The 287,047-nt window shown below is 43.8% G+C and overlaps 4 protein-coding genes across 8 annotated transcripts; 3 read left to right on the top strand and 1 right to left on the bottom strand.

Annotated features, from left to right (window-relative positions):
- Positions 1-92,491: 92,491 nt before the first annotated feature.
- Positions 92,492-169,809, top strand: MAMLD1 (mastermind like domain containing 1). The gene is made up of 5 exons (XM_032196454.1): positions 92,492-92,728; positions 136,688-138,388; positions 165,617-165,763; positions 167,228-167,309; positions 167,599-169,809. The coding sequence occupies exons 1-5, from the start codon at positions 92,675-92,677 to the stop codon at positions 168,621-168,623; spliced, it is 3,009 nt and encodes a 1,002-aa protein (XP_032052345.1). The 5' UTR covers positions 92,492-92,674; the 3' UTR covers positions 168,624-169,809.
- Positions 169,810-182,770: 12,961 nt separating this feature from the next.
- Positions 182,771-221,061, top strand: MTM1 (myotubularin 1). 2 transcript variants are annotated; one of them, XM_032196167.1, is made up of 16 exons: positions 182,771-182,814; positions 183,071-183,183; positions 193,367-193,438; positions 194,373-194,445; positions 196,011-196,105; positions 197,131-197,241; positions 198,162-198,263; positions 204,309-204,392; positions 205,618-205,767; positions 207,581-207,769; positions 211,064-211,249; positions 211,827-212,033; positions 214,963-215,055; positions 215,903-216,016; positions 216,361-216,537; positions 217,786-221,061. In XM_032196167.1, the coding sequence occupies exons 2-16, from the start codon at positions 183,181-183,183 to the stop codon at positions 217,948-217,950; spliced, it is 1,821 nt and encodes a 606-aa protein (XP_032052058.1). In that variant the 5' UTR covers positions 182,771-182,814; positions 183,071-183,180; the 3' UTR covers positions 217,951-221,061. The 2 variants fall into 2 exon arrangements, with proteins under 2 accessions (XP_032052058.1, XP_032052057.1); XM_032196166.1 differs by having other exon boundaries at positions 217,783-221,061.
- Positions 221,062-221,376: 315 nt separating this feature from the next.
- On the top strand, positions 221,377-260,155 carry MTMR1 (myotubularin related protein 1). 4 transcript variants are annotated; one of them, XM_032196180.1, is made up of 17 exons: positions 221,377-221,453; positions 223,768-223,873; positions 227,057-227,080; positions 229,308-229,358; positions 230,703-230,778; positions 231,650-231,744; positions 231,961-232,068; positions 232,477-232,578; positions 233,291-233,374; positions 234,024-234,173; positions 235,189-235,377; positions 235,893-236,078; positions 239,178-239,384; positions 240,215-240,307; positions 245,616-245,729; positions 247,146-247,322; positions 258,849-260,155. In XM_032196180.1, exons 5-17 carry the CDS (start codon positions 230,733-230,735, stop codon positions 259,011-259,013), a joined length of 1,716 nt encoding a protein of 571 aa, XP_032052071.1. In that variant the 5' UTR covers positions 221,377-221,453; positions 223,768-223,873; positions 227,057-227,080; positions 229,308-229,358; positions 230,703-230,732; the 3' UTR covers positions 259,014-260,155. The 4 variants fall into 4 exon arrangements, with proteins under 4 accessions (XP_032052071.1, XP_032052072.1, XP_032052074.1 ...); XM_032196181.1 differs by lacking the exon at positions 227,057-227,080 and having other exon boundaries at positions 221,399-221,453; XM_032196183.1 differs by lacking the exon at positions 229,308-229,358 and having other exon boundaries at positions 221,399-221,453.
- Positions 260,156-264,205: 4,050 nt separating this feature from the next.
- On the bottom strand, positions 264,206-282,360 carry CD99L2 (CD99 molecule like 2). Its single transcript, XM_032196418.1, has 12 exons — positions 282,303-282,360; positions 274,412-274,468; positions 273,731-273,778; positions 272,833-272,928; positions 272,616-272,696; positions 271,760-271,843; positions 270,262-270,324; positions 269,294-269,320; positions 269,095-269,217; positions 267,721-267,741; positions 267,062-267,127; positions 264,206-266,626 (listed from the first exon to the last, which is right to left on the bottom strand). The coding sequence occupies exons 1-12, from the start codon at positions 282,358-282,360 to the stop codon at positions 266,562-266,564; spliced, it is 789 nt and encodes a 262-aa protein (XP_032052309.1). The 3' UTR covers positions 264,206-266,561.
- Between the last annotated feature and the right edge of the window lie 4,687 nt (positions 282,361-287,047).

Raw genomic sequence — 287,047 nt, 5'->3', positions numbered from 1 at the left:
TCTTGTCAGCTAATACCTCTTGCTTTAATGACAATAAAGCCTGCTGACACAGTTGGTCCTGGCAAGAAGGCTTTCTGCAGTGTGAATGGAGCAGCTGCTGCTTATCAGGGAGGGAAATCAATGACTCAGCATTCATCAGAAGCATCCTGCTGGCCACCACTGCCAAGTGCCGAGTCATCGATTTTCCTCCCTGCCAGGCATAGACTGCTCTATTTTCTTTACACCAAGCTTTAAAATGTTTCCAGTGCCCTGTCTGCAGCTGTCAGCTCCCATTGGTAGGTCTCAGTAGGAGCACCCCAACACATGAATTGTGCTGGGGTTGGGGGATAAATCTCCAATTCACCCAGCGTAGCTTTTTCAAAGTGCCTGAAAGTCAGCGTGTCTCAATCTGCAAATCACCCCTTGTGCCACAATCAGCCTAAATGAGGTGTTCTGCTTGCCATAAACTCACTAAATATTTTTTCTTGTGAAGTGGCAAATGGAACACAATATGCATGGCTCACAGATTCACAGTCACTGAAACAAATCCAACAGCATGCAGCTGTCATCAAGAAATATGTCTAGGAAAACCTCTATAGCCATGCAGTTTCAGCACAGCATGCTAGTACCAACCAGTTCTTCAATATTCAGACAAAGGCATTGCCATATATAGTGCACATTAGAAGTGCTGCCCTTTGATTTCTCCTTTTAAAAGAAATCATCCTTACAGCTGTTCTCTATTGTCCCTCGGTGTTGAATATCTTCTTTATTTAAAGAGACCCTGGGAATCAAAAATAGAATCAGAAAGGGGTCTTTGTCTGCCAGTATTAAAATCTTGTGAGTCATGTTTTCCCGAATCCTTCGCTAAATTCTGTCAGGATTCAGCTCACAGCTTGAACTTCAGGAATACTGTGAAGGTGACTACAAACAATGATATTCATTTACAATTTGAAAAGCTCATTTAGGCTGAAATGTGTGATATATTCACATACATCTCTTTTCTGTTTCATTTACAAAGAGCAACAGAATTGCGGAGTTGAACAATAAAGCTTGAAAGCCTTCAGTTCCATTCCATTTTCAAGATGCAAATGAAGTGGGTTCTGAAATCTGCAAACCAGCTTCTACTTACTGATTTTAATCTGAGGAATGGCATATTTTCTAGAATATTTACTTAACTAGAACACTTACTTAAAAATATTATCTCCCTGTATTATAGTTGCAAAGATTTTCAGACCCTTAACATAGCCATTCCCTTCAGAAAGAAGGAAATATGCAAATAAGTTGTTATTTATAATGGCTGCAGCTTGCTATGTTTGTAAAATAATCGTATTTGCCAGTTAATTGACCTTGTGTGCACAATAGGGAAAAAAATAAAGAAATGATGCATGAAAACTCAGAGTAATATTGGATTGCTTTGGAAAAGTATATTAAATGTTAATTTTCAAAAATAGTAAGCAATTAATTGCTGCTGTAAGGAACATTTCTATTTTACACTGGCAACCATAGTGTGTTAACAGAATATATCGAGAGTCCAGGCAGACCACGATGGCAGTGTTTGCACCATAATAAGGGCTCTTTTGGTTCAATTTTAAATTTTCATCTCAAACGTTCTCACGGAAATGCAGATGTTGTCATATTTGTCTGTCTTGTTAAAATCTTTGTTATGTGAGTGCCAGCAAATGTAGTAACACCTAATAAATTATGTAAAGTATTGCGGGATGCTGTATTCGTATGACCATTTCAATGCACTGTAATTGTTTTCCAACACTTCCCCCACAGGTTAGTCTGGCTTCCAACAGAGGGAGAAGTGACTAACAAGCCAATCAACATGCAAAATATTGAACAGAGTAGCTCAGCGCACAGCCATCAGCCAAAGGCGAGGCGAGCGGGTGGTTGCAGTCAGGACAGGGACTCTTCGCTCTTGGCTTGCTCAGCTTTGCACGTCCGCTCCCCGTATCTCCCGAATCGTAGTTCTGCTGTTTGCTGGTCAAAAGAAGCTGTTATCCATGTCAGCGCTGAGTGATAAATGCTGTAGGGCTACGTTTTGTTTGTTGCAAATTCCCAGCTGGTGACTTGGTCTTGCCTCTGTTGGAGCTCTGGAGCTGTGTCCAGAGGAAATCAGTCCAAGTCCCCAGTCCAGAACCTGGACAGTAACTGCTGGCGTCACAGGGATGTGGCCTGATGATGCCACCCTGGTGGTGAATGGCACATAGGGGACCCTCTTCTGATACGTTAACACACTTGTTTGGGTAGTCTGGAGGGAGTCTGGTTGCCTTGTACAACGTGTGATCATGCTCCTTCCATGCTGGAGTGCTACCTTCCTCTTAACTTCCCTGGGTGTGACTCTTGGAGGCCATTTTCCAGAGACATTTAATTGTGGCTGAAAAAGCGTTGGGAGAGAAACCCGGGTCTGTCCCTTACAGAGGGGTACCTGGAGGGACTGCTCCTGTTAGCTAGTTTGTTCGTTGCCTTTCTGCTGAGCCCACCCAGGGAGTATTGGTTTTGTCAGGAGCAAGTAAGGAACCAGCAGCTCCTTTCTGCGGTGGAAGGAGCTGGCACCAGCAGCTGCACTGAGCCCTCTGGCCCCTTTCACAGACCACACTTCACAGACTTTAGAAGGTAACAAACTTCACTCGCTACCAGCTTCTCATGGATCTAACCAGTAGTTCAAAAATGAAAATCTCTGCATTGTATTACAAATCCCCTAAGGCATCCAGCAGGTTTTTGTGTTTCGGTGGTTTTTTTTTCCCCCTTTTTTCAATTTTCCAGAATTCCCATTAGCTACTGCAAGACTGGATGGATACGTACCCATAATTTGGCTCAGTTCTCAGATAGTCAGGTATCTGCAAGTTGGGAAGCCTTGGCTTTTGCCTGTGTCAGTTGGTACCTTTCTGTGAAAGATGTAAAATGCTTTTGCTGTATCTTTTCCAAAATGGAATATTTTACAGTCCTCCTTTAGTGCCAGTACACCCTTACAAAAGGAGCTAATCTGTGCTAATGATTGTGTAAGAATAAAATGAAGGGAAAAAAAAAGAAAAAAAAAAAGGAACACAGGAACTTCTCTGAATTTATGGCATTACAGTCCTTCCCATGGCAACACAGATAGTCAGATGGTTAGGTAGCAAAGTACAAGCTGGAAGAAAAGGCAAACAGTGACAGGGAAAAAAAAAAAAAAAAAAAAAAAAAAAAAGGAAAACAATGTGATTTTCTCTAAAAATATAAGAACTAAATTGTAGAAGAAAATCCCTGTAAATGGTAGTCTGCTTGTAAAGAATATCCTTCAGTGTGTGCTCATTTCTTTCTGTTAAACTAGCTTGTCTAAAACATATACAGAAAGCCCTTTTATATCCCATTATACTGTATACTAAAGCATTCAGGTCTAATACTATTACTGATAAAGAAAACCAAAAGCATATTTACAGAGACTGAATGTCTATAAAGAGCAGATCAAGCAAGTCTCTTGAGAAAAGAAACTCCCATATCAGATTATTGTGTGAAAAAAATAGCATGCTCATCTCAATTACAGCACCAATTGGGTTTATTTAAAAAGGAAGTCATTCTGTTTTTATATCATAGAATCACTTTTCTTAAGCCTGTAAACATCCAATAAATTAAATTTTTAGATAAGATCCATTTTGCAAAAAGCTATTTATGAAAAGCTTCAGATAATAATTAGAGAGGATTTAATAACATAATAACTGACTAATGCTAGCACAGAGAAAGTACACTCAATTAGATCCTTCAGCGGAGTTCGTGTTCTACCTCATGTCCTTTGACAGTTCCTTATATAAGCTGAGTTCCTCGGGTCCGTCATTCCCACAGCAGTGAAGGTCTGTAGCAGAAAGCTTCTGACTGTAGTCTCTTTAGGTAAGAGGTGAAAAATCCTTACTAATGATTGCCAGGGTGACCATCTAGAGGAGCCAAGTACAGTGTCATACTGTCGAGTTATGGATATTAACATCCGGAACACAGAAGGAAGTGATGCTATTTATTGTAAGCATAGACCAATATTGTCATTCATACGGAATACTGAAGTTTTTGCTTAAAAAATGTGTTCATATTGTGGCTCATACTAACTTCAGTCCTCTACCGAACACTGTAGGTACTCCACTAAAGTTAGTAAGAGTCTTCCTGTTTCTTACAATGCATTTTGAGCCAGCCCCTGCAATTAATATCATTCCTGGTTGTGTGATTCACCTCTGAACAAAATAAGTGAGATGTTACCCTGAGTCTGGCGAGAGAGGGAGAAAGAGGTGGTGGGCTAAAATCAGGAGCACCAGCACAGTACAAGTTACACTCCTCAGAACTAAAACTACCTCCTTACTACTTCAATCTTTTCTAGTGAGATTTAATTTAATTTTTCAGAACTTCAGGGCAGGTTAATGAAGGTCTACTCCTGTAGCAGACAGAAAGTAAAATGGCTCATGCCCAAATGCTAACCAGACCACTGCAGTACTTGGGGGCTTTGAAATCCTGAGCCAAACTTCCTGCATTAGCGACATTTGGCCAGGTTGGAAAAAAGTTGTTAAAAGACCTCCAATATCATCTGATCCAACCATTGCTCTACCACCAATGTCACCCAATGAACCATGTCCCTAAGCACCAGGTCCAACCTTTCCTTGAATACCCCCAGGGATGGTGATGCCACCACATCCCTGGGCAAAAAGATCCCTCATATTGAGGCCGTCTTTAAGAAAGAAAAGGGAAGATGTACAAACTGTCAGATATCAATGTGACCACGTCTGTAGGCACTCCTCAGGTGCTGTTAAGACCTTTCCCTTGGAGCTAGCTGGGGTGCTAGACCCGCAAAGACGTAGTTGGTAATGGCTGCAGCTGGTGAGGTGGCGTGTGTCTGCCGACTCCACCTTGAAGACAAACAGTCAGACAGCTGTAATGGGCAGAGTGAAAAACGAAAGAGATTTTTTTGGTCTTTTTGAAAAAAAGGGATTTAATATAAGTATATGCCTGACAAAAAAAAGTTAGCACTTAAATACCTATATAATTGCATGCATTTATATTTGTGGAAGTGTCTTATTGCCACTGCATCGCTATTAAAATGCAAAACAAGTGCAAGCATGTTATGTTTATTAAACCACTAAAAAAACTGTTCAGACAGCATTATGACTTGGGTTTCAAAAGCATAGAAATGGGCAGGGAAAAGAAAGGGGAGGATCCAGAAACCAAATTCTCAGTTTACTCCTTTTTGCTTAGTTACTGGAACAGATAGGGTAGATTATGTGCTCCTTTGAGATGTCTGCAGTAATGATCGTGCGTTTTAGAATAAATGATCTCAAAGTGCATTGCAAATTTAACAGTTTGATATCAGACTTAAGTGCAAGATGACTGCAGCTAGGAAGCACTAGGAAAATGGTTCACAGTGAGGGAAGAATACCTTCCCTTTCCCCCCTAAGAAACTGCCAAGGAATCGTAGGTGTGCGGAACGTAATTATGCAGACTGAAATTAGGCCAGTTCACTATGGCTAATTCCTTGTCTTTTACAGAAAGTGCCACAGGATCTTTAATGCCACAGATGATTAGGTTGTCAGCTTTATGTATCAGCTGCAAGGTGGCAGCTCTAGTAGCTTACCCAACAATGTGTCCAGCTTGCAGAGCACGGGGATAAATCCTGCCAAAGCACCGTGCAGCATTTCTCCTCCATGCTTCGTGACCCCATGTTCCCCAGCAGCGGAGCTGTACCTCCAGTACCTTCTCATTCATGCTTTCAGCTTCAAGTTTCCATTTATTAAATCAGCCCTTCCATCATCATCATTTATGTCCTATTCATACATCATTTCTAGCTATTGTAATACCTCTTCTCAGGATTTAAATAACTCTGACATGGAATAGCTTGTGCAGTCTGAACAAAGAGCCTTAAGCTAACAGAATAGCTTTATTTAAAAGATACTTACAAACAAATGAAAGGAAAATGTTGTTTGTGTTCTTTTTGTGTTTTGTGAATAAGAGTTATGCAGGAAGAGAGCTATTCAGCACCGAGTACGCTCTGCCAGGAGACAGATGCAGCCCCAGCAGCTGAGGGAAGTTGCTGTGACTTCAAAATGAACTCTGCAAGTCCTGGAAATGTTCTTAACTGACCAGATAATTTCATACCTTCAGATTTTGGATGATATTTTGGATATTGGCTAAAGACCCGAAACATCGAGGTTGATTTAGCTTTTAGCTCGCTCCTCTAAATCTAAGCGTTAATTTTGTTCCACTGCTAATTGACATTTCTGGTACTTTCCTGGTCCTGCTTCTTTCACAAACCTTCAGCCAGTCAGATGTGGTCAGTCCAGCACCATACCCAGATTTTTAACTGGAAAAACTGTATTGCTGCCATTTCTTTGCATTGCATGTTGTGCAACATCCCACACGGTCTGCTGCGAGGTCATGAGATACAAACAGGCCATTGGGAATCCAGCACAGGCTTCAGCCAGTAAATACACACACAATCCTTGCGCTCCAACCATTTTATTGCAGAGGCACTTTTTGAGCAAATGTGTAAAAAAATAATAATATTTTCAAACTAACTCTAGGCAAATACTTGGAAACTCTTCTTCAAAAAAGCAAAAGTCTGGTGCATTGGTAGAGTTGTGCTAGAAAAGAATGGACATTGGTAGAGTAGGGGCGGTGTCCAAGAGGAATTCCAGCTGTGTCAACAGGCTTCCTCCATCAAGTGTCCATTGCTCCTCCACAGCAGTGGGAGAGCTGAGAGAAGGACAGTATAGATTCAAGACAAGAACATTTCATTCATACTTTCAGTATTTTAGGCCCAAATTTCAAGTGGATCATCAGAAATGACTTTCCCAAACTTGTCTGACAATGAGATCCTCACTCCGCTCGAACCTGTTCTTTCTTTCCCATGTGCTCCATTTTGCTGTGTGCTTCTCAGCATTTTGTGATGTATAAAGGTGATGGTATATGTTTCCTTTATAAAACATAGGTTTTTACCTTCATGTTCTGTCTGAAGGTGGTTCATAGCATGTAGCAAAGCTGCATCTGTGCAAAAGGGAGGACCCATTTCCCAGCCTGTGGGCAGGACACAAGCATTTTGCTTGCCTGCCATTTACTCTTGCTCAGGAAAAGCGATGACAGTGGCTAGCCCGAGTGTAGCTGGCATCTTGGCTCTCAGCACTGAAATGGCATGATCTCTCTATATTTAAGAGTACATATAAATACAAACCTGCTTTCTGGAATTTACCACCTGCGTTTCTCTGTCTTTCAGAAGGACAATAATGCATTCTTATGTTTCCCATTAAAAAGTTGTATCATAATAACTTAATCCAGACCGCATACACCTTCCTTTTCTAGGTCGCCTGGCCACAGAAAGATGTTTTCAGATTCCTAAGTAAGACTGTTTGGGGTGGGGACTTGCAATGCCATTCCTTTTTTTGCTGTAGGAGTTCCCGTGTCTGTGCTTTGGTTTCGTGTGATAATTTAAGCACAGATGTAGAAACACTTCTTCACTGAATCCCGGGAAGTGGGCTGGCAGTGTTCAATCGTTATTACATTAGGATGAATCGAGGCTAAGCATGCTGAGCTCACCCTTCCCCCAGCACTCTGTAGACACACACAGACACCGGCGCACACACAGTATTATCTCTGTTTGCCTTACTAATGTCATTGTGCAATATTCCATTTTCCGCTCTCTTCGTGTCCCCAGGGTCTGTAACAAACCCCTGCTGGACCTTTTATCCACCCACTAAGTCCAGATTAATTTATTATACTCCATCTAGTTTTTGAACTGTTCCTTCTAAATGTGTGATGGGGCTTAGGGCTGTGCAAAGGGGATTCAAGGATAAGGGGAGAAAACATCCTCAGGCTCTAGCTTACAGTGCAAGGTTGCATTACAGTACGAACACCTCAACTATTATTATGCATAGCCGTGGAAGATGATGCAGGAGGAATGGCTGATTAGAGCTCATATTTAGCTAAATTAACATCTCAAGTCCATTTTTTTGTTATAAATCTGAGTTCATCACAATCTAAAGGCAAATATTTGCCTTTAATATCTCTGATTTATGCATAGAATACAGTGTACTGTTCATTTCCTTCTTAATTATTATTATTTTTTTAAACAGCTTCCAGGCAGAAAGTCAAAGCCTGCTGTGTTTTATATTATACTTGGCAACTCATTTTCCTGTGTGTTTTTTTTTTTTTAATAAAACATCTAATTAATCCATGTAATCTGAATACTTTCTGCTTAAACTCAAAGTGCTTGTGAAAAGATCTGAATGAAAATGTAGCTAATTTGTTGTACCTTTAAAGGTAATAGAAAGGTAGAAATACAGAGGGAGATGAATACTTAATCATTTTATACCGAGCATGTGAGTGGTGACTGAAAACATGATAAGGGCACCTACAGGTGGAAAATGCCTGGACAAAAAGGTATCAAATGAAATGGAAATGATCCTCCTAATTTTTGCCGTCTCATTTTTGTGCACTGCATTACATAATGTGGTCCCGATGATCTTGCATATGTGCCCATAAAACTGCTATTGCTTTTCCATTTGTGGGAGGCCTCAACACGACCTTTTTTAGGATTCTGCTATAAAGAAGGCTTGAGAGGTTGTTACAGCTCAGCCCTCTTTATCTCACACTGAAGACTACAAATGATTAGTTATGTTAGAAGTTCCTTTAGGTCTGTCTCAGCATCTTCTCCTGGGGAGAACACAAACAGGAGGAACTGGAACCGGCCCTGTCTTCAGAAATGAGGAGTGTAACTTCAGGTGGCAAGCTCTGAAGTAAAGAAAAGCAATTGGAGAAGTGCTCTTGGTGATGAATTATCACCAGCCCAATTTTTAATGGAATGTTTGTCAGGCTTTTTCATGAAATACCAGCGGCTCTTTAACATCTTTAAATTATTACCTAGACAATTTCCAGTAACAACGAAGTCGAAAATCGATGTAGGAAATATTACCATAGTAAAAGTAAAAAGATGCCTCCAAATGGTAATGCACAAAACCTCACAAGGGAAAGCTTATTGCCTATGAAGCTTTCCCAGTAGAAATATTATAAATCATACATAAGTCAGGGTGTGAATGAGAAAAAGAAAAATAATTACCAAGATACAATTTAGAATTGCTTCAAGTGGTCGTGGCCTGGCAGAGACAAATAGGAGATGTTTGTTAAGCATGGTCAGCAGAGACGTGGCATGTCACAGTTCTGGGAGGAAGCTTAGAAGACCTTTTCTTTTTTTTGGAAAAAAATATATGAGATACATTTCTCTGCCCTCTTGTGCATCTGCACCAAAACCAGTCACAACACATCCCTGTTAAGCAGCTGTGTAGCCAGGAGAGAGTCAGAGCCATTTTTTCCCCAGGAAATCTCACCTTTGAGGCAGTATCAACTCTGCAGTGCAGTCTTGCTTTTACCTTTTTTTTTCTTCTTTTTTTTGCAACCGAGACCACCAAAACAAAAAATCGTACATGGCTTCCCCTCTGGCACAGACTTGGTCATTCACATTTAGAGCCCAGCATGAAATCTCAGCCTGTTGTACTGGTGGCAAAATTCCAAATTACTTAAATAGGAGCAGCAGCTTTCTGATCCCCCTGTTTCGCTAGCTACAAGATACCATTTGTTCCTGGCATTGACTATTTACACTGCAAATACAAATGGGCACATTTGAAAGTACCCAGGAATGTCAGTGTTGCCAAATGAGTAGATAACTTATCTCTAATTTTGCTAGATCTAATCTGAAATTAGGAAGAGGATTATAGTCATTGATAACATGCTAAGGCTCAGTTCCCATTTATGCCCAGGACCACTTTGTCTGCATGTTGTACAGAACAGTAAAAAGAAGGGTGTCTCCATCCTTCACCCGGAGTTTTATAAATCCTGTGGTGAATGAGATAGAGCAGGTGGTGGAAACAAGACATGAGTGGCATGGGAAAATGAAATGACAATGAAATAAAGTTTAGCAGAGAGACTTGGGCTATGTTTTCTCCACAAGATTGCTCTCCTGAACTAGAAGCAACTAGAGATACACACCATACACACCTTCCTCTTTGTAATAAATGAATGGGGCCTTGAGCACGGCCAGAACATGGACAGCAGCACAAATAATAATGGTGGCCACATCCGTTCTCCAAGAAACATGTTCACTTGGAGTGTTTTGTAATTAACGCTTAGCCCAAAAACAGTTCACAAGGTCACAGAAGCAGCTCATAGTGAACACTGCATATGCCCAGGTTAGTTTCTGGTACAGCTGAACCCAGAATGGCTGGGGTGGTATTCCACTTAAATTGGAAGCTTTTTGAAAGGTAGCGAGTAAAAGAAAGATTTGCCAGCTAGTTTTATTTTTAAATCACCACCAAATCATGCACTGGTGCTGCAGAAACCTCAGGACTGTATCTTCAAAAATCTTTGCTGAAGATACATCCTTATTGCAGAATCACCAGATCTCATCACTGGCTACATCTCCAACATGTTTCATGGCAAAAAAAAAAAAAAAAAAAAAAAAAAAAAAAACAAACAAAAAAACAAACAAACAAAAACACAACTGTTAAACCAAGTATTATAGTCCACTCTTTAGCAGTCCTGTCCACATTTAATTTGGAATGCTTTACTAATAAATATCAATTTGAAAATACACCCCACCCCCCCTCCCATTTTTACATTGCATTTTCATGCATATCCATGGAAAAGAAAACCAGGCATAGAAAAGCCCAGCAGCACGCTATGGAATGCTCTTACAGCAGCAGTGTCACCTTGTTAGGGGAAGCATGTTTACACGTGGATTTGCATCATGCGTGCAAATTAGCTGAGTTTACGAGCCCATGGCTTTGTCACATTTTGATATTTCCAAGCATTCCCTATTCTTTTTTTATTCTTTTTTTTATTATTATTTATTAGGCTTTTCCCTCACCTTAGAGATTGCATCTGTAGTAGATTTTAACTACTTTACCATAATGTTGTATTGTCTTACTATCAGTGATGGCATGGAGACTTAAGAGATGAATTACATTCAGCTGTTCCTAAGCTGACGCATAGCTTGTACATTAGTACCAGTGGTTCAGTTCATTCTTGTCCATCTGGCCAAAAGCAGGTGTCATTTTGTTAGGGAGGGGAAGATATAAAATCCTAGGATAGAAGTTGACCTAAAATAGGGAGTTGTAAGATCCCAGTCACCTGCCAAGGTGGCTCCACATGGAGCCTTCCAAAAAGACTGCGGTTGTTGTTCCAAAGGTTCGGGTTTTAATTTACACAAGGACAGAAGGGTGAATGCTAGGCTAGTTACAAATTCAGCTGTGCCCTATTTCAGTCCGAGACAAAGTCACATTGCATAAAGATAACGCTGTATGCCTGATTCAGGTAATTTCTGACAGTTTCCATTTCTCTCTTCTCAGCTCGCTTTGGAAGAAAGCAAACGACTTAGGGAGGTTTGGGTTCTGCCTTGTCTAAGCATAGTGCTTGAGCAGGTACAACAAAAGCTGGTAATTTTCCTACTCTTAAAGCATATCCTCTCTTTATTTGATGAGCAGGATAGCAGTTTCCTGATCTGTAAAACCCTGGAAGAGCAGCTGGCCAAGACTATAAACTGGCACAGGTGCTGGCAAGTGGCTTGGGCCTTCGTCCCAGCTGGCAGGTTGGATGGGCTTCCTGCTGGGGCTGTGGGATGGGAGCTGGTCAGAAAGTCTCCGTGGGCTGGGATTTCTGGGCTCTCACAAAGAGCTGAGCATTGCTGCTTAACCTGCAGAAGATAGGTGGTGCTGGCAGCTGTATCCTGTTCTTGGCCTGAAAATAGCAGCTTGTTCTGGAGGTTTTTACACCAGAACACTGGTGGCTGTCACCCTGCATGATGAGCTCGTGTGTGATGCTGTCCGCTGCTGGCGTGCGAGGTAAAGGCGTTCTTGTTGTTGATGCTAACCTGACATTATTCTGCACACAGCTCATACTGGTCCGGGAGTTGCTGTGTAATCCTCACCTGCAAAGCCACGCACTCTGCTGCTTTCTCCAATCTCCCTGTATAATGGGGCAAAAGGAACTTCTTCCCCTGCAAAAACAGAGAAAGCCTTTACAGAGGCTCACCATAGCCTATCCATTGCCCCTGCATGTAGTGCTGCAGGCCCTCCCTAGGTAGTGATGTGTCCCTTTCCTTCCTTTTCCCTTTCTTTTTAGAAAAGAAATGAAGGAAGTACTAAAGCACACCAAGCCTCTTTGATTTCAGTTAGAAGTGCACATGTGAAAGCCATTATATAATGGGACATGGAAAGCATGATTTTGGGGAAGAAAAAAAAAAAAAGAGCTTGTTTATCTTTGGATTCCACCAGGAAAAATATGGTGTTGCCTTTTCACTTATGTACTGACCTTTACTTAGTCATACTTTTATCGTTACTTAATATTAATTTGGGTCTTGGCCTACTACCAGCACTTTTTTCTGTTTTTTCTCCTCCCCATTGATGTCTATGAGTTCACATGGCAAAGACTTTCCTCTCGAAATCTGATTTCAGGTAATTTCACTCCTTTCTGGTCTCGGGAAGGACTGAGCCTTGCTTTATGCCAAGGCTATGAATTCATTCTTTGCTCTGACCTGCCTTCAGCCCCAGCTCATTCAGTCTAACCGATGATTGCATAAAGACTATGCTCTTTTATTTCAGCCAACAGCCTGAATGTGAGTTTTATAATGAAATGGTTAGATTATATTTGAAGCTTTCAACGCATATTTACTAAGTGGTTGCCATTTGTGTGAGGAGAAAGGCCCTAGGGATGCTGAGACAAGCACAGAAGTCGTGGCGTCATACTGCATGAAGGCCAGGCAAAGTTAGTGTAGTAGACAAACCTGCACACCAGTTGGAAAAGAAAAACTTTAGGACAGTCATCCAGTCATATATATTTATCGTGTTAGACTTACTTGTATATGACCTCTTTTATAGAACATATATTCTATAAAAGAATAGATTGTATTTCTTTTAAAAGAACTTATGTCTACGGTGTTTTACTCTTCCTCACACAAAACTGAATGATAGGGATTGAACAAATGGAAACTTTTCCAAGTTTATATCCCGGACTGACCTGACAGATGTCTTCAGGGAGGATTGCTGGTGCGATGCTGGGGATAAACACGGCTCCAGCAGCTCGTTCTGACTAAACAGGAAAGAGCTGAAGCCAGGGCAACTCCGTGCCTTGTTCTTCTGCCATGTGTCACCTTTACTGAGGATAAAAGTGAGTCAGAGACTGAATGTTGTGCCGAAATTACTTCAGTTTCTGTTAAAACAAAAATGCAAGCTTGTATAAGACGTTTAAGTATGTACATGCATACCGTGTTCTAGCATGTTTGAAACTATTCTCAGAAGCCTGCTTGAAGTGTATCTCCTAATGCAAAATGTTGCAAAATAATCCTGTAAAGCATAGTTGTTTACTAATAATAGATATTCTAAGCAAAGCTGTTTGAAGTGCTGCTTCACAGTCATCTGCTGAATTGAAAAATCCTTTACAAACACCGCTTTTACATTTCAAGGTAACAGTTAAATTATCTAGACCGAGTATCCCACACTCAAAATTCTACTTTGCGTTGGTACAGGGAATACTTATTTTAAGCACATCCAGTAAAATACATATTTTAAATGATATTTTACAGTTCAGTAGTTTCTCTAACCTGAAGATCCCAAAGTGCTTCTCAGATGGAGGTGAAGTTAGCTTAGGAGCAGTCCTATGAGCACAATTATTTTCATTTCACATACAGAGAAAATGAGCAGCGAAAACTGATGGCTTGCTCAAGGTTGCACGCAGGTGCTGGCAGTAAGAACAGAACCTGCTCTTCTTGCCTCCCACTTCTGTGCTTTAACTAGAAAGCCCCTAGCAGGCTTTCCGCATCATCCTGTGATTGAGCAACTTTCATTAGATCAGTAGAGATTCAGGAATCCTGAGCTAATTAATGCTCTGGCACTTCTCAAAGCCTCGCTGCTCTTTACCTCTGATGGTTCCATAGGGTTCGATGACTTGAAGCGATGTCTCTGAAGAGACAACAGAGAAAGGCAAATAAAGGATGGGGATTCACTAACCTTGTCTGACAAAGGTAGGGGCCATGCTCGGAAACATTTGCTTAGGTTTTATAGGCTTCCTTTTCTTTTTAAATGCCGGGTATGAAAGCTTCTAAGAGGGACCTTGTCACGTTAATTGAGCCTTGAAATCTGATAAGTTACAAGTTGTTCTTTATCACAGTCCTATGCATCACTCTTACACTGCTTAAAGTACATTGCCTGAATTCTCTTTTAAAACTAAGCATTTTCAATGATATCAAACTTAAAAAAAAAAAAAAAAAAAATAGGATTGCTGTGTAAGCCACAAGGAATCAGGTATTACAAATACTCTGCCAGCTGTGTTTCCAAATGATTAGGGAGGTACATAAGCTGCTGCTGTTAGATTTGGGTCAGTGCCTCCCAGAAGTTTGGGTTAAGATATTTCGGTTCATGTTTGTAACACCTCTGATTACAACTCATTGTGTGGAGAGGTTTTAACTGTTTCAACTTTTCTGCTAGTAAGAAGATTAATTATGAAGACAGTAAAGAGGCTAAGCTATTAGCAGCAATGGATTTTAGAGTAGGTCACTTTTTTTCTGTCCAATTAACAGTACATGGCTTGTCAGTAATGTTTGGACATCAAGAAGCAGAATGTTTTAAAGAACCAGGAGAACATTCATCACTACATTGTAGTATCAGCTGAATTCTCACTGTTCTCCCCCTGCATGGCAAAGGTTTGCTTTGTTTACATTTTATTTTGGTATTTTGATAAGTTCCTGCAACCCAAAAGTGGGTCATCATTAATGAACATGTATATACCCAACATGGGTATTTTACCATATGAGAAACAGAAGGTACAAAACATGAGTTATCTGTGAAACTACCATGGTTTTTTTTCCATCAACTAGTAGGAAGAATAGGCAGGCAGTTCTTAGAAATATAATGTTTTGTGATCCTGGGCTTTGGAATATGGATTCTCAATATAGAGAGCACAGCAGAAACTTAATGCTTTGAATAATTTTAGAAAAGAAAAGGGAAGAAGAAAAAAATACAATTTGCTCTTAATCTGAGTAAATGAGTGTGAGGAACACAGGGATGAAGTTACTTTACAGTGTTAATGGGACTTTATATATAAAGCATTAAGCATCTCTGTAGTACTCATAAAGCAACACAGCTAATGCTTTAACTTGTTTGACAATGGAGCTTTTTGACTACTTATATTCCAGCTTATTTACAAATTGAGAAGAGGCTTGTTGAGTCTTGTTCTGTGATAGACTTCTGAAGTCTTCGTGCTGGTAGCTTCCAGTTCCTTCACCCTGGCTGAGATGGCCGGCAGGGCAGGCAGGTGTTGAGCTGGACCAGCCAAACAGAGGCAGGTAGCACTTCTCATAAAGGGGAGCAGCCCAGACACCAGGCTCTTCTCGACACACGGCATTAACTATTAATAGAGATTCATTATTTTGTGGATTTGTCACAATTGGCTCTTAGGACAGGGTGTCTGCATGCTTTACTAATTATCCCTAACCTGCTTGGAGGCACATTCGTGAATGCCAATCATTTATTGCCAATTTACATACCTGAGGGAGGGGGTTGGGGGAAGGATTCAAAAACATAAAAACACATTGGAGTTAATGCATTAATGTTTCCCTCAAACTCACCCTGTGCCATGGCTTGACAAGTCCGTCTCTGTCCCAAATAAACCTAACCTCTTACATCCTTTGCAAGCGACAGGAAAGCCGAACAATTTCCTCAAGATTACTTGAGCTCCTTGGAATAATGTCAATCATTGTGTTGAGTTTTAGGATGTTTTTTTAAAGAATGAAATGGTATATTCATGATAAAGTCCTGATTTGCTTATTTGATATGAAATTTCAATGTGTTTTTTTTTTTTTTTTTTTTATTTACTTGCATAACCCACTCTGCAGTGTGTCAGGAAGCATTTTCCTAACAATCCATAAGGGAACAGAAATCCCCGGCTTGAATATATATGAGTTTATTATGCTCCTTGCCTTGAGGTTTGCAGTGACTTGTTTCCGCCTGGTGAGAGGGTGGGCAAGGCTCAGGGGGCGGGTGTCGTGGCAGTGCCATTAGCCACCCATACCTGATCCGAGATGTCATGCCTGCCTGTACTGCGCCACCAGGACTGAGGTGTTCGTGCTTTGTCATCATCCAGTGGGTGGCTGCTGTGGCAAGATGCTTCTGTGCAGTGAATCAATTGTAAAATGAATGTTAGACTTCTGCAGGGGGAAGTATTGCGCCTCCTTCTTGGCTTCCCACCCCCAACCTTTTGCTTCCTCTGCTCCCCTGGCATGCTAACATAGCTTTAGGAAAATCAAAGGCTTTAATTGTAAAACTACCACTTAATTGATGATGCACAGGATTTATTCAGTGCTCAGCTCGTGGAGATCGCTTCATCTGGCGTTTTTCTTTTTTTTTTTTTTTTTTTTATTTCCCTCTCACTCCAACTTACCGAGCAAAGTTTAATATTTAAACACATGCCACATTGTTAAGGAGGCAGGCGTCAGCATCTTAGCGAGCTTCAAATGAGTTATTTGAAAACGTCACGCTGCTTCGGGATTCCTTTTGTGCAGGGCTGGGCTCTCCAGACAGCTTAGGCAAAGTAGCCTTAATGGGCAGCGCGGCGAGTCCGTCCTGTGGGGCAGCGCGCCCAGCTCGCCCACAGAGGCCGGGTGCCCCACACAAAGAGGGGCTGTGTGGCCCTCAGGATCTCACGCTTCTTTGTTTCCAGCTATTACTGAGAATGGTGCAACTCCAAAATAGCAAGTTCCTCACAACTGCTCTTCTAAAAAGTCCTGCGGCCTAGGTGTGCTTAAAAAGGGGCTGGAGGAAACGCTCCCTCCATTTTTGTTCTCTCAGAGGTCCAAGTGAGCCCGATGCTCTGTGGGCACAGTGACCGTAACAGGGCTTCTGCTTCTAAGGGGAAGTCTTGAGCATGCCCTCAGCTAATAAAGTGGATTCGTTACATTTTCAGAGCAATTCCTATGCTAACATATGCAGAGCATGGTACAGGCCTGCCCCCCCAGCTGAGGGAGAGGCCTTTGGCCTCACGTGCTGGATGCAGAAGAGGCCGTGTCCTGCTACGTTCATCTGTGTCGTGCTCTCGTGAACGTGTTGCAGGCACATGGGTGCTATCCTGTAGGGAGACCTTGCCCTTCTGATTAAAACATATTAAAAAAAAAAAAAAAAAAAAAAAAAAAAAAAAAAAAAAAAAAAGGCAGTAGGTCAGAGTGAAGCCTGCAGGATGAGGCCTGTGCAGGGTATGCTGCTGCTGGCGTTTCCCAAGGAACTTCAGAGCATTTCTGTGGTGTGGAATTGTTGTGAATGTTGTTTTTGTGACTCTGCAAGGTATTGATCAGTTTGGAAAGTCTCTATTCCCTATGCCACATAAACATTTGGGAAGAGGGAGTCCTTCTAGCACAAACCCACAGCACTAGCAGTGCATTTTGTGCAATTTGGCTGGATGACAGTCTATGGGACCGAGTTTCACCTGCAGTTACAACTGCACACCTCGCTAAGGTTGCCTACAAACCAATGAGGGTCTATTTTAGCTGTGATTTCTAAGTATCTGTGGTAATACCACCTGGGGTTATTTATCCCATTTATTTCAGAAGTGGCTTCTTTTGAAGAAGAGGAGGTGAAGAGATAAGGCTTCCTATGTAGTAGCAAATGCATGCTGTGTGTGCATGACAATATAGGTCTCTGAGGTTTAGTGGATCTGGAATTACGCCATTTGTTTCATACTAATTGAAGCATGTGTCTACAAGTGTGCAGTGTAAAACACAGGATAAATGGAGATCATAAAATACTGGTACTGTATAACCTATCTTATTATTAGACAGGCAGGCACTTGCACTGCACCCGAAAATGTATGTTTTCTGAAGAAAAGCTGCTCTTTTCTGTGCATATGTGTATACATATTAGGCTAATAGGATTTATTTCTGCTAAGCCAGTCTGAGACAACACAATCTTTTACAGCTTTTCAGAATCTTCCCCGTATGTCCCTTGCCTTCGTAAAAGATAGAAAATGCTCTTCTGCACATACTTTTCTGTGCTTCTTAAACTGTGTATCCAATGTAACAAGTGTTAGATTTAAAGCTGATTCTGGATGGGAACAAGACATCTCAAAGAGTAGGTGTTGTCTTGAGCATGATTAAACTTAATTTGCTCCTACGTTGAACTCTCTAGAGCAAGCTTTATCCATGTATATTGTGCAGTTTCAAGTGATGTTTGCTGAGCTGACGCTGAACTTGGTCACGAGTCAAAGCTACCTGGCTGGTACTGGAAGGACAGGGTATGTCCCTGTACCTGGCCAGGGGGTCAGTAAGTAGATTTTTACACTTATTACCAAAAGGCCACATTACAGTGTACTACACTTAGTGGACACGATATCGCACTGTAAATGTTTTCAAGAAAGGGAATTAATACATCTTTATTTGAAGTTTGGTTCCATCACCCAAGGCAAATGGAGCTGGGCTACTGACTTTGAGATCAGACCTTTGTACACCACCTTCTGTCAGTCCTAGATTCAAAGCTCATTTTAATAACTCCTTTATTTCCATCACTACGTCTACAGTGTGTTTGAGATGTATTGAGCTGTGTAAGTGGGCAGGAAAGCAATGAGAAACTTGGTTATATTCTGGAAGTATCAAACCATTAAGAGAGAAAACACATTTGTTGGGTGTCTGATCTCCGCAAACCACTGAGGCATCCGCTCACAGTAAGAAGGGGAAAAAAAAAACAACACAACCTCTTTGTACACTTCAGTGCATAACAAGCAGTGTATGCTTTGTAGGCATGATTCACAAGGCAGATTCATGTGCAAGTGACTCTAGGTACAGCAGTGGGGGTGGATCTGGATCATGTAAGGCCAGTGCAGGATGGAAGCAGAATGTGGGAAAAGTTTTTTTCCTTTTTTTTTTTTTCCTTCTCTGGTAATGTCAAACCAAAAGGTCTACACTGTAGTTTTCTTGTTAACACAAGAAGAGATGTGGGCAAAACTAAAATTCAATTTAGTCCTGTATTCTTTCTACAAAAAGAGGTAGCATCTGATACTTAGAGAGTGTGAGAAGGAGGAGAGGTAGAGGCTGCCCTGCAGGCACTGCTTCGAAGTTTTCTTGAGCAGAAGCAGCACCTGAGCTGCAGTGGGCAGAGCAGCTCAAGTCTGTGAGAGCGAGTCTACAATTTAATCATGTCCCAGGTAAAAAAGTACTTCTGTGGGTTGTTTGGGGCTTTCTACCTAACTGAAAGGTACACCATCAAATTATAGGGGTGTGAGGAAAAAAATACTCACAGACTCTGTTTTATGGTCCTCCAGCTTATCTACTCATTGTTATCAGTTTTGCAGTCTGAAAATCCTAATTCTCTCTGTATAAGAAGGTTACTCTATAACTTTAAGAAGCCTTCTTGCCGTTCCTGTTACCTTTTCTGTACTAGAAAAGAAAAATCAAAGGAATCATTCAGAAGAAAAGTTCATCAGAAAGGTCAGCTCAAGTAAGAAGTCAGCCCAACTCCACAACTGAAAGATGCCAAAGGCATAAGCATGAGAAGAGAGGTGCCTTCAGGTGCTTGCTTTCATATCCTAAGGGATTGTTTGGGAACATTATAGAGATAATGTGGTATTTTTCCTTTGAATAATAGAAAATAAAAGCCAAAACAGTTGGTGAAATTCAGACTGAAAATTACCATTAACCCGCTATAGATGCGTGAGTGTGAAACAAATAAAAAGATGATAGAGGTATTTCAAAGTAGTTGATTACAGCAGCTGATAAGTGATCAGTTGTCAGTTGTAGTCCATTGTGCCTGTCATCAGTGTAACTTCCTCATAGCTGGTGATGAAATTTCACCTGCTGTGTGAGAGAAAATAAAATGCACAGTTGTGCTAGTAATTAGGGTTGAAAATCAATAGTAAAAGATGTATAAAAAAAAAAAAAGAGAGAGAGACAGTGAAAGAGAAAAGGAAGAGAACTATGAAAATAGAATTTAGCAGGGCTAGATAAGAAAAGCAAATGCAAGAGAAGTATCAGAGGAAATTGAACATTAGTCCAGGTTGGAACAGCTACAACCACTTTCTGCATGAGGTTTCATTTTAAGTAAAAATGTCTCTCTTTTAGTCAAAAGCTTTTTCTGTAGCAGAAAGTGAATGCGTGTGAACAGACTGGAGCTGCTAATGGTGCCGTGAAGAGCCTCACATTCCTTCTGCTTCAGTCCCTTGGTGGCTGCCATCCTGGAAAATGAAGGAGTTGGATGAAACTTGCTTTAGTATTCAAGAGGGATGCCCCTGAACTGGCGAGAGTAGCCTGTCACAGTAGTCAACAATGCAGGACCTAATTTTTTTTTCTTTGTTTGCCTTGAAACTATTCATTTTACAGCCTTCGAGACAAAGTATCTGGGGGTTTGGCTATGGCCAGATGGCTGAGCACTGAGTAACCCTCTTCTAAGTCGCTCCTAAAAAGCACCTGTACTAAAAGGGTAGAAAATTGAAAATTCTTGTTGGCTCTGCAGGGGATGACTTGTGCTTGGTTTTGATGGAGTGGAATATCTTTGACTATTGCTGATTATGAAAGGGCTTATTACTGGCTAGGGAGTAGAAGAGGCAAAGCACTTCATTCTCTGCTTTTCTTAGCTTTCACCTCGAGAGCATCAGCTTAGGAAATAGTGTGTCAGAATGTCAAAGAAATGCTCAGGCAGTTTGTTCTCTTTGTTTAATCTTTCTCTAAATATCAAAAACCTTGGTCATAGAAAAGACAGTCTTTCTCTTTAATAAGACTGTTTCCAGTACAAAGCTAGTACAATGTGACAGGCAAATACAATAACCTAATTAAAGCATCTTCTGTATAACACACAAACGTGTGAACTGTTTTCTCCTAAATAAATAGCCTTCAGTAAGGTATGTGTATTTTGCTTAGTTATTAGGCTGCATTCTTGTATCACTTTGAAACATCTGCTATATCTTAAATAGTAACCAACAAAGTCTGACCAGATGGCAGAGCAGTTTAGTATCATGCCCTTTATCTGCCCGGAGAGCAGGAAGAAAAATAAAGCAAGCAGCTCGTGGAAGAAGGGAAGCGTGTGTTGTATCGGTGCAGGCAATTCAGCTCCTCTCCTGCACGTCAGTGGTATAATGCAGAGATAAAAATGAATCCTTGCACGCTGAACTGGGTATTTCTGGGAAGCTCTTGCTGCAGATTTTCTGGTGTTGTTAGTTAGAGATTTACTTTATGCTTAAGTTACCAACCATCCGCTTCCTAATGCACAAATCAGAAGAAAGTAACGCCACACAGGTATTTGTGAACCCTTTTTGAAGGCACAATAAATCTACCAAACAGCTGACCTTGCACTGTTTTTTGTGTCCCATTAAGCAAAAGGTATCTAACAAACAAAGATTGTGTGTTTTTAGGGAAATGTACAAAGGCTGTATGTTGTCTGGCACTGCGTGCGCTCGTAAGGGGTGTACAAGCACGGAAAAGGACGCAGGCAACTGCTTAAAGCCCTGTTCAGCAAACATTGCTCACAAAGAGCAGTGTTTGCTTTACTTGAGGTGCTTACAGGCTCCTTAGGTCAGAGCAGTCTGTGGACCTGTTCTTAGGAAGTCCCATCCAGTAATACTAAGCAGAATTAAGAAAGCATGGTTAGAGAATTATTACAACTTTGCACACCTCTACTGATGTAGAAAAGTTTGTAGGCTTTTCTGGTCTGTGTTTCTAAAAAAAAAAAAAAAAAAAAAAAAAACCTTCTGTAGTTACAGAACAGAAACAACTTTAAATCCAAAGCTTCTGTTGACTTCAGTGAGGCCGTGGGCTCAGGTACTTCTGGAGCCAGTAGCTCCCTTGTGCATCTGTGTGCACCTCAGACAAGGTTAAGTCAAATTTTTGCCAAGTGTTCAGCAATCTGCACGACTGCTCAACATAGATCTGAGCCCATTTACAAGTCCCAGCTTGTCCAGCATTGGTGTTTATGCACAAGCCTATGCAAAAAGGGTGGATTTAGGCAAAGCCCCAGAGCACGCCCAGTGGCAGCAGCCCAGCCGTGCTCCGCTGCCTCGCAGGGATCAGGGCTGAGCAGTGCTGGTGGGTCAGGGACAGCAGGGGCCACACGTGCTCCCCACAGCCCAGTCCAGCAGCGTGTCCTGCCCTCAGACATCCTGGAGAGCAGGGAAGAAGGGCTCCAGCTGGGCTCTCACCCAGCAATGTGGGTGGAAAAGTGCACGACACAAGTCCTATCATGCTAAACTCTTATCTTTTCCCATTTAGTGGAGATATGGGTAGTGCCGGCTTAGTTCTAACACCGTGCTTCTGCAAGGCTGAGGCTCCGAGCCTCTGCGAGTTCCACGGTCTGGTCCTCTGCTTATCACACACGTGTTGGTTTTGGAAGAAACAACAAGAAATCCATTTGCAGTACAGAACATAACTCCCACATGGTATGAATCGGAAAGGGATTTAGTATTTCGAATGGTAATGGTGTGCTTTCACCCTGAGTGGTAGAGTAGGTGACCTTCCTATATAAATAGGTAAAAACTTAGCATTTACATTTTATTTTTTAAATGTCAGATGGTAAAACCAATGGGAGGATAGAAAGAGGGGGAAGGAGAAATGGCACTGTAGTGTTTACTTACTTTGTGGAGCACATGCCCTCTGAAACCTTGATAGGAGTCTAATCTCTGCTAGCTATATACACAAAATGAACCACTCAGCCTCCTCATACTGCAAGTTGGCTTTAAAATCATGAGGAATTGAAAATAATTCTGTCTTTTTATTCTTCTAGCTTCTGCGCATTTGAAGATGTCTTCTGTCTTATTTTAAGGCTTTTCTTTGTCACTAAATATTTTGAATCTAACCAGATTTAAAAAACAAATCATTAACATTGTGTTGTACAATACTGCTACGTGTTTTAAGAGGTGCCAGTAGTGCTCAGGTAATTAAGTGTCAATTTAATTACAAAGAGCTGGAAATTTATTTTTTGCCTTGAGAATTTTGGAGAGAATAGAAACAAAGGAAGTCAGTAAGTCCAAGAAAAAAAATATGATAAATTTTCCAAAAGCTTAGAAAACATAGATCCAGTTCATTAGCAGGAGTCCCAGCTCAATTATCATCAGCTGGTCTTGATCCAGTGAAAGAGTTTGAAATGCATTTCTGTTTTGCAGAAGGCCTCCTAGAAAAACTACAACACCTTATCAGGGCCATCATAAAGATTTTGATCTCCTGAGCATGCTGCACACGCCTACATGAAGTGTATAACATGTAAAGTGAGGCTGGGCTCGCTGCGGGCATCCAGCACTGCACCTCCCCTGCACTGGCCGGGGGCTCTCCTCATCCAGGAACCTGTGCCCAGGAGCAGAACTGGAGCCTGTGCTCAGCCAGGTGATTTGTAAGCACCTAGTTTGAATTCGGAGGGGTGGATGGTGTTTTTTTAATCCAAATAGCCACTCTCCTGAAATGTACTTTTGGTTTTCTCTGAGCCATAAAGCACGCGGCGATAAGCTTGGATGACCAGATCATAAAGTGTCTCCCTGCAGACACACAGAAATCTCCTCCACTTTACAGAACTGGGTTTAGAGACTGAGGGGGTTTCTTCTGGGCTGATCAGGGGACAAATTATCTTGTAGCGTTGGGGAGAGGAGAGAGTTTTCAAATAACCGAGGGCTCAGTTGAAGTAAATGAACATAAATCTGTACATTTCCTAGGGGCTTAGACAACTTATGCTAGGTAAGGATCCAAATCACAATTTAAATGTTTCATTGCACAAACAAGAAATGTCTTGTAAAATATTTGGATAAAATGTCTTCTTAGGCTTAGATTTCTCTAGGAAAATAAGAGGGCACTCCAGAACCTACTGCCATCCACAGAAGTAATGCTTGTAGCAGGCATTTCCAGGCAGTTGTGCTCCTAAATTCAATCACGCTGGTGGCTTCAGCACAGATCCTGGTGGACGATCACCCACATCACAAAAAGCACGGGTCATCTGCCGCAACTGAGCAAAAGTGTCATTTTCTGCCTAAAAGAAGCTGGGGCTAAGCTAAGGCAGAAAATAAATCCTCTGTGACTCATAAAGAGAGCGCTTTTTTAGGTCAGGTCAAGAACAAAGACATTGGCAGCGCAGTGCTGAGAGGCTTAGAGTGGTATCTCCCTAAGGACAACTCCCGACACCAATAGGAATTTTTTTTCTGCGTGGTATGGTGAACGCTTTCTGAATGGATTTGTAAATGCCCTGAAAATAATCAGTTTATTCAATTAGCACATTCTCCTTTAGATATGGAAGTCTTTATTTTATTTGTAACCAAATATGCTGGTTAGTCTCTGTAGCAGAGGGGGGGGGGGGGGGGGGGGAAGAGATGGATCACAGAACAGGGACAGTAAATGCTGTTGTGAGAGCATTACCATCACCCTCCTCTCACCGCACACAGACACGTGCACACTCCGCAGCCGCAGTTTCTTCAGGCTCGAATACCAGCAGAACAGCCTTCCACCTTTGAGTCAAGGTATTTCCTAGCGTTAGTGGAATTAAATTATAATTTTGCTTCTAAGTCCCAGTTTTCTTGTCAGTCACTCTTGTTATTTCTGTGAATTTTTGTTGGCGGAAAAGGCCAGAATTAAACAGATGTTCTCCTAATTTCCCCCACGTTACATTTTCCAATATACATTTATTTATTTTTTTCACAAAACAAGCATGCTTGGGTTTTCCTATCAAATCCCCCAGTGCTCAGTAACAGAAACCGTCTTATTGCATATTTGCAGTGGATCGACACATTAGAGACTAATCACATCCCATCTGTGTTAGGTTAGTGTAAAATCCTTCCTAGAAAGGGAGGTAGGAAAGGGTGCAGGAAAGCACTCTGTGCCTGCTGCTTTTAGTCCACCTCAGGACCTTTTTTGGCCTTGGGTTTTAGCTTCAAGTTCAGTTCACCTTGAAGTTGTTATTCTTCAGAAAAATAGTTTAAAAGAGCGGTCTCAGGTTACTTACTACCTTAGCATTGATTTTTATTTTTTTCCCCAAGTACCACTGTATACTAATAGCTGTACATGTGTAGACCTTACTTGTCCTTCCCCTCTTGAACAAAATTTCAAGCTGGAAGGATTCATCCATGAATCCTTCCTTTGCTGCTGAAGCATCATATAGGAAATGGGCAAAATAAACCACAGGGAAATGAGAGACCTCGTTTGTTCCTTATTTGTTCTGCGATGTGTTTGACAGTGGGCTACTCTAAAAGTGCCTGTCATGTCATATGGCTCACTGAATCTGAATTTTTTGGATCTTTTTTTTCATACAAATTGCACAAATGATGTGGGATTTCCTAGAAGAGATTGCTCTTAGGAGGTATTATGGTTCTTCTGACATACCACGTTCCTAAACATTGCAAATGTTGGAAGCTGGGGACCAAATCAGAGACAGGTGGGAACATCACTGGGTCCCAGCTGAACAAAACCCTTCTGTCCCTGGTGAAGCTGCCGACCTCTTAAGGCACTGCCCTGCTATCAGCACAGGTTCCTGCTGGGGCAGGCGATTTGGCGTGTGTATGATTTGGTGTCAGTCACTGAGGAAATGAGATTAAGGCTTTTTGAGGGTCTCAGTAAACTTTTGAAAAGTTTTCCTTGTGCAAAATAAAAGCCAAAATGCACTGTATGGAAGGAAGCCTTTCCATAATTTCCAGTCTACACTAGATGGAAGGTGTACTGGAAATCTAATGTTAAATCTTTGTTAGTGATATGTCTAGCCTTTTTAACTAACAAGCTTCAGATGGAAAGAGCCATGCATTTGAATCCTAAAGAATCCTTATGAATCTTTGAAGCTTTACCCATCATTAACCAGCCCATCTATGAAAAAAATACTGCAGACATATTCACCATATGTACACATATGTGGCTCTGTAGCTATTAATAAAACCAGCAATATTGTCTTCTCAGTGTGACTATAATCCACACCTTATGGAATTGCCTTCCTAGTGTTTGAAGTTTAAGAAATTAGGTCCCTTTCTTCGTTGTATGAACACTTAAAAAGCATCACCTAGTTGCAAAGTATTCCCCAAATATGTATTTTTCTTTGAAGATATTCCTACTAATGATGTTTTACTAGTGTGAAGGGCCAAATTATCTACTCACGTAATTGGTTCGGCTCCACTGTGCCACAGAATTTGACATGATCATTTTTCAGGGTCTAACATAATTCTTACAAAAGATCAATTTGTTATACTTATAACGTTTGTATACAGCACCCTTAATGATAGGACATTTTATGCAGCATTAGCTTTCCAGCATTTTTAGAGCAGAGAAAAGATTTTCTTAGCATTAATTTAGGCAGCTCTTATTTGAGCGTTTTTGCTTCTTTGCTATTATAAATTAACTAATTTAATTGTATTGTAAATATTTATCTTCCCTAAATGAACGTAGAATCAAAATTAATTAGGTTGAAAAATATGAATTGCCATTCAATATCACATTCAAACACATAAATTAACAGGCTGTTTTTTTCAATTTCCATGTCTGCATGGGAAAGCTAGCCAGTGTAAACCTCAAGATATGGTTTCCTTGTTCTCAGTTGTCATTAAGCACAAGGCTCCTTTGACAAGTTTTTGACACATTGCTCTTCCATCAGGTTCCTTACTTTCGATTGTGGAATGACAAGTCTATTTTGTGGCGGTGTGAAATGAACCATGTACTGCTACCGCTGTCTCATGTCTCATAATGGAAGGTTCACAGCATGGACAATTGGGAATTTCTCCAGGCAGGGGAAAAGCACTTATTTTCAACCCCTAGCTTTAATCAATCAAGGAGAAACTGGAAATCTCTGTAAAGTAATGAATGTCAATTTATGTACATGCTATTGATTTTAGGAATTTAATGCTCTGTTTCCCTATTTTATGTTGACCTTATGAAGCTTGAAGATGAACACAAAAGGTGAGTATTTGTTGGACAGAATTGTCTGGAAATCTGAACAAAAGATTCTGTACCTTCTGTGTATGGGGGGGGGGGGGGAAGAGAGGGAGAGGGGGTCATCTGGAATTTAAGTCAAAGGGCTGTACCAAGTCAAGTGGTTGGAGAAAACAGGGGCACACTATTAAATCCATCCGTTGCAAAATGGGCAAAACCATTCTTGCAAGACACGTCCCAGCTATTGTCTTCATGGTATACTGAGGCTTAGGGGTTATTAAAATTCACCCTTTGGTTAAATGCGCTTTTTATTTAACATTTGTTATTTTTCTATAAAGTGCCAAGGTATTGTTTTGAATAATTCACTGCTCATCTACCTTGTAGTTTGCATGCTTTGTGCTCCTTCATAACACTCTGACAGAGAGTGAGAGAGAGATTAGTAAACATGACCCCAGAAGACCTCTGTAAGTGCCTGTCTAGCATAACTTATTGGCTTCACTTTCTCTGCTCTGAGGATCGTTAGCTGCTCTGGATGCTTTACACCCAAGTTTTGCTATTGCTTATCTTCACAAAGTTTACATCTCCCCGCTTTTTATTCACGAATAAGAAACTCGGGCTCTGTCATTTAGAGCATGCTCCCAGAAACTCGCCCTATCCCCTGTAGAGGAAGAAAACAATGACCTCAGAGATTATATAACTTGAATTTACCTCGAAAAGCCCCATTATCATAATGTTGTTTCTGTAATTCCTCATAAGCATAAAAAACACTTCCAGTAAGAAACTGAATGTTGGACTGGTGTTCTAATCAGCAGTAATATTCTGCTCCTGCAGAAGAAGCAAGAAAACACACACGGAATGTTTTGTTCACTTGGAGGATTTCTTGTTGATCTCCACTGTATATTTGTACAAAAGATCTCAGGGGATTTCTCGTGTTACTTCCCTGAATACACAGTAACAGCATTGCACAGGGAAAGTGCTGGTAATAACAGTGTGCTCTTAAACAGCATATTCTTCTAGTACTCTGACTAGTGCAAAAATTGAAGGCGGCTCTGAAAGACAGGTGTTTTTTTCCCCTCTTTGCAATGGTTTTACAAATGAAATCACAATAGTCCCTGAAATTACTAGTGCACTTGACTCCACAATCAATTTACTCCATTTTCAATATAGACTTTGACAAGAATGATTTGTTTATGCTGTCACATGAATCAGTCTCAGTAAATTAGACCTGTCAAAGTTACTTTTTCTGCACGATACAGTTTGCTTTATTTTTGACACCTGTGCAGTTGGGAGAGCTATTGTAAATAGTGTGAAAACTTGAGACTTGTAAGGTAAGCTATCTGCCTTTTGATCCCATTCCCCGTGTCAAGAATACATCTCAGCAGTCCACAGGAGTATTTTATATTTTGCTTCTTTTGGAGTTGATAGCTAATAATAATAAAAATGTTATTTGACATTTGGATTTTGAATATAAATGCTTGTGGGCACCAACACGAATGCAGAAGTTGAACAAAGGCGTCTGTGGGTGTATGCGTGTACCTGCGTGTTGCACTGCAGAAGAGTAGAGATGTCATGTCACCACCAAAGTGTCTGTGTAGCATGCCAGTGTAGCAGCATTAGGTCCTTTTTTAACCACTTTGCTCCTTTTTATCTTTGCCTATTAGCTAAAATCAAGGTCTAGATTGTATCCTGGGCTTCAGCTGGACCTCATACACAGCCTGGGCATCAGGGAGCCTCAGTAAAATCCTCTGTGAGGAGCGTCCCCTCCCTGGTTTGAGGTCTTGCTGCCTCACCTGTGTTCCCAGATCCCTCATGCAGCTGTATGAGGTGGATGGAGCTAGCAGCTTGGTCCTCAGCCTGATCCAGGGGTAATCCAGATCAAAATCTGAACCTTGACACTGGGCTGCACAGCATGCTTCAGGGTACTGAAGGAGAGTAATTGTAATGATAATTTCTTACGATAACAAAACACTATTTAAGCTGTTTATGGAAATTAGAGTTAGCTGGTGTTGTTCCAGTTACCATTAAGCAAAAAAGAAAAAGGTATAAAGAGTGGGTTGGCTGTTTTACGCTGAAGGGACAACAAAAGGACCTCACTATTTATCTGCATGACAAAATTGCATCAGCTTAACTTGCAGGTTTTGGTGCAAGATTCTGTCTGCGTGTCTTTTCCAGTGCCAGGAAAACTTTCAGTTTCACTAGACTGATGAAGGTAGTCACCTTGAGTTAAACCACAACGAACCCACTTTAAACCACTTTAAACCATAATAGAAATATTGCCACTCGCAGTCATGTAGCTCTATTGTTTTACATAACAGGCTTTGCTTAATCTGGAGCAGCCCTTTTATGTAGACAGGCCCTTAGTGCTCATTAAAGCAGTGGAGTCACATCTGCTTATGCCTGAATTTTGTCCTTAAAGAAATCTTCCAGATTGAGGGGAAAAACATAGAAATATTGAAGTAAACTGAAAAAATAAATTAACTGAGGTAAACTGAAATGAATAACTGCTACAGAAAAAGAAAGCACAGTAGTGATGGTCAGGGTGATCTGCTGCTAATTGGTGACTTCAGCTCACTGTTTCCTAGCTCTGATTCTTCTTTTCAATCCACCTATTTTCAATTTGAATGTTCTGCTAGAAAGTAAAACACTCAGTGCTTAACAGACCTTCATGATGGAGTTCATTTGATCGAGGCAAGCCCAATTTATAGCTACTTCTCCCCGGAGCCTATTTACTTTGCTTGGATTATGATTTGCTGTTGTAATATTGGGATGTCAACAAAAGAAGCCAAAGACAAATGTTGTTGATTGATGGTACCCTATGTTTCTCCAAGAGGAGTGCTTTATCAACATCATAAAGGACCTTATCCTATCCAAAAACAGGGTGGTTTTTGTGGCCGTGACAAACAGGAAGGTTTTTGTTTTTTTTTTTATCATTAACATTGTAAGCAGTTTTGTAATCAGACATATTTCTGTGTCTGATTCTGTGTCTGAGCAACTCCTGGTGCTTAATTTAATTGTATCTTTTTATTTCAAATCATGCCCTAAAAACAGAAAGTGAAGGGGGGATGTAAGATTTTAAAAGGAAAGTAATTTTTAGATCAACAGCAATGGGGGATGGGGCATTGCTCTTGCAGTTTTCCCTTTCCGTCCTGAGTCTGCAGTTTTGGTTAGTGAGTTGATTTTTTTCTTTTTAACTATTATTATTTTGAGAATAAAAATTTGAATTTTGTAGTCTTGTTCATTTCATAGGATTAAGCTGCAGAAATCTGTCTCCATAATTGGTAAACTGTCTTGCAAACCATAGCTTATGTAAGTAGTTTTTACTTATATGAATAATCTCATTTACCTCCTTGGGGCAGGAATACTTAAGTAGTCTTAAAGAATATTTAAAAGATGAGGCTTTTACTGCCAGTAGTTTTTAACTCATACTGTTCTGCCTCCTTTTCTGGCATTTAATTAAAAACTGCATGGGTCTGACCTCAGCACCAAGAGAGGTCGGAGCTCACTGGCTTGTACCGGCGGAAGCAGCGCTCACCAGTGCTGTCCGGCGGTTTGGAATAAGGGTCACCTGCGTCAGTTTAAGCTTTGCTGGATTAAGCCCTTCTTTCAGCGGGAGGACACAGCGTGCTGTTGGCATTGCTGCCTGAGTAAATGACACGTGTCCCTGGGGAGGTCTGGCAGGCAGGGGACGGCACCCACAACAGCCAGGGACACCCCGTGCAGTCACCGGGCCTGCCTGGCCTGGGAGCCCCCCAGCAGCTCCCACCCGGCTGAGTTGTGCTGTAGGCACCGGCCGTGTTCCCAAATTGTCCTTTGGGTTTTCTCTGCAGCCCTCAGCCCTGGCAGTAACCTCCTGTTCGCCTGGGGCTGTTGCCCTGCTCTGCTCGCCAGGCTCAAGCACCCCGCTCATGCTGGCATGCTGGCAGTAAGATCGCTCAGGAAAACCATCAAGGTTTGTGTCTCACACCTTGAGGGAAATCCAAAGAAGAGGAATGTGTTAACAGCTTTTGTAGCAGCTGGTAACTTCCAAAAGGCTGCTTTGCCTAATAAGAGATTACTGTTCTCTTACCCCAGAAAATGTAGCACTGGTTCTTCCCCTTATCTGGCTGTTGGCGCTCATGCTCCCTGTTTACAATTTAAAAAAAAAAAAAAAAAAAAAAAAAACTCCAAAAAACTGTTTGCACAGATTCTTGCTGCAGGTCTCAGCTTGAGATCATGGCTCGGGCAGGGATCCCACTGTGCCTGACGTTTCCCAGCACACCTGGCCTTGAAGAGCGGACAGGCCAGTGAGGGCTCCTGGCTGCGATCCGTGCCAGGATCGCCTCTCCTCCTCAGGCCACGCAGGGCCCCTCCTCCCCGCTTGCTAATCCCACCCCACAGAAAGTGTTCCTCCTGCCTGGGACCCCCCGTTTCTTCCTGGGACCCCAGCCCCTGAGTGGCAGTGAGGGCTGAGGGAAGGTGTTTCCCGGCCTGTAACCCAGACCATGCACGCTTGTTACCTGTCAGCCACAGGCAACCCAAATAAATGGTCCCGTTGTCCGCCTTCAGCCCCGGGCAACGTGATGAGTGGGTCTAGCCTAATATATGTGCGCTCTAGGTCTGATCTTTCTGTTAGTTTATGACCACCTGCTTTCCTGCACTTGTGTCTGATTTATAAGGCACAATAATAGCGGGTGGAGGTACACTGCTCAGTAGGCCTCATGGAGCTGGCTTTGAGGAGCTGTAGCTGTGAAGTGATCGGCGTTGTGCATGACGCTGATGGGATCCTTCCATAGGCACATCCACTGGGAGCAGATTCTGCTGTTGGTTGCCACCAGGCCCCGGTTTAGGGACTCACCGTGTGTCTAACAGGTGGCGGAGAGCAGGTTTGGGGCTGGGATCTCGGCTGATGCCAGTGCTTACACCCCACTGAAGCCACAGAGTCACGAGTTGGGAGTCTGGCCCTTTGGGTTTCGTGTGGTGATCGAGTGTGAAAGCATTGATCACCCGCAGTGTGTACAGCTACTGCATTGTATGGGCGTCTGACTTCTTTGCTCTCTTTTTTGATTCCTGCTGGTCATTTGCTGAGGGAATTCACCAATAGATCTGAGTCTTTTCCTAACCCTATTAGAAAATACACGTGTATTAGGAAAGATCACTATCCAGTCTTGTTGGCTGTGCTGTCAGGGTGTTGATGCCAAGAGAGGGAGAAATGTTCCTTTGTCACCGGTTCAGTGAAGTGCTAAGCCCTTCTTGTGAGGCTTTAGTGTCCTCCTGAAGGCCATGACAGCTGGGTATCTGGCAGGGTTAAGCCCAGAGTTATCCTTGGAGTACGAGTTTTGGAAGCCACAAGTTTGTGAGTGGCTGTAGCTGCCGTCGGGTGGCCCACAGAGAGAAGGGAAGAGTTTGGTAGGATCAGGGTAGTACAGAGAGGAATGAACACTCATGCTGGGATGGGATTTAAAGCTTCAAACCAATTAGATTTTTAATTGTTTCTTTTTTTTTTTTTTTTTCCTGTTTGTTAGCAGTTGTTATTAAGTACCCTAGGCCAATAGATAGCTAAGGCACCTCCCCACGTAGGGACACCGCATCCCTCCTGGTTTGGGAAATTTGTTATGAAAATGAGACCTGAAACATCTCTGAAATATCTACAGTGCACAAAGTCTGCAAAACCTGGAAAAAAGAAGTGAGTTTGTTTACTGCTACAAATTTGGGGGCAATTTGAGAATGTTTATTTTCTAAACACATTTCCCTGTAATTTTGGAATGGTGACTTTTTTCCTTTACGAACAGCAGTCTCAATATCCCCTGCTTCACAAGTGTTTGATCTCACCACAGTTGATGTTTAGCCATGGTAACACTTAGGATCTTTTTTTTCATGCCTGTTGCTTTTCCGCCCCCTGAGACTGATTGATTTGGAAACTCTCCAAGTTCTCCCAGGAGCGGTATCACGTTCGCTCTGTCGACTCCACACCTGACCTGTTCTGGCGTCCTTTGATTGCTAAAACTAGCAAGGGCCCAGCCGTGATAAAGAAAGTAAGAAAATCTCGTAGCATGTTATCATGTGCAGTAAAGGCAGCGAATGGGGAGCAGTGTTTAAGTGGATCTATGACGGGCCGTGTTAAAAGCGAAGTTGCCAGTCAGGTTTCATTTTATATCAGATCATATTTAAGAAAGAGGAAAAAAAAAATGCAAGTAGGAATTTCTAGATCAGCTGTACCTACCTGTACACCGCTCTGTGGTTGCATCCGTCCACTTATACCCCTTTACCCATGCAGTGATAAAACCAACCCCTTTCCGTATTCACACTTTAAAACACACACTGCAGTTCAATCTGATATTTCATGTAATAATCAAAGCAATCCCCCTGCTAATAGCTACACACATTTGTGCGTCAGCTCTTTAAATACCTGACCTCTGGGAAATAGGCCCTGGGCTGGAGCAGGAGGTACTCAGGCTGAGCATACAATGAGTTTAAATGGAATAAGCTAATTTGTCACTGTTTTGTTATGATTGAATATATGTGTTTAGAATGAAATTTAATTTAAATCCAATTTGTAACATCTCTGTGGGTGGGACAAAGGAAAAAAAAAAAAAAACCCAAAGGATGTATTAACTGGATACTGTACTGTGAATGTAATGGGACTTCTGAGTTTAATGTTCAATTAAAAAGCCCTGCATGTTCTTATTACTGTTTACAGGGGTGGGTTTGGAGGAGATTTATGTTACCAAAAAAAAACTGTACAGCCCTTTTTTGTCACTGACTTGTGCACAGTCTTTACCTGGAGCAATTAAGCCATCTGTTACTCTTGAAGGTAAATTCAGTCTCCGAGGTTTCAGGAGATAAAAAGAACATTTTTATCTAGACATTTGCCTGAGCTGCCATGTGCTTTTTTTTTTACTTCAGAAAATGAAGATGAATTAGTACAACTGGCTGCTGCGGTTTGATAGGAACCAGAAGAAGCTAACTGGAATGAGCAAGCGGGAGCTTGCGGCGGCGGGGCCAGGCTGCCGGGCAGCCCTGCGGTCACACGCCCCTCTGCAGAGCCTGTCGTGGTCGGCTCCATCTCTTCTCCCCCAGCTCCTTGTACTGACTTAAAGTTAGCCAGGGAACGTGATGAGTGGTAGGAGGGAAAGCAGCTTTCTTCCTGCTGGGTGTTGCCTTTATTACTGGGCGCCTGGCTGGTGGGGTCCCAATTTCTAGTTAGGGTCCCAGCTGGTAAAAGTCAGGATTGCGCTGTGAGCTGCCATGAAATGACACTACTTTACACCAGACTTATTTTTTCAGAACTTGTTTTCCTCCTTTATTTATTTGGGAAAAGTTTTCTAATGCTCAAGCAGGGTGTTTCAGAAGGCTCGGAGCACGACATGGGCTGGCACAGCTGGCAGGGAGGGAGGGACAGGCAGTCACCATTCTTTGTATTCAAATAAATATAGTATAAATAGTATGAATCAAATATTGAGTGTACTGGCAATAGTTAATGCATATCATCCTTTCACTGTTTATTTAACGTTGAACGTCTGTACTGAATCTCTCTTCTATATAATTCCTGTTCTTAGAGAGATAAATATATACCTATAGCAGATCCTGCAAAGACAGATGTATTTATTACAGACCTTTCAAATACATACAAATAATCAAATATTGTGTTGCTTATACAATATGTTCTTTCATTTGCATGTTATTTACCTAATATTAAGTAAGGACTTATTACAAGCTCTCAAAACAGATACGTCCCTTACTGGGTAATTGATACTAATCTTGCAAACACATTAACAACACAGAGACAGTAACAGCTATCTTAGGAGCTGTTACAGTCCATCTTGTAAATCCTTGCTTAGTGTGTGGATTAGTTCACACTCCTTTGGAGATATCTGCAGTGTCGATCCTGATGCCAGGCACAGGGGCTGTCTGCAGGGATCCCTTCACCTCCAGATTTTGGAGTTTTTGAACGTGGCTCTGACACTACATTAGAAGAGCATATGCATGCGGATGAGAGATAGAGACACAAAATCCTTATCTGCAACTTCCAACTACTACACTGTTTTACATAGCATTTAGTTGGCATTAGCAAACCAAGCCTCTTTATTCTGTTTTCAGAAGTTTACTAAAAAAAAATCAGAACCCCCTTTTTAAAACTGTATTTACTAAAGAAAATGAGAAATATCATTCAAGATGGTTTGTTTCTTGGAAAAAAATTAAGTTTCAAAATTCTGCAAGCATAATGCTTTCACTGAGATGTAAATATACTTTCAGGTTGTTACCTCCAGAAATTACTTCCATATAGGGAGTGCTAACCAAAACAATTTTAAACATGATTTTACTGTAATAAGATGCAGGACTGAGATGGTGCTGGAAGAGTGGTCATTTCGTATACATTTACTTGTGGCTTTTAGAATTACTTTTATGCATATATATTACGCTGGGACCAACCTTCTTTATCTTCCATCTGTGTATTTATGTTTGGCCATCCCCAAGAACTGTATTATCCTGCCTCTGAGTGGGAAGCGAGCAGCTTCTCCTACCAGCAGTGCCTACACTGGCTGTGCTACATCTCACTGAGCAAGTGGTGTTACCCGCTGTACGTGCCTGCATTAAACTTCCAAGGAAATTAGGAACAATTGTGTAGGTGCAGAGAGGAGTGTTTTGGGTACAGACCATGCCTACAGTTCTAATCCCAATTAACTAAGAAAACAATGTATTTTTTAAAAACAAAAGGTACCTGGGCAGAGTATTTTAATTATGAACTGAAATTAAATTGATTCTGTTCAGGTAATCAAATTATCTCAGAAGTAACCTAGGCCCACGTTGAAAGACATTTAGAAACCATAAGCACCTTCTGAAATACCAGGTTAGTTCAAACACTGCAATAAATATTTGTATTTATAGTCCTGTTTGGTTCGAAAGCTGGCTTATCACATACTTGCCGGGACAAGAAACAGACTCTTACTTTGATTGACTGCATCCAGCATCTTCTGGCATAGTGTCTCTTGAAATGAGCCTTCCTTCCATGTTCATACTCTTTATTTGCACTGTCAGATCAGCGTTTGTAGTAGAACAAAAGGAGATATGCTACAGATAGCCCAACTTTCATTATTCTGGCACCCAATGATGCAGGGGTGGATCAGTTCATCATGGGAGAGTTACTGTAATTGTCTCAGAGCTTCATTAGCTGTCAGTCCTCCCCTCTGTCTGGCATGTCAAAACCCAGAGACAAACTGCTAATTTCTTGTTGAAAGCAGGCAGTCTCTAGGGCTTGAAAAGATACATGAGCACCTTCCTTTCATGCTAACACACCTGACAAGTGCCGAGTGCTCTTACCTCTGGGAGAAATCTGAAATGAATTGGTGTTGTGGGTGCTCAGAGCTCTCAAGTGGCTCCATTAAGGACAGAGACCTCGGTGCTTCAGCTGGGCTGGGTTTTGGGGCAGTTGGGTATCTGTCTCTGGCTCTGCCACCTGCATCCTGCTTGACCCTGAGCAAGTCACTTACCCTGCCTGCTCTTCAGCTTCTTCAGCTCCAAATGGAGCCCACAGCTTTTTGTACCTAACAGGTCTGTGGTGATCAGTTCCTGAATACCGCTAATACGTTCAGGTTTTACAGTGATGGTTATTTTATAGAAAAATGTGATGGATAACGTTTGGACCTTTAAGCCATTTGTATTGAATTGCTCACTCCGTGTCTATCCGAACTCCACATCTGGATGAGATTTAGGTCCTACCCAGCCCACGGTCTTGCTTCCCTGAGACAGGAACTGTGTTGGAACACAGCCCTGATGTGCAGCGCGTGTGGGTGCAGCATGGAGCACATCTGCCCTGCAGATGGAAGGTGAGGTCCGGTGCTGCACCTCCAAGGCATGCAGTTTGTCCTGTCCTGAAGGCTGGCTCTCTCAAGTAGGTTGGAGGCACCTTAGCAGCTTCGTCGTTTCAGGTTTTGGTGGGTCCGGAGCAGTCCTTGGGGTGATTCTCTGAAGGCTGCGGTGTTCTGCCTACACAGCTGGTGTCAGCAGCAACATGATAAGCAGCAGCTTGTGGCACCATCGCACCCGCCCACATGGGGATGACTAGAATGTGCAGTTGTCTTCCTTGTTTCCTAATCTGGTGCAGGGTTTTGTAGCCCCTGGATCCTTCACGGTTCCCAGACAGGCATACGGATCTCACACAGTGCTAGAAAGGAGAAAATCCTGAGAAATGCTACATCTAGAACCTGACCGGAGTTGCTAGTGAGCCTCAGCTCTCAGGATTCCATCGATGTATGATATATGCAGCCATTCTGCATTTAAAGTAGAGTTCTGATTGTTTGCTATGGAAGTCAATGGCCAAAAATGTTGTCTGAACACAGAGATATTTATATGGTCTTTACAGTGATTGGCTTTTGCAGTTTTGGATCTGCTATTTTTGGCTCTCCCTCTCTCTGGCAGGACCTTTTGGCATCTTTGTGGAACAGGAGCAGGGTCCTGATTTAGCACAGCTCCATGACACTGACATTGTATAACTGACGGAAGGAAATAGCTCCCTTGGTATGTACTTTCACTGTGAGCAGCACAGGGATATTTGTTGTGATTCATTGAGGAGCAGAGGCTGTAAGAAGTTGCAAAGTACTGTAGCTTTCCGGGAGAGGACAAAGGTACAGAGGCTCCAAGGGAAACAGGCAACCTTTTTAATTCTCATAATGCTTGCTCTTCTTTGCTTCCAAGATGAGCAAAGCAGTAAATATCAGGCAAAGGATGTTGATTTGTATGCACAGCAATTGTTGGAATAAAAATTAGTTCAGACCCCAGTGACTCTTGCCAGCCCTTGTTACCGCCGTAGAGATGTGAATGCAGAGAAAGTAAATAATATTTGCAACACGACTTCAAATTCAAGCTACCCATCAGATTGTAAATCCAAGCAGACACTCTCCTTTCCAGAAGCCACTCCGGAGGGTGGAAAGTTTCCACGGGAGGGGCAAGGCAGCAGGGGAGCGGGACCTGTGGAACTGTGCTCGTGTGAGGAGCCACATTATCAGCCCTGAGATGCTGCTGGCATCGTTTGTTCTGAAGTAACATGAAAACCTATTGCAGAGCAAAACAAAACGAGAACTGTGTACCAGAGTGTAGGTACCAGTCTGGGCATTAATAAAACAATAAATGAAATGAATAATTTATCGGTGGCTGTTTTTACTTTTTGGGGTTTTGTTTTTTTAAGCACTGGTAGAAGGATATTTCCATTCAGACTGAACTGGAGTGAAATTACTTCTACCACAGATAAAACACAGTCAGACGGGTGGCATACTTTCCCCACAAAGCTAACTGCAATCCCAATTAACACTTCTCAAAACTGAATTTATTTTTTTCCCCCTACTTCCTAATGAGGTTTTTTCCTCCCTGCTGTCTTGATACAAAGCTTTATGCCGTATGAGTGTGTTCATATGGTGCTTGAGTGCGTTATCTGACCTTGATTGGTGTTTTGGGAGCCAGTTAAATAGATTACATAGAGGTTACCTTGACAACTGTCTTTGCTGATTTAGCAATGCAGTTCATTCTTGGGCACTAGACTCTCAGCAACTGTGGAATTCCACTGACTTCATATTAATCATTAACACAATGTTCTGGGGAGGCTCTGCCGAGCTAGCAATAAGGACTGTATTGAAATTATTTTTTTTACTGGGTAAATGTTATAGACCAAGATATGTTTACAGTATGAAATGTTGTTCGCAGTCATAAAATGAAAATATATGTTCCTGTTTATTTTTTCTCTCTCTTCTAGTTTCAACAATAATATTGGAATAATAAATCTCCTATCATGTCTGATGGGAAAAGATGGTCTTTTAAATGAAACTCTTTCCTTAACATTGATCTTACACCATACCTTCTTTCAGGTCGTGCTGTAACCTCGCAGGCATGACAGATAGTTAAATTCAGTGTGCAAAAGCTCAGGAGCCTGGAATGTGATCTCTATTAACTTCAGGGAGATTGCTTCTGATTTACATTACTGTTACATATTGATCAGAATCTGGCCCTTCTCAAAAGATGTTTGAAGCAAAATCCACCCATTTCCTTTCTCAAGCTGCTGTTTACAATTTTTAACTTGTTTACAATGTACTTAAACATTAAAGACAGTATGTAGTCAGGACTTTGGGCTTTTTCTTTAAGATTAGGCTTTTTACTTCTACCTACCAAGCTCAACCAGAATTGTACAGGAGGATGTCAGGATTCTGGGGCCGTATTTTGTAAAAGGCTGGAAACCTCGTGGAAATTAGAAGAAGTTTTTTATGAATTAAATATGAAAATGAATAATGTAGTCAGAGCAGGGGCCACCATATTACTTCTTCTGATATGAAATTCAGTATATCTCATAATGTCTTGTCCATCCTCCCAGTTTTCCGTCTGCTGTGTTGTACTGCAAATCTAACCAGTTTTGGGGTTGTAAATGTGTCATACAACATGTCATGTACTCAGTCAGTGAAGAACCTGGCTGTGCTTTATTTCACATGGGGAGGGTGACTATAAGGAATTTACGAGCAGGCACATTAACTAAATATTTTTTGTAGTGCTATTGCATAATTAAATACTTTTTTTATTATTTTGTTTTTAATTTAATTAGGTTTCAGGGTTAGTTCGTTACAAATAAGGCAGTCGTTTGTACTTCCTGGAGTGGTTGTGTGATATTGCTTACAAACTCGGAAAGAAAGAATTAATTATGGTGTCTCCCACTCCTGTTCTTGAAGTTAGCATTTGCCCATTATGAGAAACATATCCTTTTAACTGAAGTCACACAGAAGAATATTTTCCCCCAGATTTCTTCCTTTTGCAGTTCTTTCAGTCCCACCCAGCCTGGGGCAGACACAGGCCGCGTTTGCTGCCCAGGTGAGGCCTGTGCCCACACCACTGCGCCGGGCACAGCTCTGAGGTGATCACGGAGCCTGTGGCCACCACAGTGACCAAGGATTTTTCCTCAGATGTTTTCTGCAGAAAGCACAAGAAATAAGTTCTTCTTTCAAGCAGTGGCTCAGAATGGGCCCAGCCTGGCCATTCCCATGAGCTAGCTGTGGCCAGGAAGGCCTGTCACTTGCCCACACAAAGAGGCAGCTCTGTCTAAACAGATCACGGGTGTTTTGGAGGCAGGTATCTCCTATCATCCTGTGAGGGGCTCAGTGAGACATTATTACAGTTGCCTTTGTTGTATTGCTGCTGCTGCCTTGGCACACCGATAGCATCTGAGACACAACATGGGGTGTATCGGGGGAAGAGCCAGCAGGGACGGGGCTGAGTTACGGCACCTCAGGGCCAGTGCTCCCCAGTCCCCGCCAGCAGAGCTCTTCTGCATACCAAACTTAGGACTTCTGAGCATAAAAATACACAGGTCTGCAGCTGGAGCCTAATTTTGGGTATGCCCCAAAGTATCTCTGATGCAGACTAGTTACATTTATTTTTGCTGGTACAAGTAAGATCAGGATGAGCCTGAAGTAGGCTGGTGTGGTTTGCTGGAAGGTTTTCAGAAGAATACCCAAATCCTTCACTGCAAGCCTGAGTGGAATTGCTTAAGGATTGCTCAACAAAAGGAGCAAAACTTTGTTACTAGAGATTTTAATCTGTCACTTTAAAAGACAGTGAATGTTTCCAATATATGCTCTAGGGTGTTTCACAATTGGCAGAGCTGATTTATTTTGGAGGTCTGTAACCCTGCAAGAATTCAAAAGTAACATGCTTGGGGCCTCTGATCTTAAGTTACAAGGGTACGTTTGATGGAGATTTCCTTGACACAGTTTCTCTTTTTCACTTTTAATATCTGGGTTTGAATATTGAGCACCCCGGTGCCCGGCTGTCAGCCACCTGATTCTGCAGAGTTGCAATCTCATTCCTTCTGGAGAAGGACATGGATTAGCCAAAGTGTAAACTGAGAGAGTTTTGTTGCTGGTGGTGGGTTTTTTTATTTTTTTTTTATTTTTTTTTTTTTAATTGCAACTAGGGCAAAACATTTTTTTTTCTCCAAAGGAACCTACAAGTACGAAACACATCATTTCCATATATTCTAGGAGTCAAGTTTCCAACTATCTTTGACTGCTTTGAAAATCCAAGGCTCAAAAAAAGTCTTGTTTTAGAACAAGATGTATTGCAGACTAGTTTAGCCCTGTGTCATTTTTACACCCATGTGCTGATTCCTGCAGGCTGTGGCCTCTTGTTCAGGATCCAACCCATCATTCCCGTCTGTAGTTTATTTTTGTTCTACAGAAAAGTAACCCTCCACCACCCTGACACTGCAGGAAAAGCAGGGAGATAATTTTGTCTTTCATGAGGAGCTGTAAGTAGATATTTCCCTTACTTGCTTATGTGTGAATGTTGTGTGTGAATATGATAGCCCTATGTATTAATAATTACATTGCAGCATTTATAAGAAAAAATGTTTTTTATAAATATCAAATTTCCACTGGTACCAATTTTAACAAAATAAACTTGATGCCAAGTATCTATGCCTATCAAAGCAGGTAGTCAAGATAAACATCCATGGTGACATCTGGGCTGTATCTGTCCTTTGGCCATTCAACAACCAGAAGTTTCAAGTCAGTGCCTGTCTGGGCACAAGAACACTTTTCCAAGATAACTAGATACAGACCACCTCCAGAGATTAAGGAAAGTTATGGCTTTCCAATTTCTGCACAGTAACATTAAAAAAAAAAATTATAAATTTTCACAGATTTGGATATCATAAGAGCCATTGATAGAAATAATTTTTTACTAGCCCGTGTAGGATTGTTGTTAGATTATGAAGAACCGAGCAGTGCAGTATGCTCTCACATTCTCACAGGTGGTCAAAATATCAGTGCTGAAGTTATGCAAAGAGTTAAATAAGGCATTCTGCATGCTGATGAAGCAAGTGGCTCCAGAACCTATTAATTCTTTTTCCAGACAATACTCCTGTGGTATAGGGGCATGGGTTCCTGATGGGCTTCGGATGGGAACAAAAGGCATGTTTAGATGTGGATGCTGAAGGCTGCTCTAACTTATGCTTGGGGACTGTCTAGCAATTAGGTTGGGATCAGGGGATTTCAAAAGTCACCTTTGCACCTCCCGTTTGGAGCTGCAGTGTGCATTTTTTCCCTTGTATCCCAGCTCACACTAGGGCAGGTGACTGCAGCAGTAATTCACTGTACTTTTTTTTTTTCCCCACATACCCATGAATAAAAAACATTTTGTATTTTTTAGAGATTTATTCATTTGAGATAACTCCAGAAATTAGGATTTTTACAATATTTATCTGGGAGGAGACCCTTTGCAAGCCTTTGCTGTTATATATGTTTTTCTAAAGATCCTTAATGGAAGAAGGTAATTCCACCTGTGTGTCATCATTCAGCGTAAGGGTGAAGTTGTCAACAGATTGTGCGGGGAGATGAGCACTCAGCTTCCCTTCATATTAAAGTGAGATATATGTGTGTCTAATTCCTTACATGTCACCTGGAAGGTTTCCCCAGAGGATTCCCAAGTCATGCAATTAACGCTGCTGAATTCCCCAAGAGAGTCTACGCTTCTAATTTTCCAACCAGTCTAAGGCAGCCATTTCAGCTCCAGCTAGCTTCAGCATTAACAGCCAAGTAGAGAGAACCTGAAAACTTGTATATGAGTCTGTACAGCAAAGGCTTTGCTAAAGCAAGACAAAGCACCGGCTTAGAATAAAGAATGATAAGAATGATTCTGTCTTCTTTTTTTTCTTCTTCTTCTTCTTCTTTTTTTTTTTTTTTCTTTTTTTCTGGGAGCTGAGGGGAAATAGGAAGAGTTGTCCTCTTAGGTCAAGGTTGGAGACTTTGTAATGCAAAACAACAAAGCTTGACTGTGATAATCTACAGAGCACCTGCCCTGAGGATAAACAAACAGCTCACTTTTTAGTGCTTTCAAGTATGCTATGTTGACTTTTATGAACAAAGTATTATTTTGAACCTCATAGAAAAGGAAAAATGGAAATCTTAAGAACAAACAGAATGATATTTTATTTCCTCTGATGGATTTTCTGTTTAACAGAAGCTGCAGCAGGCAAGTCAAATTGATCAGAATCAACCATGTCTTTAACCACATGGTTGGATCCAAGGCAGGAAGCTGCTCTCCCCTTTTTTTCCAGCTCACTCTTGTGCTTCATTTTGTCTTGGTGCCATCCTGGGCTGCTCTGCACCTTGCTGGTGGCAGAAGCTTGCGGCTCCCCACATGAAACAGGTCTGAGTTTACACCCTTACAGCCTTTGTGTCCCTCCTTTACAGATCCCAGGTTCTAGCCCATGAATTAGCTCTCTGCTGGCACTTTTTCTCAGTATATACCTGTTACTGCTGAAAATGCATTCACTGATCCTGTGGGCCCTGCCAGCATTTACAAACTGTAACTGTAATTTGGCCAAATGCTTTATTTTTTCTGAGTTGACTAAAAGACTTGTGTGAGCAATCTGATTTTCTCATGCCTGGTTTCCCTGTAAGCAAGGTGATGCCCTAAAAGCTTAGCTAGTTGCTACTCTTTCATATCCTCTCCATGTACCCCAGAACTTCCCAGCACCTCCTATTTCTTCACAGCCTAAATGATCCCATTTTTAGACTCTGTTCTTCTGAAGCCTTCTCCAAGCTAACAAAAGTTTCATAACAAGCATACCACACACATCTCACGTGTTGCATGCTGATCATCCCACTGACATGCGTGCAGGGTGTTTTTCCCTCTTTTGGATTCAGTCTGCTGTTCAAATATGGTGTTGGTGAGACTCCAGGAGAAGTCCTCTACGATCTGTGCTCTGCGCATGATATATTCTCCAACCTCTGTGAAAATGTTTTAGGGGGTAGTCCTTCAAGGAAAGAGTTTCCCCTTTAAATCTGCAACTTTGGTCTCAGCACAAACACTGAGCAAATGTGCCTCTGATAACATGAGGTTTACTTCGGATGATGTTCTGGTACGTATCAAAATGCAGAGTAGCTGAGGGGGGAGAATGCATTGACAGGCTGAACAGGGCACAATTAAGCAAGTACATGTGTGGTTAAGCACAAATACTAGGCTGCATGTTGTTGAAACACAGGCAAAGTGAAAGGGAATGTAAATCTCAGAAGTTCCCATCAGCCTGAACAGCAACCAGAATCCAATGAGCGTGTCCTGTGAGTTCTTACCAGCTGCAGACAGGCCCTACCTTCATCGCCCTGGAAATCCCTTACAAAAGAGCTGTTTATTTCCATTGCCACACAGATTGGCCCATGTGATTATTTCAAGATTTATTTGATAATTCCAATAGGAACATCTATGTGCAAAGAGAACTTGTGTGTTTATGATTCTCCTCTGGATTCCATTTTCTCTAGACTCGAAGCCCCAGTTCCCACTTCATGAAGAATCCAAGTCTTCAGCTTCACTTCTGTTAGCACCACAGAGAAATCTCAGACAAGACAGATGCCTAAAGCCACCAGAAGCCCTAAATTGAACACCTAAAATAGAAAGCTACAGAATTTATAAATATTTCTGCAAATCAACCTTTTACAACTACCCTCCGTCTGTAGCTTTGGTAGTTAGCATTGAAACCCAAGAATATTTCTGCAGAAGAGAAAGCTGACCAAGCAGCCCAAGAAATTCTGCAGAGCTCTGCAAATTGCAGGAGGCCTAGGGAAGGAAATCATTGCATGCCAAATTTTTTCCACTGATTTCTGTTGTCTCTCCTTATCATACGTTACACTAGCAATTCGTCATGGAGGGCTGTATCTTCCCCACAGTTCTTACCTGCCTAATAGTCTGATTATATTTTATGACTTCATATTCTCATTTCAACATAATTTACTCTTGACTTAGAAAATATGACTGTCTGCAGAGAAACATCCAGCCCTTTGTTCTCTTTCTTCACAAATTAGTTTAAAGAAGGATCGACCAGTACTGGCGAAAGCCTGTATTAGATCTGCTAAGATCTCTTCCTATTCAGATTTGATTTCTGTTGCTGGAGGCTACTCTTGATATTTATGTGGAATGAAATATTGTTCATCCCCTTCACATAGAGATGGTTGGTTCCATTCACTACTCCATGAGCCTCAGACAGTGTTTACACAGTACGTATTCAAAGCGCGCCAGCTATTTCTTACCATCGTGTTGCCTTCCTGGCCGTGGGCTGGGCCTCTCTTTTATCAGAGGGTGGCTGTTTACCTGGAGTTTCTATCTTTCTCTGTGCAATCATTTCCTAAATTGCCTAATTAAATATGATTATAAAGAGGAAGAAGTGGAGGAAAAAGAACTGCAGAATTCCCCTGCAATAAGTTCCTCCAGCTCTTCTTCCACAGACTCGCTCCTCTCTCCCTCATACCTGGTGTTTGGATACCAGCATATAACTCCTTACAAAACCCAGGGCTCCCCTCTCTGCTTTCCTGATGCCAGCATGCAGACATCACTGTGGAGCAAGTCCCCGTGGATGTTTTCCATGTATACATGATGTCAGAGTAAACCTCCAGTCATGGATTTCTCTCATCTTTTGTCTGTTCCCGAATCCCTTTCTTTCTGCTTTCACATCAATGATCTGGCAGGTAGTCAGGGGACATTTTTAAGCAGAAAGTTGCTGCCACCGTAGTAATTTCTACTTCTGTGGGAGGTCTTTCCTGTTGAAACCTCTCTTAAGGTTGGTCTCTTCTACCAAGGCTCTGCCAAGAAAGTCAAGCTAGCAAAATCTTGACAAGCATGAAGTTCTGAGTCTAAAAAACTGCTCTGTTGCTGATGAGACTTCTCTAATTACCTAAGCCATCCCGCAAAAGATTTCCTTTGCTGCTAGAAGTTGTGCCAGCCCAGGTAATTTCCTTTCTAAGCTATTTTGGCAAAATGCTGCCCATGTAATGCTTTGCAGGCTAAATGGATCCCTACTGGGGGATTTTTTTTTGAACCAGGTGAATTCTCTCTATTGCCCCACTGTGAATTTCCACGGGAATCTAACTTGGGTCATAGCAAAGCCTTTGGTTTAGCCTGCAGCAGTGGGAAGATGAGAGGAGGAAGGCAAGAGGCATCTCTCCTGAACTTAAATCACAGTCAGGGCAGACAAAAATGGCCTAGCACATCTCAGGATGCCTAATCCAGCTAAGTAGCTCAGATATATATATCAGCCATCGCTCGAGTGTGTGAATGTTGACAGTAAGTAACCTTCCTCTGCTCTGCATTAAAGTCATCGTGGACAAGACGTATTGGGTATTTTCTTATGTTTTTGCAGCCCTTTGAAAATGTAGGGCCAGATGCACAGCTGCTTTAGATTAATGCCAATGCACCCATTTATACCAGCTGACAGCCCAGTCCGCAGCTCACTAAGTGCTATTTATTATTTTATTTTGTTTGCTAGAGTGACAATGGAAATGACATTGATACACAGGTCAATTCAATCCTGCTGACATAGCCTCGAGGGGGTTGGTTTGGTTTGGTGGTTGTTGTTTTGTTTTTTGTTGGTTTTGTTTTCCCTCCCCCAAGGGAATCTCCTTTACAGCTCTATTTTTTGTTAATGTTTATTTAATAAGATCGGCACATTGGCAGTCTCATAAGCTTGCTATTTTATATATCTCTCAATTTCCTTAGCTTTATTAATCATCACTGTACTTGAAGTTGCTAGCGTGAAAAATGCACTGTAAGAATAAATAATCATTATTATCAAAGTGCTTTCATAAAAATGATCTGTAGGATTAAATCCTTATTACAGCAGCATTATTAGTCATGATTATTATTATTATTACATATTAATTAGTAGTGCTGAGATATCACAACTTAACATGCACTTGCAGAGTTATCTTTACCAAAGTCAGTTAAATATGAAGGTTTAAAATTCTGATAGATTTAGTGGTTTAGGACAAGGGAATGGGATTACAGTTAACATCATTTATTCAGCTCAGTACTTGCAAAGAGCCGACGATGTGCTCAGTGCTGGGCACAGCAGAACTTGCTGTCTGAAATGCGTACTTTAAGAAAGGGAAAGGAAATAGTTGTATTATGTCTTTTTCTCTTAATTCTCGAATCCAGGAGTTCCATGGTGTTTATTGCTCTGCCACTTCCCCTGTCTATTAAATTTTGTGTTTTGTGTTTTAATCTTTCTCTGCCTTGGTGAGTTGATGTGCATAAAGTACGTTACATTAATTAATCTGCATAAATCTTTTTGAACTACAGCTACTATGTAAGAATGAAGCGTTTTTACCACACCTGAGAAGAAGCTCTAGTTTACGTGGATTGCCACATTATATGGCTGTGTGTTTTTCATAGGTATGTTGGCTGTTTGGTTAACGTAACTGTGAAGTGACATGATGGGCAGATTGTACACAGCACGCTTCTCTTTTTTCTTTTATCTGAAGTGATACTATTACTCCTTCCCTTTGATGCAGTAACCTAGTCAAGCTTCAAGAGACTAAGGATGAGAAAAGACTGACAAATAAAATATTGTTATGGCAGGTGTCATGAGATGGTGCAGTTATATAAAATCTTCCAAGTTCTTCTTTTTTTAACCTTATTATGTGAGCAAACGTTCAGTCTTGGGAAGACATACTGTGCTTGTAAATTTTCTTTTGCAGGGTCCTGGATAGAGAAAGTCAAATCAACGACTCGTTTTGTTGTCTCAGCCTCTGGGTGGAGTCATTCTGGAGACAGGCACTCCCCCATGGACAGGCACTAGCACTTAGCTAAAATTCCTGAATGAAGCCATGGCCCTACTGCTGCCATCCCTCTTCCCGGACTAATTTTGCTTGTTACCTTTCCTGTTTATGTCATGTCTCAAATTTAGCATCTCAGGCTTTTAAGAGCAAAGAGTTAGATACAGAAATTGTAAAGACCTGAAGACCTAGGCACAAACTCTGCCTGCAAAGCCCACATCCGCTGGCATTCAGGCCCCTAAACCCTTGGCTCTGCAGGAGGCTGTGTCCTTGTGCTGGTCTAGCTTCCTGTCATTAGGGTGCCACGGGGAGCTGGATGTGCTAGGGACACAGTGGCTCTTCCTCTAAAAGCACCAGGCCCTTCCGGAGCTCAGTGGCACCGTGGGGTATGCAGGGAATGCAACAGCTCCTCGTCGGAGCAGGCTGAACTTCTTGCTTGGCTGCCCTACTTAAAATGGGTACCGGCGGAGCAACAGATTGGCATCTGATGTCAGCTAGAAAAAAGCTCCACACTTAAGTGATACGGTAGCAAAGCGATTTTTGTAAATCTCTGGAATTAATAACTACAGCTATTTGAGAAGAGAAACAGTATCATTCATACTGAAAAATATTCTCTTCCCTCCCACAGGGGAAGCCTGTGTAGGTGTGGAGCTGTAGTCTGGGAAATTAAAAAATGCAAATTAAAAAATGCAAATGTAAAAGAGAGGCATTGCTCGCTGCAGTGCTCTAAGGGTTTTCTTGAATAGCAGCAAATTAAAGAAATGCTATGTAATCAAAGTTTATATCAAGCCTATGAAAGAAAAGCACCATTATCTCTAAATATAGGGATAGTACTCTCTGCTCCTGATCTTTTACATTGTGTACACATTACCAGTAAATTACAAAGATACCATACTATATTTTCAACAAGTCCTTGAAGAAAATGCACATTACCTTTTTATATGCCATTTTATTCTGTTGTACTAAAACATTATGATTAGGAAGGAAAGGGTAGTTGGCCTGCTTCTCTTTACAAGCCAGTTCTTCCGAATACCTTAGTTCTGTTTTCCTTCGCTGCTTGGTACGTATGTCTGAATATATTGGCAATTAGGAACAGATTGGCCTTCGTTACTGTTTTTGTCCCACTGTCTTCAGCTGACCTTCCAGATGACTACTTAAGGACTGGTATTGCTGTGTGCTGTAATGATTTCTCAAGTTCCACTAACTTCTGTCATTCTTGGTCATTCCTCTATGCCAGAAAACCCACTGGGGCCAGAGCTTTGTACGTGACTGTCTCTGGGGTCCTGTAGAGATCAGGTGGAAAACAAAATAGCAGCTGAAGTTTCACGGAGCCTTCTCTCCTCAAATGCTTCAGTGGGAGCTTGTGACCACAGCGAGCTGCAGAGCGTGGAGGCTGTGAAAAGCAGAGCAGAGAAAGAAAAAGCAGATTTGTGTAAAAGCAAGACAGGCCTTGTGCAAATGCTTGTGATAACTGAATTCAGTTTCCTTTGGCTGAAGGTGTGTCTGCAGCCTGAGCATTATACAAAGTGCAGGTCTGTGGATTTGGCACACCGAGCAAATGAAGACTTCAGCAGAATCTCTAGGTACCTGAAAAAAGTAGGCCAAGCACGCCCAGGTAGATAACCAATGAATAAAATATTTTTTTAGACCCTGATTTTAATTAAAATAAAACATAACTACCCCGTCGTGACACCACTACAGTTTACAATTCTTTCTTCATTTATTTAAACAGCCAAAGCAGATAAATCAGCAGGTAGTGCTTGTGAAGTCTCCTAGACTTAGAGATGCAACTCAGGTAACCTTAACCGAACACATGGTTAATAAAACCAGAAGGAATAATTTTCCCCAAATACCTGTATGGATAAAAAATACTAAAGGGCTTTGAAAACAGCTCCTAACAATAGTTGTAAATAGTATGCGTTTTTAATTTAATCCTGTAATATAGGTTATGTCGCTTACTGTTCTTGCTCACTGGAAAGTGGATTTTTGAATAAAATTGCAGCCTGGGTTGAGATGTCCTGCAGTGGAAGCACAGTGGTGTATCCAGCAGCTGTTATCACCACGATGCGGTGAGGTTGAGCAAAGATTCCTCTGGGGCATCATCCTGAGATGCCTTTTACATTTCAGCGACTGTCCCTTCCTCTTGGGCTGTCAGATGGGGGGGGGACAAAAAACAGAACTGCATTTGGGGTGCAAAACACTCACTGTTAGGACAACAAAAATCACTTAAGATGTGACCTTTACTTCCTCTGAGTGACGGGGAGGTGAACTCCTCCAGTCCCAAGTTGATTACTGCCATGGAGAGCCATCCTCACTGTTGTACTTTACTCACACGCTGCATCTTACCACCCTCTGCTAGCTAGCCTAGCTCTGCTTCCTTAGGAGCAGAAAATAATTTAAAATAGATTTCCGTGATCAGTATTCCAAATTCTTCGTGGTACAACGCATGCAATGCAGGTCTACCTCTCCTTTGACATTTTAGTGCTAAATTGAGGTGGCCACTCAAATTTTACAGTCGTCAGTGTCTCTCTGTGGTGTGCATTTAGTAGCTTGAAACTCTTCCAAATTGTCTGCCTCTAGCTGCTTAGGAGAATCCATTACTCTTCAATGCAAATACCATCATAAAAGCTGCCATAGCACCAGGGGGCCTCAAAAGGTCTTTGTCCGATTCACCTAACATTATCAAAGTGCTTGTAACTGGACATCTGTGTTATATTCCGAACTTTAGTCTATTTTTAATGTAACTCACATCAGGAGAAGACGGGGTGAATTTTTCAAGGTCTTTAAAGAATCCGATACATCTTTTCTATTGGCTCTTCTCTTCTTTTCTCATAGGCTCCTGACTGCTAGAGTCAAGATTAGCTGCTTTGCACTCTTTAAAACCGCTAAAAAGTTACTGAAGTCATTTCCATCTCAATGGGGCAATCTAGGCAAAACTAGTCGAGGCGTCACACTAGTCATTTTCAAACCAACTAAATCCTACCTTCCTGCCCCAACATCATTGCAATTAACCATCTCTTTCCTGTATTTTAGGGCCTTCTTGATTTGAGCAGTGCCTGGCTCACGTCTCTTCCTAAAAATGATGTGTTGAGGCACATCAGCAGGCACTGAAGCAAGCTTGGAGCTCCTATTTGGTGACAGGATTGAAGGACTTATGCCTCTAAAGCTATTAATCTTGTAACTTCCAAGCACAGAAATCAATAACGTTTTGGAAAGTCAAATTGCTTATAAAGGAACTGTGGGGAGTGTCAGTGCAGAGAAAAACATAATTACTGGAAAATACAGATAAATGTATTTATTTATTTGATAGGGGGTGGCATGTATCAGAAATGTGACAGACATCTCTAGCAAGAAATAAACAAGGAAATTCTTCATAAATAGCCAAGGAAGGGGGAAAACATATCTAAAACCAGAAGAAGCAGGGCTGTAAGAAATAATAAAATAATCAAATGCAAATAGTAACTAGAGCTGGACTACAGTGTGTAACCTTTTCCTTCAAATGTGGATTGAAATCTTTCCAAATATCAATTAATCCCTAATCTACCATGCATTTCTTAGTCGCTTCCTGTGCATTATTAATGGACTGGTCACCCTGAGATGAAGGTAGGAAGTAAAAGCAATTAAATTCCTCTCCCACCCCTGCAGATACAATTGACCTAGAGGATTCAGCTACAAGTAAAAATGAAAAAGCTCCGAGAAAGAATAAACATGCCCTTCTTGCCTGAGCCAGACTGTATCGTTTCAGAAGCAGCATGCAAGAGCAACAGCAAGCTCCCTTTATATAAAACATCAAATTCTGAGATCCAGGGCTGATCAAGGAAAAGAGCAGGTGCCCACTCTCTGCTGATTTTTCCTGGTGTTGTTCTGTAGCTGAATGAGTACTTTGAGCCAGGACTCCAGACACTGATTCTTTTTTCAGTGTAGCAAAGAAAACCCCATCTGTCTCCTGAGAGGTATTGATCCCGTTTGAATTCAAAGAAACAATTTTAACTTCGTGTTTTTGTGCAGGCTGATGGCCACAGAATTCAGCGAGGCTTCTGACTGTATAATGCGGTTACCTCCGGCCTGAGAGGGACACAGTCATCCTAGCCGGCAATTATCATACAGATCCGTCAGCACGGGTAACAAGGGGAGCTCTGTGGCTGCTGTTTACACTCTAACAAGATGCATGTTTGTTTCCACAGTGCTGTAATGCCGAGGTGAAATTCGGTGCCTTTTGCCCTGCTCAGCATCGTTTGAGATAACATATGAAGATAAAAATAGGCATCTTCTCAAATGGCCCCGCTTATCCTTCTGCTAAGGAGAAGTCTCTTTTCTACTTAGGAAAAGTAAAAGCTTAACAAAGATTAGGGTGCCAAACTCAGGGCGTACAAAGAACTGGCTGGTAAGGGAAGAAGGGAAGTGCTGACAGTGCCTAGATAATGGGGAAGAAAGGGGAAGGAGTGAGATGTGGTTTTACTGATGCAGAGGGGCAGTTCTGAGGTCTGTGAATGACCCATTCTCAGGTTGTACCCATCCTGTACATGACTGGAAGTGCTCTCTCAGTATTTGTTCTCTCACTGTTCCTTCCTTGGTCTCTGAAGACTGTAAAGCCTTCGGGAGGACACAAGCTCAGTGCAGTGGTAGGGAGAAGAGCAGGGTGGCATCAGGAGCAGTCCGGCAGAGACAGAACTGGTGGCACTGCAGAGAACCAGACCATAGGTTTTCTCAAACCATAATTTTTCCGGATGACGGTAACGGCTTTAACAACGTCAGTATATGGTTCTCTGAACCTGTGCTGGTCTCAGGTAAGTCCGTCACATGCAGTGCCTGCCCTTCTGGGTGATTCTTTGGTTTACCTTAGAAATGAGCAGCCAGCGGTTCTGCACCATGGTGAATATTGCACAGGAGCAATTGCACCAGACCAGAGCCATCCTAGGGCTTCAGAGAGCTACTGGCTGTCCAGTCTGTCATATTATGCCTCTCATAACAGCTCATACCTACTAGAAAAAGCCATTTTGAGTGACCAACTTCAGCATATCTTTTCCATTTTCTCATTTCATTTACATGTATGTTTTCCAAATACTTCAATCTGTGATGCAAAGGGCAAGTCTTTATGAACAAATTAGTTTCTGTGTAAAGACATCAATTACTTGGCCTCGTTTCATGGAACTTCATTAGGATTTTCAGAAAGCTCTTTTGGGACATCCAGCAGAGGTTGCGATTAAGGTACGCAGCTCGGGAACCAAACAGGGCTCTCCTTCACATGAAACCCAGGACGCAGGAGGAGAGCTCCAGGAACAGAAGCGAGAGCTGACTCACGCCCAGACGGTGAGCTGGGCTCACAGTGGAGCACAGTGCGGCACGGCTGGAATGGGAAACAGGAGGTGTTTGTTTCGCATTGTAATTAAGACTGGCATTGGAAACGTGGAGTACAGAAAGCCGGGCTAATAGCTCAGACTGAAGTGACCATAAAACCACAGGCAGGATGCAAATTGGTATTGTCGTAAAATACTCGAACAAAATGATATCAAGTACTAAAAACTATGCTTACATGGCAGCAAGACTAAAGTAAGACTGGAGAAAAGCCACAGAATATGAGCCTTGGTTGATTCTGTGCTTTTTAATGAGACCGTTGTGCCTGTTCTTTTTAACAACATAAATTAAGGAGAGATCATCAACTTTAACTTTCCGTATGTTTGTCAGACTGAGTTTCTAAAGCAATTTTTTTGGTCTACTTATTTGAAAAGCACAAAAAAGATGGAGATTATATTCTAATCACTTGCCAAAATTCCTTTTTTTTTTTTTTTTAAATCAAAGCTGTTTAATGTTCAAGAATCCTTTTTATGCATTAAAGCACTAAGCTTTACTCTCCTATAATTTAAAACTGATTTTATTAATATTAGCAAAAATGTCCTCACAGACAGACTGAACTCTTATGCTGTAACTCAAATCCCAGCTAATTATGGCTCAGCTGTAAAGTTATAAACCCTTGAAAAACAAGGTTTATAAGAGAAGTATTGACACAGTCTGAACTATAGCCATGTGAATGGAGCCACTGTAATATTGTTTGGAAATAGTGTTCTAAAAGGGAATCTTTTATGAAAAGAGATGCCAGCTGTTCACTTTGGAAACATTTATTTCATTGGCTCATGATAAAATTGGCTGTGGAAGATATTATTCTGAAACACAGCAACTTCTTAATTTCATTACAACCTGAAATCACTGAGAAAGACATGACTCCCAGGAGCTCTGAAAAAGGATTGTCATTGTATCTGTTACTTATTTTGCTTTTAAAGTAATATACAAATTTTCTTAGAATAATTCAAGATGGATGTGTCCTCAGGAGGTCATCTGGTACCTCCTGCTCAAAGCAGGAGGAAAGACATGATATGCCATTTTTACTTCATTCTTGGGACAAAGAGTTTATTTTTATTACAGAAAAAAAAAAAAAAAAAGAGAGAGGGACTTCAGAAAGCTTGCATTTTAAATACAGTTTTGGCATTTAGCAGTCGTTTGCCAGGCAAGAGCCACTTGCTTTGGTCTGATGAGGCAGACTTCCAGAAGCATGGCAAGAACCACCTGCCAACCCCTGCCGTGCTACACAGTCCAGGATCCCACATGAATACGCGTTTCTAACCACAAGAAGCCAAAATCTTAAATTATAAGTTTAAGTTTAAAAAGAGGGAGAGAAACAGAGAGGAATAGGCCCTGTTGACTGGCTCGTGGTGATTCACTTTGTGGAGCCTCGCCTCTGAGTCAAAAGGTTGCTGGGTCTGGGTCTGGGAACGAGATCCGGAATCTGAGTGCTGGCAAGGGATGTGCCACAGCTGAAAATGCTGCTCTAGTGACATTGTCCCATGGAGTGCCCAGTGGGAAGCAGTTGTCTACCCTCAAAAATAAGATCTGGGTTGAGTCTCATGTATGTCAAATGGAGCTTGTTCATCTCCCAGCATCCCCTTATACCATTATTAAAGAAGAGTGGAGTGGAACAACTCTGTATGCGTCCAGATATACCTGGTTGTGATAGCCTGAAGCTGTATCCTATATATCTTACCTTATCCTCTCTATATTTCATATCCTCTTATAGATTGTATTCTAATGGTGCAGTGTTCCAGGAGATGCAAGGAAGAAAGAACCTCTGTTTACCTGAGTTGTTCTCCTTTAACCTACAGTGCAGAGCTAAGACACAGATCAGTGTGTGTCCGTCCCTTATTGCTGCCTCTTTTTGTCTTTGAGTAGTGCTGGATGAACTTCTGGTACTGGCCACTGCCTGCTGCTGTTATTGACTGCAATCTCAATCCCTTGCCATGTCATTGAACTTCCATCACCATTGGCTTCATTAGCAATTATTGTTTTGGTGGGGAAAAAAAATCCTACACCACATATTATGGGATGGCCTGAGGCCATTATGGAACTGAACGTTCCCATAAGGATAATCTAGGCACAATATATCAAAGTGCTGAGAAAATATCCTTTGTCTCAGGTCATGTAACCAATGTGGCTGTTAAATGTTTTAAAAGCAGTTATATAACTGGCATTTAAAATGTTTTATTGAAAACCCTTAATGCTACTGTAACTAAAATGACCTTTACCAGAGTAAAACACATTGCACCTTAAAATGGGATTTGATTAAAAATATCAAATGTTATAATGTGCTCATGGCTGTACATGCACCGTCCTGTCATTCCAACCACTGAAGCAGATGCACTAGCTTTGGCTTTTGAATGTTCCTTTCAGCTTAAAGATATAGCCAGGTTACTTTAGAAGGAACAATTGTTACCGACTTTTAAGCATCCCATGCAATATTTGACGTATAAGCACTTAATTATTGGTATATTTTTGAACAGGTGCTGTCTTTTAAGGCAGATGTTCACAGACAGAGAGCATCTGATCTAGGGAGAGTTGGCTGATCAGGGGATTGTCGCTGGCTTCTCTTCTCTTTCCCTGCCATGATTCTCTCTTTCTAAGAAAGTAAAAATAGATAACCTGCTACTGTTAATCTCTACTATTGTAGAAGAAACCACAGAGTTGCAAGGAAGTAGGGAGGTGGTTTTACATGCTAACACAAGGCAAGATGGCCATGAATCTTTTTTTTCTCTTAAGATATTTCCCTCAGTAGAAGCAATTCTGAAAGTCCCACAAAGCAAACTTTCATGTAAAAATGTATTAAATACCACACTACAAGTCACATACTGCTGGTTTGTGGAGTTCTTAAAAACAACAATACAGTGAAGTGGAAGCATCTTTGAACTCAGAATAACAAAGCTAGAAGTAGAATAGATATACAATTGTAATATACAAATATATATATATATATATATATATATAAATAAGATATTCCCTGAATGACAACTGAAGTGAGAGAGACTCTAACACAAAAAAAAAGGGGGGGGGGGGGGAATCAGTCTGTGCGATGATCTGGCCCACTGAGAAGGCACAATCCTTCTCTCACTTTCAATTTCTCTGCAGAGAGGTGTGTGGGAAAACTGCTCCAACCTGTGAGAGCAAATATCTGGATGTGAAAACTTCACCTCTTCTATTCATGCTTTCAAAATGCTTTCTGTACTCACCTCTACCCCTCACAAACTTAACAGATACAGCCACAAGCTTGTACATACCCTGCAGTTCTACCAGTTGAACATTGAAGGGATTCATTTAGCAACAGCTGCAGCAAATATGGAACAAGTGAGGGCCCTGCAGGGAGGGACAGCTCTTGAGGCCGACTGGGTGCTGCTGCTTGGAGAGAGGCTGCAGGCCTGGAGTGGGGTGAGCATGGCTCAGCAAGAGTGGTCCTGAGCTTGGAGGAGCCTGAAAGATGAGAAATATGAGGTAAGAAACCCTGGTGAAACAAGCATGGTACTGCAAGCTGTTTGAGAAGGGCAGTGATGCTTCATAGTTATCTACGTGTGGGCTGGTTGGCTGGATGAGGCCTACCTGGTGTCGTTACCGAAGAGATGGGGATCTTTGGAGCTACTTGGGTGCCTTAGGGGAATGTTCCCAGGTTGCAGGAAGTTCAGGGTCCTATTAAAAGTGCTTAAACAAAAGCATGGTGCTACTGAGATCCGGGAAGGCTCTAGTGAGGGGTGCCAAGTGTGTGTGAGCTCTGGAAGCCATAACCTGCCTAGTGTTTAGAAGAGGAAAGTCTGGGGGAAGGCTGCAAAAATCAAATCCTTTGGCAGACAAGTCCTGGTTTGACTGAACACAAATGCTGATCAGTTCTGACTGTTCAGTACGATCCTCACACTCAGAGTTGTCAGGTTTATTTTCAAAGTGTGAACAATGGGACCACGCATGCAAAAAATGATTCTTTGTGGAGGGGAATGCTGCAGTCTGACCACGAGGAAAGGGTGGATGTAGGGAACATGGACAGAGCTGATGCTTAAAACTGATGCCTGTGAGCAAGAAGAAATAAGAAGAACTGGAAACATGGAACAAATGGAAGCAATAATTATCCCTGAATAAACAGGTGCAGAGTTGCTGGATAAAATAGCAGGCGTGATGGTGGTGGCTTCTATGTGCTGTTGAGGCACTGGGCCACAGCGGAGCTACCAGTTAGCTGGTAGTACTTTACTCGTTGCGGTGTCTTTCTGATCATAAATGAATAGTAACAACAAAACAAGTCTAAGAAATGTCACGGTGGAGCTGGGGAACAAGTAGGCTTCCTGTGGACCTTGTTGTAAAAGGAAAGCATGAAATAACCCAGAGAACTGTAAATCCTGGTAAATGTTTGTACACTAAACTTGGCTCTCTGATGTGCAGTTCAATCCCCCTCCACTACAGGGCCCTAGGGTGGAGCTGGCAATTAATCTACAATTGCTTGGGAGGGAGCAGTTCACAGCTGAAGGGGCTCTGTGGATTATAAATTTAGCAAGCAAAATGGGAAGTCAGAGCACTGGTAATAAAGGAAGTGCCAATAGTTAGAGCTATAATCATCAGGACTCTAGGGCAGATAATCAACACCTATATGGCAATTTTCAATTCAATAAATAAAGCTAACCGAGTTGCCTAACAACGCCATTGAGCTGCGATTTCAACTGGCAGCATTATGTAACTGTGACAACCAGCCGAAGCGGAAAAGAAGTGGAAGAGAAACGCATGTATATATTCCCAGTCTTAGCGAAGGAGTCTGGGGGACGGAGCCCCATAACTAAAAGCTGCAGAGAGAGCATGCTACAATCCATTTCAGATACTCCTCATCAACACCCCGGAGATCTGCACACACACAAGAAAATGAGGATTAGACAAAGGCACTCCCTCTCCCTCCTATGAAAAGTGGCACCAGAGCCATATTCCTTCCATTCTTGAGGTAATGCAGTCCAAGTACACTTAAAGAACCTGGAGGCATGGCTAGCCTAGGCTCTAGCCACCGGTGTGGAATTTTGCACTGCAATGTTCACATGCTCAAATTTACCATAGCAACCTCCACATCACATTTAATACACAGAGACATCCCTCCTCTTGCCTGTTTAAAGAGCCCTTGTTAAGTGGTTTTGCTGTATTTTAGATGCCAAGATGTCGGTAAGATTGATGGAAGGGTGCACAATCAAACTTGCAAGGAGAGCCTAGCATCTAGCTCATTATGTAAGAGAATTAGCAAGGCAGTTCTTTTGACATGACAGTCCATTATGGCGGCTGTCAATCATACCTTAGCATATGCTTTTTTGTCCTCTTCAGTGATTTTTTTTTTTAAACAAAAAAAAAAAGTTGTTCCATTCCTGTTCATCAATAAGGCAGAGAGTAATGCTTTGTGTGCATGCACAGTAGCTGTTACAGATCTAGATGGGCTGTGCTTTCTCCACGGTAATCACTGGGTGAACATATTATTATGCATGCATGTGTAATCCTGACTAGTGCGTCTCTTTGTCCCAATTATATGTGCATAGAGGCTTGAATCTGCTAGTCCTTCTCATCTGTCTAATACTTTGGGTCCTTTCGCACGAGGCAGTAGTGCTTAGATGTTCTGGTGCAGAAGGTCTAGGTTTGCTCCCTGAGGAAAACCCCTCCAGAAGGACAGTTATATTTATTCTTCCCTTTTCAAGAAAGGAAAGAAAAAGCTCATGCTGAGTTGTCTTACAATGGTAGTGATACCTATGATATCAGAATAATATTTGTGCCTCTCCTGCTCTTCATAAAAGTACTTTCACATATGGACCAGAGCTGAATGAACTAAGCCTGGCAGCTGGTTCTGTTCAGCTTTAGTACTGTGGCGTAAGTGGGGAAATAGAGGCACAGGGGAACTGGAAGGACAGATTGCCTCTGAAAAATAAAGAAGCTCATCTGCAAAGCCATGTCTTGACTGCTGTGCTCATCTGGGAGACAGTAACTGGCAGCATTGCGTCCTAGGGAGCCTGGGAAGCTAACATATCAAATAGCGGTGCAGTGAATGTGGCTTGGGGTAGGACTATCTTTTCATGGTACTATTAAGCAAAAAATAATAATCCTTTATCTTACCCAACAACACTTGTAAATTGTAGTTATATCTGCAAAAGTATATGAAACTGTGTAGCTGAGACTAGATGTGCAGTTTTCTAGGTTTTTGGTTCACTTACGGCAACATAGATAAGCTGGAAAAAGACTTCATTGCACATCCATCTTTCTGTCAGATTTCTTTTTCTCCTCTCTTTCTCTTTCCTCCCCATGTAAAATGAGTGTCTTCTGGGGTAACTTTTTTAATTGCTTACTATAATGCAAATCTGTACCAATGGGAAAGAGGTAGCACTTCTATCCTAGAGAAGATGAACCTCCAGGAGAAGGCTAGCTGCCTGGGAAAAACAAGTTTCACCTCGGTGCACTGTTTGATCTGAGTTATCACTTTTATTGCTGTAAGTTGAAACTGGGATGGTGCATCAAGAGTGAAGGTTTCAGAGAGAATCTTTTCTGTAAGTAAATGTTTTCTGTGAAGTCTTTTAAAACGTTCTCCAGTTTCCCTCTGCTTAGCTTATCTGAAAAGGGTTGACTATTTAAATAGTCCAGTCATTAGCCTTGAGGTAATTTATGTATTGCTTGTTTTTATGCTATTGCTTATAATCCCAGCTAGGACTGGAGCCTCCTCACATGAACACTATGTAAACAGGTAACTGACAGTGTCTGCCCCCAAGGATCATGCAGCCTAAGGCTTCTGTCCTGGAAATTGCTGACTAAGGCAAATACTCTTGCTTATGTACATTGGCAGTGATTTTAAGGGGGTCCTCCAGAGCCAAGGCTCAAAAGACTTTCCAGAAGAACAGATTTTGGACAATAGGTATCATAAGCTCTGTCCTTGGTCTTTCTGTGCGTGTGGGTTGAGCATAGTTGATTTCATTAATACTGCTCAGGTGTGCAGATGTTTGCTTCTGACCTTTCTAACCCTCTTTTCCATTAAGGATAAATAAATGATATCCTGAAATATCAAACATGAGTCTATTCACCTTATCCAAGCCAACTGTAGGTTAGATTTTTTTTCCTTCTGTGCTATCACTTAATAGTTCCTTAAATAAATAATTATTCTTTCTGGGGAAAAAAAGATATATACAACCTGTGAAACAACTTCAAGGACACTTCCTTCTACTGTTTTATCCTGAGCCAGCCATGTGGTGACTCTTCTCCTGATCTGGTCTGCGATGAAATTAACGGGAAGCATTCTATTAAATTCATCTGGCTTCAGATCAGATGCGGCCACTGAAAACCATAATGTAAGCAGCCTGGTTTTTGTGATATCTACCATAATGGCACAGTGTGGTCCCAATCCGGCAGTCTTACTCTGGGAAAGTCCCTGTTGATTTCAGCGAGAGCGCTCTTTAGTTAAAGATTTCACAATCAGGTAATGAGAAGCAATGAGTGTACGCTGCCCTCCCTATTAGATCCTGTAGTCAGACTACTTCTGATAGGCTTCTATGAAGTGATTTTGTATGGCAATCTATGCTTGCAGCAGCACCTGCTCGGTTAGTCTCTCAATTCTTCACTTAACAAAACAGCTTGACACTGCAGGTGAAAGATTCTGAAACGTTTTAATTAACTAGCTTGAGCACCATTTGATTTCTATCTCCCTAGATGTTTCAGAATTGTTGAACTGCTTGGTTCTGTGACTGCCATCAAACAAAACTCAAACGTATGAAACAGGCTTCTATAAGAGGAAAAGAGTGAATTTATATTGGAAAGTTTATATCAGGCCACTGTAAACAGCTGGTTCATACGGCTCGTTATCACTGGGAGATTTGACTGGCAATATTTCTCAGGCTGCAAGAATTGTTCTAGAATTTATGGGCCTGGTCTTACAGCTCTGATTTAGTCAACGCTCCTATTGATCCCAGTACTTTTAGTCTGGGACTCGTCTTGAGTTCCAGGGAATGAAATAAAAGATCAATGATAGGAGGGAAAAAAAAAAAAAAAAGAGAGAGAGAGAGGAAAAAAAAAAACAACACCTGTGGTTTAAAACTCTTATGTAACCTGAAAAATGAATATCAATGGGCTGGCATTGTACAGAAGCCACCAGAGCTCTCTGTCATACAATGAAATAATTTCTGAAGTGTTCTTTCTGCGTTGGCATAGCTCAGTTCAATAGGTCAATGCCATGCACCTACCACCACACAGATAGGGATCAAGGAGAGGCAGTAAGATGCGGGCAGCGATCTTCCCAAGGCAGAATGGGAAGAAATGGGCTGCTGCCCCTTCCCCAGCTGCTTGCTGGGGAATGAAAGGGCTGGAGGTACAGGGTTATTGGTTGACTGCTAAGGAATAGGTTCCTCTCAAAGGTCTCGGTGTGGACCTGTGTTTAGCAGAGGCATGATCTAGCAGGACTAGCTATTAGCTTGGAGAAGACTGTTTTATTTGCATGGATTAACCTCAGAGTTACCTGTGTACAGGGTTTGATGTGAGGTTTCTGAGAAACAGGAAAAGTAGGGATGTACGATGAGAGAAAGCCATCGATGTCTTGTGGTCAGTGAGAGCTTTTATTTCCTCGTTCTTCGTACCCAGCCAAAATGGCAAAAATATAGCTTTAGTAAAAAGATAAAAGCTAAAATTTGCCTGTAATAACTTGTCTCCACAATATAAAGTATCATGACTCTTATTAAGGGATGAAAGCACAATTTTACCAGTATAGCAGCAAAGCCACAGTGTACACTTGTGGAATCCAGGATTTGAACATGACTTAGTCTGTAAGGAATGAGTCTTAAATTTCTTACACATGGTCAGAAATACCAGTTACTGACAAATCTTTAATAATCAGTAAAATGCTGTTGGGAGGGGGGAAGGTATAGCTATTTATTTATTTTTTTTTAATTTCCAGAGTGGGGCTACAAACAGGTATCTTTGCAGAATTGTGTGTATTACTGTTCTAAAGTCTTAATCTGGGGATATTTTCCCTCACATTAAGCACAGTGAGCTAAATGAAGTGTTCTGTGCTCCATTATGTATTTTCATAGTTTCTGAACAGGAGCCAATTTAAATAGTTAAAATCCATTTACGGGTAACGTTCCTCACAAACACTGCACCACTGAGACTATTTGTCTTCCTGAACTTGTGCTAGTGCTCACTGCATTAGCAGTTTAATCAGATTTGTTAATGAATAATGTTTCACTTGCAAAGTAGAACTTATGTGCATTAAACTCTAGATTGTGGAGGTGCCACAAGCTGGGGGATGAAAGGCAGTGCGCCCTGAAGAACCTGGGGAACCCAGATCATAGCCAAGCTCCTTCTCCCCCTTGCTTCTGGATGGGATTCCCACCGGCCAGCTACCAGCCCCAGATGTGCCCATCCCACACTCACTGGCCGCCACAGGCAGCTCTGAGCAGGGCAGACCCATTGCTTGCCTGCTTTCCCCTAGTCCTCTGTGGGGCTGAGGACAGCAGGTGAAAAGGTGATTTTCCTGCCTTTTTTTTTTTTTTTTTTTTTTTTTTTAAACAGGGCAGAGTACATGCATGCTGACTCCTGAAAATAACAGCTTAACACTGTAGGTGTAGTTCTTATATTTCTGATTACCGGTATGTTTTCCCACTGGTGGCTTTCAAGGCTAACTTTCTTTAGCATAATATTATAAAAAATTAACCGAAAATTGGAAGACTGATGCAGGTCTTCAGTTAATGTATTCAGCCCTGAGCCGTTTCAGCCCTGATACTTCTTCATGCTTCACCCTGATTTTTATCTTGAAGGTTCGTTCATGTCTTTTCTCGAGCAACTTCCATTTATTAGTTAAATACACACAGAAGCCTACATCCCCTCCTCCAAACCGGGCAGTCTTTCTGCTGAAGTACAAGCTAGCTTTTACATTCTGACTAATGATAACTCACAGTACCGTGAATGAAAATAGTCATTTAATTGTAATGTAGAACAGCAGAACAGAAGTGGGAAGTAAGGTTTTGTTTCTGTTTGAAGCTAAAAACTCCATTTCTCACTTTCTTATCACATTTTTGGTTTCGTATGCCTTTGAAATACAGTGATTATAGAAGACACTGATTTGAACTATGTCATAGAAAACTGTATACCATTTTTTTATTTTTATTTTTTGCTTTGAGGGCCTGGAAGTACTTATATGTACTTATATAAACAAAAACCATCTTACTTTATTCCTAGTTTTGTAGTGTTGTGTGTGTGTTTGGTGTTGTTTTGTTTTCTTTTCTTTTCTTTTTAAATACAAACCAGAGCACTGAATTAACCTAGTGTGTTTTAGATTGAACAACTGTCCAACTTTGAATCAGGGAAATAATTAAATCTGCATTTAATCAGGTAACAGAAAATCAGATCCTGAATCCAGAGATTAGTGATAGATTCCTTCTTCACTTTGCTTGGTAAAGTACGTGTGTAGTTTTGTGAATATCCCTATTATCCTTCACGGGAGTTTCCTACCCAGAGAAGGCCAGTATGGTCTCAGCTCAGATTATCTGAAAGTGCCTTGTCTAAGCAATCTTATTTTAATACTGCAAATTGTAACTTCTCTCGAGTCATTTTGAAAGCTGGCTCCAAAGCAGCAGGAGGCAGGGCCTCGCTGTGGTGACTTCACAGGCGGCGCCATGTTGTGCCTGGCTGCTGGGCTCTGCCTCAGCAAGGTGAGGCCCCGTGAGCTGTGTCCATGACCTGCCAAAAGCCCCCGTGGCCAGTAAGCTGGGTTCTGTATTCGCTGTCCTGCACTAATGCGACACCTTAAAGGGATGAGCCTTAGGCAGAGGTGAAGCACCAGGCACGTGGGTGAACACTTGAGAAAGCCATGGCAGGTCTCGGCTACTGGGACCTCCCTCAGCCCCTTCTCAGTGCTGCTGTCCCCCAGCAGGGAAGGCAGCAAGTAATAGCAGTGCTGCTCCCGCAGTGTGATCAGGAGCCCTCAGTGCTTCTCCTCCTCCTCCTCCAGCCAGCAGCAGCCTCAGGTGAAAGGTGGTGCTGACAGCTGGGCCTCTGGCAGCAGCACAAGGTGCTCATTCAGGCTGGCTCCACGCACAGCATTCCCCTCCTGCCCAGCTGGTGCTAACTCAGGAGCGGGGCGCTGCCATTCTCGCCTGGGCCTCTGAAACAATCCTGCTTTTTGTTTGTTTGCCTTTTCCCTCTTAAACATAATAAAACCGAATGTTTTGTGCTTTCCTGCAGCCCTCTGGCAGGTGTGGACCAGCCGGCATGGCTGCCCTACAGCAAGGCCGGAGCTTGGGCCTCCCTGCCCGGGGCTCCAGCAGCTCGGCGCCGTGTCCCTGCGGCAGAGGTGACGAGCAGCACTTGCTTGTGCAATCAGGCTCTCACCACAGTGGGCGCCTGGGGCTGAGGCTTTAACAATGTGCACACTGAGGGAGTCAGGGCACAGGGCCAGCTCCGCCAGGGTCAAACGCACGGTGCGGACGTCACTGTTACTTACTGCTCTTCTGCTAGCCTTCAGTTCCTTCCTGGTTTTATTTATTCCTTGTGGTGAACGCAAGCTGAATGCTCCGTTTTATCCCTAGCAGGACAGGGCACACCCAGTGAGGAGAAGCAGAAAGTTCATCGTGGCTCCAGCCAAGCCTGAGTCTCCACGGGGTTACTGTCAACAGTAGCTGGTGGGGCTCATTTCACCAGGGAAATATGACGAGCAAAACTTAGAGAAGGAGGCAGAGCCAAATCTGTCAGCTCTGTCCAGAGCACAGCTAGGTAAAGCTGCTGTTTGTTGGGTTACATCAGCTGCTGTGTCCCCTTTTTCCTTGTGTAAAGGCACCAAAAAAAAAAAAAAAAAAAAAACAGATTGTGACTGCAAACCTGATCTTGTACGTTTGCCACTCTGGCACTGCATTTTAGCTGTCAGGTGCTGTCAGAAGGATAGAAATCATTGAAATTAATGTGGATGTGACTGATTACTTTCTTTGTGTGTACTTCTCTCTTACTTGCACATGGGAGGAACATCCCAGTATCTCCCACTGATCCTGAAGCTCACCTCCTTCTTCTGCTTTGAGATTTCTGTGCAAGTTTATCTGGCTGCTCTTCCTAATTGCTGTAAGGTTTCTCTTCAGCACCCCTCACTGTGTCAGATCCTGTGTCTCCTCCCTTCCAAATGCACTGTATGCTTGAGAGGCTGCAGAGCATACCTCCTACTCCAAAAAATGCCATAGCTTGCCCTTTGGGTGATCCCTTTGGGTGATCCCTTTGGGTGATTCCTCGGTAGCCCTGTGGTAGAAACAAATATTTCAAATTGTTGCTGAACTGGCACTGCTTTTCTGCAAGCTCCCCTCATAAATCCAGCAGGCTTTGAGGAAGTAATTGCTCCATCTTTGGCTCAGGCTAATTTCTAGCACCATGTAATGTTTTATAAATACTCAGGAGGCAAGTTTTCCAGGAGAGAAGACACTACCTATTATTAAGCGCACAAGCAGTCAGCTCTGTCTGAGTTTACCCAGGCACTTAGAAACTTCTGAAGCTGTACTTCAGCAGAACCAGGCTTTCACCTTTTCAATAGACACAGGACATTCTCAGCAGTTTGGTATAATTATTAGCACAGTGACATCCACACCAAAATTACATGATTTCATTTCTTAGTCATGTGCATGCAATGAGATACCTCATACTCCTTGGGTAGCTCTGGTATCCCTGTATGCACAGTCCTGTTTCCTTTCTGGATGTGGTACTGAAATACTACAAGGTGGAAAGCCACGATGCCAAGATATACAACACATACGAAGAGCAGAGCAGCTCATTAGCACAACAACTGCTACCATAGCCAAGGGTCTTTGCACAGATTATACTTTTGTGCGGACTGAATTATGCTATGTACATGCGAGAGAGAAAAATAAGTCAGTGAGAATACTGTTACATAAATAAAGTCATTTATTTCTTTGGCTCAGGAACACATTATAACTAAAATATTGAAGGAGGTCAAAGAGGGAGGTCAAAACTAAATAAAACAGTAATAATTGGTGAGTCCAGCTTCCTTCTTATAAACTGGCCAAATGGGACAGAGCAAAACAAGTTCTTGAGTTCTTCAGTAATCACAATTGAAATAACTACATGTAGCTTCAGAGCACACAAGAGAGGAGGCTATTCTTAGCCATGCCCTAGCTAACGTAGACGCGTTGGCTGGAGAGGTAGCTACAGCTGAAGCTGCAGTGAGTGGGGCGAGCGGTGCTGTACTTGTTTGAAAGCAAAGCTTCCTCTTTCGTTGAGAAGACGTGGAAACAGCTGAGGAAAACCTGACTAATTTAGAATACTTTAGGAAATGGGCAAATTAGATCTGACAGAATAGTGATAGCTAAAATAATGAATGTAAGACAAAAGGTGCATCGGGGAATTCTCAGACACCTTTCATCATAACAAAACCAAAAGCCATGCAAGATATGGAAAGAGATATGGAAAGAGATTTTTCTTTCGTGATAAGGAAAGATCTTCTCATTCTGGCAAGTTATTCCCAGTCAGAGGAGCAGGAGGCTCTGCTGCATCTGCCTGCAGAGCTGGGTATTGCTTGCACAAAACTTCAGCACTGAGGGAAGTTGCTCAGAGTTCATGCTCGCAGACATAAAGTACTTTTTTTTTCCAGCTCATGTATAATGAGGGAAACAAAGTATTACTGAGACCTTACCAGTATTCAAGAAAGGACAATTAAATGCTCAGAAACAGGTCATGAGCTTATCTACGGTGATATTAACTAGGATAAAAATCTTAAGAGATTTAAATGCTTATGATTCACAGCATATGTAAGTACTGACTGATGAGACTTAAGGAAATATTTCCCTTTAGGGCAAGCTTTTCCATAATCAACCATTGCAGGCATATTTCCTCTGGTCCAGGATCCCAAACTACAGGGACAGGACAAGTCACTTTCTGGCACATCTTCCTGCAAGGTGATGCCTGTGGCCGACAAGCCCTGCTCTCAGGTGTGACTGCTGTTAATGTAAAGTCCATTTTTGGTTTTCATCATGCAATTATTTTTTATGTATTTCTTCCCCACTTACTTCCTTTTCCCCATGCTAAGCTTCTTCCCAATTAATCTGGTTGAAAACCTTTGAGATACTGTGAAGTATCTCAAGTTATCAAGATATATCAAGATACATATCAAGACGGGTGATCTGATGCTACATGCAATTAGCCAGTAACTGGTATGAGGAAGGAGTGCTTGTGTACGTGTGTGGTGTTACAGCAGACCAAGTAGTGGCCTGTGCAGAATACTATTTCAAGAGGAGTTCCCAGTTAAACTGTAAAGTGTCTACTTCTGTTGTACTGGGAAATTCCTCGGTATGGTCTGGGGCCTGCTTTGGGCAGGGTCTTGGTTCTGTAGTAGCCACCTGCCCCGCTTCAAGCAGTTGGTGCGGGTGCCTGCACCTTGCACGTAGAGCCGCTTTGTGTGCTCTGGTGGAAGGAGACCAACATCCACAGCAGTAACATGATCTATAGCAAGTCTCCTGCATCACAAAGGCATTAAAAGTTAAGATCAACTCCCTTCTCTGTTGACAGATCTTTATGAGCCTCCCACTGGAAATACTGAAGTCTGCAGTTAAAATGAAAATGTTTAAGAAGTGTCTGTATTTTCCTTGGCTAGAGGCTAAAGTGAGTACAGTGTGCAACTGTGATGCAATAAAGGAGGCTTCGGGAAAGAAAAGAGCATGAGATGTGTATGTTATAGATGTAAATATCACTGGCAGAGCTGTGCTGCAGAATAAATTGAAAGGTTTATAATGGGTTTCTGTCAAGAGGTTGCATAATGGTTAGAAAGGCGATACAGTTCAAATTCACAGTTCAAGTCTAGAAATGGCAGCAGATGGAAAAATATTGATTTATATTCGTGACAGTAGAAAAATAAAGGAAATAATTGAGCTACTTCAGCTAGTTTCATGTTAAAAGAACAGTGTTCACATTACAGGTGCTCCTTGCTACTGGGTGCCAGGGTGACAACAGCAGAGATGCCTGTACTCCAACCGCTGGTTTGCATCTTGGAGCTTTGAGGGCCAGACAAGTTAATTTTAACAGCTATCAACACTGAATTTAGTGAATCTGTATCGTTCAGGTAGAGCAACTGAAAGTAGAATCTCCCCTCTGGGAACAAAAGCAGGAAAGGAAAAAACAAACAAAAAAAAATCTACTTTTATCAGATTTTTTCAGTGCTGAATGGAATCATGCTACCGGGGAAAATGGGAAAGGTGTCAAAGATGCAGTTGTAACCTCCTATATGCCGATCAGTCTATACTGACTGACCCTGGATGACTTAAATGACCATGAGATCAGTCCAGTTTACATTGCTGGAATTCATTTTTTCATGAAGTGGAGAATTGCTGGAGCAGAGCATCCCAAATACCCCTTTGTTCCCAGTTACAATCCTTAACGAGATTGGAAAGGCACAGAAACCTCTTGCACTTGGCTTTATCCCCTTACGGAGGGAGTTTGCTTCTGGTCGCTTAGAGCAAAATACCTGTTCTTTGTGTCACTTGTGCAGGACCCGGCTTTTTAATTTGGGATTTGTAAGCCACCTGCATCAGCACTGCACCTAGACTGAATGGTTTGGAAGAGTTCCCAGTGCTTCCCAGTCCTCCAGTCAGTTGCCTTCTGCCCAGGCAGCCAGGTTTCTCCCTGGGAAGCCAGGAGAGCTGATGGTGGCTTGGTGGCTCTGCCCTCGATGCAGGCTAGTGAGGCAGCTGAGGCAGGGATCTGAAAGGGGAACATGCTCCTGCATCCAGGCTGGCACACGTGGGATAACATCCGAGCTGAGGAGCTGCATGCAAAGTGAACTCCTGCTGCTCCTAACCTCTCTAGCTGCATTTACACTACATCAGGGTAGTCCTCTGGAAGAAGTAGCCACAAGTCCACATCAGCAGAGCTGGGTCTGAAGGCCCCTTGGCTGTATTCCTTTGGGAAAATCCCGAGTGCCTGGTAGTGGGAGCACTGCTGACAGGCACACAGCTGATGCGACTCCTTCCACTCGTCCATCTGCCCCTGTAAGTGACAAAGCAAAGCAACAAAAATGACTGGGATTTCTGGGGAACCTCGGCTTCTTCCTGAAGGAGTACTAATGTTGGCTGCTGCAGGAGCAGATGGGATTTGTAGGACCCCCAAGCTCCATCTGTTCACAATAGACTTGATGAGCCCAGGATCCAGGGCACGGCTGAACGCAGTGGTTAGCCCAGCGCTGTCAGCTGGAGGTGGAGAACAAGTGGGTCAGAGCAGCAGGATTAGAAAGCAGAAGGTAAAAGCTTCTTTCTGGAAAATGACAGAAAACACTTTTTACTGCTGTTGAAATATACATGTGGAGCAGCCAAAGTCTAGCAAGACCTAAATCTGACTGGCTATCCTCTGAACAGCCTTTTGCCTTCTGGGTTACCTACAGCTGTGGCTATGCTGACCAAATCAGCTCGCTGACTGCAGCGTGCAACCTTTTACTTAGTGGGTGGAGCTGGCACAGCAGCATTTGTAACCTCAGAAGCTTGAATAACCCAGTTTCTAAAATCATCGTACTCGCCAGGCTATGCAAAGAACATATAATTAGAGCAGCCTTGACTATTTCTATTGAAACAGCTTTTGCAGCTTCTTGTTAGTTCTGATAGCAGGAATGTTGCTGCTTCTGCACTAATTGCTCTAACAACCTTCTGAGGGCTCAGCCCTGCTGCTTGTACGTAGGGTTCCTGCTGAGCACGCTGCTCCTACAGCGCAGGGGCTGCTGGCAAGAACAGGGAGTAGTGCTGGCTGCTGCTCGGCAAGTTTTTCCTCCATAAAAACCAGAAGAGGCATTATCGCTTGTTACTGATGCGCTTTGTTGCTGTGATCTGCTCAGGTGAATGCCTCTGATTCCATGAGGAGCTCCGCGGCTCTGTCTGCCTCCGTGGGCTCAGCTGTGACTTTCAGGAGCCGTCTTTCTCTACTGGGAGAGGGAGGAGCACCCTTGGGTGAAAAATGATGAACGCAACTAAGATGTCATCCCTCTGCTGATTAACTCACAGTTTTATATGGGGGGAAGGTGCTAGAGCTTCCTTTGTACTCTCTTACCTTTGACATGTTTAAGATTCTCCAGGGTAGGAGAGCTTTTTTGGCTGGGATTCTCAGCTGACACCTGGCATTTCCACGTGGGGAGCAGCAGGGCACAGCTCACCTCTCTGGGGCATAAACTCCTAGAACTGCTCAGCCTCGGCTGAGGCCGTGCTTGCAAGTGAGCTTCTTCGCCCAGCTGTGTCGCCGTGTCCCTGCACTCTCAAACTCCAGCTGTGCCTGCACAGAAGACAAATCAGCCACGCATCCCAAAATGCCTAAGAAGACCATCAGAGATCAGAGCTTCCCACACCAAAGGCAAAGTTTCCCCTTTAGAGCCCCAGCTGATGGTGGTGGGGTCAGGGTTGTGCACTAGGAAGCCAGGATCTTACCATGTACCATAAGTTAGAGTGGTGCATTTGAAATACTTTAACAAAAACTTTATCAGTCCCTCTCACTGGGGAATTTGCCTGATATGTTGCAATCATCTGGATATTTTAACAGTTTCAATAGACTTGCATCAAAATCATTTTGCCATCATCTTGACATAGTAATGTAGTCTCCAGTGACTGCAGTGACATTATTTTGCCATCATCTTGATATCATCTATTACAGCGTTGTGGTCCCCATGCTCTGGCATTGCTGAGTGCTTTGCCTCATTATATTATTTTCATAAGCTTGCTCTGAAATTAGTGCAAAAGAGCTGTGGTTTTCATAGCCAGTTACATGCATAGGGGGAGTTCCCTGAAATCAGAAAAGATATTTCAAGTACGCTGATCAGCTATTTTAAGAACACTCCAGATTTTTAACATTTTTCCTTTAAATGACCAAAATGTTTAATTCATACAAAACTGCCAGAAAAATGTTCACTTAGGAGGTAAATGATGTTTTACTCAGAATTTGGCAAGAGTACTGAGAACCAGTTCCAAATTATGCTTTTGTTCAGTTCTCCATCATTAAAAGCAACATAAACTTGCTTAATCTTTTCGGGATGTGCACTGGAAGAAACATTGTTTATTGCAGCCTGAAATATTCTTACACTTGTGACCCAACTTACTCAGAATCAGCCCAGTCCTCAGCTGTACCATTTTAAGTTTTGAGCACAAACTTTCCCAAGCATATCACAAATACCTTCACAGGCGCAGATAATTTCAGAGGTGAAATTACCTCTGTTGAATTGAATTTGAATCTCTTGTTGAAGTGACTTTGATAGGGGAAAAGCTTGAGTTTGGGCTTAGGTTGAACAGATTTGGCTAAATCCACGTTGAACTCTGCCATTCTTTGTGGCTACGACAAACTCAGCTTCTTCAATGGGGTCGTTAATGTGAGTGTGAAGTGTGCACATAAGTACTTGGAGGATCCAAGAGTGCAAGAGCCAGATGTAAAGATTCCCACTGACTTTAATGGCTTTAAAATGGCTTCAGCAGATTTAGATCAGGCCCTTAGAGAGCTTCTACTTGTTAATATTTGTAGAAACAGGAGGAAATTTTAAGCTTGGTACATCAGTCAGTGCACAACGGTAAGCCTCTGGCAATCCTGTAAGTACTGGAGTTTGGAACTTAAATACGGAAAGCGCTGTCTGCGGTGGTTCAGCTCTGCAAAGGCCAGGAACAAGCTACACCACTGACAGAACTGGAGAGAGCTGACACGGGACCTGATGCTAAGCAGCAGTTCATATTTTGTAACCTTTCTGTAAATCGCCCGAGGGTCCCTGCTTCTCAAAACCTTGTTGTTTTCGTGTCTCTGCTCCACTGGTCTCTCTTTCACCTTTTTAGTTAATCGCATTTTCTCAAGAAAACAGCAATTAAAAACAGGTATCTAATGAAGGCATTAATCTTCTTTTCATGCCTTCGTAGGAGGCCATCAGATTATAAACATGAAGTTGGGAAATAAAATTAGTTTGATTATTTCTTAATCAGGGGGAAAATTATTGTTTTATTTTTATTTATTTATTTTTTGCCATTGATGTTACCCTTTTCAAAAGCACACACGTAGCAGGAGTTTTAAAATTTCGGCTTTTAAAGGATGTTGTCTCACATTCCAGTACTGATCCTTGCAGTATTGTCTCTTGGTTGGCTGCCCTTTCATTTCTCTTCAATTACAGCTCTTTCAAAAGCTGTATAGAGAAAGATGCAAAAGAATAACACAGGCCATTATTCCAGGCTTTCAGTGGTGGTAGACTCCACTCCAGCAGCCGTTCAAATAATGACTGAGCTATCGCTTCCCTCGGAAGCTGTGCTGACAAAATGCCACCAACAAAATTCACGGACTTGGTTAATGTTTAGTTGTGACAAGTTATAGGATGATATGGAATCTCTTTCCGTTCAAAACCAGAATTATCTCGTAGCTCTGCAAGCTATATTAAATCTCCATTAGCTCAAAAATGAGACTGAAATCAGGCCATTCATCCACAGACATCTGCTGAGCTTGCAGATGAATAAAACTTTGTGCTTCTCCCCTATATTCAGGGGGTTGGCAAACAAATAATTATTTTCTGTTTCTATTTTGTTCATACAAAGCCACCAGATCTGGGTGCAAATACATGCAATAGTAAATCTCCCATTGTCTCTACCCAGAGCTGTGTCTGGGTCCATCTATTTGCGAGTTGCTCAGTCTCTTGTGGGGAAAAAAAGCTGCCCAGTAGCCCTGTTAGCATGCCAACAATCATAAATGTGGGGTATTTTATGGGGCGTGCTGGGGAACTGCTTGTGCTAGGGAATGGTCCCGACAGAAGCAGCCGCTCTCACCGGGCTGAGGACCCGTACCCATCGGTTAGCAGCTCCTTGGGCAGAAGAAGAAGCAGGCATGGGCTTATCTTCACAGCACGTCCCTTGCCAGGGCAAGTTGGAGCTGCTACCAGGAGGACAGGCGAGCAGCTACTGATGTAGGACAAGTGGGAAAAGGAGAATGGGGAGCAGGTTGCTGAGGCTTTTCTCTTCTAAAGAGATTTGGATAGGATGAAAATAGGGTTGGTGGGCAAATGCAAGTGTTTAATTAAGAGGCAAGGGAGTGAACAAGGGTAGGAAAAGGGAGAGATGGAAAATCACAGGGCAGAATTGGGGAGAAAGTAACGGAGTTGGAAAGCTCAAGGGTCCTCTTCTAATTCTGCGGCTTTTTGACATTACTTCTGGAGGAGGCTCCATACAGCACTGCTGCAGGAGGGAAGTCTTGGGGAGGTTTTTTGGCCCTGGTGGAAGGGACATGGCTTTGGGAGGGGAGGAGAGGCTCTGCACGAGGAGCACTTCTTACATGTTAGGACAGGTGACTGAAGGTTAATTCTCAGCTCAGGCAGAGCCCCTTTTCCCCAGAGGCAGGGAATGGCATTTGGAGCCCATGTGCTGAAGCCGGTGAGATGAGGTGGGTAGGCACAGCTCAGCAAGGAGGGAAAAGGGCTTTTGCTCGGGGGCCTGGGGCTGAGGCAGAGTGCAGAATCTTTCAAATGCTTCTGCCAGGCTCTGCATGCATCTTTTATTTTAAAACAATGAATATAGTTGCTCTTAATTTATTGTAGGATTCTCGGAGCTGGCAGATCACCAGCGTTGTTTCTTCTCTCCTTGGATTAACCCAGCCAGCGCGCTCTGTATTTCCCTGAGCTGCTTCTGCCAGTGTTGTTGTTTTGAATCCTGCAGCACCAGCTAAGTCAATCAATCACCACAATCAGTGCTGGCATTGAGGCACAAAATAACATGGAAGGAAAAAAAAAAAAAAAAAAAAAAAAAAAGGCAAACCACCACGCTGCAACACAGCGAAGGGCTGGGTGGCACTGAAATCAAGAGCAGACACATCCTGCCAGTGGCTGCATCAGCTGGTGGCTCCCTGCTGCGGGGCTGTGTGTGCATGCACATGTGTTGTGGCTTTCTCTTTTCTGCTACAAGTTGGAGAAACTTGGCCTGCTGCACTAGAAAAATAATCGAGTGAAACAACAAAATATGTAATGCATCCATCGCTCTGTAACTCCAGTCCAGGCTGCAGCAGAATGGGGAAAGGATTTCTGATTAAGCAGATGAGTTTGATGTGCTTGTAATACATGCTTTATTAACGTGTAACTGTTACTGATGAAATACATTGTGCAACAACAACAAAGAAACACACACACAACAACCCCACCTCCTTTCTGACAGCCACCCTAAGAACTGTGTACCTGGGCTTATATAGGAGGGAAACGCAAAAAGCCCTTCCAGGCTGAGCGTGCAGCCACGGGGCCGGCAGTAGGTGCTAAAATCCAGACAGCTGTGCTGCAACCTAGCCGGAGAAAAGGCTGCCAACACAGTCCCCAGCTCACTAAAGCATTAAAACGTCTGCTCCAGTATGTAAATACACGCAGGAGGGGTTGCCTGTAGGCTTGAGGTGAAGCACCTGCTTAAACACCCTGCTGAGATTGTGACACAGAGGGCAGGGGTGGCCGGAGTGCTGCGCTGTGCTGTGCTGGTGGCCAGGCAGACTCCCACCTCACCACAGTGACTTCTTTCAGATGGGGCAGGGGAGGCTCTAGCGAAGTGAGTTGGGTTTTGAAAAGCCATCCAAGTCCACCTGCAACTTTAAAAGCATGGTTTCTGATCGGTGTACCTCTTGAAAGCTTCCACGGAGGTAGGCTCTGCAACCTCCCCAGGCGATCTCTTCCAGTTCTTAACCAGCCATATTATTACCGAGACTTTCCTAATGTTTTACCTAAATTTCCTGTGCTGCTGTTTAACCCAGTGCTACTTATCCTATCCTCAGCGAATAAAGAAAACTATTCCTTTCCTCTTGATGTGCACGTGTATTACACATGTAGTTTTTCCTAGCCTTTTCTTCTGCAGGCTGGCTGGGAATGTTCTTCCAGGTTCCCCCGCAGCTCACCTTTCCTAGAGCTCTGGCTCTCTGCTAGACCTTTTCTGTTGGATCCACATCTTTTTCTTTTTTTTTTTTTTAAAGCTGAAATATTGAAATGTGTTTCCCCCAAACTGGATACGTGGCTCCGGATGCTACGGCATTGTGTTCTGAGCAAACATCCTCAGAACAGCCTGCTGCCGTCCGTGCAGCCCTCCTCAGCCTTGCTGTATGTAGAAAGTAAGTCACTCTGTTCTGACAAACAGGACTGCAGTGGAAGTGCTTTAACAAAAGCAAATCCAGGGCAGATGCCTGCAGAAATGTACTTTACAACATCCTTCCAGTTTGACTGAGAATTTTGTAGGTTGGGGTAGACTGTATTTTTCCCAGCTTGCTTATGACCATGTTCATGAGAAGGCCAATACTGGAAAGCTTTAATAAAGCTGAGATTTATCTACTGCTCTCCCCCCCCCATTCCCACTGAAGGAAATTAAATTGGTTTAACAAATCAGTGTTTTTGACAAAGCCATGCTAGCTGTTACTCATCTCCTTGTTATTTCCTGAGTGGTTACAAATAATTTGATTGTTTCCGTATTTTTCCAAAAACTGACCTTCACTCACTGCACTTTAATTCCCCGTTACAATTTTTTCCCTCGCTGTGAGGGTAGGCACTGTAAGCCAGTTTTTTGTCTTCTGGATATTCACCCATCTTCCACGAGCTCTCAGAGACAACCACTAATGGCTCCGAGATTGCTTCAAACAGTCCAGTAGGATACCTGTGGATGAATTGTATCTGACCCAGGCAATTTGAAAGATCTAATTTATCTAAGCACTATTTAATCTGTTCTTTCCCTGTTTTCACTTGTGTTTCTACCCCTTTGCCACTTGTGCTGTTTCCTGCCTGATCTCATTTGACCTTTTTAGTAAAGATTGCAGGAAAAAAAAAATAAAATAAAATTAAGCACTCAGCCTTTTCAGCGTTGCCTGTCAATAACTTTCCCTGTCTGTTGAATAGCAGGTTTTTTCCTCATCTTCCTCATATTATGAAGTATGTTTGCAGAATGTTTTCTCATTATCCTTTCAGCACCTTGCTGGATGTGTTCCCCGTTCTCACTTGACCTCCCTGGTTTGGGCCCTGCATCCTCTCTCTGCTTTCATCCTCACCTAGGTTCAGCTTTCTGCATGCTTTTGGTGCTCGAGGTCAGTAAGAAGTTCATGATTTAGCCAAGGTGGTTTCTTACAACACTTCTAATGGTTTTGCTGCTTTGGGATAATTTGCACTTGTGCCCTTAACAGAACTATTTTAAGGAACTGTCAGCCACTCTGAGCTTGGTCCTCATGAGATATTACTTCCCAGTTCTCTGAGTTTATTTAAGCTGGCTTTCTTCAAGACTCTTCTTTTTGCCTTCCAGGAGCTGTGAGTTTTCTCATTCCATGATAACTATCACCCAAATTACTTTCTATGTTCATATTTCTAAACCTGTTTCTCTTGTCTATTAAAATTGAGAGTAAGGAGCTTTCCCTTCAGATGCTTCTCCAGCCTGCTTCTCTGTCATCAGCGTGGAGTTTGTGCCCTGTGATACCCCGTGTGCCTGCAGACAGCTCCGATCCCTCCCAGCCCCGTCCCTCCATCATCTTCAAGCCTTGTGCTGTATGCACGATTCATCTCGTTGCCCTCCACAAGAAGTAGCTCTGTCCATCTGTTCTTTGTGGCCTTACCCCAGGCACCCCCCAGCCCCATCATTGTTATTAGTGAGGGGTTTTCGACCAGTGCATTTCTTTCCACATTTTATGCTGTGGAGTGAACGTGTCTATTGGCAGCATTTTATCCCTTGTCTCCCTGAACAAGCTATGCTATCTATATTAGTATTCCAGTCACATGAATTATCCCAACAAGTCTCTCATGCCAATTAATTCATAATTTTGATCACGTATTAAAACTTCCAAGTCCTCCTGTTTATTCCCTATATTTCTTGCGTGAGCTCTTGTGATTACTTTTTGCGACTGCACCCGGTGTACATCAGGAGTAACTGAAGTCGGTGGGTTGTGTTTTGCTGTCGTTTACATGAGTGTCAATCCAACGTGATTCCACTGATTGGCACAAGGTTATTGCAGATTTACTTGCATGAGAGTGAAGGAAGAATTTGGCCCATCGAAATGAATTCTGTGTGAAAGAGGTCTCGGCCAGGAGGATTAAGCATGTTTGTCTAATTGCTAGATGTGTTATATTGTATGTAATCAGTGTAATGGCAATAAAATGGTTGCCGCACCCAGAATATTTCATCACCGAGCTTTTTGGATCCTATAATTGTCTTTCCCTTGTTACTGTGCTCACATTAATAAGGTGCAAAGTTTTACATAATTTGAAAATTTAGGGAAATAAAAAAAAAAAAAAGGAGGAGAGAAATGTAGCTGAGGTGTGCATGAAAACCAAATGTACCAAGTAGTTTCTGCTACAGCAAAGCAGCAGAATGTGAGGTAGAAAAAGTCAGCTTTTGAGGTTTTATTACTTTTTGCTTTGTGATGACTGGCTTCGAGCCCACACATTTCTTGAATACACAATAGGGAGTTGGGCAAGACTGCAGAAATAAATTTTATTAACACACAATCACTGCAGCACCAGACAGAATAATCTCCTTTAGTCTCCTCTAGCTGGCAGAGTCCTCTTTGTACCAGGTCAAGTCAATTAGCAGTATAATGTATGACAGGTTTTATTTAAAAAGGGTTTAATTAAAGTTTTGTTACAAAGCTCATACAAACTAACAATCTGTCTTTTAGGGATATGTATTATCTAGAAATTGATTTTAACTTAAACACTAATTTATAGACTGTCCCCTTTAATAAGTGTAATTCCTTGAAGATATTAAGGTCTTCCTGCCCCAAATAAATTCAGGTCCTGATTCAGCAAAACACGTAATTACTAAGGACTTCAATGAGGCCACTCATGCACTAAAAGCTAAAGGTGTGCTTGAGCACTTTGCTGAACTGGGGCCTTGCTGTATAGCGACTGCCCTGATTGCGCACATTGTGCAGTTTGGTCATGTCTGCACTCAGAAGGCTGTTTTAAAGACACCACTAATTCTTCTAAACACCTCATACAGGCCATGAAAGTGGGAACATTTCCTTCTGCAAGATACAGGTGGTTTTTCACTAGTTCTGGCGTCTTCTTGGTTCCTGCATCTAAATACGATTTGTGTTACCTGTGTACACATTTCCCCCCAAAATATTGACACCGCTGATTCCTTTCCTTCACTAGAGAGCAGGGGCTGGCTCCCCAGCAGATTTAGCTAGGCACATCTGTGTTAACTTAAATGTAGCAATGTCAGTTTATGCCAGCTGAGGATTGCATCCCAAAACTTTATTTTCTTAATGAAAACTAGCTTTTATTCTATTGATTGCTAAGTATGAACCTTTGTCTTATTCTAATCCCTATTGAATAATAATGCCCCCAAAAGCTCAAGAATATATCCCATTTCAGGATAACTTGTAATTCATCATTATATATGTGTTTTGTTGGCTTTTTGTTTGTTTTTTCTTGTTGTTTTAAATTCCCAAGCTAGAAAGAGAAATGGCTGGATAGAAAGGATTTGTGTGCAGAAAAGATGCCAGGTGTTTCTCTAGCTCTTGCCCGAGCAGTGTGGTTATACTACATCAAAACCTTTGGAAAACTAATTTGCTTGATGGCCGGGAAGGCAGGCAAACTGGGCTCTGTAATCCGCCTGGGAGACACCCCAGAGCTTCCTACACGTTTGCAGTCGGTGCAGGAGCCGGGACAGCTGGGCCCTGCCCAGGCAGCCGACACAGTTGGGTGCGATGCTGTCCCCAAGCCCCACTGCTCCAGGGAAGGACCCGGCAGCACCCGAGTTGTTAGCTTGGGGCTGCCAGTTCACAGCGATGGCTGGAGACACCACGAAGCTTCAAAAGGCATCTGTCTGTTCACAGCACATTTGGAAAGTTAAGCCTTTTTGTGTTGTAATGTTTATTACCGAAATGAAGCCCCCTCATTTTTTATTTTTACTGTTAAGTCTTTGAGGCACATGGAACAGAGGCCAGAATTTGCTTTGATTAATCTTCAGTCTGTTTCTGCTGTGTTCTTCCCCATGGTATAAATCGAGACTGCAGCTGGTAGGGGGTTGTATGCCTAAAAAAAGTCTCAGCACCAAAACATTCAAAGTAGCAAGCTTGTGTTGCCTACTTCTATGTCTGGATAGTTGGAAAACCAAAATATAATTCAAATATTTATTTTTTTTCTGCCTTATGCTGAGAAGAGGCAGAGAAGAAAGGCTTGCATTTGAAATATGCATAGTAAAAGAAGGGACAGGCAGAGGGAGGGAGAAACAAGTGAATTCAGAGAAGCCGAAGAGAGGAATCAAGAAATTTTTGAATAGAGAAATTCTGTGGGACAAGACCTACACTCCCAGGCTTCAGTGAGCCCTCCGACACTGGAAGCGGCTCGGGCTATTTCATCGAGATGGCCTTACTTGTTTCAGCATAGCTGTTGGGTGGGGATGCCTGCCCTAAGACAGATCATAGGCTGCCTCTTAGCTAGAAGAACAGGCTTGCTCATTTAAAATTGAATCAGGCTTTGAGCTTATGCTTGCTGCAGAGAAGCATATCAAATGGAATAGTTTGCAGAAGTCTCAAGTAGTCTGATCTTCACCAACCAAATTCTTCAAAACTTGTCCAGGATCCGTGCCCGGTCATCTTGCAAGCTGAATGCGTGCTGGCCATACCATATTTTATGAAAGCTGGAAGCGCCTCTGGTTAGTTGTGCAAGCCCTAGCGCACGCCAGGGTGTGGGGCTCTGCCGGAATTACCACCCGGCTCCCAAGTGCTGGAGGCACAAGCACAGCCTGTGCTCCTAGCTGAGGTTACCGGGCTAAGGGACGGCTGAGCCATGTGGCTAAACACAGAGATTTTCACTGACTGGATTTCTCGTTGGCCAGTCAGGAGGCCTGCGGGGTTGGTTGTTGTTGCTGTTTGGTTTATTTGTTGTCTTTTGACTTTGCCATTTGTCAAGTGTGTGTGACCACGTTGTTCACAGTGTGTGGGATTAATGGAGAGTTAAGTGTTCAAGGACTCGTGACCCATGTTCCCGGCTCCCTGCACACACGGGTATGCAGGCTGGGTGCGCAGAGCCACGCGAGCACTGAGGAGCCACCAAGGCCGAGGCCTCATGGCGGCGGCGCCATGTTGGGGCTCGGCTGCTGCCTCAGCTCCTGCCGGCTGCTGTGAGGGGCTGAGCGTGCCTCATGCAGCTTTCGTGTAAGGCCTCGTGGTCTTCACGAAGATGGAGTCTTAATATTAACTGTGTTCTGAAAAGTGCCATTGGGTTTGGGGACAAACTGATCAGCATTTTAAGAGCTGTAGCCGTGTGAGGCAGGATAAGCCCAGGTCTTCACTCACGTGAGCCTGATGCGCTAGCCCTCTCTTTCATCCACCCTTTCCTTCCCTCCCCTCCAGAAGCGGTCTCACCCAATTTTACTGTACGGTAATGGAAAATAGGAACCAGTGCATGCTTGGGCCTCCTGTAACAGTCAAAATGGGTCCCATAGAGCTTCTCACCAAGCCATTTTCCTTCTCTTGGTCAAGCTACCCACGCAGGATAAAATACAAATGGTATTAATGCTAAAAGAAAAAGTACATCTGAAGAAATAGCTGCAACGAGAATTAAAATATCTGCAAATCAGTTCTGCTAGCGTCCACCATCCTTTTAACATTTGGAGTGATCTTCCTCTGGAAAAAATAAATTAAGGTCAACACACAAACTTCCTCTGCTTCCTGGAATTCTTACATATTTTCACTATGATAACATGATCTGTGTGTGTGTAAACGCGAGGGGAGAGGCGGCCGAAAGCTGGCGGAGAGCCCCCTCCCCCTCCGGTCCTGGGAGAATGCCTGAAGCATGAGCTCAGCTGTTCAGGCTCCATGCATGGTGTCATACACTTCCACAAGCAAATTCACAGTGACATTAAGAAAAGAAGATCTGGGGCCCTGGTCTCCAAAGTGTTCGGTGTCCACAAGACAGCCCCTAAATAAAGGGCTGTTTATTTGTTGAATTATCAAGTTGTTACCCACGGAGGGGGTTGAAAATAGCTGAGCAGTCCTGGGGTTTTCTTTGGTACGTGCACAAAAATGTGTTTTCTTCTGTTTGTTTTCTCTGACAGAAACCCAGGTCTCTGTGTTTCTGTTTCTCTCCCCTCCGCCCTCATATATAAATACCCTTGAAAAAAAGGTGGCCAACAATTAGCCATTAACTAAGTCCCTTAAAGGTTTAAAATAAAGAGTTGATGAAAGCATCGGAAGAGGATCTCAGCACAAAGCATGTCTGTACGCCATGGTGTGCTTCTGAGAAACAGAATTTAAATGATTTGCATATGGCCACCTAAATATTTAATGGTTTTGCAGTTTAGGAAGGCAGGCTGAAAACTATGCAGTGCAGGCAGTCTCTGATCTTATCCGGCTCCACTGGCTGTGTTGGGTCAAGCATGTTGTTTCTCGGGTCTGATCCTGGCGTTCCAGAAGCTGTGGGAGCGCTCAGCACCATCTGAAACTAAGGCTCTGCTGTGCTGCGAGCAGCTGAGGCCAGTGCACGTGCACGCCTCTAAAGCTGCCGGAGCGTTCGAGCCTCTCTAAGCCCAAACCTGACAATGTTGTTCCCCTCACAAAGGAGGTTCACACCACGCCGTATCGGCTCTCAGGCTGCCTTACAGCCCCGTCTTTCTTTCCCCTTTCCCCACCCCCAGCCATGGCCTGCTACGTACATGCTCCCAAACTCGGCTAAGCATTTCGTGAGCGTGCAGGGCTGAATGCACATTCACAGGAAACAAAACCGTGAGATACTTTCAAAAATGCAGACACACAAAACACTTCTCGACAGCTCCAGGCAGGTGCAGGGCTTACACTTCAGATGACTGTCCAGTTTTAAAGCACGGGACGGAGGCATTCTGATGCGGCTGCTCTTGAAGACCACAGTAAAATATTAACCAAAGGGAGAAGTTAAATAAAAAGAAGCAGCTCTTCCCAGTGGAATTGTAGCGTTCTCTCCTCTTCACATTCTTTTGAGCTCATTCATTCCTTTGAGCTGTGGTAACAAGTCAGCTATTTGTATATGGTGAGGCTGGTAATGGAGAAGAGAAGGAAATTCCCTCAGAAGCAAAGTCCTGTCTTGCTGCGCTTTTTGCAGCGATCATTGTGCTCCTTCCCCAGCCCCAGACAGCATTCGTCCCAGTTCCCTGTCCAGGTGGCCGAGCTCTTTAGCCCAGCCCCTGGTTGCTGTGGTTTAGAGAGCAAGTCTCCCATCATGAATGTGCATCTAAATAACTAGCATTTGCAGAGTTCCCACTTCAAGTACTCCGTCAGCCTGAAAGCTGCCTCCAAGGCCAGGGCCGAGGAGGCTGATAGCCCTGGGAGCTCTGGGTACCCTGCAGAGTCAGGTTTTACTGGTCCGATGCTGGTTACACAAAATTCCTGTTGACACCAGTGGGAGCTGCAGGTGCTTGAAAACCTCTCAGATACAGGGATGGCTTCATTCATCATTCAGCTGCAGCCCTGTCTGGACAGGAAGACAGTAACCTTTAAAGAGCAACACTTCACAACCATTAAGCAACTAATATTTCATGCATTTGTATCACAGTTGGCTCCAAAGCCAACCTTGGCAAGTGTCTGGGGGTTTCTCTGGAGAGTCATTTTGTCTGTTTAGACTGCTGTTCTATTTAAGGTGTTTAAGGGCTGTTTCCCTGATCCTTCTTCATTAGAGGTAATTGAATAGTTTAGAAGCCTGATCATTGTTTGGCTGAGTCTTCCCACTAACAGTCCACTGATTGAATAATTGCCAAAGGATACGGAGGTAAAGAAAGATACGTTTATCGTGATTTTCTAGCACTCGGAACATCTGCAAAATGGTTTGCAGGTTACTAATTACATTTTAATAAAAAGTTGTGGGTTCAGATCTTACCAAAATGCAGGAGGATTCCTGCAGCCCATAATGTCCTTCTTTGCCACAACTTCACAGATGACTTGGGCAACAATGTCCTTCGCACAGGCTCCTCGCTTGGGGAAAAAAACTCCCTCCGGTCACTTCCCAGGTTGGTTCTGCACATCCTCAGGTAACACCCCCTTCCTGCAGGCCTCCCAGGAGCTCCACAGTCTTTCTACACCGAGAAATTTCCTTTCACCACCCCCAGCAAGACAGAGCTTACCCTCTGCCTGAGGCAGACCTGCAGCTCAGCCATGCCAATTATAAAAGATGCCTCCCAAACGTGTATTCCTGGTTTCCAGAGTGACTCTGGGGTGCTACCACACCTATCTTTAGACTGGCTAAAAGCTACCGAGAGGCAGTGTGGTCACAGGGTGTCACATACCATCATGATGAGCGTAGCACGAATTGCTAACTAGACGCTCAGGGACGCCTGAATTCTCATCCCGGAATCCTGAACTGAAAAAGGCAAATCTCTCTTTTTTTTCTTTCTCTATACTAAAAATACATAGGTGAATTGTCACTCAGCTCTCTTTGCACTGCTGGGACAGAGCACACCTCATATGCATCGTGCCCAAAGTTACACGTACCTGTTTCCCCTCTCTGCAGGCTGCCTGGGCAGGCCCAGGTTAGGGTGGAGGTGGCCGGAGGATCAGCTGGCCGAGCTGTCTGGGCAGAATCGAGAGAGCTGTCAGCCAGGGATCAATTATTTTAACGTGGAAGATGCACTGAAGATTTTACAGAAAGAAATGTGATAATTGGAAATTGTACCCACCGTGTTTGTATCGCAGCAGAGCTGGCATCATCTCTGTATCACAGATGAGCCCCAACTGAGAAAACCGCTCTTACCTCCATGCTGCTAGGTTTCATCAGCATTGATTTCAATTCAGCTGTCTTGAAAATACTTTCCCATAGCCCCTGTAGAAACTGTGATAAATGTTCATACTAGCATCTTACAAAAAGCCTTCAAAATAATGTGAATTTCTGGTGAATTTTGAATGTGTGATTGCTTTCATCCTAGGACTGTCTGTCTCTCCAAAAGCCTCAGACTCATTGCTCCAAAATTGCCTTAGGATCTGTGATAAGCACCCAGAGGGTGATGCAGCTGTAAGAGCAGCATGACTACTGCACACAGGAAAGGGAACACCATAATTTGGCCAGCAGGCTAGGGTTAGGGTCACCTGTGCTATAGGTATTTCAAATCCGTCCAATTAAACAGTGTTAATTACTGGTGGTTCTTTTTTTCTGGAATAGCCATAGCTGTTCTTCCCTGTCTAATAATGGAAGAATGCTGCCAGTTCCAAAAGTGATTTCTAAGGACTGATTAAGGAATATTTGTTCAACTTAGAGAAGAATGAAGGCCTACATATATGTTAATACATCCCCACTAACACAGAATGGCTTTTTGTTGTTCTCCTCTGTCTGGAACGTGAGCAATTTGTAGTCTGCTGCTGCATCTAATTAGTGGATCTGATCCTCGCATTGAAGCAGTAGAGGCTTGTGATTTAAAGACCAAGATTTCCAGGCTCTATCATTGAAAAAAGGCTTCTCCAAAGACTCGAGATATGGAGAATTACATTTAAATGCCAAAGTTGGATACAGAAAGAAAATAAAGGAGTGATCTTAAGCAGTTGCACGACTGTCTGTTGGTTCAGATTCACAACACAGAGCGAAGGTAAACTGCCTTCAACACGGATCTGTGGGAAGAACTTGGCCTCATCTAGCTCCCTCTTTGGTACTAGCCAAGATAAAAATACATCAGGATTACCAGCATCTAGGAAACTAGCATATGGTGCTACCACAGAATGTAATACTAATAGATTTGAGAAGATCATTATTTTTCTCTTTCTGTGCGGTTCCTCATTAAACAAGATGCCGTTCATTCTCTGCCTGGACTTCTCCTGCATTTTTCCCGTGAAAAGAGAGGATAAGCTTGAATTAATTTAATTGCCAAATGTTTTGTTCAAATAGCCGTGGCAGAAGTAACTTCTGGTAGCCGGGTTAAACAGCCCCCTTCAGTGCAGCAGTTAACATTTATCGTTGCTGTCGGCCCCTCTGCACTGCACCAGGATCTGACAGCGTTCGGGTGCCTTGGGAAGTTGCGGTGCTTCCTTTTCTCTCCCCCTCTCTCCTTTCTTTTTCCTGCAAGAGCAAGATCTCGTTGTGATCTGGGAATAAATTGTTTTCAAATTCCTTAGGGAGAGCTGGAATGCTCAAAAGGCATTTAGAGGTTCGTTTCCAAGCCAGCTGAAAATTGTCTTTGGGTGAGCAGGTGCTCACCTCGCTCTGCAGCCCGGCACAGGGGATGTGCCTCCCACACCTCACCTGCGTAGGTTCCCCTCTGGCTGGTCCTGGGAGGGCACAGGGAGGAGGGGAGAGAGGTTCCTTGTACGCTCTCCCATGTGCTGTTCCCTTTTCCACTGTTCCCAAAGTTAATCTACTCTGCACTGTGCAAAACCAAGGGAGGGCGAAGTGACAAGACAAAAGAAAAGCAGTCCTGTGGATTCTGTCGTTTCTGCCGCTGCTGTCAGCCCTGAAGGTTTTACATTTTGGTAAACAGAGAACTGATTATGACATGCAAGTGACTTGAGAAAAGTGATGGTAAAACAGAGATTTCTGTTTTGGAGGAAAACGTAAAAACAAAAACATGCTGGGAACACTGAGATGGGTAAGCACCAAAGAGCAGAATTGTCAGCACCTTTCACCAAATCCCACAGACACCACTGAACTCCCATAAGCAGCTAAAGACAACCACAAAGGTACAAAACGAGGACTCTCTTGCTGGTCTCTGAAGTCCCTTGTGAGCAGGCTGGCAGCAGGGGCAGTGGCGTTCAGAGAGCAGCAGGGCAGAGACGGGGCCACCTCCAAGCAGGAGGGCTGGACTTGGAGAAGCGAAGGAGCAGAGAGGGCAGCTGGGATTAGAGGTGCGGGCACACAGAAGGAGAAGGAAAAAGGCTAAGGAGTAGCAGTGACAAATGAAAAATGAGGGAAAATGCTGGGCAGGTGGGGCCAGGACCAGATGAGCAGGAGAACAGCAGGACCTAGGGGGACAGGCTGAGAGGACACACGTGCCCAAACTCCCAGGGCAGGAGGAAAGCAGATGACAAATCTTTCCAAGTGCTGCCAATTCAACCATTGCTCTTGGCCTTGATGAACAGTGAGTTGCTCTCCCTGCCCACCTTTTGTACTCACACGTTGTGTAACTTGCTCGTTGCGGATCTGTACCTCAGCATAGCTAAGGTCCATCTTGCCTGTCGGGATGCAGGAAAAGTCTCAGAAGTCTGAGGCTGTAACTAGCTCATAGCTTAAAGATGCTCTGTGAAATCCTGTGAGCCATTTCCTTTACGGGGAGATGCAATATCTTAGGGCAGTGCTTTCTTATTCATTTTAAAAACAAAGTGTAAACTTCTGGATGAGTGCTGTGGCTGTTTAAGTCGTGCTGATATTGTATTGGGCATAGAAGCAGAAATTAAAAGCTGGTACATGTTCCTGCATTGAAGGGGAGTAGAGCTTTATTTTTTTGGCTCAAGAAACCTGACACCAGTTGAGACAACACACTTCTTACACAAGGCTGCAGCCGCTAGCAAATGGATGCATATTCATATGACAGGATATGCTCGGTAGCCCTGGGAAACCAAGATTTGAAATCAATAATTTCTAGTAAATCACAAACTGACATTGGCAACATCCTAGCCTGGCTGAGTATCTGTGTCATTACAGACACTCTTCTTTAATAAACAGAACATACGATGCTTCATGCTTTGGTTTTGCATTTTCTTGGCAACAGCATAAAAGTATAATTTCTTTGCTTGATCCAAGGGATCTCTGACAAAGGGAAAAGGGTGACATTTGTTTCTGTGGGTTTTATGGTTTTAAATCTCAGGGCCAATTCTGCCATCAGGTAGTTTATGAATATTCATGTAGATTGTTTTGAATTGAAGAATATATAACTTTGCCATGTAGCTGGCATGGGAAGAATAGTTGACAATCAGGAAATAGAGAATACTTCAAAAAGTAGCATCAGCTCTGTTAAGAGAGGACCTTTCTGGGAGTAAAAGGGAAAATTAAGGAAGAAAGGTGCATGTTTCCTTAGGGAAGCAAAATTGTGATCCTGTCTCCTAAAACCAATACAGAACAATTTTTGCAGACAATATTTAAAGCAACCTGGAGTCTGTTGCATCAGGTAAGGGCCAGAACCTGCCTTTCTGTTGTTTAGGAGCTGAGTCAGGTCTGTATGTCCCTGATCACTGCACATGTGTATGACCTGGGTGATCTAGCAGTGAGAAAGAAGGGAAGCTGGAATTAGTACGAAGCCTTGTATTTTACATTATTGCATCTTTTCAGTGATGCCTTACTTGCAGTCAGGTACAAGAGTCAAATAAAAGTGCCTGATTGTACAGACCTCTCGCTAACTTGGAAACTTGGCAAATGACACCTGCCTCTGTTTGCTGCTGATCTGATACCCTGTGCACGGGCTGGAAGCTGCGTCCTTGCCCCTTTGGCTGCTGTAGCTCTGCAGCAGCTGACAAACGTGAGAATGCTCCCAAAGGTACCGCTTGGAGAAGAGGCATCTCCCGGGTAGCGACAGGCATCTCAAAGGCAGGCTCCTTTAACTGATGCCTGTGCATTTGCTGTACGTTTGCACTGAGCGTAGCACGGCTCCTATTCCCAGTTGCATGGGAGGCTCCGGGTGACAGGAGCAGTCTGTCCCGGCTGCCCCACGCCGCTACAGCCGCCTGCTCTTTGTAGCTCTGCATGGTCTGACTGCAAGCAGAGAGGTAAAACACTGCAGAGCTAAATCTGCAGGCCAGATCTCACTCGAGTTAGAATGAAATATCTGGGCGAGATCAACAGGCTTTTGTCCAGAAGATTTTGAGTAGTGGTCTTGAGTTTGGGATGTCAGTGGGGCTCTGGGATTTTGCCTCCTGAAAGCAAGACTCGATCGCACCACATTACTCTGGGTGCTTACCTAAGCACTTGAGTAATCCCTTCCATTTCCAAGAGAGTCATACATAATGTTAAGCATGTGCCTAAGTGTATTTCTGAGCTATGCAAATAACTGATTTCTATATATAAAATATAAGTTTGAAGTAGATCGATTTGGAACAAGCATCTGGCAAGCGAGCAGGCATTAACAACCTGATTTTAACCTATACTTCAGTGGAAGCTCCATACTTTGTGCTATGCAACTTTTTACGAAAGCATGGAGGAATTACTAACAGCGGTGTCATCTCCTAGCTGCTCAGCACAGAGACTCTGGCTAGACCCATGTGTATTTTTCCAAGCAGGAGACAAGATCAGCATTCACTTTGATTTATATAATTTCCTGAACTAGTTCAGGCACCCACTGAAATGTCAGTGTGTCAGTGCCTCCTCCGATGCTTTCACCGATCCGCTCTTCCACGGACACTCATGTAAGTAATGACCCAGTGAAGGAAAAGTTGGCCTGATCAACTGTGCTCTTCTTTCATGCCCAAATCAATGAAAGGTATGTTGAAACTGTGGAGTTAGCTGCTCTCAAATGAAAGCTTGTTCTGTGATGCTTCCTATTTTTCTATAAGTAATGTTTCTTAAAAATAAATAAATAAATAAAATTAGAATCAATATATTAACAAATGTACGTACTTTTCTACATGACTTATAACATTACTTAATGTAAGAAGCATTACTGAGGTAATTAAAATTGTTTATTGATGCAGTTTACCTATATTCAGGTATTTCTCATACACTTTTACTAGAAGATGAGGGTAGAGGGGAGAACATCCAATTAAACACATTCATAAGTGACCCGAGATGCCGTTTTACTCAAAAGAAACACTTATTGCTTCTAAGAGCATAATAGGTTTCAGAAAGGAATTGAAATTTTGCATGCATTAGAAGTTTCCCCCCAATATATTACAGCGTGTGATGGATGAAGGGGTCTGAGCCTGCCGGGTTGTGAGCATCAGCCAGCTGCAGATTGTCTATGCTTAGGAAGAAACTTTGTAAGAAACTTGCACCACGGTAGGGAATTTTTCCTGCAATTGTTCAGTAAAGGTTTCTTTTCGATTTTCTGAAGCATCAGCTATTGCCTGTGGCCAGAGACAAGCTAGCAAACGAGACAGCTCTGTGATCTGATCTCACATAAGAAATGCAATTTTGACCAGTCAGACCCAATGCTCACCTTGCCCAGTGTCTGTGCTGCTGCTACCAGACCCTTCAGAGAGAACAAGCTTTGTCCCCAAGGTGTGGACAAGCAGAGTCCTTCCTCCCCTGGTGCTGCCTGCTGGTGTCCAGCACCCAGAGGTTTGTTCTGTGATGTGACCAGGGGTCACCCCCAGACCTCTGTGCTAAATAACCACTGATGAATTTGCTTTCCATGAGTGCTCCCAATCCCTTTCGATCCCCTTTATTCAGAAACATCCATCTGTGGCAATGATCTGCACAGTTCCATTAAGTGCTTGTTGAAGACAGACATCACTGATATCCAGAAGAAAAATACTGGCTAGGGGCACCTTGATCTGATGCAGAATGGGAGTTCTTATGGACCCGTGTGTTTTTTCTCTAATTTTCTATCAGAGGAATAATTTCATCTTTTTTTCTTTTTTTTTTTTTTTTTTTTTTTTTTTTAATCTTTATATATATATATATACAAATATTCTTCCTTATCACCTTGCTTATGTCCAGCCTAATAATTGTCTTTGCTCTGGGAGGGAGCAATCCACATCCAGTTCATACACCTCACCCTTGAATTTTGTCTCTCATTCTCACATGCCGCAGCTTTGTGTTTTGGGCACAATTAGGACAAGCTCTTGTTTTAGCTTCTGAAGGCTTGTGTATTTATGTTGCAGTTCATGTGTTTTCACTCCCCAGGAGCTTTGCTTGGAGTTTTAGCTCCCAGTAAACATACACTCAAAGTGTATTTCAGCTAAATCCATTGATTTTACCCGTTTCCAGGTCAAAAACATGCAAGTAGCAAGCATCACATGATTTCCATCCATCTCCTTATGGGTCACTGAGAAATTTGTGAATCCTTCAGTGAATCTGTGATGAGTCCTTGCGCTGCTCACTTGCTGCTCCCTGCCAGTGTACAGGATGTGCTGCAGAGCAGCCCCTGGCTTCTCAGATTTCCTTGTCCATGTGGATTTTGGGAGCACCCAGAGGCCAGCTCAGTTGGGCACAGATCTCCTGGGAGAACGGAGTCCTAGCAGCATGGTTACCTGCACCCAGCCAACTAACACTTCTCCTTAGGCAGGTTACAACATACTGCTTGTCCAAAAACTGTGCGGACAAGGATTAGTCCTGTTTGTGTTTTTCAGAAACGATACAGCTCAGTGCACTCTGTTCATCAGTTGGTTGTTTTTTAGCTACAGCTCCAACTTCTCAGCTCTCAGGCTCTAGGCTTTGAGTAAGACATCTCAGCTGGGGAAGCAATGGCCCTAGTTGTGTGAAATGAGCAAAGAAAATGATATTTTTCTATGAATATTAAAGCTGCTAAATTAAATGTGACAAACTACTGTACAACTGGTAAAGAACAGGATTCATCCCAGGCAGCCAGCCAGGGTTTGGGTTTTGTACCGTTCGAGGTACCACGATACATTTCAGCCAGCCTGTGGCTGTAACAGCAGTCTTGATGCTCTTAAAATTGCCTCTTTTCTGCAGAATCCCACAGCTCACCTTTTCAAAATAAGGCAGAAGCCCAGTAATAGGAGTTGGCAATTCGCTTAGGCTAGGCCTGATCTGGGAAGATAAAACACTGCCCTGGAGAAGCCACCGAAAGTTCTGTCATTGACAGCAGCCAGGGATTCCCCCAGGTCAGCTCTAGCAAACTTGCCTAAAGAAAGGGCTCATAATTCAATCACCAAAGGCCCAAATTGCAGCCCTGACATCCCCTGCCTAGCCACCACCTCTTGTTGGCAGTGAGAGATCTCTGCAAGGCTGTTCCTTTTCTGCTAAGGGCTCACACTGCCTGGAGTTGGGCTTCCTTGTACGCCCAAACCCATCCCTGCTGCGACACCTGCTCACGTTGTCCTCATTCTGGGGAAGTCCTTTGGTCCACTTTTGTGAAGTGACCAAAGCAAATGAGAATCCTTAGGGTTTTCACCACTTGTCAGGAATATCAGATGTCTGGCAAGAGTCACGAATGACAAGGATTTCCAAAACATCTGGACAAATGACTAGCGTGCACTGCAGGTAGGGAATGTGATGCAGACCTGCCATGCATACATGTGAATCCCTGTGTCCTACGCATTCCATACATGTGTGTTTTCAGTCTAAAAACCTCCAGGCAGAAAGATGGGAGCCCTAATGGAAGGGTTCCAGACGTTGCATGCTGGGCAGGCAGTGGCACCTCTGTGCGGGTGGAGCCTGATCGATGCATGATGAACACTTATCTCTACGGAGCTGCCTCAGCTGGTGACCCTTGTGCAGCACGTTGGCTCTGTAGGATCCCGTGCTGATGCCCTAATGCTGGGTTTGATCCCTGGCACCTCATCTAGGGTTGTGGATTTGCGTTGGGCAGCCCATCAAACCCAAACATCAGCTGTCGGTACGCCACCCCTTGGGCACCAAGATCCCTTCTGAGCTCTGGCCCCTGGAGTTTGTAGAGTTCAGGGTGCTCACACCCACAGTTTCTTACTTTTGTGCTTGCTTTTTTTTTTTCCTTCTCAATATAAAAATACATTCAAGTCATTTTGAATGATATAGAAGGCAGAATCAGCAGAAAAGCAAACTAAGAAACTGCCAAGGAATCCAAACTGACGTGACACTAATGCTGCCCCGGGAAGAGGGCCCGTTGCTGCAGCAGCCTGGAAAGCTGGGCTCTGAGCAGAGGTAAAACCAAATGTTCTCTGTTGCTGAGCTGATGCTGCTGATATTGTTACCTCGGGCTTGCTATGAAATGTGCGAAGATGGGCTTGGGCTATAAGTTTAATGCAAGTCGAGGATCATAGCTGAATGGAAATCATTCGGAAAAGTGAAGCCAGATTCTGACTTTATGAGTATGCATTTGGGAATAATAACTGGGTTTTTCTAAATAACTTTTTAATTTTATAGAGCATAATTTACCAACATCACCGTTTCGTGCCTGATGAGAAATCAGACACTTCATGAGCAGTGGTGCTGTGTCTCACACCTCTCGTCCACTGAGGCAGAGCACCGGGACAGGGCGTCCAGCATCTCCGGACAGCAGGACCAGGGTGGCAGTTAATGAAAGGAAATCCTACCAGCAATTCTTTGGGGACTCAGTGTGCTCTCCTAACTGCCTGCAGCTTGCCTGTCCTGGTCCTTTACGTGCAGCCCAAGGTTCTTGGTTTTTGGGGATGGTCTGAGGGAGACTTGAAACAAGCGCGTTTAGGCTGTATGGGAAGTGTGTGGATTTATGGAGGCTCTCAGCTTGGGTTTGTGTCTGTCTTTGGAGAGAGATGTGCCTAGCACAAAGGAGGAAAACGAAACAGCTCTGCTGCTTCCTTCTCGCTAACCTGGGTTCACCTGTGCGAGGTGAGTTTAACCCTTTTATGAGCACTAAGAGCGTTGGCCGTGGTGTAATCAGGAGGTGGGAAATGCCCCTTTTTAGGGAGAACTCAAACCGTTGCTCTTCGTGCCCAGGGCTGTCTTTTCCGTGGTTTGTACCCTTTGATTTGGGAAGAGAACAAAATCCAGGAGTGTTTTCGTGAGGCTCCTGCGCTGAGCGAAGCCGAAGCTGTGGAGCCAGGCTCCCAGCGCACTGCACAGCGCCCCGTGCTCACCGCCCGGCCGCGGGCCAGCCGGGCTGCGCCTCCGTGCGTGGAAGGAAAAAATAACAAAAAATCAAAAATCCTTGGACCTCTGAGGTCGGCAGTTTCTGAGAAGAAAGCGCTGCTTCCCCTTTAAGCCCGGAGCGGCTGGTGTGTGTGAGAGTGTGTGCGGGAGCGTGTGTGTCTCCTCCTCTTTGAGTGACACAGCACTTAGATATGCCTATCAGTAACTTAAACCCCACAAACTCCACCTTCTAAGTGAGGAAGCTGTGGGTTGATGGAAATGTAGTGAGCAGATTGAGACAGACAGTGAATCATTAGCAAACTGCAACGCCAGGATGAACTTGTCTGGAACCTAAAAGGAGCAAACAGCCTCCGAGTCCTCCGCGGCGCTGGGTTTTGCTCCCTACAGCCAAAGTGGATCTAAAAGCCGGCTGAGCCCCACTCCAAGATGCTGCTGGTTTCCCAGCGGGTAGAAGCACCACGCATGGAGCCCCACATGCCGGTGAGCAGCAGCGCAGAGCGGCGCGGCACGAGTTGCTTGCGGGGACTTGGCCCGGGGAAGTTTTCGGGGGGCGCCTTCCTCGGAGAAGCCCCCCCAAAATCTCCCCAAACTCGCCCTAAGGATTGCTGCCGGCTTCCTGCCGGGGCCGGCGGGGCACCGTGTCCCTGGAGAGGGGGACCGTGCACCGGGGCCAGGGGAGGGAAGGGAGAGGAAAGGAAGGGAAAGGGAGGGAAGGGGGCGCCGTGGGGCCGGGCAGCGGCGGGGTGCGCAGCGCTGCCAGCTCCCGGTGCCCCCCCGGCTGATGCCCCGCCGCCGGGCATCGCCTGCAAACTTGGCTGCGAGCGCCGGGAAGGTGCCATGGGAGGGCGAGGGGGCCGCTGCCGCCCCGCGTTGGGGTTTTTTGTGTTCCAGAAGTCCCGGTGCCGCTGTTGGCAGCGAGGTGCCTGGGGATTTGGGGAGCCGGCAGCGCACGTTCCCTGGGCAGGGTGTTGAACAAAAGGCGCCGGGAGGAGCCGCCGCTGGGTCCGGGGAAGAGTGCGGGGCGGCAGCGCTGCCTCCGCGCCCGGGGACGGGGATAGGGACGGGAACAGGGACGGGGACGGCCCCGAAGTGCGGGAGCTGCCGCGACCACCTCTCCCCCCAGCCGGTGCGCGGTTCCCACCAGCCCCGGTGCTGACTCACTGTTTGGGGCTCTGCCCCCCGCGATTAACGCCGGGCTTCGGAGCAATTGCCGGCCACAACCGCGGCGCTCGGCTCCCCCAGGCACCGCACGGCCCCGGCCGTCCCTGTCCCCCCCCCCCCGGCCCCGTCTCCGCCGGGGACCCCCAGGCGCTCCCCCCGGGGTGCCCGGCGGCTTTGTTCGGGCACGGCGGGGGGGCTGTCAGCGGGGCCAGCGGCCGCTTGGGGGAAGAACAGGGGGGGCTTTGCATCCCTTCGGGACCCCCCCCCTTTCCCTCCCGCGGGCCACATCTAAATTAAAGGGCCGCTTTTGTTCCCCGCAGCCCCGGCGCTGCGGAGCGGCCGCGGGGGCGCCGCAGCCCCGTGAGCGCCGCGCCTCGCCCCGTCGGAAGCGGGCGGGCGGCCGGTCCTCCCCCTTCCCTTCCCTTCCCTTCCCTTCCCTTCCCTTCCCTTCCCTTCCCTTCCCTTCCCTTCCCTTCCCTTCCCTTCCCTTCCCTTCCCTTCCCTTCCCTTCCCTTCCCTTCCCTTCCCTTCCCTTCCCTTCCCCTCTGTGCCCGAGGGGGGCGGCACGGCGGGGAGGGGGCGGCGCCGGGCTCCCCCCCTCGAGTCCCTGCGGCTCGGGGGGGCGGCGAAGCGAGCTCTGTGTGTGTGTCTCCCCCCCCCCCCGTTATATAACGCCGGTGCTCCCCCGCTCAGCTCCCTAATCCCTGCGTGTTTCCCTCCCCCCCCCGGTGTGTTCCCCCCCCCGGTGATGGGGAAATCAAGCTGCCGGTGTGCGAGCAGCAGCATATGGTGCCTCCGGGAGGGAGGCAGGCAGGGAGCCGCGAACGGCCTTGAACCTGCCGGCCCCAGCAGCTGCTGGCTGCCCCCCCCCTCCCCGCAGCTCCGCTCGGGGCCCCCCCCCCCCCGGCCGGCGGGACCCGGCCGCCCCCTTGCAGCGCTGCCGGTGGCCGTGCGGGGAGGCAGGGGGCGGCCCCGGGGCTGGGGGGGTCGGGGCTGGGGTCGTGGGGGGCGGCCCCGGGGTCGGGGTGGTCGTGGGGGGGTCGCGGAGAGCCGGGGGGGGGCTGCGTGAGCGCGGCCGCGCAGCGACGGCTGCAGGCGCAGCTCGGGGAAGTTCCACGCGAGCACCCAAAAAAGCAGCCAGGCGCTGCCGGCACTGCCCATTTGCAGCTCGCTCTCGCTGCCATATGGTTGGAAGGGGGGAAAGAGAGTGAAAAAAAAAAAAAAAAGGCAATTTGGGAAAGATGCTCTCAGCCGAAGGGAGGAGTGGGCTGCGGGAGCGAGATAGGAGGAAATTCCATGTTAGGAAAGCATTAGCAAGGGGTGACTTCTAATGTTTTCCTGCCACTGACGTTGACAGTGACACACATGTGTGGGCTGAAATTGGAACGTCACTGAGTTTTTAAACTGAACCAGGAAATAGTCTGTTGCTCAGGGATAAAAAACAAATAGTGTGCATTGTAAGGCAGGTACATGCAGCTAGCAGCTCCTCTCCAGCGAGTGAGGGGCTGCTCAACGGGCAGCAGTGAGCAGCTCGAATTTAATTTAGGATTTTATTTTCAGAGTGTTTTTTTTTTTTTTTTTTTTTAACTCGAGGTTTTTTGTCTCTATTTTTAATCCTTTCAACTAACGCTTCAGAATCAGAAAAGCAAATATTGACAGGGCTTCACTTGTAGTCCCTTGTAACTACGTAGGTTGAACCTGCAAAGTCTCCTGGATTTTTTTTAAAGCTAACACAGTTGTTAAAGGATCGGGGGGAGATTAGTGGTTACAGAGGCAGTTATATATATTCTTTGGTCTTTTGTATGGCTCCCTGTTACCCAGGTAGAAGTGTTTTATAAATTATAGTGTGCCGTTTTTTATTTTTATATTTTTTTTAACTGATCTTGTTACTCATAATGTGGTAGCACTTGGAGTTTTTATGTGGGAGTAGGGAGCTACTGTGCTAGATGCTTTCTGATGGTACGGGAAGATGTACTGAAAGAGTTCAGGATGCCAGGCATCGGGCTGGCCCACCGACCTGCCCTGAAATGCCCAGCGACCTGCCCTGTGCAGCTGCAGGACAGGCATCAGCCCGAGCTGCCTTCCTCAGCAGAACAAAAGTTAGGGAGGCAGAAGGTAACACAAGGACAAGAGTAAGTAAAGTCCCAGAGCCGTCCCATAGGTTAAGTACAGTGCAACTCACTGGTTCCCAGTCATTTAATCAATAAATGTTCTATCTTACTTGCTACTCTGATGAAAGTCGCCTTAAAATAACTTTTATGAGTGCGTAGCCATGGGAAGGCAAAGTAAATCTTGCAGAAGCTGTGACAAATGGACTTAGCCAAACCGGGGGGTGGAATACTCGAAGGTTGGCTGAGCTTTTTAAGTAGGAGGAAAGGCAGGATCCCCAGGTTTTCATTGTTCCCTTGTGCTGGCTGTTTCTGAGTTGTCAGCGTTTTTCCACATTTAGGAGAAGGTGACTATAAGTTACGATTCATTAGTAATCGGTATGGTCTCCAAATAAAGATAGCTAAATCAGTTTAAGCGATGCTGGCGCCTCTCCAAGGAGCCCTCTTTACATCTGACACGTTTGCCACTCACTTCTTTGAGGAACAATTAACACTGTACACTGCTATTTTTCCCTCTGTGGGAAGAGCAGTGGTGTAAGTTGGTACAAAGGCTTTCTACCTGACGTTCCAGTTTGACTTGCTATTTTGAAAAAGGGGAAAAAAGTATTTCAAACTGGAGGAAGAAGACACACCAAGGCTTTGCATTGGACTGTTTTATATCAATATTGATTTTTTAAGGGGGTTTGTGTTATAAAGAGGGAGCTTTTATCCCCCTGAGCTCTCTGGCAATTATCTTCCTGCCATAAATGTTGATACGCACATAATGGATGTAACTAAAAAATCTCCTTATCCCAGCAGAAAAGGCTGACTGTTTGTTGGAGCAGAGAGAATGCTGAGAGTGTGAATAGACAAACCCATATGTCGCTGGTGAGAGAGATAAATGATGGACGAACAGGAGTTGGTTACTATGGATCAGCACAATAAACCAATTCCCATCATACACCTCTCTTAATAATATACCAGTTTCAATGCCATTGACGGGTAACCTAGGTAGCACCAGTCAACTGTAAGTTTTTCAACTGTTCTTTTATACATCTCAGAGAACAGTTGGGACTGCTCTCATTTTTTTCAGATGGTGGGTGCTAAAATTGTGCAGGACTTCCTTCCTTGCCAGTAATTTTGAAGGGGAACTTCAGAGCGCTGCTATAAAATGCCAAATGTGTGCGATGCTCTTGTGCACGCGTAGTAAGTTTTGTTTTGCTTCACCCGTAAAAGGGGTTCACTCCTACAGGCAATTGCTTAAAAATATGTCAAGAAACCATTTAGGCACTTAGTACTGCCCTCATTAGTGTTGTTTCTGGTTGTATGGGATATTGGAAGATCCTGGAACATTGTTTTTTATCTAAGTGAAAATAGCAAAAGCACAATATTGTTTTATTAAAAAAAAAACAACCCAGCAGAACAGGCAGTGATCAATAATACAGTTCTGACTTTCTGTAACCCATTTCAGGGCTGCCAGAAGCTCAAGGGAAACTTTGCAAAACAGTCTGTGCTCGTATCATGGTCTCCTTCCCCTGATCGTTACTGTTATTGCTAGCATTTTGCACAGAAAACAGACGTCTTTGTCAGTTAAAGGTTTCACTTTATGCCCTTCTCTTTTGCTGGCTGTTTTTCCCTGCAGTTTGCTGTGGCCCGGACTGTTAGTGCTGTTCGAAGGGCAGGAATATCTCCGGGTGGTGGGTGAGCAGGGCTCTGGGGCTGCAGCTCTTTCCGAGTCACCAGGTGCACTACGAGGCAGTGATGCCATCAGAGAGGGGAGAGCTAGCACATGCAAACAAGCTACAAAGAGTCTGAATTCCTCTTGGGAAGCCTCCTCATGGATAACACTTCCCTTTTGCCTTTCCTGTGCACGTGTGGAGTCACAGAAGCTGCCCAGGAGACGCTTTGGTGAGCATCTGGGCTGCGCCAGGATGTGCCAGGCACTGTGGTGGGATAGTGACCGTGGTGCTCCTCACTCCTCTGAGGGCAGCAAGGCACGCGTTTGATCCTAGCATTGAGGGCTCAAGGATCAGGCCCTTGAATAGGGCCGGGGATTGTTCCGTGCCCCCGACCCCGTTTGGAGAAGTAAAATAGAAAGGGAGCGGGGTGAAGGACGGTGTTGTGTCAGGCTGCATTTTGGCTGCTCCTTTGCTCCTGTGGGGGAACGGTTGTGCCCAAGGGGTGAAGGGGAAGAAAGCTGCGGGTGCCTTCCTCCCTGCATTGCCAGACAGACGGAGTGACAGGGAACAGGAGCTGTGTCTGGCAGTTCACCCACAGGCCTCTGCTGGGGCCCAGGCCGGGCAGAGGCAGGGAGATGTGGGGTTTGGGATGGCTCCCTGCCGCCGACACTGCCACCTCAGTACAATAAGGCACCAGCAGGCACTGAGGGGATCCAAGGGCCCCTGCTCCAGGAGGCCGCAGGGGCGCCAGGCCGACCAAAATTGCTCTTTGGGGACTGGTGGCCGTGCTGTGAGGGGGAAATGAGGAGCAGCAATGGGCCCTGGCTGAGGGCCCGCGTCGCGTTATGATTTGTTGAAATCCACTTCACTTTCCCCTGCAAGGGACTTGGCAGCTTTATTGATAAAGAAGTGTTACATAAGCACTCCATCAGGCATGTCCTAATTTGTTAATAATTGATGATCTGGGTAGTACAGAAATACCAGTGCTGCTCATGCACTCCCACACCGATCTGCAGCCTCTGCCAGCCCCACACGTTTGGCTTTTACTTCGGTTGTACTACAGGCTGTTTTCTTTATTCTTTTTTTCTCCCACTGAGTTTCCCTGTGCCTGTGACCGCGGTGCCTGCCCCATTTTCCAGCCCAGGTGGGGGCCGCTGGGGGCTCTGGAGCTCACCAGGGCCAGGGCTCCTCAGTGCTCCCTGTCGGACCACAGACCGCACTTGCATGGGCAAAGAGCCTGGGCAAAGAGCCTCTTTAGGTTTTTTGTTTGTTTGTTTGTTTGTTTCTTCTGTAATTCCGTGGAATGCACTTTTTTCTCTAGAATTAAGCACCTAAGAAGTCCTGGCAGGTTTGGGAGTGACAACTACCCAGGATGTGCCTAGTTAGTGTCTTGAGAACAACACGGCGCATGTGCTGTGTTGTGGGCAGTGAAATCCATTGCCTGCATTAAAATCACAGGCAGCAAGGTAACTTTCTAGTTATGTTGTGAAATATAATGCCATTGTTCACTTTTATTAACATCCAGAGGTGGATTACCAGGCGGTTAGAAGCCTGTTCTGCTGTGCAGAAAGCCTGCCTTTAATTTCAAGTGGCCGATCCTGATCAGGCAGTTGGAGCGTCTGAAGTGGCGATTGCTTCGAGCCCTGCACCTCACTCAGCGCACCATTTACGTGGCGGCGTTGGCTGCTCGAAGACTTGCTCTGACTTCCAGCACTCCCCTTTGCTGCCCCGGGGTGCGCTTCCCAATCCCCCGTGCGCTTTGTGCAGCGCTGGGGAGGACTGGCAAGCTTTCTGCTCTGTTTGCTGAAGAGGGCCCAGCTTTCCTAAGCTGCCTGTCTGTCAGGGATTAATTTAACCTCTAATTACTACGTTTTCTTCACAGTTTGCTGCACATGAGCGTGTTATAACAAAAGCACAAAGAAGTATGTCATTTTATTTAGCCACTACTCTGAAATTAATTTAGGGGGTATAGAGTCAGATCTGACACACTTGGTGTTAAAATAATTGTGCTGGCATTAGAATTAAAGTACATAATCTTGTTGTTTCTAATGATACAACAGTACTGGTGTAAATAGTGCTGTTAACTTGTTAGTCTTAGCCACAGGAATAGAAGTGATACCTAGTTACAGAGAAATGTTCAAATGATCATGTCAACAAAAGTCTCCCCCAAATCGTGGCTTGGTTCCCAGCCACCATTTTGGGTTAGGATTAGGTGTCCAAGAGTAGTTTGTTGTATTTTCTAAAAAGGTCTTCCAAACTGCAATAAACAAACATTTAAGATGGCCTGGGTTTCTTCCAGCCTGGATAATGACTTTTTTTTTTTCTTTCTTAACATGCGGCATCTTGGGAACAGTACAAAAGGCCATATGTCCTCTTCTGTCTGCTCACGCTGACATCAGAAATACAGTATTGCACATTGCACCGAGAGGAGTGTATAGTCTGGAAGGAAGGGAAGGAGTCTGGATATGTTATGAAACATATAATAAATTTAATCTTTTCAAGTTCTGTGTTCTGTAATATTTACAATAAAGTGGGTTGCCGTTTTTTGTTTTTGTTTTTTAATTATTATTTTTTCATTCGAATCAGGAAGGTTTGGGTTGGGAAATGCAACTTATATTCAGTGTAGGTCAATTTTGTTAGAAGAGCTGTTGTTGTTACATGGGCTGGATCCAGCAGCTGCCTCTTCATTCTGCCTCAGGTCCATCGCCCCTGAGCAGACTTGTGTAGAAATGGCTTTAAAAACGTTAGTTCTTACATAGGGTTGGGTGTGCAGAATTGCTGGTTGTGTGCTGGTGATTTATATTTAGTGGAAACAGAAGACGGGTTGTATATTTTTGTGTCATGCATTCAAGTTATAGAGCATGAGCTCAGCTTGGTAATTCTTCAGTAAAAGCTGTAACTGCGTTTGATGGGAAACTTTCCCCAAAGATTCCCCAAGGTCAGGTAGGACATGGTTACAGAGTCAAATCTTGTAGTCCCTTTCTCAAAAGGAGAATTAATGTGGCATCATTACCCAGGCTTGTGACAACAGTGACACGAGGTTGCCAAAAAGACTAATGGAACGCGATGGATGATTGATTCTCTCTACCGTAGTAGATCAGGTTATTCCTCCAAATTCCTTCTTCAATTCTCTGAATTCCCAAACTGTAACCAATTACTGTAATTATTTACTCTAATAACTTCTAATCAACAAGTAAATTGAACAGAAACTGAGATCAACTGATGTAAGGGCCTGGATGGTTCGGTGAAGTGACAGCAAGATATGGAGACTCTTCTGCTGATCAGCAGCTCCATGGAGTGGCTGTTGGATAGCGGTGTGGAGCCAGTTGTAGGTCCCTGTTCTAACTTTTAGGGGATGTGAATTTTCAAATATAATTTTGGAGATATTCTAAAGTAAAAGCCAAACCCAAATAATGCCTTCTCTCATTTCAAAACTGTCAGACTTTTTTCAGGGGGTCTGAATGCCTACAGCCTCACAGGCCTCCGGAGGTGGAGGCAATTTTTTCAGTAAAGAGTTCTCAGGTTCTTACTTGTCCATTGTACAGTGGGGATCATGGCGCTTTACCTTAAGGATGCTTAGTGAGAAGGTGAGGGAAATATCAGTAAAATGAGTGAAATATTTAGTTAAGCATAAGTGCCTGTAATTAGCTAAGGTCTTTCTTTAGGGACTTTTCACATAGTTGGAAAGTATCTTGAAAATAAAGTATATCTTACTCTGACACCTCCACCCCACCCTCCAGTATGAATTATAGTTTTATTCTTGATTTTGGCTATAATGCCAAAGCAAGTGTTTGTTTTGTTTTGTTTTCTGGCTTTGTGGCATAGTATCTTCCTTTTTGCTGAAACTTCAGAATTTGACCTAAGAAGAAAGAGGGGAAGAAAAAAAAAAAAAAAAAAAAAGACATTTTATATTGGGTAACATTAGACAAGGACATTGGAGTTTGTCTAAATCCAAAAATTTCTGTTTGTCTTCCACATCAAGGGTCATGTGCTAAACATTTTCTAATATTTCAATGCATAAAGCTGGAAATAAAAATAGTACTGAAGAGTCAGAGACAACATCCAAGTAGTTATTTTAATGTTTCATTTTCAGTCCCAGCCCTTCATAGGTTAAGTTTTGGGCAAAGTTAAACAAATGCATATTTTATGAAGACTTCAGTCATACACAGTTCCACTCTGGCTCTAGAAGCTTTTTCCCCATACAGTTGCATTAGTTTAAGTACAATTACACAACGTGTTTGATGTGGTTATCAGAATGGATACTGAGTATAATTTCATTTTGCTTTGACAAGTTGCTTTAAATTTTACTAGGATCTTCACAATTCTAAGTTTATATGTGGAAATAATTTGTGAATTCATCTGGTATTTCAGCAACCCAGTAGATCGTGCTGATTGTCATACACTTTGAAGGACTTCACTTTCCTGTTCTTTTAACTTACTTATTTTCTTAATTAACTCTGTTGATTTAAATAAAGTCACACAGACTGAGAAAACCCCAAGTATATACAATGCTGCAGTCAGAAATACAGGCAAAAGGTTTTGATCTCTGACTGCCAAATGGTGACTCATTAAAAAGGAATTTTTGTTCCTCCCTTTTCAAAGGGTTACTCACTACCAAGTAGTAAATATCTAGTTTTGATGCTACTACACTGAAATGCCTGACATTGTTGCTGTTTTAAGTCCTGTAAGCTTATTTGATCACAGGCTCCATGAAGCTTGTTTTCCTGTTGTTTCTCTGATAAAGAAATTCCCCAAATAGATTTTTTTTTAAGCTTTATCCTGTCAGTTTGAGCGTAGTCTAAAATGAAATATGTTTGGTTTATAATAACAGAGGACCCTTCCCATACTTTAAGCAGTGGCTCATTCAAATTATTTTTAAACACACAGCACTATGCAAGCACTAATTTCTTTCTAATTTTGCATTGGGTAACATTAGACAAGGACATTGGAGTTTGTCTAAGTCCAAAATTTTCTTTTGTCTTCCACATCAAGGGTTGTGTGCTAAATATTTGCTAGTATTTCAGTGTGTAAAGCTGGAAATAAATCATACTGAAGAGTCAAGAGTTGAAATCCAACCAAAAGAGTGCCCCTTTTCTCAATTTTCATATTAATCTTGACTCTTTGAGTCATCTCCATTGTCTTCCTGTACTTACCTATTCTACACATTAAATGGAAGGGCACAAAGTCATGTTTGAATCCTCCATCTCCATCTCCTCATCTTATTTATGGATTGGTTAGTTTGAACTCTACATAGCGTCAGAAGGATGTTTTTGTGGTTGCAGCAACACTTGTGTTTGACTTGAAGCAGAAAGAGAGCGCGTTCAGGCTCTTCAGTCTTTATGAGAAGTGAATCTTGGTCCCTGATCCCAGAAGGTAAATCAGCCTTAATTTCAAGTGAAAGTTGTGCATCTTCAAATAACTTCTCGTGTCAGTTAAAGTTCAATATTCTTGAATTCCAGAGATGTAGATGGGTAGAATCTGAAGTTCAGGGCAAGTGTGAAGGATGTAAGAAAAAATGTAGATGCTTCTCCTGATGCCTTTCTCCCCTCTCCTTCAGGGCTCCCAGAGTCTGTCAGCTTAATGCAGTGATTTGATTACGTTGTAGTGTTAAGCTAAAAGAATAAATCTGAGTGCCTTGGGAATGGGGAACCGATCCAACAATTGAAACCAAACAAGTTAATAAACATGAAGCGTTTCTACACGGTGCTGCTGCAGAAATGCTACTTCCAGAAATGCTTGGGGCCGGCCATGGCATTGGACCAGTCAGTGGGTGTGAGGATGTTCCCCGTGCGCTCCACCAGTAACTGGGTGCTGTGGGGTGTGCTCTGTGTTTTGAGAGAAGTGTGTGTCTTCTGTTGGTTATAGATCTTGAATATCTTGGATGTAGCAGGCTGAACTATTCATTGCTTCCCCTGTGCTTCCCAGTTATTCCAGTACATCTGGAAAAGTTTGACTTGGGCAGTTGTGGTCGTCCTTTCTTTAAAATCCTTTTGGCTCTACACATCTTCTGCAAATGCTATTTTTCCTCTTGACAGCTCTTCTCGCCCTTCACCCTACCCCCGAAAGTCCACCCAGATAAGAGAGCATTTGAGTGACTGTCCGCAGACAGAGTCTGAACTCCAAGTTAGCCGCTCTGAATGGTTGCTGATGCTCGCATGCCTGGCCACATACAATCTGGAGTCTTTTGTAAGACAGCGTGCAAAGAAATGTTGTGAGCTACAGCAGCAGTGTCAAGTGGTGCTGTGTAAGAAACTCTCAGCTAGCCGCATGCGTGGAACTGATTTTGGATGTTGTTACTTGTGAAGATAAGGTATGAGCTAATTATTGAAAGTCTTATGCAAGCCGATGGCTTTAGTTTTATCCTAAGAGTAGCAGCAATGGTGAGCAACCAGTAAATGACCGATTGTGGCCGCCTGCCAGTCCTTCTTTTGGAGGATCTGTATTGGTAAGTGCATGTCAGCTAGTTCATGATTTAAAATGGTCACCCACTTTGCAACCACAGAAGCCATCCTTTCGCTGGCTGTTGTGCCCAGAGTGGTGGCAGGTTGGGGTCTTCGTGCCAGGGCTGCAGGAACAGCAGCATCATGTGCTTTGCACTCTGCTCTCCGAAATGCAGTGAGGCAAACTGTTACACTTCGCGTGGAGCGCATGGCTTGATTAACTCCAATTACCCTCCTGTTGGGCGTGTTTGCAATGCCAAGGGGATTAGGTGGCATGCATTTTCAAGAAATGCACGTTCATTATTAAGAAAGGTTGTGCAATAACATCCAGTGGTCATTTCCTTTCAGAGCCTAGCTCCGTGTCTGCAGCATAGCTGCTTGTTTATGCATACCGCCGGCTCCCCACGCAGAGGTGGACCAGCTCTGCGGCGCAGGCTGGCCCGGCTGCACGGGCTGGGGCTGCCAGAGCCGCCGATGGAGAGGCAGGGACCTCCCGGCCTAGTGGAGAGCTCCAGGATACGAGGAGGCCATGGTAGGGGCACGGTGGCCTGGGTCGGGCTGGGACCAAAGGGAGGATGAAGCCATGGGCTGGGGAAGCCGGGCAGGTATCAGGGGCAGAGCGATGTGGGGAGAAAGGATGGAGGTAGAGGGAGACGGTTCCTCATGGGCATGTCTGCCAGATCGGCATCTCCTGTGGCTTCGACTTAAGCAGAAAATGTTTTGTCTGCCAGCTCACTCAGTGCTTCCTCAGCACTGACTTTACGGGTGCCGGTTTTCTTTAATCTCTTGTATTCTTGTCCTTTCAAGTTGGTGACTCTTTTTTTTTCTTGCACTTCTGCTTTTGTACCTTTGTTCACATCGCTCTGCTAGAGAGATCGGCCTCAGCAGCAGCACAGAGGTGTGGGGGGAAGCCAGTGATCGTGGCTCTGTGTCACCTCAGCTGATTTGGTCCAAAGGACTTTTCTTTGGGCCTGCTGAGTGCCCGGGCAGCCCAGCTGGCCTGGCCGAAGCACTGCCTGCCTTTCGGTGAGCCGGGGCCAGCACTGGGCCACACATTGAGGTGTGCCTGCACTGCTGCCCTTGCAGTGCAAATTCAACGGTTGGTGCTTTCTTCCAGCCCACCTGGTTGCTGCCATAGGACAGCCACGGGTGCTGGGCTAAGCCTGAGCTGCAGAACTTGCTTCAGACGTTGAGTAAACAGCCTGGCGCTCGGCCCACACGGAGCAGCCACAGTGCCCGGAGCAGTGTGGTGAGCTGTCCCCAGGCCAGCTCGCGGGGACATCTGCGCGACCGCAGCATGAGTGCAGGATCATCGTGCCTCGCCGCGTCCGGGTGCTGGAGGTGGAGCCTGCTGCTGGCAAGCCAACTTCCCAAACATCCTTTTTTGACAGAAATTTCGGGTCTTAACCTGGCTCTGGGTTCTGCCAACCTGGAGAGAGTCATGTTCTCTTTTATAGCTTCTCCAAAGGAAAGAGATGCAGTTCAGTGTTTATAAAGGCAGACAGGAAAGTAAAAGATTCTTTGGTTCTCTTCTCACACGTAGGAAAAATGAGTCACTCTGCATTTCATTACCAAATAGGAGCTGATTTACCAGGGTGCGTGCTTGGAGATGAATGCCTGGGGATGAGCTCCTATAGCTTCCTCCATGGCCGTGCTGCAAATGGGCTTCGGCCAGCTTGATGTAACTCGTTCTGTGGCCCTGTGCTGTCTTTTGAAATGGGAGCAGCACCCTTCTTCTGATCTCCCAAAGACTAGAAGGCTGATTAATATGGGAATTCTTGATTAGCTTTAATTTAGCTAAACTTCTCCAGGAACATACACTTCCTGAATTGCACAAAGAAAGACTCTTTAAACACAAATCCCAATCTGCGTACTGGAGATCCTCTTGGTAGGTGTGGTGACTAAGATTAATGTATGCCTGATGCCTTTCATCTCCTGAGTACTTCACACAGAACAAGCATTTCATCTCCACAAAAGACGTATGCGTTGGGTGAAATAAGTTTTACTGTCTGTCTTTTACTTTAGTAGGCAGGGAAACCGAGGCAGGGAGATTAAAGTTGCTTGCTCATGGTTACAAAGAAGGCGAGTGCGGAAACTGTAATTTCTGGTTTCTATCTGTGTCTCCAGACTCCTGTCTCTTCTTTCTGAGAAAAAGCAGTAGGACAGACCTTGGAGTAAGACAATCATAAGAATGTGGTGAGGCAACTCAGCAGCTGCTGCAGCTGCACCTGTGGCGCTCAGCTGGTGCCTGGCGAGTGATGTGCCGCTCTCCTCCCCTGGAAATGCCGTGTGTCATCCGCCCAGGTGTCACCACGGAGTGATGGTTGGGTCACCAAGCATCCTTAGATCGTCCTTAGGCTGATCCAATGGCTCAGTTTAACCACTGGTCCAGCCGGGCTGTTGGAGGCCTAAGTACGTGGTGAGATTTCTGGATGGCTTCTGGAGATGTTCCTTTGGAGATGGAGTAGAATGTGATTGAATAATAGTACTGAATTTTAAGCATGTGTGAAGTGATTAATATGGAAAAATGATCTTTTTTTGCTTTTGACTTGAATAGGGCCCCTCACAGAGCTCTGTGCTGGGCCAGGGCCTGGGTCAGCAGCAGCGCTGCGCCAGCCCAGACTGCAGCCGGGCAGAGCACTGGGTGAAGGCCCACACGTAGATCTTGGTTTCAAGAGCTTCCTATCAAGATGACTCAGTGGACAAAGCTCAACATCTGAGAAAGTTCTTATCTGAGCACGCATCTGACCTTTTGAAAGAGAAACGGGGCGGCCTGCAGCCCTGCCAGCAGGCTGGCTGTGCTGGACGGCCAGGCCTGGGGAAGCACGCGGCAGGGCGGCCGCCCCTCGTCCCTCTGGCTCCTCATGAAAGAAGAGGGAGATTGTCCTCGTCCAAAACTAGAGCCTGCTTTGAGGTGGCTGCTGCAGAAGCCGCTTTGTTTGGTCTAGCTTTGGCCATAAATCCCATCCCCATTCCACGTGGAGTAACGATTTTTAGGCGGCGGTGAGGGAAGGGAAGCGGGCGAGCAGAGCGGTGCCGCCCCGCTCTCCTTGCGAGGCCACGGTTCAAAATGTTTAATTAGTTGTTTCGAAACGGCGCCTCTCCTCCTCTGAGGGAGGAATGATGTATCAGCAAAAGCTGACCAAATTGATGTAGCAAATCAATTCTATGGTAATCCGTTTATTTAAACTTTGGTACTTAATTTTATAAGCTCTTCTCAAGTGTTCCCGTGCTCCCGTTCATTAGCTGGTATTCTTTTATGCGATTGCTTGGAGGTTTGTGCTGCAGATAGCAAAATGGCCAGACCATGCCACTCTAAACTGCCTCCAAATGTAATTCGAGCAGGTCTGCAATAGTAGTGCTAAAAGAAGAGCTATTTAGTGGCATTATTAATGGGCAAAGAGTTCAGGCAGGATTATGAAAAAGTAAATTTTTATTAAGAGTGGAGGAGCTAGAAGAATGGACTGATTGCCCTGAGTCCTCTGGGCCCTCGAGCAATCAATTTCCCTTTCTAGTATTCAGTTACTTGCTAATTGTATTGATTTTTATCAAATATGTGTACAAATCAATTTTATATTTTAGTGCTGTTAAAAGCTTCCTTCCTTCCTTGCAGGCAGTGGGGCTCTGATCATTCTCGTTGTCTTCTTCCTTGATTTTAGTGCTTTTATCTTAATGTGTATTTTCTTTAGGATGTGCATATTTTCCTTTAGGACTTTTCTCCAGACGTTTGACCGAGTGGGGATCTTACACACATGCATAGGGTTGGAGCAAACAGACGTCACTCAGACAAGAGCTCAGTGGACGCGGTGGAGCTGTCTGCTTAGGTCAAAATTGCAGGAAAGGGATGTGTTGTGTCAGAAAATGGGTGGGTACAAATGACCGGAGAGAGTGACCCCCTGAAGAGCAGGAAGCGCTGCTAGCTCAGGAGCTGAATTGTGCTGCAGAAAGGTTGCGACTGGAAACAAAGAGTGGGAGAAACGCTGAACATGACGCACTCTGATCGAATAAACATGAAAACGAATGGGACCAAAATGCGACTCTGAAAATAATGCAGGCTGCCTTGTCAGCGTGGAGTCCAGCATTTCGGAGGAGTAACTCACGCACTTTACTTTAAGTGGTTGCTGGAGACTTCTTCAAGCAAAGGGAATGCATCAAGCTCTGAACAGAATAAAACAACATTCTCCATTTGTGTTTGTTTATGCCCATGGCGGTTTAAATTGTTCCTGTCAAGCTTACCTATTTCCTAGGATAGCACACACTCGCTCTTTTTTAATGCAAGTTACACAGTTTGGAGTTGGGCAGAGTATCTCTGGCTTTTGTGTAAGCCTGGGAACTTGGCTCTTGTAATTGAAATGTTTGGGTATGTGCAGGCTGTCAGATCCCGCCCGAGAGACTTTGAACTTTCCGTGGTGTGAGAAGTAGGCTTGAGAACAAGAAAAGTGGGAGAGCAGAGCTCGAGCCTGCCTCTGAACATCACACTGCAGATTTTATGGCGCTGTGCTTTCTGCTATTATTGCCAAGGCACTTTAAAATAAAAAACTCATTCCTTTCTTCAGAAGGGAATTGTTGCACTAGCAAGTGTCCAGGTATATTCACATATCCAGTAAAATACACTTCTCATTAAAAAAAAAACAAAAACTAATATAGTGGAAGAAGCATGAAGTGCTTTATATTTTACACTGATCGCTTCTGTCTTTTTCATTTTTGCTCTGCACCCTGCTTCTGCTGCTGTCCCTTCCTTGTGCAGCAGCCCCAGCTGGGATCCCCAGTATGAACCACAGGCTTTGCAGCCACTCCTGTCTCCTTGGCAGGGCTGTGGCACGAGGACACACATCTGCAGCTGTACGTGCACCGTGCCTCGATGGTTTGGATGGCACCGGAGCAGCTGGGGCTGCTGTGGGGAGCTGCCAGCAGCAGCTGACCGTGGCCCCACCGCAGAGAGCAGCAGCATCCTTCGCGCCCCGCCGCAGTTGGGCTGTGCTGCCTCGCTGCTGAGGCAGCTTTTCTCACTACCGTCTTTTTGGTATTTCCAGCTCCACTGTAGGCACCTCAACCGTAATCACCAGGATAATATTTTAGAAGCTGGGTAGGAGAAGCCAGTCTCGTTGTCCTTTGATCTCTGTGCACAGGAGGATTCCTCGCTGCTTTCCCAGCTAGCACAAGGCTGGCCGTATTCTGCTGGTGTCGGTGCTGCCTGCTCTGGAGGCTGGCAGGCGGCGTAACCTGCGGGTAGGGGCTCTGTGGGAAGGGAGCCGGTGCTCGCGTTGCCTCTGGCTTTGCATAATCTAGCGAACTGTGAGTGCGTTTTTGTCATTAGGTTTCTACAGCACCTCTTGTATGAGAAATCACAAACTGGATAAGCTGTACGAGGGGTCATTACAGCAGAGAGAAGATAAACGTACCGGTTCTGCTGGAGGCTGTCCTCAGGCTGTTTGTTATGTGTCTCTAACACTGTCACTACATCACACACTTCCTCGATCTCCGTATTACCCTACAAGCCTGTCTAATGGGATCCTCTGTTGCTGATTCCGGCTTACCCTGACCTACTTCTTTCTTGTGTCCCAGCAAGCTGTCAGGAGCTATCAGAGCACTGGGAGCTGAAATAAACACTCACTGAGGGGAAAAGCAAGACTGTCTCTAGTGAATTTAATTAGCTTTCTTTAACTGGCTTGTTTGCTTTGTAAATCACATCATTTTTAGTCAAATTTAAGGGATAAAAAAAAAAAAAATCTGTAATTAAAATCAAATGATGTACAACCTTATCAAAAGTCAAGGGTTTTAGAAGTTCTGTACAAAAAGTCACTTAGTGTGTAAACATTTATGGTGCTCTGAATATTTTAGGGGGAAGAAGGGTGAGTTTGAGATGCTTTTTGGTTTGGGCATCTTTCTTCAGATAGGCAGAAGATCATTTTTATTAGTTGATATCTCTACCTTTCTGTGAATTTGAAAAAGAAATGTGTTTTTGGATTTAAGACTTGAGTCCTTTCATCAGTAGTGCCAGCTTACTGGATACAGTTTTTAAATCCAAATAAAGATTCATAATGTTTCCTTCTGTCCTGTAGCCAACGCTTTAGTTTACTATCCGTAGTCTGAATGCATGCTGTTGCACGAGGCTGTGGTTTAAGGCACAGCATCCCTTTGCAGTTCTGTTGCGCTCCTGAGTATTAGCACCAAAATCCTTGTACTTTTGGCTCTGGCAAACCAATGAAGCACTGCCTCGGCCAGCCATCACTGGGCTGAATTTGAAAGTGCTTGTAGTGTTTTTATCAGGCAGTATGTTATGTCTTTCAGGTGCTTTACTGTGTTTCGGTGTGGCACATATTTCTCTTAACAATTGATGTTCTTGCTCTTGTCAGCATAGAGTCTAATCCTCTTGCTGTTGAAAATGATAAAAGCCCTATGAATTCCTAATATGTCTTATCAGAATCTGGCCAAACTATAAAACGTCTGACCTCAACTTCTGATTCTTCTTCAGCAGAAATATGTTTCTTCCTTGCGTCATGCATACATATTGAGAGAGCCTCCTGAGTACTCGGCTTATAGAAATACACCCATCCTTGTGCTGAGCTGCAACATGAACAGAAAAGGATTAAAGGATCACTGAGAAAGAGATGGGTATGGATGAATTTGCAGCGTGCAAAAAGGTGAAATACAGGATAAAATGACTAGCCAAGAGTATGAAAGGCATTCAGAATCGCTTTCACAAAGCCACAGTACTTCTTCCAGTCCTTTGAAAAGGCTGTAAGATTGGCCAGCCCGTAGGACCCCCCAGAGAATTACTTTTGGTAATAATTGCATTCAGGACTATAATGAGCAGCCTGATGGCTTGATGACTTCTGAGTAACTCTCCAGCTTTCTGCTCACTGCAAGATTTCCAAGAAGGAAAGGAGAAATGTTCTTTCTTCAGAAGCAGTTTTGGAAGTCCCTTGGCACAATCTGCACGGGACAGGACACTGGTGGTGGTAGGGGTGGAGTTTGTATGGAATTGTTGGCAGTTGGAATATGCTGGCAGATTTCAGTGGTTTTACAGAATTCAATCAAGACAAGCATAGCCAGGTGAGTGGGGTAAACCAGCAGCAGTCTGACGAAGTCACGTGAACTAGGTTTGCTGACCTACAGCAGGTAGAAATAAAGCAGGGAAAGCTGAGACATCCCACTTGAAGAATCCACATATCTTAAATGCCTCCTCTGAACAGAGACCAGAAAAATTATAAGTATTGTAACTTCAGAAAGTTTGCTTACATTCTGTTGCTTTACTTGATCCCGACTCTCCCTGGTGGATTGAGGCCTTAAGTATTTTTGGCATCTGAGCTGTGCAGAGTGGGAGGAATACACATACTTCTCTTGGGTCATCACTCCAGGGAAAGTGGGTGAGGTGGCTGCTGTGGAGCTTTTATCGTGGGCATGGGGGCAGGCCTGTTAGCTAAAGGGCTGTCCCTGGAGCGGGACAGATCTGTATAACCTGATCCAGTGTGAAAGGCAAGAAGAACACTGCGATCTCCCTGCCCAGGCAGCAGGGTGAGCAGTGGAGCAGTGGGGTGCCAGAGGAGGTAAGGCTACGTGCATGGCTGGACCCACTGAGCAGGGCTGGCTGCAGCTGGGAGCTGGGCAGGAGGAAAAGGATTCTCCTGCACTGTGGGAAAGCAGGAATTTAGTGTGTTTAGCAGCAGCCACGTGATTAATCGCTGCGTGCCTGTCATCTCTGCGATAGCACCGCAGTCCCTCCATTCATCTCCCTGGCCTCTGCTCGGCAGGGAGAGCAGCTCCGTTCTCTCAGGGCACGTTTGCTCATGGCAGAACTCGGGAGTAATTCTGCCAAGGAAGGGATCAGTCCCGACATGTCTGGGGCACCGCTGTAATCTGAATAATAAACACTTAATTCCGAGCTCCTCATATTTGGCTGAGGTTGTTTTGTTAAATGATGCTTTGCTTAGAGGACACAGAAAGGGGCAAATGTTCAGTAAGACTTGAGTCGTTTAACTTAAATCAACCTCCTCCTACCCACTATTGACATATCAAGAGAACCAATGAGGCATGTTTAATTACACATGCACCGAGTTTACAATTAGTCTGCAGACGGTGATTTTTTTTTTTTCTTCTGATGCAGCAAGGAAACATTTGATCCGGCAAAAGGCCTGAGTAGCTGTAATATGAGCAGGTTTGGGGTTGCTTGGTTTGTTTGTTGGTGTTTTTTTTTTTTTAATTCATTTTAAATGTGAGTGGAATGTTTTTTATCTTCTAGGTCAAATGATTTAATCTGATGCTTTAATGTGACATGGTTTAGCAATCCTTCTGCTCCCCTTCTGCTTGTAATAAGTGACAAAAGTGTGGCTCCTTGCTTGATAAATGGGTTAACAGTATTCACAAGGCGGGTAATAGAAATCCATATTAATAGGTGGAAATTGGCTCTTGATGCCAGGCAGGAGAGTCTAATGAAAGTATTATTGTTTTAGCTTCCAGCTCCTTTGGAAGCTGAAAGCTAAATGCCTGTATTACATTCTTATTACCTATTTATCACACCATATAGCTGAGTGGATGTTTATTAAATTACATTCATGTTTAATGCCTGTTTGTATACTTTTCACTGAACGTGTTCTCAAAGGAAATTTTCTGGAAGCGTTTCAGAAATGCACAACTATTTTCCCATTCTCCTTTTATAAAGTAAAACCATTGTTGCCAACTGTCAATATACAATTGGCTTGGAAATTAAATTGTTTCCTGCTAAGCTGTAAGAACCAGCTAAACCTCCTCTATTTAATTTTGGAAATAAATATTTAAAAAGCTGAAAACACACGGTGTTCTTGGGTAGGGCTGACTCTATTCTAGTCTTTAAAAATACCCGAGATCCCAGGAGTTGGGCTTACCTAGTTTCTGCTTTAATTTAGCATTAAATTGCTTCATCAGGGATTTTACAGATGACCTTCTGTGTGTTTGTGATTCTTTTGAGAATATTTAAAATAGTACTGAATACCATCAAAGATAAGAAGTTAGGAGCCTTTTTTTTTTATTAATCTACCTACTTACGGCGCTTCTCCGGCACCGCGTTCTTGTTTTCTTCTTGAAGCATCACTTTCAGTTCGTTCCACCTAGGTTTAACAAACCAAAAACCACAAAGCCAACCCAGTACAGCTTGGGTATTCCCACACAGCTCTGACCTGGAGAGCATCAGGGTCTCAAGGGCTTCCTGCGAGGGAAGAGATCAAGGGAGGGGGTAGGCTTTGCGCTTTCTTCCACCCGCGGTGCAGCCCCGTGCCCACGCAGCCCGGAGGCTGACGCAGCCTTGGGCAGGGTGTGAGGTTGGTGAGGACAAGGGCTGACAGCCAAGCGCTCCTGCTTGCATCTCTGCCTGCCGTCCTGAGCAGCACCTGCCTCTCCAAGCCCATGTCCCGTGCTCTGAAACCAGCAGAGAGGGGTGCCTGGCATTTCCACAGGCCCTGTGTGCTGGGCCTCAGCTGCACAGGCCCATGGCTGGAAACCTGTGGTGGTTTCCTCCCAGACAGGAGGTTCGACTCCTACTCTTAAACCAATACCTGCGATCGGTACAGATCCCAGGTGTGCATTCTCTCACTTCACCAAGTTACTCGGCAGCAGCGGGCCTGGCACCGCCAGCTGCAGCGGCCTCAGCCCAAGGAGTGCGGCTGGCAGCCTCGGCTGCGGGGCCGGGGCACCCAGCAGCAGCGCCAAGTTCCTTCCTCAAAGGCTTTGATAGCTCTTGGCTGCTCGTAGGTGAAGTTTGGCATGGGATTGTGTTAATCCATCGGTGCGGCCTGTGGAGGAATGGGATGTGAACCACACTTACTTGCTTATATTTTAAGAAGTCGGAGCTGCTCTGCGTGTTTCAGCTCTCTGCTGTGCAGTCATACAAACACTCACTGCTGTCATGAGCAGGTTAATCACTTTATCACTTTTACGAAAATTTTGCTGCTCTTTAAAGAGCTAATCTTTGTCACTAGTGGGTCCTACAGATACGCAGAAAGTGCACATGCCTTCAAGTTAGAGTGACTGAAAAATACTCTGTATAAATGAATGTCACATCCTGCTCCTCTCGATCTTGATCTGCATTAGAAATTTTGCAAAGCAATCCAAAACACTGTCACAATCATACTGCCTTTTTTTTTTTTAAATGGGGGGGGAGAAACAATAAATCAGTCTCCTAGACTATGTGAAACATATGAGAAGTAGCATTTTGAACAAATTTCAGCAGGTTTATTGGGTGTTCAAATTTCAGGTGTCTCGCATTAGCAAGACATTAACATTTTAAGAGCCACTGCAAGTGTTCCTTAGATTTTATATTTATTTAAGAACATATATACAATTTCAATTAGTATATATGTTTATAGAGAGAAAGAGAAACTCTATCTCTGTTAAGCATTTTAGACGTCAGAGGAATAGGCTCAGAGGAACAGGAATTTACAATGTTTCTTTCAGTTTTAATTCCCTGAAGTTCCTTTTCACTACTTGAACCTCTGCCTTACCTTTGAGTTCACTCAGTTTGATAAAGACTGTATGGACTAATTAGTTTTGTTTCTGATTGTGGCCGGTCTCTAATAGTTTTCATTCTTTTGGCTTCTCATATCTAGATCAATGCTTCAGTGTGTTTGCTGCAAGCAGTGCAGGGAATGATTTTTCTCTTTTCTGTACCCCATTAAAACACATTGCAGCACTTTGCTGGTCCCATGTATTGTAACACGTGTAAATTATAGATCCATTTGAGTCCAAATATCTCTTCAAAATAGGGCATGCAGTTCTTTTTTGGATCATATTTATATAAGCATTGCATTGGATACATTTTTATTGTTAGGTGTAGTGTAACAATACAGCAGGATTTATAGTGTTGGAAGGCAGTTGAAACATTTCCATAATACCGCTATCATTTTCTGACACATCTTCATCTCTTATCTTCTTCCAGGCATTTGTGATTGACTGTATTCATTTTTTTGGTTAATGACGTCCTTTAAGATGAGACTTCGCAAATCGGTGTTTGGGCGAGTCTTTAATAAGCTTCTGTACTTTCTGATGTCATTTATCTTACTCTCCAGCAGTGTGTGCAGAGTTTGTTGAATTTGGACCGCCAGTCAAGGCGCAATCCCTAACACAAGGCAGAGATCTTGTCGATCCTGCGCACAGCATGACAGCAGTGCGTGGGACTGCAAGCAAGAGCAAACCCACTGCAGGTTTCAGAGGTTTGGTCAGGGAATTCCCACGAAGGTTTTGTGAACCCCATCTTGCCTGGGGCCCTAGGAAAAGTTCAGCGACAGCCCTGCCTGAAGTCATGGGGAGAAGGAGAAGCTCGCACGTGGAGCATTTCTCTTGCGAGAGTTTGTCGGCGGCGTATTGATTGCGCAGGTCAGTGGTGAAAGGTCAGCAGCTCTGCTGCGTCGGCAGATAGAGACAGAGGAATGGCATGTTGAGGTCACATTGGGAAGGAATTCAGTCACGCCGAAGAAAGAACGTTTTAAAGCTTTATTTACTCAAAAAGGGTCGTGAGGTATTGAGCTTGCACATTTACAAGCCTTCGGTGTAAGATTAGGAAGCCTTCTTCTCGGCTTTCACTGGGATTTTTCCCCTTCACTTTACAATCTGTTTTTAGAGTTGAACAATTTTTAGCTTATCACTGTAATGCCTTTGCCTGCTTTTGTTTCTTGCAAAGCATTACAAAGATATTTCTTTGTGCGAAGAAAGACTGGTAATTTTTTATGAAGTACCAGATTTCGGAGAGATTATGCTCTGATTCATTTACATTCATTTTTCTTTTCTTCGTTCAAAGTGCCTGCAGAGAGCTGAGTGCTGTTCATGCAGTTTGTTTCTATTGTGTTTTTCCTTTACGCTATTTGAAGGTAACTATTCCGTGGCAGAGCTGCGATTTAACACATCTGAAAGGGAAGCTATGTTAAGGGCAGAATTTAAATCCTGCCGAAACCAGGACTCAGGTCTGAACGAGGTAATTACACTGATTATCAACCGGTGTATGCTGTGGTTTAGACAGGCTGTGTAAAAACATTCCTTTTCATTTTATTTATGCCATTAGGAATCAATTTAAATGAAAGCTAAGAGGCCATTCTGATACTTTGAAAATGTTCCTATACAAGCAGCTGAAGTTCACATTTTTAACGAACCCGACACAGATTTTATTTGTGCAGATAGGGTGTGAAGTAGATGGCTAGCTGTTCGCATGAGCTGGGAGCTGCAACACCTTCCAGTAAGCATGGCATTTCCTCAAACGCAAAGTCCTCTTCCAAACCCTCTCTGCCCCCAAATTCTGGTTAAATCAGGGAAGTTTTTGAACCTTTTCAGCACAGGGAGCCCACCTCGGGACAAGGACAGAGGGTGGAGAGGCACCTCCGCAGCCCCTTGAGGATGAGGGTGACAAAGAACATGCTTGTTTGCTGTCTCGGGTTTGGCATAAAGGTAATGAGAGAATAAGATTTGCGTTTATAGAAGATGTAAGAAAATGTTTGTGTGCTGGAGACAGGGTTGCTTTGACTGATGATTTTAATATTGCCACTTATTCTGGGCTTCTAAACTCCAAAATTACATTTAAAAAAAAAAAAAATAATCCATGTCTCTTTCTCCAGTGATTCAAAGCCCCTGAGTTTATGATCAGGGTAGGTTTTTTAATATTTTAATATTAAAACTAATAAATCCTGCCTGTTAGGTCTTCCAAGACTGCTCAGGTAGGCTGCTTCCCCCGCCATCCTTCCTGCAAAGCACTTTGTGAAGACCAACACGTGTCTTTTAATGCAGCTCAGTGCAGACTCTGACATCTGCCCTAGCAGAGGTGTCCAGGAGCACATCCAGGCACCAGGAGCTGGGGATGGTGCCCACAGCCCCCGGTGCTTTAGGACCATGGGTGTGGATGGAGGATGATGGTGTGCCCGCCGGTGGGGCCTGCATTTTGGGTGAATTTTTCAGCATACAGGGAAAAAAGCTGTTCAGAGACTGTGACCAACATGATACCAAGTGCAGGGATGTGTACTGGATGTGTGGTGCTGCTGAGGTTCTCTGAATGTCTCCGTGCTGGAGGAGGGGGTAAGGGGCATGCATTGCATAGATCAGTAGCAACTGTAGGAAAAGAAAGACCAAAGTGAAAAACAACTGAGTTTTAGTTCAGTTTATTAAGGAGGAGTCTAGAGGCCACAAGGGATGGAGTGTTACGTGCCTCTAGTTGCAGATTCACACCCCGCTCAGTCCAGAAGTAACAGCTACGTGCTGGTGTCTGAGTGCTGCTCAGTCACCTGTGAGGTATGAACTGGGGAACTACTACACTACTGCTAACACTGGAAAAGTACCTCCGCATCACAGGAAAAAGCCTCATTTTAAAAAATAAGAACCCACACCACCAAGAAGCCAGCCCAGCAGTCTCGTGTGGGGCAGCCCCAGGAGGGAGCTGCTGGAGAAGGCGCAGAGTTTGTGCATACCCAGCTGGCAGCCCCGGCCCCAGCACGGCCAGGAAAGCTGAGGAGCTGCAGCTCCCTCCTTGCTCATCGGGGCAGGGTCCCAAAACCTGAAGTGAAGCCTGGGGAGCAAACTCCTCCAGGCCACAGCGCAGCGACTTGGCCAGCACCGTGCCCAGAGCACCGTGACCGTGTTTGCTGGTGTGCCTGCGGAGAATCGGGGCTTTGTCTGCACAACTCCTTTCGCCTTTTCTTTTCTTTCTGAAGTTTTCAATCGCAGCCCGGGAAGGCGGGGGGCAGGGGGGCAGGCTGTAAAGATGAAGCAGCTTGTGAAAAGAAAGCTGCTGAATGGGCAGATTGTTTTATCTGGGTGGGTTTTGTGTTCCCGGCTCCGTGCTGCAAGGGAAGGTACAGCAGGAGCAGCGTCGGGGCTGCTGCCTTTCCGTGCCAGCCAGCAGCTCTCTGCTCCTCCTGCTGCTGCTGGGGCTCCAAGGCCGTGAGCGTGTGCCATCTTCCTCCTCCTGCCCCGAGCTTCCAGCCTCGTGTCCCTAATGGTCCGGAAAGAAATCTGGAAAGTTGGGGACAAATCATAAACGTGAGCATTTGAAGGAGGCCTGAAAACCCAGGCTGGGGGCCCAGCTTGGTCTGGCAGTGCCCAAGTCTTCCCCAGCTGCTTGCTGTTCCTTTGAGGAGCTCCAGGCCCTGCCATGCTCCCGACGTGAAGGGCTTTGTGCTGTGCAGGAACAGCAAAAAGGGGTGTGGGGCTTCTTTTCAAAACAAAATAAAATAAAAGTGATGGGGAATTGAGTGCCGCCGCTTCAAAGCAGCGGGGAGGGAGGGACAGGAAGGTGAGGGGGGTGTGTGTCCAGAGGAAAAAATCCTGATTAAATAAGTGCTGTTGATTTGTGGCCCTGGAAAAGAGAATTCCTCGTCTGATGCGACTGTTTGTTTTCTGGCACTGAGCTGTGGCTGTGAGACACCGAAATCCTCCTCAGGGGTGGGGGGGAGGCAGGGGGGTGCTGGTTTCGTTTGCGCTGAAATAATGATTTAAAAGGAAGGGGGGGCTTTAGCGCAGCCTGAAGTTTTCTGGCTTTCCGTCTGAGCACCAAGTGCTGCAGCATCCCCCCACCCCAAGGTAGCAACCCAGTTAGCAGGAGTCTCGGCAAACACAATGGCTCTATCTTGCTCTATTATGCCACAAAGGAGTGGCTTGCTTAATCTCCGAAATTAATAGAGCAGAGAGGAAACGGCTCTTAAAGAGATGTGTGTCTGCTTCCTTCCTGTTCATAGAACTGGGAGCCTGGGGCTCTGAGGTAATGTCATTTCACATAACTAGAGGGCTCTTCTTATAAAGGACAATTACAGTAAGTGTAGCGAGCCTGGAATTTTTGACTTTTCGATGTATTTTTTTTTCCTGCTCTGGCGGCGGGGATTTCTCTCTCAAACCTGACATATTATTTTGGTGAAAGATGATGCTGTGACAGAGCTTGCCTCACGTTTGACTTTCAGGAGGTTTCTGTATTTTTTTTGGCTGCCTCTCGTAGTGGTGGCATCAGAGGGCAACCAGGCTGCTGCTCCCTTCCCTGCCATGCTTGGGGCAATAGCCAAAATTCATTTTGAGCTCCTGTCCTAGGAGCACGTCAGTTCAGCCAGACGAACGGAGTGTAGCCTCGTGCAACAGCTCCTTTTTCACACCGCGTTGGCCCTTCCTAGCAGTGTGTTAATCTTGGTGTGAAGCCAAATCAACTGATAAGTAACAAACTGGGCTTCCTTGCATGTGACCAAGGCTGCTCACATCCATCCAAACGTTTTAGCTTTAGGAAAAAGACTTTGCGTGTAAACCAGTAAACCCCACCTAGCCGTTAGTGCTCCAGCATGAGGGAGGGAGAAATGTGGCTTGCTAAGAAGCCTTCAGGACTTTAATTGCTTGAGGGAGAAGGACAGGGAGGTGAAGGACAGGTACGGTGGGGACCAGGGCTCCTGGGTACCGCGCTGCCTCCATCCCCTTTGCAATGGGAGCTGGGGGATGATGCTCGGCGTGGTTCAGGAGCTGCCTTTCCTTGGACAGATGAAGCTTTGCTCTGCTTCCACTCCGTAACTTTTGTTAATAATTTATGTGTGATATTACACAGCAGAAATATCTAACACTGCATTTTAGACTGCTGTCTGGAGCGGCATAATGCAGCCATGTTGTGTATCTTGTGAATTTATTAAAAAAAGCAGGGATGCAAGAAATGTTTGTTCTGAGTCGCAATCGGAGGGAATCTGCCATCTAATGACTATCAGTAAAACGCAGGCCGGTCCGTTCCCTGCTAGCAGCACCACGTACTTTACATACGAACAATGGTGGGTTGCTTTGCAGAAAATGTGTTTGTGATATAAAGATTATCAGTGCTGCCACCCTTCTTCCCTTCGTTTGTTACTGGACTCGCCGCAGCAAAATTGCACAGCTCCAAATGCTTTTTCAGCTTTCATTTTGCTGCATGGATTGTGATGGCTGTTGCGAGCCGGGGAAAGGAGGGAGTTTCAATTTGGGGCAGTTGTGCATCTATCCACAGCTAACGAGGCCGCTAATTTCTCTGCAAATTCAATCCAGCTTTACCACAGTCTGGGCTGGAGCTTCAAGTACGCTGTTCTGTTTTTCAAGTTGTTTCTGTACCTTGGCTGTCACCTGCATGTGTTCAGCTCCATTATTTCAGACTTTCTTTATCTGGAAGGTGAGACAGAGACCTGGCTTTGTGTCAGTGCTGCTCATGGTGCTGCATGCCCCTAATGCCTTACGCATGCCCTCCGCCCTGGGCTCCCGCGTGCCATCCAGACAGGGCCCCCAGCAGCCTCCTGCCTGCTAAGGCAGTAAGAAAACCTCCGAACCACCACGTTAACAGCCTGCCCTCGGTCTCCCTGGGTTGATAAAGCTCGGCTTGAGAGTTAGTGCAAGCCCTTTGGGGGCAGGAACGTGAATATTACCCAGTTTGGGGCAGGCACCTAGCACCGTGTCTGTCTCAGGAGTTACTGGGATGCGTGCAGCACTGAACGAGCGCGGATGGCAGCACGGCACAAGGTGGGATCGCTACAGTTTAAAATAGAAGATGGCATAATGAAGATCTCAGGCTAAACGCCAACGTAAAATTAGCATTTAACCTCCCCCTTAGTATTCGCCTGTTAATTGGGTGTCACCATCTACACTAGCATCGTTTTTAGAGACTGTTGCAGCAATTATAACATGATTGAAACACGTCGCCTGAAATTATAATATCCATCAATGTTTTCTCCTGGTGGGGGCTTAGATCTTCCAGCCCACAGCTGGGAATGGTGTTATTTTGCTTATTATAGACCTCCAGACGCATACGCAGCCCTCAGACATAGAAGAATGTGTCTGCAAAGTGAAATAATAAGCATATACTAGACGTGGGATTATAAGCCTATTTAAATGACAAGAAAAACTTGGGGGGGGATAGGAGAGAAAGGAGGGAGTGAGGTGACTTGTACTGACACCCTCCTCCACCCTCAGCTAGGACTTCTCTTGCCAGGCCAGGGTTTTTCTTCTTGGAGCCTGGTCCAAGCATCCCGCAGCGGCTTGGAAAGCCAGGACTTCCTTCACCTCTTTTCTTTGGACTTCTTTTCAACTAAATCTCACTGTGGTGCCTTTGGTGAATTTTTATGTCTAGTTTGACCAACTCGTCAAAAGTTTCCCTTTCTGGCTGCTCACCCAAAGAAGACCTGGCCCCGCACGGCTCCCCACTGTCACCGTGTCCTTCTGGGGGTCCCCATGACATGGGGACCCATCTGTCTGCGTGTGGGAGCGCTGCCCTCCCCTTACCCCCAGCTCCATCTCTCTCCCCCCTCGTTGCCAGCGCAGGGCTCGGAGGCGGCTGCGGCTCGCTGCGGGCTCTGGGGTCCCGTGCCGTGCGCCACAGCAGTACCAGAAGGCAGGCAATTTGCATTTTAATAACTCCCTCATTATGTATTTGTCTGATCTTGTCAATATTTTGCATCTTTTAAATTTCGCTGACTGCAGACGTTGTGGACTATCAGGTCGATAATTAGATCGCCTGATTTTAAACACCTCGCTTGTAAACCAGGGCAGCCCGCTGCCACGGCCCGGCACTTTGGGCGCAAAGCAGCTGTCCTGTACGTGGAAGGGAAGAGCTTTGGGGAAATCACTGCCTGCGGGTTTCCTGTTGTTAGGAATTCCTTGATGAGCATACTTGAAGTGGGGGGTGCTGATTCTTTTTTCAAAGCCAAAATTGCAGAAGTTAAATCTTCAGCACAGGAGGTGGCATCGCATTGCCCGTCAAGTGAGCGAGCACCGAGTTAGGATTGCCAGACTTTACCTTCAGTTTATTCTGCCTAATGAGTTTTTTTTTGTTGTTATTTCACCTAAAGCTTGAGCTAACGGCAAAAACATTAAATGCAAATTGCAGCTTTAGGGCCCCCTCTGAATCTCCCCGCACAGCTTGTGCCGCAGTTGCTGCTAGGTTTGTCTTGATTGTTGTCTCAGGCTTTGGATACAAACGGTGGTGTTAGACACAGCTTTGTGTGCTCTGCAGTCGGTGGTGCTGCACGGGGGTTTTAAATGGGTCAAATACTGTGAATACAGAAGCAGCAAACTGTGTACGCAGGTATGGAGCTTATAAAAGATGCAGTGATCGTTCTTTCTCGGAGGAGCCCCAGAAGATGGGCAGAGGAACACCTGCTGAAATCAGCAGAAAAGTTTCCAGCCATTTCTGCAGTCCAGGTCGAGGTGTAAAACAGAGCAGTGATTGCTCTGGGTAGGGAATACTGCAAAAACAGTAGCAAAGAGAGATTTTCAGGGAGAAAAAAATGGGTCCTGCTTTTATTTAAAAGATACCACTGATGAGCACTGAGGTACCCTGAGAGAAATGTGTTTGATCCAAGAGGCAGTGGAGAGCCTGGACCCGAGACCTGCAATTGGCATCATCAGGTGGCAAAGTGGGCTCCAGGGTACATCTGTGCAACGGGGCACCGGGAGAAGTGCACACAGAAGGGAAGTTTTGCTCCTTTAAATCCATAGCAGGAACCAGGGGAGAGTTGTATGCAGGTGCTTTGGAGAGGGAGGCAGGGCAGCGTGAGAGGTTGCATTATTTCTCTGACTGTAAATAGCTTTTTGTTCAGCATGGAAAGACAGCAGCTCTTCCTGGGATTGTTTGCCATCCTCACGTGACGGCTTGATGGTTCAGCTCGGTAATGGAGCAGGTTTCCATTAAACGTGTTCAGCTGCTTGGCACTGGTGTGCTTCGGAAACCAGGACTGCATTATGTGCTGGTGAGGGCTGCTGTCGCTTTCTCACGTGGAGAAAAGCATAAACACGTTTTTAAGAAGCAACAAAAATTCCTTCTTGTTCTTGGGCTGCCCTTATTGTTGAGCACAAACCATCAGCAAGTTTAGGGCATGCAAGAAGTTCGCTCTTCTTCCCTCCCTCCTGCTGAAGTCAAGAGCTCGTGGGGATTTTAGAAACAAAAGTTGAATCTCTTATTTTCAGAAACCCCGAACTAAAAGAGCACCACAAGGGAGCCACATCCTCACACCTGCTGCAAGTCCTGCAGGGCCTCATGCTTTGCCATCGGTACTTGCAGCTCTTGCCCCACAGTTCGGGCTCCCATTCCTCGTTAGAAATGCTGTATCATAAACGAGCAGCGTTTGTTTTCAGGGAGTTGCTCATATTGACACTTCTGAGTTGGTGTCTGTCTCACTACAGAACAGATTTATCTCACGAAAATAAGGAAACGCCATGCAGAGCAACACGCCGTGTGCTGCTGGGAAAAGAAACTTCCTTAAATGCAAAGTCCACCCTCGTGTAACCCTGCTTCTCCCATGCGTTTGTTATTCTTGGTGTCTGGTTAAGCAGTAGCGCAGGTCTTTAAAGTGGGCTCAGTGTTGAGAGTTACTTCTGACGGCTGTGACAAGAGGCAGCATGGGCTGGATTCCTCAGAAGTGATCGGCAGTGTAAATGGTGTGGTGAAGATGCTGGATGGTCCTTTATGAGCTGTAAATTCACTAATGATATAATGATATAATCAATATAATGATATATTGGCTGTTTGCTTGGCAATCAATAGAAAACACAAAAAGGTGAGATAACGGTTGTACAAAGACAGGAGTAATCCGGGAAGAAGGAGATTATTTTTTTCCTTTGAGGACTGATAAGTTGTGGTGCGCTTTTCCTTCAAAGATACACTTGACATTTATCTTTCCTTGTTCTTACGTAATTAATGGGGAGGCAAAACAGGAAAACTGCATTTCAATTCAAGGTGTTGAAGAAGAAAAGAGGGGCAGTTCTGTCAGAGAAGCATGCTGTGTCTCATTGCACCTCCTCACTCCTTATGCTGTGATCTGCACCTGTGATTATAAAATGCTGCCAGATTAGTAAAGTGCTTTTTTACATCCGTTGTCCAAATGATTGTGCAAAGAAGCAAGGTGAAGGACTCTGTCTTCATTGTTTTTTCTGCCTTGGATTTTTTAATGGAAGCAAATTTAAGATGAACATGAAAGGGAGAAATCTAATAGCCGAAGCCTAACTCCTGGGTTTAACATAGTATGCTTTTTTGGGGCATTGGCACCTTTTGTGTCTGTACAGAGCTCCAGAAATATCGGTTCTTAGCACAGGTACCAGAAGGAGTGCAAAATAGGTTGAGGTTTTTAATTTTTTTTGTGGTTCTTAAAAAAAAAGGTTGGAAATGTTCAATTTGTGTCAGCGTTGAATACAAATAGGTATGAAACAGGGTCTCAAGCCTCCTTTATAAAAAATAAAATAAATTAGGCGAGGTATTCAGGTATTTATTTGTACTCAGCCCTATGTCAGCCTCAAAAGTGCGTAAGCAAGGCTGTCCAAGTGCAAGGCCAGGTGCTGGTGCTGCTCAGACGCGGCACGGAGCGGGAGAAGTGCCGTGATACGTCAGGCTGACGTTTCCTGCCCGTTTCCTACACCACATCAGGCGAATCTGGGGGCTGAAGCAGAGGAAACCAGGTACAGTTTCTCTGCAGTGCCCGCAAGCAACCTCAGTGGGAAGTAGGTTTGTTTTGAAGAACTGGAGCTCTGTGCCCCAGGGCAGCCGCACGGCTGGCGGAGGGGCTGCCTGTGCCACCAGCTGGTGGTGGTGATGGTGACACCAGGGGTGGCTCTGCTGGAGCTGGTGCTGGGTCAGACGTTCAGTGTTGCAACTGAGAAGTCGGCTCCATTGGGATCTTGGGAACGGGAGGCTTACGAAACGCGTATGGAGGCTCAATGATGCATGCTGCAAATATTGTCGGGGCCCAGGCTGAGCTGGCAGGTGCTTCGCGTAGCGATGGGGATGGAGGTGAGGGGTTACAGCCACGGCAGGCGCTTGGAAGTAATCGAGTTAGTCCTTTTGGAGAAGCTTCCCTCAGCTGCGTTCCCTGCTGCAGAGCAGTAGGTGACAGCCCCTGGGCCACCGACATGAGAGGCTGCCCTCTGCCACTGGCAGCTCCAGGCAGAAGGGCTGCAGTCACCTCAGGCAGCTCTCTGGAAACGAAGAGGCCCTCTGCTCCCTGGGCTGGGGTTAAACTGGCGCTCCTGCAGTTCCCTTAACACCCTTCAGCTCAAAGGTGGACACAGTGCTGTTTATTATGGCTTTTTTGACTAATTGGAGCAATTCCAGTAAATCCAAGCATTTGCTCCCAGTTTTGGAGGCCCGTGCAGTTCTCCAGCGGCGCTCGGCACGGCCATCCGACGTGACCGGCGTTTCCTGATCGTTGCAGCAGTTATGTCCCCACCAGGCCACCTAACTGTAACTGAAAGAGGAAGTTTCTTCCCTTCTTTCAGAAAAAAAAATGAAAGTTACTGGCCCTTTAGCTCTGTTTTCCTTCAGGTTTGCAGAGTTTGCTGGAAGTGCCCACATGCGGCTCTCCCGGGCTGCTTCCCAGGCAAGTCGGGTTCCTCCTGCCCCTTCCCAAGGGGGCACCGAGGGCATCCCCACGCACACGTCTGTGGGCAGCTCAAGCCCACGGGTAAGAAATAGTTTTATTCTTGACAAATCAGTGGATTTGGTGACAGCTGAGCTAAGCTGACACAGAAAAAGAGCGTTAGCATTTTTACCTTCATCACTTTCCAACACTGGGACAAAAAATATGTTAATGGGCTTGAAGACTTTAAGGGGAAGTAGTGTAATTCTTGTGGGTAAACTGAAATGTCATAACTAAAAGACAACAACAGTTTTTTTATCCCAAACTAGGTTCATGTAGTTCAGATGCTCTGACCTTTAAAGAATGTGTTTGCTCATCTCTAGAAGCATGTCTGTATTAGAAAATGGAAGGGTAATTTACTGCTGATGACCAGAATTATGCAGCGAGTTTTCCTCTGGTATCACTGCTGCTTAGGAAGGCCAAACCTTGCAAACTACGGTCCCGAGTTGAGGAGCCCTCAGCAGGATGGAGGGGATGGGATGTCAGCCTCACATCTGGGCGTGGGGAAGCCTCCACTTGTTTAAAAAATAAGTCTTGTAACAAAGGGCTCAGAAAAAAACAAACTACCTGTGTTTTTTTCTTTTCTCCTTAACCCAACGCTGCTGTTACATAATGTAAGCACCTCAAATGAATAGCTCTGATATTCTTGATAGAAGACGTGCTGTATGGAAAAGAGGAGAGGAGAGGAGATCTGCAGATGTGTGCTGCAGACCCAACACCCAGTAAGTGCTGCAGCCTGGCCACTGCTGCCTGCGCATCTCAGCCTTGCTCTGCTGCCACCCTCCTGGCCCTGGGGCTGCTTCCCCTGGTCGCACACCTCCCAGGAGCACGGCCATACCCGCGGCAGGGCAGAGGGAACTGCTGAACACAAGTCTATTTGGAAAGCCCCCTTATCATCCGAAAAACTTTAATAACAGCATTTGAAAGGCTGTAGTAATGGGAGAGAAGGAAAGTGTAGATGGGGAGATGGAGAGCCTGTTTGTGAAGCACTCACAAGGTCTAAAGTTTTCTAAGGGGTTTCATGTTGTCCCCTTAAAATTAAATTGGAGACAACAAGCTCAGCTAGGCTCATCTGCAAACCTCAGCTAAGGCATTTTATGAAAAAATAGTTCATTTTTGTAGTTCCTTTCCCTTCACCTTAACAGAATACCTGGGACTCCCTAAGTGCTCCCTCTGTATGTCAAGATACTAGAGGCTGTTGTCTCTGCATGCAGCTCCAGCTCTGTGGAAACCATTTCAGATTCGAAGTTTCAGAGATCAATCATCTGATTAGTACAGCCATTCCCATGACGAGTTCTTTCTCTCTTTGTGGTAAACCTGCAGTTTTGAAACACCTCATCCAGATGACTCTAAAATGCTTCCTCCACACTCAGACTTGACCCAGCTGCTATGGTTGCATCTTGGAACTGGTGATGTTGTAGACATTTTCAAAAATACCTCCAGAGAACGAAGGAACAGGCTTGGGGGCAACCCAAACCTTCCTGGAGGCTCCCATGGGACAGTCTGGCTGCAGTCAGCAGTCAGGTTTAAGCTCTTCCTCCCCACCACCCCTGCAATACATCTCCTTCATAGCTCTACACAGAGACCAGGACCACGTAAAATATTCCCGAACCGAGCAACGTGCTTCATTCTGTGTATTGAAAACTACCTCTTCTGTTATGACAGATAACTGCAGTCTGGCTACAAAATCTGTAACAGGGATTGGTAACCCTCCAGGATGATACTTGGCACTCAAGAGCTAACACATGTTTTTGTTTCATGAGCATGAGCCTAATAAAATGGCTCACTGGTTTAAGATGCCTCTTTGTAAAAACAAGACGCAGTTGGATTTAGAAATTGTGATGATTTGGCAAGTTCAATTATTAACTTCTCGTGCAGGGTTAAACTTTGACCAGAAATTTGCCATGAACCCATGGGCACATCCTGCTAGGAAACAACATGCAGAAATCCTTCACTGTCCTCCTTGATTTATCTGCACAGAGCACAGCCAGGGTGTGTAGAGCTGTATTTTCCCCCCGAGGAAGTCACAGCAACCTCCATCCCCTCTGCAGGGCAGAATGCTCTCGTGTTTGCATGTTTTAATCCTTCGATGCAGTTCTGCTCTGCTCCGGACAGTAGGAAACCTTGTCTGGCCATGGCTTGGCCTCTCATATAGTCTGCTTTCACCATGTTTCAGGAGAAAAATTGAACGTGATGAAGATCCTGAGCTATGTTAGCTATGCAGTGTCCTCTGGGATTGTTTTTTGAACACAGCAGCTAAAGATAGAAGTGCACCACAGAGATGCTAAAAATACTGCCCAACTCTACGGTTGTTGTTTAGCATTTGGAGTGCTATAGTTGGCCGTACGCAGACAAAGGGAAGATGCAGTTCTGCAATTTGAATATGCAAATGAAATCCTGAGCTTGCAAATGTGCAATCATATGCTTGAATCTGAAAAGCCTGCTTGTATTCCTGAAGTTAAGCCCTGGCGAGATTAAGAGTTTAATCAGTCAAATACAGTGTCACCAGAAGTTTGTGTGATTGCAGGGCGCTGTGGAGGCTTTACTTGAAAACACACACCAAAAAAATCACCGTGCGTGATTAAGATCAGATTTGTACATTCCACATGTTGATACTCGGAACAATGCTCTCTCATAAATCATCTCTTATTAACAGCAGGTTGCAAACTGTTTCTTCTTTACGTTTATGTGCATGATATAGTAAACATTGTTTTAATATCAGTGGGAACACACGCTATGCTTCATAGCCTTCAACTGTGTGACCTTTAAAGGCAGAACAAAGGCTTAGGAATTAGAGTTTACATAAAACCGAGAAGTGTGGAGAGCTTGAAAGGCTGGGTAATTCACTTCTGCAGCAAGAACACCATTTTCTCTAACATTGTTTGCACAAGTCAGCATTTATGTTGTCAATTTGCAGTGATGAATGTGTGATTAACACTGCATCTAGGACAGAGGGGAGCTGGTATCTGTAACAAGTTGAGAGGATCTGTGGTTAAAATCTGAGTAACCGAAGCACTGCACGTTCTGCTGGAGAGAATTCCTCCAAATCCTGCATATTTTCAATTCACTCCTTTAGTTAATAAAAGAGCAAAGAGTGGCATCGCATCCCTGCAGAAGCCAGTGTCCTAAAATAAACATTTAAGTGAGGCCAGGATTTCAGCAGCTTTATACAGGACAAGGGCTTTGGGGCTGGGGTGATGGTGCCTTTGGTTGTGTTTTTTTAGCACCAGTGTTTTGCAGCAGCCCTTTAAAGATCCCTGGGTAAGTAAGAGATAGCGCTGGAGGAGTGTGTGCTGTAGGAGGCTGGTCCGGTCAGCTCACCGGTGCAGGAAGGAAGGCTGCAAAAACAGGCTGCCAACGAGCCGTGTGCATGTTCCAGAGCGGGTACACTGAGCATGGCAGAGCTGCTGGGCAGGGAAAGATGGAGGCTTCAAAAGGAAGCTGTCAGAGACAAATATTCACTGCCAGACTCTTCTGCTTTACCAGACGTCCTTGCTCCTGGCTGTGTCAGGCTCTCTACACCCGGGTTCAGCGGGAGATTCACTGGGTTCATGAGCTTTTTGCTCTAACTGAGGTTTGTTTTTATGGTTCTGTATTAATCGATATCCTGCTTATTGTTTAATTTATTGAAGCACAGAGGAACAAAAGCATGGGGTGAATGTGTTGGGGAGGAGCCATTCAGAGCATTGCCTTCACTTACCCATTTGTTCCATCTTCCCTAAGAGTTGTGCTCCTGTTTCTGATGCCACTTAGGAAAAAACTGAAACTGCTCTTCTGGATGCTTTGTCCCCTAAGCCTAGTGGAGAGCTCTGGGTGCAGTAATGCATTGCTTCCCAGTACAGAAGGCAAGCAGGCCACTTAGCGGTCTGATATAAGGCCACACGGCATTAGCATTCAAGTACAGCCTCGCAGGTAAGGTTGGAGCTATTATTCTTTGGGGGAGTAAGTGTAAGTACTTCAGCTGTTGAAACAGAGCTGCCTTTTTTCAGACTGAAATCCCATTGTTTCTTATTGCTCCGAGAACCTGAGAGCTTTCTGGCCCCAGGTTTGACCTAATTGAAGGCTTTGCCTGCAGGCTGTTAATTCCCCAACGATACCTTTTGACAAAATGGAACCTGTAGCTTGAGAGAAATGCAGGAGGTAAATCTTCTGGGGTTTGAACAAATAATGCAATACCTAGCAGAAAAAAAAAAAAAAGAAAGAAAAAAAAAAAAAAGACAAACTGGATTTTATCTGATTATCTAGTAAATGGTAAACCTACCTCACAATTTATGAACGTATACAGTCTCCTATAGTTAGCTCCTGTTAACCTATGGTCATTGCATAACCGTGCCAGTGTCAGGGGCTAGAAAAGAAGGAAAAATATCTTTCAATTCCCAAAAGACCCAAGTAGCAAAACCATCACTTTTTGCTCAGTGGAGACGATCTACAATTCTCCAGCCTAGCTATTGCCGTGAGAAATTAATGTAGTCTACAAAATTACTGCAAAGTGTTCCATAGGAGTTTGAAATTAATGGACTATAAAAAAAGATATAAAACAATACTGCTGGTATTAAAACAGAGGTAAGATGAGGTAATACTGATGGAAAGGCGTTGAGCCTCAGATTGATCTTGATTTACGGCCAGATAGGAAAGAAACGCTCTTGTACTACAGCTTAAAACCCGAAAGGCAGAGAACTTCTTCTGTCTTCAGCTGTCTCATTAATAGCACTTGTCATTACATGGAATGTGGAAACTGCAGCCAGACAATATGTATGGCGTGATTGCTGCAAGTCTTCGGATGACTAATTAAGAGGCATCTGCACAGAGATCTCCTGCTAGCAGTACAACACAGGAGCAGGCAGTAGTCCTGTTCCTCCAGATCCATTTGTCAACAGCAATTTTTCCCCTGGAAAAATTTCCATTTTTAACAACGCCATTAATACTGAAAGCAGATGAATTGCTAAGGAAAGACAAGATAGGAAGATGCTGAATGTTTGTTTTGGTAGGGCAGCTATCCCTTAGTGCTTTTTAAATGAGATTGGTAGTTCTGTCTGCCCTGAAAAGTAGCAAAACTAACTGCTGGATCTTCTTTAAAATGTATATTTTTTATTATTATTTTTTCTCTACAATGAATGCTACTTTGTCTCTTCTATGTGGCCAGTTTTTCTGGGATGGAGAAATAGGTACATTTTTTGCCCATGCACTTTTTCTCTCCTTGGAACCGATCCTACCTCGATATCTTTACTTTGACATTAGGGATGTTGCCCATCATTTTAGACGAGGGTCATCAGAAAAACCTTGTTCACAAACTTGCCGCTCTGTAGCCCATGAGATCTTCCAACTGAGAGCAGGATGTGGATCAGCTGTATTTCTGTCAATATGAGCCTAACTGCATTCACACAAATCAGTACGAGAAAATCATATTTGTAGTATTTCCTTCCCTTTAATGTTTGGTTAAGATTTATAGAAAAGGTAATACGTAACAGCCTTGGTAATCCAGGTTGAATTTCCTGTTAGTTTCTGCGGTTTAAGCTTATTGTAAGATCACATCTTTCTGGTTTTGTATTGTCATGATGTTTTGGATTTTTGTACTTACCCGCCAAAGCATGCAGTTCTAGGTATTGGCAGCCAGGATTACTTCCTACACTGCATGGTTATGTGGAAAAGGAGGCAAAAGATGAAAGAAAGTGACAGATCAGCAGTCACCGCTTAAAAGTGCACATACGTTAAGTAGCAGCAGTTTTCTTCTTTCTCTTTCAACATAGACTGGGGTTCCTTCGAAGATACGCACTGATGTCTTGAGGGAATAACATGAGAAGATCACAATGAGTGGTGGCGGTCACGGGGAAAGGGTCACAGCAAGCTTGTGTCAAGCAAACTGGTGTTTGCTGTGCTGACGGGAGATGTAGTTACACACACGGAGCAGCAGTGTTTGGGAGTCGTTCTGCATCTGTACAGCCTAAGCAACAATTTCCAATCTATGTTAATATGCCTCTTTTAAAGATGGCAGATTTCATATCGGCACTGTAAATTACACACTTGGGAGAAGCCCTAGTTCCAGGTAAAAATTATCCACATAATACATGCAAGCTAGCCAATAACCCATGTGCTTTCATGGTTAAATAACTGCTTACATCCCCGGTTCCTCTTCCTACATCCTCCCCTCCAATTGCCTATTTCCATGAGCGTGATGAATAGAAGGAAATCCAACCCTGTGCATTTTCCCTGTTCATAATCTTTTCTCCGCTACCACACCTCATTGTGAATGGATCTGCCACCTTTCCAGCCTGCAAATACCCAACAGACCCCAAAGCAGACTTTTCTTTTGTACTTATTATTATTTTTAAGCCCAGCAAAACACATCTCTGGTAGCTTGGAATCACATTCTGATCTCTTTCCTGGCAATGTGAAATGACAGCTTTAAGTCCACCCATGCTGAAATCCCTTGAAATCAGGAGGGTCAACCAGCCTGAAGCAGTAGGAAAAATTAGGTTTTAGTTTATGCTTAATCTTAGCATGAAGACAGCAAATGGTGGTTTCAGTTGCTTAAGCCCCCTTGAGTTCTCCTTGTAGCCTGAGATATGGAAGCATACTTCTTGGTGGTAGTCATGGACTGCTTTGGCTACTCGCTGTATGCCTCAGCAGGAAGCATTTCTTCTTGGATTCTGATATATAATGCAAGTTTCTGTTACCAAACGGCAACCAGCATGCACAAATGCAAATCTGCAGATGTGCTAAATGCACTTAATGCAGTGCCAGGTTCTGCTGTTGTTAAATGGGATCTCTGCCCATGAGCATTTGGGTTTTGTTGCTCATGTGCAAGCCAGCCTGCTACTGAAAGCAGCACGTCTGATAGTTCAAGCAGGGCTACAAGTAACTGCTGCCATTTAAAAGGTAATGGTATATCAAATCCACTTGCCAGCCTCCAAACATGCAGTAGAATTCTCACCTTTTTCACAATCTGTCCGCAAAGATTAGCAGGTCATTAAAATTAGATTTTGGAGAAATGAGCAATATAGAGCACAGACCTTTCAACTTGTATATTTAAGGCACAGGAGAAAAATTGTGAAGTTTTCTTGTTTTATATGGAAAATTGCCAGTTTCATTTTCTCATTACATGACTGTTTTTGTCAGAACAGATAGAAACATTTCGGGCTGATGGGCAGATAGCTCTCGCTGAAGCTTGTTGAAGCCACAGAGACTGAAGTCTTGATGGCTGAATGCTGCAAACAGTTTGCCTCTGGCAAATACATGCTTCCAGTTTTGGCAGTGTCTAGTGTTTGAAAGAGACAGAGAGTGAAAGGTTCTCTGGTCAGTTCAGTTGAGCAAATCTCAGATTTTATACTTTGCAGAGGGGAAAAAACAGTCTGCAATGTATCTTGAAAAATAGGAGAGTTGGAGACCCAGTCTGCTGTGGGGTCTCAAGGGGATGCTGGAGAAGCCAACATGTGGGTTTTCCCAAGAGTTACAAGGGTCCTAGGACTCCTAGTGAAAAAAAAGTTATCTGACTCCCATTTTGGGTATCCCAGATCAATATATTTAATGCTAAGTCAAGAGGGTCTCCAACAGTGACGGGCTGTGCTGGGGATGGAGGGAGCTGGAATAGACATCGAAGGAGAATGCCGTGAGGGCTCTACAGAAGTGGTTTCAAAATGGCAGTGTCTCACTGGGCTCGGTTCTTGTGCGAAGAGGCTGCGTAGGTGTGGGAATCGCTGCTGTAGGTTGGATGGCTCAGTGGCAGTGAGTGGGGTGGGGTGGTTGCAGATCAATAATCAGCACCCTGCGGTTGCTCTAAATCAAGGTTTGAATCTCTGACAGAGGCTGCAGAAACCAGGAAGAGGCACAGAAATACCTCACCTAACAGTTTTCCTTTCTCATTTCTGCTTTGCGCTGTCCTAAATAGGAATCTCTTGTTAGATTCAGCTTTTTTTTTTTTTTTTCTCTGATGGAAGGGGGATGAAAGGTACAACAAGGCTCTCCCCAGCTCTTGGCCGCGGTGGCCCTTTCCTCCCAGCCACCCTGCAGGCACGAAGGGACAAGAGAGTTAGCACGGGCTGGTAGCAGGGCCATGGGGCAACCTGGGTCACACAGAGCTGGCAGGGTAACTGAGGACAGTTTTGGGATTAAAGTAAGAAAGGAAACGCAGTGTTGGCGAGGCTCTGAGCCAACCGGGAGAAGCTCATGCGGCATGTTACTAAAATCCGACAGCACCACCACGATGTGTATCTATGGACAATTCGATCTCTCTGCTTCATTTGTTGCCACTTCCAGCCTTTGCTGAGAAGCAGCAAGGTGCTGGGGGCTGGCACCATTGCCTGTGTTTGGGAAGAAGCGGGCAGAGGATGCTGTGGGGGCACGGCGAGGCAAGGCCGGGGCAGCCAGGCCCAGCGTGCCGGCACTCGGCCTGCAGGCGCTCTGCCCACGCGCAGGGCTTCGCTGCTGTGAGCAGAGGTAATGTGTGACAAATCAGGGGTTTGTAACCGTGCTGTAGAGCTGCCCGAGAAGGAGCAGTGTAAACAGTTATTATTTATTGTTATACTACCAGTAGGAGCTAGCAGCGCGACGCATTTGTAGCTTGGGCCTGTTGGTTTTGAGAGGGCAGCAGTGCCGGGGTCGTGGCGTGCTCGCTTCCAAAGCAAACCTGGGAGCATGGGCACCTCAAAATCGGATGTTGCTCAAAGTGGAGAGCCAGCCTTCATTTCCCAACTATTCCCCAGGAGAATTTAGCGTGTTCATGCTAATTTAGTGCAGTGAATTTTGACAAGGTCACAAGAGCCCACTGGTTCCTTGGCTGTGTAGCCCTTGTTTGCATGTATGGGGCTTTCCCACATACAGCCATATACAGCTCCCAGACACCCTAAGTGTGTGTGTATGTTACATGTTTATGAAATATTTATATTCACCTCCCAGTATTCAGTTTGGAACGAAGCTGCCCAGTACACTACTCCGCAGAGAAAGGGAAAGATCATATTTTAGGGGCTCTCCTCATTTCTCCTGAGTTTGTCAAATAGCATAAACCCTCTCAAAAGAAGGGGAGAAAGTTGAAATAAATTAGCTCTCTTCTAGGAAAATCGAGGGCAAAACGAGGGAAATGTGCAATAAAAATGGCTTTTGTAAGGGAAGAGTCTAGAAAAGGATGGAGGTGCTTTACAGAGATGATGGTGTTGAGATGCCTGAGCGTGCCAGAGGAATGATCTGCAACTAGTTGCTGCTTGAATGAGTTTGGTCAGGAGCTCCTGGTCCTAAAAGTCATCGTGCCTCAGTGGTGATGGTGTGGTTGAGTGCGCCCATGTCCCTGAGACACGAAACTGTGTTTCTTTCCCCTGTACTTGTCCATGTTGCTGCAGGGGTACACGAATGGAGAGCATCCACAGGGGAGCTAGGGAGATGTGCTGGCTCCTTGCAGAGACCGCAGCAGCACAGCGTGCGGTATGGGAGGAGCAGTCATGTGCATTCAAGTGGGGAGTATTTAAGCAAAGCTTTCAGCTATTCCACGGCGAAATACTGTCGTCTATTTTCTTTGTTTGCGATGTGCTTGATGATACCCAGATCTCCCTTCTGACCGAAGTTACTCATCGATGTCTTTAGTTCACTTTAAGGATAGTATCTTTCTCAAATTTGGGGCTGTAGTCAAGCATATCTTAAGCCAATGCAATACTACAAAATGTTGTGGAGCTGTACCTGCCTGCACTGGGAGAAGTTGGTCTTCTGGTTTTTATGGTCACCTTGCAAATATTCAGATGGGAAACAGGAGCCTTGCTTTTCAAGAGAACATAACATCTAGCTAACATTGTTGCATCTCTTCCAGCCAGGCTTCTGGGAGCTAAGGAACAGCATCCTATTTAAAAACCTTGTCCCAGTTTTGGTATGCCCATACCTTCTGAACGCCATGGCCTTATTTTACCTGTTTACATGTAGCAATAGTCTTGGAGAAATGGGCTTTTGTTTTCCCATCACATTTACTCCCCCGTGCAACAGTTAAAGAATATCTTTGAAGTGTTTAGAAAGCCCGATTTTTCCCCCAGTAACTCAGAGCATAGGAATGTCCTATGGCAAAAAGCAGCACTGGCAAGGATGTGCATGCCAGCGTGTCAGCTGGCCAAGTGTGGGAGATCCCCCAGCAGCGCCTGCCTCGAGGTTCCCAGGGTGCAACTTGGGAACGCGCTGTGTTTGTTTTGGATGTGCGAAGCCCCTGTAAAGATTCTGTGTACGTGTCTGGGTTTAAATACGTGGAGTTATGCTCTACCAACAAGTTTCAGCCTACACGGGGCAACATCTGTTGAAACATGCAACCCTGGCTTAGTTTTATCAAAGAAAATGAGGGAAAACAATTTGATCCATCATTAGACCAACACCTGGGAGAAGATTTAGGCCTTGTTCCATTTCCTAAAGCTAGGCAAATTCTGGCCTCCCCGATCCAGAGGAATAATCCAGTCCCCGATGCTTCAGCTTCCTCTGGCAGTGACGTAGGGGCTCTTGTGCTTCCTATTTAGTGTAAAATTTAGAAGTTACTCATACCCACTGCATCCCTAGAGTGGAGGTGGTTATGCTGGCACTTCTCTTGTATGGTACACGGTGGTATTAGATGTGATTTTTTTTCCGGGTACTAGGTGGCTAGCAGTGCTTTAAGTGTCGGTCAGGGCGGGGAGAGGTTTTACCGTGAGCTGGTTTAGAGGAACAGTGACTTTCTATGGTTTCCCCATTGCTGACAAGATACTTTTCTAAACGCCACCTCCCTCTACTGTTATACAAGAACAGAAGGCTTATTTCCCTTAACTTGAAGCAGCAATGTTAATGTTTGATTAATCCTATGACATACAGGTCAAGGTTGTTAAAAATGAAAGCTGCAGATGATTATATTTGGAAGAGATTGCCATATCTCACTGAATTAGTGCTAGAGACATTGTTTTCGGTTTCATTTTCTTTATAAGGAAGTTTTGCTTTTTTTCCTCAGGATTTGCGGATTTACAACTCTACCATTTTGTGAGGATCAAGATATTTCTATCAGTGTATTTTGAAAATATTTCAGTTTTTACAAATGAGTTGCAATCCTTCAAAATAACAAATCCCATGCTGCCACAGACTTAGAAAAACAAACAAAAATTAAGAGTTTAGCAGTTATTTACTGGCTTGTAAAATCTAAAACATCTGTGATTAGGGAGCTTGAGAGTTGAAAGTCTGTTTAGATAGATAGTTGAGATTTTTTGTTTGTTTGTTTTGGTTTGTTTAGAAAGTATGCCAGTTATTTCAGATGCTCTGCCTATAAAGAATGTAAAACAATTTAGTTGTCTCAGGTCTGAATTTAATCAGAGTCACTGGCAGAAGGTCGCAAAATTCAGTCCAGGGTTTCATTCAGATCTGCCATTGTTTCGACCTAAAAAATGTTACCATAAAAATGCTGGCATGTTTGTTATGCAGGGAGTATAATGTCTTAATTGAAATGGTACCAGAAACTATTTTAAAAACTTCTATTACAGTTCACATGACAGACAGTATTTTATAGTTTTAACATCTGTTTTAAGGCCAGCATGTGAGATTCAGCCTTTGTCTGACTATAACTCTTCTGATTTCAGTGAAGTTGCACCCACTTAAATCCTGATTGAATTTGTCTCACATGATTGGTTTTTTAATTGCCTGATTTAATTTTCAGTATCTCCAACCCAATGTTACAGCGTGGAGCTTCAGAGGGTGTTCGAGTAAGGTCAATAACAGATCCTTTCTTTTTCTTTTTTTTTTTTTTTTATTTTCCCAGTTACAGGGATCCATTAAAAGAAAACTGGAAGATGATAGCTCTCCTGCCTCCAGTGGTGTGCCTGATGTCATTTTCCCAAATGACAGCAAAAGACTTTGTCTCGATGACGTAACCCTCTCCATGGGCCAAGGTACCAATCCCAATGTGGCGTGTCCAGAAATGCAAAGTTCTCCCTTCTCCACCAGTCACAGCACCTCTTCCATGGGAGTCACAGGTCATTCAGTGCTCCTCGAAAACAATCACATGAACGGCAGTGGCATCGGCTCCCCGTTTTCTGTGCCGCCCAACACGGAAATAAATCAGAAGGGGTCGATAGGAGGGCAGGCCAACAACATTGTCCACTATGATGAGAAAGGAAACAGCTTGCAGTCTGTGGACCAAGAGTTGCAAGACCTGTTGGAAGAGCTGACAAAGATGCCCGATCCTTCTCCCAACGACCTGGATCTGGAGAAGATTCTGGGCAGCAAGGCCGAAGAGCCACTTGGGCTGAGTCACTCTCAACCAAGCATAAGTACCACTCCAAAGTCCTCCCCGCAGACTTCCCACTTGGAGAACCATGTTGCTAACAAAGACTTTTCTCCAGGATGCAACCCAACCAGTGGAGGATCTCCTCAGATGCGACCGTCATCCGCAGGAGCTAACTTCCAAGTTCCTCCCTCAAACAAACCCGCTGCATCGCCCATCTCGACGGTAGCTCAGAGCAAGAACCAGCCTCCACCCATGCTTCCAGTACCCTTACCCAACATGCCTGGCTCCAACTGGCACGCTCAGCAGCTGAAGCAGCTGGCAGCCAGCAAGCAGGTGTCTACGACTAAGCAACAAGTACAGGCTCCCAGCTGGCCAACTATGTCTCCTCCTGGTCTCTCTCCTCCTTACAGGGCAGGATCATCCCCACACCATCAGCCTTTCAGTCCTCAAAATGTTATGGTGTCTGGTATGCCTGCTAATAACTTACCAGGAAACAACATCCAGAGTCCTCAGAACACTCTGCTTTCAAGCATGACTTCCAGCAGCACCCCCTCCAACGGCCCCTCTCCTCCTTACGGGTCTGAGAAACTTTCCAGTCCGGCGCTGAACCAGCAGCCCTTCAGCCCGCAGAGCTCCATGCTGCCTGCCCTGACAGCAGCCAGCTTGCCAGCCAGCAATATTAAAAGTCCACAGAACAACTTGGTAGCCAGCATGGCTTCCACAAATACTGGACCTTCTCCACCGTACAGGCCAGAGAAGCTGTCGAGCCCAGCTCTGCATCAGCAGCCGTTCAGTCCTCAAGGTACATTAATCTCTAATATCACTCCCACCAACAACCCCACAAGTATGCAGAACTCGCTTTTTAAATCAATGACTACAAACCAGTCCAAAAATATGAACATAATTATGCAACAGCCATCCAGTAGCTTACAGCCAGGTCTAGTGAATGAGAGCCCTGTTAGCCAAGACCAGTTTTCTTTCAATAACACCAAGCCACTGTCTCACTTTGCCTCAGAGTCAGCCACTCAAAAGATGTCACCTCTGACAGCAGGACAAGGGCAGCAGTCGCTCATTCACTATCTCCAGCAGCAGCAGCAGTCTCCAGCCGCCCAGCAGTCCCAGCAGGCTAACAACAGCCAGTTTCTCCAGCAGCAGTTTCGACAGCTGATGCAGCAGCCGCATCGGATGCAGAGGCACATGCAGCCTGCCACGCTGCCATCTCAAAACAGACAGGTAAGAGCACTTCTGCTGTTTTCTAGTCTTACGTGCAGATGTTGAGTCATGCATTTTCTTATTTTTGCTTTCCTTTGTGTTTCAAACATGATGTCACTAAACTCCTGGGGTGTGCACAGTGTATGCATCGGCATGGCAGTAACAACACCGTGGAGTTACAAGAAGTAACTTCTTTTATTTGTTCAGTTGAAATGTACTGCAATTCCACCATCCACTGTCACTTCCAGCCCAGCAGAGAACTTTGTCCTGCTAGGGAAAACACATTTCATGCCACTGAAATAAGTTAGTTTCTAAATATATCAATTGTGTTCTTACTTAGCTTATATTGTTAACTGTAGAGGTGCTCCCACAGTTTGTTTCCCATCTTCTTTTTTAGTGGGAGTCCTTTTTTTTTTTCCCTAATGCCTTTGACCAAATTCATCTCTGTGTTATGTTTCTGAGGCTAGACAAGATAAGGTGGGGTGAGAAGCGAAGTTAAAATATGACTGCTTCATGGACTGCAGGTCAAACAGTACAGCTCCTGAATAGCAAAGAGGCAGACTTGAAATACCTGTTACCAGCATTCGCCAGAAGCAATGCCCTGCTTTGGATGAGGGCCATTCCCCACCCTTTGTTGATCTTCGATACCAACTGGGCTGGTAAACACAAAAATGCAGCTGGCAGGAGTGAGAGCAGCCTCGGTTTCCCTCCAGCAACTTTCTCCCTGAGACCCAAAGAGAGGTGCGAAGCACTTTCTGCTGCTACACCAGATAGGAGAGATGTACTGTCAGAGTTTCAGAGCAAGGAAGGGCTTGGGGACTCTGAGAGCTCGGGTAGGAGCAATAAATATCTGTCTTTTTGTTATGAAGAATAGTAGGAGAGAAGCTGAACCTTACCACTGAAGCCAGCCACCTTGTCAGGCTGAGCCAGCACTTCGGCAACAGAACCCTTAAAGCTGCCCAGCCGTGCGCACAGGCTCACATTGGCTCCTTGTGACACGTCAAAATGCTTCTCCCCCAGCAAAATGGAGGTTTATCTCCAAAACCCTGCAAGGATCTGCTCCAGGGAGCTGTGCTTAGCTGGGGAATGCACTCCAGGCCCTGGGTTTCTTTGCTCTTCTACCTGCCAAGTGTCCAGTTCTTATGGAGGTGGACTTCTTCAGTGTGGGTGGCTTGGTGGAACCTTTTCCTATGATAGCAATGAGAAACAAGGGGATGGTTGCTCAATGTCAGCCTCTTAGTGGTAAATTAATGAGATGTGTTTCCACTGTGCTGTTAGATCGACCCAAAGTTGTGCAGACTCGGTGCTCCCCTGCTTTGAGGCAGCAGCCAAAAACAGGTGGGAGAAGCTGGTGGCTTGCTGAATTTGCTTTTCCACATACGTAGCATGTAATGATACAGAATACGTCGTTCCCTGTAAGGAGTTATCAGTGCGAGACCCCTGATTCAACAAAAGCTTGAAGCCGGTATGTCAATTTAGGCGTGCAAGGACCCAAATTGCACACAACACAGAGGGACTTTCGGGCTTAGGACCCCAGAGCGTGGACATACAACTGAAAGTGAGAGAGTTGCTGCAGCTCCGTGAGCTACTGCCGATCAGATGGTTTACTCTGGAGGCAGTGTGGGTGAAGAATACATTCACGGTGTTTTACTGCACCTCAGATGGTGGCTGCTAAGTTGTTAAATTGCAGTAACATGATCGCTTTTGATCGTATGTCCATAACCTTTGAGCATATTTTTTTTTTCTGGCTCCCCGCTGGGTGTGTGGAATTGCCACGTCCCTGCTGGATTCCTGAGGTTTCCTGTGCCCTAGATTTCCCTGCTTTGCATTTTTGTCTTGCACCTCTGAACCCCTACATCACTGATTAACCAGGGGAAAAAAGGGAGAAAAATTCCTGCAGTGAATCTCTTTAATTGGCCCAAATCGCCCCTCTTCAACAACTTTCCTACTGCTCTGCTTGGGCTGCCTTTTCAGCTGGTTCTTAGTGTCAGAAAGAGAGTTACTGTAATTTGGCAACTATCGGTAGTGATCAAGGACAGTTAAGGCAATGATTACAGGTGATGAGCATCTTACATTTTCAGACGAGTTAGGTAAGCTCATGGTGCCTCCCTCATTTTACAAGTAAGACTTATGACATTAATTACAGGCCAGATGACGGTGCTTCAGTTTTACAGTCTGCTGAGCTGCCTCAGAAGGATGGTGGATGTTCAGGAGCAGAACATTTTGCTGGGTTTTGATAATTTACTGTGAATCTCATAGGAGAAAATGGAACTTGAGTGCTGAATTAAAAGCAAATGAGAAAAAATTATATTTTGTTTGAGTGAAAGAATGACAGAAAATGGAAAAATATTTGAGGTATGAAACTTTAAAATTCTGGGATACTTGCTGTTTGTTTGAACATAGTGTGTAGATCTGTTATTTGTCTGCAGTGGATCTCTTACCTCCATTGAAACGTAGTGGAGTTTGGGACCCAGCCTGCTGTGTTTTAGTGCACTCTCACCAAGTAGCTTCAGTGGCTGTGGGTGTGATTTCCAGCAGCGTGGCTGAGCAGAATTTGAGCTTTTCAGAGTCGCAGTGCCAACCCTCTCCTAAGGCTGGTGATGAATAGGACTCCTCAAACATAGAGCAATTGTTTCATTAAAAGGCAAGAAGCTAAAGACTCAGAAGACGGGAGAGAACTTCTCCGTCTTCAAAAATCAGTAACTGCCTGGTGGAAAATTGCCTTTTTTAGCCTCATTCACAAAAATATGCTGAAAGAAAAATAGCAGCGTTCCCTGGAATGTTGTTTAGTGTTTAAAAGTCATCTCCTTACTCGGGGTGTGTGTGTGTGTGTTTGTAAATGTGACTAAAATTTATAAAACGAAGGCATAGTGCTCCCTTCTTTTGAGCGAGAGGTGCAGCTTTGTGCAGAGGAAGAATGTGGATGGTGGCCAGTTGGAGGGAGAACAATAAACCATGAAATTTGATCCTTGTAGCAGGCAGAGCAACATGGGGAAGAGAGCAGCGGCTGTGACATAGACCCAGAGAGCTTTTTGCTGTTGTTTGAACGCGTACTGAAGCAAAGGCTCCACGTTGCCCGAGCTGGGTTCCTCCCGGTGCCTCCCAGCTGCAAGCTTTTTGTGCTTAATGTTACATCTCTTCGGTGCAATCAGTCCGCATCCCCCAGCCCGTCTTGCCTGGACAACTGGTAAATCTGATAACGTCTAATCTCTTCACATCTGAAGCACTACGTCTTTATTGTTGAGCATTGACAGATATTGATTTCGGCACTGACAGCTCGCATTGTGTGATATTGCAAAGCCTGGTGGTGCTCGCAGTGCTCCCGTGGATACGCGCAGGTTTTCATTTTACTCGTGTAGTACTGATGCTTGCTGAGTGAAATTACACTCAGAGGTCTGGACTCATAAATCCCCGATATAAAGACGGCATTAAATGCCAGAGAGCCAAGGAGTCTCCTGAACTATCTCACACTGCTTTCTGGGCTTCAGCTCCGCCACTTGGCTTTCTGTGGGCTGCTCTGGGGTGAGTGGAAGGCTGCATCTGCCCAGGCAGGTTGAGTAGTTGGGCATCTCCCTGATTTTCATGTCTAAATGCAGTTGGTACTTGCAGGTCATCCCTTTTGGCATGTCAGAAATAGTGGGCCCAATTCTACCTTCAGCTGTGCCGATACCACATCACTGCTTTCAGGAGAGCTTTTTTATTTCTGCCAGTGCAAGAACAGAAACAGGTCCCTGGGAATGGAAGGGAGGGTTCTCCTGATGCTGGGAAGGGGAGCTGCTGGTCTTTGCATTTCACTCAGGCTGGAATAAAAGAAACCCTTCGGGGGACCATTGGTTTTCCAAGCCCGAGTCTGCCCAAGTTAAAGTTTCAGGGCCTTGGGGAGGAGGGCAGCATTGCCCACAGCTCCGTAACGTGCTTAAAAGCAAACACAATTTAAAAGCTTGTTTTGTTGAGGGGCCATGGATAATAAATAGCCATTGTTTGGGTGTGACACGCTGTGCATTTCTGAGCTGCACTTGCTCTGTAGGAACCAAATGTGCTATTCTTAGAGCTCGCCGCATTCCTGCTGACATCCAGATAGCTGTATACTGGGCTGTCAGCGAAGGGTACGCTTCTTTCAGCTCCATTGCCAAAAATGATGGAAGAGGAAAAATTATAGCAGAAGAAACAGAGAGAAATAATATCATTTGCAATAAAAATGGCTATATTTTACTATACGTGGACTGCACGAGATAGTGAAGAACACGCTGCAGATCAAAAAGCTCTGAAAAGGACCAGATAGTGTTTCTTTAACTGTGGTAAAAGCAGCCATACAGTATCTGGGCCGGCAGAGTAAATTATAGGTTGAGGAGATACACCAAAACCCCTGAGCTGGATTAAACATACTAGGAGCAATGAAAAATAAATAAACAAAAAGTCTTGTTTCTGAGCATGAGCGCTCTAAATATAGAAACAAAACTGCAGAAGTGCACTGTTACAAAGAGCAAACTGACCCAGAGCTTCGATGTTAAAGGTTAAATAAATATAATGGAATACAAAATACAGCTTTTATTAATATAATATTAATAGAAATGTTAATACTATGGAGCGATTCCTGGCTGTTCCCTGCTGTGTAGTTATTTCTGCCCACGAAAAGTCACCACACCGTGCATGGTAGGTGGGACTGTTCTGATTCAGCAGCGTTTTACATTCATCAGCTCAGATTGGTTAAGTGTTTGGAAAAGCAGAGATCTCAGCCCCCAGCCTCTGAGTGCATGCAATCGTGTTGTAAATACAGGGAAAAAATCACATTTATTTGGGATTTCCAAGACGTCGCAAGGAGTCTTCCTAACACATAAAACAAATTGCAGTATCGTGTATTCTTAAGGCTAGAAGTAACAGATTTTATCAGCTTTATCTGTTTTTTCTTCTACCCACCTCCCCGACCCTTCCCTTTTTTCTTTAAGTGTCAAACCTTTCTTTAAAGCCACTTTGAATGAAGTTCTGCGTGGTCTTTCCTGCTCATCATCTCTTTTTTCTCCACTTTTTCCTTTTCTTTTTACTGAAAAAAAAGTTTTTAAAATATTACTTTTTTTTTTTTTTCCTTTTACTAATGCTGTGGAAAAGAAAAACAGATTTGATTTCAAAGGGCCATGGTAGCACAATACCAGAGCAAAGCCTTTGAGGGAGTGGAGAGCTTTTGAAGGCAAAGCAACAAGCCCTTCAGCTAATTAAGTGCCTTTGACTAGGCGAATAAAGGAAGCTGGTGATGAATCTGGATTACAGAGAGCAGTAAGGCTGAGCCTGGAGTTTGACCTCTCTGCAGATGTAAAAACATCTTCTTGAATGGTCATTTCTGAATTTATATTTAGCTGTGCAGTTGCAACGGTGTTGGAATTTTCTTTCAAACCTCCCTCCCTTCTCTCAAGAGAGCCCCAAAGGAGCTTGGCTGAAATGATTGCCCTGCCACCTTCCCCTTCCCTGCCCTCCCCTGCAAGTAAGTAACGTTGGGTGAGTTTGGGAAGGAAAGGAGTAAACTTGTGGAAAGAAGCGGGGTGTTGGGCCTGAGCACGCCAACAGTAATCTGGTGTTCTCAGACCTGCGGGAGTCGAGATAAAAAAAAAAAGAATAAAACAGTTCAGATCTGATCTTCTTACCCTGTTGCTCTTTCATGTTGTTTTTTAAATTGCATGTGTCCTCTTACATTAGACTGCAGGTATTTCAAAGCATTTCTCTGGTGCAGTTAAATCTTTGTAGCCACGTCTCAACCTTCGCCGTCTTTGGCGAGTGTTTTAAGACATTTACAGGCATTGTTATTTCCAGCAGCTCTGCCTAATGCACTCATCATTCCTTCCAGTTTAGCTATCTGTCGTGCTGAAAGCAGTTTGGACTTCACGTAGCACATCAGCCTAGGGGGAGTAATCAGCAGAGAAGTTGCTAAATAGCCCCAATCCCGAGTACGGTGCCAGGAGCCCCCCGCCCCTTGTGGTTCCGAAATGTGCCGGGGCCGTACAGCGCAGCAAAGCTGCAGCGCCCTACACGGTCCAGTCTTTCCCTCGTTAGCTGGTAAGTTTTAATAAAATGGAGGAAGTTCTGCCCAGTGTTTGGTGCTTAGGATGCAGACACCCCCGTGGGGGTGCTGGGGGCTTTTCTCATCGCTCCCATCAGGAGCAGAGCGCGGTGTGTGTACCGCCTGACCTGGCAGCGTCCGTTTTTTCGGTGGCGAAAGAAAAGAGGAAGTAGTGGTGCTTATGTGCTGTGAACACGTAGATGGAAACGTGACTTATCCCAGAGAAATTTAGGACAAGTCACCAAATTTCAGCCGGACAGGCTGCTTTTAAAGAGCTTTTCTGGTTGCTGTACCCCGCGTGCCCCATCCTCGCGGTGCTGTGCAGCGGTGGAATGAGCAGAGCAGTGTGCCATCAGGCACAGCTTCTGCATCAGCTCTTAAAAAAAAAAAAAATGCTTCTGTGGTTTTGAGCTTTAAGCAACAGACAGTTGTTTCCTTTTGCTCTGCAGTGGGGGTAGGAGAGAAGCTCTTCTCTCGCATGTATAGGGAAAGTGGTGCTACCATGCTGAAGTGTCTGATTCATCTGATGTGAAACTGTGTTGTGACACCCGCTTGTACCAAAACCACCCTGATCCTGCCAGCCGCAGTGGACAGCTTCTCCCTGGTTTTCTAGTTCACTTGGTAGCAGCATCCCTGGTTGCTTCTGGGCTAAACATTGGTTGAATCAGGCCCCAGCTACAGATTTTCTTGCTTTCTTTTTTTTCAAGTAACCCATTTTTCTTTTTTTCATCACCGCAAAGAAAAAAAAAAAAAAAAAAAAGAAAGATCCCTATGCAGAAATCTTTAATTTATAAGCAGTTGAGAAAAGAGTTTGAACATGTATTTTTTCTCAACTGTGCCCTTAGGTGCAGTGAAGTTACAAACATCCTAGAAATCGCAGTGTGAAAGGGGAAGACTCAGGGACCTTCTCACTGTGACCGACGGCTTCATAACGAGTGCACCTCCTTTCTGTGTCCCAGTCTTAAAAATACCCAGCCCTCAGCACTGTTTGTGTTGCTGAGACCCTCTGCTTGCATCCTCACTTACAGGTCAGGGTACCCCTAATTCTGGCACTGACCAGGTGTGTCCCCCAACCCATGCTCTACCGACTCTCTCAAATTCGATGCCCAAATCAAGTTATTTTTAATAATTTCTGCCAGGATACGGAGATTGCATGGGTTGTGCCCTTGTTTTGGGGGGTTGTTTCCACCCAGTATGGCCGTGCAGCAGCCCAAAATTGCATCTGCCCTTCTCAAGGCAGAGCTACTTAGAGAAGCAAAGGCTACTCCAGCGATTAGAATAAAAAACAGGCAGAGAAATGAAAGAGTCCTTCAGCTGGCGATAAATCGTGTGCGGCTGTTCGGCAGGGTGGGGTGACACGGGCTGCCCACTTTGTCCTTCGGGTCTGTCCCTCTGTCATTTCTGCCTCCCTGCAGTCGAGGCTGCACACGAATAAAAGTACAAACATGTTTTGTTTCAGATGCAATACCTAGAAATAACTTTCCTGGTAAAGTGAACTCAGTCTCTTTTTCTTTTTCTCTGGGCATTTTGGAGAAATTTCAGTGTGTGGGTGGGGGAAAACAAAGCAGTGGCTGTAAACAGGAACTGATATTGTCTCTGCGTCTGAATGGGGAGAGAAACTGAACTGGCTTCGTTGGTTCCCTCGTACATCTGCGAGTCTGGAAACACTGGGATGATTCACAGTTTGCTGATTAATATAGGAGCGAGCAAAATGGTGTGAATTAACGGCCATTACAGATCTGCTCTGTATGGCAAATATCCCCCTGGAACAAATGATGTCTCACGAAGATTGCTTAGAGGAAGAGGTAATGGGTCTTAAATACAAATTAGAAGCAGTCCCATCAAAGCTGTTAACATTAAGGTTTGAAAGCCAAACACTATTACGAGCTGTCTTCAAAAACTCTGGCCATTTAGGAAGCATATCAGTCTGCCGTGTTGGCTTTGCAATATTTCTGTCTCGAGCACTTTGGGCTATTTCAAGCAGCCTGCACTAATAATTGATAGAAATTCACAATCAGAACGAAGCAGCTCTTCTTAGGGCTTTGAAGGCTAATCACTCTATTACATGTACATTTTTAGGTTAAATTTTTTATAGCATATCTAAAGGCAAAAATTATCATATCAGTATGTAATTCTTAGAAGCTCTGCTGACTGCTAACAAAAAGTAATCCTGTATTACAATTTAACCCTTTGCATATGGAGATGTTAGAAGCCCGAGATAGGGAATGCGATGCTGTAACGTGAGTAGTGCTCTCTGTCTGACCGGCACAGTGCTTTAACAGTTGTCACTGCAATAATGAAAATGAGATACCTTAAATCAGAGTCAGGCAGATGCAGATTTGAATGCAGGTTATGGACAAGCTGTGCCGAGCTATTTCCCCCCCTTACAGAATTGTTCAGGGACCCACACGAGGAGAGGAGCCCTGTAACGGAGGCAGAGCAGTGCGTGTGATATCCCAGCCTGCCACCTTACTTCAGAGGCTTGGTCTTGTAAAGATTCAAGCGCACACACCTAAATTTGCACAGCAGGAGGTCAGCCCAGGACGGCTGCAGGATTATTTCTGAGAGCAGAGTGAATCATGTATGCACGTCTTTGTATGCTCAAAACCAGAGGTGGAGAAAAAGGATGCGGCAAAGGGCAAACGTAATCATTGGCAAAGGCAGATTAGTTCTGCCACAAAAAAAAAAAAAAAAAAGAGTTGGTGTTCCTACCTTAGTTCACGTTTATGTTTGAATGATTTTTGGCTTTCTGTGTTGTTTTTTTCTGAGGCTAGTACCAGCATTTTGTAAATGTCCCAAACTCTGAAGAAGTTCACATTTTAATCAGTCCCCCGATTGCTTGCAGTCCTCTGGGCTTTGCTTCTTTAGTCACGAGGAGCAGAAGCACAGCTTCCCCCTTGCAGGAGGATGAGTGCCCCCCTGTCAGGCACAGCCTAACAAAAGCAAGCAAGGAAAAAAAAAAATCTCACCAAAGACTTTTTTTCCCCTCTTTTTCTTTGGTGATTGCAGGCTGCTGTGTGAATGTGTTTCTTCCCTTTGCAGACAGATGAGGACATGCTATCCTGGGATACCAGTAGTGCACATCCCTGCCATAAACAAATCAATTTCTCCCAGTCCTTAAAGACTCAGGGCTTTTGGAAGCTTCTCCTTGCCTAATGAATGTGTTTAATATTTCCTGTGCTCTCTGGCATTATTAAGTATAAACTGTTACTCTGCTGGATTGAAGTGCAGTTTACAAGGCACTTGTATTTGGATAGTCTGTTTTCTTTTACCCGTGCTTCAAAAGGCATGTTTAAGCAATTAATGAATTACGGGTTTTATTGTTATCATTTATTTCAGACAGCCCCCTTTTTCTCCTTCCTTTCGACTCACTTTCTGCAGTGGTACTTCAGCTTTCTGTGCAGAGGAGATGCAGAGCAGGGATGAGCTACTTTTTTCTCTTTTCCCTCTCCTCCCGAGAGGCATCCTGTGACTTCCTCTATTAGTCCATTAATCGCTGCAGCTCCAAATTCAGGCTGATCAAAGGAGCAGAACGAGGTTGAAAAGTGCAGATTCTGGCAATTGACTTGACTGTTTAGATTCCCCGCTGAGCTCATTTAGAGCTGGAATTAAGCTATTCCTGCTGTATTTTTTCGTCCTTGGCTGGGCGAGAGCGCTGCGCCGAGCGCCGCACCGGGGGAGCGCTGCGGGCAGAGCGGCAGCACGGGGGCATCTTCCAGCATCCACCCAGCCGCGGCTCCCCGCGCCAGGGGAAAGCTGGGCGACCTCCTGGTAGCTCGCTAAGAAAGTCTCTGCTCAGATTTCGGCTGCTGTTCGACTGCAGAAAAAGCGGAGAGCCTGTTAAGTGAAGGTGCCCGGAGTAAATGTCGATGACTGTGTGGGTTTTTTTGATGGAAGCGTCAGGTTTCTGTCTCGTACGGCTCTCCTTCCCGGGTTAGTACGTGTGGTGTGAGTGGGAAGGAATGAATTAAAAGATATGTAGGGGGGAATTTTGTAAACAACGAGAAGTTTCTTGTAAAAGTTCTCTTTACGATGCAGTGACTCACTTAAGGAATACGCTTGTTTTTAAAGCCAATTTCTACGTGCAGCTAGAAACCGGGGCTGTTTGCTGTCGTTAATAGTCTTGTTGGTTCTTGTTTGCTTAAAGCAAAAATGCAGACTGCCCATGCCCGTGTTGTTCTCTGCAGATTAACATCTGCTTGTGCAACCCGTCCGCATCTCAAATTCCTCTGGATGTAGGTGGGAGTTACGGGTTCTCCAGGAACACGCTTCGGGACTCCCAAAGTTGCTCGCTGCAATCCCGCGGTTCCCCAAAATGGGCTAATATTTCTCAAACAGAGCTGGGCTCATTTGGTGTGTAGGTTCCTAGCTCATTAAAGTGAGTTATTGGGACTGAAATGTGAATGGCATTCTATTATCAGAAAATATTATGCATTTAATGGTTTAAGAGTACTTAAGGTCAGCAAGAACAGAGAAATGCTGATAACATCACCATAGCCTGTGTGATGGTCCTGAAATGTAAGTAAATCTTTCTTCAGCTGAAAAAAAAAAAAAAAAAAAAGAGATTGCTCGATGTATTGGTGTTTTCCCAAAGTTCCAGACTTTGTCTAAAATCCCCAACATTTATTTATGTTCAATTTTTCATTTGTTAAAAGAAAACCTGACAATTTAATCAGATCTTTTTATGATTAAGGAAAAAATATTGGCAATGAGGGTGAAATGGACAACCTGAGAATCCAAAAGCTCAGAGTCTGAGCTTTTTTCTGTCCATCTATATAATTTTTGAATTAAAAAGATCTGTAACCTGTATCAGAGACCCCGTGTGGGAAAGGGACTCCTGGCTTGGTTGTGCTCCTCTATTCGAGGTTGAAGCCATAGGTAGCACCGCTGTGCTTGAGCTTACAGAGGGGCTGTTTGAGGTTCCTCAGATCTCACACTCTGTGAAGAATTTTTGAGTACGGTGAGCTAAAATCTTGCTCTCTCTGTGATTTTTTTTTTCTTCTGCTTATGGTAATGAACAATATTGAGGCTTTTCATAAGATGAAATGCTGCCTAAGTGCATTTAAAATACACATTTTTGCCTATTTCCATCTTGATTAAACTAGAGGGAGGGTACCTCCTAACTGCTAGATTACTGCCAGCCTTAACCACAAGTACACTGAATTGTGCTCTGCTCTCTTAACAGAGCCCATTTTCTCCTTCTGACTGGGCACTGAAAGGCTTTTAGTGCTACACTAACCCCTTCCAGACAGAACAGTTTTGCCAATTTCTGAAGAAATACCCGGGCAAGTACCACCTTAGACACGCTGGAAGGAATCTTGCACTGTAGATTATAAACCAAAACAGTTGGCCAGAATAAGGAATTAAAGTAATCCCTTAGATTGGGAGCTTGAAAACGAGATGACCTTCTGCATACACCCCGTGTGAGTGTCTAACCCAGCTGTGCTCTCTGCCCCCCATCATCACCAGCCCCGCGTACCTGCCGAGCGCAGCCCAGGCGCCCATCTGGGCAGCTGGAGCACACGCCTGCAAACATCCCGAGCTGTAAATGCGATGTATTTTTAACAGTAGTTCGTGATTGGAATGACAGGAAGGAAACGAGCAGAAAACATCCTATTCTATCTGTGTATGAAATCTTGCTGGTGCAAGATAGAGTTACCGCAATAATGATCGGCCGCTAATTGATTCATTGTGCTGAGACAACTGCCGAGCGGAGGAGCCGGCGGGGTCATTCCCGTGCTCAAACTCCACTCGTGTTGTTTGCTGAGGAAGGGCAGGAGAGGGTTATAAAGCTGCCGCCACTACATTCAGCGCCTGTTTTCTCAGAAGAGAAGAGACACCGCCAGCCAAGATCTCTTTCCTTTGGAAATTGTGGCTGGGAAGGGCCCCTTTGGCTTGTGAGACAAAGTGGGCAGTCAGACAGCCCCTTTCCTGAATCCCAGGCAGGCACCAGACGGCTGAAGGAAGAGAGGCACCAGGCTGAATTAGATTGACGGGCTGCGTTGGACAGGACGGCAGAGTCAGCCGTAATTGGTTTGCAGCTGTTCATTTTTTCCCCTTCTCCCTCCCCTGTCCTCCCTCCTCCTATCTGACCCCTGCGGCAACCGCAGCTCCGGCCCTGAGGGAACCTCGCCAAGCTGGGAGAAGTATCAGAGCTCGCTGGGCCCGTCTGCGGCAGCCTTTCTGCCCTTCGCTGCACGCCCACAGCAAACGGGGAGAGAAAGGAAAGTATTAAGGAAAAAGGGCTCTGCAGCTTAACCCAGACATGTGCTGCTTGCGTCTGGCTCCGTTCCGACCTGCGTTGCTGAACGCTGCCTTCCCCTGCCGCAGCTGGTGGCTGGTGGCTGGGGTGTTCCAGTTTTAGGGCAGCTGGCGGGGAGGGGAAGGAAAGAAATCAGGGGAGAGGCTTCGGCCAAGGCAGAGCAGTGACCTCTCCACAGCCCTGCCCGGGCAGTCAGAAGCCAAAGGCTGGCAGTGAATAAATGTGGCCTTCAAGTTGCGCCTCGGGCCGCGTGCAGCGAAGCTGGGAGGAGTTCCCAGCTCCCCAGCACTGTTTCATTTCTGCGCTGTCCTGACCTTCGAGGTGTCAGGGGGATGAGGCTGCGATTTCTGGGGCCTCTCAGAGGGGCAGCCGGCCCCTCTCCTGGCCCTGATTCACCCCGGGCCGTGGCACCTCGCAGGCTCCTTCATGCGTTGGCAGAGCGGACGAAGCCGGCGAGGCGCTGAGCGAGTGCCCCGGCTGTGCAGGGCTCCGGGCAGCAGGATTTACGAGACATCTGAGATTTCCTCTTCAGAGCTGTGATATCCGCTTGCGTCCATCTCCCGGGCCGGTGGCTGGCAGCGGGTTTGGTTTGGCGGTGTCCTCACCTGTAAAAGATCTGGCACCGAAGTGTGGCAGGGCTTTGCTGCACCTCGGGGGGCTTGCGGGGTCTCAGGCGCTCAGACGTGTGTGCGCTCAGACCGCTCTTGCAGATTTGCATCCACCTCCTAATCCCAAACTGTCTGAAGCTCGTGTTTGTGCAGGAAGCAGAGTTTTTCCTTAATTGCTTTCACTCCCAGATTTAAAACATCAAAAATGTGTCCCCGTGCCTCGGCAGGGAGACGCCCGGCAGCTTCCAGCTCCCCTGCTCTGCGGAGCGGGGCTCTGCTTGCCTGCTGCTCAGCCTTCCTGGGTCTGGTCACCTCCAGCAGCAATGTCAAGCTAACCCAATTCTGCAGCTGGTACCAAGCGCCAGAGGCGAGCTGTGTCGATGTCTCTTTAATTCCTGCACTTGTAGGATTCAGTGTGTATTTTTCCTCCAGTTCCACTGACTCACAGAGTCCTTGGGGGCGGAGGCAGGGGGAGAACTCGAAGGCTATAACCCGGCTCTAATTTACTCATCTGGTGAAGCCAGTTGTCAGTGAGCCTTTCCCCTCTCTGTCCACACAGATTCTCCCTCTCAGGACTCTGTTTGGCCTCGCAGTTACAATTACAGCACGGGCAGCTTTGCTGCTGCCTGTCCTGGCCGGCCGGCTGGCTCTCCTCTGCTGGGCTCCCCGCGCCGTTCAGGAGCACGGCCCCTCGTGGCACGCTCAGCTCTTTACACGAGACACATTTGCTGCTTGTTTTTGCGTAGCCTTAATGGTGTAAACCAGCAGTTGAGGTGGGGAACGGGGCAGGGTTTGGGCACGTTTCTTTTATGGCACAAAACCCCAGTGGGCATCGCCGCCCAGAGCCGCGGACGGGATGGAGGGCGCCGTTCCGGACAGGGGGAGCAGCTACCAGATGCTTCGGTGCTCAGGGGGATTTGTGGCTGTACGAAATGGATTTAGAAATAAGGTGCAGTAGCATGTAAGTGACTTTTTTTTTTTTTTAATCTGTTCAACATGCAGCTTCCAATAGCTCTGCCAGCTAGATTTGAATTAGAACCGGCTCCACAGCCTACAAAGGCTCCTGAGCCTCGTCCTGGGACCGGAAACCCATTGTGGCGTCCTGATTAGCGCTGGTGAAATCGGAAACCTCTCTCCGTGCCGATAAGGATCTTGCGAATGAAAATATAACCTGTTAATCCTGAATTTTAACAAGGATGCTTGTGCAACTCCCGGCCAGATCCAGGATGTGCCCTGTCCGTGTGCCCCTTTGTCAGAGAGGAGTTGCTGATGGGAAAAGAAAGGTGGGATCGCGCCCCTGAGACACCTCCTGCAGAAGCACAGCTTCGTGCCAGGTCTCTGGGGCTGGAGGAAGAGGGCTGCAGGGCTGTGCTGAGAGCAGCCCCATGCCCACATACTGGGCCCGACCCCTTCGGAGCTGTTGGCTGTTTTACCTCAAGATGGGGTAAAACTGCTGGCTCCCGTCCCTCCCTGCACCAGTCGCCGCTGCCAAATGAGGGGAGGTCTGGCTGGGGCCATCCGTGCTGTTGCAGCCCCATAATAGCCCCTTTAATTAGGGGTAGCAGTAGGTTCTGCTTTGTCCTATGTTAATAACAAGTTCCAGGGTATAAATAACTCTGCAATTAAAACCAAACGCCTGACGATTTACCATTTGACACCTATGCAGTCTGCCGGAGCCTTGGCTGATGAGGAGTTTTGCTCCTGCCCTGAATATTTTATAATTGTTTTACAAAGAGCACGCGGGTGCTCCGTCATTAAGAAATGCCAGGGGGGGTACACGGTGGCACCGGGGAGCAGAGAACAAATAGCAAAGCCTGGGCCGAGGCCACAGAGAGCTCTCATTTCAGAAGCACGGCTGTGGTTTGTTTGACTACCTCTGTAAATTGACCTTTGTTGTTTAAAAAAAAAAAAACAAAACATCACCAGCAGACAAAACCAAGCAGTCAGGATTGCTTTATTGCAGGACCCGGTAACTCCTTCAGAGACGCTGCGGCGGCTGCTGATAAGGGCAGTGCACGCGGGGCCGCGTGCTCCTCCTGGGAGAAACAGCTCCTGCTGCAGGCAGAGCTGCCTGTCCCTGGCTGCGTGGACTTGGAAGAGCCAGTCCGTAGGTGAAAATAAGCAGAATTGGGCCCGGGAGCTCTGATCATTTTGGCCGAGGGGAAAGGAGCAGAGGGGAGTTGAGCTCTGCTTTCAGCAGGGGGTTGAGGAGCGCCTTCCCTCGCTGCCCAGACCGGCTGTGCTGCGCCCGATGTGGAGCCTGCCCGTGGAGTTGCATGGATATGCAAGCGTGGATCTGCCTGAAAATGTAAAAACAAAAGCAGAGCTATTTTAAGCCTCTGGAACCGGGGGTTATAAATAGCCTGGCTGGTGTTACTCCTGGCTGGGTGTGTCGTTCCTAAAACACCACCGCAACTGTCGCTTCCCTCGGAGGCAGCGTGTTGGCTGCCTCTGCGGTGCCGGAGCCTCCTCTGCGTGTCCACGTCCTGTTGATAAGTGCAGGATGATGATAAGGTGCTCGCTGGGAGGCCGTGCCCATCCTCCCGGCCCTCGCTCTGCCATCCAGGGCCTGTGAGCGTGCACAGATGGAAAGATGGGGGCAGAGCGGTGGGGAGCACCACAGGGCAGAGGGGAGCTCTTGGTGCCAAGCACAGGCTGCTGAGCTCCAGCCAGAAGGGAAAAGTGAGGTTCTGCACGGGCTTGGGACTTGGGAGCCGTGGGTTTAGCCCTGCCCATCATCAGCCATCCTTCTTCCCACTCCTCCCAATGGAGAAAAGGTTCCTGAGGGGGTATCTTCACCTGAACGCGCACCTGGAGATGTGGAGCTGCTCCATCTGCAGCCGGGTGGGCCTTCACTCCCCATCGCTGGAAGCAGCAGCGGTGGCACTGCAGGGCACACAGGTCCATGAAGTTAAAAGCCATACAGGTACCTGGAACAGCCGAGTTCTGCCTCGGACAACACGCTCATCCCTGTGCTGGTTTTCCAGCGCAGAGGCGGTGAAGCAGGATCTTTGGCGGTGCTCCTCTGCCTCCCCAGCAACAGCAGCGTGGGGCTGGGGACGGGCTCTCCTCTGGCAGCTCCTCCAAGCGAATTCTGGCTGACTCCTGCAGCGAGCGATGATGTGTTTATTTGCAATATGTGGAGCCAGGAGATGTCTCTAGGTGGCAGGGATCTGGAGACTGGTGAACAAAAGGAGGCGAGGTTGGAACTCAAACTGTAAGAAGGATTGTTTGGGGCTAACGAAAACAGCTGTAAAACCAAGTAATGCCAGCGTTCAGAAAGGTCTGCTGTGGTGCAGCTCAGACCGAAACCTGAGTTATCCTTACAGGGCGCTCGAAGCATCTTGTACCCAGGAGGTGAGGAATAAGGAGCTTGTTGGCTGCTCTTTCTTTTCAGAATAGGTAGAGGTGGGCCAGGAATCTCTCCTGCCGCAGCTCAATCTTTCCTGAAAAAGGGGAATTTATTGCACATTCGCTCAGTGGAGGGAAGCTTGCAAATGGGCTGTGTCTAGCATCTCGAAAAGAAGCAAAGCACGCTGCTGTCTGGAGGTTTCCAGGAGTTCGTGCTAAATTCTTCCCCTGTAGCCTGCTTGTAACGCAGAGGAGCAGCGTCCTGACGCGACATTCTCCTGGCACAGAGCAAGCCGCTTGTATCTGTGGCAATGGAGAAGATCATTTCCAGCAAGAAACGAATGAGGATGACAGCAGTGACAAATACGGATCTTACACGTTCAAAAGTGGTAGGCTGACAGCTCCGTTTTCAAACCTGGATAACTCAGACCTCGAACCAGCATTTTGACAGTCTGCTGACTCTGGCGGGACACCTGCTGCCAGTCTGAGCACTTCTGCTTGGGGACCTAAATGTGGATGTGAAAAGCTGCCGTCGGTACCGGGTCAGAAAGGAAAGCCTTTGTCTGAAAGTGAAGCTGCTCCTTGGCTCTGCCAGCGGGGACTTCCATCCCTCGCAGTGGTCGCAGTTGCTCCCGGAGGGCAGCGGGAGGACTGATTCGATGCCATGTGTCTTCTCTCCTTTATGCTGAACTCCTCCTAATGCCAGCGTTTCGCTGCGGATTAGCAGCGAGCGCGGTGCAGGGCTGGAGCCCCCTGGGGTGCAGCGGGCGCCCGGATCCCCCCCTGGCCGGCCCTGCCCTGCGCTGCCGGGAGGGCTCCGTGCGTGGCACGAGGGCACGCACACGCGCTGGCGCGGCACGAAGATGCTGGGTTCGCTTTTTATTCCTTTTCTTACCCCCCCCACCCCCTTCTCCTTCCCTCTAATCATTACAAAACAGGAACAAACGAGTGTGTCACTTTAAACCATGAAACCACTTAGTCCGTAAAGACAGATTTGGCGTCTTTGTGCTGGCAGCGAGGGGCCGGCGCGGCGCTCCATAGTGATCCCACTGTTCTTCCCGGCCCCGCACCCCGCCGCTCCCCACCCCCTCTCGGGATTCGCTTCGTGTTTGCCTGCCTCTGTTTTTGTGGTTGGGAACCAGCAGAAGAATGGAATGGATTTAATGATTTGTTGGCTGCAGCGCCGGCATGATTAAGTCAATAAAGCTGCAAGCTGAAAACAGACAGTGTAGTTACAGTATATGACTTTAACCTTGTTAGTGCATGTTTATGTCCTCCTGCCCACTCCGTAGCCGTACGTTGCATAAAGAAGACCTGACCAATCTTTAACCCATTAAATAATTCATAAAGTGAGAGCAGACATCAGCTACTTGCAGAGCGGATCAGTAACCATGGGGTCAGCAATAACTTTGACTCCCTGGACCATATCCAGCATGTTTAAACTCTGGTGATGTCACCAGGCAGGCTTCTAACCTTAATCACTCGGATGGGAACAAAGGGAAGTTAACTGTTGACATGCGGTGTCTCCGCAGAAGAAATGGGAGCTCGGGCCAGCTCCAGCCAGCCTGCTTCTTCCGTGGGCTTTCCCGTCGCCTCCCAGAAGTGTGGTGGGCCAGCCGGTCAAACTGTGCTTCTAGAGGCCCGGTCTCTTCAGGGACAGAGGCACCAAGTCCCAGAAAATGTCAGGGAAGCGTTGGCTGACTTGCAAAGAGGGTATTTGGAGGCGCTTGAATGTTTTTTTTCATTGTGGATAAATTTTTAATTGAGGGTATCTCCTCCCTTGTAAATGACAGAGTAGGATATGTAACAGGGGTGGGAGCAGGCAGACGCCAGAGGTGCAGGAGAGGACACGGAGCGAAGCAGGACTGTCCTCACTGTGGTGAAAGCTCTCCCAGTAAAATATCAAGCAGGACTTCCAGTAAAACTCCTCACCCATGGCTACCTCAGCCAGCCTCTTCTGCTTTTTCCTACCCGCCAGCACACGGGGCTGCCCTCTCGCAGCACGCAGCCCTCCACCAGCTCCCAGCTGGGCACCGAGGGATTCTCCGTGCCCGTGGCTGCTGCAGCTGCTCCTGCGGCACGCAAGGGGTGAGGCAGGGCCGGCGGGCGTGCGGCCAGGACACGCCGCGCTCCACTGAGCCGCGCAGCCAGGTCGGAGGCCCCGGGGGACCATTGCAGGTCGGTGTCGCTCAGTGCCACTCGACGATGCAACTAGCTGTGGCCGGACCCAGAGGACAGATGTAGAGAGGAGGACACGGCAAAACCTCGGCTGTGTGGTGAGCCAGGACAAGCCCCTTCTGCCTCTCAGTGGAGGCACCGTCCCAGGAGGCTGAAGAGCTCTTCCAGGAACTGGTCCTCGATCTCCTGTAACCGGGGAGGAGATTTTAGTCCTTTCTGGGGAAGCTGAGACAGAAATGAAGCGACCTGTCCGTAGTCACGTGAAGAAACTATGTATGGTGGAACTGAAAGCCGACCCCGGTGGTGTGACTCCTGGTCCCTCGGGCCGGCTTTTATCCTGTGACTAAGTCGTGAAACAAACTCACCTTTCCAGATCATCTCCTTTAGGGGTGGCTTGGGAGTTCACCCTTAATGATCGCATTTTCTGCATCCCCTTCTGACAAATTGCACGCTCACAGTCTCACGAGCCAAACCCGCTGCTGTCTGTCCGAAGGGAGGTCTGCTTGTGCAGGTAAAGTCACCGGAGGTTTGTGTGCCCCCCGCACATCGTACATGTGGGGGCGTCTGCGGAGAGACCCCCGTGATGTGCACAGCTTAACGTGTGGGGCTGCTGGGGCTAATAAAGGCGCGCAGGTAACAAACTCTCACGCCTTACTTGCGAGCCAGATGGCTGCGTACAGCGGAGCCTGTGTCCATATCCACGCCATGAGCCCCGCACTGAATTCCCAGGTGCCCAAAGGTACACACCTTGGGCTGGCATCGGGGCTGGACCTCCTGCTGCTGCCAGCACCTGCAGCCAGTGACCAGGGGGAAGACAGACCCCCTGCACCACTGCTGGCTCTTCCCAGTTGCTCAGTTATTCCCTGTTGCTTCATTCTACTAGTGAAGACTCTCAAATTAATTTACCTTGGTTGTGTTTTCTGATTTTTTTTTTTTGGGTGGTGGTGGTTTGGCTTTGCAGTGATCTTGAGCAGCAGCCTTTGCTTTGGAGAAGGTTTCTCCAGAATTTCTGCTGTGTCAAACCTGATTTGGGCAAAACCTCCTTGTTCTGGTTGTGTTTGGTTTTAGCTTGCAACGTTGTGCGATGCGTCTGAAAACCATTCCTTATCACTCTGTTGTTTCGATGGATGAACCCATGCACACCTAGCGATGTTTCATTCTCAGCCCCCCACCATAGCAGCTGGTAATTTTTGTGCACCGACTGCAGGTTCCTCCTGCTTGCTGCAAACTAGAGTCGCTCCAACCGTATGCTAATCCTGAGTGGGGGGGTCCCAACTTGTGACCCATCGCTAATATCCTACAAGTCACATGAAGCATCGAGGATTCTTGAGCTGGAGTTTGAAATGCCCGTGTTATCGGCAAATAAACACCATTAATTGCCTCTAATATGTCATGCAGTGGTTAAATGACAAGATCCTTATTAATATGCGTGTATATCAGCCTTTTTAGTGCGTGTGAGGGGGAGTATGAAGTGGTAAAATTATTTAAAATTAGTGGGGAATATTTACAGGAAGGCATAAAGAACTGTCAGTTGAGGAAAGCAGCATTTTATGTTCTTGTCCCGGATGACCTTGCTCCAAGGACAAATCAGAGCTTGATGAAATGAAGCTGCAGATGGCTAGTGATCTCAACTCTGTAATAATGAAATGACACAAGAAAAAAATGAGACATCTACAGTTTGTAAATACAATCTGAAATGAAGGGGAGAAAAGGAATTTTTAAGGGGAGATTGAGCTGACTTGGTTTCAGCAGTTCAGCGTTGGGTGCTTTAATAATAATTTTAATTAAAAAAAATAATAATGGGATAGCTCCTTGTTCCCCACACTCAAGGTCACCTTGATGTAATATTCTTTTTTTCACATGCCAATATCTTGGTTTTTAAAATTTGATGGTGAGGACTACCTAGTCACAGCTCGCTTTCTGCCCATTGTGTCAGCTCATTGCTGTCGCTGGATTTTGTTCCGCAAGTTGGGGGGGAGGATTTTGGCACCCAATGGGGCAGATGATCTGATATAACCATTTTCGGTGCTTGAATGGTTTTGTCTGTCAGGAAAGAGCAAGCTTGGGAGAGGTTTAATAGTGAAAAAGTGATGTGATACTTTGTGCCAGAGCTTGCTGTGCTTGTGGGCTTGCCTGAGAAACCAGGAGCGTGTGCTGATGTTTTTTGCATGTGGGCAGGTTTTCATGCAAAGGGCTTCTCAGAAGCGGTCGGGCAGCCAATTGCTATTGCAAGGGACGAGACTCGGGCATCTGCCTCTGCAAATCGAACCTTTATGTGAGAGGGAAGAAGAAATTCGTGGAAACATTAGCTTAGAAAAATGAAGTGTTTGCTAAGTTCTGCGCTCCAGAGCACCGCCCTGCAGCTGGCAGAGCTGTTGAGAAACGGGCTGGCAGAGAGCTGGTTTATCTCACTAGGAATCAGGAAAGATCCCGAGATTTCCCGGCTTTCACTCCGTTAGAGTGAAATCTTCTTTATTTTATGATTGGATCTTTCCTGTTCGCTCTCAAATTCGCCACTTGGCTGTTGCATTTCCCTGTGGCAGCCCCCGCCGGGTGCTGAGCTCAGCCGACTTCTGAATCTCATCGACACCGCTGCTAGAGAGCGTGCCTTGACATAACACAAGGATTACTTGAGTCAAACCACTTTATAGATACGAGACGTTGTAGTTTGTCATCGCAGCTACTGCAACCTTGTAGAGACAGGCAGAAGGACTACCAGCCGAAATTGGGTGAGATAAATACAGTTTTAGATTATCTCATTGAATTTATTGGCGAGCTGCCCTCCATGGGAACGAGAGCGGGGTGTCAAGGGTTGGAGAATCATGAGGGCTGTACAAGCAAATATAAATATTTTGTTCTTTGCAGAGAATTCAATTCTGGATCGTGGCTATCTGTTATATAGACACTTACAAAACACCCATCTCTGCGCCTTCAGGTCCATACACGTAAACACAACAGGTGCAGTTAATGTTAAGGCACGGTGACAAAAAGACTGGTATAAAGATATAAAAGGAGGAAGGGTCCAAACAGCACGCAGGGTAAGAGCTATAGGGAAATGAGCATTTCAGCTGCTTCACTTGGAGAGAGGAGTTCCCAATATAATTGCTAGCCAGGTGTGGTGATCTCGTCGCTGCTCCCACCGAAGGAGGAGGGCTACCTTTGAAGGAAGATGTGTGTGCCATATGAAAAGAAAGAAAAACTTAAAAGACCTTTTTTAAAAACAAAGCCATATTCTCGTGGATCACTTACAGCCTTCAAACAAAGCCTTTTCCTGACTGACAGCCTGCAAGATAAGCTTAGAAACCTGAGGCTGGTAGTATTTCACATGCTTGTGTATCAAGTAAATGGGTGAAAGACAGGTAAAAAAAAAGATCCGCTGAGCTGCACAGTTTGTTTTATCAATGTTCGTACATTGTGTTAAAACACACAAGCAAACAAAAAGCTGTGGAGCATTTCTGAACTGAAAGGCTCAGCTTTATCTTAAAGAGCATCTCTGAACTGTGAGCAGAATAGAGGAGAGAAAAAGAAAGAAAACTTCCAAAGAGCAAAGGGAGAGTTTTGTTAAAGGCACGAAGCAGAGGCCAGAGGCATACATAACCCGTGACTTCGGGGTGAAGCAAATGGTCGCGGCACCTTACAGAGGTTGTGCTGTTGAATGGAGTGACACGGTCATCCTGCTAAACCATGAGCATGAATTTTGTTTGCCCTGGCCAAACAGATTCACAGCTTGGATTAGCAAACTGTGTTAACAGCTGTGGAGGCAGTGATCCTCCTTAGTGAGGGTGGCAGCACGGTTTGCTCTGGAGCCACCCGGGGTTATTAGGACCAGAAGCCTCCACGTGGCTTCTCTGCGAATCAAGACACAAAACTCTTACAGCCATGCAATTCTGTGGGTGAGCCAACTCCAATTGTGTGAGTGTTTTATTTGGTTAGTCTGTAGGATTTGTGGAGTGGTTGTACTAGGAGCTGTAGTCATGGACTTCAGAGAGAAGGGTGACCCTGCCATGAAAGCCCCGCCAGAGCATCGCAACGAGGGGCAGGCAGGCGGAAGCACGGGGAAGCAGCAAGGCAGGAGTTCGAAACCAGTATTTGCATTTCCTCAGCAGAGTACAGAACTCCCCATACGTAACGCAACAGATGTGCTTAAAATATAGAACAAAGCTCAGTTCATGAAACTTCACCCCACCCCTAGAGAGTATCTGGCCCTGCAGTGAGTGCGGATCCACCGAAAGTCCCCGGCTGCGCAGCCACTGCCTCTGAGTGGCTCAGCAGCACGAGCTACCCCGAAGTCTTGTAGACATGGTTTCCCCTCCCTTTTTTTTTTTTTAATTTAACTTAATTTTATTTTACTATTTATTTTATTATTTTTCTGTGTGATGTCCCAGTAGATATTTAAGTTATCTCCAATTGCAAAAAAATCCAGCGGCAAGCAGCAGTTTGTCCCTTCCTGTTATTTACAGCATCTCCCCTGACCTGCCCACGGCTCGTCTTCTTTTATTCTGCGGTGCTGCGGCTCGTTTCAATGATCCTTCTGTTTTCAGATGTATAATTACTGGAGTCAGCTGGGTTCCCCACTTAAAGCGGAGGGAATATTTCTCAGATCAGGAGCGCTTTCTGAAATGGCAGAAACTTTTTGCATGCGGCCACGTTATGCATTTCTAATGTGATGCATTTCCGTTCTTCCACTGCTGCTAAGGCTTTCATTTAGGAAGTACAGTTCTTCACCTGCTCTGCAAATATCCACTGAAATTTGCAAAGCTGAATGTCTCTCTCTCAGTAACCTTGCTGTGACCTGGTTATCTGTTAGAACCACAAAGAATTCAGTCTCTAATTAGTCCATCTGTTAACTATTGAAATTCATGGCTTAGTTTTATTGTCTGGGTCTGTAACATAATGCTGAATGGTCTCACCTGGCAGCTTATTTCTTATAAAGCAAATGTGCTTTTCCAAGAGCCATTTTGGTGCAGATAACTGTCTTTTCAACACTGGACAAATGACTCTGTCTAGCAGCCTGCAGTCCCCTTCATGCCCTCGCTGAAATAAATTGTACATCTCCAATAGCTCTGGGCTTAAGTCAATACAATTTAACATGTACATTTCTTTGTTACATTCTTTAGAGTCGCACTGTAAGAGCAGATGGGAAAGTTTGATAATGATAAATGAGTTTACTGTTTTCACGCAGTCCTAAAAAACAATGAATGCTCTTTATTAAAGATTAGAGGGATTGTTACATGTTTGCCAAAGAGAGATTAAAGCTCTAGCTCAGATCCTCAGAAAGTCTTGCTTTTAAATCCTTTTTGGACTGTTTGTTAATGAGGATTCAGAGGAATTAGGGGCCATAAATTTCTTCATTCTCACTTAAGTGAAGCCACAGAAGTGATTACTGGATGTATAACTAAGTGGTAAGGACTGGAGTTTATCAGCTGTGTTCACGCAGAGCAATTCATCTCTGCGCTTATTTACTGCAGTTGTGCGTCTCGCGTGGGATGTGATGAGGCTGGGCAGGTCGGGCTCAGCAGCGAAGGATTTTAGAAGGGTGTAGGTGCAGAAATACACACGGTAGGTCCCAGTGGGACTGTTTGCACACTTTGCATTAAGTGTGTGCCTGAATGTCTTTTTTGGCCCGGCCCCATACTGGCTGCAGTCGGGCACAGCCATTTGCAGCAGTCCCAGCAGTGTGCCATGTGCGCCCCGGGGCTGTCGGGCAGGACGGGTCTCACCGCTGTGTGCTTTGCGACACAGACAGCGTATGCTCCTGCAAACCTGCACCTAGTGCTTTTCTCCTTGCTCTGTGCTTGGGGTGGTAGCCCTGGTGCCTTCCCGAATGGAGCTGCCCATCTGGGAAGCCCCCAGATAGGGCAGGGGCTCCAAAGCGCTGCCACCAGTTCAGCCAGCAACACCAGCACGTGCTCCCAAACGCACGGCCCCAAACCCCCCGCCGGGTAGCCTGCTGCTGGGCTGGGCTTCTGCTGATTTCTGGTTTTGTTAGGAGGTTTTTGAGGGGAAAATGACCCCCCCCCCCAAAAAAAAGCCAACATGCACACGCATTTATTTTAGATTCTGAAGACTAAGAATCCCCTGCAGACACCTGCAAGCCCCCATCCCAGCGCTGCCACCAGAACCCTCCTCTCTCCGCTCTCTTTGGGGTTTGAAACGGGAAAGTCCAAACTATAGACGAGTTAAGACTCTGGCATGTTTGGCTTGGCCTCGCTATGGGAAAAGTGACTTTTCTAGGGGAGTGATGAAAAGGAAAAATGCTTAAAGTTCATTAACCTTTGGTACAGATAGCAGCGTCCTTTAGACTACACCAGAGCTATTCTTAGCCGTGACGTTGACACGGGTGGTTCTCGTTGTAAGGGAATACAGCAGTTCCCACTAGCGGTGAAAGGAGGAAAAGAGAACTTTTTTTTTTTTTTTTTTTTTTGGATTAACCTACGTGTGAACTGTAGACAGAAAGATTTTGAATTCATTCCTTGTCTTCCCATCTAGGCTATTTTGTCCTAATTTCCCCCAAGGCAAAATTTGAATCTATAGATTGTTTCTTTACCGGCTAATGAAGTGTTATACAACTTTGCTCTGAAAAACTCAGGAGCCCATTCTCTGTATTGGCAAATAAACTTCGCTGATTGTCATTATTTGCTATAGGATGCCTGCAGAAAATCCCATACAATTAAGCTGTTGTATTGCCACAGCACAAGAGCCACAATTAGTAGTGTGATTTACACTTCTTTAGCATTAATAATATGGAAAAATCAACATTAGTTTCTTGATGATGTTTAGGAAGAATTGGAACGAGGTGGACATGATTAGGAAAAGAGCCTTTAATGTTACGACTTGGTAATGCAATAGCCCTGAGCTAGACATCAGAATGATCGCCCTTGCACTAAACTCATTTGCTTCAGTAAGCACAGACCCTCTGCACGCAACAAGACAAGTTGGGAGGAAATTGGATAGATGGCAGGGATTTTGGTGGTATGAACATTTCAGTGTCTTTCATGTGCAGAGTACACAAACTGAATCCCTGCACTTTCAAATATTCCCCTAGAGGCAATCTGCATTATTCAGAGCTTAACCGTGGCTGCAGAACACTGTCTGACATGAAAGCAGAACGCTAGCTTTACATGAACTTTCATATTTACATCTGTAGTAAATCATATTTACTTTTTTCCTCCCCTCTTTTTTTTTTTTTTTTTTTCTCTCTTTTTCTTTTGGAGAGAGGGAATAAAATGGGTAGGAGGGGAGAAGGAGGAGGAGAGGTGTCCGGCAGAATTGTAAGCAAAGCACCACTAATAAAGCCTGGTCTTATGAGACTGCCCATGAATGGGAATGATAATGAGCGGTGATGAGCTGCAGGTTTGTGTCTTTTAGTAAATTATCTAGCGGGCATTTACATTTCATCAATTGGGCTTTTGCATAATAGGCCAAAGTGCTACAACAAAAGGAGGCACCATAAAAATGAGTAATTTCGGTGACCTTCTTGGTAATGGCTCGCACCAGGAGGATCTGGGCAGGTGGAGGGTCCTGCCTCGCGGCGAGCTGCTGGGGAAAGGCGCCCCAGGCACGGGCACCAAACGCCTCCCAGCGCCTTCTGAAGCACGGCTCGTATCCTGTTTTCTCCATCTGAGCATGCTTCTAATTGTCAGATGTCAAAAGGCAACAACCATTTTCTTCGTGCTTATCTCCCGATAACATTGATTCTCAAACAAAGGATGTGGGCTTCCATTCTGAAAACAAAGGAAGCACGGCCTAGCTAAGATTGCTGGATATAACACACATACTTCTCCCTGCCAATAATAACAAAACATCATAAATAATGTAGAGGCTGGATGTGAAAATGGAGAAAGGGGAATGTGCTGGTACTGCTGTGCCTGAGCATGGCACCTGGGGGACTGCTTGCCTTCTTGTCCTCCTCCAGGCCTGGACTTCTTCCCTTGTTTTTTCTCTCGGATTTCCTTGACTGCCTGCCAGCTCCTCACATGTTTTGACTTCAGTACTTTTTCTAATTCTTTTTCTCTTTTGGGTTGTGTCTTCCTGGTGGTTTTGTGATTTATTTTTTTCTTCTTCTCCCCACAATGCTCTTTCTGTGGAGGCAAGTCCTCCACTGGTGACGGGTCTCTCTTTGGGTCCTTACAGCAAGGCCAGTTTCCACCAGCCGTGAATCAAGCCGGTTGCATTTCTGATTTGTGCCTGGCCATGATCTGATCCTGTGTTATTCCCTCAACTTTCACAGGTGGCTCTTTTTCATTTTCCCATCGGGAAACCCTTGAGAAGCATTTCAATCCAGGCCCACATCTTCCCCATCTTTCTGGGTCCCTGGCCTGATTCCTCCTTTTCTCTCCTTTTGCCTTTGCTCTGCTGCTTCCTTTTACTGTGGCTTCTCCATCATATCCAGTTGCCAAGTCCTACCCTGATGCAACTTTTCTTTCCTTATGTCTTGCAGTGTAACAGTTGGGGAACTGGTGGGAAATGTGATGCTTTACTCACAGCCCTCCTGCCAGCCAGGCAGCCATGTGACGCCAGTAATCTTAGTGAATCAGTCCCGTAGCCTTGGGCTAGTCACAAAGGATTTTGGATTAACCTTTTGCTTCTCTCATTTCTTCTTGTGCTGACCCTCAGAAATCGGAGCAGTCCCCTTGCCCCTCACCGTCCCCACCGTGGCATGTGGGTCCGTGTGGATCCACAAGGTGTTTTTGGCACAGGATAGCCAAAGACTGGAGAGAGGGCATCGGCAGAGAGGATGAAGGCTTCTGTTGTTATCTCCCTGATGAGATTAATTTTCTTTTTTTCATCTTTCTTGGCAGGATCAAAATCCTGGAATTGTTGCCAGACTTCAGGAGCCGGGCTCCATCCCAAGCGGAGGCTCGGTGCCGGCACCAGCCACGGTGAATGGGTACACGATGAGGAACCATTTACTGAAGCAGCAAATTATGAAACGACAGCTGATGCAGGTACGATGCTGAGAGCCTCTGTGGGCTCCTGTGCCGTCCACCTCACCGGGAGGGACAGGACTAACTGGAATGGGGAAACGAACAGTCAGCAAACACTAAGGAGTGACCCAGGAGCTGCTGGGTTGAGTCAGAGCAGGGCTGTCCTGCCTGAGAGGCCACGGCCAAGTGCTGCTCAGCAGGTCCGAGTGCAGCTCTGCCCACTCATGTGCAAGGGAAGAATTCAGTCACCTCCATATCATTGCCGTCATCTGTGGTCAGCCTCAGAGCTGGGAGGGAAGACGCTGAGAAGGGAGGCTTGAAGAGTGAGTCAGTCCCAGGAGAGAGATTCTCCATGCTTGCCTTTCTCCCTGGTTCCCCAGGGATATCCCAGAGCATATGATAAACTCCAGTTCGTCCTGGACGTGGCAGTTCTCTCGAGGGACAGAAGTCCCTGTGTGAGGCTTGAAACGTGCTGTGTGAAGGAGCAGGGGTGGGGGAATCCCACAGGCAAGCTGGGTGAGGCATCACCGAGCCTGCACCTCGCACTGTCTGAGCAGGCTGCTGGGTTTGTGGCAAGCAGGCTGGATTCCTTGGATGGGAAACGGTGTGAGAAGGAGTTCAGTAAAACCCTTAACCAAATATTATCCCGTTCGTTGATCAAATTCCCTTCCAAAAACAATTGTGCCTCTTTGTCATCTGTTAGCCTTAAGCTTATCTGTGCTGCTCTAGCACAGCAGGAATTCAGCCAGGCCTCAGCTTGCACCACGCGTGGAAGGTTCCCCGGCTCACAGCTGCTGTCTGCGGCAGGGATGCAAGTGCGGTGGTAGGTTCCAGGGTCAAATGGCTGCAGACATGAATCGGGGCACTTGGAGGAAGCCAGCAGGATCCAGGGTCCAGGGCTGCCCATGGTTCGTTGCTGTGTTCTGCTGAGAAGTGGCAACCGGCACCATAGGTGATGCACCTGAGCAGAGCCGGGCAGGGTGATGGCCACCAGCAGTCCCCTGCTTGTCAGCGTGTCCCTGAAATGCTGCCACAGATTCTGCTCACTCACGGACTCTCGGGCACCTTTTGTCCCGGGATCTGGTCCTTCAGAGAACGTCCAAAGGGTCAGCACAAGAGGCACTGGGGAGACGCCAGGATTCCTGCAGCCTCTGGCTGCCCTGCGCTTCACTCGTACGCTGCTGAACGCGAGGGGCTGCGTGTTCGTCCAGCTCCCCCTCAGGCTGCCTGCACAGAGTCTGCTGAGGGCGGCGCTTCCCAACGCAGGGCTGTTGTAAGGACACCTCTGCAGGAAAGGGCATGTGAGCAATTAAGATCTGCTCTGAAGTGAACCGTCTGGGCTGAATCTCATCAGGGGTGTGTGTGTGTGTGTGTGCGTGCATGGGAGAGGTTGTTAGTGATGACAGTGGCTACAATTCAAGTGTCTGCTGCTCGTCTTGTTTGTCAGGACACTGCAACTTGACTATTATTCCCCTTGTCTTCCAGGAAAAGCAGAGACAAAACATGCTGGGAGTAACGTCTGAGCAGAGGAGTTTGTTTGCGGCTCAGCAGATGAATCAGTTTCAAGGTAAGGAGGGAAGTGGCGTGCTATTAAAAGCCTCGAGGAGCCAGGGCCTGGGGTCTGATTAAATACGGGGCGCTTAATGATTCTCTGCCCTGAAATAAAAGCGTTTCCCATTTGATTACGTACCATGAGGTTCAACCGTTTCCTTATTGCTCTGGTAACAGCGCTGTTACACAGCCCGCGGAGCAGGGCCCCATGTAGAGAAAGATAAGCGCGGCGAGGCAGCCCGGTACGGATCTGCCGTGCTGGCAGGGTGAAGGTGCTCCCAGCTAACTTGTCTCTCTGTGTGCAGCCGTGCAGCAGCCCCTTCCCACCGAGTGCAGCCAGCCGATGCCGGCCCCTCCGCCCAACCACCGCATGCTGCCGTCTAACCCAGCCATGCTCCAGAGCACCTTGGGCGCCGCGGGCATCGCCCCAGCCACCGCCAGCCAGAACAGCGGGACCATGGTGATGATGCCGCACAACCCCGGCAAGCAGCAGGGGGTTTTTCCGCCTAATTCTGACTTTAACATCCCCCTGCGGCCGAGCCAGAACTCGCTGGGCATGAACTCCGGGTGCCAAACCGTGCACAGCCACGCGGCCGTGCGGCCGGGAATGCCAATGGGCGGCTTTAGCTCCGGCTCCTTGGCGAATCACTCCGCCACTCAGCAGCACTTGAGACAGCCGAGCGTGCCAAGAATCCCCAACGTCTATCCCAACTCATCTGCCCAGATGTGGACGCCGACCGCTGTGCCAAGAATGCCAAATCAAAGCCAAATGGATACCAGCATGCAGCAGTTCTCCAGTAACACTCTTTTCTCCAAACAGAACGCGAGGCCCAACGCGTCGGGTCAGCAGTTCTCCCAGCAGGCCGTCGTGCCGCCAAATCAGATCGCTCCCGGAGTGCAGGTCAGACAGATGCAAAAACTAAGCATGGGACAGGCTGGCCAGGGCTTGAGCTCGATGAGTACTCAGAACTTGAGACACAATTTAACCAGGGGACCGTTGCCAGCTATGAATGTTATGAAATCAATGCCGCAGGGAGTGTCTGGTTTTAACCAGCTCAGTCCCGCCTCGGGGCTCGGCCCGCCGAGCTACCCGGCCCCCGGCCAGCCGCCCGACGCCTTCAGCAGGATGAGCGCGGCTTCCGAGCTGCCGCAGTACGACTTCGTGGCCCAGCACAGCGGCTCCATCCTGCCCGCGAACTGCAGCGACGCTGACTTCCTTGACTCGCTCATGAAGAGCAGCAGCAGCAGCAACGACGAAGAGTGGTTGAACAATCTGACGATGATAGATGACATTTTGGGACAGCACGCTCAAAGCTCCGGCCACGTTTAGCTCGGAGAGAAGCGGTTGCGTTGTAAATGCCGTGTGTGTGACTTTTAAATCCAACAGGTGGCCCGTGAAAACCGCCACCTCTTTCCGTAAAGAAAGACTAGACTCAGCCAATTCTTTGTCTGCATCAAAGTTTAATATTGGCAGTTTTTCAGATGACTGTATATATTTGAATATTTTGTAAATTATGTTTTCCTAAACCTTAAATGTAGAAGTATTTATACTTCTTTGCTGGACTGTTTGTAAATAAATCTATAGCATAACTTTTGGTTTTATTATAGGGATTTCATTATACCTTGTTATAAATATGCAAATAATATTGTTAGTTTCAGTAATACTGTGTATTACAGCATAAAATACTTATGTTTTTGACATAACTTAACACATGAACTAGGGGTGTCACTGCAGCCAGACTAGGCAGAAATCTATTCTCCCATATCAAGAGGAAAGGTTGAAAACTTGCATTAAAAAATAAAAATAAAATCCATAAAAGGAACTGCTGGGTGGCTCACAGCTCAATCCTGCAGCCCGATGGTGGCGTGCAGGTCCCCCCCGGGCTCCCAGCGCAGTCAGGGACCTGCCGGCAGGGATCCGTTTGCAGGATCAGGGGGGAGTTCTCGACCTGATACACTCCAGTACGCTGAGGCGATGCTGGCAGCGCGTCGCCCGGTGCCCTGCAGTGAGGCTGTGCCGTGCCCCTGCGGTGTGTGTGTGTCCGTGCGTCACAGCCAGCTGAGGAGCCCCACGGTGTGACGCGAGTTCGGCTGAAGAAGAGGCGCTGGCCCGACATCGCGAAGGCTTCCTGGCCACTGCATCCCGCAGCCAAAAGGTGGTTCTGGTTTGCACACCCCTGCCATGTATATTTGTAGTGTACAGGTGATTTGTTCCTGGTTTTAAGGCTTTTCATAATTTCTGTTTTAATGTGAGACTTTTTTTCAGGGGAAAAGTCTATAAACATTAATAGTTAATTTTTGATGTTTTTCTGTCAGCTACTATTGTCCTATGTATATTTAAGAGTCTGTTTATAAAAGATTCACTGTACTGTAAACTTCTTAAAATGTTCATACTTTGTGTAATCATATTTTAATAGTCACATCATACTTCGCAATACATTTGTAATATAACGTCAGCTTCAAGCACAGAATGTTTTTTTCTTCATACCATAATAAACTGCCAGGGGAAAATTGCATATATTTTATGTGCTCGTTTCTTAGCTCCAACATTTTGTACCTGCAGATATTTGAATTAATTTGATTTGTCCAGGATGCTACAACGTCAATCTAATAACATGTACAAATGTGTATGTGCTGTTAATAGACAAAATGAGCTAGACAAAGAATTGAAGTGGGCCTGAATTTTGTTTTGAGATGGGCTTTCCTAGGCCCGCTCTCCGTTTCCAGTACAGTTGTGGCTAAATATGAACAAATTATTCTCTTCTTTTTTACATAGCTCCATTTGTTTAGGTTTCAGTGCTTATTATTCAGAAACAATTGACTCTAGATTTTGGGGCTCTTGCTGTACTGCTCCTTCAGCAATGCCTCTGGTGGCATTTCACTGCTTGAACACAGGTCTCAGGGGAGAGCCCGTCCCTGCTCTGGGGCAGTGAGCTGGGTGTGAGGAAGAGCAGGATGAAAGAGGGCGTTTTTCACCTTAAATAAATGCACAAATAGTCTGTAGGTAGAACTGCCTTGTTTAAACACAAGCAGACACCACCCCAGCTTTCTAGGGCTGGTGGAGATGTTGTGCTGCCCTTCATCCCAGAGACGCCGTGGGCATGACGAGCTTGAGGAAATCTCCTGGGGAGGATTTTCCTCAAATTGGTCCATGCTGGAGGGAGGGGCTGGGTGCGGTCGTCCCCACCCTGTTGTGAGCCCTTCCTCTCCAGAACTTTTTTCTGCAGAGCTGGATGGCAGAAAAGAGCTTCTGAAGTGAAAAATACGAGGAGGCAGTCAGTGTGTAAAGCAGGCGGATGGAGCTCTGCAGATAGCAGGCCTCTCCCAGCCACCACCACCCTGCGCCTCTTGAAGATCCTTGAGGCTTCATGATGGTGAAGGCAGGAGCTTAATCCAAGTGAACTCCCAACAGGCTTGATCCCAAGAATGATACGTACGAGCGTGAAACCAGGGCGAGGAAGAAAGAAGCCAGTTTTTCAAGCCGAAGAAACCGGCCTCGCCGAACAACCACCCGAACCAGGCGGTAAAACCCTGTGAGTCTCCAAACCAGACAGAAATGTAGAGACGATAAATGCCTCCTAAGGTGTCTGTGGTGGGGACAAAGGTGAGTTTGTGTGGCTATGAAACTTGGCAGCCTTTCAGCAGCTTTTCTGCCCTGAGCTGGGCCCTGCCCAAGCCAGCGCCGGTGCTCTCCGGGGCAGCAGCTCCGACCGCTGGTCCCCTCCAGGTTAGCTGCACGGCACTCACAGGTGGCAGGGCTGACTGCTGCCGCTTACATTTCTGTAGGATATTATTAAATATTACAGGACTACCCCATTTTCATTTTTCATTTTGTCTTTGGCAATGAACCTTGCAGCTTCTCAGGTCTGCGGGGTTTGGGTTACCAGCACTGGGTGTCTTCACAAGCCAGCTGTCTGCCACTGAATTTATGAAAAATTGTTTGTCTTGTACCCGAGTTGCGTACCCACTTGTTTTCACTCTTTTTTTTTTTTTTTGTCTAGTGCTTGAACTGGTAGAGCTCTTCACCTCTCCATCTCTCGTTCCTCGTGTCTCAGTTGGGAGCGGTTACGCTGCCTTACCTCACAGGGGCGTTGTGAGGAGTCACGGCTGTGTCATGCTTTGAAGACAGAAAATTATTATTATTTTCTTGGTGTCTTTGGTGGTACTTGCAGCTGCTGAATCTCCTGCTGCTGACCTCTTGGGGCTTTGGCACATAATCTCAATAGCAAGTGCCCTTCCTGGGTTGCAGACGAAGAGCTGGGCTGATTTTTCTCCCCTGGGCAGATGCATGGGGAGGGTTGGCTCCGACCAGGGCACAAAGTGCGGGGTGAAAGCACGCGGCTCATGGCAGCAGCTGCAGCATTAGAACTACAGCTCTGGGCTGTATCGGGCTGTAACAAGCAATGCCTCTACCCCCGCAAATTGTCTGGTTTATTCTGCAAAAAAATACCTCTCTGTACTTTGCCCTCCCCTTTTCTTCTCTCCGTTTCAAGTGTGAAAATGCCCGAAGCCTGATCCTGCTTTCATGGTCCTTATCACTCAGGCAAATAGTAGCGACTAGTGATGGAGTAAGGCGAAATACCTCGCACGACTTATCCAGCACGCTTACTGGAGCAAAAGGATCACACCACGAGGCGTACGCAGACTTGTTCCATAAGCCAAATTCTGCTGCCTTGCGGGCTGGTGTAAACATGGGCTCGGTCGACTGAAGTCAGTGGTCTAGCATGGGATTTGCACAGGCATAAATAAGAGCTGCGTTTGGTGCTGGGGAAGCGCAAAATGAATGTAGATGTCTAAAATAGCTACAAGGAGCAAAGTGTCTGACAGCACTCACTATTGAAAGCTATCATTTATTTCCCAAACAAGTTACGTCACCAGACTGCCCTCATAATTATGGCCATGAAAACAGGCAAGGCAGTAAGATTTTTCCTCTTGGATTCCAAAATAACATCAAATCCCTTTAAAGGCCAGAATTTCCAAAGAGGAGCTCACTAACAGCTTGTCTGTCTTAAAGGTTAGTGACATAGGTAAGTCAGACTTCAAAACTCTATGCTTACCATGGAAAAATTCTCTTTGTGGATTGTATTAATCTAAACCAGACCGTTTCTGACAAAGGCAAAACAGAAAAAAACATGCTCATTCCTATAAAAAAGCATTCAGAAAGCTCCTAGGAATAGATGTCACGGGAGCCCATATCAGGCAATTTCCCCAGGCAGCCTAGCCCTGACTTATGCAGAACCTGAGCCGTGCTGCTCGGTGGCTCTCCAGGATTGATTACACATCTTGCTTAAGAAGCTTTCAACAAAGGAAGCTGCACTGATGCTGAAGTGTAAGGTCAAGTTCTCCTCTTGTGTAGGATGTTGTAAATCAGGAGCTATTCCACTGCCTGTGGCAGGGTAAACCCTGATTTATTCCAGCCCGGGAGCAGGAGCCAGCACCTGGCGAGGGGGCTGGCACCTGCTGACGGCGCTGCAGATGTGCCCGTGCCCCGGGGAGAGGGCCTGGAGCGGTGCCTGGCTGCAGGGCAGGCAAGGGCAAGGGAGAGCCCTGCTGCCTCTCCTGCCGTGTGTGCTGGGGACAGGTGGCTCATGGCCCTGGGGTGACGCTGCTCCCTGCCACCTCTGCCCGGTCCAGCCATGCGGGCTGAGCTCGGGCTGTGGTTCTTAGCAGCAATCGAATGCCTGTTTCCACTTCTGTTCCAGGCTACGTGTATATCAAATCTTTTTTTTTTTTTAAAAAAAAAAAAAAAAGAGAAGAGTCTGGAAGAGGATGGAATGTTTTAAATACCACCGAGGGTCTCTCCTGGGCAAGGTAAAAGCCAAGTAGTGGCTGGCAGCTGCAGGAGCTGTGTAGAACTTCATGCTCCATCTGCTCAGGAGCCCTCCTGTGCACAATCCCGCATGGACCTGGGGAAAGGCGCCTGATTAAAGCTGTCCTGCTCAAGCCAGGAGAGCTGCCGTTAATCACAGCCGGCTTCTTTGCTCCCTCCCAGCTCGCTGGCCGGTTTTCGTAGCTCTGCTCAGAACAAATACGCTGCTTTATGCACGTCTTAATCCACTCCCGTCCCGCAGCAGGTCTGGGACTTGGCTGTCGTCCCTGCTCTGCCCGCGGCAGCCGTTTGCCTACGGAGGGCAGGCGGCGCGCTTCGGGTCGTGCAAGAACACATGACTGTGCATGCGGCGGGGACAGAGCCCAATTCCTTTGCTTTTCTGTGCTCAGGAAGTAGAGATTGGATTGGATTTTTATTTTTATTTATTTTTTTTTTTTCCTGGAGGTTGGCATGGCAGTGGTCTGGCTTGCATCACGGCTCCGTGTCAATTAAAATAACCCGCAGCTACAGCAGAGATGTGTCCCCCCAGCCCGCAGGGCCCTTCGCCGTGCGGCTGAACTCCGCTGCCAGCTTCACATGTGTCAGAGCCAGAAAGCAGAGGGGAGCTCCTGGGTTTTGTGTATCACGTGGCTCTTACCCTTACAAAGCTTTACGATGCTGCAATTTAATGTCTGAGATTTAAGTAATTGGGGAGGAGGAAAAAAAGAAAGCATCAGTTTAAGTTCAAAGTTGGGTTTGTATCAAAGAAGGATGCTGTGTTCCAGTTGTTCTGATGTTGCTTTCATCCATTTTCAAGGAGCAAAGGGACCTGGTTCTGCCCCTGCTTGGTTTCACGTCCTGAGCCGTGCTGCCTTTGATGGATGGCTGGGACAGACGAGACCGGGGCAGCAGCAGGAGGTGGTGAGACAGCCTATTTTCACTCCCTGAGGGGAAATCAGCCCTAAGCTATAAAGTTGTGAAATCCCTTTTTTCTTTGCTAATGTAGTGCTGTGCTCGACTCTGTCCAGCTGCAGAAACATGCTTTGTTTCCAGTTTACACGCTGCTCCTTGTCAGCCCTGCCCGCTTTGTATGGCGGTGGGGGAAAGAGAATTAACTTGCAGACCAGGACCTGTGCTCCTTCCCTCTTCTCAGCCCATAAATTCTTATTCTCTTTCACCTATTAGCTGGCTGCCTGGTTTGTCTGGGAGGCTCCCATTAACCCCCTCTTTAAACCTCACAATCTTTTTATAAATATATAGATTTTCCTGTGCCCTTTCAGGGAGATTATGATGTCCACTTAGTAGAGTGGGACTGCCAAGCACAAAAGGCTCTTGACTCGAATCCCAAAGATGTTTAAGTACCTAATGAGGCAGGCAGACACCAGCGGGATTTTTTAAGCATAGTTAAGCAGAACCAGTAGCCACGTCCTGCAGCCAGTGGTTTGCATCACCCTCGGTGGCTGTGCACACGTTTGGGCTTTGTTTTACAGACCTGGGAGGAGAAGCTGGTTGTTTCAGCACGGCTCGCTGCAGCCAAAATGTGACCATGAGTCAGGCCCCTTGGTGTCTTCATTTTCCAACCTCAAGAGCCAGTCGGCTCATCCTGGCCAGGGAGAGCGTGCAGCCTGACAGGTAGGCAGTGGAGGATGAGCCAAGGATCCCACTCAGCTCCTGCACAAGCTCTGCTCTTCCCTGGCCACCTGGCTCCCAGCAGCCCGGGATGCAGCACGCCTCGCCTTGTGGGCTCACGGCAGCAACCGGGGCGTTTCGCTCCTCTCCGCCGCTGTTCCTGCTGACAAACTGCCACCTGTGCGTCTTGAAGAGCAGGTGTCTGATTTCTGCTTCAAACCTCCAGCTCTTTGCTAAGGTTTTTGGCTTATGATTTGCCCTAAGACTCTGCAGAACCCATTCCTTTGGCCAGGGAGGCTTTACAGCCCAGAGGTGTGCTCGTTGCTGTAATTCAGGGGACATCTGCTCCTGGTGTCCCGGTCCTGCTTTAACATTTACCTTGACTGGTTTTTCTCTGAACATTGGAAGTGATTTCTGACAGATCTGTCCTTCAGCTCTTCTGACTTTTTAACTAAGGCATGCTTAGGGTTTGTTTGCTTGTTTTAAATCTCCTCACACACTTTTACATTGCCTTTGTTTTCTCTGCAAAGTCCTTCACACGCAAGACAGTAACTCGTGGACTGACACGTCTGAGTGTAAAGAAGGCTGAGGGGAATCCAGGGCTGTAAGAGGTGAAGTTGTGAGTATTTGGAAGGTGCCCTCTTCTCCCTGCCTGTCTACTCAGTGAAACTTAATTATCTTGAGACCTCTACTGTCTGACTGCCTTTTGAATTTGGTACAATTAGCCAGCAGTTCAAAACTGGGGAGGGGGGGTGGAGGGGGGTGTGGGTAAGACACTCAAAAGTGATTGCATCAGGCTCAGGAACTGGCTACAAGTTAGTTGTGATGAAAATACAGCATTCAGCAGGGAACTAAACATTATTTACTAGAGGGAGCAAAAAGAGGTCATTGCATCCTGGAACAGCTGCCAGTATGGAAGCCAAAAAAAACATGCCTATGTTTCCAGCTGCTACACCAAAAGCTGACACGCCGAGCCCCGTGCAGCTCTGCCATCATAGGTGCCCCCTTTTCCAGGGCTCTCTAGCTCAGGGGGATACACAAATATTTCCCCCTTTACCTGGCAGTTCAGCTTGCAGACATCTCTCTGATTGACTGGTTTAGAAGCTCCAATGCCCGATACCTCTTGAGCTTCTTATGGATGGCTAATGTAGCCAGGAGTGTAGCGAGATACTATCTGCAACTGTGCTTGGCCTTGCATGAAATCAGACAGGGAGGCTCTTTTCATCTTCTTGCACCTTGAGCTCTGATCCCAGAATAATGTTTTCATTTTAATTGTCTGTCAGGAGGTAATTTTATTCCTGGTGTCAGCATCCACAATAAGCATGAAGAGAGTTTTGCCTCTGGCTGTGGCAATAATGATAGCTGTAGTGCCTCTTGTCCGTATCCTCAAACATAAACTGTAAGCTGTTCTAGAAAGCAAATATATTCTTTGTGTGTTTTATGCACTGCCCAACACAATGAGGCCCCGGTCTCCAGACGCTACCACAGTACTACTAATAAATAATAACTCAACACAGAGATTAACACTGTCACAGAGAGACTTTCTGATTTGGTACATTAACTTCTTATTCTTTTCATGCTGTGAATGTAAGCTGTAGCTGGAGATACAAAGTGCTGTGAAGATTACTGTAAGTACTCTGATCTTCTGAACCCTGAATGGAGGTCGCTGTTGTATAATAAATTGCATTAAAATATAAATGAAAAGAAATCATGTACAATTTTTCCTGCAAGAATTATTCACAAGAAGCTTCGTGGAAGAAATTACTGCATTAACTCCAATAAAAGCCATTATTTCTTTCAGGTGGCTGCTTGAAGCTTTGCTAATTGCCTGCAGAAACCTGTATCAGCATCTGATGCAGTATTCAGGGCTTCCCAAGCCCCTACTTGTCCCAGTGATTTTGCAGAGCTGTGAGGGGTTTTGTTTTACTCATTAGATCAACCGAAGAAGTTCTGCTTCACAATAAAATGATTTTCTCCTACTCACCGGAGTGCCCAGACAAGGCAGGCAAGCTGCCTCACAGCAGCTTGGCTCTTTCAGTCCCACCAAAATGATTCTTGGTCCCGTGGGAGTTAACAGAAAAGCCTCCATCGCACACCGCAGCAGCCTGAACGGATTACCTGAGGTCTCAAAGCACCATCTAAAAAGGTAAGCACTGAACTCGGGGCCCTTCCTGTTACTCACAGCGTCAGAGTCTCCCTGTGCTCCCCACTCTGCTGCTCAGCACTCCAGCCGTACCCGGTTATGCTGCGCATTCCTGGGGAGGGGTGATGTTTGCCCAGGCAGAACATCTTGAAGAAGACTTTGATCACTTACACAGTCAAGGTTAAGTAAAGTACACCCATTTCTTAGTTGTTTCATTTAAATTTCATCTCCTTCTCATATAGCTGTGAATGAGCACATCCATGTAAACGGAGCTGCTCGGTCTCGTGGGCTAGAGCCACTGCTCCCAAGATGATGCCTGATAATACCATGAGTGCCAGATTGTTTTTAACCCTGCCAATAAATGGCTATTTCCTCTAACAATGGGAAAGAAAATTACATCTGAAACCCGGTTTCTCCTCACCCACTGTGATATATTTAGGCAAACTGAGTACAGTGAAGGGTTTTCTTCTTTATTATAAAGAATAACACCTCAGACTAATGAGATTAGATCCATTTTCCCTACAAAACATAGTTAGAGGAAATGTGAATTAAACCAAATTGAATCCAGCATGAGTTTTTGGAGAAGCCAAAAGAAACCATATTCTTAATTCCCCGAGCTGTGCCCTGGGAGTCTCTGCTGACACAGGCTTGAATCCAACCTAAAGGTTGTCATCAGCATCTGAGAGTGCAGAAAGTAATGGACCACCTGGGTTCTGGAGAGAGAAATCAGTAATGCTCTGGTGGGCAGTGGTGCCCAGAGCAGCTGGCCAGCTCATTGATTTCCTGTCCTGTGTAAAGAGCCACTTCTGCTGGTGATGTGATATTTTCGTGATAGTGCTTGGTATATTCTAATCTAAATAGATGCGTGTTTCTAGAGAGGAAGGGCTTTCCCAGTGCTGACCTTTCCACAGGCTCTCTGGCTGAGACCTGGGGGTCTCTGGACTCTTCACTGTTCAGCCACTGCAGCCTGCTGCCTGGAGCCTGACTGAATTTCAAAGCAAAACCCTCTTCTACGGGGCATGGCAGCTGAGAGGGGCTGTGCTGTGTTTCCAAAATGCACAAGTATGCCACTGTGAGTAAATGGTGGTGGAGATGCTCCCCTTCCCGTCCCTTTAGCTGATGTGACTCTTGTACTATAAAACAAGTCATATTTCTGTTTAGAGTACATATGAGCTCTGTTCAGCCAACCCTTGTTATGTCCATTGGCATACTTAAAATAATGCTTAAAATAACTTTTACGTGCTGAATTTTAAGTGATTCAGATGCTACTGTAGTTCAAGTTGTACATGTGTGGACCTTGACAAAAATAGAAGGGGACGTGGGAGTCCCATATTACAGAGGCTTTTTACACTGATAAAGCTGTTTGATGCATCCACGAGAGCCTTTTACAAGGTATCTTAACTTTAACCACTTTGCTGCTGCAGTCTCAGCTGCCCAGCATCACTAGCATTCTTTTGGGATTTGAGTAAAACCTCAGCCCTACAGAGAAATTCAGTTCTGCACAGACCAAAAGCAAAGCACTTAATGGGTATTAGTCTAAAAGGTACTTCTGTTTTATGAGCTATATTTACACATTTAACAGGTCACTTTCTATTGCAATTTACATTTAAGTGCACTGGAAGCTTATTCCTTTGTGTGCTATTTAATTTAAGAGGATTTTCTTCTATTTCTCTTAATTTGGGGCATTGTTCTGATGGTACTAAAATTAATTCCACTAATAGTTCTGGTAATTCAGTGGATGTTACTAACTTCCATTTGTTTGGTTCCTTTCATCCAAATTCATTCCAGTGCTTTTAAAACCTTTTACTTACTATGCAAATCAGTTATGAAATATGTGAGAATGAGTTTGCCTTCCTCTGAAATGCAGCTACATCTCAAATAAAACATTCTAACAGCTTCTAATATTTGCATGAGGAAAATAAAGTGTGTTTTTTAACCTGAATATAGGAAAAGCAAGTGCCTGATATTAATTTCCTGTCTTTGAAGACAAAGAATCAGCATCTAATAGGAGATGTCTGTCTACTAGTCACAGAAGGTGTGTGTGTGTGTACACATATATTTTATGTGTATATATATACTTTAGTTGGTATGTGTCAACTTCTGGCATCAGCAGTACTGTGCTTGCAAAACCTAGGTATCTGAAAGCCTGCATCTGCCTGATTTCACAATAACAAGTATGTACATTCAGTCAGTGTTTCTGAAAATGGTTCCCAAAATACAATTGCTATTTCCAGCCTTGGGACTTGCAGGATCCAGAAATACAACGGGCGTCTTACATAACTCACCTTATTGCTACTGTGAGTCAAGCAGCAAGGGGCAGATTTTTTTACTTTATTTTTAGGGTGCTATAGGTGTTTTATTTGGTAACATGCTACTTGATAAAGAAATGATTAGGCTAATTGAAGGGAAAAGCTAGATAGAAATAGGTTAAAGAGGTCTTAAAGTACAGCTTATAATAATTAAATCTGGCAGTCTTTATTTAGCAGGGACAAAAATAAACATCAAGTTAGCAAACAAAAGACAATAACAGGAAACAAAGGGTGTAAATGGTGCAGTGTAAGAAAAGCAAAAGAATCAGTGATGTACCATATCATTTCTAATATCTAACTTGTAAAAGTGTGTGTGTGGGGGGGAAATGTACACGTGAACATATGGGCATACATATAAAAATATGACACATTTAACACTACATTGTCTTTTCTGGTTTATGTCACAACTATTACCAAATAAAATTTTTTGCTAGGTAGATGGATATAAATCATCTTTACCTTGGCCTGTGGGCTTGATTTAATGATAGAGAATTCCTACTTCCAATTATTTTTCTTCCTCTTCTCCCTAAAACAGTAGGAAAACAAGTTAATATTACTATCAAGTATGGTTATGCTCCCAAATTGTACATTGTTATAATCAATCTCATAGTACCTAGGCTTTCCCTGGCATCTCAGTTCTGTATGCGTGTTTATTATTTGCATTACCTCAGTGCTACAAAGCCTTGTTATGGATCAGAATCAACCCAAATGACATTCCCACCCTGAAAAGCTTTACAGTCAAAATAAGAAATGGGATAAGTGAGGAAAACAGACAGGAGAGGCAGCACAATGAAATGTGACACTGTACTGTAGACACCACAGGAAAGAGAAATTTTAAGCCGTGTTTTGAAGACAAATGATCAGCAACTTTGTGGCTGTTTAGAGCATCCCTGGAAATAAAAGGCAGGTAAAAGAAAGCACAAAACAAGTTGTTTAAACATGTTACAAGTAGGCTGTGAAAACTGACATCAGGGGCTGATGGGAGCTGCAGTTAGACTTCAGCAGTGAATGGAAATGGCAGGTAAGGTGAAGACCAGCTATCAGGCCTTTCAAAGTAAAGACAACTTGGTAAGGATCGACATGATAGAGTGGGCTGAGCCAGTAGAGGGATGAAAAGAGAGAAATAATGTGGTGAAAATGACAGACTTAGAAAAATGGGCTTTGTAGCAGCATTCTCAATAGGTATGAGCAAGACAAGGTTATATTTTCCAAGGCCAAAGGAAAGGATGTTGAGGTAATTGAGATTTGAGAAGATGGGATTTTTAGCTATATGGACAGATTTAGACACAGTCTGAACATAAAGGACTGTGGAAAGGTCTGAGTCCAAGATGATTATGTACAGGCAGATAATAGTGTAATAGATAAAGTAGAGAGTACTTGTGGGAGAAGGCACAATGCTATTTTAACTATGCTGAGCTCAAAATGGCATTAGGCTTCTCAATTAACCAGTTCTTATCCAGATGGTCCAGAGATTGGATGGAAGCTGGAGTATTTGTGTGCCGTCTGGGCTGATTATGACCCAGCCACCATATGCTACAATACAAAAGAAGAAAGAACAGGCTCAGAAACACAGAGACAGCCTAAACATCCCCGAAGTTAAATAATGTATGTTCTTGCAGAACCAACTAGCTATCAGGTGAATCATCGGTCAGGTGCCTCAAAGTGGTTTTTGTCCAGTTCACATCTTATAGGCATCTGACCATGCAGGTATAGGGCTCACGGGGCACCCGTGACTGCATTCAGGAGGTAAAATCCCACTCAGCGTTCATAAGAAGGTAATAGAGACAAAAGCACAGAGTTTAGTTAGGAAAGCATACCACTGTGCAGTAAAGAGGTGTTGTGAAAAATCTGAGTGGAAATTTTTGAGTGAAATTTCAGAGAGTAACTGTGGAGAGCACTTTTCTGACTCTTCAAATCTAAGATTGCTAAATGAGTGAGGCAAAAAAATATCTTTAAAGCCTTCATTGTGTCATAGAAATGCTTTAAAATGTGATCTGAATGAAAGTTTGAAAGACTCTTCAAATAAGAAGGATCCTCTGTGTAGACAAATAGATATATACTTATACATATATATAAATATAATCCAATACATTGATTCATGATTTTCTGTTGCAAATACCATGCTGGAGTTGATCAAAGCAAGGCTTCAAAATTGCATCAGTGAATTTTCTGGCTGGTCTTTACTGAAGGGATGAGGTCAGAAGCAAGGGTGTATCATAGAAGACAACAAACAAGACTATCTGAATGACGGAGGTGAACTAATATTTCATCTCCTTTTGCTCACTGCTTACTTCTGCTGTGTATTAATTTTAAACTCACAGTTCCGTGCTCATTGTAGAAAATTATTATTTACTCAAGAAACAATTTCTTCATGAGGAGAGGATCCATCCCTTGTATGTTTTGCTTTGATTCTCTACAGTTCTTGGAATTCAAAACAGAAATTGTTGACAGCAAAGGAGACGCCTTAAAATAATGAATAAAGCTAATTTTCAAGTGATTGTCTTGTGGTTCTTTCTGAAAGGACACCCTGTCTGGTACCAACGCATGGCTCACCTCAAAGCACGTGTAGCTCAGAGACGGACCTCCAGATGGTGTAGCTGTTTGTTTGTGGACAGCAAAGGACTGGCAAAATGAAACCGAAGAAGGTTTTTGAGGAAAATGGGAAAAGCAGAGACTGTGGTTGTCGGCACGGTATGGGCAGGTGCTGGTCTGCCTTATAGCAGAGGACAGGGCGAGCACTGCCACCGTGCTGGTGTGAGGTGGGTGCTGCTGGAGCCGCCAGGCTTGGCTAACCTGAATAACAAGCTTGTAATTGTATGAAATCATGAAGGGGCCCAAGGTGCTTCTTTTGTTTTATATTGTTTTCTTTATTTTTCTTCCTTTGCTCTGCTCTTCTGTCATGCCCAGTCCTGAGAAGGGAGAGCACTGGCTCTCCGCTGACAGGAACAAGTTAGCTCCCAGAGAAGTTGGACGTGGTTGCTTTGTAACTCACAAATATGCTCTAAAACATCACAAATGTTTCGTAACATCCCAAAGGCCCTTTTCCTGAGGGCAAGCAGCAGCAGACAGCAAAGCGTCCCCAAATTACCACCTTGCCCTCTGGCTGTACACAGCCATTGGTTTGTATGGTGACAATGGGCCATTTTGAAAGGCGGTCCAAGAATTTATTTATTTTGATCTTGCATATAGAACGTATAGATCTTGCATATAGAACGTTGTTGATGTCGTTTACATCATAAAATTTATGTAAATTTTTATTTGTTGCCAGGGCATGTTGAGAAGGCTTGGGCGAGTGGGATATATATGGTTATTAATGTCTGTTGACCAATCAACTCGATCCACGTTCTAGAGGACGCAGAGAACGTGTTTTCCTTTCCTCCTGCTCCTTTTTCCCCCGCTGTTTTATTTAGGAATTCCCTGCTTGGAGAAAAAAACGGAGCCACTGCCAGCACCTCCGCTCCCCTCAGCGCCTTTTCCCGCCTCTTCCCCTCAGCGCCCCACGCGCCTACAGCTCCCGGCAGGCCCCGCGAGGACTACAGCCCCCAGCAGCCCACGCGCGGCGGCCCGACCCACTTCCGGCGGGGCGGGCCGCGCTCGGGCCCGGGACGGCGACGGCGGCGGCGGGGCCGCGGTGAGTGCGGGGCGGGCGCTGCCTCCCCTCAGCCCCCTCAGCCCCGGGCCCTTCCCCGCCCTCAGCTCGGCCCCGGCCTCTCCCCGCTGCGTTTTGGGGCTCGGGGCTGGCCCCGGGGCCGTGTTTGGGGCCTGGGGGGGGGCCCCCGGGGTGCTCCTGAGGGAGCCGGGCCCTGGGCTGGGGGCCGCGGGTGGCTGCTGTGTGGGTGGAGCAGCGCCGCGCCCCCCTGAATCCCGTCCCTTCGCCTGTTTTGCAGATGCAGGCGGAGCTGAGGGGGTAGGAGAGGTGTTGGCTTCTCTGCAGAACGCCCCGGGTTTCGTGAGGCTGTGGAAGGCACCGTGGGGGAGTTCAGCGTCACGGGTGTGGATGGTAAGGGGAGCACGGAACAAGCGGTGGCTCGTCATGAAAGGCACCGAGTGAACCTGTATGTGCTTAGAAGTGCATAGGGTTTAACGCACAGTCGTGGTTTTGGGGCTGTGTTGTTGTTTGACGGGTGGGTAGCTAACGGTGTTGTACTTTATCGCTGTACAAACCCAGAACGGCTTTTCTGCTGGAGTTTTTAATGTTGATTTGTGGTTTACGTGGTTAAAAAGAAGCTAAGCTGTACAGTTAATGACAAAGCTGGCAAGCTCACCGAGCCTTAATACACAGAACTTTTGGGGCTGTGTGTAGCTGCCTTGTGTGGCACGAGTCACAAGAGGTGAGATAGAGAGATGCTTTCGATGAGGGGCAGGATCTTCCCTTTCTGCACTGTCTCAGAAGCTTCCTTTGGAAGAGACAGGCTGTGGCATCGCTGAGGCTGAGCAAGCTCTAGAGCTGAGGTATTCCTGCCATGTGGAGGTACAAAGTTAACCAATAAGAGTCAATTTAGAATGCAAGACTAGTTTTGTGAGAGCTCACTGTAAATCTTTAACGGTGTGTGTGCTCTTCTAAAGGAGGCAACATTAATTTTTATAAGAACTTGGACTGCATAACAGTAAGTTTTGTTTCACGGTCTGTTCCTTCTGACTGCCCCATGTTATACATTACCTTTCATGTGACATTCATTCCCAAGTGTATTTGGGAAAAGAAACAAATGGCAGTGTTGTTCGGGAACAGGTGACAGAGGAAATGCCTAACAGCAGGCAGGCAGTGAGATGCCCAAATATGTATGGGGAACATGAGGATGGTTAGGACTCTGCATAGGATTTCCACATTAGAGACATTTCAAAACTGCCGTAAAGATTCGGAAGAGAAAGTTCTTCTCTGTTCCAACTGCTTGATGCCAAACCTGCTGACACAAGACAAAACATAAAAAGAACTTGTTCTGTTTGTTTCCTTTCTCCAGAATGTTTTTAATAGCAACTGTTCTGGGGTTTTGCTTCCTTTCTGAAGCTTTTAAAAAAGTAGAATCAGAGGGAATACTCTGGCAGTGCTAGCAGCGTCTTCGTACCTGCTGCATTCCCATCAAGGTCCAGCTACAGCACAAGAGTGTTGTTTGAAGGCTGAAGGACTGCACACGCTGTTGCCCTTTCATCACACGCTGAGGTAGGCACCTCTGTTTTCTGAAGCTCACTAAACCTGAGGGCTTCCGAGCAAGAGAAAACAAAAGTAAGTTTTTTCAAATAGAGCAGGTTACGCTTTTGTATAAGTAGGGTGTGAGTTTTAGGCCTCTTTACTGGGTGGTCACATGTAATGAGCAGAAGGGCCACATGCCAGAGGCTGCTGTGTGGCTGGAACTGTTAATGCCTAACGTACAGAGGCAGCTGCGAAATACAAAAATATTGAACTTTCTGTGCCCAACAAAGTTCCTGTTGTTCAAGCCCTTTGCTTGAAAACGAGCACACCCAAAAGTATGGTGCTGCCCCATGAATAACTTAGGCAGGCTACTCCCAGATCTCTCCTCTTTTGGGAGAGAAGCAAAGAACTGTTTGTGGGTGTTTTCAGCAGAGTACTTCGGTTGCTCCTGTTTGAACAGGGACAAGCTCAGAGCAGCACTTTCTCCGTGGCAGCATGTGTAATACTTGGGGAGGGAATACATCTTGTAGCAGAAGACGGAACCAAGCAGAGCAGATGAAAGAGAATGACTCTGATGCATCAGTTGTGCATGTTCTCAAAGGAAAGTTGGAGGAAAGCCTGAAAAGGGGATGTCATTTTAACCATGAGTGGCATTTTTTTTATACCGTGTATCAATGTATAACAGCTACAATTTCCTTCTCTCCCTTGGAATCATCAGTTAAATCTTTAGCAGCAGAGCTATAGTGGCCTAAGGGGGTATCTTTCAAGAAGAATGAGCAAAGAGCAGCTGAAGATTTTCTTAATAGAAAACTTTGAAGCTGTATTTGCTGTCCCATAGGCATTCCTGTCAACTGCATCAGCTTTTGACAATGTGGGAGGTATACATTCCCTGCAGGGGATGCGAAGTAGAGAAAACAGTCTGAGTGGGTTTAGGAAGCCACGGATCAGCCTTCAGGCATAGGTGTCCTACAGATGCAATGCTGGTTCTGGAAGTAATGTGACAAGGGGGTCCTAAAACCACTCACTTCTGCCTCGCCACTGAATCTAGCTGAATGTAACAGCTGCTTTGCTGTACAAGGCTACGTGTGTAGAGGGAAAACTGCTGCCTTCTGCTTATAATCTGCTTATAACTGAACCTCCACTTCAGAACTCGGTTATCGAAGTAAATATTAAGCAAATGTCAGGAAAAAAGATAATCATGGCAAATGAATGCTGTTACGCAGAGAACAAACACAGGAAAAGCACTGAGCGAGTTAGAGTGGGCAGAAGTAAGTCCTTGTAACTCATGCTAGCAATAGACCTCTGCAAATGCTAGGGAACAGGCTTTAGCAAATAATTATAGTTGTTACAACTGAAATAGGTGCTATTTTGCCTTGTTACTATCATATAAGGCATGAGAAATATCTAGCAGATCAAAGTCCGTCAGCAGTAGGTTACTCAGTGCTCCTGATGGCACGTGTCCTGCTGTACCGTCTCTCTGTGAGAGAGCAGCTTGTGTTTCTCTGGGGAAAAAAAAACCTAACCAGGCCAAAAGCCCAGGATTTCACCCTGAGCTGTGTTTTCAATATACTTTGAAAGGAGGAAGCAATTGGGTTGATAAAAGTAACGTTGCGAACTTTTATGTGAGGTCTTGCTGAAAGTCATGTTTATTTTGAAAGTCGGATGGGAGTCAAATTCCATTTGAGGTTAAGGCACTAATGGAAACCCTCACTTGGAGACAGGAGAAATACCAAGGCAGAACAAAAGTTTTCTTTCTTCCTCCCACTAATACTCTGTACCTGGCCTGAACGTGCAAGCTACAGGATTTTGTTATGAAACATGCCCACAGAAGTGCATGGAATCTAGTGGCGATGAGAGGATACTCGGGCAGACTTTTCTTGCTGTGTGCTACAGTTTGTGTAAGTGGACTGTCGGGATATTGCTTTTTGGTGGTGCGGGGTCTTCCTCCTGACGTCTTCAGAAGTGGGCAGTGGAGTGATGCCTCTGAAACAGGAATGCGCCAGCAGCTGCCACGCTTCCCATTTGTGTGTTGCATTAGCAGTCACTGGGGTGTTGTCAGCTTTTGTTCTTATGCAGCTGTTCCTGCCGAGTTCTCTGGGGACAGTGACTTGCCTCTTTAAATACGGGGCATGTTAGGGAACCAGAGAAGGCTTTTTTTGGGGAAGGAAGCCTTTCTGATCCTTTGGAAACCCAGCACTCCACACTGAGTTGTGCAGCTTGCTGTTGGCAGTCTAGCAGAGAACTGGCAACCTCAGGGATGCTGGAATGCATTTCTCCTGAAGCGTGGTGAGGAATTTGCTTTTAGCAAACAGGTAGCTCTGGATGTCAAGTTTTTTTCCAAGTGATACTTTGTTTTGTAGAATACAGCCTTCTTTATAATACCTTAGTGATGAATTTAATTAATTGACTTAAACTTCCTTAGAGAAGGGCAAATACTAGTTCTACACGTGCTGCATCCCCTCGAGGCTCGTACTGCTGACGTGCTTTTTGTGGTCTAGTTACAGCTTGAACTGAGAATGCTTTCAAAGAGACTTGAAAGCTCAGATGCTTTCCCCGGGGAGCGCAGATTTCGTACGTATGTGGGGGAGATTGTTTAGATGTTAGGGGAGAAGAGCCACAAGAGGCACCATCCAGCCTGCGGTCAGTGGGATTGCGAGGTCCTGCCTGAGGGCAGGTACTGGCTGCAGGCTCTGTTACTGGGAGCTTGCACTTGGAAGGGTTTTGTACCTTATCACAGTGATGGTGAAGCAGAGAGGGGAGACTTGATGATCAGGCAATCCAGGTGGACCCCAGCAGTCCTCTAGGAGTGAGAGCAGGTAGAAGCTGGGATTTGATGTGCAAAGGGGGCTTCTGGTGCACATGAGATATGATCTGCGCTTGAACTCTGCTGGTAAGAAATCATAAATGTGGTTTGAAGTGGTTTAAGAGAGCCTCTTCCTCTTCCTGTGTAAGTGATGCTCACTGCTCGCAGATGGGTCAGTTTCCCTTGTGCTGTGCAGACCTTTGCTCACTGTCAGTCACCAAACAACCAGCAGGGAGTTAGTTCTGCTGGCCACAGGTACGTACGTGTAAATATGACGTCTGTGCTGGCCTGCCTCTAGGTATGCTTCTGATGTCCGTGCTGTATGACCTGTAACTAAAAGCACTGATTTTAACATCTAACGATGCCTAAATATGATGAGTGACGTCATTATATTAAAAAAAAGTTCTGCTTCTAAATAAAACCCACATTGGTATCTTCCACTATTGCAGGAAGCTTGTTTGCATTTTTTCCATGAAAAAGATATAAACAAGTATTTCTGTGGTGTGGGTCTGCTGTTTTTTTTATCTTTATATCTGTTTTGGTACTGGAATGCTCTGCCTTGCGTTGCTTACTCTTTTGTAGCTTTGTTAAGTTTTGTAGACTTCTGCTGCTCTATTCTTGTTTCCAGTGTTGAGCGTAGCTCCTTTGTGCTATATGTAACCAGTTAAATGTTCCTTTCTTACATGCTTAAGATGAAATGTTTTTGTCTTCATGGTTATCATAACTTTGCTACTGTCTTAAAAATTCCTGGAGTTCTGCTCTGTTTTGTGTGTTATTTCTGAAAATGAAGGTACTGCATTATCCGGTCTGTGCAGTGGTGGTGCTGACAGATGTGTTTCGTTTTAAGGATATTGTCTTTTTTTAATGTTTCTAATTTTATTATGGGAAACACAAGACACTATATTCTTCCCAGCTCTGTAGGTTGTAGTTTTATTTGGTACAGCAAGATGAGCATACCTTGGTATAAATCTGCTTCTTCATTATTTGCATCTTCTGTTTAAGTGAGGATGCAAGCAGCGTTTTCTGTCTACTCTAACTTACACTTACCTCAAACACAGGAAAAAAAATGTTTATTAATCTATTTTTTCATCCTCTTTGAAATGATTCCTGATTTGTTAAGAAAATGACTTGTTTTATCTGGACTAGCAGATGCAAATCTTAAATGAATAAACCAGTGGCCTGATTGCTTGCAAGTGTCATGATAATGACTAATATCACTCTTTTTAGAAGTCATCAAATTGTTTTCTGAATTGCTTTGATAGTGAAGGAGGAAATTTTGTAGCTACGTGACTAAGAGAGGCCTTGGAGATGCACAGATTTCTTCATTTACACAAATGGTTATGTGGAGCAGGACTAGGAGAACTTTGGTGTTACCTTGTGTCCTGGGTATTGATGTGTGACAGCCACCAGGATGCTTGTAGAAAACATTCAGTCAAACGTTTTGCTGCCACTTTCACCTTAATAATAAATCTGATCCTGGTCAAAGCAAATAATTCTTGCGCGTGTCCTCTTAGAGCCACAGAACCACACAACATCCTGAGGTGGAGAGGACCCACAGGGTCCAGCTCCTGGCTCGAAACCAGAGGGAGATGTCTAAGAGCACTGTCCAAACACTTCTTGAACTCCGGCAGGCTCAATGCAGTGACTGCTCCCAGGGCAGCCTGGCCCAGTGCCCAAGCACCAGTGGGTGCAGAACCTTTTCCTAAGACCCAGCCTGACCGTCCTGTCCCAGCCCCATGCTGTTCCCTCAGCTCCTGGGACCACTGCTCTTCTGCTTTCCTTGTGTGTGTGTGTATAACACACGTGCCTGAAGCCCTGGGTGTCACTAATGTCTTTTCCTTGTGTTTACCTTACTCAGCAGATTCTGTAAATCTCTTCCATGTATGGTAATTTAGCAGTTTCGTTTCCTTAATCCTTCCAGATTGTCGTACTGCACATCTAAGACCATACAGAATTAAAAGCTCCCTTCTACACCAGGCATTCTCAAAATTGCTGTTGCTCCAACTGACCAACAGGCACTTGTTTTCCAAAATGTTAATGCAGTGACAGAGGGTCAAAATTATTAAATACCTGGAAAGCAATGCTCGCAGTAACTTATTTGATGCAGTTTACTTGATCTCAGATGTTTGTGGTGTTAATCTTATGGCAAATGTGGATTGTTTTGTGCTTGAGCAAAGCCTGACGCTTTATATGTGTTAAGATTTTAGGTTGATGTAAGCGTGGCTCAGCTGTACAGCGAAGAACCTGAAGAAATGCTACCTGGCTACTTTGAGTTTCTTAAACCCCAGAAGCTTAGTTACATGTTCCCAAGTTCATTTCAGGGCATGTATCAGCGTTTACTCATAAAAGCAGACAGGATCCTTGAACTGACTTCTCAAAATCTGGCTTTAGTGCCTGGCCTTTCAAATGCCTTGTGCCTCCATTCCTCTGAATCCTGGGGAGCACAAGTGTAAATATGGTCCTTAAAGGAAAGGCAAACCCCAGGTAATTTAGTAAGATCATCAGAGCCTATGCTTCTTGGTAGTGTTTCTGTAGTAAGTTTGGGCAATTTTAGCAAAGCTTTGTTTATCAGCGCAAGTGAAGTCCAGAAAAAATTGCTGTGTTTCCTTGCTACGCTAGATCCAAGGAGAATCCAAGGAGTCACCTGTTTGTAACTGCCAAATATCGTAAACAAAGTTGCCTGATTTGTTTTAAATTTCATGGAATTACTTTACTTCTGTTCAGCTGCTGGCAAACCCAGAGGTTTGTGTGGTTTACAGCTTCGGTGCAAGCACACAAGTACGTAGGGATGTTACTGGGAATAAAATCTGTTTGCAGTGGAAAACTACTTGCAGGATTTTTTTTCCCTGGGTGGAAGGACTGCTGCTGCTCCGTGATAATGAGAAAGTTGTAGCTATTTTAGGACCGTGATGGTGTAGGTTTTGAATTGTTCAGGACAATATGACTTCGCAGAAACTGTTTCTGGCAACCTGCCGATTTGTCAGAAAAGAAATAATAGAAAAGGAAATACTGCATGTTCGTTTTAACTGGTTTTGACAAAATTGTTTGCTCTTTGGAAACAGTCCTCCTCCTCTTTAGAGCTGTGTTCCTGTTGGATGGATGCTTTTAAATGGGACCTGGTGCTTGCCTGTTGCCTGAAGATCACAGAATTGCAGTAATTTGGGTTGGAAGGGACTAACGGGGGTCTCATTCACCCCCTTGCTTGAAGCAAGATCAGCTTTGAGATCAGACCCAGCTGCTCAAAGCTTTATTCTGCTGGGTCTTCAGCCTCGGAGGAAGGAGACTGCAACCTCCCTGGGCAATGCTTACACTGTCTGCCTGCTCCTAAGGTGTAAAAGCGCTGGCTTTTTCTTGTTTTTTCTTCTGCTTTATAATCAAGACAGGATCTCACCTGTTCCAGTTTCTCTGTTAAATCGTCCTCTCATGGTTCAGACCCTGTTTGTCTTCTCAACGCCTGCTCCTCTCGCGTCCATCTGCTCGAGTCAATGTCTGGCTGGTATCGGGGTCCAAAAGCAGGAACTGTTCTAAATGCTATCTGACAGGTGTCCTATAAAGAGAAGCTTAATTGCTTGACTCACTTAATTCATTTAAAAAATAAAAATCGTGGAAATATGGTTGGTTATAAATGTACTACTTAGGTTTAGGGGTTTTAAAGTGTGACTGGGTTTCAAAGCAACATTTAGGTAGCACTAAAAATTCTTCCACTTACACTGGTGGAATGATTTGCACCAGCTCTTTTAATGAAAACATTATGAATGGATTAAAAGCAACATCTGACAGACGACACTTACCTCCAATACATATTTATTGAACTTAATTAACTCTGAATAAGTCCAATTTGCATCATTGAAGTGTCGGCAATGAAGCAGTAATTGGTTGTAATACTATAACGAAATATTCTATAGAAATGGGAGTCAGTGAGTGAATTCATTCTCACTTAATGTTTAAAAAAATCACTCTTATGGACTGTCGGACAGATTTCATACAAAATAAGCTTACATACACAGGAGGGTGCACCCAAATTTCTGCTGTAAGAGCTGAAAAAAGCATTTCATGTGCTTGCTGTGTCACGGTGGGATGGCACCATGGAGGGAGGATGTCCTGCTGTATGCAGGCTCGGCATGTATCCTGCCTCAGCTTCTATAAAGAGTATTTTTCTGAGCGTATTTGCTGCTTGGTCCTCCTATGGTGAGGTTTAGGAAAGTTGTAGTCGATGTTCTAGAGTCGAATGGTTGTTTCGGAAACTTGCCTTGTGAAATGCTGCAGCTCACTCAAAACTTGGTGACCGTGTAGTAGGGGTGGGAAATGATATAGAAAGCAAAGATGGAAAGGGAGGGCTTCAAAACTCCTCATACATTCCCTGTACAAGCAGCAGAAGTGCGTGGAGGCAGCAGCCCATGGTGGGAGCAGCCCCCAGACGAGCCTTTGCCCACTGGAGATGGGGCTGCAGGGGGTGCACGTCTCTCCTGCTGCTTTTCACTTCATATGGAAAACAGTTTAAAAAGAGCTTCTTGGTAAACGCACCTTATGTCTTTATGAATACCTGCTTTTAGAAAATGTAAGCCTGCTTTTAGAGATTTAGGAAAATCATCTGCACAAATGCTGGGAGTTCAGTGCCAAACTAACACAGCAATATAGAAAAAGTCAAATCTGCCTTAAGCTTTGTAGTATGTCAGGTTTTATAGGGAAGGAACAGCTGCCAAAATACTCTGTTTTGTAGTCAAAATGGTAGTCTCCAATGTTGCAGTGGTTTTTCAGTCTCAGGTAGTCTAAAAGCAGTGATTTCATGTTGTTTGCTAATAGCATCTCATTTAAACGGATGGAGTTGCACTAAAATTAGTTCAGGACCCCTCTGCTGCAGGATAAGGAGAAAGTTGAGACTGGAGGAGACCTAGGAAGGATGTAATAAGTGTGGCAGGGTCACGCGGGCTGTTCAGCTTACAAAGGCTTTTTTCTTAATTTTTCAACTTCAGGTTTCTTTTTATTTGCTTGCGGTGAGATTTTGATGTCTTCTGGTGAGCTGTATCACTGAATATTGCGGTGTTAAACACCATGTCAGGTTTCCTGTGTGTTCATTACGAAATATGGAAGATTTGGGCACCATAACGAGGTAACAAAGCTGTAGCAGTTAAGGTCCAGGTTTTCCACTTTGTGGCTGCACGTTTCCCAATTGTTACAGTAACCTCAGAGGTTTTCCTTTCATTTTGCAGTTTAATCTGTCCTTACTGCTCCTGTAGGACTGCTGCAGGGTCACCATGAGCCCAGTGGCGTGCAGGCTGACTTGTCATGGTGCAGACATCTGTACAAACTTTTTTCATTGAGTAGTAGGAAGAGAGAGCCCATTTTTGGCTAGAATGTTTGGATGGTGTTGTCTGTAATCCCCTAAAACAGTAACTCTGAAAGATTAGTGCACACTGTCAGCTCAGCTTGACAAAGAGTGTGTGATTAGTGAAAGGGAGGCATAACTTGGTGTGAAGTTGCTGTTTGCCTTCAAGAATGAGCATTGTCCCAGTGTGTGTTGTAGAGTTCCCCTGTGCGATGTTACGAAATGATTAAAAAAATTAGTCCTGTGTCATGCAATCCTGTCTCTTAATGTCATTTAAAATGAAAAACACCACCACCCACACACTTTCTCTTTTAAATCAAGGCTCTTCAGACCAGAAGGCTGGACACTCCCCCTTCTGGTAGGCTAACTGAAGTTTCAGTTTTGGAAATGGGGATTGGGTTTAACTGTAAATGTACCACAGAATTGCTTTTTCCTTCTATCCTTTTTTTTTTTTTTTTTATCAGCTTCATCAACCAGCTGAGTGTGTTGACACACATGTGATTTCCAGAACAGTGCAATAATCTTGTAGCTTGTTCTTGTTTTCCTGCATCAAAATTCTCAATATAAATGTTCCACAAATGCTGCGTTTCCTAGCATGTGTATCCTGTCACTTAAAATAAGTACCACGTCTGTTGGCTTGACTAAAAATAGTGTTCAAACAACTGAATTATAACATACAGACAGAGTTGAGTGTATTTGAGAGCTGTTCCCAGAGCTATTAATGAGTTTCTTGTTAGATTTGGCTGCTTTTAAATAGTGGCCTTGAATTACAAGACATCATGTCTTTTTTAAATTAATACTAACTTGTAAGACGTTCTTGGAAGCTCTTGATGTCTACCTACAGACTACTAATGTCTAAATCTCTTCTGTAAGCAGTGTGTATGCTAAGAGGAAGTTTAAGTCTCCAATTTGTGCTTTCTTTTCAGATACTCAGTATGGCCTCATCATCAACACCTAAATATAATTCAAACTCCTTGGAGAGCTCCTCAATTAAAAGGGTGAGTGCAACTTTCATGTTTTCTATGACAGAGGTCCCAAAGACCATTATCTTCCATATTTAGGTAGAAAACTGAGTATTTGAATGATTTTTTTTTCTTGATTATATATATACACACATTTTTATTGCTAGAATTCAAATGCTGTTAACTAGGCTAGTTTAAATCTATTTCAGAGTAGATGGGAGGAATATTCTCTGGAACACAAGTTCTGAGAGCCTCCTTGATGTCAATTCTAATATACTTTTATATTTGCTTTCTACATTGAAATATTTTGTTATTCTTGCAAATTTTTGGCAATTTTGTACAGTAGAGAAATTCTGTACTGCAGTTGAGTTATTTCTAGTTAGGTTTGGCTGGTTCGTTTTTTAAAATGTTGGTCTTTAGTAGGAAATATTCCTGCTGAAGCAAGTTCACTTCTGGCTGAAGAAAATGCCACTTGTTTGCAAGAAAACAGAGCCTCAGGTTTTAGTTATCTGTAAACACTTTCTCAAAACCAGAAGTTTTTATTAATCTTTCTTAGAGGCTACTGAATGTGCAAAGCACAAAGTAGTAGAGTTTGTGTGATATTTGTGATTATGCTGCTGAAGTGCTTCTCCTTGATTGTTTATCCAGGACAAGCAGATTTGGAAAATTAAATGTACAAAATTTTAGAGGGGAAAAATGGTACAGAAATTTAATTCAAATTTTCTGCAAATATATTTCACTGTTCCTTTAGAATGAGAAGGCTTTCTCAAATAAGCACATTTCTGCTCAAGCTTTAAATAATTAATAGCTGCAGTTCAGGATAGTGGCGTGTTCCTGTTCTGGTTTAGCATGTCTGTTTCTACTGTGGAAAACCCTGTTCTTTCCCATGCAGAAATTAAGATTTATTTTTTAAATCTGGAACTGGAAATAGTTGTAAAAATATGATGGGCTGTTATATTTCTTTCTTTAGACTCTACAAGATGGAACTAACTGGGAAAAAAATGAAGAAATACCTCGTCTGCCAGGAGAGACTAGAGTTACAGGTAAGATGTTATATAGCATCTAATACAGTGTATGTCCAAGGAGTCTGGCATAAACATCTGTCTTACTGGGTCATTTCTATAGTCTGCAATGGTTTGGGCTGGGGGGTAAGCTATGCTAAAATGTCGTGAGTTAGTTTTTTCAAAGTAAACACTTGAGAGAATTTTTATCACTTACCACAAATAACTTCTTAAGCCTTTGAAATCTTGGCGGTAGATTCTGTAAGGCATAGAAGTGCTAAGTCAAGATGTGTCACTATTGTATCTACAAACTAAGTAGTGTGTGTTTAGTGACAAGAATCACTCTAAGCTTTTTGAAGTCAAAAGATGATGATAATACATGCCGTGCACTATTGTATTGGTATCTTGTACAGTGGTGTGCAACCTTAGCCCAAACCGTGATCACCGGAGGTATAATCTTATGCTTCCATGATAAAACATGGCATGCAGCTAGCTTTTTGCACACTTGTTAACCTTTCCATACTGTGATTTCACATGAAAAAGATTAACGTGTTGGGTGCAGTGGTTCTTTACTTGGTGCAGGTTCTTCCTGGGCTGGAGCCTCACACTCATGGACATTTGCTATGAGGTATTTATTAGAATGCAACTGAAAGAGGCCTTTTATTTATGAAGCTGCTTCTTCCTCCCCACACAAGTACTTGTTAGATTAACTTGTGAACGAAACTGGCTGAGCTGAAACCCAAGTGGTGTTTCAAAGGAAGTACCTATGTTCAATGAGGAAAGTGGTGGGGAAGGCATGAGAGGATGTGGGGCTAAGAAGAATGTTTGGTGTGATCCTGATGACAATTACCTGTGCTTTGGGGGAGCACGCTGGGAGGAGGGTGCTTGTTGTGGAAGGCAGATAAATGGTGTGGGTTAAAGAAATAAGTAGGCAGGGAGAAATACGTCATTTGTATTGCTTCACTTAAGTCTTCAATGGCACTGCTTCAGTTAATTTTTTTCTTTTCTTTTGAGTTGTGTGTGTGCTAGAACTCATTCTTTTACTGTCCTTGCTGAAACGGTGCTGATGGCCCTGCTACAATTGATTGCCTCAAATTGAAATGTAATGGTTCTCTCCAGGATGGAGAGTCCCCTAAACACTTTACAACCTGAACTACATACTTTAATGCAGGAGAATTGGTTACAGCATACTAAAAGATGTAAGAGTATCAACAAAAGGATGTGTTTGTTCTGGGATAGTGAATAGACTAGTTCAGTAATCACAGGGAGGACTTAAATCTAGTCAGTGTTCTATGTCCTGCCCTCTCCTGCACTGTGCCAAGAAAGAGGAAAAATGCAAACGTAACTGGGGAAGGCTAGTGGAATCTGCCGAAGAAATTCAGGCAAGCTTAGTGTAAAAAAATATATATATATATAAAAAAAAAAATTCACATTTTCTTAATAATTCAAATGGATAAAATTTAGATTTATTGCTTTAATTCATTCAGCTTTCTTTAGAGTGGCTCTCATGAGTGCAGCTGTCTTTATTTTACTGCTGCTTAATTGATGTTTTCCATAGCTTTGATTTTTCTTCTCCCAATGCTTAAGAAATGCTGCATTTCTTACAGACAAGGATGTTATTTACATGTGTCCGTTTAATGGCCCTGTTAAAGGAAGAGTATACATCACAAACTACAGGCTGTACCTGAGAAGTCTGGAAAACGTGAGTAATATGCCACAAATAGTTCCAAGGGATGCAGGAGCCTTAAGCCCTCTGTTCTTCAACCCTGCTGCCTTCACTTTATTTTGCGGGCAGTTCATTTGTTTTTAGCTTTTGTGCATGCATGCTTGTGGAATGGCACGGGAGGCTTTTTACTTGAAATGATCTGTAACATTTGTAGTAACCATATCTTAATAGTTTAATGGCTAAACAGTAATTGCCTTTGTGCCATTGAGAAATCCTTGCAAAAATGGAAGCTCCTTGAAGTTGAACGTGCTGTAAATGCGTGCTTTTTTCCTCCAGTAGAGCTACAGTTTAATAGCTTATCCTGGACTGATGATACCTTTACCTTCTGTCTGTTGGAGCTTTTTTGGTAGCTCTTCTCTTCACATTTATAGTGTGATAGAACAAAATCAGCAACTAATGATGTGCAAATAGTTCTTGAAATGGCTATCAGTAAGTCAAGATTTTGACTGTCCTTGCTGTTCGAAAAGAAAAATACTTCAATTAATAGAATATCACATGGGTGGTGATAGCAGTGTTCAGTAAGCAGCAACATAAAAGAAAATAGAATGTACTTATCTGTTTGCATCTTTTTTTTTTTTTTTTTTTTTTTTTTTTTTACTAAGGTTCTAGGATTATTGAAGTGAGGTCATTCTGGTTGCAACTAACTTTTTAGTGATATTTTTCATTTTGTTCTGTTTTATTCTTTATGTCAATAAAGTAGTCACAGCTAGCAGAAGAAATCAGAAGTATGCAATGGACAAGATAGCAACAACAGGGTGTTGCCATCTTTTTTCCTGCATGTTCAGTCTTATGGCATGAAATATTTTCTTGGCCTATACAATTGGGTGATTTTCAAGGAATGTACAGACTTTGTGAAGTGTTGGGAGGGGGCGCTTGATCAAACCCAGAAACCCACTTCTTGCTTTCTCTATGTATTTCATTCTGTTGTGGTATGCATAAGAATACTTCCCCTGAGTTGTCTTCTCTGGTTAATCCTCTTCTTACCCTGAATTTCATTGCAGGATCCTGTTGTGGTATTGGATGTTCCATTGGGTGTAATATCAAGGATTGAAAAAATGGGAGGAGCTTCAAGCAGAGGAGAGAATTCCTATGGATTAGATATAACGTGTAAAGTAAGACCTTTCAATAACTCATTAGGAAATGAAATCTACAGGTTTCCTTTCTCAGTGCTTGCCTACTTACCGGAAGGAAAACCATGTAATGCTCACAGCTGAATTTAAAAAGATTTTTGGAAGTGGTCAGGGAAACACTTTTGTATGAAAGGCTACTTACTGTTGTCTCTGTGTGAGGAGAGGGATTGGTTATCTCTTTGTAACTGCTCATTGACAAGAGATTTTTCACAGTGGTATTGTTTTAAGGCGTTGTTCCTCTATCACTTCATTATTTAATTAATTCTAAAAGTGATTTCTTTTATAAAACAAAAATATTTGAAGAACAACTCAAATAGGTTTTGTAAGCTGGAAAGGCATTGAAACACGTAACAGCTGTCTTTCCTTAGTCTCTCAAAAAATTGTGTTGCCATGAATAACTATGGTCACAGGGGAATTCCCAGTGGATAATCTAGGATCCTGTATTTGACTCATTAATAGAATATGTATGCACACTTTGTTCTCAGTAGTTCATGTGCAGATTGCTTATTCCTGAAGTTAGTGATGAGAAAACAGCTAGGGACAATGTAGTCTGGTGCTACAGATCAGTGGCAAATTTTCACTTGAAAAACATAGGGCAAATCCCGTCCTGTACTCATTCAGTAGCCTATGAGACTTGGTGAATTGGATACAGGCACTTCTGGTGGCTTTATGCCAAAGCAGTGTTTGCACCACACGGAATGTGGTGCTGCATTACTGGTAGAATTCTTAATTCTTAATTCTTCTATTGTGTGATATAAGAAAGAAAACTGAACATTCACAACTGTTTGAGGTGTGTTGCAAGTTGATCATAAATCATGTTTAGTATATAATACAGCATTTGTACATCAGAAAAAAGTACCTTACTGCTTTGGTTCACTTAAAGCACAATGCCTTTGTTTTAGGATATGAGAAATTTACGGTTTGCATTAAAGCAAGAAGGGCACAGTAGAAGAGATATATTTGAAGTCCTCACAAAACATGCTTTTCCCCAGTCCCATAACCTGGTAAGTTTGTCATTTATATTACTGAGTCATTTTAATGCAGAATTCTTGCCAATTAGCTTTAAGTGTTTGACCTACTAATGGACATCATGGCTGCTTAAAAAGAGTAACAACAGATTTCTTGTGTCAGTATAAACTACGGAGAATTGTTGCTTTTTTGTGCTCTTAGAACACTTATATCTATGTATTTGTAAAATTACGGATGCTTTATTCTATGCTTCAAGTAAACTGCTGAGCACCTCTGGTCTGTACAGATATCATTGCTTAAAGGAGTGCAAGTTATCCTTCTTCATTAGGAAGTGTAATAGTACATGCCTTGCTTGACTTCTCGAAAACACTGAACTCTTGGGCAGTCTCAAAGGCAATGATTAATGTGAATCACAGCTATACTTCAGGAGAAGACAACACTTGTTTTATCTGTAGTTATTGGTGAATGATATCAGACAGCTAATGCAGTAATGAAATTGCACAGACTTATTGAGGGTAAAATTAAAACAAAACCAAACACATCCTATGGAAGGAATTGAGTTGAACTTTAAAATGAGCTAAGCAACTGCATGATATTTTTGGTGTGCTTTCAGTATATTTCAGCCAGTAATTTAAACTGATCCTGCCAAAAGTGAGTGTTTCTGCATGGTTGTGAGTTTCTGAGGCTGTAGGGTGAACCAGCTAGGGAACTGAAATGGATGAAAGCTAAGTAAGGAGAAAAAAAAAAAAAAAACTTTACCCTGAGTCATTTCCTCAGTCTGGTTAGCTCTAGCCTGAGTATGGGGGTGGAGGGCGAGGACATCTGTGGATGCTCCTTGCAGATGGATGTGAATGAACATGAAAATGTTCTGCCTCTTACTGTGGCTGTTTTAAAACAAGGTTTTGCTGGCTGAGTATGAGAGTATGTCTGGGCTGTGCGTGACACTAACACTTAGTGGCCAGCAGCCAGCAGGGAGATCTTTTTAAAAGATAGTGCTGTGGCTTGGACCAGATGATCCTAGAGGTCTTTTCCAACCTAAATAATTCTATGATTCAGATGACAACTGGGTGAAGATGGCAGCTCTCTGCTTCTGAAATGCTGCAGTCTTGCTGTTCTCTGGTCGTCTTCGTTCTGCCTTCTAGCCACGTGGTTGGTTCTTCCTCTCATGCCAAACTGCCAGTTGTATAATCACAAAGTAAGCCAGCGTAGCTCACTTACCCAGAACAAAATGTTCTGTTTTCTGAGTTAGCTTTGTGCCATTTTTAATAATTTGACGAGACCTGGTTTGTAATTAGTACATGTCAGAACCAGTGCAAGAGAAGGGCACAAGTGATACAGGGTGCAGGCAGGAGAAAAAAAGAGAAGACATCCTGTTTTTTTTAGCAGTGTTAGCTGGCAACCTAGCAGTTTAGCTGGTAATTTTGCTCAGACCACATTGTGGAACTGCACCCTGGGTCTTTGAGTGGTTCAGCAGCACTCATGCTCTGCAGTGGAAAGAAGGTGTCATCAGGACAGTAAAGATTAATATTGCTTCTGTTTTCTTTGTGGTATCCCATTCTCAGACAAATGGTAGGTAAATACAGCCTGAGATGTTATTTCTGAATGGAGTGTGCTTAATTTCAAGATTTTTCTCCAGAATCATCAGACCACCAGTGCCTGAGAACCTAGAATAAATACTAAGCCTGTTCTCAACCATTCATCAGTCTCAACATTGTCTTTTGTGCTTATTTGTCTGAAGCTAGTTCTTGGCTCTCTCCAGTTTTGGCATAGGTCAGGTTCAGATCTCCCAGAGTCACTAACAAAATCTAGTAGCTCATCTGACTGACAGTTTAGCTGCTATGGGACAAACATGCTGTTTATGATCTTCTCTTGCATTTGTAATAGGATGCTAATTGGAAATCTATGCTGAAATAGAGTTTTTAAACATGAAAAGAAACACAAGCCAACCTTATGTATTTGTAGTACTCCACAAAAGATGAGATATTTAGTCTGCAGTTTAGTTTCTGAACAGCGGCTGCTTCACTTCCTCTTAGCCTGATACTTATGTCATCTTTTTTATAAGATTATTCACCACCGTAGTACTTGCATGATACGTATTTATTTCTAACCACTGTAGTTGTGTGGGAGAGACAGTGGTAGTCATGCTGTCTGACTTCCACCTCTCTCACTCCTGCTATAGCTGGTTATCCTGGTAATTTAAAGTATCTGGGAGTCAGATCCTGCCACTGTTGCTGTTGGATCTGCGAGGATGATTTTAGATAGCAGTGAGACCTGGTATAGGGGCCTATCTGATGGAGCACATGCAAAAAATACCTTGACTCGAGGCTTTGTTCTGAATAACGTCTGCCAGTCTCAGTGCAATAATGGTAAACTTAGCATTTTCAGAAATTATTAGATGCTAGTTTTGTAAATACCACATCATCTGATTTCTGTTTTCAGATGAACAGGTAAGATGTAGCTGGCTGAGTTGTAGTAATAGTGTTAAAAGTCAAGAATAATGACATCTTTATTTTCAGGCACACTGAGGAATGTCAGCCTCTTCACTGAGTAAAAGTGTCATGATTTATGATGTATAAAAAGTATAAGCCAGTAAGTTAGAAATAGGGAAAAAAACTTACGCTTTTCATGTTTAACTCCAATTCTAGCTTTGTTACTTTCTTCTCTTGTAATGTATAAAGTCAAAAAAGAACACTTTAATAAATTGTTATATATTTATGTACTGAAATTCTATAAATATGTAACTATTTGTAGACTGCCTGCCAAACTGTCTTGTCAGATTGTAGCTGCTCTTTCCTTTATCTCACAGAACTACTTAGTGTTGTGAGTAACCAGTATATCGTGTTATTTTTTTTGTGAGCAAAATGGTAATGATGAAGTTGAATCTTGAAAGCAAGTACTTGGTCTGTAGGAGGACTGAAAAAGAGGCTGTGTGTGTTGAAACTGCAGCTTAGCACCTGCAAGGAAGTAAACAGAATTACTTGCACAGTGAAGCATAAAAAGTAGTTTACCAAAAATGTTACAAGATTGGAAGCCTTTTTTTTAAAGTGAAGTGTTTTCTGCTTTTAGACCATGGATCTGCAACAAAATCCCTAATTTCATTATATGCAAAGAGATTTTAGTGTGCTTTTGCAAAATCTTAATGAAGATTTTGTTCTTATGAAGAATTTTGTTCTAATGAAGAATTGTTCTTACTAGCTACAGGTATTGATAAGTCATAAGCCTTACATCCCACAGTTTTTTGGAGCAGTTATTTAATATGCTCTTACTTCCTATGTCTTTAATACTTGCTTCAATTTCTTTCCATTTACCATGATAGCTGAAAAAAATGAAACTGATCTCTTCTGTGCAATGAGTAAGACTTTGTAGTAACCAGATTAAGTGTATAGAACACAATGTACACATAGTGTATACAGTTTTTGTTGTAATAGTCAACTCTTGCAGAAGAAATAATTTTATTCTTTAGTATCTTTAGATACTGTTCTGATTTTAAGTGCTGTTCTTGTTGGATTTACTTATTCAAGAGTTCTCTCTCAGAACGGCTTCTATAAAAATCTGAGCACAAGCTTTGTTCCACTTTCATGTCCATTGTAGTGTTCTCTTATTTGTTAGACTTCAGATTTTTGATGTGATGCACACTACTGATTTATTTTTATTTCTTTCTTGAGCAACAGAGGAAGAATTTGTATTACCTGGAACGTCAGCAGAACTTACAGAGCTTAATTGTCAAATTTAATAGTTGTGGGTTTTGTGGCTCTGAAAGGTTTTGTGGTAGATGTGCTGTAACGTTGCTGTAGCTAAGTGCTTTAAATGACATGTGTTGTACATAGTAGGACAGCGTTGTCTTGGAAAGGATTCTGTCCATCCCCTTCTCATGCATTGTAAACTTAACTCTGTCTTTTTGAAGGTGAACAGAAGGTTAAATTTTCCTTCTGACTTCTTGTGGGCTACTTTGTGGGTGAGGTGAGCAGCATGTCTCTGGCTTGTTTATTTCTAGTTTGGAGCAGCACATTCTTGATTTTTCTGTAAAATCCATATAAAAGGTATGCATTTATGTATTGTTTTTGCCACTGATGAAGCTGGGTAATTTATAAATCATCACTAGGAAACTAGCAGTGAGTAGCAACTTAAATAACATACTGATGGCTTTGAGACATGTTTAAAGTGTTGTGTTATTATTCCAGTGTTTCTGAATCCTAAGGTTCTCCTTTATCTGTTTGGTTTCTTGGTGGATTCTTAGCATAGTTTGCTATCTGGGATATAGCAAATTCCTTTGGGGAGGAAAGGAATTTTTTTGCATGTAGCTGTTTATTAATAGCTGAGCAAATCACTTTCATCTACAGTTGTAGATAGTGAGATTCCTGGTTTGCAGTTTAAAAAAAATGCATTTTTTTCTGCTTACTTTCTGATACTTGCATATATTTCTAGTGGAATGTTTTTTTGTGATGCAGTTGATATCTGCCTCTCTCCTATTTCCTTTCTTTGTCTCTACTTCCAGCCCACCTGATAGCAGTCTCCTTAACCAAGAGTGTAATATTCACTTACACAGAAGGCTTAACCATTTAAAAAGAGGAAAACATCCAGAATATACAACTTGGGAATGCTTTGTTTGCTTTTAGGACCTTGCTATAAAATACTGATTTCATTTAAAATTCTAAAACTAGTGGGGAAAAATCTCCTGTGTGTGCAGTAACTTCCTTTTGAAATGCTTGCTGATTTGAGATACGTGAGGAAAAGCCTTCCTTTCAGAGGGATTCAGTTTTGTATTTTGATTGATGCTGCTTGCTGTTTAAACCATTCTAACTTACTAGGCTAACCAGAACTGTCTTCAGTCATTGCTGCTGCCTTCATAAGATGTAAAGAAACTTCCATCTGTGCTTACGGTGCGTTCATGAAGCATTGCTTTACCTCTAGATGTAATCACAGCACACTAAAACCATGTTTTTTCACCCCTTTTGCCAAGTTTTTTCCATTTCTGATTTGTTCAGGTCCATTCCTGTGTAAACGATGGTTTTGGGATGTTATGTTTAACATTCGGTTTCTTCTGTTAATATCTCTGAGTAGCTAGGAGACCTTCAGCTTTGTTGATGCAAGTGAGCCATGAAAGCTCTTGAATGCTCTCTGTTCTGACTGCTGCTGCTCCGTTAGCTCAGCGCAGCAAATTCCCTTCTGTTGTGTTTTGAAACAACTTAGTTTCATGCTCCAGTTGGCATCCAAAGAATTCATAAGCCACCAAAATCAATTTTCTCAATGAGGCAGATTCTTAAAATAAACATTGTTTTGGCTTTCATGATAAACTGTAAAAACAAACCAAGCAAGAAAAGGTTAGCTGGGCAGTACAGCTCACTTGGAATGGGCTGGAAGGAGAAGGAAAAACAAGCTAAAAGGTATGAGGAAGTTGTTAGTCCTCTGTGAGGATGCTGTGTTTTATAAATAAGTTTCAAGAGTGGGTAATAGAGCAAGAGAAAAGCAAATAGTATAACCCACCAATGACATATTTTGTTTCATTTTCACTGGCCTCTTTTCAGTCTTCATGGAGTTTTACAGTAAAGCAGACTTCTGTTAGTAAGGAGCAATTGGAGAGGGGATGCAGAAAGAAGGCTGCTTCCTAATGGTAGAGAATAGTGATTAAAACTTTTTTATGCTTCCAATTTAGTGTCTAACATTTTGAGCAGTATTTGCAGCTGTACCTATTGGAGAAATTTTGGTGAGAAGACAACAGTTTGTTTAGTGAGGATTAAATACAGGAACTGATATAAATTGTTTTAAAACACTTCACTCTCCTGACAGTGAACTAAAAAAATCCCACAGTTTAAGCTTTGTAATTTTTATGCGTCTTTATCACTTCTTGTTCTAAATATTGCCACGCTTTCATTATTTCATTAATGCGTGTGTATTGTTTATAAACCTTACTTTTTGCTTTATGATCTCGTATCAGGTTTAAATGGGATGGAGTGGGGTTGGTATGAATGTCGGTCCTGTTTTGTGGTAGGCACTGGGGTGTAACTGACGATGAGTAATGAGCCTTCATATTTGCCACCTTCGGTCAGTTTGCTGTAATAAGCTTCTCCTACATCCTACAGCTTTTTTTTGCTTTTGCAAATGAAGAAAAGTTTTCAGAGAATGGCTGGATGGTGTACAATCCAATGTCCGAATACAGGAGACAGGTAAGTTATTAAAGCTGCAGCTGTGTGGTGCTTTCCTGGAGTTATTTTTTTGTACGTATCACTTGTCAGCTGTTCTGGGAGGGTGGAGGGGAGCTGAGAACTGGAGAAGATAGAAATGCAACTTAAAGGAGGTAAGGAAACAAAGCACTGGAAGAGTTTTGTGTTTTAACAACAGCATCAAAAAGTCACAGGAAGGTAGTCCTTGCTCTTTGAAGGAAGTTTTTAATACCAATTACAGTGTGTCACTGTTAAGTGGGTGGTGGTGGTGGAGAATGTGACAAATACGCAACAACAGTGTCCTAAATATAGATTTCACTTAGTCTGATTCTTCAGGAAGTTTAATAATAATACAAATAAAGACTTACTTCAGAAATAGAATTACTTTATATGTTATTTATATGTTAATCAGTTTTCTCTTTAGATGATTGTGGAAAAATGTTAATGAAAGGGGATAACATTATTTAATTTTAACATTTCTTACTATTAGACAAATTGTTTTTGCTTTAAATACTACAGTTAGAACGTTCTTCCTTTTTTCCCCTCTGTAACTTGTAATGGACTGAAGTGTATCCAGACTTCCACATGATCCATTTGGTTCAAGGTAGAGGCCCCAAACCCTCCAAAAAGTAAAATGCAAACACCCGCACAAACGCCATTGTATGTGGAGAGCTTATCAGTCTTGCTCAATTTCCTGACTGCTGTTTTTGAAATACTTTACTGAGCAGACTGCAACCAGAAGTTTGTTAGTGGAAAGGCTGTCTTGAATTTTTATTTTTATTTTTTTTAATTGAAGGCAGCATCAGACTACAAGGAAGAAAGGTTGAGATCAGACTTCCTCCCCCTCTTTTCAGGGCTGTAATCTCTTTTGAGCAGGCGAAATGGAAAGGCAGTGCTTTGAGGGAGGAGAGAGAAATTTTCTTTCCCTAGTTCCTTGACTGAAGAAATGCTTCTACTAGTTTAGATATTGTTTTGAAAGTTGTGAGGACAGAATTGTGCATGTGAAGAGTATACGTGAAATATATGTAGCTAAGACCAAATCCATCAGCAGTGGGCTGTTTTCTGTGGTCTTGTAATTTTTTTCTTCTATTGTTTTGAAATACTACTGTAGTTAGGTTAAGTTGGTAGCTTGTTGCCACCATGTGGCCGTAATATCATGTAAAATTTGAGAACAGAATTGCTGGTTGTACAGGCGAAATATGTTGAAAAACTTTGTGTTGCCTTTTAGGGACTGCCTAATGAACGGTGGCGAGTGACTTTTATTAATGAGCATTACGGACTGTGCGACACATATCCATCACTCTTAGTAGTGCCATATAACGCAACAGATGATGATCTGAAGAAAGTTGCTGCCTTTAGGTCTCGAAATAGAATTCCGGTGAGTACTGCTGATGAAAGTTGTCTTAGGCTGTAGCTAGTTTTGTTTCCAAACAACTTTTTGCTGAACATGACACAGAGGATGCCTTTTTTGTGGAAATGGTTACAGCAAAGTTGTTTTGACTGGCTGAATTTTTTTGTCTATTTAAAACTAGTGTGATGGCCAAGCCTCATTTCCTACAACAATTATGCATTCCAACTTTGTTGGTTTTGACTTGACTTTTCTAGTAACAACTGCCAGCATTGCAGATTCCCTTCTCTTAATGAAGTATGAGCCTAGGACTGCCATCTGTACGAGCTTATTGACTATTGTTGCATGCACGTAAGAAGTGATAGTAAGTGTTATGCTTCTCATGTGTAAGCGAACTGAATGGCATTTTAAACGTAGTTCCAATGATCTCTCCTAAAACAAAATTTTGTGCATAGTCGCCATAGTGAATTCTTGGGATATTTAGTCTATACAATTTTAAATCGGGCTGTGGAATTTAAGATAAACCCATTTGACTCTCTGGGTATGTTTCTCTAACTACAATTCTTTGAGGTAAGAGAATTTTTATGTAGCAGCTCTTTACAGCACTGTAGAAAATACTATTTTGTAGTACAATACAATCTCTTATCTGATGTTTCAACTTGGCGAACTTGCAGAAGGTGTTAGATACTTAGCCAGTATCAGAAAGCTGCCTTGCATCTCAGCTAATATCAAACAGATGGGAAATTCAAAATGATAAATGTTTATTAGATGGTATTCACTGACAGCCTAGGATTATAGTCATATATTTACTGTATATACACACGTATATGTGTGATATATAATACACATATAGGTTAAATATATATGGGAAACTACTCTTCATTTTTTTTATATGTAGTGTGTGTGTTTGGATGGTTCTTATAACCAATCTGTATCTTCTCTATTATCTCAAAATGCATGGCAGATTTTTTCTACAGCCTGTAAAGTGACAGTAATTTCCTTGGTAATAATAATTTTATTCTTGACAAGAAATAACCAATCCTATTCACCCTCACACAGACAAATTCTGTTTCTAGACATACAACTAAGGTTAGTATTTCAGGAGTGAATACTTCTGGAAGATTTTTTTTGACCTCTGATGTTCTTTCTCCATGTAACTCACAACTTTCTCAAGCTGTGTGAGAATATTCTATCTTCAGAGTTAACCAGGATAAACTATTACCTGCTTCTTAGGGTGCAGATCTTTAATTTCTTGCATGGCAATCTGTCCTCAGGGCAGCTCTAGCTCAGAAAAACAGTAAATGCAGTAGATGTTTTGCCCCAGTACCTCCTAATTGTAAAGAGGGCTGAGGAACAAAATCCACTTCAAGAGAAAGGGAAGCATTCAGGCTACTGCAGAAAGGTTAAACTTTTCTTCCTTATGCAAAAAAAAAAAAAAGTGTGTGTAGGGTTTCCTGTAGCATTGGAACATATTAGTCGTAGTAGCTACAATGAGTTCATTCTGAATTGTTTCTTCGTTTCAGCAGGCATTGCTGTGTTTTTTTCCAGTTTGCTTTTCAGAACCATTTGTGCAACTTAAGACTTGCAGGAAAAATGAAATACACTGGATTCTTCAAGCACATGTAATTTCAGTAAGAGTTAAGTATGTAAGAGAAAGAACCTTCAGAGATTATTAAATATTATGAAAATAAGTAGGAAGAATTTGAGATGTTTGGGAACTAATCTTTTAAGAAATAAAATTCAAGTGTTAATTTTCCTATTATCTATTTTAAAGAATGTAACTTTTAAGTTGCAGCTTTTAATAAAATGTATTTCTTCCATTGTGTTTTTGGCATGTGACTAGGTCCTGTCATGGATTCATCCGGAGAATCAAGCTGTTATTATGCGCTGCAGCCAGCCCCTGGTTGGAATGAGTGGGAAGCGGAACAAAGACGATGAAAGATATCTTGATATCATCAGGGAGGCTAATGGACAAATCTCAAAACTGACCATCTACGATGCTAGGCCCAATGTCAATGCAGTTGCAAACAAGGTAAATTGATGCTTACTTGTTGTTTGTGAAGGGGAGTGTGGTGAGGACTTAGAATTTGAAGTTTTCTTTGAGGAGGTTTCTCAGAACTGTAAAAACAATGCTATAGGTAAATTTACTTAAATATGTATATTTACCTGATCAAATAATGGCTACCAAGGCCATGGAAGAACATGCATACCTAAAGTAGGTTATAAGCAGGGTTTTAGGATCATATGTGGACTTGAAGACACCCTTTACCCTGTCACACAGATCTTAGTGTGTGGCTGAAATCAGGTACGATTACTCTGTAGAGAGTGTTTTCATCCAAGTGAGGTAGACACGGGCAAAGCTGTAGAGTGTGTCCTCTTGTTGGAATGATGGAGCATTTGGGTGCAAGCCATGGCTCTGCTTTCCTGGAAAAGCTGTGCATAAAGCCAAGTTCACTGATAAGGAAAACCAAACACAGGATGCTTAACTATTATGTGAACCACTTCAGTCCTATGCAGACATCCAGTAAATAAAGAGAAAATGACAATTAATTTAATGACAATGACAAAATGACCCTTACTTTAACTTATGGGCTTACAATCTAAAGAGTATAGGCATAGCCATGGATATGAGAGAATGGTACATAGCCATGTACCAGCTTCTCTCCCTGTGTCTAGGATAGTCCCTTGCCCACTGAACTTGTGGCACAAGTGAAGTGAGCAAGCTCTTCTGTACTTAGGTGAAGTTGTGAGTCTGTGCAGCAAAGAGCACGAGAGAGGTGAACTCAAGAGGGCTTGAGATCTTAGCAAAATGATGTGTACTTACCTGGGGAAAAAGGAATTCTAGCTTCTGAATATTTTTTTTGGCATAAAATACTAATTTAGTGGAATGAATCCTCTCCAGTGTTTGTGCTGAAAGAAATAGGAAATGATAAAGCTTGTTTGCTTCTAGGAGGTTTGCATGCAACATAAACATTAAGTTGCTTCAGAATTCAAGTGCACCTGTGATGTTAGGGTTTAGCTCTCTAACTTAAACACACGTCTATACCTTTACAATGCCTTCTCTGTAATAGAGAACACAGTTTATTGAGTAAGTAATAAGGCTTGTTTTATCTCTGAAAGAACGTATGGTGTACTCTGTCCCAGGGGATGTTTAGCTAGGTCTTAATCTGATGGATTGTATTTTGAGGGTATACCTCCATTGCTTGAGTTTTTCTCTACGAATTACATTATATCCTCTCTCTATACAGTGAATTTTTATGGGTGAACAAAACACCACATTTTTGTTACAGATGTGTAATCCATCTGTTTGCCTTGTGGAAGGAATGTCAGTTCTTACAATTAATTTTTTCCTCAGTTCTTAGGCAAACTGCAATATTTACCATAGATGTTTCAAAGGTGCATTATGGCCAAACTTTGTACGTGCACGCATCTTACTGAAGATGTGTGCACAGTTTTCAGCTTCTTTGACAGACTGCATTTCACTCACATGTTTTAATTAACTCCTGATATGTGAGTATGAAACATTAAATCTTAAAATCTGTAGGGCACGTTTCTGGATCTGAGAAACAGTGACTTAAAGTGCAAGGCAATGCTGATCTGGAAAAAAAAATATTTCTTGAATAGCTGTGAAGGTTAGCATGAGCAAAATGGGGCTGCACTACTCACACATTTCAGTGTTCTCAGGACTTTGGACAAGACCACTCCATCAGGAGGAGCTGCTGCAGCCTAAAATTGCTAAAATTGCAATCGTTCCTTACCAGGGCTTCAGAATACTCAAAGGAAAGTGAAAAATACAGTCATTACTGCCTTTAGCAGAAAGCCTGGCAGCCCTGAGAATATCCCCACTTGTGAGGAAGGAGGTGGAGAGTGTAGAATAGAGATGTGGTGCTACTGTATAGAAATATAAGTGGCACCAACAGGAAAAGGTTATACCGTACTTCAGGTTGTCTTCTGATATGTAGTTGGTGGCTGTAACATCTTAGAGAGACAGGAATTATTTATCACAACGCATGGCATGGCATGTTTTTCCTGTCTGTAGGAAATGCTGGGATTTTGCAGCTAGCTTCAGAAAACCTCATCAGTGGTATTGTCCTAAAATACATGTGGTTTTTGTCTTTCCTCCCTTGTGAGCAGGCACATGCTCTGCTATCCTCCTCGGGTAGCAATGAAATGCTCAGAGAGCGCAGCAGTAGAGTAGACTCTCTTTTTAATTTCTTAATGATCCAATATTTAGTCTTCAACAATAAAAATTAATGTTATGAAAGTTACTTTAAAGTATATATAAAGCTTCCATAAATATTTTTACTAGTTTAAGAATTCTAGTGTTGACCTTTAAGAAGTTAATTCTTAAGTTTAGCTTGTATTTAACCTTAACTAAATTCTTAAATGTAATTCTACTTGGCCAAACATTTCACTGCTTTTATCTATTTAAATATCAGTTCAATTTTAGCAGTACATAACTAGGCAGCTTAAGCCCAAGAAAGATTTTTTGATAGCGAGTTTGCATTGGTAAATGCGAAATTTACTCTGGTTTAAATTAATGGTGTACAGAAATAGACACATCCTTTTGACTGCATTTCTGTCTAATTAGTATAAAAACAAACAAATGAGCAATTTTATTTCCAGAAAGTGCTGATCTAGTATGTTACAAGTAATTGCTGTTTTGTGTGATGTACTCTACATTTTAATTTAACCTTCGTAATTTGCCTGGAAAGTTGATTCCTTTTGTATTCAGAATTATAAGCTTGCTTAATCCCTGGTGGGAAAAGTGAAAAGAAATAAAGTAAAAATATTGACAATGTAATGTCAGACAAGGAAAAACTGTTTACCACCATTAAATCTCTAAAGAAATAAGGAAGGTACAAATGTCCTTTGATTTTTCAAAGCGTCCTGTCCTAACTGATACATGTTAGTGCACTGTCCCTTACCTAGCTGGTTCAATCCTATTCAGAGGCTTCCAGGCCCAACAGTGCAAACAGCCTTTTTAGTGTAAATTTAAAATAATTCATTTCCCTTTTTAGGGTGACTCCCTGATGTATTGGAAGGAACTAGGCTAGCTGGATCAACCTGAATGTCTTTCTGGCCCTCTGCTATATTTAATATACTTTGTCTTTTTGGATGAACGGAAGCTTCTGAGTATTTATTTTCTGCAGTGTTTGCTCCTCCAAAGCTTTCATCTATTTTAAACAAGCGAGCAACAAACACAGTTAAATTATACTTTTTCTCGTTAGGCAACATAAATTGTCAGTCTGTTCTCCCTCTTTTTTAAATGATGATACAACAATGTACATAGGACTACAGTTAATTCTACGTCTCTTGTTTGTAGGCGACTGGGGGAGGATATGAAAGTGAAGATGCATATCCCAATGCAGAACTCTTCTTCTTGGACATTCACAATATTCATGTCATGCGGGAGTCTTTGAAGAAGCTGAAGGACATTGTTTATCCTAATGTGGAAGAATCACACTGGTTGTCAAGTCTGGAATCAACCCATTGGTTAGAACATATAAAGGTAATTTTTTAATACTTATTAAAAATTGTAATTTACTGTTTGACCTTTGAACATTTTGTATCAAGTACAGCTGTACAAAAGTATTGGAGTATTATGCAATGAATCCTACTTAATATTTTCATTTTAAGTTAATATTTGGAAAATAAGCCTATTAGGCGGGTAAAAGTGCCTTTTTCTAACAACTGAGATGCTTTGGTAATTTAGTCCAAAGAAAAGAACCAAATGAAATACAGAAATTTTAGAGAGTAATTCCTATGATAAATCCTCTTTTTCTTTTAAAAAAGGAGCTTATGTTCTTCAGTTTATCAAGGTTACTGTTTTCTGCCCCATTTTTTAAGAATTTGCTGTGAGATGAATTAGATCTTACTAAGGGATTAGGGAACCAATCTGTTCCTCTATTTTTATACAAGAAATTTACTTGATCTCCTACAAGATTCTTTTCCAATTAATTATGCCATGCTCTGTAGGTCTTTTAATGGAAGCAGTATCAGTTTAGATGCTCTGTAGATACAACAAAATCAATTTATTTTTGTTAGAATGATAACACTAATCTCCTTTATTTTTTGGTGCCTGTTAGCTTGTCTTGACAGGAGCTATTCAAGTGGCAGACAAGGTATCCTCAGGAAGGAGCTCTGTGCTGGTTCACTGCAGTGATGGCTGGGACCGGACAGCACAGCTAACATCGCTGGCTATGCTGATGCTAGACAGCTACTACAGAACAATTGAAGGCTTTGAAGTTCTGGTGCAGAAAGAGTGGATAAGCTTTGGACACAAATTTGCCTCGGTAAGAACTGGAAGATAATTGTGAGGGCTATGCTACGTTGATGTTACAAAACATTTCTAGTGTTAAATTCCTCATTGCGACGAGGTCTGAAAATTCTTCTTGCTGTTTTGGAATTCGGACATAAAACGTTGCTAGGTAAACCTGAGCAGAGTGGTTTTTGTTTTGGGCCTGTTTGGTTTTAATTATCCGTGTTCAGTACAGCCTTTTAAAAATGCAGAATTGCTAGTATAACTGGTGATTGAGCAGAGAAAATGAGAAGGCAGAAGAATGATGGCTTCCCAGGCTTTTCAGAAAAAGATCAAATAAGGTTGGAACATAAGGTTTTTCTTTCTTCCCCTATTCCTGCTTTCCCTACATTTGTACTGTTGTAAATGTCACGGGAGGCAGATGAACAAGTCTGAGCAACGTTTCGAGTGATATTTGGAATGCTGCTTCTCAAATGTTCTAGAACTTGTCATAATAGGTCTCAAAGGGCTGTCACTGGTAACGCCAACTCTAGTTCTGTTCAGGCTTCTTCTAGATGCTTAGAAGGTTAAGGGGAAATTGTAGTCTTTAATATCCTGCTCACGTGTAATGCATCTTCAAGAGAAGTTACTTAACAGACAGTTTTGTCCCCTGTGGAATATTTTAAAGCTGTTATTTGGTATTCCTAAAATCAGGAAGACGGGCAATCTGAAAAATGAAAAAATGGAAAAGTATACCTATGGGCGTATTTCATGCTGATTTTATGGTTGGAGGAGTGTCTCAGTCATTTGGAAATCCCATGTGTTGCTGTTCAGCATGAATCACTTCAGCTTGCCATCTTTGATCTGACATTCAAAAGGTGCTGTGAGCCTTAGGAGATTTGCATTTTGACTGTTAAGAATATCGGCTTTAGTCCATATTTCTGAGTCCCTACCTGGAGTCTTCTAGTACTGATGTTGTATAAACCTTTCACATATTCTGTGTTGGTGTAGCCACAGGAAGACACTGGTTTGCCTTTTTTATTCCAGTTGTATTTTATTAATTTTAAAAACATTAGTCATAATGCAGATAAAGTTAGGTTGTATCACTTGGAGACCGGTAGCCTAATGATGATTCAACACAGCTTAAAAAAGAGATCTTTATGTCCTTCATTATGAATAAACTTGAATCATCTGGAGGTTTCTTTACTAAACCATTAATTTGAGTTTCAGTAATTAGAGAAGTCTTTTCCTTTTGACAGGAAATGTTTTTCTTCTACTAGTGAAGTAGGTCTTTTAGACCCCTTCCAGGTGACCAGCTCAGTCCACCGGGTCATCTCTGACAATGTGGCAGCAGTAAGGGTGATTTTAATAGCTTGCCTTTGCTTAAAATACTGCCTTATTTTCTCAACTCACTCACTGAAGTAATACTCATTGGAAGTGGTTGAAGCCGCTCTCCTTTAAATGTGCTGTTTTCTGAGAGGACTGTATAGTTTGACTTGATGGGTTGTTTAGTGTATAGTGAACATGCTTGCTCTCTGGAGTGTCTGTAGAATAAAAATAATGCAACCAGAAAATATTTTGATTGTACATGCTCTGCACTTCAGTGCCTTAACCAAGGTAGCTGATAGAAGCTTCATATTTTCAGGTTATTGGAGTTGCAATTTGGATGTTTTTAAGATTAAACAAACAAACCTACAGAGTATATCCTGACTACTTAGTAGTTCCTGACAGTGTTTTATATTTAATGAAGCACTTAAGTAGTTCTGTGGAAGAAGAATCCTCTACCCCAGCTTTTCTGTGTATAGTGAGCTTACTGCCGTATCCAGATGGCAAAATAGCTTGCTATGTGCAGTGTCATTGTTCTAATAATTCTGTTATAAGAAATGGGACAGGGAAATAATTACAAATGGGAAGATACTCAGGCGTATGCAAATCCTTAATAAGATCCTACAGCTGCTAACCACAGTGGAAGTGGAAGGACTTTCCTTTCCGAACACATGCACGACCTGCAGATAGATCCCACCTATTTTAAACAGAAAACCTGTGAGCAGCGTGGCCGACTTGTTTTGCCTGTAGAGCTATTCTGGTAATTTACTGCTGTTGACTAAATTTAGCCGCAATCCCTCACTTCCCTCCGTTTTCTGCCATTCAGGTCTATTATTTTAAGTTATCTTGCAAATCATTATATAAATCATTATGTGTTACAGAGAAGTGTAATGGCTTCATCATTTGTCACGTCCTTAAGACATTCTGCCTGCTATCTTACAGGCAGATAGACATCTTGGCTGAACATACATGCTCTCCCTTTGTCTCCTCCAGGCAAATATGTTCAAGTAGAATTACAGGATTTAATAATATCTGTTTTCCTTGAATCTCTTATCTGTTTTCAGCTATCAAATGTGAAAAGGAAGGAAATAGCTTTTACCAAACATACTTTCTCTATCTGCGGGGAGAATTCCTTTGATTGTTACTGTGGTCTCCTTTTCAGAATAAGGTGGCTCACCCAAACTTGTACAATGCACGTTAATCTGTCAAGAACACAAACATTTATTTGAGCTCAGTCATGTTCCCTGTATCTCAGGGTGTATCTTCAGGTTCAAGCATGAAGGTGGGGAGAGAAGAAAATCTGTGCAGATAGCTTCATGGTACAGGTTCTCTAGTGGCTTAAGTTACAAAAGAAGACAAAGTGTATAGCTTGGCTTTTGATAAATGTATTATGGAAATATAGTTCGAAATGTTTTATTTGCAATATAATGGATGCTTTAACAATTGTGTTTTTCTGTTACATAGAACTTGGGCTTTTAATAAAAGGACTTCTTTGGAATAGCTCTCCTTCATGGTACAATAAGTGTAGTTTTGAAATTGTAAGAATAGGTTGTTCTGTTACAGAAGTGGTTATATTCTAATGCAAAATAAGAAACAGTGTCTATCAGCCATAAAATGGACTGTTTTCGTTAACAGGAGGTTGTATTGCTTCGTTTCAGAGAATAGGCCATGGTGATAAAAACCATGCTGATGCAGACAGATCGCCCATCTTTCTCCAGTTTATTGATTGTGTGTGGCAGATGTCTAAACAGGTATGTTATGTCATTCTTCAGAAAGTAACACTGTTAAGAGGTTACTAAATTCAAAACCTAGGTCTTAAAAATAAAATAAAATAAAATAAAAAGGTATTTCAAGAGAACAGAATACCTCTCTGCTCTGATGCTGTAGAAACAAATATATTTACTTTCAAGCCATACTAGCTCTCTTGCCTATTTCTAAAAGTGCTATCCAACAAGCAGTAGTTATGTTGCTTAATACAGGGCATTCAGGGATAGCATGTATTGGAGATGGGCTTGTTGGAGGCACATTGAGAGATGTGACCTGGCGGAAAGCTTTTACAAAAACTGCAATCAGCTAGCTTAGCAGGGTCTGTGTTTCACTTCACTTTTTTGTGAAGCTGTTCTTTGAAATACCTAGACAGTGGTGTTTTGTCAAAGCTTGGGAGGTGTTGCGTGTTGTGATTTAAACATATCTTCAGTAAGTAATGAAACAAACTTGGTCTGAACAGAATTAGGAGGCCAAGAATTAGGAGCTAAACCCTTATTTTCTTACATGGTGCCGTGCTATAAAGAGGGCACTATGGATATCTCTCTCTACTACAAACATAACAGTAACCATTCAGTATTGTATTCTCCTTAGCAAATAACGATTAATTGGAGTGTTTTGAGGGTATAGTTCTTTTTAATGGCTAGTTTGAGGAGATGGAACACCTTATGACTTCTGGACTCTTATTCTGCTATGAAATATACGGAAGTATTAGGTTAAAAATATTTTGAAATGTTTTCTGGCTTCTTGATGCCTTTTGTAGTCTCTTAACCAGGGCATGTTCATCTCTCTGGTTTTGCAATACAAAGAACAAATTTGCCTTTTCTGTTTTAGTTTCCTACAGCCTTCGAATTCAATGAGCAGTTCTTGATTACAATCCTGGATCACTTGTACAGTTGCCGGTTTGGTACTTTCTTGTACAACAGCGAGTCTGTTAGAGAAAAAGAGGTCAGTCAAACCACTGTTCAATTGTACTCCTATCTCAGTGCTAGATGATTACAAAAAGTTCTGATTGTGTTGTATTTACTACATTCCTTGTATGACAGTGTTCTTGAACTGGCTTTATTCTCATGGTAGAATAGTTGGTGAATTCCTTGTTTTTTCTAGCTTAAAGACTATACAGTTGCTAAAATACTTGTCAAAAACTGTTTTAGGAATATTTCTAATACAGTAACTTCTACAATTCTAAGTAAATCAGGAGTGTATTATTGTTAGAATGTAACCGTGGCTTCTGTGATGGGTTTCCTGATTCTGTGCAAATATTAACAGTTCCTATTTCAATTTCATTTCAGAAAGTGACTGAAAAAACATTGTCGTTATGGTCTTTGATAAACAGCGAAAAATCTAAATACACCAATCCTTTTTATAGTAAAGAGCTAAATCGAGCTCTCTATCCAGTAGCCAGTATGCGTCACCTTGAGCTCTGGGTCAATTACTACATTAGATGGAACCCAAGAATTCGGCAACAAGTAAGTAAATTGTCTAAAATGTACAAAATGCTTGGAGACGTTGGAAATTAGTTTTTTGTGTCTCGATTAATTTGCAGAAGAGTATCTGTAATCTGTTCATTTTTTAAATATTACATTTGTAAGAACAGAAGGAAAAAAATGAAAATGATTAAGTTTTTGGTTTTGACATCACCCAACTTCTCATAACACAAAGCTTATTTCACTGCATAGTGTAAGTCATCCTCTAACTCTTTGGAGCCTGTTTTCTTGGGGGCGGGGTTGAGAGAGCATTTTTAAGGGCTGTGGATATTACTAGAGGGTGAATGACAATGCTTAGAAGTAGTGCTTACTGAACCCTGGGGAGTTAGAGCACTGGCATCACAAGCACGCTTCACTGCATTTGCATTGTCTTTCTCTTTTTTTTTTCTGGGAGAGCATGCAAAGTCCTTTACAAATTGAGATGAACTATTCGGTTCCTCTTTTGGAACTGCTATTTCTGTTGATTGTTTATAGTAAATTCTTCCTGTTTGTTGTTGTTGTGGTTTTTTGTTTGGTTGGTTGTTTTTTTGCTAAAGCTTTGACCCAACATTTACATTGTTTAAATACTGAAGGAAGGCTGTTAAGTATACTAGTGAATCAGATTGAAAATCCAGGAACACTTTTATCAAACTATACATAATTTATTTCTGCACTTCTAATGTTTGATATCTGAATGCTCAATTTTTGTTACATTTGTGCTAAAAATCTAGGCAATATGGCATGTAAATATAGTGTACAGAGACTTATTTGTCCTGCTTAACAAGCTGTGTAGTTTTGAGGAGGAGAAAACAGAGGAGCAATTTCTTTGACAGAAGCAGTGTTCACAATCCAGATTCTGGAATGAATCAGGAGTTTTCAAGCAATGCAGTTCTTCTTTCTGCAGCTGATCTCCTATATTATTTACAGTACTCTAGAAGCTGTAAGGAAGCCAGACAATATGCTATATCTTCTTGCAAGTATGTCACCAGTTTTAATTTGAAGTTCTCATTTTAAGGCTTCTGTTGCTTGCTGTGAAAGATGAAGGCATTTCGTAAAAGATGAATCCAAAAATATCGCTTAAAGTGAGGATACTTAGGGTACGCAAACTAGCTGTAGTAAATCCACTTTAAAGTGGTCTTCGCCATTATTCAGGAAAAAATTTTGGCAGGAGTTTCTTATTAGATATGCACGCCCTTGTGATAACATCCTGTGCTAAGTGATAAAGGACTAATACAGATCTCTTTCCAGCAGCCAAATCCAGTGGAGCAGCGTTACATGGAGCTCCTTGCATTACGGGATGATTATATGAGGAGACTTGAAGAGCTACAGATCACAAATAATTCTAAGATATCCAACTCATCAGCCTCATCAACATCTCCCTCACAAATGGTGTCCCAAGTACAAACGCATTTTTGAAGAAAAAGTTGGCTTCTTTCTCTATTCTAATAGCAAGTGGTGCTTACTATAGATCTATAGTATAAAGAAGAATATTTTAATGCCTTACATTAGACTGTCCTAACACAAAGTATTTTAGACTGTCTTCATTTGAGGAGGACTTCAAAACAGATGAAACCAACTCTTCATTTATGTGCCTTTCAGAACCTGTGGAGTGGGAACATGAATAATCAGCTTCTAGTTACGGAATGCTTTGAGTTATTTTGGAAAGCCTGGTACAATTGAATTGAAATTGATTGATTGTTTTCATAAGAATGCTTTAATTTATTACATTGTAGGTTGTGTTCCTGTGAGGGAATTCATGCTCAGTCTGGGTTGTGAATAAAATACATGAACGTCAATAGGAATATTCACATTGTGTAAAATTAGGTATGTGTGTATTCCTGTTAGGAATAGGCCTATGGACTTCATGAGGCAAAAATAAATCACATTGTAAGATTTCAGAGAAATGTTGAAATTTTCTGGTTACCTGAGAATTCCAAATTTTCCTGTTCCAAAATAAGTGAAAATCTGGAAGGAATTTCTCTGATAACTTCTCTTTCATAACTAAATTGTTAAAATAGCCCAGTAGATACCAAAATAAAATAAAAATCTATTTTTTATTGTAACTTTTTTGAACAAATGACAATTGTACTGGATTCTGGGAAGTCCTTTTTTGGTTAGCTGTTGAACATTTCAGTATATTACAAATTATCACTGTTGGCTTTTTGGATTAATACAGAATAAAATGCTTCTAAAGAAGGTTGATAAAATTAAAAACATACCCACAGGGACATTGCTTAAATATCCAGCAATAGCCATTGTATTAAACCATGAGTATGTCTTATAAAAAAAAAAAAAATAATGTGCCTGTTTAGAGGAGCTTTTATACCAAAGTAGGCAAAAAAAAAAGAAATCAGTTACGAATACTGTTGAAAACTTGTAAATTTCTAGTTTACTGTTTAATGTATATTTAACTTCTGTTTAATGAATTTATTCTTAAATATTTAAGGGATTTCAGTATATGAGATTGCATATAGTGTGTGCACTTATATTGAACCTTCCAGTGAGTTCTAGTTTGAAGTCTTCATTTCAGAGGCTTTTTTTAAACCTTTAATTTGTTTTTTGTTTTTTGTTTTTTTTTTTCAGGTATTTTTTAATAGTTGCAAGCATTTCTTATGACAGCACAGACCTTGCTACTTGATACTTAGGATTTTGCATATTCTCAGAAGTTTAATGATATGCAGGCAAACTTTGCAATTCAGAATCTGTTGAGGACTGATACTGTTATTTTTAAGGAGTTGTTTTGATGCTTGAGACTTCTATCACTGTAAATTATTGTACATGTGAGTTTTGATCTGCAGGATATAATAGTATTATATATAAATTAAGTTGTGTAAGTATACATAATATAGTTTTAGAAATTCTGCAAGTTTATAAAGTGTAAATATTTTGCATATGAAAAGTAAATTTAAATCTATAGTTCCATAAAGTAAGTCAAAGTTTAGAGGACATCTGAATATTTTTAGAAACAGTATTTTTTTTCAAAGAAATAAAAGTATACCGCATCTTGATTTGATTCAGTATATACACTGAGTTGCACTATTTTTTTCAGGGAAGCTCAGAGCATACTGCATGTGTGTTCTAAATACACGTGATTTCTATGACTTACTTTTGTCCTCTAAATTTCATTCTCCCTTCAATGTTTTTTCAATATGTTTCCAAAATGACATTTAATTCCACGATCCTCAAATCGTGGCTTGTTGAGGTAAATAAGATGCATTGCTTCAGATGAAGGAGGATACTCAATTGATCGTGATATACTTATGTTTTGAAAACTATGCATACTCTGGTATATTTGCCTTCTATTTGCGGTTTATAAAGTTTATAAGTTGTGGAGTTTTAAAGTTTCTAAACATATACAAGTTTATTAGAGTATTTAAAGTTTGTGTTTGAATTGAATGCATTGGTGACATCTGAGCAGTGTGGAGGAGTTCAGAAAATATAATAGTTTTTACTGTGTAAACACTACATGTTAACCTATTGCATTTGGGGAAGTGTAATATAATGGAAAGGATCTTTTTGCACTTAGCTCATTACATATATTCCATTCTTCATGTTACTGCTGCGGCTGAATGCCATTCTTTGGAACTCTCTAGCGTAATAGCTGTGTGCGGGCTTGACTTTTTTCAAGCCAGCAAGTAAGATACTTGGATTTAATTCTATTTTGTGATGGCAATATCAAGTAGACAAATGTAGGGATGTTTTTAATCCAATGCTTTCTGGAAAATACTACTTTAGAGTTATTGTGAATGTAGGCATACAAACTGATCAATGTTAATAGGAAGCTTTACATCTTTCCATTTAAAGGAGTGATTTGGGCTGTCGTTCTGCAATGCACTGCGAGGCAATACACTGTATCCGTACAATAGCTCCCCACTCAGTCCCCATCCTCTCTTCTCAGCTGTGTGGGTTTTGCATAGCAGCTTCAGAAATAACTGAAGTTAACATGTTACTGTAGCCGTGGTAGTCAGGAACAAAATAGAGAAAGTTTTGGAGGTGGTGAGTAAGAATTAGGCACTGAGTGCCTTTTTCAGGAGAGGAGAAAAATGCAGGGCTGAGCTGTAAAACCAACAGCTATAAACACCTGACAGCCCGTGTGGAACATCAGTCTCAGAGCTGTATTTTAGTGGTGGCTTTTTCATTTTTATTTTTGTATTCTTTCTTCCATGGACCTGAGCGGTTAACCATTTTTGTACCGGGCTTCCCTTCCAGAGGAAGCTGCTGCTGAACGCCTTCGGTCTTTGCTGTTTGCCTTATCCCTCCCAGCACCGCTGTTGGGGTGCACCCTAGAAACCATTTGCATACTACCTCCTTCCGATGTATGTTTAAACTCTGCCTTCAGCTCTCTTTTTGTTCCGTTCTGTCTCATTTGCGTCTAGCATTGTGTCCCCCAGAAGGCAGCTCTGTGTGCCCAGCCAGCCTTCTGAGGTGCCCTCCTTGCCTAACACCCTCAGCTGGCCGGAGAGAGGGGGCTTGCGAGCCATGTACGCGTGTGAAGGAGAACCCAATAAAGCTCTCACTTTGAACCCAGCCGCCTCAAGCCGCCGTTTAATTGCCTCTCTGTGTGTGTTTGTGTGTGTGTGAGGGGGGAGGCAGCCGGGGCTCCCCTCTCCCTCAGCCCCTCCGCCTCCCTCCTTCCCCCGCCACACGGGGCCGCTGCCCGCCCTGCCGGCGCCGCGGAGGCCTGTGGGTAAGCCCCGCCGCCCGCTGACAGCTCTCGGCCGCCGCCGGGGCCCGAGCGGGGCCGGGCTGAGGCGGCAGGGCCGGGCCGGGCCGGGCGCCATGGAGCGGGCGGCGGCGGCCGGGCCGCCGGGGGAGGGCGGCGGCGTGGTGAGGGGCCGCGCCGGGCGGCCGGGGGTGGCGGCGGCGGCGGCAGCAGCGGGGGCCGGGTCGCGGCAGGCCAGCACCGAGACGCTGGACAGGTGAGAGGGGACCGGGAGGGGGGGGGGACCGGGGCCGGTCCCGGCGCTGCAATCCGGCACAAATCGGCGGCCGCCGGGTTTCCTGCCTGCGGTCGCGAGCTGCTGGCTCCGGGCGGCGGGCCTGCAGGATTTGGGGTTTTTTGGGGGAACTGCGTAACTTCTGGTCCGGGCGGAGGCGGATGAGGCAGCTCGCGCCGTTCGTGCCGCGCTGGTGGTGTTTTCAGGGCGGAAGGCGGGTGTGGGGGTGCCCCGCTGCCCTGCGCCACAGCCCGGCACTCGGAGACAGGCTCACTAGCCTAAAATCCTTAAACGAGCTGAAACTTCACTTACACGAAGGAAAGGGAAACAGCGCTGGGTTTAGGAACTGGTGCCAGGCTCCACGTTTACAGGCTTTTCCCTTGGGAGAAACCGGGAGTTTTACATCCCCCTAGCAGAGGTGGGAATCAAAGGCCCGTTACCCATCACCAGCATTTACATCTCTCTATTCCTTCCTCTGGAGCTTTCATACCTCAATTTTCATTTTTTATTTTATTTTTTTTTTCCTCCTGATCCTGCTGGACCCTAGAAGGTTACACTGATGGTACATCACATAATTTATTTGCCGGTGTGGCTGCAGCAGGCTAAGGTGCTGTGCATGACCTGGGAGGGAGCAAAACGCGCTGGGGTGCTCCCCGCTGCACAGGGCAGTGCTCAGGCTGCGATCTGCGCCCTCCGATACACTGAGACGTGCTGGGCCTCGGAGGTGTGCCTGTGCACATGTTTGTTTCCCTCCTGGCATGAAGTTTGTTGATCTAGTGATTCCCCAGGAGAGATAAGCCAAAGGGAAATAAATCCTTTTCTTAATTAGTTATTTGGAAACAAACTTAGGCAAACCCTAAAGAGATGTACTGGAAATCAAGAGACGTGAGGGTAGGTGAAATAAATGAGCTCAGGAAAGGATTACTGTAGATTTCTAGCTCATTCCCTGTTTTGCAAAATGTAGGTGAAAGTTTCTCTAAGTGCCCTAACACAAGGGTTAGAGTTTATTCCATGTTCAAGCAGGAATATCATGGATGTCTTACTTGCAAATTAGCGTTTTGTGACCTGGTACTGTGTAGAGTTTTGCAGGTGGGGAGAAAGCTGCCAAAGTGTGTCAGCAAAGTTTCTAACTTCATGCCTGAGAAACCTTTGTGCTGGCTGCCTGCCCCTACCTAGACTAGCACAGTTAGCGTGAAGAAAGACCTCTAGTTAAGTAGCAATTTGTCATCATCTGCCGTTATCCCGCCCTCTTAACATCCCGGTTGTACCTGTTCTGTGCTGGCTGTGTGCACATAGTGATTCACTTCATTCTCATGGGATACACACAGAATCCCAAGCTAATTTGTGAATGAATTTTAAAAACGAATTGAAATATTCTGTTTATGTTTGACTTCCGAATAAGCGTTAAATCTGCACAAGCGCCTAGCTAAACTGTTTGAAGGAACAGCAGTTATCCAATGCATGAGCTGAGCCTGCGTGCCGCTGGCGTTCCCGGCTTCTCATCAGATAATGGCACGGTTTGAAGCAGATCTGGTGCACTTCACGGGGCTGGCAACCAACTCATAATTGCTCTTCACTGTCAATGCTGTGTTACTTGTAAGCTGTGCTAGCTCAGGCAACTGCTCTAAAATGCATCATCTCTGATTCAGTGCAGTTCTGCTGTTCAGATTTGTTGTCTTCAGGGTTCTTCTAAACAGCCCATGCTGCAGAATTCATTGCTGTGGCATGGGAAGGCCAGTTGTGAACGTTATTCAGAGATTATTTTATGAATAGAAAAAAAAAGTAGTTAATAGAAGCTACTCTTTAGAAAACATACATTTTCTATTTTTAATATTAGTATAGAATACAATATGACAGTAGTACATGTTTTTAAATGCTAACATAGAGGGATTTTCCTATAGAAAATCCATAGAGGATTTACTGAATAATCAGGAAATAAAGAAAGTATAAGGTGTTTTCTGTTACTTGATCAAATCCATTCCATGGATGGTGTTAAGAAAAACATGGGTGAATGTTGAAGAAATTACACTGGATAATGAAACCAACATTTCTGTAAGCTCCCGGGTCCCTAAGCACACTTTTGACCTTTTGACAGCACTACATCTCTGATAAGATCCACTGAAATTCTTCTCCCTGAGTGGTTCAATGAAATAATTGCATTCTGTTCACAAGAACAATTTTTGTAATGTTAATGATCATTTATGGCCTCCTTTTGCATATGTGCTCAGTGGCTATGCAGTTTTCAATGTACATCTTGAATTACTGCTGAATAATTTCAAATCTTCTGTTCTTGTAGCCCTACTGGATCACACGTTGAATGGTGCAAACAGCTAATTGCTGCAACGATTTCTAGTCAGATTTCTGGGTCAGTCCCTCCAGAAGGCGTGTCCAGAGACTACAGGGTAAGTGACTTGAGGGATGCATTGGTTTGGTTGAGATAAGAGTGAATGATCAGGAAAGTCCTTGCTACCTATTTATCAGGTGGTAAGTACTTAAGTGGTCTCTGAATGTGTCGTAACTAGAGACATCTCATTTTGCACCGGCATCTTTTGAGTCTGTTCTGTGAGTAGTGGCATTGAAGTCTATAGGAAAATCAAAAGTCAATGTTTTAAATAAAAAGCCAAAAGTGAGTTGTCTTTCCTCTTGATTACTACATCAAAAAAACCCTGGTAAAGTAGATTAATAATTACAGGTTGAAATTGCTTCTAGTGTCATCTGGAGTACAAAATTGAGCTCTTCAGATTTCACAAAAAAAATAAAAAGCATATGTCATTGTTACTGTGCAAAGAACATAAATAATAATCATTTTGCATGGGGTTTCACCAGACGGAGAGAAATTAATGTCAAACAAAACAAAATCACTTGTTTTGTTCCCTCCCGGCAACATTTTTGTCATTAAAGTAGCGATTGCATGGTATGCTTTACCTAGGTTTCATTACGCTTTTCATCCCCTATTTTGTGCTCATTTGCTGTTTCCAGTACGCCGACAGCCAGCTGAACTATCAAGAGTTGAGCAAGCCATCTAGAGTAGAGCATACTCAGTTTTCATCGTCTGATAAATTTACAAGTCACCCATGTGTCAAGTCCCCTTAAGAAAGGCAGGCTGTTGCTCTCTAGATCTGAGTCCTCTCAGATCCTTTTTCTTCCTGGATTTGAAAGAATTTTACGTTCTTTATGCAAAATGGCCAAATGAATATTTTACCTTTCTTGTTCTTAACTAGATTTTAAATTATTTACTAATAAGCTCTGCGATTGAAGTCTGTTGTCTGGAAACAGCGTATTTTAGCTTCTGTGACTGCAGGTCAGATTCACCCCAAGCCTGAAGATGAATCTACAAAACGTTTTTGATCGTAGTCTGTTTAGAAATTCACCTCACAGAGTTTCACATCATTGGCACAGTCAGCAGCTTATCCTCATAAAAAAGGGCAGCTCTTCCCTACTATGGCAGCTGAATTGCAAATGCTTACTTGAGGTCAAGGCTAACATCTTTGATAAAACGTTGTGGGAAACCTTGCATTACAGCTGTCGATGTTGTATTTGCCCTGTAGATCAAGGACTTCATTTTAGTAAAATCCAAGTGTGTAAGCTTGGTGCTCAGTTTGTCTCTGAGTTGTATGACAACTCTCCAGAGTACAGAGCGCTATTTTATTCTTAGTAACCTCGTTCTCTATTCCAAAGTCATCTTGGATATTACTTATGAGGAATAAGTCTTTTGAGGCCTAATTAGAAGTGTTTAACTCTGCTTTGTTCTCTGTTTCTTAGAAATAAAAAAATTAAGCCTTACAGTATTCAGAATTGTGGAAAAATTGTATTTGCCATCACGTGATTGTGATTTGAACTCCCGTATTTGTATATAACATCATGTAATTTTTTTAACCTAGAACTTCTTTATTTGAATTCAGAACCAGTATCCTGTGGAGAGATGTCTAGGAAAGGGTTTCCTTTGCACTTAGCTTCTGTGCAAGAAGTTGAGTGGTGCTGCCAGTTGCTTAGTCAGGACCACAAACACGCTGGGTTTGCGTAGTTCCAGAATGACAATTCAGTGCTGCACGTGCAGTATTCAGAAATGAACACAAGTTCAATATTTTGGAAAGATGTGGTTGAAGTTGGCATGTGTGTAAGTGAAGAAAAATATGCACGGGCTAAAACTAAGGAAAATATAGAAAGTTTATTTAGAAAGTTTACTGCCCAGATGTTAGACCTTCAAGGGTTTCACTTATTGAACAGTTTTCTTCCTTAGTGAGGATGGTTAATTATGCTGACCAATTCTGATTTGCATATGACTTTATATAACATTGAGACTCTGCTTGATTTTGCCTGTGATTTAAGTAATCTGGCCAGATGTGTGTAGCACCTTTTGGCATGTTTTTCATGTGCCAAACCAAAGCTTTTGGTTTTTGTGGTGTCTTACAACAATGGAAGGGCTTTTATTTTTGTCATTATAACACCAAAACCAATAGTGCCCAGCATTAGCAAGTGTTTCAACAAATTTATAGCGGTGATTCAAATTCTTTAAAATTAATCTGTATTTTGTTTCATATATGCACAAGTTCCTGGTACAGAAGTCAAACTTCATTATTGCCGTGGAGTTCCTGTGTAAAAAGATAATGAGTTTATAACTCAGTTTCCTTTCAGGCATCTTTCCCTTTTACTGCACACTGCTCCATTCCTTGGTTCTCTGTTACCTTTGGCTGCCTCACATCCTGCATTTAGAGTATTTTACAACTTAGAAACTTCAGATAGGGCTGGATGGTCCGTCTGCTGCTGGAACCGGCAAGGCTGTCCTGCTTTCTGCTGGATTTATCAGGAATTCTTGAGTTTATTTATTTTTTTTATTTTTTATTTTTATTATTTTTTATTATTTTTTTATTTTTTAATATTTCAATCAATATGTTTACACAGAGGTAAATACACAGATTCTTGTATCTACTGGTGGCTTCTGTGTTACTCATTCAAAATCAGTTTATCAAAATGTAATTTGGGGTGGGGGAAGCAGACAAATCAAACAGAAGCAAAGGGACTGTAAAGGAACTATCAAAACCAGAGGCTGCTGTGTATGCACGCTCTGCCTGGAGAAAAGCCATAAGGGAGGGGGTGCATATAAACGAAAATCACCTTGGTTGCAGTAGCTGAGTGTAAACACGCTTATAAATAAGTTGAGAAGAGCTGGATGTCTTTGTTTTGCCATTTTAATCTAAAATTTAATTTGGATGGTATGTTTCATAGCCATTATTGCAGGCTTATGGTCTACCTCCTAGAAGGCTTGCCAGGCTCTTTCTTCTCCTTTCACAACAGCACGTTGTAACTGGATAAAAGGGTGATTAGAAATACGTTTTTCAAAGGAGTTTGGCATTTGTTTCATCGCTAAAATGAAGCAGCTAGGTTGTTTTCAGAGCAAGGCAGTTTTGCAGATGGGAGCTACTGGATCCACGTAGGGTTTTTTGGGTTTTTGTTTTTTCAAAATCCACCTGTAATTAATATGCTTGGAAGTAGAGTTCTTCTGGAAATCCTATGAAGTAAGATACAGTATCTTTGACAATCAAAACCCTGTTTTGTTGGATAACATTTTGTATTTTAACTAACAGGTGTTCAGGAGGCCTGACATACGGGTAAGATTCCCCTTGGCTAGCAGTAAGACGGCCTCCTACCTGTTTGTCTTTTGTGCTGTGTGAGATCTTGTTGTGTCAAGCCTTCTTCTTTACTTCATTAATGTTTTTTATGAAGCAGTCAGACCGTTTTGCTACGCAATGCAACAGCTTCTTTGCCATAGAAATGCTTTATACATGTTACTGTGTTTTCATGAGCAATAAAAGTCGATGTGTAAGAGAGCAGTATATTTAAATGATGTTATGAATGTGCAATACTAACTCCAGTTTTATCACATTAATTTTGACAAAATGGATGCTTGCAACTGAGGCTTACATGCTTCGGACTACAGAGCACTGTATTAGCAACTCTAATGTGTTACCTGTGCTGAAGAATATTAATGGTTAAAAGCGTTACGTCTTTCTCTGTCCTCTTTAAATAAGATTCAGATTCATGCTTGCCTTTGTACGTGTTTTACCTTAATTGCTACAGCCCTGTAGAAGAATTAGAAGTTAGGTTTGAAGTCGGACGCTAGTGCAATGACCTACATCTTTTTATCTCTTTAATGATAATTTTGGGACCAAGTCTTGCCCATTCCTCATTGGAAATAAATAAAAAAAAAAAAAAAAAAAAAAAAAAAAAAAAAAAAAGCATGCCTTGTTTTCTTGTCCCTCTCTCTTAGAAACATTTATGGAGTGAGAAATGATCTGGACAGTGTTCTGACATTGTTCATGAAATGTGTCTAACGCCTTTATTCACACAAAGAGCTCTTGTTCAGTTGCACACCAAGAGATGAAGTCTGAATGATTTCTTTTTCTCATCTGTTGTTTACATATTTGGAAATGATGTGTTTAGGCCAGTCGTACACATCCAAGTTGATCTTTTTTTTTTTTTTTTCTTTGCTTGGAATAGAAGGCTCTTGAAATATTTGGCATGGGATGAGTAACAGAAATTGATTGTTTTCCTTCAGTTTTTCGTAGCTCTTTGTAAAGGCTTTGATCTTTGAATGATCTTCTGTGCTTCTCTTTCTTTCATTTATTTAAAATATTTTGGTGTTTTTGCTGGTCCTTCTAGTTTTCTCTCAGGGATCATGATATCTACTGTAATTTCAGAAACAACATTTTTATGTTTGGAACTTAAGCAATTTCAATTTAACAGAATTCCATCAAGACCTAAATATTAGTAGTCCTTTATAATTCAAAATATTCTTTTATTAATTAAAACTTTTTAAACAGATGTAGAGTCCAAATTATCTGAAGCTATCTGAAGTCCTTCTTTCTTTTTGGGGGGTTCTGTAAAAATACTGTTAAAAGAAAAATTGATTTCAGCAAACAGTTTTAAATTTAGACTGAAATCTGGATTTTCAACCTATCAAATGAGAAGTTCTTTGTATGTGGATGGGGAATACTGGGATGTCATGAATACAACTTCTCTCTAGTTGATACAGAAAGAAGATAAAAAGAACAATTTTGGCTGAATGTATTAAAACAATTCCTTCGTTTGACCCAATGACATTTTTGCTTCTACTTGGAGTGCATAGGGACATAATGTTTATTAAACAGATCTAACAAATATTCAGGATTTGCTACCAATGCAATTGCAAAAAGAAATGCAAAAATGTGAGTAATCATATTTTGCCACGAGGAATAATTTTAAGTTCTCTAAAGTTACTGACAAGCAGCAACACAGAAGTTGCTGGAAAAATGCGTGAAACCATAAAACTGAAAGTTCAATTCAGACGTGGTTTACCCAGTAGAGCATTGTTCAAATTGTCTAAATACTTCTATCTGACATTGAGCTATTTTTTCCTTGAAAGATTGCATGACTTTTCCCCTAATGCTACCATTGCAAGCTGTACTCAATTTCTTCTATTTATAAGCATGTGGCATACCTTGAATTCATTTTCTTCGCTATGGAGTTGCTTGTCTTAAAAAGGCAGTACATACTTTTTGTGCCTGTGTACCAGCATGGACTCTTTGTGCAAAAGGGAGTCATTTTTAATTTTGTGTTGTGCAAATAACGTTAAATGGATGGTCCCGAGAGCTTGGCATCATTGTGTGGAAAGTAGTTTGTGCCAGGAGTGGGAGCATTTGCAGGGCAAAAGTGGAGTTAAAGTATATGCTGTCTCTTTAAGGAAGAAAATAAAAAAAGGGGAAACCAAAAAAGAAAAGATTCTGTCCTTTCACCTGTTGTCTGCATGTTTTTTCTCGTTACTTCTCTCTTACCCTACTGCTGCCTCATGCTATGCAGGAGATTCAGGATGGACACAATGGCTATCATTCTGAAGGAGAAGCTGATCAGGTGGCAAGTTCTACTCCTCTTCCCTTCATTAACTGTGTAGCACAGTGCTGTATGCTAGTACGGTCCATAGAAACCTCATATTTCTCATTTCAGAGAACCAACAGAAAGCATTTAGCGTGTTAACTGGTTCTGTGCTAGGTAGGGCTTCCATCTGATGTGGTGTAGCCCAGCTGTCATGCTGCACTTCAGGCCCCATGGGCAGAGCACACCCACCCACCCACCCAAGTCTGTAAGCGTTGGCTGGTTCTCTGCATGTCGTCATCGTTTGTCATCAGGTGCTGATATCAAAGTCTGCTACTACCCAGGAAAATACAAAACCGAAGACCAATTTAAATGTTTTTGGAAGTTACCTAATGAGGGCTTGCATTTTATTTTTGAGGTAGGCAGATCCTACCAATTATTTGTATGTTGATCAGAGCTGTAATACAAGGCAAGACTATGTTTACTGTAAAGTAGACCATTATATTTATTCTTCCTTCATGATGTACAAAATTGAAACCTTACTTTCTCATCATGTTGACCTGAAAGAAGTGTTTTTCTCATATGGTCCTTAAAAGCCCCACAAACCTTTGTTTTCTTAATTAAAATCTTTAGTAAATCTCAGTTGCTAGCAAAGGACCTGAAGGATTAATCGTGTCTCATTCAGGAATCAAGCCAGTTAGCTAAATGAAAACTTAGGAATCTAGCCCTTGTGTTAAAATCACTGATTTTTCTTCTATATTTCATTACTGTGTTCTCAATCTGACCTTCTGGATCCAAAATTCCTGCAGTGGACCTCTTCCATAACTGTGGTACTCTCAGGAGGGTATTGATTCAGACAGAACCTGGTGGGGTGTTTCTGCCTCCTACTAAAAAATCAAAAGTAGAATTGCTAAATAAATAAAGCTTCTGCCATAAAAAGCTCTCCGATGAAAATATTCAATTACTGAATGTTCACCGTTAAGAATAGGAAACAGTTTAATATCAGCTTTAAAATGTTCTCAAGTACATTAAAAAAAAAAAAAAGAAAAAAGAAAAAAAAAAGAAAAATAATACCTGCTTTTAGCAAAAGACTAACAAATTATTAATTATAAATTTGAGCTGGTATTGTTTGTGGTTTTGTACGCTATCTGTAGCTCGCATGTGAAACTGTTGCATAAAAGCTTTGTTACTAATATGTTACTAACACCTATGTCTAATATTTATAATACCACATTCTGTGTTTTTAATACAGTTGTGCCTTATAAAAAAGATACACTTCTTGCATTCCCGTAATCTTGTAGTAAAAGCACTTTTTGCATCAAAATGTATCGATGTAGTACAGAGGGGAAGTGAGATTTACTCATGGGTTTGGGTTTCTGCCAGGCACTGCGGGATGGAAACAAACTAGCACAGATGGAAGAGGCTCCGCTTTTTCCTGGAGAATCCATCAAAGTTATTGGTAAGCATACTACTGAGTACCACGTTGAATACTATTAATTCCCTAGTCTGTTTATTTAAAAATAGACTATTATTTCCTTTTGACTTTTGTTGTTTCAATGTAATGCTAGTTTGGATTTGCAGATTTGATGGGAATTTCTTTTCTTTGTCTTTTAAATCCAAATGTAGACCTGAAAGAGTAACCGGATGATTGCTCTGTATAGATAAATCATTTTATGTCAGGAGTTAGTTTGTTCCATGGGGCTGGATGAGGTTGTATTTCTGTTTGGGGCTGCTGAGGATGCTGCGTAGATAGAACAGTTTTAAATTGTGAGAACAAAGAACATGAAGTTATATAAAACTTCATTTCCAGTTTTTAGTTGGATTTATTTCACTTTGGCCTATGATGGCAAGCTCTGTTTTAGCAGTGCAGTTCTTGCCTAGAAAAGAATGTGTGTTCTTTCAAATAAAAGCATAAATGAAGTTATGAGCGTGACACTGACCGACTCTGAGGTCAGTTGCATACTCTTCAGTAATTACTATTTGCATGCTCTCTCTCTGAGGTGAGTGTGGGTGCTTTACACCTCTGCACAGGGACCAGGGCTGCCTGCAGCTAAGAATACCAGCAGGGTGCCAGACTTCTTGTTACCTGTTTGCCCTTAGAGCAGGGCATGCTCTCCGAGCACAGCCCTAGTTGCTCAGTAGGTGCTGAGCAGCATCTTGGATTTGGATTATTAAGAGCAGACTTTCTCCTCTTTCCTGCAGTTCAAGTATCAGAATCGTAAGGTATTACGGAACATCAAAAATCTTGCTATTTTTTTAAATGGAAGTAGATTTTTATGGAACAAATGTCTGTAATGATAAAATAAAGCTTTAATTGGTCTGTTTTTCAGCTAAAGATGTTATGTATATCTGTCCATTTATGGGAGCAGTCAGTGGTACGCTGACAGTGACGGACTTCAGAATGTACATCAAAAGTGTTGAAAGGGTAAGCCCTCACTATCTATCTGCATTTCCTTTCGGGTAGAAATATTGCTGAAGTAGATTTCAAAAGATGACAGGTTTGTTGTAAGTGAAGCATGATGTTCCACAGCAGTCTATTAAACAGAAATCGTAGTTGACCCTAATGAAACACACATGAATAATAAGAGGGTGTGTTCCTCTGGATGTAACAAGATTCATTTGTTTTATTCACAAATTTCAGGATCCACCTTTTGTTGTTGATGTTCCTCTTGGAGTGATAAGTAGAGTTGAAAAAATTGGAGTACAGAGCCATGGAGACAACTCATGTGGTATAGAAATAGTTTGCAAGGTATGACATGGTACAGATTTATTCATATTAAGGATTTTCATTTCACTTTTCTGTAAGAGGAATCTGCATGCACATTTGCTGTTTCTCTGTCTGCTCACTTCCCTGTATTTAAACCTTGCTTCATTTAGATAATGCATTTCAATTCCTCTTGTGATACTGTGTAATCTTCGATGCTTCTGCCTTTTGTCCCAAGAGTGAATTATTGTTGTGGTATCCAGCAACTCTAAAGACAACTGCAGTCATCTGATACAAACAGTTACAGAACTTTGTTCTGACATGGGTCCAGTGATGTCAGTGACTTAGTGTTATGTATATACTTTCCTTCAGTCATATTTCTTATAACTGCTATTTATTTTATTTTTTTTTTAATTTACCCTGGGGTAAAATACTGTGACATATTTTTGACAGGATATGAGAAATTTGCGGCTTGCCTATAAACAGGAAGAGCAGAACAGATTGGAGATTTTTGAAAACCTTGTAACACGTGCATTTCCCGTGTCTAATGGACTGGTAGGTCTTAGGATGTAGAGAAGGCTGTCTGGGTCTGTCCTATTCTTTGAAACTGTAAGTGGGGAAATACAAGAGTGGTATAACAAACATTAAAATATTGATAAATAAAATCTGTTACAGAGCAGGGAAGCTGCTCTGATCCTTTTTCCTTTGTTGCATCATAAAACATTATGCTATGTCTTGCTATCAGTGAAATTAGTGAATTTGTACATAACCATTGAGATGTAGATTTGCCTAATGTTGTTGATTAAGAATAAATATATGTATAGAGACTCTAATTTTCTGCAGCAGATAATTCAGTCTAGAAGGTCTGTATGAAACATAGGTACAACTAGTCGTGTTGTTAATTATCTGCGGAATGCTGTTTTGTGTGCTTGTGTGGGTAAGGAACTGGTTGGAAGGTAGGAGACCAGTTTTTTTTAACCAGTTCATCCTGGCCTTGCCTTTGATCTGTTCTATGATCATAGGCAAGTAACTTTAACTGTTTCCTTTCTTGATTTTGTTAATTGCATAGCATCTACTTGAAAGAAAAACTTGTCTTTTATTTACTTTTTAGCATAGTGTTGTCCATTCTTGACTCAAAGTCGTATGACTGCTGTTAAAGAGTTCTAGAAATGTTACATCTGAGATATTATAGGGGTCTGTGTTTTGGAGCTTACTGTGCTTACAGCCCATCAGATAGTAATGTAAGCCTTTGCTTTGTTGTCTTTAGCCTCTTTTTGCATTCAACTACAAAGAAAAGTTTGCTGTTAATGGATGGAAAGTATACGATCCAATGGCAGAATATAAGAGGCAGGTAAGTTACATCTACTTGGCATGTTACTTGTTTGTTTCTCCACCTTCCCCGAAGTCATTTCAACAACAGCAACAAAAAACTCAAAAGTTTTCATCTCTACACGCAGACACTGTCTAGATCTCATATTTAGGAAATACAGGGCAAGTGGCCTGACCGGGAGAGTGTTGAGTACCTGCTGAAGTTGGTGGACACAACATGTGCTGAATACTTCAGCAAATTGGTCTTTGTTAACATACATTCTTAAGTCCACCTTTTCTAAGTGCTGTTTTTAGAAAACATAGCCTCTATGAAAATTTGGTCTTGAATACACATCATTTAACAGAAGAGTAACCTTAGTTTCTCATTGTAAATCTGGTTTCCCAGCTGCAAAATTAGTTCATTATATGATCAGTTTTTACTTGAGTGTACAGTCTGTGTATGCAAAATAACCATTTGAAGTGGTTTTTAAGGTAATAGGAAAGTCTTCTGGTGTTTTGGTTTATGGTACAGTCTGAAGAGCTAAAGTTTGTAACTTGTTCGTACAAAAATGTGGGCACACTTTATTAAAAAAAAAAAAATAAAACATGTAGCATACCAAAATTTTCATCACCAAACCCAGATATGTAGAGGTCTAACCTGAAAAATACAAAGATGTTTTGTTTTCTTACAGGGCTTGCCTAATGAGAGTTGGAAAATATCCAAAATTAACAACACCTATGAGCTTTGTGATACATATCCTGCTGTTCTTGTTGTGCCAACCAGTGTAAAGGATGATGACCTCTCAAAAGTGGCAGCATTTAGAGCCAAAGGCAGAGTTCCAGTAAGTGAAATTTTTACAAGGAGATAGAAGTTCTCTATGTATTTTTGGCTTATAAGAAATGATCGGAGTTCTTCTGGGCTTTTTTTGTTTAACAACAATGGGCCCACTTCCTTCCTGACAAGGGGGCAAAGGAAGAAGAATTAGGCTTGATGGGTTTAGAACTGAAGAAGCCAACTCAAATGTGAGTCTAATTGCTTGGTTATTGTGCTGTGTAATAAATTTTTGGAATTAACACGGTGATGTCTGATGCTAATTCACATATTAACTTGTGTTCTGATTTGGTGTGTAACCTGTTACAGCCACGGTGTTTTTTTTGAGAATAGACAAATTTTGCAGGTAGTGTAAGAACCTCTATAACGTGCTAAATGGTTCATGCTGTAGATTTGCTTAGCAAAGTAGCATACAGGTCCATAAATTTCTACATGGAAGCAGTTTTTCTTCCTCTGTTGTTCTTTTTAAACCTAATTAATAAGATACAGTGGCAAGCTTAGTTTTTATTAGAAGTAAAAATTGTTTAGAATTCATTTATGTTTCAAGTTGATTAGATATAGAATAGAATAGTTGGAAGGGACAGAGGTCATAGAGTCCAACTGTGTGACCACTTCAGGGCTAACCAAAAGTTACAGCATATTATCCAAATGCCTCTTGAGCACTTGACAAGCATGGGGCATCAGCTGCCTCTCTTGGAAGCCTGTTCCAGTGTTTGACCACTCTTATGGTAAAGAAAATTTTCCTGATGTCCAGTCTGAAACTCCCCTTGTGCCATTCCCGTGTGTCCCATCACTGGTTATCAGGGAGAAGAGACCGACACTTCCCTCTCCCTTTCTTCTCCACATTTAGGATGAGTGGTGCTGGTGTGTTGTCAATAATGGTTTTGCATCAGCTTGTCCTTAAATTTGCATTTGTTGATTTGCCAGAAAATTGATGCCATGTAGTCAGTGATTGTCTAATTGCTCTCTGGCCTCCTGCTTTTATATTAGTATAGTGAGCTAAAATCATTTTTGCTTTATTCCAGGTGTTATCCTGGATTCATCCTGAGAGCCAAGCAACAATAACACGGTGCAGTCAACCATTGGTTGGCCCAAATGATAAGCATTGTAAAGAAGATGAAAAATACTTACAGACAATAATGGATGCCAATGCTCAGTCACATAAACTTATCATCTTTGATGCCAGGCAGAATAGTGTTGCAGATACAAACAAGGTAGGTTGATATCTTAAGTAGCAGTGGTAGTTCTGTCTTTATTTCAGGGCTGAAGACTGAGCAAGAGATGAAGATAAGGAGAACTTGATGTGAAAACAGTTTCTTATTAAAAAAAATCCCTAGAGCATGGGAAGGAAGGTAAGTTGCTTGGAGCATTTTGGAAGGCCGGTTGGAGTTGAAGACAGCATGAAGATAGACCTGAGAAATAATGCTGTTACACCCACAGAAGACCTAAGGTTTCTAAGTAGGACCTAAGTAGTAAAAAGCAGAAACTGTTCGGATGTGTTATCAAATGTTATCAAATCCTATTGCAATAGAATTTCTTTATTCTAAGAAAAAAAAAACTCTCTCCTAGTGCTTCTCACTAAAAGCATATTTTTGGTTTTGTTTTTTCTAGTGCTAAAATAATCCTTTCTCAAAAAATCCTGAAACTGGACTGAAATAACTCTTCCAACCTTATACTGAAGTACTGTACATGTTCTTTTCTTTGTCTGTTTTTATCTTTTGAATGACAGGCAAAAGGTGGAGGATATGAAAGTGAAAGTGCCTACCCAAATGCAGAGCTGGTCTTTCTCGAAATTCACAATATACATGTAATGAGAGAATCCTTGCGTAAACTTAAAGAAATAGTTTATCCTAGTATCGATGAGACTCGGTGGTTATCAAATGTGGACTCAACGCATTGGCTGGAATATATAAGGGTAAAACACTTTTGATGTTTAACAATTGTTTCTTAAACCATGTAATTTACTTTCATTTTTTGAAAATGTTACTAAAATAACGTATGGATTTAAACACATGTCTTTGATCAGGATAATCTTGTAAAAAAAATGCTTTGTTTTTAAATGGTCACTTAGGACATGGCATTTTAAGTAAAGTATATATTCATTCCATTGTAAATTTGTGTTACCATTTCTATGTATTGGTAGGTAATGAGTTAATCACTGATAGCACTGGTGTTGGACAACGTTTTATTTTCTTGAGAGAGAATGTTTGTGAGCATACCAGGGTTATCCCTTCTTGTTGGAAAACTGCCCTGGGAACTTCAGATTATATTTGAACAACTGCCGAAAGGACTTCACTGTAGATCCTGCAGTGTTTTCTCATCCTTCTGTCCTTCAATGCGATGTTGGTATTCATGTGTTGGATACCTCCGCCGTCATGGGCTGTTTATAGTCTGTGCTGCACTGGGCTATAATCTGCTCTATTAGTTAAAGTAATCTTAAAATAAATCACTATCATAGTTTTACAGTCTGATTAACCTCTGCAATGCTTTTAGAATAGATTATTTCATTATCACATTCACTCCTCTGTTTATGATGAATAGGGGTGGAGTGGAATTTGTTTTATTAGCAATTGCCTCACATGTCACTCATGCAAAACATGTTTTGGATTGTTCATTAGTTATATTCTTCTAATAACTCTAGCTTGCTAACTGCTGCAGGAGAACCAGTAGAGGGAGCAAATGCTTAAATTAAAAATTAAGCAAATTTAATGATCTTTTGGGAACAGTATAATTTTCTTGTTCGCTTGAAGTTGGACTGTTTCAAGCAGCTTTGAGAATCCAAGTAGCTGGAAACTTTTTTTTTCATTTTTATTTAATCAACCTGACATTAAATACAATCATCTAGTTTTAAAAGTGGAGGTTTTTAGGCCAGTGGTCACCTTTCATTGACATTGATTTCAGTGGGGTTTCTGCTTTTACACAATGACCGAAGTGGACCTTAATACCATTGTTTCACAGGTGACATTAGCATAGCAGTTTGAAACTTAACTTAAGTTACTTAGAAGATCTGACATACATGTAACATTCTTCATGAACCTGTCCCTAATATAACCCTTCATGCTACAGTGTGGGCAGCACAAACTGCAGCCTGATTTCTTAAAAGCTGGCATTACTGTGTTAACAGCGGTGATAGCATCTCCTTGTACTTGTATGCAGTAACTGCTTGCCTTCCCTTCCTATTTGATTTGACTCAAAACAGCAATTAACAAATCCACAGCTTTACTCTAATGCCTCTTCTGTTTTCCTGGCTCTGAACAGTGGGATTGCCTCCCAGATTGATATGATCCATTACCAGAAATTCAATTCCCTGGCATTGTGCCCCCAAAAAACACATTGAGTGTGATCTGGGAGTAGCTGGGGAGGCACAGGGTACACTGTGTGTGTGAAGACAGTAGTAACAACTCGGGTCAATTCACTTGCTATGTTTTGTACACCCAGAATATTTCCTCCTGTCCTCCAAGATACTTTTTCAGTCTTTTAGGGCAGAATCTGTGTTGTCAATTATTTTTAAACCAATTCTCATTTTCTAACCCAATTAAAAGCCAATTATTCATTAGTAGCCCTAACTGAAATATTGTGATGGCTGATAAATTTTGAAGCATCTATGAAGAACAATGATGTTTTGTGGAGAAAGCAGCTCTTTTTTCTAAAGGCTTTTGCCCAAAGTAGAATAAAATGCTTTGTTTGCTCCACAGGTACTAATAGTAACTCTGTTTTCCATCTCCCATTCTCTGCTTATTGCCTGTATGTGTTCTAGCCTTTTTTTTTTTTTTTTTCAGCTGTACTTCCTCAGAGGTATCCATATTCTCTTTAGGACAATAGATCAAACTTTTTTCATACCTGTATATTATACAGATAAGTTTTCTGATTTTATTGAAGACTAAACTGTTTTAATATTTCAGTGCAGTAGATCTTCATAACTGAAATAATTGGCAGTTAACTAGTTCAGACCACAAGCTTTACTCTCTCATACAAGCTTTTGTAGTGCTTCCTGATATTTCTATCTTAGCATCCTTCAATTGTACTGTAAGAGATCCAATCAGTGAAAATTCTCTCTAAAGCATGGTTTTGGAGTGGCTTCAAAGACTGGTCTTGCGCACTTCTCCTGTGGATGTAGGCATTCTTTCTTCCCAGAAGATGTTTCTGCATGCCTGGGAAGGGATGAATGCGAGTATTTTGCAAGTTACTGTTTTCTAATGTTGGGATGTAGAGATACAAATTTCTCCTGTGCTCCTGTTCTAGTGTTTTTTCCCTTTCCCCCCTGCCCCACGTTTTTCAGTGCTATCATTGGTTGTGTTTTAGAGACAGATCTTCACAGGAGAGAGATTATTCAAGTTTTTAATTAAATCTAGAAAGCAGCCAAAGAAAACTAGGAGAGGGTTTTTTGTGGGGGAGACAAATAACAAGTTCACACAAGTGGTCTCAGTTCTGTGCCATCTCTCCTTTGCTCCCCAGCGTGCCTCTGAACCCAAGTTATTAATGGTCTGCTCTTGGGTTGAATACTGTGTATACTTCATGCATCAACAAATCAGCACAGGCTCCTAGCCAGCAATTTGTTTTTGTTTGGGTTGTGTTTTGGTTTAGATTAGCTGGATGGTTTGTCTTTTTCTCTAAACTCAGTAGTTGAGAACTGAAAGCTGAGGAAGAAAGCGTGTTTGCTGTGATGATGAACATTGAAAACACTGAATCTTCAGCCTTTGAAGTAGTTCCAGTATTTGCATCTATTTTCATCATGACGCAGAATTTCAGATTTAATTTAGAGAAGGGATTCCCAGCTTCTCTTGTTCTGTATTAACAATAGAGACCTGGTAGCAGCAGTGTGCACATGGTTTAGAACTGGCTTTGTACCTCTAGGTATATGCATGCCACCATTTGGAAATCTGATTTAAAGCAGTTGTTGATTATGTAATTAATCTGAAAGTTTTAAATATGCGAACTGTAAGAGTATAAAATGACAACTCTTTTGCAGTTTTGGTTAGTATTTAATATGCTTGTTTGTTTGTTTGTTTTTAAGATGCTTCTTGCTGGAGCAGTAAGAATTGCAGATAAAATTGAGTCTGGTAAAACGTCTGTGGTGGTACATTGCAGCGATGGTTGGGATAGAACTGCACAGCTTACGGCACTAGCTATGCTAATGCTGGACAGCTATTACAGAACTATCAAGGGGTTTGAAATCCTTATAGAGAAAGAATGGATCAGTTTTGGACACCGATTTGCAATGGTAAGGTGAAAGGATTTATGTGCAGTTTGTCTCCTTCTTTCATTTTGAATAGTATGTTTTCTCACATCAGTTTGCTTTTTTGTTATCATCTCTGGTATCCTTCCTTTAATGGTGTGAGTGTGTCAAACTAAGTAAAGGAGAATTGTGAGCGATTCTTTTTTAATGGGAAATCTTTGTGTGACATAAGAAAGGTATGTCTAGTATAAAATAAATTATAAATTACTTGAATTTAGTGGTTAAAGAGATCACATGACAGTTGTAAGGAAGAGAGATTGTAACACATCGCTTCATCTTTAACAATCTTAAGAATGGAAAACCAAGAAAAAACATTTAAGATGTTCAGAAGGTAAAATCACTGCAACCGTTGTTGTGACTTAACATTGCAGTATTTATTTTAACACAAGGGCTAGCAGGGAATTAGGGCATAGATTATTACGAAATTTTTGTGGGTTCTGACTTGAGGTTGGTTTAGGAGAAGTAATATGTACTTAAGGCAGGTGGATATGGAAGAATCATTGTTTCAGTACAGTCATAGTAAATACCTACCAGATTGACCCATTGACAGAAATAAACATCTGTGTAGTGGAAGATGGGGAAACAACCGGGAGATGTTTGCTGACTGGGTGACTTTATAGCTCTGCTGAACAGCGAAGGCATGCCCATAAGTGAATATTAGGAGTGAATATGCATCTTTAGTAGTGGAAAAATACAGGTTAGGTTTATGGAAGATATGCTTGTCGTGTTCATCTTTGGAAAATACCAGCTTTAAAGTGTTGGGGTGATGATGTAAATACACTAGACTGAAATGAAAACCTTATTCTGACTTTCAGAGAGTAGGACATGGAGGTGATGATCATGCTGATGCAGACAGATCTCCCATTTTCCTTCAGTTCATTGACTGTGTTTGGCAAATGACAAAGCAGGTAAGATGCTTAGTACATTTCTATGAGGTCTTCGTCTTTATCTTGGAAATGTAATTCCTGTAGGACAATACAGTCCTTGGCAGCACAATTGTATATGTTCCTGAAGTTGGTTTCGCTATGGCTGTGTACTACTACACATCCCTTAGGGGAACTTTTAGCTCAAAGTGAGCCTGATCTCAGATAAGTTTAACAAGAGCAAGTACCAGATTCTGCACCTGGGAAGGGGCAGCCCTGGGTGTATGTGCAGACTGGGGGACAAGAGGCTGGAGAGCACCCGGCAGAAAGGGGTCTGGGGATGTTGGTCGATGGCAAGTTGAATGTGAGTCACAGCATGCACGGGCAGCCAGGAGGGCCAACCGTATCCTGGGGTGCATCAAGCACGGCACTGCTAACTGGTCCAGGGAAGGATCTGTCCCGCTCTGCTCTGTGCTGTGCAGCCTCACCTCGAGTGCTGTATGCAGTTTGGGGCACCACAATATAAGAAGGGCATAAAACTATTGGAGAGCATCCAAAGGAGGACTACAAAGGTGGGGAAGGGTCTAGAGGGGAAGACATATGTGGAGCATCCCAAGTCTCCTGTTTGTTCAACCCCGAGCACAGCAGGCTGAGGGGAGGCCTCATGGCGGCCTGCAGCTCCCTCACGAGGGGAGCGGAGGGGCAGGCGCTGAGCTCTGTTTTCTGGGGACAGCGACAGGACCCGAGGGAACGGCATGGAGCTGGGACAGGGGAGGGTCAGGCTGGGTGTGAGGGAAAGGTTCTGCACCCAGAGAGTGGTCGGGCATTGGCACAGGCTCCCCAGGGGGCGATCACAGTGCCGAGGTGTTTGGGCAACGTTTCTACCTACATGAATATAAACTTAAGATTTCTCTGTGCTTTTATATTGGGACTCTTTAATGGTGTTGCTGAAACTCATTGTCCACATGGAGAGTTCTGAGTAAATTAGAAGTGCTGAGTAAATTAGAAGTGACTTCTTTTTCCTTTCTTTCTTTCTCTTTCTTCTTCACTCTCCTTGAAGCTTAACATTGATTTGTGCTGTTACAGTAAAATCTGAAGTACTGAAGTCTGTATATGATGTGCTTTGTTTGGAGGAGAGGAAGATAAAGGTCTGGTTCTATGTGAAGCTAGTGTTCCCAGATCTCTTACCTCAGTCTTCTTGTTCTGAACGCGGTTCTTAAAAACCTTGCATCACAGTTTCCAAAACTTGTATTCAAAACAATTGTCTTATGTGCATTACGAAAGCTCCCTGCTGTAATACTGGGCCCTTGTCCAGAGTCACTTGAAGACTTTCTCTTTCCGTGTATCTGCATTTCAGCATTAATGTGCTGTTTATTATGGCTGGAAAAAAAAAAAAAGAAAAAAAAAAAAGGAAGAAAAATGCTGCCCCTCTCTCCGAGGAAAGCTAATAACAATAGCAAAGAGAGATCTAAACACCTGGTAGGAACAAAAGTCCTCTGGGGAGATCCTTAATTAAGAGCAGCCTCTTCTATTTTTGTGATCTCCCTTGCTGCCTCCAATTTCTTGCTATAAACAGTTTAGTTCCCTCTTGTTAAAAAAATAAAATAAAATAAAATAAAATAAATGGGGGGGAGCTATGGAATATTTAGCCAGTACCACATCTGTTCAAAACCTGGATCCAGAAACCATTGTGAAATTCATGAACAGCAGTGGCGTTGAAAAATCTTTAATGTTACAGCACAAAAAATTGAAAACATCATTCCTGGAGAGTTCTTGCCCACTTATTTATATTTTTAAGTTGATTTCAACACCTAGAGATTACATTTGAAGATTGTGATTACTTTGACATAGATGTAGGAAAACCAGGATTCTATTTTATCCTCGTGCAGATCACTTGCTCATAAAACAGTGCTAGTTTCGTGCTTTAGGATCCATGGCAAACATATGAGAAATGTTCCAAAGCTCAAATAAGCGTTAATGACTGGGAGGGCGTGTGTGTAAGGGCTCGTGCTTGGGCATGGGCTCAAAGCAAGCAAATTTACTTTTGTGTTCTGAGAATTACATTCTTAAAACATTCAACTTAATATAGCAAGAGAATTTCCAACTGCCATCTAAGATGCAGACATCTGGATAGCTTCAGACAATGAAACTTAATCTTTGACAGCCTTATATTTCCCCGTTTTTTTTACAGTCTTGATGACAAACAAATACAGTAATAGAGAACTTGAGAGAAGTACAATGCTATCAGATTTAATAAAAAACATGATGAAGTGATTTCCCTTCTCTGTTTATAAATTCTGATGATTTTGAGCAGCAGATGTCAAATTGGAACGGCCACATGTGATCTGATGAAATACTAAAGCCCTGTTAAAAATCAAACAAAACTGCAAAATTTGCATGTAGTATTGCAGTTCAAGCATTATCTTTCTACCTCTATTGCACAGTACCCACAGAGGAGGAAGGTATGTTGGTAAAAAGCTGCATTGTGTTTATTACCAGATGTCAGCGGTTGCCAGAGATGCATTCTGGATTAATTTCTGTAATGTACTTTGTTATGATATCCTGCTCAGTTAACGTAATTCAGTCCAATTCCACAGTCATAAGGACTATTCCGCAGAGTGTTTCAACTTTAAATGTTACTATAGTACACAATGAGTTTATTGATTATAAAATGAAAAAGCAAGTTTATTTTGCATGCTTCTGAATCAGATGCTGCTTGGCATCATCAGACTTCTTAAACAAGAGAATTCTTCTTTTAAGTACCTCCTTGGAAAAGAAAAAAAACAACATCAACAACAAAAAACGCAACTGCAGAAGCATCAAGTAGGAGTTTTTAATGACCCATGTGTTCTCTCGCAATTAGTGGATTTGACAAGAAGTAAATTTTCATTTGGGGAATTTTTCCACCTGAATCTTCAAACAGACGCTAATGGGCTTGGAACTACAGAGCAAAGAATTTTTAGGTCAGTGATTTTTCAGCAGCAGTAATAGAAGCTTTACAGTCTTGATACATCAGTTCCAACAGTACAACTCTTGTATTCAAAGGCAGAGTTTCAATAAAGTGCTATCACTTATTAATAAATTAGTTGCAGTGCAACCACTGATGTCTGGAATTTTCAATATGCTTCACTGGATCGGAATAGCAGCCGTGTCGGCATCCATCTGATTAGTACGGACCCATCACAACACAGAACCCTAATGTGACAAGGCTCATTAAGTGCTTTCAGTTAAAGAGAGTCCCTTTACGAGGGGCTTTGTCCTCAAAGTTATTTCCAAATATCATTTTGATGCTTTGCAAATTAGTTTTGTTTTATGTATCTGATTGCTGCTTTGAGCTGGGTCCAGGAGATTGAGATCTGTGAGGTACCAAATTTTCTCCTAACAAGCTCTGGCAGACCTGCTTATCAGATTCATGTTTGTTTGTTTGTTTGTTTGTTTGTTTTTTAATCATATATACGTTGTTAAGATTGTCGTAATTAAGTTCTGGCATGATTTACTAAGAGAAGGGAGTGCTGCTAGTGATAACTTTTGAGCATGTCTGAAAAAAAGAATTTGATAATATCAAGTTCCTCTATGTCTTATAAAAACAAATGGCTAGGTGGTTGAGAACAAACTTGATTTGTGAGAGAAGCCCCGGTGTGAGCCCTGCACACTATTGAATGGTGCCTAATCCATAGCAGGGTCAACAGGAAGGCTCCATTCTTTCTGTGAGCCATGATGTCAATAGCTTGCTTACGCAAAATTTTCAGTTGAAAGTTGGTGTATCCTGGCTTGAGAAGCCTTGGAAGGAGAATGTTTTTGCAATGTTTGACTTAAATCAGTCTTCTTTTAAAAGAGCATTGCTTAAAACTTAGATCTTTCTGCTTTTAATACAAGCACAATCATTGCGTGTTATTCAACTTACTTTCAACATGCTTGAACATTTGCCCTTCATAAATCACAGATGACACTGAGGGGGAATTCCTGGATCAGCTAGTTCATCCAGTCCCAACTGCTGGGTTATTCCTCCTAGGTATACTTGTCTTCTTTTGTCATTTTTGTGTTTAAATTAGCTCTTGAATCACTCGTGCCAAGGTGTTCAGTGTTCTTCAGTGGCACAAGGCAGAACCCAATTTTCTGCTTCACATCTGAAACATTGACTGGAGAGTTCTGCATATGGAATGAAACTCTTCATTATGAATCTACAACACTGCATTTTAGACTTCTGCAATCACTTACGCCTTCAGTGGGAATGAAAAAAAAATGGTTTCGTTTGTCCTAAAAACATCTCTTCAAAAAACACTGTCTCATGGTAAATTACAGAAACGCTACTTTTAAAATTTTCATTTAGTCTTCTTAAAATGTTTTCCTATTAAGTGTTTATCATCCCATATCTGTGTTTGAGGCCCCGTCACTCTGAATACAAAGTTATTTTACCACACGAAGCAGTTGGCATATGTAGTCTTACCATAGAATATGATTGAAGAAGGACTTTTCCACCTGAAGAGGTAGAAGCCCATACTCTTCGTATTAATTCCTTCCTTTACGACTTTTGAAGTTCTGCATATTTAATACACATCTTAAATATTTTGTCTGTTTTCAAATTTTCCATTTTTTTTCTAGAATATGTCAGGTAACCTCTACTTGTGAATAAAATAGCTAACAGCGATCAGTGAAATAACAGAAATAACAGTTCTTACATACAGGATTTACTTTCTAATAGAGAAAGAAGAGGGATTAAAGGATTATTGTACATAGCTGATGGTAAACTCAAGAGGTGAAATTGAGAAAAATAACTTACTTGGGTAAAAAGTGAAATAAAGGTTTTAAATATGTTGGGTGTATTTTATGTTGTATTTATTGTTGTATTTATTATCCAATTCATCACATGTTAGAATAGGAAATTAAGCTCTTAAATATCTGTTGGTTTTGTTTGTTTGTTTTTTCTTTCGAAATGATTTCTTGGTGTGTAAGAAAAGACATAAAGCTTATGTTGAAGACAGTTTGGGGTGTGTTAGAACCAAATGTTGTTAGATAGGGCTCCTTACAACGAATTGCTTTTAGTCACCATTTTCATATTAGCTAACATTTTTACGCTTATATACTAGTGTACTTGCACAATGAATGTAAGGTTCGTCTCCAAGGGGTATATAGAGAGAGAAATATGTAGAAGTATTATAAAGAAGTATGTAGGTGAAATGTTTTATTGCAGTGGGAGTTACAGATATTGCTGAGTCTTCCTGAAAATAATCACTAAAAGAGAAAAAAAAAATCTCATCTGAATCTTTTGGTTATTTCTTACATCTGAGTTTCTTCCTTACTACATTGCTTAAAATGTAGTTTAAAGTAATTTAACCATGTATTTTAATTTCAGTTTCCTGCAGCCTTTGAATTCAATGAGTTATTTTTGATCACCATTCTGGATCATCTTTATAGTTGTCTCTTTGGGACTTTCTTATGCAACTGTGAAAAAGAGAGATTAAAAGAGGTAAATAACTTCTGTAATATGCATTCTTAATTTGTTGATTTTTTACATGAAAATGCTTAAGATACATGACCTAAAAACACTTCAGCTGTATTTTTTGATAAATTTGCCATATAGTCTTCAAATGAACATTAGATTTCATGGTACGAGAATGTTCTACCTCTGAGGTGCTACTAATTTTTCTTCAATTATCATCTTTTGTGGGTTTTAGAAAATTAACTTTCAGATATTTCTGGCCAACATACACAATTTTAAGTAAACGTTATCAAGTGATACTAACATTTCTTCAACTGTTTCCAGAGCAACTCCTATGCGTATCTTTGCAGGTCACTTTAGGACATAATTTGATTGACCCTGTGGCTGAAGACCAGGGAAATTTAAAACGCCTAAATGAATGAAGCTAGGGCTCCATGAAACACTTTGAGTTTGGAAAAAAATGATTATAAAACAAAAAAGTTTGTTAGTTTCCCAATTATACTTTTGCTTACTTTGGGCTTTGTTGTTTACAATACTTGCTCTAACACAAACATGAAGTAACTATTCCTTGGCAGATTTAGCTTTGTTATTTTTCTAGTTTGTCTCACTGCTTCTGTAGGGAAAAAGTTGCATGCAAATACCACAAGATGGAGCTGAATAACACATTCTCAGCACATACAGGGTTTCCAAACAGCTTTTTTTCATAAATGAGTAGTCATATGCAGTTCTCAATAAAGAAATGCAATTTAAGACACAGCGGTAGTAGAAACACAGGCTTTACAACACTGAAGGAGTGTAAAATTGCAAGATGAATCTGATTTAAGTTCAGATTTAGAAACTTTGATCTGACAATGTTTATGCTGATTACATTTAGAATAATACAACTTTCTGAAGTGCAAGTAAAGCTAAAATAGGCATCTTAAAGCATAATATCAATAGATAGGAGCAAATAGTGCTAGTAGGAGAACAGAATAATTATTTTCCACAAATGCTGTTTTCGATCTTTCAAACTACATGTTCTCTTCAATGATTTTCTTTTCAAGGCTAATTTAATTTTAAATCTTTTTGAATTGGTCAGTGTGTAACCATAGGCTTAAGGAGCCGTAGACATTGCTGTAAATTATGACCAGCGTAGCTTTCTTTTGCTCAGCTAGACCTTGGTGTCTTTGAAAATAATATGCATGAATCTCCTTTCTCAGTTAGCCTTGGAAGGGAACAAGAGTTAAAAGTTTTGACAAAGTTTTAAGGCTACTTAATGACCAGCTACTGGAAGTGTTTTCAGAGTGCAGTTTTGCAGTAGATAAGGTAATTTTCATAATGTTACTGACTTATAGATATTAACCTCACGTTTTAAGATTTTGCACTCTATACAATCTATCTATATTTTTATAATCTATCTGTATTTTTGCAATCTATATAATCTCTATATTTTTTTTAAATCAGGAGCTAAGCACAAAGACTGTATCGCTGTGGTCCTATATAAACAGTCAGTTAGATGAATTCACAAATCCTTTCTACGTAAACTATGAGAACCACGTCCTGTATCCTGTTGCCAGTCTGAACCATTTGGAACTGTGGGTCAACTACTATGTCAGATGGAACCCAAGAATGAGGCCTCAGGTATGAGTTTTCACTTGACTTTTATGTTCTAGTTAAAAGTACAGAGAAAAATAAAAATACTCTTTTTCATAAGGTCAAATGCAGTATTTCATTTCAAAGTACTCTTTGTCTGTTGCTGATGGGGAATAGGGTAATTTTCTAAAACAAGGTATGGGATATGTTAAAACATGGTAAAATGCTTAATGTTCATTAAAGACACCAGTAGAATAGTGTTACCGTGTCACTTTACTGACTTGTAAAAGATGACATTAACAAACTTTGTTATCAGAAGATTACTTTTATAACACTTCTATAATATTTTATAGCACTTTTTAATACTTTTATTGCCTTAACCTTCTCATAGAGTTTAGTATAACTTTATCTTGAATCATGTTTTGCCATTTACCAACAATGATTTAAAATACAGCAGTGGTTTGTGAAGGACTTGGACTACACGCCAACTCATTTGTAGATGCTTACTGTCTTACTGATGCTTGTTTTCAATTGACCTTTCTGTTTTCAAGTTGGCATGCTAAAGATGAAACAGTCCCTATACATGCTCCTTGATTCATCCCGTATTTGCTCTGATAAGTAATGTCTGCTATTCAGATAAATCTCTGAATCTCATCAAACGAATGCTCTGTATGCTCTGTGAATTCTGAAGAAAGAACAATCAGTTTGTTTTGTAACCATAATATATCTGAGGGTGCTATGCTGTCTCTTTATTAAGGTAACATTTCAAGGTATCCCCAAGCGTATTATGATAAATTACCTACGTTGAGTGACTGTTTGAAAGCTGCTTTCATCTGCTGGCAGTTAGCATGAGATGTGAGTTTCAAATTTATTAGACACCCACAAGTCACAGGCTGTTTTAAAAGATGTGTTCCTAAGTAAGTTTCAAGGACAGAACACTGGTAGAAATCCAGGCATCTGAAAAATACCTTTTAAGATACAGTAGTGTCGATTGCTTGCTTTCTCACTGAAACGTTTCCCTCACTTGTTCTATTTTGGTTGCTGTAGTCCTATAAATGTTAGGTATCTGTTTCTAGCACACATTAAAACTTGAAATAAGGCGTATTTTAATCTTCATGGTTTTAACGTAAAATTGCTTTTTAAGAACATGTCATCTTTCCTTAGCCTGCTTGCTGGAAAACATTTGTATGGTTTATGCGCAATTTGGTATAATTGACCTGCAGCAATGTCAGGTTATCACTTGTATTTAACTGGGATCTATAGTGGGCAGACTTTGAAAACATACGTGAAAGTCAGTCCCTGTCCAAACAAAATGAGTGAAGAGGTGGGAAGAATTGGCATAATGAGAAAATACAAGAACTGTTTGGCCACCAAGTTATACTTTCTGTTGGAGGCGCTGTAAAGAAAAGATTACATATGTTGGTACATCACTTCTGTGTTTTAGGCTCGACCAGTATTTTTGATGGTATTTATTATATCAGGAGCCCCATGTTAGGATTACAGCTATATTGCAATAGATCCCATGCAATTAGGTGACACGCAGCCTCCTTCCAGAGGGTTCAAAGCACAATGTCTTGATAAGTAACAGTGAGAAAAACCGTAGGTTAAATGTGGATATCTCTTGCAGGTTCCGTTTTTGCTAAGCTGTGCTTCAACAAGGTCACTCTAAGTCTTAAGTGAAATAAAACGCTCCTTGGTTTCAGTTTGGAGGTATTACATCATTATTGACTTCTTGTCCCAAGAAAATCAGATAGATTTTAGTCCTATCATATTTAAATTCATTGACTGGGAACAGGGATTTTTTTCAGATTTGCCCTTTCCTGGGGTTGCAGAAATGTGTATTTCTATGTGACCTGTGGAAGATAAGCTCTTTCATTCTTCTGTACAGATGTGTGTGCTCTCTGGGTACCTGCTGCTGTATTTACAGATGAATCTACTAGCCTGGAATAGATAAGATAGTACAATGCACTTGATTTTTTTTCAGATGATGCCATTTATTTCTCTTTCCTTTCCTATGTAGTTGTTCAGACCTCTTCTTTACAGTGGTCTGAGAAGTTCTGGCTGCAAGATGTCAGTTAGTTATCTGCCTGGGCAACTCTGGAGGGTGGGGGGAACACAACAAATGATGTTTCCAAATGGCTTCTGCAGGGGCAGTATTTTCAAACTAGTACACACTTTACAATCTGTATATGCAGAGCGTGAGTAAAAACTCTGGTCCTTTCAATTCAAGCTGTGGCTTGCTCTGTGCGACGGAAGGACCAGGATGTATTTTAGTTGATAAATTTGCATTGTCCATTAGGGTACGTGTAGTTGTTTTTATAGCTACCCTTGGAGTACAGGGCTTAATTTTTTATTTTTTTATTTTTAATTTTTCTATACCTGCAATTTTTTCTCCAAGCTCTGCTCTGGAAATTCGGACTCTGTGCTAGAGAGAGTGTTGTAGGAATCCTTAGGACTTTTCAAACTCATTCTTTTTGTGTGTGTGAAGACTTTGATCCAGAACTTAAGATTAGCACTGTCTACAACAAATGAATTCAGTTCAAGCAGTGGGATAGGATTGTCTGCTCCAGGCAGTCTTCAGAGATTCCACGAGCAGCCAGGGATAGTCTGTTCAGAGGTTAATAGTTGGCTTAAAAAAAAAAAAAAAGGAAAACAAAAAGCAGGCATAAATAGCTGTTTGTACAGTGCATGCAGAAATTATCTGGAAAGCATATAAATAGGGTACCATGATTGCTGCCTTTTTTTTCTGCTGTGTAGAAATTGCAGAAGAATCTGACGCATTGAACAGTTAAGTGATCAGATCTCAGCTAAACTTCAGTGTCAGTAAACAAAAAAAATGCTTATTTAAAAGGACAAATAAGATGCTAAGTGGTACTGGAAAAAGAGTTGAGATTCAAATGGAAAATACAATTACTGAGATGCTTTGTGTTGCCATGTACTGGGTATAACTTGCTGTCTGGCACATGGGGTGTCCATAACCATTATACCTACCTTCTGTCAAGTTACCCAGCATTTTCTTCTCTGATGTTGACATTGGTTGTAATATTTTTAAGGTTTGCACATTTGATTTATCATCGTTTTGTGGCAGGAAAAGGCCATCATATGGCTCTGGAAATGCTTGGCATTGCTGGTCCACAATCCGTGGTTTTGAGTCCATCCTTTTTGCATGAAAGAATGAGGCAGGAGATGTTGGGAGAAGGAACCTTGTGGGTTAGGTTCTTGAGTATTGCCCTGGATAGCTAGCTTTCATCCTGCATTCACTGCAGACTTTCTTGTGAGGCAAGGCAAGTTTCTTACAGTACCCAGCTGGTTCTCTCTATGTGTCTTGAGTTGGGATTTCCAGAGCATGACTTAATGCAGGTAACAAACATTGGCAGATAAACCGCTCTGTATTTGATTGATGTGGATTAAAATACAGACTAACTCCCTCTCCTGTGTTGTGAACGGATCTGTAGTTATTTGAGGGAAAAGAAAAAGTTGTTACCCTGTAATGAGCACTGTGTCGGAACATGTACAGAAAAGGAGAAACTAATACTGTACAAGTAATATTAATTTTTGGCTGTTCCTAACATATTTTGAAGAGCAAGCCCTCAAAACATTGTTCTAATCTATCAGATGTCAAAAGCTAAATGGACTGTAGGTTTTAACAAGTAATGGCATTAGTCTGTACCATGTAGAGTTTCCTGAGCCTGTAAATCTATACAGTTGTTTGCAAAATCTGTGTTCCAGTTCCCACATGGTAGGATTTATAATTTTTCTTTGCTAGGTATTGCTTTTCCAGAAGGCCTGGAGGTTTTGGTTGCTTTCCCAGGAGCATACCTTTACAATAAGTGTGGAAGTATTGATTATTATAGAAAACTGCTGCTTTCATCATTTGAGATTGACTTTTTCTATGAGTATACTGTTAACTAGGTTTTAAAAGCAAGCCTGTCAGACTTTCAGCTCTTCGTGAAGAGGAACAAAAAGCTTGAGTGAAAGATACTGTTGTTTTTGCAATGCACAGAGTAGGTTTTTGGAAAAACTGACAGTCTTAAGTCAAGTGATGAATTCAAAATCACCATTTTTCTTTGCAGCCTTTCTTCCCTGTTGCTAAAATAGATAACGTATACTCACTGAACAAGACAAAATGCATTCACTGTTGAACAATTTTCATGTGAATGGCTGTCCTTGAGCTAATACAGTAATACACAGTAGATATCCATCCAATTAAGACTTGGTGGTACTATAAGTGAGTAGCTATTATAATTTCTTTTATAACTATCCTTGTGTTGACAAATTTTGCTATCCACAAGCACTTCAGGATCCTGAAGGATTACTTGGGAATGAAAGCCTGAAAATCAATACTGAAAGTGAACTGTAGTAATTCAAAGAAAAGGAAGGTTTGAAATTTTTTGGAAATGAAGCTGTCTTATGTCTAGGTGGTTTTTATATGTGTTATAGTATGTATACTGAAATTGTAGCTTCTGTGTAAGTGTAATTATAAAGACAAACAAGAAATAATTTCTCTTTCCTTAAGTCTTCACCTGGCAGGAACAATTTATTATAGCTGTGAAGTGGCTTTTTCTGAGAGTTATGCTACACCAGGTTCTGCTTTTGATGTGCATGTGCATAATTCAATTAAAAATGGTTTCATATCAGTGGTATTTTAAGCAATAAAGGATGTTTCTTTAGTAGTGTTCTAAGTATTTTTCAGTTTATTATAGGCAGTTGGTGCCCTGTCTTTAGGATGTAGGAGAGGTAAGCACCTGTTTTTGAATGAAACGGTACAAATCTGGCTAAGCAGGAAAATGAAAGTCCCCCCATTTTACCTGGATAACACTGCAATAAAGGATATATTGGTGGGAACCTTCAATCAGTTCTTTCTGAGCGAAGAACTCCACTTGGCTAACTCCAATTTTACAGCGTTTTGCTGTTTTTTATTGGCTTGGGTCGAGGGTGTCAAATATAGTATCAGTAGGAGTGGGAGGATCATGTCCAATCTCACGAGGGAAAGAGTGCTCATGCCAAAGAGAGGAAAGAGAGGGTAACTGGCAGTACAGGCATATATAGGGAAGGGAAGAATTGCAAGAGTAGAAGCTAGGTGTAAGTGAAGAGCTTAAGTGAGGAGCAGAGGCAGGTTCTGTGCTTAATCAAGGCTTGATACAGAAAAGTTGGACTAGAAAGTTTAGGAATGTTGAAATGGGCAAAAATGTGAATTGTCTAAAAGCAAGGGTAATCTCAGAACTTGGCTAAATAAAATCTTGATAAGTTGGTTTTAATTTTTTTATTTTAAGTTGCTTCTGAGATGGGGAGGGGAACAACAACATGCAGTCAGTCATATTTGTTTTAGCTCCTGAGTCAACATTAGGGTAGTAATTATAATAAATTAAAAAATCATCGACACCATAAAGTCTTCTTGAGGTGTTGCAGGTCTGGAGCAAGGATCCAGGCCCTTGTCCCCACTAGTTAGTGCTGTTGGCCAGCTCCTTCCTGTTATCCCTGCTGGGATTGTATTTATAGCTGCATCGGATATAAATGACAGTTTGGGTTTTGTTTTATCAACTTCTGTTTTTTTTTTAGTAAGTTTTATGTCATTAGAGAAATCTGATTTTAGTTTTTATAAATAGGCAAATGACAGATTTCCCTGATGAAGTTAACACACCACAATCTGTTAAAATGTAGTATATTGATCCTGCGATCTCTGCTTTGCTTTTTACCAGAATATTTTGATGAGGAACAGAAAGGAGGCGGATCGATTTTCAGCACGTTGAGGTAGTAGCTTAACTAGCACGGGCAAAACATCCTGAAGACCTAATGAGAAGTGGCCCAGTCGATTTTCCAGTTACAGCCCACCAAAGATGTAAATGCCCTGGTGGGTTAGTGTCGTGGTTTAACCCGACCGGCAGCTAAACACCACGCAGCCGTTCGCTCACCCTCCCCCCTCCCTCTCTGGGACGGGGGAGAGAAATGGAAAGTGAAGCCCGTGAGTTGAGATAAAGACAGTTTAATAAGACAGGAAAAAAAAAATAACAAAATAATAATAACAATAATAATAATGATGATACAATGGTGATAATACGAAAGTAATAATAGTATGTACAAACAAGTGATGCACAATGCAATTGCTCACCACCCGCTGACCGATGCCCAGCCTAACCCCGAGCAGTCCGGCCCCCTCCCCCCGGCTAGCCACCCCTATATATTGTTTAGCATGACGTCAGATGGTATGGAATACCCCTTTGGCTAGTTTGGGTCACCTGTCCTGGGTCTGTCCCCTCCCAGCTCTTACTGCACCCCCCAGCCTGCCCGTTGGCAGGACAGAGCAAAGGCTGAGATGTCCTTGGCTTAGTATAAGCACTGCTCTGCAACAATTAAAGCATCGGGGTGTTATCAGCACTCTTCTCATTCTAAGCCAAAACACAGCATTCCACCAGCTACTAGGAAGAAAATTAATTCTGTGCTAACTGAAACCAGGACAGTTAGCTTTCATCTGTGGAGGCTCCTCTCGTGCGGCAGCAGTAGCTATTTTCTCTCACCTGGAGTACAGCAGAGAGATGATTGGGAACTGGCTCTCGTGGCCTGGTGTTGCCTAGCAGCATTACTAAGGTGATGGGCTGGGAAGCTGCTGTTACAAAGGGAGGGATGCACGCCTTTCTCAAAACCTAGCATCAACGCCACGGAGTAAAGCAGCAAAAAATGAGTGGTGGGTCTGGAGAGAGTTCTTGAGCTCCCGTCCCTAATTTGAGAGGCATGATGAGAGAGAGGAAGCAGGGCATCTGCTGTCAGGCTCCCAACAAATTCATCTCAGTCAAATCAATTAGACGATTTCCTAACAAGGCTGTAATAAAAGCTTGTCGTGGAGGCACAACTAGTGCTGTGTAAGTGGACATTTCTAGGCTGGAGGTGATAACAAGATCTCCTAATAAACGATCTTCTCCAGGCTTCTTGTTCCTCGCACAATCTGCCACCCTTTCACTTCCTTTTATTCCCCACAGTGGCAAAGTAAAGGAGAACTTCATTCAGAGCAAGCCATTACAGGTACTATTGTCAAGATTGCAGGACCCATTCCCTCTGAAGAAGGCTTTATTGGAGAGAGGAATCGCACTGAAATACAATGGTGTGAAATGGCCAAACTGTCAATAGTTAGCTGTCAAAATCTGCACAAGATGGCATGAGGAAACACTGGCAGCACCAGGTCTGCTGGGGAGTAAGTCTTTAGGAAGTGTGGACAAGAAGTAAACTTTATTATTTTCACGGGTCTTGTGACAGAATGCATCTGAAGATGCTTCATCCTCTTCTTTCTCCCTCCAAGACAGCAGGAAGCTGCATGATAGCAGTTCTACTTGATTCTCCCAACAGTTTCATTTATAAAAAACATACATGGGACTTGAGATTGAGGCTTTGTTCCCCCACTTTTTTTTTTTTCTCTCTAGCACCATTATCTATGTTTTCATTCTTTTACATTTGAATTTGCTGTTTTGCTCAAGGAAAGGGAATTACAGCAGCAGAATTTAAGATACCTGGGAGAAAATGCAGCTCCTCGTGCCATGTGGCTTTTCAGTTCTTTTATAAAAATGACGTCTATAATTTCTTTATATTATTCAGCTGCCTGTATCACCTTTTTCTTACCCAAAGCATGTGTCATTCTAACACGGACCTTTATCACTAATGAGTACATTGTCAGTTGTTTCAAAATGCTCTGAAAGCATGAAAGATTTCTCTAGAGTGAATTTGACACATTATTACAGGACATTAAAATATGTATCTGAAGTTCATGGTATGAAACGTTATCATTTTATACTATTGTGCATCCACGTGGTACCGTATGTGTGCACGTGATGCTGTGTTAAATGCAAAGCAACAATGAGTGTTTTCCTGAAAAAGACATTAGAAAATCACGTGTGTTTACACTGCCATTTGAAATGGCACAATGATACTTACGGAGACCTGTTTTGCAGTGTTTGCATCCAATGTTCACTTATTAAATGATGGCCAAAATGTAAAAGATTATTATTTTTTTTTTTTCAGACCCTACTCAGTCTTGTTTACAGCTTTGGCAGCCTTTAATGATTTGTGTTGAGCCACCAAGTATGTGTGCCTGACCAAATTGTTTTGTAAAACTTTATCCAAAAACACTTAGTTTCTTAGGAGAATACATCTGACAAAAATGTTTTCCCCTATGAAAATACCAGTGTTTCAGTTTTTTGTTGGGGTGAAGGGCTGTTTTTCTGTCAATATTGCATCTCTAGGGCATACATGAGATCTTAGGAAGAGAAATTATCTTTCAGAATTGTGCCTGGTCGTATCCTGGAAAAAAATTAATCCAATTTGGAGGTTGGAACAATCTCAGTAAATTCTCAGGAACTGAGAGGAAATGGAGTTAGAAAGGGGGAGATGGATTTGATACAGCTGATGAGGAGAGAATGGTGACTAACGGGGAATAGGAGCGAGGAGTGGATAATGCTCAGCATGATGGAGCTCTCTGCTTTCTGTTCTGCTCCCGGAATATAATCTGAGAAAATAGTTCATTTACTGAGTTTCACCCAGCCTGTACTAAGAGTCTAATTGGAACTGCAGAGTTAAGCACTTGAAAACTAGGAAGTGACAGCACTCAGCTTGTCTCCTGGTATAGTGGCTGCATATTCTGATGTCGTAACGATACGTTATGTTGTGCACAGCCCACCTTGCTCGTTTTCTGGATGTCTTTCTTTGAGGTGATCTAGACAGGATCGTGAAGGATGCTGTTGTGCGTGGAATCAAAACCTCACGTGCACTGTTCGGAAGCAGTTGAAGGGGGCATTTACCGGTGTCCTGCTTGATACCCAGGAGGCTGAATGGCAGAATTCCTGAATTCTCTGTTAAACCAGCCTGAGAGCCAAGGGGTCCAGATTAGGAGGTGCTCATTCCACATCCTTGGCTGTGAAAGTGGAGTGTTAATGCTTCCCTGCCTCGCTGGGGTGCTGGAGAAATAAATTGGTTTCTCGACATGAGATGAAAGTACAGAAAAGTCCGTGAGGAAAACTGAGCATTTTTATTTCAGAGGAATAAAAAAAGGATGGGGTCAGGCACTGCAAAGAAAACTGAATGTTAAAAAACTGCTCACTAATTGAGTAGCATCAAACTGTGCACTGAATAAATCAGGAATACAAGGGAGGAACTAATGTTTTAATGTTTATTTAACCAACAATTTTATCCAGATGTACAGGAAGGCTGAATTAAGTGTGGAGAAGTAATCTTCATTCTGACACTTTCTAATTTTTGGAGTGCATAACTTTGCAGCCTTCGTGTTGAAGAGTTTTTTCCATGCCTTGAATATACATTGCTTTTAAAAATGTCATTAATGTTATTTAGAGCATTTATTTTAAGATGTTCCTGATCCTTGAGATGGAAGCATGGGGAGAACAGCATCTACATCCAAGTTTGAACATGTGGATTCTGGAATTGGGTTCAGGGGAATGCAGAAGAAGGATGGAGAAGTGCAGCCGGGCTCCCCTAAGCGCTTTACACAGCGTGCCAAGTCCTGCAGTGGCGTTTGTGCTGCGTAGCCTGAACAGATTTGTAGTGGGTTCCCCAAAAACCAGATGGGAATCGGGCACAGCACAGAGGAACACACCAGCTAACACCTGTGTGAGAGGTGTCTAGGAGAAATAGGCCTGGTGAGCCGAATGGTGATTAAGCTGTGCAGAACTCAGGTGTACAAATCTCCCGTGACCCAGGGCTGGCGTGACTAATGACAGCAGTGGTAAATCATTCTGTCACCGACCCGAGTGTTTCAGAAAGATGTCTTCATAAAGCAGAACTCTGACGTGGGAGTGGAGGAAGAAGGGATCTTGTACTTGAAGGAAAGAAAAAAAAATATATAGGGGGGAGAGTGCTAAGTCCAGAAAGCCTTGGGCTCCACCAAAATCTGAATTGCCCAGCGTGTGTCATCAGTGTCTTGAGAAACTTCAAACGCTTAACAACCACCTCAGAAAAAAAAAAGAGTTGGCTTTCTGTAGGTGTGCTTTGTGTTGGTTAGTGGAGGAGGCTGCTCTCTTCAGACTCATGGCCTCGCTTGCTGAAGTGTTTGTGCAGTGGGTGTGGGAGAAGATTGCAAGGAGGGATTCATTCCATAGCGAAGGCAGGACTGCAGGGCCATCGGAAGCTTGCTTGGTGGTGTGCACCGATTGCTCTGCTGAAAACTCCAAAAGTTATGCTTTAAAAATTGCTCTAGATGGCATGCTGGGTGAATTGATCGCTCCCAAGGTACTGGTAGCAGCACTTCGTGAATATGCCGAAGTTTTGGTTTGTGGGCTAAGCCACAAAACAAGAAAAAAAATAATTCAGTGAAAAATATGTTGCACTTGCCTTTAAACAGTCTGTTTGGTACTATTTTATCCTCTCAAGTTACAATTCAGTTAGAAATGAATTCAGTTAGAAATGTGTTTTTCCTATTTCAGAAACACAAGTGTTAGAGTTTGAAAATGTCAAGATCAAATGCATGTTGTTTGTGTTTGTGTTTTATTTTTTTAATTTCTTTAAGAAGTCAGGATTGGCAAAATCTTAAATTGTGCTTCAGCTGTGTGTTGACAGCAAGGAGAGAAACCCTTTCTGGTTTTTGAGATCATCTTCACCTAGCACCACGTGAGAATTTCAGGCTCAGGTGTGCATCCCAGCCCCACAAACAGTTGTGAGCAGTAGGCAGTGATCCTGGTGAACACAGTTCCCTGGAGCCTGGCATTCCAGAAGCCCAGGGTATAATTTCCTTATTATGTCTAGCAAGCTCTGGGTTTCCCAGTGCTGCATTTCCCTGTGATTGTCTTGACAGTCCAAATAAATTCTTTTCCCATCTTGCGCTTTCCAAAAGCTGTAAGCAATTCAGCGTTTATAGAGAATGAAATAAATTAAAAGCAATTGACAGCCAAACTTTTTTGGGCTTTCTGTGGCGTTTGGAGGAAGGGGAGGTCTCTCTCCGCTTGTCTGAGAAAACAGATCCAGCTGCAAAAGCAACGTAACTTGGGTCTTCCTTTGTCCATGATATATTTGAGTGTTCCAGGAGAATGTGAAGTCTGTCTAGAACTTCAATGCAGACCCATGGCCAAAGTCAGCAGCAGAGGCAGCAACCTGTATGAGGCACTTCTACAAAAGGTTTATCAGCGTGTGGCTCCAGGAGATGCAGTTTGACTGGCTTGCCTGGTGCACTTCTCTCACTGCTGTGCTGGAAGGGGTCAGATTCTTGGAAAGGCGCCTGGCTGGATGAGTAACAAGATGTTCCATATGCAGCCAGCTTTGTGAACTCTGCTCTCTTTGCATAACAAGTTCTGTCCCAGCAGGCAGAGGAAATAGTTCTCAGGGAAGTACATTTATTGGAGTGTGTGCTATCCCAACAGCTCGGTTTGCAAACGGTCTTTTGAGTTGGCCTCCTGCCAACTGTGTTGTTAGAAAGGGATGGTTTGAAATGCTTCATTTCAAATGACTAAGGAAACTCACTAAATACTGATAGACTGAAAATTGTAGCTGTTGGATTCATTGTCTTACTGCAGAAAGCAGGGGAAATGTTACTTGAGAAGATAACTTATTAGAGTCAACGTAAACCTTTTCTTTCTTCACCTGCAGGTTCCAATCCATCAGAATCTCAAAGAGCTCCTTGCCATACGGTCTGAGCTCCAGAAGAAGGTTGAAGATCTGCAGCGGGAAGCTGCCACGCGGTCCATTTCTTCCTCCTCTGATAGAGGTTCGTCTCCTTCCCACTCAGCAACACCGGTACACACTTCTGTGTGATGCTTCACACGGCTTTTGTTACGCAGTTTATGTCAGGTAATACAGAGAGGAGGGGGAAATGTTTTTCCTATCACACAAGGATCGTGAGTGATTTGTAATTGCTATGATCTACATGCCTTACTGTGTCTGATATTATCAAGATGAGGCCAAAAGAGCTTCAATAGATGTGATGTATTTTCTTGTTGGCAGTTCCCACGTGTTTTGACAACTCTAGCTAAATCACCAATTGTGAAATTAAACTTGGTTTTGAGCAACTAACAATTTAACCATCCTAAAAAGGAATCCATCTGCCAAGCAGACAGAAAAATGCCTCTCATGCTGCCGAGGGTACCATGTCTAGCTGGGAGAATCAGACAAAATGACACGTGATGCTTACACAGAACACTGAGAACATTTTTCTGAATGGGAGCTCCTTATTTCGCACAGGGTTTTTTTAGTTGGTTGTTTTTCTGTTGGTTTTGGTTTTGTTTGTGTTTTTTTTTTGGCTAAAGCAATTGTGTTAAGGTAATTGATACACTTGGAAATCAATTTTAAAGTAATGTTTTCCAGTTTAAAGTAATGTTTTCCAGTGTAGTCAGTTCTGCATTTCAACTAAATATGCCATTAAAAGTGGATGAAATTAAGCTAGGTTTGTCAAAAACACCACGCTGACTTGTATGATGTAATATATTTGGTAAAGCATGTATTTTAGGTTTTTTAATGCCTTTTGTACAAGTTGAAATAAAGTCTTTTGATGGCTTAGTTTATTGTTCAGTTTCAGCCTCCTGAGTAAGGAGTAAACTTAATCATGTCAAGGTCTTGTACAAAATAAGTGTTTTCTAGCAAATGGTAATATTTGGGGTTGAAATGACACCCACCTGTGTAAATTGTATAGTCTGTATAGCTCCACATTTTGTTAAGTGTTTTCTTTTGAAGTGTACACACAAAATGCGAAGCTGTGTCCTTTATATATACATGTGTATGTGATGTTAAACATATGCATACTCCCGTGGTTTTAAGCTCTACGTTCAGAAAATGGATCCTGCCTATCCAAACTCTTTCAAAGACCTTAACTTGTAATGACTTTGTCAAACAAAGTTTTTTTTAAATATGAGCTTCATTGGTTTGCTTGAAATAAAGCCGGTTGGCTTTCTGTTTTTTAAGTTGCCGCTAGCATTTTTTTCTGTAGAGTGAATAATGTATCTGTGTTATTGTATAAAATATGCATTCCCATCTTTTTTATATTCACCCAAAATATTAATATTAGAGAAATCTGGTTACTCTAACATCCAAATTTTCGATAAATTTTCAGTGGGCTCCTTGGAAGACCCAGAAATGGTGCGCGCTGACAATTTTCCTTTGTTTGTTGTCCTCTCTGTGTTTCGTGAGAATCTGGCTCTTCTCCTTAAGATACTTAAGTGCTGCAGCTCTGCTTTTTAACTCGTGCTCCAAGTTCTGCTGATGGGAATTAAGCCCCGTTCTTGAGTTGGTTCTCTATGCTGATTGTGGGTTTTGCTGTCTGTGAGTAGTCTGCACATTTGTTCTTAATATAAGATGTCCCTTTTCTGTTCTCTGCATTCATGAACGTAGCATTTAGTTAATGAGTAAAGCGAGCTGCTTAGCACTTTCGCAACTCCAACTGGAAAGGCAGATGTGTTGTATCCATTCTTGCAAGTTTACTGAGCAGCACAGGGTATGTCAACATCTCCTTTTTGTTACAGTAAATACACTTTATAATAGATACCGGCCTGCAGGAACAAAGTTTATGGACATTTGCAATGTGGCATCTCTTAATCAACCTCAGGCTTTTTATAAATAGACAAAAAATGTTTTGCTGTAAAAATGATTCTGCTAACTAGTATGCCAGCAGTGAATTTTACATTGCCAAAATATGTTGAGCTGGTATTTAATTAAACTCTTCCATACTTAAGATTTCCTTGACATTTTAACTGTATATTAAAGCAAAGCACTTTATCTCTCAAATGCAGTGCTAAAGAAGATCTTTTGAAGTTTTTCTCTTTATTGGTGCTAATAGTCACAACGTTTCCTCTATAATTATTGTAAAAGTGATGACTGGATTAGCTTAGGCATTGTGAGATTTTAAAAGCTTAGATTCCCAGAGCTAAAATCTGAGAATTCAGTTCCGCCAAGAAGACTACCAGTTATTTCAACTGTGCCTGCCTGTTTCTCCACAAGTTTCAGCATAGCTCAGTGAGTCTTCTCTGACCGTAAGGGTTATCAGTGGGGGAGGGATCCTGCTATAAATCTGGGTAAGCACAATGGATGTTTCTGTATACACTTACCATGGTAATTTTCAAAAACAGCCTATATATGCTAGTTAAAGCATAGTTTTATTCTGAAGAAGCGATTAATACACTGTCTCTGTGTTTAGTCTGCTTCCTAATATTCAGTTTTTTTTTTCATTTTGGTTCAACAACTACGTGTGCCATCCCTTTTTTATTTTTTAATAAGACAGCCAGTTTTGAACTGTTGGAAGAAAGAGCAGAACCTTGTTCCCCGTCTGATGTGCCATGAACAGAACTGTTAACTTCTAATCCTGGATCTTTTGCTTTGTGTTTTTTGGACTTGACTCTACCAAGCATAAAGGGAACGTGCAAAAAGACAGAAAGCAGTTAAATTTGACCTGTAGGGTTTTCTTCGTGTAGATGACATGTGAGAGGGAGAACAAACTGAATCCAGCATACCAGAATGGGCTGAAGCTGTGGTAAGCAATTGAAACATTTTTTGCTTGTGAAGTAAGTTGAGTGAATCATCAGCATCAGACACTTTGCCATCTTAGTCCAGTTTCAGAGCTTAATTACCCTTTTTCCTCCTTTGTAGATAAAGTCTTTTTTTTTCTTGTTGGTTATTTCTCAGAAAAATGGAAGAAGGCTTTTAAAGTTGGTAAACAGTCTTATCTGCCTGTTTTTGTTCCCTGCATTGGCAGCCTTCCTCTCAAGGAGCTGATGCTTTAAACAAGAAGTGTTTGATTTTTCTCTTATTTTTCAAGAAAAGCTGTACTAAGTCATAGGCAGTATTTGGTAACGCTGAGAATGGCTGGGTTTTGAAGAGCTGGAAATAAGGGATCAACAACTCCCATTCAAGTGGAGTGAGCCCCACAGCAGAGGACAAAGTAAAATGGGAAAATCAGAGTATTTCCCATTTGAGATAAACTTTCTTCTTGTGTTAAAATGCACAAAGCAATGTCCATCTGCTGAGCGATCACATCTGAACTAAGTGGATATCCTATCAGAGATCTCTTCGCTGCCAGATCATGTGCAGTCAGGAAGAGATAATTTTATTTTTACAAGAAATAAGAGTCAGAAGTAGGTAGGTTAAAGTATAAAACACATTGTTTAACTCTGATATAAAGCACTGCATCATTATATGGAGGCCAAAAACTTAACTTTGCATTGCATGGGAGATTCATCTGCATACGAAAATATACAAAAAACGGCAGGAAACCTATGGCGGTGAAATGGACTGAAAACTAAGCTGAAAACTAAGAGTGCAGCCAGGGATTATAGGGCATTCATTACCTGAGTTTATTTGCTGGGTAGCCTGAGGAGGGAGAGGGACTGTGTGTGTGTGTGTTTCAATACTTCAATATTAAAGGTTTTGTAATGATAGGTGTTTTTTCACTAAGAAAACTGGTTTTGGAGCTTTTGAGTGGTTATGTGTTGTGGTTTTTTCTTTATTCAAGTTTTTAGTTACAGAAGAGGTTATATGTAAAAAGGATATGGTCCACCTTTTGCAGTTTACTTGCAGCATGAAAAAAAAAAACACACAAGTCTCTCATGTCTTATTAGACAGTTTATTTGTTGTTTTCCAAAGGTTGTCAAATTCTGATATTTCCCCCCATGACCCTTACATGCACATTAGCAAAATGAGTCTTATCTTTTCACAGCAGAACATTCAACCTTCATTTGGTACAGATCACTTCTGCATCAGTAAACAATAGGCTTTGCTTTTAGATAAGGATTTCACTCAAAAGAAATTATTCTCTAATTTCACAACGCTGTTGTTCCTGAACCTCATTTGTTCCTGGGCCTCATTTGTTGCTGAAGCAAATCTGAAGGCCTTAGCCTGTCTAGTCATTTTGCTTTTGCAGAATTAGAAACGGCACTGTGGACTAATTCCATTTTTATCACAACAAGTGAATAGTTAACAATGACAAATATAGCACTTGTAAGGGTTCCTTAAAGGGGCTGGATGGAAATGACCAAGCTTATTCAAATGCAAAAAAAAAAAAAAAAAAAAAAAACACTCTGAAATTCATGTCACAGTATTCTATACTGAATAAAGTAATGTCACAGCACCATAAATGCAGAACCTTCTACAATTGTGCTGAAGGAAAATGCAAGTAATTAACAGAATAAACAACGGAATAAGAGCTGGTTAAGTTCCTTCAATTCTGTTTCCTATGTAATTGTGAAACCTCTTCTCAACCATTTCATTAGAAGTAGCTTTAGTTAAAAATGTGGGGTGTGATGAGAAATAAAAAAGCCCACAGCACAGTTTTACTTAAACTCTCAGGACAGATGTATATACATAATTTTGGACTCTAGAGAAAAAAAAAATAAATCCTACTTTTCTAATATTTTACACCTTTTTTTTTAATAAAGGATGAGAAAGTTCACACCGTGTATACAGAATATAAGTGCAAAATTTTTAAAAATTCAATATCCACGTTTAAAGAGAATGGATGCTAATTAAATGAAGATAGTTACAGAGGTGTCAGTTGTTTCAGAACTCGTATCACTACTAGGAAAACATGAACGAACCCTCTCAGTTGCTGTAATGCCTGAGATAACAATGGCATGAAGTATGAACTCCCCGCTTCTCAGACACTGATCTGACAGCTCGGATGGAGAAGGAAACAGACTGCAACAAAGCAGCACTTTGAGCCTTAGCTGACATTTAGCACATGAAGGCTTTGATTTTTGTGCACTTGTTTTGAAGAGGAGACTGGGTTTAATTTCTTTACTGCAGTGTTTGTCAATGTTTTCCCATTTGAAATGCTGGAGAAAGAATTTTTGAATTCTGTTACTGTAAACTGGAAAAGTGCTCCCTTTCACTGTGCATTTGTGTGTTTTTTTTTCCATATACTACACGTAGAAATCATATTAACAAAGTTTTCACCAGTCATAAAAAGGCCTCATGAAAAGGAGAAAAGGAGCAACTTCAGTGCTATTTGCTTCTCAGTTCCAAAAGCTGGTATTTTTCTCAGTGAAAGTTAAAAAAACAAAAAACAAAAAACTGCAGTATTTGTGAATTACATGCCTGTTTCTTGTATGTCCTAGTATAACAATATCCCAATGGAGGGTGTTACAGCCTGTAAGCAATCCTGAACACCCACTGCACTGTCCACCAGAGAAACAGGGAGTGCACTTTAAGAGGAATGCGCTAAAACTGATGATCTGCATCTACAGCAAGCACTGTCATCAGCAAAAAGAAACGGAATTACGTTCGCTTGATCTAACCTAGGAAAATGACTCCTAGTGTTCGTCAATGCTACGTTGCAACGTTTTACCTATAAGAATTTTGTAAAAAAACATTTTTCATGCTACAGCTTTCAAATATGTTTGGCTAAGAAAGAAAAAAACGATGATGGTGTTTGCAAATGGAGATGCGTGGCTTCGCTAGAATCAGACCTCCTGCACGGGTTGGTTGGAATTCTGCAGACCATGCTCCCCCGTGGAAGTCTTACTCCGGGACTAAGCAAAACTACCGAGTGTATTCCATATCTATTTCTTCTGCTTACAGCCTCAGAACGAACAATAATATTTTTTCTAACCCCAACACATTCATAAAACAAAGTAGCAGTAGTTAGTCAACAGCTGTATTGTAGATAAAGTGTTCTAAATCTATGTCAGGCACCATATATCCTTAGAACTTATCTCCCTTATAAAATGCTGTAGTTGTTCTGTTGAGCTAGTGTAAGGCTTTAAAAATGCAAGTGTTAAGAAGAGCATAAAGAATTGTGCAGCTGTTGCAAAATACTTACAATGTTACTGGGCAATTTCCTTTCAAATTGAGCCGTTCCAGAGAAATGCTCCTGGGCTCCTTCACCTATTGGCAAGGCCTCGTGTAAGTCATGTCTAGCTGAAAGCTCTGAATTTGTACATCAAACTGGAAATGCTTTTTTTAGTTCACGTTCACACAATCTGGGATTTGCAAAACATTACAAAATGCACACATTTTAGGTTTATATATAAATAGTGAGTACTTTTTACACTAGGCAAAGTGAATTTTCCTTCACTTCAGAGCATGCTTTTTCAAGTATTCATTGCTTTGGGAAAAAATGCATCAGAAGGTAGCTGTATCCACATTTCAGCATCGGTAAGAAAGGGTTGGGGAGGAAGTATGAAAACTAGTTCTTGTGAGATAGTGCTTGGGTCCGGATAGCAGTACCAGTGTGGCACAGGGGTGCTCTCCTGGCAATAGAGCGGTGTTCTGCTGAGCACGGCTCACAGAGAGCTGCAGGACCCTCGTGGGACAGCAGCAGAGACCCCGTCCTCTCAGGACACCCAGCCTTTTTTAAAGGTTAGGTAGTGACCCAAAGCTTTGTCTCCTTTTTCTACATAACGTGCCAGGAAATGCTCTCAATAGTTGTGTAATGATCAGAGGAGAAGGTGAAGAACTCTATCTACGACTCCAGTGGCAGTGAGTTAGAGATCTCAGATGCACACGTTGTTTATTTGCTTTTGGGTTAAATCTGTGGTTTGCTCTATGGACGAGATCTCAATCTGTCCTTGAAAGCGTCTGAACACAGTTTTTGTTTTGTCTCAGTGATAATACAGGAATCTCATGTCACAGACAAACCCTGCCACTTGGTAACTCTCTTCCCATCTCTACCATAGCCCAGCATTCAAATGGCATTTGCTGCACGTGAGCACTGCACACACTGCTGTTACCTGTGTTTATGACTTGGCATGAAGATCAGGTCCTCTGATTTGGTCAGAAGCCCAGCGCTGCGTGGAGGTGGAGCATCCCCAACTCCTGGCTTGGGAGCAGGGACTCACCTGCCTCAGCCTGAGGCCCCACCTGAGGACATACCCAGAGGCACTTGGTTTTAGGTACAGGTACACTAAGGACCACAATCTACCCTCAGGAAACGCGTGGTTTTCATCCCTGCTGCCAGAAGTGACAGCCCATCACTGATGGCAGAAGTTGGCTGGAGGTGACTGACTAAGGGTTTTGAACGGTTTGCTTTGGGTTGCTATTCACAGGCACTTCACTGTCCTCACACCTGTAAGCAATTCTCCTTGAAAAAAACCTTGTGATAATTGACCACTGCTGAAGCACCTTCTGTTGGTTTGCATACAACTTGAGACCAAACCTACAGTATTACTTCAATGTAAACATAGCTTGTTACAAAAAAAACAAAACACAACAACAACACCTACTACCATCCTAACCCTAAAGCCTAGAGCAATAAGAAGCCAGTCCAAGCCTAAGTACACATTAAATAGCTTTGGATTCAAATTAAATAAAAAGCTAAATTACAAGCATGTAAGATCTCCGTGTTTGCTGCTGACTGATTCTTTTCTAGCCCCAGGCCACGCTTTAGATCTTTGCACTGTCTTGTTTTGGTGGTTCTGCTGACTGTGTTTCCAGTACTGAATATTTAACTGGAGAGGAAAAAAAAAAATCATTAATACAATAGCACACAATAGTAACAAAGTGCAAGCAACGGGTGCCAGATACTGGTTGGTTGTATCTGACTTTGGAAAAGCTTTTACAGCAGACTTGATTATCTGTCACCGAAAGAAGGATCATGCTTTTCTTGTGTAAGACACTTTTGATGGCTGAAAACATGAAAGCTAAATATTAACTGCCACCGTTTGCAGAATGAGATCCTTGGTCTCTTATCACGGCTTTCCTTTGTGTACAATGAAGAGGGAAAGACATTGTAGTGGATGTTTTACAAAAAGCTGCGGCATAACCTAAGTAGTGTCTTCAAAGAGACGCTAGCTCAGTGCAGGGTGAGCGCCTTTAAGGAAGTCCTTCACTAAAGCTGCTTTTGTGGCCAGATGCAGGAAGGTTAAGGAATGCAAAGTTCTCACCTTGGGGTTCCTCGCTTACGACAGCTTCCATGTTTTCCCCTTTCACATACTCTGCGTTAAGTCCCTCTGAGAAGTAACAATAAAGAGAGTGAGGTGGGAGGGTAGAAAGCAGAAATGATTTGCTTTGATGCTTTAAAATCTCTAGTAATGGGCCTATCTTCTGTAGAAGCTAAGATGCTTTTTTGCAAACTCCTCTGCATTAACAGCAATAGAGAAACATCACTAAACCATGACACGCAGCTGAGAAAGCGCTGTCGGACTTTCAAGTAACCACAGAGGCTCTCTCAGAAGGCAGAGCTTCCAGTCCCATCCCTTTTTTCTGAGTCTCTTGCTTCACCTTTACCATGCGAGGAGGCAGCGAGGCTAATTGCTGTGCTAGCACGGCTCAGCTTGCAGAGGTGCACAGACCTGGTACCTCTTCCAGGAGGGACTGCTATGCAGCAGGGGCTGCTTCTAAGCACAGATACGTGCTGTATTTCTCATTAAAAGCTGAATTATGCAGAGCTGTAAGAAGCAGCTTAAAGCAAGGCTGTGCTGCTGAAGCAACGTCCCAGCACGCGCCCCCGCCACTGAACCCCGGGGTCTGCAGAGGGTCCCTGAGGCTGCCACAGCGCCGCTTTCAAGCAGGGCAGCAGAAGTCAGAGAAAGACGAAGCCCACCTTTACCTTGTCCCTCTGCAGCTTTGAGGGGTAAGGGACAAAGCAGAACTGGTGTCGCAGGCGGTGCTCCCGCCCAGTTTGTAACTGTGCCTCCCACACCCCACGTTGCAGCCATCTCAACTTTTCCACACATCTAAACATGGCACAAAGCCCGGCAGGGCTCTGCTGTGCCCCTGCCCAGCTCCAGACAGACCTGGCCCCATCTCCTGGCAGGGGAAAACCAGAGCAGAGCTGCTCCTCGCCAGGGCCGAGCCTGCTGTCCCCGCTTCCAGCAAGCGGTCATCACGCACCACCTCCGCCTCCCCCAGGCCGTGTGTTTTGCTGGGATAACACCAAATGCAATTTATGTTTTTCAATAAAAAGCCACTTCTGCAGTGGCTGACGGCTCTCAGATTTCTGTCATGCATTGCAATGCATCTAAGGCCTGACATTAGCCCAGCATGCCATGTCTGATGGCTTAAATTAATCCTCCTTTATAATTAACTTTAATTTCCTGCCGCCTTTCTGGGGCTTTGTGTGTTTCAGCTTCCCCCTCATCAAAGCCTTTGCTCTCTTTTTTTTAGTTATTTATTCTTGCCAAAATATCATTTAAGTGGGGGGAATATACAAGCATGTTTCATTCCATCACATTCATTTGACTTTCCCTGCTGATCTAATTTACCAAAATGCTCCTGTTTGTTGCAGACACAACTGGGAAAATAGCACGATTCCAGCCAAAGCTTCCAGCCCCCAAACACCCTCCCCAGAGCACAGGAGGCTCTCGGGAGAATTCACTGGATTTATATAAAGAGCCTTTTCCAGCTGCTTGCAACTGCCTCATAAAGGCCGGGGGGCTGCCCCTCACCTGCCCTTAAACCTTCTGGGACGGGGACAGCCCCTCAAGGCACATGGCTCCCTTGTCCCCAGCCACCTGCCTGCAGGTGACATGCCCCCCAAGCAATGCCTACAGCACCTCAGGGAGCTTGGCAGCTTAATTTGTGTTTAATTGCAGTGATTGCAAGGCACCTGTGGAGGGGGTGGGATGGGATGGGATATATCACCCACAGCTGTGGCTGCAGGCACTGCTTCAGTGTTACCCTGCTTCCATTGCTGTTACCTGGTGTAGTGGTCACCTCTTTTTCTCCTCATATTTATTTTGGGGTCAGAATTAAGTGTGTGTATAGGGCTGTGCTGGCAGTGGGTGCCCATGCACAGCATCTGGTAAACTTGTGCTGTGCTGGGGCAGAGGCAGGGCTCTCCCCTGCTACCCCTTCCTGGGGGCAGGGTGGGGAATTAGTGGGGGCAGAGGGGTGCCCGTTCTGCTGGAGTGCCTGACCCCCACTTTGGGCACCTCTGCCCCCGACCTGATCCCACCTCCTCCCAGGGGCTGCTTACGCTGGATGCTGAAGCAGAACTTCTTCTGCTGGTAGGAGATGTAGCTGGAGACAGCCCCCACGAGTGCCATGGCCAGGGCGCTGGCGATGCCGGCGATGGTCCCCGTCTCCACCGTGCTGCTGCCTGTGGGGCACAGAAAGGCGCTGGGTGGTGGGGGGCACCCATGGCCCCGCTCCCCCCAAGACCCCACAGTCCCTACCTTCGTTGTTGGTGTTGCCCCCGGCACCTGCAAAAGAGGGGAGCCTGTCAGTGACCCCGGTCCAGCCATGTCCCACCTGCAGCCCTGCTCACCCCACACCCCTGGGTTGGCACACGGGGTCCTCCTTGTTCCTGTGCTGCCCTCATAGCAATGTGAGGGTAACTGAGGTGTCGGGCAGAGGTACACAGCATCCCTGTGCCACCAGAAGGAGATAACTGGCTGAGCTCGTCACACCAGGGCACCTTTATGTAGCTTGAAGTCTGTTTTAAAGTCTCCTTCCCTGGAGAAATGGCTTTGGGAGGAGAGGTGGTTCCTGCTGGAAGCTGTAGTTGTGAGCGAGCTGCTTAAATCCCGAGTAATGGAAGCAGGTCAGCGCTGTGTTAATGTCTCCAGCGTGGTTTGTCCTTGGCACGGTGATTCATTAAATGTTGATTGGGCTTGTGGTGTTCATTGTCTTTAACTCGGCTGCTTTTAGTGTTGAATGCTGTGGATCCTCGTGCAGGTGCAGCCAGTGCTGCTGCTCCCTTCTGGTGTCCAGCCGTGGGTGGTCGCACCTTGAGGGCCGGCGCCATGTTAGGGCACCGGGATCGGGGGACATTGAGTCCCACACAGCCTCAGGGGGCCAGGAACAGGCATGGCTGACTGGAAGGAGGAGGCTGAAGGCCTCTTCTGCTGTCCCCACCAGCCATAGTCCTGCTGCCAAGCAGTGGGAGGCGGCTTCGGTGTCTCCTGAAGGTGGCCACAGCACAGGCTGACGTGCCAGGCCCCAGGGCCACCTCAGCACGCAGGCTGCTGGTGTGAGGGGACATGGCTGAGCCCCCCGATCCCCTCAGGTCCATCGGGGGGTCCTGAGGTCCCTTCCCCACCACAGCAGAAGGGGCAGATGCCATCTGAGAGGCCCCATGGCTCAGCCATCGTCCCTGTGCCTCAGGCTAGGGGTGCAGACCCGCCCACAGGCCCGTGATTACCTTTCTTCTTGTCAGGGCTGTAGCCTCCGTCCACGATGCCAGCCAGGTCATCATCTGAAAAAGCTTTAAAAATAACAACAAAACCTGGTTGGAGCCTGAAAGGAAATCGTCCCCTGTAGCTGGGGGTCTGGCAGCTGCCTTCCCGGGGTGGGGGTAGGGGGAGAAAATAACCTAGAAAGCAGCAAATGTAATGGAAAGGGAAAACGGTGTGTGGCTTGATCGGGGTGAGAGAGGTCAGGAAAGCTGGGTGCCAGTTGTGCTGGTGCCTGTGTCTGTCTGTCCTGGTGTCTGTGGGTGCTCCTAGGAAGTAGAGAGAAGCTGGAAATGGGGCTCTGGGGGGACGCTGGTGCCCTATGAGCATGGTGTGGCAGGGCAGGCTTCCAGCGACCTGCAGGGAAGTGCTGCTTGCTCAGGAAGGCGAAGGCTGCGGTATTCATCTCAGTATTCCCTACAAACCGTCTGGCTGTCTGAGGACCTCGGCTGGGTTTTCTGTGCAGCCTGGGCTGAGCGCAGGGCTGACGGGTGCGGTGCCACCACTGGCTGCTGTTCTGTCCCCAAGCAAGGACAGAAAGAGGTTAATGAGCCGTTCTGCTTCCCTTGCAATTACAGAGCGTTAGCAAAACGTTCAACCCCAAATTATTTTCTTTTAAGCTCATAAAAGAGGTAATAATTGACTTTAAGTCTTGCTTGAAAGAAGAGAGAAACGTGGAACGGGAGTTAGCGGCGGAATTAGTAAAGCTATTGAACCTTTGACTTTCCAGCCTGGAAAGAGACTTCCTTGCTCACTAGCTTACCGCAAAAAATGGTTTATGGGTTTAGTAATGAGTGTAAAAATTAAAAAAAAAAAAAAAAAAAAAAAAAAAAAAAAGCTAGAACCCAGAGGTCAAAAGCAACGCAAGGTGCAGCAATGCTGGGGAAGTGTGCGGCGGCTGGCTCACAATGAGTGCCATGTTCCAGCCATTCAACACCTCAAACCTTCCTGCAGGAGTCTAATACTCCAACAAGCCCAGAATATCAAAGTGCAGACAAGTCACCTAGTTAATACAGCCTAATAAAATACCTGACTATTAATTACACGTGTGAGCAGGGTATACGGCCATCTCGACATCCATAAACCTGCCGTGCAAAGTCTGTTTTCTAGCTCCGGTGCTCGAGGGAACAATCCTCTCACACAAACGACTCATTCACTGGAGTATTTCAGAGATGGAAAAAAAAAAGTCTCCTGGCCCTTGGTGCGTGCTGTGCCAGGGCTGAGGCTGCTCTGGATTTACGTCTTGGCAATGACTGCGAACCCCAACAGCACTCGGTTAAATAGCTGTCAGGTATGGGGGCGAGGTGAATGAAGCAGAACCACCGTGGCCCAGACAAGGCATCGCCTTTCTTTCTGCTCTCCCCCTACTTCTTGCAGCAATCTGTTGTGTCTAACCCGGGGACATGCAGCTGATAGGATGGCGTGGTCATGAGCAGGATGGCAGGGAGAGGGGAAATCCACACATACCTTCACCAGGTCTCACATTTGGCTGCCCGCCGCCCTTCATATCGTTGCTGTCATCCAAGGCATCGGCCAAGTCGAAGTCGTTCCCTACAGAACACCACAGCAGTGTGGGAACCTCCTTAATGACAACTAGTCAAGGAAAGGCTCAGCTTTGCCAGGGACCAGCATCACTGGAAGCAGCAAAGCCCCTGACATCGCTGCTTCCTGGTGCGGCTTTGTGCCATTTGGGGAATGCTCTGAACCTGCCCCAGTGCTGCTGTTGTGGAACACAGAAATCACCTTGTGTTGCAGATTGAGCCCAGGAATCACACAAATTGCACCAGACACAAGTGGTCAGAGCAAAGGTGGCACGATAGGGACGCTGGCATGGGCACAGGTGTCCCACAGCACCCATGCCATCGTGAACTGCCTCTGACCTCCTGGCTTAGTGTGTTGTTTTTTTTCTCTCCATAAATGCACAGTTGGTATCCTCAGGAGCTTGACTCGAACAGAGCAGCTTTCTGTTGCCTTCGCTAAATGGCAGCTAAAAATGTGGAATGGAGCCAACCTGAGTTTCTCAACCCACTCGCTAGCTCGTAAATAAGTTTCTTCTCATCCAAAACCGATGTTGAGCCTTTTTGCCCAAAGCTCTGCCCAAACAGGCAGCACAGGAGCCTGTGAGCTGGGTGCACTGAGACCCAAGCACCAGCCCTGGAAGGGAAATGCAAGCCCCCGGGCAGAGGATGTGCGCGGTGATACTAAGGTGCCCCATCCATGAGGTGCTTTTGTGGGGTTTGATTACTCTGGGGCTTTTTCCTACCTCTCCTGTGAATGCACAAAGCAAAGGCTGGAAGCAGTGTGGCAGGGAGCTCGTGCTCACCTGGGTTATGCCTGGGAGGGGGCCGCGTCGTTTTCGGCCGCTTGGTTGTGGTGGTGCGGATGACGTCCCCAAAGCTGTTGTCTGAAAGCATATGGAGAAAAGACAAAACCCCGTTAACCCTCCCAAATGTGAATCTGATGAGCACCAAGGGCTCCAGGTCCCCCTGCCCCAGGGCATGCATCAGCAGGGCTTCCATTTTGGAAGGGCCATGGGGTACCTGGCTTCCCTGGCCGAGGGAAGGGCTTGGGGGTCGGCTTGGCTGGTCTGGTGGTGGTCTCCAGAGGGTCATCAAAGTAATCGGCCAGATCAAACTCTGTGGGAGAGAAGAGACAGACAAGTGGTGGTGCTGACGGCTCTGCTTGGGGCCTCAGGGGTACATCTGACCAGATCCGGGCCAGAAGAGTCACCAGGAGCAAAATTTCCACATTGGAGTGAATCTAAGCAGTGTCTTTGAACAGCGAATGTGCTGGGGATCTGGTCAGCCAGGGCACCTGACCAGCACGGTGGGAGAGATGTTTTTCCCTGGGTGGGAAAATGTCACCAGACTGGCACCGTTCAGTGGGAGCCGGGGATGTCCTGGGGGAAAAACAGGAGCAGAGACATCCTCTGGGCTCCTCCGGGGAGGAAAGCCAGCAGGTGCCGCACGGGCAGAACTGAAAGCCCTCGCACAGCTGAGCTCTGGTCTGTGTCTCCCCAATCAAGATACTGCAAAGTGTGCAAAACTCAGCCTTGGCCATAAATGCTCTCACACCGCCTGCCTTCAGAACGGACAGAAATATCAATATTGCATTTACTTAGGTGCACAGATGCTGGTGGGGAGGGGAGGCAGAGGAGGCGAGCAGTCGAGGCTCACACAGACATACAGTCGATGGAGAAGATGCTTTGGTGCAGGTGGAAAAGCTCAAGCAATGCAAGCAGACACTGCAGCACAGCTTTTGGCAAACCTAGGGGAGGTGGTTTATGGAAAACCATGGGTAAAGTTACGTCTGGGGCACCTGCATGGGCAAGCGAAGGTTTCTGCACTGGAGTCTGCCAACACAGCAGGCAGTCCCCAGGGTGGCTGGCATGGTGCAGCCCCAGGGTTTTGCTTAAATGATACGTGTGTAAGGTCTCACCTCTCCCTCCTGTCCCACCGGACGGCTTCTTGGCTCCCTTAGGAGTGGCTGTGGCAAAACAGGGGAGAAATGTTAGTCATGGGCAGCACTGGAAGCATCACCTCTGGTCTGATGAGTGGCCAGGACTTGCTGGCATGCCCTCAGCTTTACAGCCGACCCTTGCTTCCAGCACTGCCTGATGTGTCAGAGGCTTTCTATCAGCTGGAGGAATTCAGGAGACACCCTGATGCTCAGTGCCCAGCTCTCCTGGCCACTCCCATGCCAAAACAAGCTGCTGTCAGCTTTACAGGTTGGATTTCTTTTTTTTTTTTATCATTTTTATTTTACCTGTAAACCACTATCCATTAACATCAGTGGTACCAAGCGTATGAATAAACTATGAGCAAGAGTTGTGGTTGCTCCATTCCTATTAATTTCCATCTGAATACCACTGGGCTTCTGCTGGGCTTCAATTCCAGCGTGCTGTAATGATCTGGCGGGGTCTGGCTGCTGCGATGCAGAGGTTTCAGACCCTCTTACAGCCCTCACTCCGATGCCTGTTGGTGCTTCTGGTGCGATCGCAGGAGCTGGCATCGCTTGCAGGGAGCTCCCCGGTACCACCAAGCATGGAACAGGAGTGGGGTGCAGGAACGTCATTTGATCGATGACATTATAATAAATGTAAAAATAAATTTGACTTACGCGGTACAGGGCCGAGGGCATCTTCTAGGTTGAAGCCCCCAGTGTCGTCCCCATAACCTGCAGACAAAGAATCAGCACAGGTTTGACTTGCTCCACACGGCGTCAGTCACCTTTAAACACGGCCTGGCTAGATGCGCTTGCTCAAATTGCTTTAGTTTATAGAGGGCTTTCTGCTTTTTTATTCTAAACCTGACCCATTGTCAGTGGTGAGGAAGACATCAGCCCTCCCTGCATCCCGTGACTGTTAAATTGCAGAGCAGTCATCTCTGCCTTTTCCATTTGTTTGCCTTAATGGATGCGGTATAAAAACACATGCTACGCTTGGATCTGTCAAGCAGAGCCTACCAATTCATCTCGGTGGCTGCCACTCCCCCGTGGCTGGGCTCCCGATTACAGGTTTGCTCAACACCAAGAAAACACCGGAGCGCCACCGACACGCTGGGTGGAAAGCCAGGAGAGCGAACGCACCGCACCTCTTCTTGGGAAGTGCCTTCTGATATTACGGATGGGAACGCTGCTGCTGACTGCAACCCCAGCAGAATATGTCAGGTAGCACCTGCATCCTCCTGCCACGGCCATGTGCACCAGGAGCAGGGTGAGGAACTCGGCCACGTAGTGTTTGAGGTGCCCGCACCAGCTCAGCACCACGCCACGTCCCAGGGATAACCAGGCTGCGCCGCGGGCCCGTGCACCGGGCCGGCTAATCCTGCCGCTCTCCGTCTTTTCCTGCATCACGTTAATTACTGTTGACTTACCCTAGTTCTGACTGTATTTGTCTTGATAAATTCATGCTTTTACATCTCGGAGCATGCTGAGTAATTAATATCCTTTGGGTTTGCTAAGCACTGCCGCACTGCGAGAGAACATTAAAATGGCTTTCCTCTTATTCCTACTGCTAAATGGATTTAGCTGGTGCCACCTGAGCTCCAGCGTGCTTCATGAATAAATTTAAAGCTTTACTGACAAGGACAATAACACCGAAAATGCACCAGTCCAGCGGAAAGCAGGGATCAGCATTTCAGAGGAGAACTTGTACAGGGAGCGGCACCGAGCGCTGCAGCGCCTTCAGCTCTGCTCTCGGCCACTCGTGCACCACATCTTGATATGGCTGTCTGTACACGGAGCCCCAGCGCCCGGTGTTACTACTGGTAGTAACGCTGGTAACAGTCTGTTTGGGTTGGGGAATGCCCCAGGTGTTGGTACAGGTGGATGATAGATGGCCAGCTAGTTGGAGCCGCCAGCACCCTTAGCTCAGGCAGGGAGCGTTACGGGGACACACTGCGCTCCATGGGGTGGGTAAGCACCGCTCCTGGTGACAGCAGGCTGTGTGCTCGCCAGCAGGTAGGGGCTGAGCTCTGCCCCGTGTTTCGTCGCTGTTCCACGCCAACGAAGCACGCTTTGCACCCAGATGGACAGGAGGTGATGCAGCGTCTCTCAGGTCCCAGTGCTGCTTTTAAATACCCCTTTTAGATCCCTTTGGGAGATAAAGGAGCACTGGGTACAACGCAGCTCCTGCCCCATGTACGGGCTCCGTGCTGCCCTCACCCTGTGGTTGCTGTCAGCTGGCACTGGAGCATCCTCAGGGCTGCAGGTTTATGGGGAAAGAACTGATGAATGAGATGTTTTCCCTAGTATTCTTCACTGTGGCAACCTAAAGGAACAAACCCAGGCACCTCGCAGTGTGTAACACATTCCCAAATGCCCAAGCCGGGGCAGGAAGGACAGGGGTGAGGCGCTGCAGCTGCCCCTTGCCTTGTCGGGGTGTTGTGACTCCGAGCCAGCTGCTCTCTGAAGGTAGAAGGGGTTTGTGCCTTGATGCGTTCCCTCCTCATTATTTCCTGTAGCAGGCAGCTCACACGCGTGATTGTACTCGTCAGCTTTTTGGTTCTACATTAATATATATATATTTTCTAATTAAGCCTCGCTGTCTGACAAAGCTGGAGTTACAGCACTGTAACTCTCACCAGTGCGCTCCCAGCAGCGCGCCCGTTCCCATTCTTAGCACCAGCCCACGTACCTCGCTGTGCAGTACGGGTGTGTTCAGCTTCCTGAGGAATTTGGAGCCCGTAATGGGGTGAGATCGGCAGTCTGGGTGAGCACAGAGAAGCCCAGAGCAGGTATGGGGCTGGAGGGGAGAATCCCAAGGCGCTCTCCTGTGCCTCGGTGAGAGGAAGCAGCTCCTGCCCCCCTGGTGGGCACGAGGCGATGCTGCTGTCCCCGTTCTCCACTCCCAGCAAAACATTTTGATTTCCAGAAGTACTAATCAAAATCGCTCTTGATTATGGCAAAAACAACCTCTGCTGTAATTTTTTTTTTATGCAATTAACAAGGGTATATGGTAATTCCAAGCAATCTTGCTCTTGAGATTAAAGGAAAGCCTGCCAGGAAGCACGCGAATAAAGCTTTAAGATGAGAATTTGCATAATGAAGACTTGCTCTGTGCGCAGGGACTGATGCCTGAGACCTGCTAACAGCAAGGCCAGCAGGAGCTGCGTGACCTGCCCGGCTGTGCCCCAGGCACCCAGCAAGAGCTGCCGCCACCCGAGGTCCCCACGCATCCTGTCCTTACCTGGGCGGACAGACAGACCTCCTTTCCCCACCCAGGTGGACAGACAGACCTCCAGCTGCCCGCAGAGCCACAAGAGCCCCAGCTTTGGACACATCCACAAGAAGATGAGCTCTCCCAGCAGGATGCTCTTCAGGCTCCTTCTCCTTCCCTGCCAGCTCTGGTTTCTGTGCCTTGACCTTCTAAAGCTGGGAGGGGGCTGCAGACCCCAAACATCCCCGCTCTGAATCCTGGCAAGGGGACAGCGAGCACCCAGGGCAGCTCCCAGGACCTGCTCCACATCACAAAACTTGCAGGGTTCCCAAGGCTCCCTGGCATCTCCACACCACGGGCAGGTGACAAGGGTCCCACACAGCTTTGCTCAGACGATCGATCCTTGTGTTCGTGCCCAAGAAGAGGTCCTGGTGTGTGCCATGTTCCACCCGTTCCAAAAATGCTCTGGTTATTCCCAGGGGACTGCATCAGGAGAGGACACCTGCATGTTCCTGAGCACGAGCATCTCCCTGTGAGGAGCAGGAGCCGGGCAGGGCACGCACAGTCCCAGCCCTACTGGCCACCAGGCAGCAGGAATTGCCCATCCACTGCCACCCTGCAGCACACAGGACCCACAGACCCAGCTCTCACAGCTTGCCATCTTCGGTGAAGGGCAGAAAACGTGGACGGCTCCATTCTGGCTCCTTTCCCTTACCTTCCATTACTGCAGGCATTTTCCTGCTTTTCTGCATGCTGTCCAAGCAGCGCTGTTACACAGAGCCATTACGGGCTGCGTTCAGATCTATCGTTTGATTTCTGCTTACACGTTAAGTAATGACTCGGAATTCGCCTAGGGCCAAAGATGCCTGTTTATAAACCAGCCGACAAATTACGGCACGAAAGCATTTTGTTCACAATCCTGCGCAGAACAGCTAATGACAAAGCCAGGGACGCAGGAGCCCAGAGAAAACCGAGGCAGGAGATTAAGTGCTTATCACCTGATTCCCCACGGAGAGACATCGCTCTCATCAGATAACGATCAAGAGAAGATGTTGTCGTTAAAAGTAGGTAAATAGGGAATTACACGGTAAAAACGCTGGTTCATCGCTAGGGATGCGCTGCTGGTTCAGTCTCCCACTGCTGGGGAAGTTCGCCAGGGAACCAGCGTGGTTTGATACTCACCTGGCATGAAATAGTTTAGGTGTATAAAACCAGGAGCTCCCGGAGCTCAGAGAAGTCCACCAGCAAGGCTCAGCCCTACTGACCCAATCTGTGGTTACCCAACAGGGCAACGTGATCGCTGTTTCTCAGGTAAGTCCTGCTTCCTTCCCCCACACCCTTTTAGGAAGCCTCAGACCTCGATGAGAAGAGCACAACTCGTGGCTGTACTGCAGTACCCCACTCATTAAGGAGAGCTGCTGATCGCTGCCGCTGTGCGTTAGGTCATCGTATGAATGAGAAGCAGAAGTATGAATGGAAGTAAGAGTATGGCAGCTCCAGAATACCAAGGTAACACAAAAATGCTCGCAGAAGAAACCAAGTAGTCAAAGAAGAGCAAAACTAGGCAGGCACGGCTCCTGGCTACAGGCTGGGTGGCTTCCACCACCACCACCACCGGCAGCACGGCCGTTTCTTATCCAAGCCCAGAGTGCATGCCACCAGTTGCTTAAAACCTCTCCTTCTTCCCTTTTTCACCCAGGGGCCTTTCCCTCTGGCTTGCTGGCACAGGACTGCAGGGCAGAGGTGCAGGAGGGCTTTCTGCTGCTGCCACAGCTCAGCCCCTTCTGCTGGCCGGCCCCGTTCCCCTCCCTCAGGGGCAGAGCTAGGGCTGTGCCATCGGGGTCTCATCGCACGTAAAGCTCCCCCTCCTGCCTCCGACCACCCTGGGTCTGTGCCGCAGCCACGTATGTCCTCCTGAAGCTGGATGTCAGGCAGCCTCCCAGCCTTTGGCAAGTCCTTTCTGTTCAGATTCCTCTGTGCAGAAGCACAGGGAGCGTTTCAAAGAGCAAGCAAAGCGCTGAGCAATTCCCATCTCCCAGCCCTGTGCTGCGCCCGCCTGGCCCCACGGCCGCTCCTCGGGCCATGGCTCTGCTGCCTTCTGAGAAGCGCTCTTGGCTTGGCAAATGCCTTCTCGTGCTCGCCTCCCAGATCGCAGCTAGCAAACCCAGCATCTGGATCCCCAGCTTTGAAGTCTCCTTTTCAAGAGCAGTCCTTTCATGTTTTGCCTTTTGATACACGGCATTCATCTTCCCCAATCCCGCTCTCTCCAAATTCTTCCCCCAGTTGTGAATTACAGCAGGCGGATTACAAAGGATTTATTGCAAAGGTTTTCTCTTTGCCATCGGTGTGATGTAGTTTATTAAACATATGTTTTGCTATTAGAGCAGCGGCAGAAGCGGTGTCTAATAAAAACCCCCCTCTTCCTTTAGTTAACTATAAAGGCAGTGCCTCAAACCTCCAGGAGATAGTTTTGTAAGGAGAAACAAATTTGATTTTAAACTGAGCAGTCCTAAAAGTTTATTCTAGTCAACACTGGAGATCAATAGACTGTTCTGGTTTATGCGCTGTAAGGGCTGAAACGGTTGCAACAGATGTAAGGGAAAAATTACATTTTTGTACAGTATAAAAAAAAAATCAACCAAGTAAAATAGCCATTTCCAAGCACAGGTATCACCAAGCTCGAGGAAGAGGTTCTGAAATACAGGCAGAAATATGGAAATTAATTATTTCTAAAGCTCCAGACAAAAATATCCGGGCATAACACGTTTAATTAATTCATATTTGTTCAAAGATCAGAGATAATTTGTAAGAAAACCAATTTAGCTTCTCCCACTTTGTCAGAAACGCTATCAAAGTAAAAATTATTCTTTAAATGTATTCCTTTGACTCGCTACCGATACCTAGTAATTATAAATTTTATTGCATAATAGTGGATAATAACTAAGGTTTTTAGTAAACGTAGATGCCTCGCACGAGGCTGCTACCTAGCTCAGCACTGTCGGCAGTGCCAAACTGCGCCTTCGCTCCTCTGCCATGCAATTCCTCCTCACTGCCAGGAGTGTGGTGAGCAGTCCCTGCGGTGCTGGCAGGTCACTGGGTGCTGGCAGAGCTGTCACCACTGCTGCTGTGGCAGAGGCAAGCCCGGAGAGCTGGGCAAACACCTGGCAAGGAGCTGGCTCCGGCTGCGCTCGCCACTGGACGCTGCAGTGCGCAAGGGGCATGCAAGGGAGCTGCCCGCAGTGACCACAGCCATCTGTGCAACAGTTAGTGCTAATTACACCGTCGAATATCTCTTTCTTGTTTAAGTAATTATTGTAATTGCTGGCGGGACATTGCTGTCACACTTGAGCGGGGAGGTATCTGTCAGAGGCTGGCTGTAGGACACGGGATGGCAGCACCAGTTGCCCGTCACTGCTGATGCTGCAGCTCCAGAGGAAGCCCCAAACTCTGCTGTCTGTAATCACTTTGTAATTGCTCTTCAAGTTTTTCTTGCATAATATAAAGCATAAAACTTGGACAGGCCCCTTCTGAGAGGCCCATGAGAGGTAACCTTGCGCTCCCTGCAGGAGCAATGACCTCAAGTGTCACGTTTACCATTTCCATGACAACATCAGCGCCTTTCTGTCCTGGCTTATGATGAGGAGAGACTAAAAAATGCCACAACAGCATGGAAAGTTCCTTGCTTGACTGTTTTCTTTATCATTTTGGACAAGCACTGGGTTAACCTAGCACGACTCAAACATAACTACTTCTTCCTGGAAAAGCCAGATCTGCAGATTTAAAAAATCATGCAAGGTGCTAGAAGAGCTCCACGGTAACGCTCTGAAGCAAAAAGGCTTCACAAAGCAAAACCTACGGTATTTTATTCAGTTCAAAAGTCAGTTTTCTCTTCCTTTCCTGAACAGCTGCAGCTGAAATCTGTGTTATTCTTGTGTTGGTGGCTGATATGGACCTCAGCTGCACAAATCACACTCAATACTGGTTTCGCTGCATAGTTTGCTCTCTGATGTGGAGAGCACCAAAGAAACTTGATTTCTATTACTGCTGCACAGCGGAGCGGGGGCTGAAAGCCCCACGGGACAGCTCCGCCTTGGAAACCCACTTCTTATTGCTACCTTGTGCTCTCCTGTGGCCACTTCAGTGCTCAGCTGGCAAAGGGCTCCTGGCACCTCTGCAAGAGCCACGTGGCAAGGCTGAAGCCGCCTGGCAGGACCTGATGCCTGCTCTGTGCAGAAAAGCCTGCAAATGCCAAGCCCCCTCCTCACCCTTGTCTAGTCACTCCCATGGAGGGGCAACTCAGCACAGCTCAGACAGGGCCAAACTGAGTGTTGTTCAGCTACCTGCGAAGCCTGACAGCAGCAGAGATGATTTGCAAACCTTTAGAGTGAAATTCATTTTGATGCAAGCACAGCCAAGGATGTTTAAGAGCTGGACCCTGCAGCCCAGCGCTTAAGACCGAAGCAGAGCAGCGTTCTTCTGTGCAAGCGGCGCAGAATGCAAACAGCTTTGCTGCTGACTAATCACAAATTTGCCATTTTCATCTAAAACCGGGACTTCACGCCCAGCCTCTTGGCTCAGCCTGCCAAAACTGACACCCGCATTTGGAAATGCGGGCAGGAGCAGGAGCAGCCTGGGACCGCGCCGCAGGTGCCCGGCAGGTAGGGCCCAGGGGGAGATCACCCCGGGGCTGACTCACGGCCAGCCTCGGCGCTGCCACCTTGATCTTCATCGCAGCGCTGCCCTCCTGCAACACTGCTGCGTCTGAGAGCTGCTTCCTCGCCAAAAAGGGGTTTTTAGAGAACTTTCCTAGGGCCTTTTGCAGAATGGGTGTCTATTTTTTCTGCGTGACCTTAAAAAAGGACTTTCTTTTCTATTAAGAAATGAGGAACGGATCGCTTTTGAAGAGCGCTTTAAAATAAAGGAAACGAAGAGGTAGGGTAGGCTTTGATTTCATGATTTCACCACCATCCAAATAATAATAATAATAATATAAAAAAAGAGCTCCCTGCTTGCTATCTGCAAAGCCCGCTGCCCCGCTGGGACCGATGCCTGGGCTGGCCCCTGCCCGTCTGCAGAAGCAGCGAGGACGCAAGCTGCAAATCTGGGTCACGGGGGGGGGGGGACACACCACACGACCCTGCTGCCCCTCGGCTGCAGCACCCCGACCCCAATCCCTTCCCCAATCCCAATTCTAATCCCAACCCCATCCCCTTCCCGAGCCCCGAGCCCCCAGCCCCCTTGCCACCGCGGAGCCCACGCCCCCGGCCGGTTGCCCCTTCCCTGAGGCACCGCGGACGATGAGGGGGTATCGGCAGAGCCCCCCAGCCCCCTGCCAGCCGCCCCTTCCCCTACCTGCGGCCAGCAGCGCGGCCAGGGCGAGGAGGCGCAGCGGGCGGCGGGCGGCGGCCATGTCGCGGCGGGGCTGCGCCTCTGCCGCCCAGCCTCCGGGGCGGGGCCGCGCAGAGCCCGCCTCGGCCTGCGCCTGGGCGCTGAGGGGGCCTCGGGGCCTTGCTGTGTGTCCCCAACCCTCCCCCCGAGGTGTTTCAGCCGAATTATCCAGTCTAGCTATCGCCTACCACCAGTGTCACCCGCTAAACCGTGTCCCTAAACACCACGTCTGACCCCTCCTTGAACACCCCCGGGGATGGTGACGCTTGGGGCACCACGGTTTTAGACCCCCTGGGGGATGCAGCAGTGCCAGGGCTCTTCCATCCCTGCAAGCAGTGCTGGGAGACAGCCAGCAAACAGGCTTGCAGTCCTTCCTCTGTGAAAGCAGGACGTGGTGGGATAGCAGGGGAAGGATGCTTTAGGCTCTGAGGCAGCTCTGGGCACGGCAGGGACGTGGGTCCCATGTCATGGGGCAGGGTGGCGAACGCCTCCTGGTGAGCCTCTGCCGCTGCGAGCTGTGGGACTAGCAGCAAGGACCTCGGATTATGGGGAAGCTAAAAGCTGAAGATGCTCTTTGGCTCCTAAACAAGGCCATCCTTCGCAATATCGCCTCTCTTCGTATTTATACAGAGAGAAATCCAGGATTGCAGTCCTGCAAGAGTGGAACTGAAGGAAACTAGCAGGGCAACGTTTGCACTGTCCCAGTGCGGCTCGCCACTACCCTCTCCATCAGCTATTTGCATTTCAATAGCTTTCCAGCCCTCTGGTAATTGTGGGGGGAGGAGGCGGGTAACGAGGCTTTTATATTAGGGTTAGATCAGCTTTAGCAAGCCCGCAGGCATGTGAGAGCGCTGCAGCAGCTGATGTAACCCAGTATATTGTCTGCCCGTCTGCGTGAGCCTGGGGTTTGCACTAACCCTTGTGAGTCGATTCATAATTACAAAGAAATGTACGAATGTAGCAGTGAATTGGCAAGAAGGCAGCCGCAGCGCTGCGCAGCAAGTGGAGCAGCGTGACTCCAGAGCCCATGCTGGAAGCACTCACCTGGCTGAGAGCCCTGAAGCCCACAGTTGCCCCCTGGGCCCGTCACATTGGCCTTGGGCCACCACCAGTGCCTTGAGGGGAGGCCAAGCCAGTGGCAGAGCCTGGAGGCTGGCACTGGGTGCCCTGGGTACGCTGTGAGGCCTCGGTGCTTCCACTTGCTCCACACCATGACCTGTGCCGTGCCTGCCGCTACCTGGTGCAGAAGCACAGTGTGCTCCTCTTGTGTTTCTTACCTCCAAGCTGGAGCAGGCAATGGGCTTTTTATTTTCTTCTGAGCTGTCTTAAAGCTTATGGACTAAGCAGCAAGCAGAGGGAAACTTTCATTGGGAAAATGAGTCAAAAACTTTAAATTGGGAAAATGTTTTTCGTTGTGTTTTAGCAGGTACTACACTTAGCTCCTCTCGCTGCCTTTGGGAATCTGCTCCCTTAGCATGCGTTTGTCACTGAGCAAAAATATGTTTGAAGGGAAGCAGAAAAGCTGAGTGGGGAACCTAACATTGGGTCAAACAAAAATCAGATTCAGAATCCTTTTCTTGCTAAATCCATTCAAATAATTTAGCAGGCTCAGAACATGTAATCTGTTAGATCCCAGTGAACCCCTCGCAGGCCCCAGTCAATTACCTTTGATAAGTGACGGACACATAAAAAGCATCAATTTACCTGCTGCTGAAGTGCAGCTGTTTTAAAAGCAGGATGAGCTGTCATGTAGCAATGCACAGCCTTGCTACACTGTTATCTGTAATGGAAAGCGAAAATACTACACACAATTTAAAATGAACAATTTCAGAAGCAGAATTACATTTCCACCCATGTCCATCTCCTGCCTGAGATGCTGGTTTTTTATGACATCATTTCCAAAACCAACATTTTATTTTATTTTTTAATAAAAATTTGCCAGTTTGGGGGTCTTTTTAATTCCATTACGCAGCTGGAACACATTTGGTCAAATCATCTAAATGCCTTGTTCTTTAGAACTTGAGCTCCCAAAGACTGCCTTCCTGGGCTGCTGCCCCCAAACACACCAGCTGAGCTGGGGAAGGAGGCTCGGGCTGTGCTGCAGCTGCGTGGTGGAAGTCACAGCCTGCAAACAGCATCCCTCTGCTTCTCCGGGCTTGCAAATACAACTGGCTGCAACCATACCCCTAGAAATCACCTGCTGCCTCTTGCCTGGTCCACTGCAGTGTGGGTGCACTGGTGGGGCTATTTGTACCGGCTAATTTTAAGCCTCCAGTTTCTCTGCCTAAATTAGATTTCTAGACTCCTGATATATTCAAAGGTGAGAGGCAGGTTGCTAATTACAGCGCCCTGAATCCCACCGTAAAAGATCTCTTGTCTGTATATGGGAGCCTGGGCACCTTAAGTAGATGCTTTAAAGGGGTATGAATATTCCCTATTGTATGCCAGGTCTGGTACTGCTACTGCAAACAAATAAAGAACCTCCTTGCCTTGTGTAAATCAAATGCCTGAACTGCACTCTTAAAGGAGAAGTGTTCATAGTAGGAGCGTGGAAATTAACTGGAGAGTCCATTTATTTTTGGCCAGTCTCCTGGGAGCACCTGCCAAGCACTGCCTCTCATTTCAAGCCTGACTGTTCCTGCTGAGAAAGTCTGATGAAGCTCCGAGTCTGGGTCAAGGTGAGTGCTGGCTCTTCATCAGCTGTCTGCCCTGTTTCAGAGGGGAAGAGGAATGAAACCTCAGCGGCGGATTTGGTGTGAGGGATGGCGTGCTCATGCTAGAGAGAACAGGAATGAGAAGAAACAGGACTGATTGTTTATGGTTTGGGTATTGATTAAATGCACCTGCCAGTCCCCAAGCATCAGCGTACAGTTTTAGAATAAAAATGTTGAATTGTAAATTCAAGGGAGAGAATTAATTCTGGCTTCCTCTACTCTGGGACGTTAGCCAGTCGCTTAAAACAGGTCTTACATGCACCTGTTTGAAACCGGAGTAGCTGACACAATCCAGGGTGCCTACGTAAAAGCTTTCCGGGACTCATTAAAGCCGCAGCGTGGCCGATGGGGACGCCTATGAGGATGGAGCAGGCACAGGGCTGCATCCCGCAGGGCACGGGTGCTGGGGTGGCGTGGGGCATGGACCCGCTGTGGGGCTGCCGGCGGGGAGTTCAGGGCTTTGTTTTTGCAAAATGACTGTGATCTCAAGTGGAAGGGCGCCGGGGCGTTGGGGTCAATTCGCAACTCGTGTTTGTTCTCTAGATTCCTGAAAAGCAGCAAAACCTGGCGTTTTTTTTTTTGTGTGTGTGTGTGTGTGTTTTCTTATATTTTTTAACTTTCCACTAGGGACAAAAATTGCTGGCTAAGAACCCGAGGCCTGAACCCAAAGAAAACATGTCTAGAGAAGCAGCATAACTGCTTTTTTGGCCAAGCTTTTTTTTTTTTTCTTTTTTTCTCATACTACTCCAGAAGCCTGCAGAATCCAAAAGGGGTGAAAGAGTGTGAGGTGATGTCCAGTGGATCAATGAGCAGCTGTAAAAGAGCTTTCCTGCCGTTCCCAGCAGTTAATAACTTCATTGCGCAGAACGGAGGTTTTCAAAAAGACCTCGTGTGTTTTTTGGCTGACCAAGGACTGGCGAGGAATGTGCATAGTTACTAACAGTGAGAATGTTTTTTTTTTTTTTCTTTTTTTTTTTTTTTTTAAAGGGGAGGGAAAAAAAAAACTCAAACAAACAAACTTGCTTTCACCAAAATCTCGGTTCCTGTTGCCGAGAGTGTGCAGCATGACTTGCAGCAATAACACGGGGCATAAAGCAGCCTTATTCAAGCTGGGAAGTGTGGAAATCTGGGTGTAGAAGTGGTAATGTCAGGCAGTTAAGGCGTCTGCTTGCTTTTTCCCTCGCGCAGGCAGGGCAGGGGTGATGGATGTGGCTGGGTGAGTGTAGTGGTAAAGTGGGCGCTGGCAGAGGTGACGCTGGGTTGATGCTGCTTGGGAGGAAAGTGGCTTTTTTGGCAAATCCTGAGTGCTGGCCCTTGGAGGAAAGGGGTGACTGTACCTGCTGGGCTCCCAAACCTAAAGGAGACTTCACACAGCTAAATTGTATGTGTCCCCTGGGGAGGGCTTTGAGGCCAAAAGCACTCAAAATGGACTTTCATCAAAATACAGTCTTAGGAAACTACCACGGCCTCAGTCTAATATGTTATCCCTCTTCTATAAATAACAGTTTGCCTCTTTACTAATCGTTCGACCTTCAATGGAAACGTTCTGTGAAGTGTAAAACAAGTTAATTTTTTCAAAAAGGAAACTAAATCATATTGCATCTAAAAAGTTTGGGGTTGTTTTGCTGCTGTTGTTTGTTTTTTAAACTTGCTATAAAATGTTGTAATTGAGTAGTAATTTTACATTACCTCTTGTAAGAGGTTAAAAACCCAATGGAAAGGTGTTCGTGTGCCTGGTGCTGTCTCTGTGACTCCTCTATAAAGGTGAGATTGAGTTAAAACCAGCAAGTACTGGAGGTGGGTGAGTTCTCAGAGCAGCACCCAGTGGTTCCCTTGCTGTGGCTGCTCAGGCTTGCTCCATATTACCTGGACTGATACAAATTTACTGGTTTTAACTCAGAATTATGGGGGTAATTTTATTTTATCAACCCCTGGGGACATATATTAACTGCTATAATGCGTGACTTAAAAATAGGAAAATCTTTAAAAATCAGG

Source organism: Aythya fuligula, chromosome 13, assembly GCF_009819795.1.
Source record: "Aythya fuligula isolate bAytFul2 chromosome 13, bAytFul2.pri, whole genome shotgun sequence".
NCBI classification, from domain to species: domain Eukaryota; kingdom Metazoa; phylum Chordata; class Aves; order Anseriformes; family Anatidae; genus Aythya; species Aythya fuligula.
Note: the sequence above shows the minus strand (reverse complement) of the source record. Positions and strands in the feature narration are given on the sequence as shown.

Coding starts and splice junctions, on each gene's coding strand:
- MAMLD1 (XM_032196454.1), top strand. CDS start 92,675: ATGCTGCTGGTTTCCCAGCGGGTAGAAGCACCACGCATGGAGCCCCAC. Junction 92,729..136,687: donor GCATGGAGCCCCACATGCCG/GTGAGCAGCAGC, acceptor TTATTTTCCCAG/TTACAGGGATCCATTAAAAG. Junction 165,764..167,227: donor TGAAACGACAGCTGATGCAG/GTACGATGCTGA, acceptor CTTGTCTTCCAG/GAAAAGCAGAGACAAAACAT.
- MTM1 (XM_032196166.1), top strand. Junction 193,439..194,372: donor AGAGCTCCTCAATTAAAAGG/GTGAGTGCAACT, acceptor TTCTTTCTTTAG/ACTCTACAAGATGGAACTAA. Junction 215,056..215,902: donor TGTGGCAGATGTCTAAACAG/GTATGTTATGTC, acceptor TTTCTGTTTTAG/TTTCCTACAGCCTTCGAATT.
- MTMR1 (XM_032196180.1), top strand. CDS start 230,733: ATGGAAGAGGCTCCGCTTTTTCCTGGAGAATCCATCAAAGTTATTG. Junction 231,745..231,960: donor ACATCAAAAGTGTTGAAAGG/GTAAGCCCTCAC, acceptor CACAAATTTCAG/GATCCACCTTTTGTTGTTGA. Junction 236,079..239,177: donor ATTGGCTGGAATATATAAGG/GTAAAACACTTT, acceptor TTTGTTTTTAAG/ATGCTTCTTGCTGGAGCAGT.
- CD99L2 (XM_032196418.1), bottom strand. CDS start 282,360: ATGGCCGCCGCCCGCCGCCCGCTGCGCCTCCTCGCCCTGGCCGCGCTG. Junction 269,218..269,293: donor GGGCAACACCAACAACGAAG/GTAGGGACTGTG, acceptor TGTGCCCCACAG/GCAGCAGCACGGTGGAGACG. Junction 267,742..269,094: donor GTTCTGCTTCAGCATCCAGC/GTAAGCAGCCCC, acceptor TACCCCTCAAAG/CTGCAGAGGGACAAGGTAAA.